The sequence below is a fragment of the Lissotriton vulgaris genome, chromosome 12 (genome assembly GCF_964263255.1).
Source record: "Lissotriton vulgaris chromosome 12, aLisVul1.2, whole genome shotgun sequence".
Taxonomy (NCBI): domain Eukaryota; kingdom Metazoa; phylum Chordata; class Amphibia; order Caudata; family Salamandridae; genus Lissotriton; species Lissotriton vulgaris.
The window spans coordinates 49,223,097-49,511,454 of record NC_141700.1 but is presented as its reverse complement, the minus strand read 5'-3'; the positions used below and the strand labels follow the sequence as shown (position 1 = coordinate 49,511,454).

Here is a 288,358-nt window from a genome sequence, read left to right as displayed (position 1 = left end):
TGAACTGGCGGGCACGCTTAGCGGGTTTAAAATGGTCATATTTATAATTACTGCATTTTGATGGCTTCTCTTTCATTTCACTGTACATATGTCTGATTAATATAATTGAATTATAAAATGGAAAGTGCCCATTATTTCGTTTTTTAAATATATTTTGTGTTTTTTATGTAGCGTCGTCTTTAACCTCGGCTAGGGTGTTGTGGCGCTTTATTAAAGTTGGGGAACATAATGCGGCCTTCAATGTGGGTGGCAGGAGCAGAGAAACCATACTCCAGAAGATCCATTCACCAAAGAGTGAAATTCAAGACTTGCTGTATTGTACAGGAAGGACTACATGATCTAGGCCCCTCTATTTAGCTAATAAATTTGTTCCATATGTTCCCACACGCACCCTTAGGTCAAGTGAGCAGCTGCTGCTAAGGGTACCTAAGGTTAGCAGGACCAGACTGGGTGGCAAGGCTCTGTCAGTGGTAGGTCCTATTTTGTGGAACAGCCTTCCTCTCCAACTAAGACAGTGTCACGACCATTCTGTTTTCAGAAAACAATTGAAAACCTTTTTGTTTCAGGTTTAACCAGTTAAGTCAAGTGGCACTTAAAGATCTACCACTTTGTGAGTTTTTGGTCCTGTACTGTTGTATTGTCCTGGTTCCTGCTTCTGCTGTCTCTCAGCGCGGAGATACTCCTTCAGGAGTTTATTCAATCGCTTTACAAACCCGCAAATAAATAAATAAATACACAGTGGGAGCACATTTTGATAACATATTTGTTAATAGAGGACTAGTCAATCAGACGTGTTAATATTGTTCTAAAATAGAAACCTGTGGGTGGGCGGTGGGTGGCAGCCGTGGGCTTGATTTGTACTTTGCCAGAAATAGGGACATTCGGCTGATATTGGTAATTCTTTGTAAAAGCAAAATTCATCCTTGCAGAAGGCCAGAAGACGTGCTCCTGCGTGTGTGATGTTTTTGTGCATGGTCAGGGTTGTGCTCATAATGCACCTCACCTGCTTCCACCCCACACCCCTCCCCCACAAGGCTTGAACCAGGGTCTCTGTTAAAGAACCAGAGAGCGCTGCTGCACAGGGAAAGCAGCCTCGAGCCCTCCACTGCCTGCATCACCGGCCTCTGCCATGCAGACTCCAAGAAACAATTTGTAATTTAATACCTTATATCACGAGGCGCGAGGATAGTGAGCAGCGAGGAGGGTTTATAGTAAGATGGGACTCAGTAAAACAAAATAAAAAATCCTATTAACCTGTGGGTGACGCGCTCTTGTGTGCTAGAGGCAGGACGCGAACAGGGTGGGGTCCAGTGGCAGCTCCCCCGCTAAGGCGGAGGAGTGTCGCCCCACTGCCAGGAAGCAGCAAAAGAAAGGAAAAAATAAATGGATAATACCGCCATGTTATTATCATTTTATTATGTCCTCCTGCTGCGGCAGCGTGCATGAGTGGGAGGGGCTGCAGAGCAGGGAGGAGCGGTAGAACACTCCTAAGTGCGCAATGACTGTTTGGTCGGCCCTCTCGGGCTGCCCAAAACAGTCATGCGCACTTTCCCTGTTCTCCATGTAGGCTACACAGAGAACATGCCCACCCCTGCAGCCCCTGGTTGATCGCCGTGTCACTGCGCTCAGACCAATCATAATGCTGCATTGTAGCGTTGTGATTGGCTGCTGGGAGCGGGGGAGCCCTGGTGCTTCCTGTTTCTCACAAGAAGCCAGAAAGAGGACGGGACAGAGGAGAGGCACCGGCAGCTAGGCCGGAAATGAATTTTTTTTTTTTCCGATTCCCCACCCCACCCATTCGCCCCCACCCGCCCTACTGCTGCTTCTAGGCAGCAGCCGCGACTGGCGGGGTCTCCTGTCTGGTTCAAATACCAGGAAAGTGAGGAGTGACCCTACCATTCAGCGCTATGTGTGTTTATTTAAAGAAAAATACAGAGCAGGTTGGAATTATAAAGCACGATTAATGTATAGGTATGTGTTAACAGCACGTGCAAGGCTGCACACCACCTGTAAAAGCGGAAACAGCCGTGGTGGCTTAAAGCACAAGGCGTTGATGGATACACTTAATAAATTGAGTTGAATTCACAAAAAAAGCTGTACTATCAGTGCTTGAAATGGGGATATAAAAGTTCAGGTACTCAGTATTTCAAAGTGCCTGTTTGCGGACTACTTCTCTGAGAAGTGCTGGTGCTCTTCCATAATAGGTTCTTCCCCTCCGCTGTGAAGTGCCTGTGCTCTTTCCTTGTATGTACTTCCCCTTTGCTGAGAAGTGCTGGTGCTCTTCCGTTGTATGTACTGACTCTCCGCTGTAAAGTGCCGGTCCTCTTCTAATATAAGTACATCCCCTCCACTGTGAAGTGCCTGTGTCTCCCGTTGTAGGAAGTGCCCCTCCGCTGTGAAGTGCCAGTGCTCTTCCATTATAGGTATTTCCCCTCCGCTGAGAAGTGCCAGTGCTCTTCCATTATAGGTACTGCCCCTCCGCTGTGAAGTGCCAGTGCTCTTCCATTATAGGTACTGCCCCTCCGCTGTGAAGTGCCAGTGCTCTTCCATTATAAGTACTGCCCCTCCGCTGTAAAGTGCCAGTGCTCTTCCATTATAGGTACTGCCCCTCCGCTGAGAAGTGCCAGTGCTCTTCCATTATAGGTACTGCCCCTCCGCTGTGAAGTGCCAGTGCTCTTCCATTATAGGTACTGCCCCTCCGCTGTAAAGTGCCAGTGCTCTTCCATTATAAGTACTGCCCCTCCGCTGTAAAGTGCCAGTGCTCTTCCATTATAGGTATTTCCCCTCCGCTGAGAAGTGCCAGTGCTCTTCCATTATAGGTACTGCCCCTCCGCTGAGAAGTGCCAGTGCTCTTCCATTAGAGGTACTGCCCCTCCGCTGTGAAGTGCCAGTGCTCTTCCATTATAGGTACTGCCCCTCCGCTGTGAAGTGCCAGTGCTCTTCCATTATAGGTACTGCCCCTCCGCTGTAAAGTGCCAGTGCTCTTCCATTATAAGTACTGCCCCTCCGCTGTAAAGTGCCAGTGCTCTTCCATTATAGGTACTGCCCCTCCGCTGAGAAGTGCCAGTGCTCTTCCATTATAGGTACTGCCCCTCCGCTGTGAAGTGCCAGTGCTCTTCCATTATAGGTACTGCCCCTCCGCTGTAAAGTGCCAGTGCTCTTCCATTATAAGTACTGCCCCTCCGCTGTAAAGTGCCAGTGCTCTTCCATTATAGGTATTTCCCCTCCGCTGAGAAGTGCCAGTGCTCTTCCATTATAGGTACTGCCCCTCCGCTGTGAAGTGCCAGTGCTCTTCCATTATAGGTACTGCCCCTCCGCTGTAAAGTGCCAGTGCTCTTCCATTATAGGTACTGCCCCTCCGCTGAGAAGTGCCAGTGCTCTTCCATTATAGGTACTGCCCCTCCGCTGTGAAGTGCCAGTGCTCTTCCATTATAGGTACTGCCCCTCCGCTGTAAAGTGCCAGTGCTCTTCCATTATAAGTACTGCCCCTCCGCTGTAAAGTGCCAGTGCTCTTCCATTATAGGTACTGCCCCTCCGCTGTGAAGTGCCAGTGCTCTTCCATTATAGGTACTGCCCCTCCGCTGTAAAGTGCCAGTGCTCTTCCATTATAGGTACTGCCCCTCCGCTGAGAAGTGCCAGTGCTCTTCCATTATAGGTACTGCCCCTCCGCTGTGAAGTGCCAGTGCTCTTCCATTATAAGTACTTCCCCTCCACTGTGAAGTGCTGGTCCTCTTCCAATAGAAGTGCATCCCCTTCACTGTGAAGTACCGGTGCTCTTCCATTATAGGTACTGCTTCTCTGCCGTGAAGTGCCTCTGAGCATGAGTCTTGGTTGCTTAGCTCCAGTGCTTAATTTGTTAAATATTTAGTGCCGGAGCCCTCGACAGGAGAACACTAGAGCATGCACCATCGAGGATGCCCCTGGCAGAACTGCCAATGACAGCATCAACACACTACTAATCAGCACACTCTTAAAAGTGTGACAATTCCCACTATTACTTTGCTCCAAAGCTATAAGAATGGCTTTGGAGACAAATACTAATAATTGGAAATGTAAATTGAAATAATAAACGGAAGTTGTTGTGCTCGTACCTAAATTGGCAGACACTACTACCATGTGGCAGACAGTTATAAGCCCCGGTGCTGGCAATTAAGTGCCGGTGCTGAGCACTGGAAAGCACCAGCACAAATTAAGCACTGCTTAGCTCACCATGACCAGTGGCTTTTCATCTTCTGATCATAACCACAGCAACTGAGATTTTATTTTTAGGAGATTGATATTTATCTGGATCCTTAGCTCATCTGTAAATCAGACTAGTCTTTCTAATACACAATCGATCAGGGTCAGTACAAGTGAACACTCACTCACCCTCGGAGTTTATGATTTGCTGTAAGAAAACTCAAAACACTTCCGATTTCAGATTGCAAAATAGTGGGCCGCTTGTAATCAGCCTCCGAGTATTTTACAGAAATAATTCAAATGTAGACTACCGCTAAATATCCAGCTTGCTGTTAATAGTGCCCACGGTGCACCCCAGATGGTTGCTTGGGTTCACATTGAGTTAGGCCTTCTTGTGATCAGGCCTAACACGAAAGGTCATTTTAGAAGAAAAGGAGCGTATAAAAGTCCATCCTTGATTTGCTCAGACAAATCAAGGATGGACTTTTACACGTTCCTTTTCTTCTAAAATTGGATTTTGCATGAACGTGGCCCTGGGGCAGTGTGACCACTTAAGTTGAGCGTGAAAGTGTGCTAACGGAATTGTCCTGATATTACACCAGTGCACCCTTGTTCTTAGCACACACTGCCAGTTGCAGAATTTTGGCCAACACGAAAGGTGGCCCAAACTGGTCTGAACCCTCCTAAGACCCATTTTAGGTTTAGAACTCGGTACAAATTGCACAAGAGATGAAGCCCTGAGATTGGAGCTTTGTTAAAAGTCTGACACTTTTCTGCAATATTCTCCACTGGGGACATGAGTTCCAATCACACTTCTGACACAAAAATAAAAAGCCACTAAGAGAACTAGGAAAAAAGGCAGAGGAGTGGTAAGCGATTATTGACCCAGCAAATGTATACCACACCTGGATAAAGTAGCCTCACCAGAATGGTTGGGAGTGCTCCAAGTGACCTAAAATCCTTTAATTAAAATAAAAAGTGATCTAAAAAAACAGAACCTTATTTGAAAAGAGTCAACGATTTGCTATTGTATTTAAGATTATGATCTTCTGATTTCAGCATTTTTCTGCTCTTTGCTAGCTTCCTTCATTTCCATGGTAACTAAAATAGGCGCCTGCCCCTCAGGAATGATGGTGTCGCTAACAATCATGAGCCGCGCAGTCAAACAAATGCGTCTTTGTTGTTTGATCGGTGTCAGCGACACTGCAAGTTCTCTTCCTGACATTATTTGTATAAGGGATGTTGGTGGAGTGGTCCTTGCTCTCAAATGTGTGACGTGTTCAGGAAAAAAAAAATCAAGTAATTGTTTGTGCGGAGTTCGAGGAAAACAACCTTCAGCCCTCTACGCATTGTTTCAAATTGCTTTACTCTTAAGATAAACAAGCAAAGGCAACAGGCCTGGTCTTGAAAAGCGTAGAGATTGGCCTTGGAGGTTGGAGGGATGATGATGTGGCAGGAGGACACCTCATGTAGTTGTGTATTTGTCTCCACTGAGTTTTTTTTTACGTAGTTTTATATAGCGAGAACTTGACCCGAAGGTATCGAGTATCAGAGCGCTTTACATAGCACCAGTTGCGTTACATGAGGACACATTCCTTTTTGTTCGGCACGGGGAGATTAAGTGATTTGCCCAGAATCACAGGATGTTCAGCGTCGTTTCCAAGACTCGAACCCAGATTTGAGGTCAACCGCCCTAGCCGTTAGGCCAACTCCTCTCCCCAACTGGTCATCGATTGGCAAGGATGTGTGAAAGAGTGGTCAATGAACTGCAGGGCACTCCCACACTCCGGAAGACAATATTCTCTTAATTGCAATACTGACAATGTCCAACTCTCTGCATGAGGCAAATGATGCATTACAGAGTGTGGGGTCAGAAGATTATGGCTATCACTGTATTAAATAAGTGCATCATTATGCAGCACGCTATCACCACCACTGTACTGTGACATCATTGTACTACCGAATATGTCTTAACTGTACAGTAGAGTTGGATAATAGCTTATTACGAATAAAAAAAAAGGTGATGGGTGGAATGTTTGAATTAATCACAGCATCTGGTAATTGCTCGGGCTACACTGTAGTCAATTGCTTCTTTGTCCAAATGCCCCTCCAGACAGACCAGTTGTAAGAAAATCGGCCTTGGTGCAGCTCCAACAAGGAAAGTGCAGCACGGAATGTCATGCAAGGTACATATCTATAAGAGATGCTTGATTAGCGCACAAACATTGTAAGTGCGTCCCTGCGTTTGGGCACACCTTTTGGTTCGTCACAGAGGACAGACTCCGTTAGATTTAGTTAGGTTATTTAATTGTTGTTTACAAGTTCAACAAGTTCATTTATATCATACTTTCATTTGGTGAATATTTCATTTCATATCCTCATTTAATAATTTCCAGTGCACATTTGTAGCAAAAAATCACAAACGCTCCGATGCATTTCGGGCTTGGCCCTTTCTCAAGGAGCTCGGGTGTTTCTTGATGGCAAAATTCGGGGCGGTCGCTGGTTTGCTTTCGTGACAAAGCTGGAAACGTCTCAATAGTTTGCAGTCTTGAAAAGTCGAGTCAAAAGTTCTCCTCGTTTCGGGACAAAAGGTGTGCCCAAACGCAGGGACGCACTTACAACGTTTGTGCGCTAATCAAGCATCACTTATTGAGCGTACTTGGACAGTTACGCTACCTGGTGGAGCACCCAACCTTATTAACTTTATCAAATTCACCAAAACTTGTCAATAAACTACTGCTGTGCACCGAGCCATTTCTCAGTTTGCTTGTACATATCTATAAGAGAACATATGTAACTCGAGATTGGTTTCAGCTTGTTGGGCCTCATCGGTGAAGTGCGGCCTGACCCCTATAGCACTGTGTGTTATCTGTCTGTAGAGGGCCGGACCAGGTAGTTTGGGATGGACAACTCCTGTTGGAGCAGCATCAATTTGGATTTGCATACAACACTTCCATTTCTGGAATTGCCAAGGACAGAAAATTGACCTGTGCATCGAAATAAAAGTGAGCCCCATTAGCGAATCAGATAGCTAAAAAAGTGGCCCACATTTGTAAATCCATGGTCTTGTAAAGCCATGCTTTATAGGTGTTTTGCAGGGTAAGGGATACTGCATGCATTTGTGTAGGCTGTAGGCAATGTTTGTGGCAATACCAAGAAAAGCAACCGTAACCAAATGGCCCACCAGACTATAAAATAGGCCCACAGCCAAAAAACTGTCCACACACTGACCTGTCAGACCACCCCTTCGGGAATTGACATATAGGCCAGTCCAACTATGGGAGTTGCCTATTGGGTACAAAAAATGAAGACGCACTATAACAAGGGTCTCCAACCTTTCCTGTACTGAGCTACGCTTGATCAGTGAAAATCATCATAAGCTACTAAAGGCTAAACAACCCGTGCCTTGACTCCCCAACGTCCAACTTCATTGACTTTAAGCCTAATGCCCATAGAGAGATACTATGGTTTTGAGAAAATACTTTGACTTGGTGCACGACATGGCCACCATATGTGTCAGTAGGAGCGCGGTCTTTGTGGATGTTTGAACTTGTGTGCGTATGAATGGGATATATTAGTATGGGTGACTGAGAGCCTCTATCGTATGTACTTGCAGCACAGGACATACCTTTCACCATATGTAGCACTGTTATATGTATGACAAACTTAAAATCATTCTTTTGAATTTACTCCCATTTAAAAGCATTCAGAAACATTTGTGTTCACAGCTCCAGTATTGGATTAACCAGGACAGTTATTTTGGAGTTAAATGCGTCAGTTGTCCACCTCTGTGCTCCAGCCTGGGTGATAAGTCTGACTGATCACTGTGCATGGTCTGACCCGGAGATCGGCAGCATGATGACAATGTAAAATAGACCTACCTTCCATTAACTTCAAAAAGAAACTATGACCTTGTAAATTCACGGTTAGTTGGATATCAGAGGCTAGTCGAGGCAGTGTTTAGAGGATTGCGTCCCAGGCTGGAAGGAGCGCCGGGGTAGGATGCAGACGATCCTTGTTTGGTGAAACCGACACTACACACCTAGGGGCTCCTTAGGATGTCTGGCGGATTGCCTCCGCCAGGCTGGCGGTGGCCACCCGCCAGACATCCTTCCCTGAATTCCCTCCTGCCATATTACAATGGTGGGGGGACCGCCGCGGGAGTAAACACCGCCCGCCTGTTTTCCGCCCCGGTCGCCTTGCGGCCAGGGCGGAAAATGATTAATATGGTGGCGGTGTCTATTAGACACCGCCAGCCATATTAGCATGGGCTGTGTTTCGTGCTTTTCCGCGGCTGCAATGCCGCCACGGAAAGGCAGGCAATGTTCACTCTGGCGGCCCCCTGTCACTGTGGCGGGCACATCTTAATACCCCCCACGGGACCCCCGCCCTTATGGCTGGCGGTCCCATTTACCATGAGGATGGCGGGCGGGCAAAGTCCGCCCGCCATCCTAATGAGGCCCTAAGTGTCTACCTCCTCCAACACTGGTTGCCACATGTTCTCAACTACAGTTGGGTTGAGTTAGATCTACGAGTGCCACTTTTTAGGGTGCTGTACAGGTGGTTATACATTCACCTTAATGGGGTCCTAACCACTACCAAAAAGTATAGGTAGATAATTTCTTTAATGGTCCTGAGGTATTGCCATCACTAGATTTAAGGCAAGAAACATGTCGACCTATTTCAACAGCACACGTCCCCACACACCTTAAAGTGAGAGGGTGCCTCTTTCAGTTTTTAACCAGGGCAGTGGCCACATCTCATTAAAATTGTTCTGAGTGGACCACTGTTCCCTGTTTTAGCCCATGCAACACCTTTTTAATCGCCTACACTCACATTCACACTAGGAACCCTCACGCACTGCACCCAACGGCTTAGAAAAAAGATCTCCGCCAAGTAGGCCCCTTCGAGGGCGCCTGATCGGGTATTGCATTGCCGACCCAAGTAGGAGCAGGCCCGATGATGAAGCAAGACACCCGCTTGTTGGGTGTGTGAGGGTCTTTTTCTGAATAGGAGGAATCCCTTTCTCCTGATCTTACATTTCTTCGCACATCAGGGTACATTATCCTCCCTGTTCGATCTGACCACCACCTGCTCCTTTCATTAGGAACTTCATACTGTGTTTGTTATACTCGTGTTTAGAGGATGGCTGGTGGGGGCTGGGATTGTTAGCAGGCAAGGTAGTAATGGGGTAAGATTATTTGTTGTCCATGTGAGTCTCCAGGTACTTTGTGACTGGCCATTCCTTGACATGTTCTGGCTCGCTTGGAGCTGGCTTCAGAGCCACAGAAGTCTACGTGGCTATAGGCAGGACCACTGGAATTTTGTGTTTTTATAAGCAATGGCATAAGTTTGATATCGTTATGCAGTAAGCTCATATAGTTTTGTGATGGTTTTGTCATCGTGAAGTTAAGCACCAGGGGCGAAAGGCTAGACTTTCCTCGGGTGCTTGTAGTTACAAAATTTATTTTGTGCTTTGACCCACTGCATTGTGAAAGATCCTAGCTGCTTTTTCTTGCTCTATTATTGTACTGACGTTGCATTATAAATACATACAACCATTCTGCCAATGTACAACTATTATTGCTTTTACATGTATCCACATTAATGCTTTATTAAAAATAAAGCATGTGTCCACTACTTGTGTGTTGCTCCTTACCGAGGGTCCTTATTGATTTGTACTTGAGTGAAACTTCTTGGATTGGTTGCCATCGGCCAGTCCCACACACACACACACACGTGTCCAGGCTACCAAATGCCGGACTAATCATTTGATTCCAGCATTCCCAGAAAACATTAGGAGTATATTCTTAAGGCAACGTAGACCAAGTACCTATTGTATCACCAGTGTATATAGGAAGGACGCGAGTCCGAGCCTGGTCTACAGATCAGGTGTAGACTACACCAACTGGAATTGTACCTTCGAAGGAACAAAAGACACGGGTAACAGTCTCTCCTACTAAGCGTCTGAAAGTATTTTGTGACGTGAACAAATTCTTGGTTTGTAAAGATGGTGCTCTCTAGACCCCTGCCAGTGGCACTGCTGGACAGGAGCTTGTGGGGTGTGGCAGCAGAGTCACCTGGAGAGTGGTAAGAAACCTACTCATGCCTCCTCCCTACAGAAATGTGCTGTTTTCTCTTCTTTGTAAATTTATTTTTCCACTACTTTCCCTCCTTCTCTCTGCATTTTCAATTAAAATTCTTTTAAACCTGAGCCACGTTCTGACCCTGTCAAAATATACACTTTGATTGTTTTATCAACTTCCTAGATATTATCCACCCTGCAGTTAAACCTAAATTAGAACATCTGTACCAACAAACATTCGCCTACCCTATAATGCCATTGTAATTAACAATGGATAAACAAGAATCAAACTGTAATTTTTTGGGCGGTTCATGGTGTCAACTAAAGTGAACATTAACAAATAAAAAACACGAGTTTTTCTTAGAACTGAATACAGGTTAGCATCTTCCATCGGAAGTGACGTTGTTGAGTGGTGATCCAATTCTGTCAAAGCACTTTGTGCTGACTCTGCTGAAGCCCCAGAGATGGGGGAGGGGTCTCCATTACAAACATGCTAATAAGCTGGATGTAAAGCACATTCAGAGATGTGTCCACGCCTCACCATAACCACTGCAGACTTCTGGAAAGAGAAATATAATGGCTCAAATGCCATCCAAGTAACCGGGGCCATGATGAGAATTGAGTTTTATTATGAGGCAATGGTGGCCTCTTGCTATATGGTTTTAGAAATTCGCCTTCTATTGAAAGTTCGAGATGAAAAATGTTAAATAATGGCTCGACAGATAAGGTGAGACGGTGAAATTCTTAATTCATCGCTCCCCCCCTTAGAAAAAACACAGCGGAATGAGGCGGTGGTGGCAACCATGACTGCCCATCACCACAGGAAGACAGCAAAAGGACAGCGGAGCATAATGAATCACAGCAAATCCAATCACTCAACACTGCCACTAGACACCAGGGGCCAGATGTAGGTGGCCCAATACCGGTCGTTAACGGCCGAAATTACCGAATTTGGGCCGTTACCGACCAATATTGGGCATTTGGGATGTAGGTGGCTATATTTCAGATTCGGTAATTTACCTATTCGGTAATTTACTGAATCGGTAATTTAAGGAATCGGTAAATTACCGATTCCTTAAAATTCCGAATCAGTAAATTACCGAATCTGAAATGTAGGGAGCACTCAAATGAGTGCATTGCACAGGTAAGGATTCGGTATTTACCACCAAATAAAGGTTGGTGGTACATTGAAAACCTTTAAAAAAAGCAAATTTGTGCTTTTTTTACTGTGCCATGTGGCAGACATACATTCCCTTAGGGCATGTATGTGTGCCACATGTGCACCCATGCACTATTCAGGGGTGCAACAGGGTGTCAATGTGACACCCTGCCACCCTTGCATGAGTTCCCCCTATTACCGATTCGGTATTTACCGAATCGGTAATATTAAATGGCTTCCCATTGATTCCTATGGGCCTCCAGGCCCAAAGAAATGAATAGGAATTACCGAATCGGTAAATACCGATTCTTAATTACCGAATCCTACTAATTCGGTAATTTTTACCGAAAATGTATCTACAGCCCATATACCTATTCTTAAATACTGAATCGGTAAAATTCGGTGTTTAAGAATAGGTAAATTGGGATTACCTACATCTGGCCCTAGATTCCTCCCTCTTCGTACAGTGGCCGACACACATACAAATACATTCAGCAAACAGAACCTCCATCCTTCCCAAGAGAGGTGGAACCACCTGCAGATCGGGGCAACTAAAAGCACTGAGCCTACACATAATCACAGAGATGACCAAGCGTAGGTCACAATATTTGAGCCCTTCTTAAAAGCACATTTACTGTCCTCCAATCTCCTCAATTCATCCAGACAATTTCCAGTGAAAAGAGTACAAGATAATTCGGAATCCAAAATCTCTCTCTTGACACCCTTAACAGCCCAATCAATGTCCTCTGCCACATTCAAGGGCTTTGGGTAAATTAAACAAGCACTGGCGTTGCCAAGAGGTCTCGCAGTAGGAAAGTTGAAGCTATTACAATTGCAAATAACAATGCCTTTTATTTTTGTTTTCATTTTAAAAACATAAAGGGCTTTGTCATTTACAAAACCAATAGCTCCAACTTTCCTACTGCGAGACCTATTGGCAACGCCAGTGCTTGTTTTTATCCCTATATATATGAATTATCATCTTTCCTGTATAGAGGTATCGTGATTGGTCACATGTATTAACATTGTGATTTTTTGCTGTTTTGTTACCACTGTTTTTTTCAAAATTGCACTTTATGCAGTAGCTATACTAACGAGGTCCTGAAGAAAGCCGGGGTTCTGTAACCCGCCACGGCTGAAACTAGTAGACCATTTTCGGTTGATTAATTCAAAACCGACACTCTAAATTTTTTTTAATAAGTCCACCAGTGGTCATCAATAAAGGTATCTGGGACCACTGATGTATCTTTTTGTGGTTGTGGGCGGTCGACAGGCTGGAAAATCAGGCAAGGAGGCCGGATATAGCGTGCAATAGTGGGTTTTTATTTCGAACAGGGAGAGTCTTGGATGCATAGTCCAAACAAGGTGAGGGGGCGGGGAAGTCTTGGCCTTGGCTGAAGGTCCGGGTCTTGGGTGAAAGTCCGGGTCTTGGGATGCAGATCCGCTCCGTGCTGGGGAGTTCTCCGGAGGGCAGTAAGAGGAGACAGACAAAGGAGCCGTTAGTCCCACCGTACTGGGAACAGTAGTACCTCCACCAATCACCGGTTCGTGAGGGAATTGAAACGTACCGTGAGGGAAGAAGGGAAGGGGTTTTTAGGACAACTGGGGTATGGGCGAAGATGAAGGTGCTGAGCAGCAGCGTGATAAGTGTTGGGGAAGGATGGTTAGTAATTCGGGCTATTTACATAAAGGTGCTTTACATCGATTTACAGTGGGCTAGCAAGGTTAACGTGTCTAAGCAGTGCTGGGTAAGAAGAAAACACTCTACTCTATATACAGGCACTAAAGGGGCAACAAAGAGGCTAGGTGTTACTCACGCGCTCCGCCGCAACTCTCCGGGTGAGTTGCGGCCGCTCTTCAGCTTCCTCCTGGGGACTCCACCAAGCCTCACACCACTCGTCTACTTATTCGGTCTCTCTGTTCTCTTCCTCCGCTCTAGTCGCAATCTCCTGCCACGATCTTCCGACGGCATCTGCTCTCCCGCTTCCGTCTTTTCTGTCAGTTGCCGGCGGTGGGGAGGCGGGACTTCCGGGGTCAGGCGGTTGTGTTTCCGGGTCTCGGCTTCTCTGGGTTGGTTCCTGCAAAACAGAGAAGGGAGGGGTTTTTGTTGTCACGGACGCTGTTGCCGACTGATCCGCCAGGAAAGGTGAGTGTCTGAGTGGCGGTAGCCCTGGTGGTTTACGTAACGGGGTCCCCGGGGTCAGCTCCCGAGGGGCCATTTCACACTTTTTTAATTCACATACACTTTCACTCTTGCACTGCATTTTTCTATCCTTGTCTTCAACACGCCTAGTCTACCAGCGTTTGGCTCGGTGCCAGAAGAGCTGAGGTGACAGGGTTTACTTTGGTTTTCCATATGATGACACTGGCCAACAAGGGCAGTTGATGGGAATCCTTACTTTTCTGCCCTCCTCAGGGTTTCTTCTGACATGAAGTCGCATTTGCGTCATCATTCTTTCACTATCATTGATAGTTAATGATCTAGTGTGAGTCCTGCTCCTATCATTTGTTCTGTGTAGATTTTCTTATTAGACCTCCAGTTTCCTTTTGGTGTTTATTTGTAGGATTGGGGATTGAAACTGGATGGGTCTCTAAATATTTTCCCTAGGACCCCCTCTCTCTCCCTCCCCGGGAGTTGAGTTATGTGTAATTAATTTATGCTTGGTAATATGACAACATATCTGACGTCGCCAATCCCCCACAATATGTAGACAAAAAACAGGTACGTAAGGCCACTCTCGACGCTCCCCCGGCCCATAAAAATTGGCCTAGAGCGGAGTTAACCTGTTTGAACCATTGCGATTGGATCGGGTACGGGTGATTCTGTAGCTGGAATAGCATGTGGGGGAGGGCAACCATCTTAAATATAGCTGACCTGCCGTAAATATTGAGGGGCATACAGGACCAGCATTTCATCTCCTGTTGTACTTTGTCCCACACCGGAACGATATTACGTTCCCAAGCAATAGCCGGCGAGGCCGTCAAAAACACCCCTAGGTATTTGAGACCCCCAGCCGCCATCTGCAGCACCGATGCCCACGTCCCTATCCCGGAGCAATCGCCCAGCATCCAAAGCGTGGACTTCCGTAGATTCAGGTATAGTCCCGATACTTCCCCAAAAATTCTCATAATCTCAAGGACCCGCGGCCCGGACCGATTCACATTCGTAAGGAAGAACAGAACATCATCCGCATATAATGCGATTCTATCCGAAGGTCCTGCCTCCCACTCAAAGCCCCGCAGCTGCGCATCTAATCGGACCCATGCAGGTAACGGCTCCATAGCCAGGGCGAACAGGTACGGCGAGAGGGGGCACCCCTGTCGGGTACCCCGCCCTATTGGGAAGGCCGCCGATGACTCTCCCCCCACTCTCACCGTGGCCGTCAGGTCGGTGTATAGCAGCCGAATATAAGACACAAAATGCGGCCCTAGATTTAGACGCGGAAGGTCCGCGAATAGATAGGTCCAGCTCAGGGAGTCAAAGGCCTTGTCAATATCTGCCACTAGCAGCGCCGCTTGATCCCCTGTCCTACTCATCGCCTCTACTGCCACGTGCGCGCGCCTAATGTTGTGCCTCGTCGCTCTTTGGGGCATAAAGCCGGCCTGGTCTGGGTGGATTAGGTCCGTGATATACGGAAGTAGTCGATTTGCAAGGGCCTTGGCCAGGATTTTGGCCTCTATATCTAAAAGGGAGATTGGACGGTAGGACTCGTGGCGGTCCGGGGGCCGTCCAGGTTTGCAGAACACTACAATCTCAGCATGCCTCCAGTCTGCTGGCAGGAGGCCATCTTCTCTCGCCGCTTCCAGGGCAGCCCTGTAGGGGGGCCCCAGCTGGAGATGATATCGTTTAAAAAACTCACTTGGGAACCCATTAGGCCCCGGGGCTTTACCGGTATTAAGCTCCCCCAAGGTTCCTCTTTTAAGTGGTTATTTTTTTCTGTTGCGTCCCCCTCACGGGTTCTCATCTTGTTGCGTTCTTCCTTGGGAGCAATGTCTGCCTAAGGCAGTCCTATTTCTATTTCTAGGCCGTCTGCAGGAGTGCATGGTCCTGGTGGTATTCATCATCAAAGATGCCGCTTGATACCCAAGCCCAGACTGTTAGACTTTGAAGTTGGTGGGCAGGTTTTCTGCTGGTGGGGCAGGTTTTGTTGCTTTCAGTGCACCAAGAGTAAAGTCAGTTGTTGTTTGCCAGCCTGTGCGTAGCCAAGGGAATTCCTACAGATAGGGTAACATCATAGTCTTATTTTTGTTCAGTGCACACAATAAACTGATATATTTCAAGGTGGTCTCATGTGATGAGGAGGGAAAAGGATTCACTGAGAGAAAAATGAATTGCCTAGCATCACAAAATGTGGTTAAGTTGAATACAGGTTTTCTTGGTTGCACATTGTGTAGTTCAGCAACTACATGGTTAACTCTTTGTCTAACATAGATTGGTGGTGGTAGTGTTTGGGGGAGGTGATCTTCAAGAAAGAAGTGAAAGGCTCAAGATGGACAAATTACTTCAATAAAAAAACCTGAGGAACTCAGCTGGACTTTTTTCATGTATACACCTCTTGGCCCTGATTCTACCCAAGCGCTTGTTACATTACATTTGTTTTGTTAATGGCTTATTCATGATTGCTTTTTTACTCTATATGTATGACTTTGTCTGTTTGTACAGCGCTCTGATACCCTGATAGGTCATGTTCGCGCTATATAAAACTTCTCAAATAAAATATTAATAAAAATATTATAATGCAGAATCTACAATAAAAACCAAAGCACCAGGCCCTGGTCAGTGCTTTATGACCTTTTAATCTATGTAGCTAAATGTTGTTAATCATGGTCATCATTCTTGAAGTAATTCATCTTCCCACTCCTCACCCATCCAACTATTCATTCATTGAGCAATGCAGCAATGTCTCCAATCTCAATCCCTCTGTTCAATAATTGGGCAAGGTTCTTTAATAGAAAATGCATTGTAAAAGCACGATATGCAATTTTTTCCCCCAAACGTTTCTTGGTGTGAGAACCTACCCAGTCTACCTGTGCAGTGGTCACACTCGCTCGCTACGCCTGTTCGCTATGTGCCGTATGAGGGAATATCTGACAAAATTTGCCAGGGCTGCGTTTGGTCAAAATGTGGCCCCAAGGAGACACTTAGCCTATTGTTTGTTCTCTACAGTGCCACATGTATCACCTATTGGCTACTTATAAGCCAATTTTTACATATAACGGTCAGATTACAGCAGGTAAAATTAGGTGGGTAGATAAACAAATTGGGGTCGAGTTCTCCTCACTGCTCAGGTAGGGGATCAATGTGGTTCCCCCAGTCTCAGGAGAATATACACCGGTCACAAGGCAGCTTAGGTCCAGTGGAATCAAGCAGCCTCCCTCGCCTGTCAACACTAAGACAGGATTAGGGTGAAATGCGGAGCTTAATAACAGAAATTGAGGATTTTTAAGAACCTAATGTTCATTTTAGGTTTTGAAAACTGCTGGAGTTCACCTTTAATATAGGGAAAACTGGAATTCTGCAGCTTTAACGTGCAAGAAGGAATGGCAGGAAGTGGTGAGAGGGCCTATAAGTAAGGGTGGCAGTGGCAGGAGTGAGACAAGGTAAAAGTAATCAACAAACTGCCACACAGTACTACTGCACCCATCTGGTCCTCCTTATAGGATAAAAAATCTGAACGTTTTGCAAAGCATGCTCAAAGTTATATTGGTGCTCAGGGCATGTGTGGCCTCGGTCACTCACCCAAGCCAACTTTCATGCACACGTGCTTCCAAATCGCAGTTTCTTTTATTCATACTTTACACGTAAACAACGAGTGTGGATGTCAGATGTCATCTGACCACGCGAGAGACCATAGGAGAAAATCAGAGGGGGACACAGTAAATGTTTTTGGGGAGGAAAGAGACAGCAAATTTCTTCGAGGTGACCAGAGTCAATGGTTTCTTAGGGCATGTACACTAAAGCAAAACTCTCACTTCCCAAATTGGATACAGTGTCTGAGCTTGAATAAACAAGTTTTGAATGATTAGTCATATTGTGAGGACCACTGCCCAGGGCCCAAGTTTTAGACACACTGAAGAAGCCAGACAAAATATCACCAGCCATCAAGATGATGAGGGAGAAACATTAGTTTGAGGAACATATAGAAGACGGATAGGATGTCAGCGACTTGACCTGGCCTCCTGACCAGCTGGTGAAAGGCAAAGATCACTTAATTGTTCAAGGAGCTTTATTGATTTGGGAATTCTTTTTTCCAGAATCCCACTGACATTGATAAACATCCGGTGGCCGCAGACGTAATAAATACAGTTCTATGGGCAGTGATGATCCGACTGGGGAAGGGCTCTAATGACCGCAGCGGGAGAAGGGCCAGTGATGGTCACTGTGAGGCTTGTCAAGCAAAGACTGCTGTTTTTTTTATAGTAATGATCACATGCTGTAGGGCTGGGGTTGTCAACCTTTTCTGAAATAAGAGCTACTTATGTTCAAAGAAACTCATCAAGAGCTACTAATATTACAAGAGTTGTAATAGTGACGTACTAGACAAGATTACATCAGTGGCTGCTATATGCGACATTACAAGAAGAGATCACTTCAGTGTATCAGATATCGTTGCCCGAACTAATGTTAAAAAGGTTTAGTCAATATGGAATGCCTCTAGATGGGCAATGTACAACAACCATAGCTGCAAAGCCTCTGGCACCAAGGTATTATTATCATTTTTAAAAATATCTCCAATGGCACATGATGTATACCTCAAATATCAGCTTTAAATATATTTTGGGAATTCAGCCATTTTTCTCCAAATGTTGGCTACTGAGCTCTGAAAATAAACATGTGTCTCGAATATACACCCTCAATTTTGGCATACGTATATTAATTCACTCAAGCAAAAGCTTCCGATTTAGTAGGCTGGACTGCACACAGGAGAGCTATTTACAGGGAGCTGGGGAGCTGCCAGTAGCTCACGAGCTACTCATTGGAGAAGCCTAGTCTAGGGCAACAAGGATCCCAGTGAGGCTTGCATTGACCACCAGGTGTGGTACTGATGCCCGCAGTGGGCTGGCCAATTAATACCTGCAGCAGTCGAGGCAATAGTGCTCACAGTGAGAGGACTGCTGATATTGGTGGAAGGCACTGGTTACTACAGTGTGGGGGACAAAGATGGCCAAAATGAAGGGTTGGAAAGAAAAGGAATTTGCAGTGACAATGGTGCAGAAGGAAAATGATGAACATCCAGTGGTGGTCGTTGGGGCGGGGGAGATAATGATCACCAGTAGTGGGGGCAGTGATAACTACCTGTGAAGGAAATAATGAATTCACTGGGGAAAGGGGCAGTGACAATAGAAGCCATATGCATTTCCTGTGCTAAGAAATCACAAAGCTGAGACAGGTAACACTCTACAAAGCACAGATGTAAATATCATGTGGTTGAATGGCTAGCATTTGAAGGCACTGTAGTCATTACCACATCACAGTAAACATTTTTTTCAAAACCATTTTTATTAGAGGTTCAATCAAGTGTAAGCACAGTCCTCCACAATCAGGAGGAGACTGTCAACAGTGAGCATGAAAGGCACATTAATGGCATAGCATCGAACCCCCACGTATGTAGCAAAATTCCAAAAAGAAGAAACAAAGGAAACAATCCCACCCAACTACCCCAAAAACTCCCCCCAATCCCATCTACCGCCCACCCCTTATCCCACCCTAACCCTGTGCACGTGATCGTAAGTCAACCATAAGAGAAGATGTACATAGGTGGAGCAGGCCAACGGCCTAAGGTGCAGGGTCCACATCTTGAGGCAATGCATCGTCCATGTCCATAGGAGGGTCGAGGGGCAAGCCCCTATAGTCCGCCCACCGTTTCCATATTTTGAAATGCTTGCGGGGACATCCCCGAGCCTCGAAAACCGGCTGTTCCAGTCCCATGGTGAAGTCCAGGCCCGCCTTCCAGGCACCGAGAGGAGGGGCTCGCTCGCTCTTCCAGGCCTGCGCCAGGTCCCTCTTTGCCACCACCAGCCCCAGCAGTAACAGGTGGCGCTTGTAGATGTTGCCCCCAATATTTTCTAAAACGTGCAGAAGGCCCAACCTAGGCGTACGGGGCAGAGCCCACCCCAGCACCTCGGACAGGCAATCCCAAACCCCGGCCCAAAACCGAGTCAACCGCTCACAAGACCACACAGTATGAAGGAGGGTGCCCCTTTCCGAACCACACCTCAGGCACTCCGGGGATGCAATCAGACCCGCCCGCCACAGACGCTCCCTCGTGAAATAGGCACGATGCAGATATTTGAATTGAATAAAGCGGAGGCGGACTGCAATGGCAGTCCCCCGGGGGGATTCAAGGGCCTCGCGCCAGTCGTCGTCGTCCAAGGGGCCGACATCGGCCTCCCACAAGGCCTTCAGTGTTGCGAGCGAGGGGGAGCAGTGTGTAACCAAGGAGCGGTAGATCTGGGAGACTTTTTTGTCACCCAAGTCACCCATAAACAGCTTTGTCTCTATGGGACTGAAGTCTGGGAGCTGCTCCAGCGCTACCAGGCTAGGAGTAAGAGCGTGGCGAAATTGGAGGTAGCGAAAGAACTGGGACCTGGGCATGCCAAACTCAGTGCTGAGTTCCTGAAAGGATTTAAGAGTGGTGCCGGAGAGGACATGCCCCAAGGACGAAACCCCTATTGCGTCCCAGCCATCGAAGCCCTGCAGCGACGCCAGCGCCGGCAGCAGCCCATTACGCCACAGCGGAGTCTCCACCGTAAGTTTACCCCACCATCCCATGCGGTGCAGGGCCCTCCGCCAGACAGCAAACACTGTCTGGGTAACACGCGGGAGCAACCGTCTCCTCTTGGCCGAATACAGCAGTGTGTGAAGGGAGGCGTCGCCCATCAGATAGTGCTCTAGGGCATAGGCCGGGTCACAGCAGTCCCCATACCACCACTCATTGAGCACCAGGAGATGGGAGGCCTGATAGTAGGACAGCATATCCGCGGTAGCCAAGCCGCCGCAGTAAGTAGAGAGGAAGCAGGTACGGAGCGCCACTCTGGAGGCACCTCCAGCCCACAAGAACCTGCCCAGCACCGAATCAACACTGCAAAACCACTGCGGATCAATCGGGTAGGGGTGATTCTGCAGCTGGTAAAGGAGACGGGGTAAGGCCACCATTTTGAAAATGGCCGACCGACCATAAATGTTAAGAGGCATACGCATCCACGTTTTGATGTCCAGCTGGATCCGGTCCCAGACCGGCTGTATGTTCCGGCCCCACGCCTCCGCGGGCGAGGCAGAGAGGAAAACTCCCAGGTATTTCACTCCCTCCACTGCTATCCGAAGGGACGCAGCCCATGGAAAGTCCACCACACCACCGCCCAGCACCCAAAGAGTCGACTTGCGCGGGTTAAGAAAGAGTCCCGACGCTTGGCCAAAGCCCTGCATCAACTCCAGAACTCGAGGGCCCGTATTTCGAAGGTCGGTCATAAAGAACAGGACATCGTCCGCATATAAGGCGATGCGGTCCGTGCGGTCCACGCCCCAGACGAAGCCCCGATACAGCGCATCAGCGCGGACCCTGGCAGCAAGCGGCTCCATGGCCAGCGCAAACAGATAGGGGCAAAGCAGGCACCCCTGACGTGTGCCCCGGGTCACCGGGAATCGTGCCGAGGCCGCCCCCGAGATCCGCACCGAGGCAGTAACCTCCGTGTAGAGCAAGCGTACGTATGAGACGAAGACCGGGCCGAGGTTCAGCAGCGGCAGAAGGGTGAAGAGGAAGGTCCAGCTGACTGAATCGAAGGCGCTGTCAATGTCGGCCAGCAACAACGCCGCCTGCTCCTCTGAAGCACCGATAGCATCAATCGCTGCCTGCGCCCGCCGTATGTTGTGCCGCGTCGCCCGGCGTGGCATAAAGCCAGCCTGATCAGGATGAACAAGAGCAGTGACGTGGGGAAGCAGGCGATTCGCGAGCGCTTTGGCCAAAAGCTTGGCCTCAAAGTTAATAAGGGAGATAGGCCGGTAGGAGTCATGAAGGTCTGGGGGCCTTCCCGGCTTTTGGAACACAACGATCTCGGCATGCCGCCAGTCCGGTGGGAGGCGGCCCTGCTCGCGTGCCAGCTCCAATGCGCGCAGGTAATGCGGCCCGAGCTGCAGATGGAATTTTCTATAGAATTCACTAGGGAAGCCGCTTGGTCCAGGTGCTTTGCCCACATTCAACTGACCCAGCGCGTCTCCAAGTTCCTCAGCTGTCAGGGGGAGATCGAGAGTATCACGCACCTCATCAGACACAGCAGCCAGGGGGACCGATGTAAGATAGTCTGCGATGGCAGCAGGGGCAAGAGTTTCCCGGGAGGCATATTGACACCTATAATAGTGCGCAAAGCTCGCAGCAAGGGTGGCCGGGTCCGTAATAGCCACGCCCGCAGCATCCACGAGGCCTGGGAGCGTAAGGGGCTGCAGGGTTTGTTGACAGAGCCGATGGAGCATCTTACATGATTTGTCGCCCCATTGATATACCCGGCTACGGGTGGCCAGCCACGCCCGACGAGCTTCATTTAACAAGATCGACGAGTGTGTTTGCTGCGCCTGCAGGAGCAGTCGTAGGGTGGTGTCATCCGCCGCATCTCTGTGGCGAGCCTCTAGGTCTTCCACCCGCTCCGCCGCCGCGGCTATGCCCTCCAGCCGAGCCCGGCGAGCCGACGCGCACCAAGCCAGATCAATACCCCGCAGTGTCGGTTTCATGGCTTCCCAGACAGTCACCGCGTCCACCCCCACATCGAGATTATCCTGCCAGTACTGGGCAATAGCGCCACGAAGATGCTGGGAATAGTCAGGTCGCTGCAGATGCCACGTGGACATCCGCCACCGGAAGGGCTGGCGCGGTCTATGCAGGTCTATCTGGACCGCCACCGGGGAATGGTCGGAGAGCCCGCGAGGCCATATTGCCGCCCCCTTCACTCTGGCAAGGTAGGCCCTCGGGACGAAGATTTAGTCGAGGCGCGAAAGGGAGCCATGAACCGCAGAGACGTATGTGTACTCGCGGCGCTCTGCATGTAGATGCCTCCATACATCTGCCCACCCCAGCACATCCAACATAGCGCCCAACCGCGTAGGAGGGGGGACAGGTGCCACCCCAGGCCTCCGCTGCCGGTCCACAGCCACATTCACAACATCGTTCCAATCGCCGCCAAGGAATCAGGGAGTTCAGCCCATAAAGCAAATAACCGCTCAGCCAAGGCCCATTGCAGGGGGGGGGGAGCATACACACACCCAAACACCACAGGCTCCGCACCAACCTTCCCTTGGAGAAACACAAAGCGCCCCTGAGGGTCGAGCCATTGACGTTCGTGAGTGTACGCCAGGCGCCTATGGATAAGAATGGCCACCCCCCTGGAACCCCTGGCAAACCCGGCATGGAACACCTGGTGGAAGCCAAAGCGCTGGAGACTGAGGGCCTTCGTACCTAGCATGTGTGTTTCCTGGAGCATGAGCACATCAGCAAGATCCCTTTTGGCCCAGCGAAGTACAGCCCCCCGTTCTATCTTATCCAAGAGACCCCGGACATTCCAGCTAAGAATATGCATAGAGGCGCCAGTAGGCGCCAAGCGAGGGACGTCAGCCATCATCACGACTCATCCAACCCCACACTCCCCGGCCCCCGGCCCAGGCCCCAAACCCCACAGTAGCACAGGTCAGAAAGATCACTTGCACCCCAACGAACAGTACCCCAATACCCCTATCTCCCACAATGCCAACCCCCCCAACACGCCACCAAACCATCCCAGACCCCCCACGCCCACCCCAATACCTCAAGAAACAATGAAGTACCTGTCGCGGCATACGGTAGTTCAGGCACAAAACAGAGCACCAGAAGCTAGGCATGCCAATGGATCCCACTTAACCCCTCAGTACCCACCGAGCACACACCCAAAAACCTCCCCAACCCCAACAGGAGGCAGCCCACAACACGTGCCCCACCCTCCCCCCCCATCAATAAGCATCAGTAATAACATCACAAAATACAGTGCATTTGTCCACAGGAGTCCCAGCTAAGCCTGTAAAGGCCAGGTAATACTGCACCAGACCCGGATCGGACCGTCGTGCAGCAATCCGCCGTCGCAGCAGGTGGCCCCAACAGAGATGTGCAGGTCAAGGGACAATGGATAGGAGTCACGACCCCCCGCCAGAATGATCCGTCTCTGGCTGTGTGTCCCCCAAAAGAGGGTCCCGAGACAGGGATCTCCGCCTCGATCGGGACTTGCGGTGCCGCTTCCCCTTGGCCCGTTGATCGCCCCGCTCCTGAGATGAACTGCGGGAAGAGCCGGAGTGGAGCCCCGGCTGAACATGTGGGCGAAGCCTAACCGCCTCGTCAGTCCAGGCAAAGACAGCCTCCGGGGTGTCGAAGAAGTGGGTCCTCGAATTATAAATGACACGGAGGCGGGCCGGATACAGCAACGAGTATTGGAGTTTGAGGCCCCGGAGCCTAGCCTTGGCCGCCAGAAAGGAGTGCCGCTGCTGTTGAACCAACTCTGTATAGTCCGGGAAGATCATAATTTTGCAATTATCGAACAGTAGGGTGTCCTTGAGCCTCGCCTCCCGAAGGATGACATCTCTATCGAGGTAGTTCAGGATCCGGGCTATGATCGGGCGAGGCCGCTCCCCAGCCGGAGGCTTCTGTGTCAGGGCCCGGTGGGCTCGTTCCACCACAAAACAGCTTGACAGGACGTCCGGGGGCAGCCAGCTCTCCAGCCATCGGGAAAGGAACACGTCCATAGGCCCCTTCTCGCATCCCTCCGGAAAGCCCACAAAGCGTAGGTTATTTGGCCGTGCCCGCCCTTCAGCGTCCTCCACCCGGTGCGCTAGGCCCGCTGCGTCTGTTCCAGGTCGGCGACCCTCTTCTTCAGGGCATCTACATCGCCCTCCACCGTCGTGACCCTGGATTCTGTCTCTGTGATGCGAGCAACCGCATTGCGGAGGTCTTGGCGCAGCAACATCACGTCGGCGCCCACCGCGCGGATCTTCGCGTCCAACATGTCACGGGATTGCGTGATGGCCGTGAGCAGCGCTGCATTGTCCGGGCCTGTCGTCTGACTTCCTGCGGACGCCCCAGCACCATTCCCTGGGCCGGTGAACTTGTCGATGGGTCCCGTTGTGGCCGCGGTGAGGCCGCCTCTGCCTCTCGTCATGGCCGCCGGTGGGGCAGTCCGGTGGAAAGTATCCGCTATGGGTCACCTCACAGAAGCAAGCAGCAGGCGGGATGAACGCGGGTGTAGCTCGCCCCACTTCGCCGGGAGATGGTGCAGACCCCGGAGTGGGGGGGCTCCTTTACCACCAAGGCGCCGGGACCACCAGGCGAGGGCTCAACGCTGGATCGCTGGACCGGCGCCACCCGGTCCTCCGTCTCCGGACACGCCGCAGCCCCACGAGAGAGTCAGGGCGGGTTGATCGGGGTACACTTCTGGCCCACACCATCGACGTGCCAGGTCCCCACTCCACAGTGCACGGTCACGAGCCCCAGTCCTCAGCTCCAGTGACTCCGCCCCGACGGCGCGGGCTAAGATGGATGATGCCTGGCCGGCCTCAGGGCGCCCCAGCGGGCAGGCAAGACATCGAGGCCCCGGCTCGCCACGCGGCAAGTAGGCCCAGGATGGACGGCCCTCGATGGTCACGCCAGCGGGCGTCCGGAGCTCAAAGAAGCATACCACTGGGATCCGCCGGACTCCAGCAAACTCCTGCACTAGATGAGATGGGGAAAGAGGAGGTAGGGCCAGGATAAGTTAGCGGATAAAGATCGGGCCGGCAGGAGCTCTACAGAGCCGCGTCCGCCATCTTCGCCCTCGAAGCCACGCCCCCCACAGTAAACATTTTTTAGCATTTAATTAAACCTCCTACTCCATAAAATACATATGTAAAATACTGTTATGAGAATAGATTAAAATTATGAAGTAGTTCATTGAGAAAGTGTGTGCAATATGCTTTACAAGGCCAGCAAGTTTTTTGTGGCTAGTAAGGACACCCAACAAAGAGACACGTGTATTAGGCTTCAAAGCAGGTAACAGTTAAAGGATATTAACCAAAATCATTTCGATAGTTTAAGTGGGTAGGTGAGGAGTGTCAAAGAAATCCGGCGAGGGATAGAAAAGACTATAAATGGCGATACTTAAATATTTTTTTAAAATATTCTTCTACCTCTTCTCCACTAAACACTGACATTTATTACACTCCTTTAGAGGCAAATGCGTGCAATACATACATTTACAGTCACTCACAGCTTGACATTCTCTCACATTCTGTATACGAACACAAAATGACTTGTAATATAAGTATTACTTTTTATTAGCTGATCAAAAATGGAAATTAATACATTTTTCTTCTCTATTAGAGTGCTCTGAACGACACAACCCTGAACTAAATACTTATGCCCCTGCTGTACCCTATAAAACTTTAAAAGGATCCCTGAAATGTAATACTTTACCTTATAACCCTCTTGATCATATACATTAGGAATGGTTCCTCGTCTTAATTTTGCAATTTAGACACTGGATAACAAATGTTAACAGGTATAATGGTCATAGGTAAGGCCTTCCTTTTATAGTCTTTAAAAATTAATCATCGTCATCATCAAAGTCCATTTCTCCAATGTCGAATTGTGGAAACTTGATTTGCAACTCACCCCATTTTTTATAAATTTGTCTTGAGTTTTTATTATCCTTAAAGTCTACCACACAGTTTCCAATTTTTAGACACGGCAGATCCAGGCCGTGGTGGACCATCATGGTTCCCCACTGCTGTGAACATTCTTTACAGATGATTTCGCCGTTTGTTTGATAGTCAGCCGACTTTTCTTGCTCTGTTTTAGTCTCTCGTTTTAAGTACTTATTTTTGAACTCTGGATTGGCAATAACATGATGCATGTTTTCAATCACCTGGATTTCTTGTCCCGTACACACCAATACATTACACCTCCTGCAATGAAAAGACACCATTGAAGGATTTTCATGGTATTTTTTGCAGTTCTTTTTCTTTGTCTTCATTTTTTTTTCCATGACTGATTGCACTTGAAACTCTTGGATCTTGCGTTTGTAGTCCTCTGAGGACATTTTTTGAACATTTTGAATGGCTGTGTACATCATTTGTTCACGACATTCATTGACGCTTTCCCGGTCTTGAACCCCAGATCTACTGGAGGCCACCAGAACATAGATGCTGTCATCAGCTCGGGCTCGACCACGGGCCTGCACCATGGCGATTTCGTTGGTCACAGTTTCATAGCGGATAAGAAGATTACACTCTTTAATATCCAGACCTTCCTCAGCCACGTTAGTAGCAACCAGGAGATTTACTTTGCCAACGCTGAATTTGTGGATTACTTCTTTTTGCTTATTTTGAGTCATGGGTTTGAATTCGCTAGTGCTTCCTGCTCCAATAATGTAGTCTGCCTTCACTCCTACTTCTTCAAACGTTTATTTTCAGTGATCCATTGCAACAAGGCGAAAGTAATCTGCCGAGTCTTTGTGAAGATAATCCCCCTGGCTTCTTTTTTCTTTGTAAATTCCTCCATAATTCTTCTCCTCAATGTTGTGGGGTTTTCATTTTCGTATTCTGGTTTTGCAGCTACAGTCAACAGCTCTTTCTCGCTCCCACAAAATAATTCAATTAGAAATTTTCCGTTTCATCTAGGTTTTCAACCGAGCCGCCATCTTCCTCACACAGCTCTATTTTCTTTTTCTTTTCTTCATCATAAAAGTTTTTGAGATGGTTGTAAGCATCAACCATTCGTATGTTATCGTTAATTAAGAGGGCATCATTGTACTTCTTCAAGTGTTCGGCACAGACCCGCTCTTTGCGGTTCTTCTCTTTGGCCGCAGTCTTCTCCTTTTGCACTGCCCACTGCTCATAGGATTGAGTTCCAAACTCTGATGTTGGAGCGAGGCCGGAATATTGCTGGATCTTCGTCATCATTGCAATGATTTTATCTCGAAACGGATTTTCTCGAGTTTCGTCTGGAATCTCAACCTTTTTATAAGGCTCCTTTACTTGAGCTTTCAGTTGGTCCGAATGCTCTTGCACAGTCATAATCCTGTTGGCATCGAGGTTTGCACAGATTTTCAGAATATGTTGTTGAGCTCTTTGCACTGAGTTTGCACCTCCAACTCCTGGTGAAGCTGTGAGCCCCAGGATTTGAGGAAGAGGCACTGGTGCACTGTTTTCTTTGTTTAGTTTCTTATTTTTCATCTTTTGTTTGATGTATCGAATCATGATGTTATTGTAGACCGCTTCCTTCTGGGTGTGGTGACATTCATCAATGATAATTAAGGAGAAGTCTGACAACTCGACACCATCTTCACCCGTGCCTGCCTTGCTTAACGAATTCTCAAGGATCTGTGCTGTGCATATAATTATGCAAAAACAACAGGTGATGGACCGAATGTGGATCAATGTCACACACCCCAGTCCAAAGATCTGGGCCCAAATCCATCGTTTTTTTGCACTCCACACCACCCTGGGTTAGACAATGGCGATATGCAAATCAGCTCTGACCCTGTGCCCCATGGGAACAGTCCAGTCCGAACTACAAAAGCCATGTCCTTCCCAGAACGGAATCAAGCATCCGAGGACCGGACCGGTTTCGAGGTAACACCTCTCATCAGCCCGGCTAGCTTGACTCCAGTGGTGTGGAGTGCCTGGGACCCACGTCTGGGCATCCTCAGCGCACTTAGGGCGGAATATGCAAAAACAACAGGTGATGGACCGAATGTGGATCAATGTCACACACTCACCCCAGTCCAAAGATCTGGGCCCAAATCCATCGTTTTTTTGTGTGCATATAATTATGTCATGTTTTTAAACAACTTCAGGAAATGAGATCATTAGTTGCGAGTCACCACTTAATTTAGTAACACTGTACCATTTCTTCAGGTATGGATAGAACTCTTTGCTGTAATGCTGTCCCACCAGAGGTACCTTATTTACAAGTGCAATCACTTTTCCAGGAATTTGAATCCTTTTTCTTTTGTCCAGATGGTCTTTGGTTATGTGCACGGCCACTCTGGTTTTTCCACTACCTGTAGGCAGACAAATGATAACATTCTCCCCTTGCAAGGCCGGCCGAGCAACCTCCATTTGATAACCGCGGAGGGTGATGGTGAGTTCAGGCGAGGCACAACTCTTGTTACTTGCTCCTTCCTCTTGATCTGAGTCGCTTTGAAGATCATCGTTTTGTTCAAGACTTCCATTCAGAGTGCTTTCACTTGCTGCTACCAAACTGGCGTTACATTCTGAAAGTACCCCAGAGCCATCGAAAGATCCCAGCAACGATGTGTTGCCATCAGTTTCCGTTTCAGTTTGTGCTAGCTTCAAATGATTGATGTCCTTCTTTCCATTCCTTTCCTCAGCATCATCCGTGTATCTAGATAGCTCCTCAGCAAGGTCGCCCAGGCCAGTATTACTTAAAACCTCCACAAATGGAGAAAAACAGTTACGCTTCACCACTATTCTACGTAGCAATTCCCTTGCGCATTCCCTCGCCCCTATTTGTGTATTTTTTGCCTGTATTTGTTCTTAGTCGTCTTGGTTGCAGAGGTTTGCCTGGAGGCAGCCATCAACTTGTTCCATTGTCACCTTGTCTATGATTTCGGGGCTCACGAGGTTCAGCAGCTCATTAAAGGCGTCGTTCTGTGCCTCCAAAGAAGGAGATGGGAGGCCACTATCACCCACGTACTGGAGGGCCGCGGTGCACTTTGTTAACTTCAAAGCTGTGACAAATGTTGGGAACCAGCTCTGTGGCTCTGGCACTTTCTCGATTGTCTTGAGCAGTAGGTCAGCCGCCACAATATTACCCTTATTCTGTTCTGTGGTCTTTATAAGGTCCTTTTCTTCCTTACTCAAGAAGTCCAAATAATCCAGGACAGGACCCACATTAATCAAATGTTTCAAACGATGACGGAAACAGTCAATCAAGCCCAAGTTTGCCTCGTAGCCCTCTCCTGCGGCGGCCATCCCTCTGCTCTGCCAGGGAGTTGTGTACCGCCGAGGCTGCTGCTACGGTGCCGGTGAAGGCCTTCTCTTCTGGCTGCGGAGCCGGAGATGCTTCAGAGTCAAGGTGTTCAGGCTGCAGAGCAGGATCGACCTTCAGGGTGAAGGTATGGCTTGCTGTAGGTGACCTCCGATGGAAGGGATTCTGCTGATGGCTGTAGGTGAAGGTTCTCTGGCTGTAGTGCTCGGTCAGCCTTCAGGGTGAAGGTTCTCAGCTGCCTGGATAAAGACAGGCTCCGAGTGAAGGTACCCTGGCTGCAGTGCTGACCTCCTCTGGGTGAGGATACCTTGGCTGCAGCGCAGACCTCCTCAGGGTGAAGGTACCGTGGCTGCAGCGCAGACCTCCTCAGGGTGAAGGTATCCTGGCTGCAGAGCTGACCTCCTCTGGGTGAGGGTACCTTGGCTGCAGAGCTGGCCTCCTCAGGGTGAAGGTACCCTGGTTGCAGTGCTGGAGGGTGAAGGTATCCTGGCTGCAGTGCAGACTCCTCAGGATGAGGGTACTCTGCTGCCTGGATGAAGCCGGCCTGCGAGTGAGAGGACTCTGCTTCTGAGCTGCAGGGGCCGCCGCCCCGAGCGTGGGATACCCCGAGGGCCGCGCTCGGACGCGGGTTCGTGGTTCGCTGCTCCCGGTGCGGTCGGAGTAGCTCCCTTTGCTCCGCGCTGTGCTCTGCGCTGCTCCCGGTCCCAAATGCTCCCGGCTCCGCCCGCCCCTCTTAAGTACTCGCTCTCTCTGCACTCCTAGTTTCGTTTCTCCGCTCCATTTCCATTTCCGCGGTCTGCGTGAGAGAAGTGAATCTGCAGAGTCACGTGCGCGCCCCGCCGCGCGCCGCGCCCTCCCTCTCTCTCTCTCTATCCCTGCACCGCGCGGACTTTCCCCGGCTCTGCACTGCACGTGAAGTCGAGGAGCCGTTCGGTTCAATTAAAATGCACCCAAATTAGTTACATTAAAATTTAGAGAAAACACGACTGCAACCTTTGCAACTTGATGCACGAGCCTGAAGACCACAAATATATGAATAAGTTCCACTGAGTAGCAGCACTTCACAGTAGCAAACGGCTGGAATTGGGATATGAAATAAACTGTATTTTAGAGTACCATTTTCAGAGAAGGTTTAAAAGGAGAGAAGTGTTATACGTAGACACAACGGCTTGTCCCTAGGGTGGCCACTTCGCCAATATTTTACTGGAATAGCCAGTACTTTTATGTATAAAGGCAAAAATGTGCAAAACCCTGAAACGTATTCCTTTTAAATAGAAGGTCAAAGCAACAAATGCATGAAATCATTTAAAAGCTATTTTAGAGCTAACAATTCCCTAAATTATAATAAGTGAACGGTAAACTCTGAATGTCCAGTCTGAAAGAACAATACAGGGATTTTACACAAAACTCTTTTCAGTTTCTAGTAACTGACCCATTTGGAAAACAGAAGCATGAACATAGGAATGGTATTTTCCTTGTGAAACATAGCAACATTGGCCTGAGCGTAAGCCGGGGTGAAATTGTGCGATAAAGTGAGACCCGCCAAGTTTCCCCTAGTCCCAGAATGCAAACAAGAAACTCGGACTGAGGCACCTAATCACCCATGGACCTGGGAATCTTGGCAGCTAGGGAAATATTACGTAAAAATTTGATAAGGACTAAATTAAAAAAGCGTTTCTCTTTAACACGTGGATGCGTTTCACTTTAGTATATTCGATTACATCACTACATTGAGTGCAGTGTAAAGTGTTTGTTTCAAAAGAGGAAGTTAGAAAGGCCAATGAACTTTCTCTTGAGTGGGGACTGGCAAGCAGTCAGGCGCACTTTGCATGTTCCTCACCGGCCTGTAATAGACAGCCTGCTGAGGAACATGCACAGTTCCCCATTCCCAGTCTGAGCACCGAACCACGGCGCTCAGACCAATCACAACATGCATTGCAGCATTGTGATTGGCTCAGGGGAGCCAGGAAGCCCGGGTGCTTCCTGCTGCCGCGGGAGACAGGAAGAAGGAAGAGGATAGAGGAGAGGCGGCTGCCGGCCATTCTTAGGTAAGTGTTTTTTTTCTTCTTCTTTTTCCATCACCACCCCCGTCTGGTAGCAGCCGTTACTGAGGCACAACACTGTACACTACTAGAACGCATGCAAGAGAATTGTTGTAAAGCGAGCATCTTGAATTGAAGTATTATCAAATGTGATTGTGAAGGAAAAGAAGGCACAATGAATGAACCTAATAGGTTACGGTCACTCAGTTTGGTCTGGAGAAGAAGACAGAATCGAACTCCCGTCCCTCGATAACACACTGTGCAATCCAACTACTAAGTACACAGCTCCTTCCTTCCACAATATATCTCCAAAGGACGGAGTGTTGTGTTTCTTTTCTTGAGCTAAATCAAATACAACTGCCACAACGTGAATCAAGCAGACACAGGAAGTCCTTCTCAAACTAAGGCAGGGCAGGCCGTTTTTATGCTGCAAACATTCATGGCTTCCTGAACTTAAATAATTACTTCAGGAGACGCCCAACTCCTCAGTGAAGGTAATTAGACAAATTAGCAAATCAGTGGGCCTCAGAGATCCCCTGGTCACATGTCTTCACTGAGTAAAAATTGAGGTGAAGAGCTCAGCTGGAGTCAACCAAAAAGAGCTCACATTTTACTTTATTTGATTGTGGTGGGGTGTCGGTCAGATGTTCGGCATGGACTGGCTGTTTGTAAAGACATGTAAGTGCCGCGAAAGTGCTCAGACGGACGTAATCCAGTTTGAAAAATCACCAGCATGGCGTCCCTTTCCGAACACCTTTACACCAGTCCAAAGTGTCTATTTCCATACGATCAGCCAATAAAAAAATCCCTTCCCACTCCTCCCAGTTGAAAGTGCACGGCAGATGCCACATTAAGAGCCTGATTTAGATTTCAGCGGTGTGAACCCTTGTGCTCGACTGGAGCGGAGCTTTGACGTGTCTTCTGACCAAACGGTGTGAACCTAGACCAATATTTATTTCACTGTGCCACTTTTTCGTCATTATTACATATGAACGCACCTTGAAATTTGTGAGTTCAGGATGTGCGGTGTAGAAAAACCTCTATTTTGTTTGATTTAACAGACTATCACGTTGATCCATGCATAATAAGAATTAAGGCCACATATAGGGTGCGCTCGACAACTGATTTGCTTCTTCGTTCACTAATGGCATAGTTGTCAGGACGGTGATGGCATAAACGTTTCTACATTCATGTTTAAAAATCATATATTTTTTTAAATGCCTCACAATTCAGTGATATAATCTGATGCAGCAATGTGAACCAAATCCACATGTTGAAGAAATACGCTCTTTCTAAGTTTGAAAATTCTCATATTTTTACATGTTTGTTGCACAATTTAGATGGCAAATATTTCCATGGCTTGGCTCCTACTTGGCCTCTGTGTTAACTTGGGTTCCCATCTCTAGTGACAGGGCATCAGCGCCCAAGAACAGTACAGAACAGAACAACCCGGACCCCCACTGCAGAGAGCAGAAGCAGTAGGACAGGAGCACACTGAACAAGCATTTACAATGCAATAGGTTTCGCATTGACGTGAGTTTGAGCTATTGACATTGCAAATAACAATGCCTTTTTTTTTAAACATAAATAAAAGTCATTGTTATTTACAATGTTAATAGCTCAGACTTGTGTCAATGCGAGACCTATTGCATTGCAAATGCTTGTTTTCATTGGAGTCTAAATGAGCATCTTAATCTGTAGCTGCACAATTATTCTGACCAAATTAGCTTGAGTGGGGGTGGGGCAGGTGGCGGTCTGCTCTCTGGGCGAACCACAACCAGGTGTGTTCTGTGCTAGAACAGAGGCACGTCAGCTGCTGCCCCGATAATTCACAGGGACATAGTTATCTGTGTAGCAGGTGCAGTGACGCCGGGGCAGACTGTAGAAAGAGCCACAGTCACCGTAAAAAGGAACCTGTTGCAGGAAGTGGAGTGAGGCGCTGCTTCCAACTTCCGGTCACACATTTCTCCGGCCCCTGTACGCCCGCCCCCCACCCTGGGGCACCCAAGGACCGTGCGGGGTGTTATGGTGCCTCTTGAAAGGTTGCTTTATATCCTACAAATATGCCTGTTTTTTTTTACATAACCGCGTTATTGTAAATATAAAAACACTAATCAGAGGAGCCCTCGCATCAAAATCTCCCAGAACCATTTGTAGAAAAATAGATGCCCGTGATGCCTTCACCTGTGGTATTCTCCTTTGAATCGCTAAACTCGCCCCATTTAACGTAAAAGAAATACGGGAGCACAAACCTCTATCAAAGCAGGGGGGGAGGTCAGATTGACATGGTGTTCATCTAACAATGTGTCCACTGTATGGTCAGGTGAAGTGTAATAAATGAGTAAAATGACAACTCAACGGGCGCCGAAAAAGTCTGCATTCTTTGAAACCCAACAAGGCAGCACCTGGCTCTGAGCCAAGAAAAAATGGAAAACAAACAGATTTAAAGAGAAAAAAATGTGAGGGGAGGCGCTGAAACTCAGCGCACAATACCCGTCTCATGGAGGGGCAGAGATTAGGCCGGTTGGTTTCGGACTGTAGTTTCGGCGTCCAATGGAGATGAGGTTGGCACAGGGGATAGTGGGCGAGGCCCGGCTGCTGCCAAGCCCCCTGGGGTAGAAAGGAGCACAGGCACCGGGAGAGACGAGGCCACGGGTGTACTTATTTTGCGGCCTTTGACTGTTGCAGTGTTCCAGATTTACTACCAGATTTCTGGAGTATGGCGGGAGTTCAGGAGTGCAACTAAAGCAAAGCACTATATGTGCATTGGGTTCGGGGGGGGGATTTCTTCATACATGACTTATATGTAACACCGAATCACTACATCTATCTATCGTTTCGATAAACTATATTTATCTGACAGGATCGCAGCTCTCCGCACACTGTGAACACCAGGTCACTTTTACCAATATAAAGCGTAAATTTTAGCCAACTCGATAGTACTTTATTAGCTGTGAAGGATGAAAGACTGAACCTACCCCGCCCGTATTTCAACCAGTGGTCGGTCATACGCAAAGACAGATGCCCCACATTAGACTCACGCCCCACCAAGCAATATGTCCCTAAGTGACCTGTGTGCTATACTGCTCGCTCGGGGAACTCTTCAAGAAGCAGGGACAAAGCTGCGTAATTGCTCTGCAGCTAATCAAGTGCTGGTTGGCGGCAGTACAGCCAATGGCAAGGTTAGGCCGCGAAACCGAAACCACGGTTGTAGCGCAGGAGACGCCGTTGCCGTGCGCGTGCACGTTGGCTGTCCCTGCGCAAGCTGTGATGAGAAGACACGCCGAGCCGAGGTAGGGGATGTGTGTGTGTAAGCGCCGAGGCGCGGGGGGGTTCTGTATGTATGTGTGTGTGTGTGTGCATGCGTGTGTGTATGCACGGCTGCAGGCGGGGGGGGGGTTCTTTATGTGTGTTTTGTGTGCGTGTGTGTATGCGCGGCGGGGGGGTTCTCTATGTGTGTGTGCGTGCGTGTGTATGTGCGGCGGGGTTGATGGGGGTTCTCTATGTGTGTGTGTAAGTGTGTGTATGCGCGGCGGTAGGGGGGGTCTGTATGTATGTGTGTGTGTGTGTGTGCGTGCATGTGAGTCTGCTTCCAAGGAGCCATGGGAGACAGGAAGCGCGTGTGACCTGATCCGTTTACGCGCACGTGCACATCACTTGTCTCCTGTCTCCCTTGACTCCTTGAAAGCAGAAACGATCACAATAGAGTTTCGCAGCGACGATAGCTTCGCGATCGGTTCGCAGTGCGAAACCTAATAAAGGAAGACCCCAGCATGTCATAGCTCACAATTTCTCACACACTAAACTGGCTCCATCAACCAGGCACACCACTTTAGACCTCAATGCTGGCGTACACCCTAAACACGCAGAGGACCCCCCCCCCCCGGCATAAGTTAGGGTTTACGGTTTAATTTTCATGTCATTTATTCTTGATTTATTTTTAAGTACAGGATATCAACTAAGTTTTAAGGTCTCATGAAATTCCAATGTGTGCTTCCTCAAATGTTTTCCAGCGCAATATAATACTAAGGGCCGGACTAGCCGCAGCGGGCATTAGGCTTTACCTCGGGAGGCTGGAGGGGTGGGGGCCGGTTTTGAAGCGGAAGGGGCTGATATTGTTACTGGGGGACGGTTTTGCAGCAGTGCTGTTTGGAATGGCTAAAAGTAAGTGGAGTGTTGTGGCATAGAGTGGAGCGGAGTAGAGTGTCATGGAGTGTCGTGGAGTGGCATGGAGGGACTAGAGTTGAGTAAAGGGACGTAGATTGAAGTAGAGTGGCATAGAGTTTCCTAGAGTGGAGTGGCATACAGTGGAGTTGAGTATCGTAATGTCGAGTGAAGTGGCCCAGAGTTGACTAAAGTAGTGTGGAGTGGCATAGAGGTAGTTGCCTACAGTGGAGTAGTGTTGTGGCATAGAGTGTAGTAGATTGTTGTAGGGTGGAGTGATATAAAATGGAGTAGAGTGTCACAGAATGGAGTGGCATAGAGTGATGTAGGATGTCAGAGTAGAGTGGAGTGTCGTGGATCGGCATAGAGTGTAATGGAAAGGAATGCCATGGAGTATCATGGAGGTAGTATAGTGGAGGGGCGTGGAATGGCGTACAGTGGAATGGCGTGGAGTACAGTAGGGTAACGTGGAGTAGAGTAGTTTGTAGAGTGGCATACAGGGAGTTGCATAGAGTGGAGTAGATTAACGAAGAGTGAAGTAACAGAGTGCATGTCATCGAGTGGAGTGTTTTCAAGGAGTGTAGAGTGGTGAAGAAGAGTGGAGCAGTGTGTCATTGAGTAGAGTGGAATAAAGTGGCATGTAGTGGCATAGAAGGAGTTGCGCAGAGTAGTGTAGAGTGGAGAGGTGGAGTAGAGTGTTGCAGAGTGGACTGGCGTAGAATGGAGCGGCATACAGTGGAGTAAAGTGTTGTGGAGTGGAGTAAAGTGTCAAAGTAGAGCATTGTAGAGTGGCGTAGATGGGATTGTCATGAAGGGGTGTAGAGTAGAGGGTTGTCTCAGAGTAGAGTAGTGTAGCATGGAGTGGTGTGTCATAGAGTGTTCCCGAGTGGATGGGCATAGTGTGGAATACATTGTTGTAGAGTGGAGTGGCACAGAGTGGAGTAAAGTGTCAAGAGTGGACTGTAGCAGAGTGGCGTATCGTAGAGTGGAGTGTCTTGGAGGGTTGTGTCGTAGAGTGGAGGGGTGCAGTGAAGAGCAAAGTGGAGTGACGTGTTGTAGAGTGTCGTGTTGTACAGTGTCTTAGAGTGGAGGGGTGTAGAGTGAAGGGGCATGTGGTAGAGTGGAGTGTCGTAGAGTGGATTGGCTTAGTGGAGTGGGGAGGAGTAGTATGTCGCAGAGTGGAGTAAAGTGGCATGGAGTGATGTAGAGGGGGTTGCGTGGAGTGTCGTACAGTGGAGTGGCATAGAGTGGAGTGTAGCAGACTGAAGTGTCGCAGAGCGTTGGGGCATAGAGTGAGTGGAGTGGTGTAGAGTGGTGGGGCATGTCGTAGAGTAGAGTGAAGTGGCGTGTCAGAGTGGAGTGACGTGTTGTAGAGTGGAGGGATGTAGATGTAGAGTGGAAGGACATACGTTAGAGAGTCAGAGTAGAGGGGTGTGTCGTGGAGCGTGATATAGTGGAGTGGCAGGTGGTATAGGAGTGGAGGAGCGTAGAGAGGAGTGACATGAGTAGAGTGGAAAGACATGTGATAGATTGGAATGACATGGCGTACAGTTGGGTTGCATGGTGTGGCAGCACACTGCCATTGCAGACAACACATTTTCAATTGAAAAGACATTTGCAGAGATTTACAGTCTTAAATGATAAACGTATACAATGCATAACCAATGTGTAGAAATGCCATCATCTAGTGAACTGATTTGTTTTGATCGTATTAAAATATTAGTTACAAAAAAAATTCTTCATGTGTGCTTTCCTAATTCAGATATATTCTGAAATAGCTGCACTATTCATTTAAAGACATTTAAATGTTGTGTGGTAGAACAAAGTTTTACTGTCACAGGAAGATTGTCACATAAATCCTCTCACTTTGAAGTCAGAAAATAAAAGTAAACACCAAGCTGCCTCAGAAGACTGAGCATGACATTTGACCCCTGTCTTTAAATGCACAGCAAACTCGGCAAGATAAGAAAAAGATTTAAAGACCTATTTTCAGAAGGGGAGCACTCGTGGACGAATACAGTAAATAAGCTATGCGCCACAGAAGGGGCAAACTCAGGATGAACAGTCTAAAACAGATACAGCCAGCAAATAGAAAGCAGAGAAATCAGAGTTACAAAACACAAAGCCAATAGTAAGCAATGGGCGGAATGTGCTCCTATGGAAGCTTTCTCAATGTCTCCAAGATGTAACTAGCAAACCCCGCAGCTGCACTGTCTGGAAGGTGTCATCCTAAAAATTAGTGCTGGTGAGCCCCATCAGCTCTAATTAGACACCAGATCTAATACACCCACTTCCCCTTCTAAGTGAAACCCATATCACAGTGGCCTGGATACTTGCAAACTCTGCATAAAAAATGTCTACTTGCAAACTCTGCATCAGAGATGTTTACATTTCATATCAAAGAGGTGGTACCAGGGACACTCCCTTCCTTCACCCTAACCTACCTTCTTACCACATTTATTCATAATTATCCCCAGGCACTTCCACAAACCATATGTTTCCCGGGGAAAAGTATATTATTACATCATTTGGACGTTAGATGACAACCTGTGCAAAGTTGAGCACCATTAATGTGAAAAATCTAGTGAAGCTAAAAAAAAAGCTGGTGAAGAAACCAGCAAAAGTAGCATTTGCAAGAGAAAAAGCATGTAAACACTAAATTTAGCTGGGAATTCTATTGCAAACAAGTGTTGCAGTTTCCACATAAAAAGTATTAGCAACAAAATCCTCCTTCAAAAGGGAGGTGAGAGCCAGGATTTTCTGACCATTCTTACACCCATTTGAATCATACTATTATGGTCTATATGACACAATCTTTTGGTTTGTACAAAACTGCAAACTACATTTGGATGAACACAATAAGCATACTGAAAGGAGCACATTGCTAGCTCGAAAGATGAAAAAAAAGATGTAATGGTTTAAACTGTGGCGCCAATATTTTCTTAACAGAGATACTGAGACCTCAATATGGACACACCTACGAAAAAGCAAAGCTGCCTAGCTCAAAGCCAGCAAACATGCAGTTGCACCACCCAACACACAAAGACACTGAGCACGTAATCTTCACAACTTGTATAACCTACAAAGCGGGTCACAACAATACTAAGCAAAAAAAAGGAGATGATGGGAGGAGCGCTGAAAGCCGATGGTTTCTTAGGGCATGTACACTAAAACATAACTCTCACGTCCCAAATTGGATACAGTGTCTGAGCTTGAATAAACAAATTTGAATGATTAGTCATATTGTGAGGACCACTGCCCAGGGCCCAAGTTTTAGAGACACTGAAGAAGCCAGACAAAATATCACCAGCCATCAAGATGATGAGGGAGAAACATTAGTTTGAGGAACATATAGAAGGCGGATAGGATGTCAGCGACTTGACCTGGCCCACTGACCAGCCTGGTGCAAGACAAAGATCACTTAATTGTTCAAGGAGCTTTATTGATTTGGGAATTCTTTTTTCCAGAAACCCATTGACATCGATGAACATCCGGTGGCCGCAGATGTAACAACTGCAGTACTATGGGTAGTGATGATCCGACTGGGGAAGGGCTTTAATGACCGCAGCGGGGAGAAGGGCCATTGGCGGTCTCTGTGAGCTATGGAAGTTAAGATTGTTCCATTATGGAAAGTGTTGACCAGAGCAGGGCAATAATAACCAAAATTGGGTGGGGAAGTGGGGCCAATGATGGTCACTGTGAGGCTTGTCAAGCAAAGACTGCTGTCTGTTTTTTGGATAGTAATGATCACATGCTGTAGGGCGGGGGTCGCCAACCTTTTCTATAATAAGAGCTACTTATGTTCAAAGAAACTCATCAAGAGCTTCTAATAATACTAGAGTTGTAATAGTGACCATACTAGACAAGATTACATCAGTGGCTGCTATATGCGACATTACAAGAAGAGATCACTTCAGTGTATCAGGTATCGTTGCCCGAACTAATGTTAAAAAGGTTTAGTCAATATGGAATGCCTCTAGATGGGCAATGCACAACAACCATAGCTGCAAAGCCTCTGGCACCAAGGTATTATTATCATTTTTAAAAATATCTCCAATGGCGCATGATGTATACCTCAAATATCAACTTTAAGTATATTTTGGGAATTCAGCCATTTTTCTCCAAATGTTGACTACTGAGCTCTGAAAACAAACATGTGTCTCGAATATACACCCTCAATTTTGGCATACGTATATTAATTCACTCAAGCAAAAGCTTCCGATTTAGTAGGCTGGACTGCACACAGGAGAGCTATTTACAGGGAGCTGGGGAGCTGCCAGTAGCTCACGAGCTACTCATTGGAGAGGCCTAGTCTAGGGCAACAAGGATCCCAGTGAGGCTTGCATTGACCACCAGGTGTGGTACTGATGCCCGCAGTGGGCTGGCCAATTAATACCTGCAGCAGTCGAGGCAATAGTGCTCACAGTGAGAGGACTGCTGATATTGGTGGAAGGCACTGGTTACTACAGTGTGGGGGACAAAGATGGCCAAAATTAAGGGTTGGAAAGAAAAGGAATTTGCAGTGACAACGGTGCAGAAGGAAAATGATGAACATCCAGTGGTGGTCGTTGGGGCGGGGGAGATAATGATCACCAGTAGTGGGGGCAGTGATAACTACCTGTGAAGGAAATAATGAATTCACTGGGGAAAGGGGCAGTGACAATAGAAGCCATATGCATTTCCTGTGCTAAGAAATCACAAAGCTGAGACAGGTAACACTCTACAAAGCACAGATGTAAATATCATGTGGTTGAATGGCTAGCATTTGAAGGCACTGTAGTCATTACCACATCACAGTAAACATTTGTAGCATTTAATTAAACCTCCTACTCCAGAAAATACATATGTAAAATACTGTTATGAGAATAGATTAAAATTATGAAGTAGTTCATTGAGAAAGTGTGTGAAATATGCTTTACAAGGCCAGCAAGTTTTTTGTGGCTAGTAAGGACACCCAACAAAGAGACACGTGTATTAGGCTTCAAAGCAGGTAACAGTTAAAGGATATTAACCAAAATCATTTCGATAGTTTAAGTGGGTAGGTGAGGAGTGTCAAAGTAATCCGGCGAGGGATAGAAAAGACTATAAATGGCGATACTTAAATATTTTTTTAAATATTCTTCTACCTCTTCTCCACTAAACACTTACATTTATTACACTCCTTTAGAGGCAAATGCGTGCAATACATACATTTACAGTCACTCACAGCTTGACATTCTCTCGCCTTCTGTATACGAACACAAAATGACTGATAATATAAGTATTACTTTTTATTAGCTGATCAAAAATGGAAATTAATACATTTTTCTTCTCTATTAGAGTGCTCTGAACGACACAACCCTGAAGCAAATACTTATGCCCCTGCTGTACCCTATAAAACTTTAAATGGATCCCTGAAATGTAATACTTTACCTTATAACCCTCTTGATCATATACATTAGGAATGGTTCCTCATCTTAATTTTGCAATTTAGACACTGGATAACAAATGTTAACAGGTATAATGGTCATAGGTAAGGCCTTCCTTTTATAGTCTTTAAAAATTAATCATCGTCATCATCAAAGTCCATTTCTCCAATGTCGAATTGTGGAAACTTGATTTGCAACTCACCCCACTTTTTATAAATTTGTCTTGAGTTTTTATTATCCTTAAAGTCTACCACACAGTTTCCAATTTTCAGACACGGCAGATCCAGGCCGTGGTGGACCATCATGGTTCCCCACTGCTGTGAACATTCTTTACAGATGATTTCGCCGTTTGTTTGATAGTCAGCCGACTTTTCTTGCTCTGTTTTAGTCTCTCGTTTTAAGTACTTATTTTTGAACTCTGGATTGGCAATAACATGATGCATGTTTTCAATCACCTGGATTTCTTGTCCCGTACACACCAATACATTACACTTCCTGCAATGAAAAGACACCATTGAAGGATTTTCATGGTATTTTTTGCAGTTCTTTTTCTTTGTCTTCATTTTTTTTTCCATGACCGATTGCACTTGAAACTTTTGGATCTTGCGTTTGTAGTCCTCTGAGGACATTTTTTGAACATTTTGAATGGCTGTGTACATCATTTGTTCACGACATTCATTGACGCTTTCCCGGTCTTGAACCCCAGATCTACTGGAGGCCACCAGAACATAGATGCTGTCATCAGCTCGGGCTCGACCACGGGCCTGCACCATGGCGATTTCGTTGGTCACAGTTTCATAACGGATAAGAAGATTACACTCTTTAATATCCAGACCTTCCTCAGCCACGTTAGTAGCAACCAGGAGATTTACTTTGCCAACGCTGAATTTGTGGATTACTACTTTTTGCTTATTTTGAGTCATGGGTTTGAATTCGCTAGTGCTTCCTGCTCCAATAATGTAGTCTGCCTTCACTCCTACTTCTTCAAACTTTTTATTTTCAGTGATCCATTGCAACAAGGCGAAAGTAATCTGCCGAGTCTTTGTGAAGATAATCCCCCTGGCTTCTTTTTTCTTTGTAAATTCCTCCATAATTCTTCTCCTCAATGTTGTGAGGTTTTCATTTTCGTATTCTGGTTTTGCAGCTACAGTCAACAGCTCTTTCTCACTCCCACAAAATAATTCAATTAGAAATGTATCCGTTTCATCTAGGTTTTCAACCGAGCCGCCATCTTCCTCACACAGCTCTATTTTCTTTTTCTTTTCTTCATCATAAAAGTTTTTGAGATGGTTGTAAGCATCAACCATTCGTATGTTATCGTTAATTAAGAGGGCATCATTGTACTTCTTCAAGTGTTCGGCACAGACCCGCTCTTTGCGGTTCTTCTCTTTGGCCGCAGTCTTCTCCTTTTGCACTGCCCACTGCTCATAGGATTGAGTTCCAAACTCTGATGTTGGAGCGAGGCCGGAATATTGCTGGATCTTCGTCATCATTGCAATGATTTTATCTCGAAACGGATTTTCTCGAGTTTCGTCTGGAATCTCAACCTTTTTATAAGTCTCCTTTACTTGAGCTTTCAGTTGGTCCGAATGCTCTTGCACAGTCATAATCCTGTTGGCATCGAGGTTTGCACAGATTTTCAGAATATGTTGTTGAGCTCTTTGCACTGAGTTTGCACCTCCAACTCCTGGTGAAGCTGTAAGCCCCAGGATTTGAGGAAGAGGCACTGGTGCACTGTTTTCTTTGTTTAGTTTCTTATTTTTCATCTTTTGTTTGATGTATCGTATCATGATGTTATTGTAGACCGCTTCCTTCTGGGTGTGGTGACATTCATCAATGATAATTAAGGAGAAGTCGGACAACTCGACACCATCTTCACCCGTGCCTGCCTTGCTTAACGAATTCTCAAGGATCTGTGCTCTGCATATAATTATGCAAAAACAACAGGTGATGGACCGAATGTGGATCAATGTCACACACTCACCCCAGTCCAAAGATCTGGGCCCAAATCCATCGTTTTTTTGTGTGCATATAATTATGTCTTGTTTTCAAACAACTTCAGGAAATGAGATCTTTAGTTGCGAGTCATCACTTAATTTAGTAACACTGTACCATTTCTTCAGGTATGGATAGAACTCTTTGCTGTAATGCTGTTCCACCAGAGGTACCTTATTTACAAGTGCAATCACTGTTCCAGGAATTTGAATCCTTTTTCTTTTGTCCAGATGCTCTTTGGTTATGTACACTGCCACTCTGGTTTTTCCACTACCTGTAGGCAGACAAATGATAACATTCTCCCCTTGCAAGGCCGGCCGAGCAACCTCCATTTGATAACCGCGGAGGGTGATGGTGAGTTCAGGCGAGGCACAACTCTTGTTACTTGCTCCTTCCTCTTGATCCGAGTCGCTTTGAAGATCATCGTTTTGTTCAAGACTTCCATTCAGGGTGCTTTCACTTGCTGCTACCAAACTGGCGTTACATTCTGAAAGTACCCCAGAGCCATCGAAAGATCCCAGCAACGATGTGTTGCCATCAGTTTCCGTTTCAGTTTGTGCTAGCTTCAAATGATTGATGTCCTTCTTTCCATTCCTTTCCTCAGCATCATCCGTGTATCTAGATAGCTCCTCAGCAAGGTCGCCCAGGCCAGTATTACTTAAAACCTCCACAAATGGAGAAAACCAGTTACGCTTCACCACTATTCTACGTAGCAATTCCCTTGCGCGTTCCCTCGCCCCTATTTGTGTATTTTTTGCCTGTATTTGTTCTTAGTCGTCTTGGTTGCAGAGGTTTGCCTGGAGGCAGCCATCAACTTGTTCCATTGTCACCTTGTCTATGATTTCGGGGCTCACGAGGTTCAGCAGCTCATCAAAGGCGTCGTTCTGTGCCCCCAAAGAAGGAGATGGGAGGCCACTATCACCCACGTACTGGAGGGCCGCGGTGCACTTTGTTAACTTCAAAGCTGTGACAAATGTTGGGAACCAGCTCTGTGGCTCTGGCACTTTCTCGATTGTCTTGAGCAGTAGGTCAGCCGCCACAATATTACCCTTATTCTGTTCTGTGGTCTTTATAAGGTCCTTTTCTTCCTTACTCAAGAAGTCCAAATAATCCAGGACAGGACCCACCATAATCAAATGTTTCAAACGATGACGGAAACAGTCAATCAAGCCCAAGTTTGCCTCGTAGCCCTCTCCTGCGGCGGCCATCCCTCTGCTCTGCCAGGGAGTTGTGTACCGCCGAGGCTGCTGCTACGGTGCCGGTGAAGGCCTTCTCTTCTGGCTGCGGAGCCGGAGATGCTTCAGAGTCAAGGTGTTCAGGCTGCAGAGCTGGATCGACCTTCAGGGTGAAGGTTGGGCTCGATGCAGGTGACCTCCGATGGAAGGGATTCTGCTGATGGCTGTAGGTGAAGGTACTTTGGCTGCACTGCTGGGACCGCCTTCAGGGTGAAGGTATAGTCTGCTGCTTGGATGAAGATGGGCTCTGAGTGAGGGCACTCTGCTGAGCTGGACCTCCTCAGGGTGAAGGTGCTCTGCTGCAGCGCTGGAGGGTGAAGGTGCCTTGGCTGCAGTGCTGACCTCCTCAGGGTGAAGGTACTCTGCTGCAGCATTGGAGGGTGAAGGTACTTTGGCTGCAGTGCTGGAGGGTGAAGGTACCCTGGCTGCAGTGCTGGAGGGTGAAGGTACATTTGCTGCAGCACTGGAGGGTGAAGGTGCCTTGGCTGCAGTGTTGACATCCTCTGGGTGAGGGTACCCTGGCTGGGACAGCCTTCAGGGTGAGGGTACTCTGCTACTTGGATGAAGGTGGGCTCCGAGTGAGGGTTCTCTGCTGGAGAGCTGCAGCCGCCGCCGCCCCGAGCGTGGGATACCCCGAGGGCCGACCTTGGACGCGGGTTCGCGGCTCCCGGTGCGGTCGGAGTGACTCCCGCAGGTTCGTGCTTTGCTCCGCGCTGTGCTCGCCGCTGCTCCCGGTCCCCAATGCTCCCGGCTCCGCCCGCCCCTCTTAAGTACTCGCTCTCTCTGCACTCCTAGTTTTGTGTAATGATGTTAGTGTGTCCTACACACATTACTCTGAGTCAGCTGGAGTACGATAATATGTTTATTCAGCATTAACATAAGTGAAAGGCTCATAGAGCGCCGAGCGTCTAACAAGCCTCCGCTCCGGTCGCCAACTCCGTTTCGCTTTCGCGCTCTTCAGTTTTCCTTCATCTGCGCCTGCGCGCGTCCTCTGCTCTCGTTTACCGCGTGACGCGTCATCGCGTACACGCTGGTAAACTAGAGCGCAACACCACATATCTCCCCCCTTTGACACCAAAACTTTAAGTAGTGCTCTACTCCTTATCTAATGTCCATTCATCTCAAAGTCTCTATATCTAGAGGGCAAGGTGACAGCTCTGCCCAAGCGGGTACGTCTTACCAGGTTGCTCTCCTCACCCTCGCTCCCTCCGGGAAAGTTCTCATTGTCTCTCGGATTTTCCTCCGTTCCGTCGGTAGCGGTTGTGGAGTGGCTACCCGCAATTTCTGCTGTCTGTGCCTCTCCTTCTTCTCCTTCTTCTCTGTTTTCTGATGATTCTCTCGGATCCTCTCCACCAGTGAACATCTCTTCTTCTCCTCCTATGCGTATCTCCTCTTCCTCGGACTTAGGCCCTCGTACAATCCTGTTGACTTTCGCCATGCGGTCTTGGGACCACACCTTGCCATCGCTGAGTAGGGCGGCTTTGCCCCGTACTTCCTTGACTTGTAGGGGTTGGCTATACTTGCTCTCTCCCTTCTTTTGCAGGGTGGGAAGTTTGACTCTGACCATTCTCCCTCGTCCAGCGCGGTTTCTTTTGTGTTACGCCGCTTGTCGTAATGGGCAGCATACACCCTCTGGGCCTTCTCTAGGTTGTGCTGCACCACTGCTGGGGACCATTTGCTGGTCACAGTTTTCTCTCTCCACACCACGTTATCCCGGGTGTACGGGAGACGGCCTCTCAAAATTTGGAAGGGGCTGTACCCCACCCCAGTGGGCGTGATCCCGTATGCCCACACCATACTCTGTACTTCTGTCTCCCAGTCCTTCCCCTGCATGATTGCCGCTTGTATTGAGCCCATGAGCACACAGTTAAACCGTTCTACTTGGCCGTTACATGCGGGGTGATAAATGGCAGTGTGTTTTGTTTTTATACCATTCCTGTTCATGAACCTGGTCCATTTATCGGAGACAAACTGAGGTCCATTATCACTGAGTATCGTCTTTGGTATTCCTTCCCTTACGAACAAGGCAGTCAGGAACTTCAGCACTGTTTCTGTGTCCATGGACTCTTGGACATCAACTTCCGGCCATTTTGAATATTTGTCAACGACCACACACAAGAATTTATTTATGCCTCGGTTGTCTAACACTGGTCCTAAGAGATCAATGGCCAAGTCTTCCCACGGGTTCTGGGGGTTCTCAAATTTCCCCAGCGCTGGCCTGAGGGGACGAAGTATCTTGTCAGCTCCTTGGCATTGTTCGCATTCTCTCACCTGCCTTTCTATCTGGGCGTCCATGCCAGGCCACCAATACATTTGTTTCACTCGGGCTTTTGTTTTTACGATGCCCAGGTGTCCCTCGTGCAGTTGGTTTAATAACGTCGGTACAAGGGTTTCCGGTGGGATGACTCTCTCACCTCTGTACAGGAAGACTCCTGAGTCGCTCAACGACAGTTCCTCCCGAATTTCATAGAACTTCTGCATCTCCACTGTGAGTCTCCGTTTGTCTGGCCATCCTGACGTGAGGTGTTGTTTGACTTCCGACTTCACCAAGTCCTGCTCGTACGCTGCTGCCCAGTCTTGTCTGCTTATTGACATCTCGTTGTCGGCCATGCTTGCTACCATCTCCTCCATGTCCGGTGCAACTTCTGGAGCATCCTCCATGGCGGAAGCTCTACTGAGGTAGTCGGCTACCCTGTTCTGGGTACCTGGTAGGTATTCAACATCGTAAGTGTAGTCCAGTAGCTTGAGCGTCATTTTTGCAATGCGCGGGGTAGCAGTGTCATGGCCTGAGGACGTCAGGACTTTGACCAAAGGCTTGTGGTCGGTTTGGAGTTTAAACCTGGTGCCCCAGATGAATTGTCGGAATTTGCACATTGCCCAGGTGACCGCTAGCATCTCTTTCTCTATGACACTGTACCTTTGTTCCGTGGGAGAGAGAGCACGTGAGGCGAAGCTGATAGTCTCTATAGAGCCATCCGCCCTCTCCTGTGCGAGCACCGCACCCAGGCCTTTGTCGCTGGTGTCCGTTGTTAGGATCGTGCTGCTCGAGGGGTCGTATCCTTGCAAGGGGATGGCTTCACTGATGTCTGTCTTGACGGCTTCAAAATCACTCTGCGCTTCTGAGTCCCAGTCAAACTTGGACTTGTCTCGGATGAGCTGGCGCATCCTGTGCGTTTTGGTAGCAAAGTGTCTCACGAATTTACTATCATACTCGGCCATGCCGAGGAACGACCGTACCTCCTCTTTGGTTTTCGGAGCTTGGGCTTCCTTGATGGCTTTCACGTTCCGTTCCTTGGGGGATATGCCGTGTGTACCGATCTCGTGTCCCAAGTAGGTGACTGATGACATCCCTATCTTACATTTGTCCCATTCCGCCGTGAGTCCCCTGTCTTGCAGTACAGTGAGGACCTTGGTTAGCTTTTTGTTGTGATCTTCTTGGGAGGACCCCATTACCATGATGTCGTCCTGGAAATACTGGACTCCTGGTATTTCCTTGAACAACCGGTGCATTAACTTTTGGAAGACCGCGGCCGCCGACGCCAGGCCAAATGGCATGCGGCGGAATTGGTAGCACCCAAACGGCGTGATGAAGGAGGTGTACTTCCTACTGTTGGGATGCAGGTCGATTTGGTGGTACACCGAAGTGAGATCAATTGTGGAGAAGTGGGTGACACCTTTTGTTCTCGCCAGCATTTCCTCAATTCTAGGAAGGGGGAACTTTTCCACCACAAGGCACTTATTGAGTTCACGTAAGTCCACACATAGACGGACCTTGCCGTTGGGTTTCTTGGCTACGACCAAGGAGGCCAACCATTCAGAACTGTCTATGGGTTCTATGATGCCCTGTCTTTCCAGCCTTTGGAGTTCTTGTTGTACCGCTTCAATGGTGGATAGGGGGATGTTCCTAACTTTGTGGGACACTGGAGTTGCCCCCTCCTTGAGTATCATCTTGTGGACGAATTTGTCCAGTTTCCCTACTGTTCCGTCAAACACCTTGGGGTAGGCCGATTTCCACTCCTCACCGTTGGTGGTGCGTTGTTCTTCATTTAGGAGGATTTGTTCTTTGCCGCCAGGATCTAATTTGATTCCTAGGTCTCCTGCGTCTCTCCAACCGAGTACGGAGGGTCCTCTTTCGGCCACGTATAGTTTGCAGGTTGCTGTTCTCCCTCTGAACTCGAACTTTAGTGGACGATAGCCTATCATGGGAATCGTGTTTTCTGTGTATGATATGGCTCGGATGTCCGGCGGGCGTAGTTCAGGCCCTACTACGGGTACGAAGTCGCCTTCCCAAATGGATCGTTGCACGATCGTCCAGGGAGACCCCGAGTCAACGGCCACGTGCACTTTCACTCCGCCTATGAACATGTCCGTGCGTGGCTTGTCTGTGCGTTTTCCGTTGACGTCCAGTACCTGACCTTCTATACACAGCACCATGTCACCGTCCTCCAGATCGTCCTCCCCTCCGTATTCTGACGGTGCCGACTCCACGCATTTTACAGTGGACCTCTTTCCCTTTTTGCGGCATACTTTTTCAAAATGGCCGACCAGGCCGCAGAACGCGCATCTGGCGCGAAAAGCCGGGCAACGTTTGTCTTGGGCTGAGTGAGCAGTGCTCCCGCACCTGTAACATGAGAACTTGCTGTCTGCAAACTGTCGTCCCGTCTGCTTCGCTGCCCCTTTTGGATCCTGCTTCTGGTCACCCTGTGGCCCTTTTTGTTTGTATGTGGTCGGGGCCTCATCGATCTTGTTGACCATCTGCTTCTGTGTGCTTTCACGTTTGGCGGCATCCGCACAGCGTTTGGACATCTCGGCTTTCTTCACCATGGCTATGACGTCCTTGAGTGATGTTTCGCTCTGTGCCCAAAGTTTGTCCTGGACCGATTTGTTGGTGGTATGCATGACAATCTGGTCCTTTATATACTCATCTTGCAGTGTTCCATACTTGCACGTGATGGCCAGACGTCGCAGTGCGGCCACATAGTCATCAATCGACTCACCAGCTTCTTGTTTCCTTTGCTGGAAATTGTAGCGGTCTATAGACACACATACTGCTGGTCGGAAGTGGTTGTCTAGATCTTCTAGTGCATTCTTGAAGACGTCGTCCTCTGTTGCTTCCCGCTCCTTGGGCACTATGTTGGCAAAAACTCTCACCCCTTCGGGACCTAGGTTGTGGAGCAACAACCTCTTCTTCCTTGCAGGGGCATACGGTTCCCCATTCTCGTCCTCTAACGCCTCAATGTAGTTCCTGAAGTACTCCCTCCAGTCTTCCCATTTCATTTGGGGTTCCCCTGGTCGGGTAGGAAAGGGATAGGGGCCATCAACGCTGAGGACTGGTTTGCCATCTTCGGTTCGCCTCTGGGTGCTTCTGCTTGGGCCCTGGGGCTGTTGGGCGCGCTGGGGGCTTCCGCTACACCTGCGGCGTCTCCTTGGCTTCTGGGGCTGCCCGGGGTGTTGTCCCCTGTCTCTCGTTGTGGATTGGTCAATTGTTCGCCCTTCTCTGGCTCTTGGTCGTCGCTTTTAGTTGCCAGTGTGCTGGCTGAGGAACCTCCCTCTTGCGGGGCTGCACTGACCTGGGGATTGTCTGTGACTGCGCCTCTGCCGAGTGGAGGGGGTCGCGCTGCTGCCATGCTCCACGATGGTGCTGCTGTGTTCACTGCTCTCTGGGCCTGGAATGGGCTCTCGAGTTCAGGCTCCGCTCTCAGCAGGCTGTGTGTGGACAGTGGGGTGATCCCCGTCCTCGTCGCCACTGTAATGATGTTAGTGTGTCCTACACACATTACTCTGAGTCAGCTGGAGTACGATAATATGTTTATTCAGCATTAACATAAGTGAAAGGCTCATAGAGCGCCGAGCGTCTAACAAGCCTCCGCTCCGGTCGCCAACTCCGTTTCGCTTTCGCGCTCTTCAGTTTCCCTTCATCTGCGCCTGCGCGCGTCCTCCGCTCTCGTTTACCGCGTGACGCGTCATCGCGTACACGCTGGTAAACTAGAGCGCAACACCACATTTTGTTTCTCCGCTCCGGTTCCGTTTCCATTTCCGCGGTCTGCGTGAGAGAAGTGAATCTGCAGAGTCACGTGCGCGACCCCGCCGCGCGCCGCGCCCTCTCTCTCGATTCCTGCACCGCGCGGACTTTCCCCTGCTCTGCACTGTGAGTGAAATCGAAGAGCCGTTCGGTTCAATTAAAATGCACCCGAATTAGCCACATTAAAAGTCAGAGAAAACAAAACTGCAACCTTTGCAACTTGATGCACGAGCCTGAAGACCACAAATATATGAAAAAGTTCCACTGAGTACCAGCACTTCACAAACTGCTGGAATGGGACATGAAATAAACTGTATTTTTTAGTACCATTTTTCAGAGAAGGTTTAAAAGGAGACAGGTGTTGTTATACGTAGACACAACGGCTTGTCCCCAGGGTGGCCACTACTCCAATATTTTACTGGAATAGCCACTATGTATCAAGGCAAAAATATGCAAAACGCTAAACAGTATTGCTTTTAAATATAAGTTCAAAGCAACAAATATATGAAATCATTTACAGGTAGATTCATCAAGCCGAAATCGGCTCGCAAAGGGCCAGATTCTGAAAATCTGGCCCTTTCGAGCGCTTTTTTTGCATTTGGGATTCATCATCCCAAATGCAAAAATCGCAATTCTAAAATTCGCTAAATTGCGAATAATTAAATTTAAGGAATCTCAATTTGAGATTCCTTAAATGCAATTCATGAACCATTTTAAAATTCGAATTCGCAATCTGGGGCCGCTATTTACCGCGAAGTCTAACTACGTGGTAAATAGCGAAAACGTAGAAAAATGCACTTTAGTGCATTTTTCTAAGTTGTATGTTACACACACACACATGTCCTTTGGACATGTGTGTGCGCAACACCAGTGTACATTACCATTTCAGGAGTGCTACAGGGTGTCCTTTGGACACCCTGGCACCCTTGAAATCGCTTCCTTATTTGCGAATCGCTATTTGCTAATCGCAAATAAGGAATGACTCCCCATTCATTCTAATAAAGAATGACTCCCCATTCATTCCTATGGGCCTTTAGGCCCATAGGAATGAATGGGGAGTCATTCCTTATTTGCGATTAGCAATTAGCGAATCGCAAATAAGGAAGCTGTAGAAATCGCAATAAATATTGCGATTTCTACATGAATCCTGTTTTGCAAGTCTTTAATAGCGATTCCTTAAAAATCGCTATTAAGGACTCGCAAAACATGACAATGATGAATCTGGGGGTTAGAAAGTTATTTTAGAGCTTTCTAACCGTTCCCTAAATTATAATAAGTGAAAGGCGAACTGTGAGTTTCCAGTCTAAAAGAAAAATACAGGGATTTTACACAAAACTCTTTTCATTTTCCAGCAATTGACCCATTTGAAAAAACAGAAGCATGAACATATGAAACAGTATTTTTCTTGTGAAACATAGCAACATTGGCCTGAGCTTAAGCCGGAGTGAAATTGCGCGATAAAGTGAGACCCGCCAAGTTTCCCATAGTCCCAGAATGCAAAGAAGAAACTCGGACTGAGGATTTTTTTATTTTTTTTTTATTGTTTTTTGTGGATTAATGCTGAACGACCTATTACTCTATCCGAAGCTCACAGTGAGTATGAGCATGAAGTCGTGCTGCTGTGTTTATCGCTGAGCTTCTCTGCATTTGCGGATTCTATTGCAGCGTGTTTGTAGAGTTCTACCTAGTAAGCAAAGGAGTGCTCAAGAACGGGCAAGGTCCATGGGTAAAATTCACAGTAACTTATAGAGAGGAGGTAGCTAGATAAGTACTTACTACATGGAAGGAGGCACAGCGTCTCTAGAAGAGGCGCATCCTCAGATTGCAGCAGGATTGGAGCAGTTCTGATATTTGTGGGGGTGCCATTTCATATTCTGGGAGGGTAGCCTGCCAGTAAACTCACTCTGCAGGGCACTTATTGGACCCTGTTCTTTCCAATCTTCCTTATGAGTGTTTATTGAGTGCTCGTCCCTTGGATTGGTCTGACCATTATGCTGTATGTTTCTCTCTGTCCCATACGAAGATTATGGCTAGTAGTAGTGGGGGAAAGGTGGAATATATACGCAGGTGGAGCAAACTTGATATTACCAATTTCAATTCGCATTTGTTGGACACTCAACCGGACCCCAACGTACCGGTGTCTGTCCTGAATACTGCAGTTTTTAAATGGCTGAGTATCACTGTTGAGGAACTTCTCCCCCTAACACCAAAGGGTTCTTCGTCCCATCGCCCACCTGCGCCCTGGTTTTCGGACACCTTAAAGCATATTAGGTCCAACTGCAAAGCCCTTGAAAGAAAGTGGAGACGTTCGTACTCCGTCTCTCAAAAAACAGCCTATAAGGAAGCTTTAAGAGACTATTACAAACAATGCAAAATGGCAAGAGCGACTTATGTCGCTAACACTGTTACGAAAGCTCAGGATTGCCCTCGTACTCTTTTTTCAGTACTGAGAAAACTAACAGGAGCAGATTCAATTCCGCCCCCCCCCCTTACCCTGGAGGAGGCTCAATGCAATTCTATTGCACAAATTTTTATAGCGAAGGTGGACCGTATTTACGACTCACTGAGTCCTTCCACTCTCAATATTGAGTCTTCGCCGGGGCCAACTTTAGTTCTAGTCAATCTGCCCTCCTTGACAACCAAATTCACTAACTGGACACCATTTGATGATGCCTCTTTTGCTTCCTGTTTGAACAGCATCAAATCTGGCTCTCCACGCGATCCGGTACCGGCCAAAATCTTAAAACAATTGGACCTGAGCTCTCGCCGTGTCCTAATGAAGCTTCTCAGCTCTTCTCTGTCTGAGTCCCACGTCCCACAGGATTGGAAACACGCGATGGTCATTCCCTTATTGAACAAGCATTTGCAATGCAATAGGTCTCGCATTAGCAAAGTTTGAGCTTTTAGTATTGTAAATGGCAATGTCTTTATTTATGCGGTAGTTAAGTTTTGTTTGTATAAAAAGGTACATATAAAATATGTCTTGTACAAAAGTAAAATTTTTTAATGATGTATAGAAAGAAATTTGATATGTACATTCGATTTGCAAATGAGGTAATTGTAAACATCACAAACATATTGTGCAAACATTGCTAGAGTGTTTTAGTTTTTTCAATGTTCTATTGTTATTAGCTAGGAGCATGGAGCAGGCATGCTAAGTATTTTGCTTCAGGTGTGAAACTTATGCATTTTACTGTAGTGTTTCACATCACTGCATTAAAGTGCATTGTTATGCATTTAATGCTACTTTGCCTCTGTATGCTACTTAAGGTGCTAGTGCTTAGGGCCCTTTCTCTTGGCACCCCCCCTCGCCCGGTCAGCTCTGTGAAAAGCCTAGGAGTGGTCATCTCTGAGGACTTATCTATGAAATCCCAGATCTCGGCTGTTACCTCATCCTGCTTTTTTCAACTGCGTAGGATCCGCAAGATCTGCCGATTTCTTACCAGAGAGGCACTCATACTAGTCATACTGGCTTTGGTCATCTCCAGGGTTGACTTTGCTAACATCTTGTATGCGGGGATTCCTGCCTATCAGCTTCAAAAACTCCAGTTAATTCAGAACCAGGCCGCCCGCTTGGTGTTCCACCAACCTAAACACCAGCATGTCTCCCCCCTTCTGAGGAGCCTTCATTGGCTCCCAGTGGCTAAACGGTGCTCCTTCAAACTCGGATGCACCATATTCAAATCTCTCCATAACCGCGCCCCTGAATTAATCTCCTCCAAGCTAAAGAGATACCTCCCTACCCGTAATCTAAGATCTTCTGCTGATAACCTTCTCTGCATCCCATCTAACCGCCGCAAAAAACACGGCGGAATGCGTTTTTCATTTTTAGGCCCTTCCTTCTGGAATTCCCTCCCTTCTTCTTTTCGCCACTGCCCCTCTTATGAGTCGTTCAGGAAAACTTTAAAAACTTTCCTCTTCAAAGCTGCCTCAGAATAATACCCTTTGCCCTGGTTCGTTATGTCTGTTATGAGCGCCAAGAAACCGTATTGGTGTACGTGCGCGGTATAAACTTTTTTAACATAACATAACATAACGTGCTGATACAGGCTTTGTTGCTAATTGAAGACGTGTTGCAGCAGTGGGGCTCAGTGCTTTCTCTTTCCTCGGGATTATGTTTCCGCATCTTGATCTGTGAACAGTGCAGAGGAGGCCTTACTCTCCGAGGGCTTGTAGCCGAGGTGAAAGGTTTTATTCAGCCCGTTTGCTTTCCCTCCCTCTGCGACTCCCTGGAGATGCCAACAACGTGTCATTGAGTTCAAGATTTAGTGGGTGGACCGTGGCAGCGCTTCATTACCGGAAACTCTAAGCCCCGCCCCAAGCTTGTACATATAGATGGCATTACCTCATTGGTTTAAGAGAGTCCGAGTCATGACAACAAGAAAACCAGCTTTGCACCAGTAGTGTGCCAGCAATGCGTTAGCAAAGCGCTGTCTTGTGCCAGCACTGTTTTAGTGAATAGCGCATACGTGCCAGCAGGTAACCAGTGTACAGCTCCCAGCTGCTCGTGATTCACCAGTGACCACAATTATTTTTCCATCACTGCAAGAGTGGACAACCCCCTGTGGCCACCGGTACAGCAGTAGAGTTCGTGATTTTGGTTGCACTGCGCAGATAGATGTCTGACACTGCTCTCTTCTGCCTGTGCTGGATGAGGGATCATATATGTGGCCAGAACTACACTTCTGAACAGCCCCCGTGTGCCAACACAGCACAAGAGGACGAATGTCTTCTGCCCACTGTCCAGCGGTGGAAAGCTCCCTTGTGTCTGCACTGCACTTACTTTGCTGCTGCTGCACCTCCAGCGAGTAGGAGCTCTTAGCATAGCGCCTTATCTCACTTCAAGCGCTTTATAAGTTGCGACCATGCCTGCCGAAGTGGACAGTTTCTTTGGAGCTCCCTTGTACCTGGATTATAGTTCAGGTGTACCTCCCCTGCGGAATAGAGCCCCTCTTTGTGCCAGCACATCCCTAGTGGACAGCACCTTTGTGCCAGCTCATTTCTTGTGCACGTATAACTCAAAAGCTCCTGTATTGGAGCATTGCAACTTTTCGAAAGTCCCAAGCATCTTTGTTCTAGCACTCCGTCAGTTCCTTGCGTCAGAAGTGCGCCATGTTCTATCTCCGTTGCACTAGCGTCTCGTTAGCGCCTAGGCACCTTGGGGCTTATTTACAAGCCCCTTGCGCCACCCATACGTCACTTTTCCCATGTTAAAAATAACGCATAAGTGGCGCAAAGGGCTTGTAAATAAACCCCCTTGTGTTTCAGAGCGCTGTTGAAAAGCTCCAGCAAGCCATAAATGAACACGTCCACTGTTCCAACCCGTCCCGAATGCGCAAAGTTTGTGCCGGCACGACAACAGTGAGCAGTTTTATCACACCCCAGGACAACAGTTGACAGCTTCTTTTACCGGCATTTATCATCGGACAGCTCTAGCCTGCCGCATCTGCAGTCGCTGTTAGTCAACAGCGCTCGCATCAACGGAGATCTCCTTGCACTAACATAGTGCCATTGCTCATCGTTCCAGCGTTGTACTGTGTGAGACTCTCGTTCTTAAATGCCCACTGTGCCAGCGCTGCACTAACACACAGCTCATTCGAGGCGCTCTTGCACTAGCGACTGTGGACCACACCGGAAAGATGTTCTGTGTCCGACACAGCCTAGTCGGCAGCTACCAGTAGCAATTTAAGAGGATGTGGCTTAAAGGCTAAAGCGGCGGACCTTGAAGCTGGAGACCCGGGTTCGAATCGGGGGAGTCTCAAGTATAACGTGATTCTGGGCAAATCACTTAATGTCCCGGCCCTAAACAAACAAGCGAAAAGGAAAAGCAAACGGCGGTCCGAGTGCAGAGAAGTACAGTAAATATTCACCGCTCCTCAAACCAATCAGTTTCTCTTTTATCGAGCAGCGCCAAAAAAAGAGTGATTTGACAATGTGGGCATTTGTTGACGGAAGGGAAAGCCTTATCTGCCGAGTTCAGTCCCTGCAAGTCCTACACCAGGGCATGCTTGGGATGTGCTTGCATAGACAGCTAGTGGAACAGTACAGTGGGTTGAGCACTTGCTGTTATGACATGCATGCAACTTGCAGACCACAGGCAGGAATGTCGCCATGGGTGTCTTAGCCGTTCATTCCGCTACAAATGTTAACATTTAACACTGGAGTTGATGCATTACTAATTAGAGCTATGCAGTTCAGTGATGACTGAGCAACTGCGGACACCGAAGGACTGCAAACGGAGGGTCTGGTTGTGCTTAGTAAGACACCATTGTCCCGGCTGCGCACGCCATTATGCCACGATTGTATATCAAACAAGAGTGAACCACAGAGGGCAGCAGAGGGGGGCATGTGAGGTTAGCATAGGAGGATGAGAGATGAAAAGGACACGCGCTTCAGTGTAGTCACAGCAAAGGATCCCACACGAGCGCGTCTTGCAGGCCACAATACAAAGTTAGAACGAAACATCAGGATGTCAGTGTATTTCACGCAATGCCTGCACGTTGTATCAGTCAGGGGGTGTGTTTCGTCTTACCTTCCTATCCACTCGGGGATCACGTCTGCACGCACCACGACACAGAGAACAGGAATAAAGGACAAAGAGAACAATGACGAGAAAGAGGCTAAGAAGGCGGCAAACAGAGAAAGACAATGGAAAGGAAAAGGTAGGAGACACAGAAAAGAGGGGAAGACACATGAAGCACGAGTAAGAGATAGAGACAAGGTGGGACATGACTGCGCTGCCCTGGTGCGTAGTCCAGCTGTGTGCAGAGTAGAGTGTGAGACACAGGCGAGAACGGTAGAGACGAGCGGGGTAGGTAAGAGGCGAGACAGAGAGAAGAGAAAGGCATCGGAGAGAGGCCCTTCCAGAAGGAGAGAAGAGGAGGAAGAGATTCCGACCGGGTAGAGATGGGAAAAGGGTAAAATAAACAAACAAGAACGTTGCTCACAAGCAGAAGATATGGAAATGTGTGTCAGGGGACTGCTTAAATAAGATGCTTTGTATGTGTAAATGTATGTGCTGTTTCGAAATGGAATCAAACGTGGACAGAAGGAAATGAGTGTGTACACAGCTCCAACAAGCCGGAGGGAAGAGAGGGGAGGGGGGAGGAGAAATGCGACACGGCGGGAAGGGGAGGGGGCGGAGCGGGTCAAATCAACAAACAAGCCGGAGGGAAGAGAGGGGAGGGGGGAGGAGAAATGCGACACGGCGGGAAGGGGAGGGGGCGGAACAGGGGAGGGGGCGGAACGGGGGAGGGGGCGGAGAGGGGACATGCACGCGCCCGTGACTTTTAAGGTCAATGCGCATGCGCATAAGCTTAATGCGCATGCGCATTGACCTTAAAAGTCACGGGCACTGCAAGGAATCGCCACGATTCCTTGCAGTGCAGATAAAGTGTGGATAACTCGCAATACTCTCGCCTTGCTCGATGCGCATGCGCATCGACAGGCGAGACCTAAAAACAAGATACTGCCTACCGTAAGGTTCTGCCTCTAAGTGACGTCAGGCGGCTACATGCACTTCCGCGCATGCGCAGAGTGTTCTTGGCCGCGCCCGCTTCCTGATGGTGTACAAGAGGCGATGGACAGCACTGGACAGACCCCCCAGGATATGGCGGCATGGATTAGCAAATTTAGCGGCACAAATATGGAAATTTAGCGGCACAAATATGGAAATTTAGCGGCATTTTTGCGGCACTTTATTTTCCTCATAATCATTCATTTTCAGCCTTAAATCGATGGAAACCGTTTTAGCAGAGCAATCCACTTTGAAATAGGCATGTTTAAAGTGTCTTCAGCTCATTGGAAGCACAGCTACAATCCTAACCTCAGGAGAGGGGATCCTATTTCTCCCTGGGATGTTCAAGCACCCATGTAAGCACCCCTGCCGGGCACCACTGCCTCCTGGACCCATGAGGCATGATACCGCTTTTTCAGGTGCCCTAGGGCACAGGATCATAGTGGGTAGTAATGCATTGCCATGGCTAATGTAAGCATGTTAAATATTGCTCTACGCAGCACTGGCGTAATGAAAGCAGAGGGGGGCCACCCTGCAAGGTACGTGGAAGGACCCCCTCTGGACTCAATCGGGAGCCCTCCAGCAAGAGTATTGTGCTGAGGGGACCCATGGAGTCGGGGACCCCATTGAACTGCGGAGCTGCTGGGCCCTGTGTTGCGCCACTGCTACACCGATCAGTAGTATGAGGTAGGTGTAAGCCCTTTCACAATACAGCCCACCTCAATGTGACTTACAGGTGCTGTGTGTGTAGTCTACATCCCAAACATGAGACTATTCCCACCAAAACTCTTCTGCGAGCAACTCCCCCTCCCCAGGCTTATGGCACGGATCTTTTTGCTACCTGTAGTTCTTACCTTGTAATCTTTCTAATACAGCCTAATGCCTTGTAGTATGGGTGATATGGGACTCTTACACCTTGTAACCCTTTTTTTATATGTAACGTCATATACATTTAATTCACAAGTGTATGATTTATTGTCTCTGTTTAATATGTGGGTGTGATGCAAAGCACTCTAACATTCTGCATTAGAAAGAACAGCGCAATAATAGAATTGCATAAAAAAATTATAAGTGCTTTTTAAATTGTTGTGTAATTAGTCATTCAGATCCCCCTCATTTTGTGTACAGGGGTAACTAGTCCAGTACTACATATGACTGACCTACCGGAACATAGTGGGCAGAAGCCACAAGAAAGTTTGGCTTGTTTTGGGCTTGATGGTCCAGGAGTACCGCAAACCGAGTCAAAGCCAGGCACAACCTTGGGTTTTCATTGGCTGTCACACTTCGAATACCCAGACAGAGTATTGTTTACTTCAGGGATGAAGAAAATAGGGCCCAGTATAATTATCAGAGAATGGGAAACGTGTTTTATATTACGATCACAGGCAGCCCAGAGACTCCTGGGTAAAGCTAAAGTATTTCAGTGTGTCTCCTTTAAAATTCCTAAATTGTCATCCAAGCCCCGGACCATAATGCAGGCAGATTCTGAATGGAGGGTGGGGCTGTGGCCGGGCACAAGTGTTGAACATCAGGAGTTGTGCCAGTTAGTCCCAGGGTGCCAGTGTGGGAGACGAGGCTGTGGTGTTTTTAGCTCTGCTTTCTGTAACAATAAACCCTCTGAGAGGAGTCAATGGCAGACGTACTCACTCCACCTAGCAGGGGACCAGTGCTTTTCCATTGCATACATTGCAGTTTTAGGTACGGCAAAATACAATTGTTTGCACATGATCAGACGATTTGTGGTTTAGCACTGAAGGTGAGATTCGAGTGAAGGTGCAATGCCCAGCTACAATCCCACTTTGTCGTACAGCTGTAAATAAATCTTCTTTATTTTTTTTTGTATTTCACGAATGCTGGGGCAAGATAAACATATTGGCAGCCTCGTTTGCATTTTTAAAATTTCTTCATGAGCCAGTTGAAAAATGTTATACCACAAGAACGCCAGCACGCAACCCGCTTTTCTCCTGTCCCCCTTGGACATGGGTTTCCTTTATTTACTGCAGCACGGACCATGTAGCGTCTTCTGGAGCAAGAAACAACCACAGCTCCTTCAAACTGAACCGGGACATGCAGCGCCCTGGAAACAATAAACAGATTGGCGGCACCACAACATAGGCTAAATAGGTGAGGCCCTCACTTTACTATCTTTGAGGGAGAGGCAGTGAAGCAGGGACAGAATATCTGAATGTTTGCAATGCTGGGGTGCAGTGAAGGTGGGGGCTCGGCAGAGGCAGCACCCACTCGGTGTGCGCAGTCATTTTCAAGACAAAAGACGATGCAAATGCAGTTTACGCAGTATTTCATGAAACAGAAGATGCGACGTGGCTTTTCGTGAGAGGAATTAAAGGCGGAGTGTTAGGTACACATGGAATGTTGTGGCAGTACTGGGATACTAGGTAAGAATGTTGGTGACTTGCTTCACGAAGAAGAAAGAACCCTCTCTGTTCTTGAGGGAATCTAGATGTGTGCGTAGTCAAAAGAAGAAATGGCTATTGCTCATCTTTCTCGGAGACATGCCTTTCCCTCTAAAGCGCACGCAGCCTCTCGCATAGATGCCAGAAGAGTGACCAGGCAGCTATTACGGCTGTACGGGCCCACGTGATGACGTAGGCGCTTACAGCCAATAAGATGTCACCATCTTATTTGCTGCCTGCCGAAGACCTTTTTCGCGGCCAAAAAGGTCAAAATCGCGGTCATCGCGCCCTTCAGCTGATTTCGCGATTATTTAGCAAATCGCGAAATCGCGAAAAACTGGAGGGTCTGACTGGAGCCCCTGGCCGCGTCGGCCCCGCCCGCCCGCCGGCCGTAGCAGCACTGGAGCCCCTGGCCGCATCGCCCCCGCCAGCCCGCCCATCCATCCATTGGGAGCCGGGCAGAAGGAGGGATTCGAACAACAAAAGAGCCCGTTGAGGAAAGGGAGAGGAGGGGGGGGAGCGTTTGTGTGTATGCAGTGTGTGCGCGTGCCTGCCTGCGTGTGTGTGTCTGTGGGCGTGCCTGCGTGTTTGCGGGGATTCGGAGCCAGGGGACGGGCAGCCACTTAACGTTTGCTGTTGACATTTGTTCTTGTGTAATGCTTTTAGCATGTATTAATTTTGTTAATCTCGTGAAGTGCTTTCACACCTTCAAGTAAAGTCTGCGCTATCTGAAAATGTCTTTTGCACGAATGACGCCTACAATTGCGCTCCGAAAACAAATGCCCACATAATAAAATAAGTACTTCATTAATATGCCCACATAATAAAATAAGTACTTCATTAAAGCCTAAATAACGAAAGCAATGAACGAAAGCGATCGCGCTCTAAGAAACGAAACCGAAAGCACGCTCACACAGCCAAAGTAACATGCTGAAGGAAAAGCGCGTGCACGCAGTCAAATCCAGCAAAGGAGAAGCGCGTGGCACTTTCTTGTCCTTCATTCCCCCGAGTCAGCTAGCTATAAGTCTCCACCTGGACGCATCCTTCGGATGCTAATTCCAGGCTTGACCTAAAAAGTTGTTTTTTGATCTCACATGATAATTTTACGGGCACTTAACTTCCAAATTTCTTATAAATCTATTCCCTCTCCTGCATTCATCATAACAGTTGTGTGCCTTTGTCTAAGCAACTTTGGCTTTCACGTCACCATCATCCATATTCATTCTCCATAACTACCTGGGACAACAAGATGCATTTGATTTGTTCCCCTTACCTTATAGTCTCCAAAGGGAAAATACCTGTTGACAAATCTTGAGTCAGCCTATAATTATTCGCCATGCACCTCAAAGCGCCCGTCCATTCATTTTCCACAAGGTTAGTCTGCCGATCACTCTCCATCATGGTCTGATTAAATCACTCCACCATATCATTTGACTGTGGGTGGTAGGGAGAGGTTGTCAGTATCAATATCACTAGTTTTAAGATAGTCTTCTATTTCCTACAAAATCAGCACATAAACCCCACCAATGACAATAAATAATTCACTGGGGTAATTGTTTCTTTGAAAAAACGCCTTAAACTTGATAACCAACCTCTAGATGTCATTTGGTACAAAAAATATAGCGTTTTGAATTATTTGCATTAGGATCATTGTGTACAGCTTTACAAATCCAGGGAAAATAAATTACGCTAGTGTTTTAATAGCCTCTGCAGATCAGGGAGTAATGATAATGATAGCGGGGCTACATCCTTTGTTACTATCCAAATACTGCAAACATTCCCTGACAACCCTCCTTTCTGACACCGAACGACAAGAACCATTTTTCAGTAACTGACTGAGTCAGGTTAGTCCCAAATGCTCCTTCTGGAGAATTTAACCAGCCATTTACAGGCCCTTAGGTGGTCCAGCTTACAACCACATCCTCAGTTCATCTTGACTGACCAAAATGTCACAATTCCTGCCTTCATAGAGTGCGTCTACTGCCACCTTTCATACATAAACTTCACAAGCTGTTAATAGACAACATCAGATTTGGTCTCAGTCTCCAGCTATAGGGTACTCTTTCAAGGCCATTTATTGTGACTTCAGGTTGTTCTTTGGAAGCTTTTAAAGTGCTGTTCATAAGGGGTTGATAAAGGTTTATGCATAATGCTAGCCTCCTGTCTTACCATAAAATCCAAAGCACATTTCCAGGTGGCTAAACTTTGTGATAACTGGGAGTGTGGAAATTCACAGCCTAGCTACCCACACACTTGCAGACCTGATCTGGTTCATTGCTGAAGAAAGAGGGAAAGGGGTGTGAGATCTGCGATTGTGTTGACTTCCTCGCTGCACAAAAGTGTGAAACTCATAAAAGGCCCAAACCTTTGCAGATTTTTATTCTCCAAGACTTGACGCAAAACCCATCATGGTCTTTTATTTCAATCTTTTTATATATAGCACACTGACCCCATTTTCAACTTACATAGAGGTTTAGAGGAGTAATGGGGTGCCCATACATAACAAGGTCTGCCCTCCATTTTTTTAAAACAAAATCTGGCCTACTGCAACTCACTTCCTCAAATAATGACATATACCCTTCCCCCTCCCATGTAAAAGCCTGTCTAAAACCAAATATTAAATACAAAAAATAGCTCCTTGCCCAGCCTTCAACCAGCCTTTGCACTATCCTGCCCCTTTGTGCCCAAAACCCGTCTCACATTGAGAGCGGACCGCCTGCGCCATGCTGGCATCGGTGCTATGAGAGCCGCTTGTCATCACAGGGTGCTTTGTCCTGTCGGCATGGGTCTATAGAGACTGGCGCTGACCTGGAAGAAGGAGGTTGGCACAGCGCTGCCCGCCTCCCTTGGGTCTGCGGTGTCTTGGAAAAGTGGAATGAAAGTAGGTTAGACTGACAACCACCATTCCACCACTGTGCTTGGGTCTCTGGGGACCCAGACAAGGCTGATAAAGAAAGGTGGACTTAGTGGTTCCCTGGGTGACGTCACAGCAGTGGATAAATGCTTTGGGTACCCACTGTTGTGATGCCCCTGCAGTGAGTAACTGGACTTTAACCTGTTCTTTTAAGAGATTTCCAGTATAAGCCATATATAACCATGATAATAATAATACTTATTAGGATAACTTGTTCTATTATGTTATTTACTGCTTTATTTCACCTTTTAAAAGCAGTGACAAGAATTACCGCTACCCAGTGGAAACATAAATAATGCATCAACCTCATAAGAATATAAGGCCAAGTCAGCCCTGCCATGATTTAAGCTTGTGATCTGTGGGTCACACCAGGGGTCAACAATAAGTGCTTAACTCACAAGAATCATAATACTGGTAAATGGTACTAAAGCCCTCATGAGAAATAAATATGTAGATTACCAACAGGCCACCTTTTTAGGTCGAGTTGACGTTAGCATTCATGCGAAGCATGAATGCTGTCAGCTCGACAACTAATGTTATCAGTATTTAGGAGAGTGGACACCAAAGTGTTACGAGCTTTTTAAGTGTCGGATTTCACCTCGGGAGTGCGCAGCATTGTCTGCAGTGGCAGTGTCAGTTTCGCTTTTTTATTACTTTCGTTTTTCCCGAGGCTGGCTGAGGCTGGCTTGGAATGAACAGGCTTGCTTTGAACATCATGATTAATTATTTTTAGCCGTCTTGTAATGAACATGCACGCTGGGATTCCTTTTAAAACACTTCTTTGTAAAGGCACATTTATAATTATCGGAAGCATCACAGTGAATAAATGGGTCAAGCTGCTGGTTTATTTATTTTTATTAACCTGGCTCCGTTAGCGTTGTAACTATTTTTGGAAGCCTGACGGCAGCGTTGGCTGGCAATGCAATGCTTACATTTAAATAATGTTGTCCATGTTTGCGCAAACTCGTTCCCGCACGTCGCCTTGCCCCTCTCGTGTCTCATTCCCTTGCGCAAACACACTCCACAGTCACGCATGCGCACATACCCAGCCACACACACTGCATACACACACGCAGACCCACGCGCACACACGCAGACCCACGGGCACACACACAGACACATTGGAACAGACACACACGCATACACCCCCCTCCCCTCCCACTCACCGGGCTCTTTCGGCGAGTCTCCTCTGCAGCGCTGGTCGGAGTCGGCCGGCTTCACTGCTTCCTCGGCGGCGGCGGGCGGAACTTCCTGCTGGATTGCAGGCCCCGCCCCCGTCTCGGCCAAAAGTGCCTGACTTCCGGTTTTCACGGAGCAGGGCTGCGGCGGTGATTTCTTTTGGGGGCAACAGCGGTAAGCACCCTCTATTCTGTTCTTCCAATACTCCTGCAATAGGATTTTTACTCGAAAGAAGTCTCAATTTCACAGCATGGCGTACTGGCGTAATCTCAGGCATTTGTAACGTTAGTGTTGGAAATTTTGCAAGAATATGCCTGTGTTTATAAAATACCACCCTGGCCTACTTCTAAGCTAGTGGGTGGAGGATTTCTTTTTATTAGCTTGATGGACCTCTATAATTTACAAACATACTTCTCAGGTTGAGTATATATACTGTCCACAGATAATGGAGCTTTTAATAAACCAAGTAGCTTTCTCCATCACTTCCTACTGAGGAAGTGTCATGTGGTTCATGCAAGATTAACCTGTCACATGCGTGGTTGTCCCTCAAAATTCAACCCCCATGTTAACTTATTTGTATCCATTAACGTTGCCATTTATTTTCTCTAAACAGACTTTCTACATCGGGCACGCTAACACCAGTCCGCAACCCTCAGAAGGTTCTGCAGAAAACATATCATTAATGAACACTAGAAAAATACATTATTGCTGCTAGCAGTGTGCGTCCCCGTTATGCCCTGGCTATTTCGAATATAATATAATATATGTCCTGTACAGCACCGCTGGCACGTGCTTAGTCTCAAATCCTTCGCATCCTCACCTTCTCCACACAGATGACAGACAGGTTTTGAGTAATGAGATTTCTTTACATCCTGTATATCTGTATTTATCATAGAACCCTTCTATCTGCTTGAATGTGAAGCAATGAATCTCACCATTTCGGATGTGTTGATGCTCCAGGCATCTTTCCGTTTGAGGTGCTTTACATTTGAGGGATGGGGTGCACATACACTCCAAACAATACCACTCAGTGCCACATAATTACACGCCACACAATTACACTCTACTGAATACATCATACACTCCACATAATTACACGCCACATAATTACACTGCACTCAACGCAACATACACTCCAAATACCACTGTCACATAATTACACGCCACATAATTATACTCTACTGAATGCAACACACTCCACACAATACCACTCAGTGCCACATAATTATGCTTCATAACTACATTGCACTCAACGCAACATACACTCCAAATACCACTCAGTGCCACATAATTACACTGCACTCAATGCAACATACACTCCAAATACCACTCAGTGCCACATAATTACATGCCACACAGTTACATTGCACTCAATGCAAAATACACTCCGAATACCACTCAGTGCCACATAATTACACGCCACATAATTACACTCTACTGATTAGACTGCGCTCAATGCAACATACACTCCAAATACCACTCAGTGCCACATAATTACACTCTACTGATTAGACTGCGCTCAATGCAACATACAATACACTCCAAATACCACTCAGTGCCACATAATTACACGCCACATAATTACACTCTACTGATTAGACTGCGCTCAATGCAACATACACTCCAAATACCACTCAGTGCCACATAATTACACGCCACATAATTACACTCCACTGATTAGACTGCGCTCAATGCAACATACACTCCAAATACAGTTCAGTGCCACATAATTACACACCACATAATTACACTGCACTCAATGCAACATACACTCCAAATACAACTCAGTGCCACATAATTACACACCACATAATTACACTGCACTCAATGCAACATACACTCCAAATACAACTCAGTGCCACATAATTACACGCCACATAATTACACTGCACTCAATGCAACATGCACTCCAAATACCACTCAGTGCCACATAATTACACGCCACATAATTACACTGCACTCAACATCTAAGTCACGTAAATACAACACATATTGCATTACAAATGCTATAGGTGTCACATTTGCGAAAGTTAAAACTATTGGCATTGTAAATGACAAAGCTATTAATTTTGGTATTTTCAAAACCAACAGATAAATATAAAATTTGTCATTTACAATACCAACAGCTCAAACTTTCCTAATGCGAGACCTATTGCATTGCAAATGCTTGTTTTTGTTTTCTTATCTCTGAATAGTCTGCCTTTTTGAGGTGTCCCTTTTGTTTTCACAGGCACCAATGCTGACTGCCATTTAACAACTGAATCAATCACACAAAAGCTGATGGGGGATGCTTGCAATAAGTCTAACTGCTGGTAATAGCTCGGGGTAGCATTCCAACCCATCGTTCTTTTGCTCAACATGGCACCTCAATTTGGACCCAGCCATATGCAAATCAGTCTTGATCTGCTCCAATTGGAACAGTTCAGCCCGAACTGCCAATCCAGGTCCTCCTTGAACCAGAACACAAGCAACGCAGGTCCGGTTTCACCCTTGTTATGAGTTCAGATGCCGGGCATAGCTTGGTTATATAGCACAGTGAGCACAAGACCCACATCTGGGCATATTTGTTTGTTTGTTATACCACCCTAAGTGGGCATGGGCCACAGAGCCACACCAGTCATTGGCTGTATTGTAAATGGAGCTTTAGCGTTTTAACTAAAAATGTGTGCACATCCACCTAAAATAGTCCATTTCAGTGTCATGGCTGGTGTGCCAAGCACTGTGATGTTTATTTTTTTTCCTTTTGTCTTTGAAAGCGTATGCCTAACACCCTTATTTTGTACTTTTTTTTCTTTACTTTCAATCTTAACTTGTATTGCATATACAGTAAGAAACAAAAATAGATCGCACGCCAAGGACAGCACTATTGGCGCTGCCAATGCTTGTTGATAATGGGCGGAAGAATAGATTTTTAGAACCTAGGGGGTACAAGGCACATTAAAAGCTACCAGTCACTGCCCCAGACAGGAGGCTTTACAGTCATGTTGGCAGGCAGCATGGCATGTCCTTGGCAGCCAGTGTAGCCATATTCAAATTTCGAGCGCCTTCATGCATTCCACTTGAAGTAGTGTGCCGCATAATGTTTATTAATAAAGGTGTCTGTTTTCCAACCTTGCCTCTACGTTAGGCTTAACCTACCCGAGCCCCCAATGTTGCTTTATTACAATATGATAATTTCATTCCGAATACTGAATTACAGGCTCCGAAAATCTAATTACCAACACACCCTTTTAACCAACCACTTTGAATTTATGTGCACTTGACAGAGGGATTTTGAGCATAATTGTTCCTAATTTATTCTACATATTTTACATGAGTCAAATCTGATTATGTTAATTATTCTTCCTTTCCTTTGTACGTGTCAAATGTGTCACTGCGGGGCGTCGAACAGAAAAAAAACAGAGTGAAACAGCAGGGGCTGTGTGGGGTTATTATTATTATTGCATTTATTGAGCGCACAGCTACCCGGAGGTTTCCCGGCGCTTGCCTTGGGAACCCGTCCTGGTTTTTCCCTGTGAGATAGCCCCTACAGGGCATCGACAAGGTGAAAGCCAGGCATCCCACCGCAGGGGGCCGTTGTGGAGATTAAGCAAGCTTAATGCCCAGAGTTGCAGAGTGAGAACCCATGATTAGAGCAGGCACCGAAGCGAGAATGATCGAGTCCGTGGACATTTGAGCTCAAGACCCTGCCGCGTCGGGAATTGAACCCTGGTCCCGGGTCTGACCTCAGCTTCCGGGTCTGCCTGCTCTACACCTTGAGCCACACTTCTCCACCGTTGTATGTCTGTGTGCTCACACCGCCACCCAGGTGATATTCGGGGGCTACGCGTACAGTGTGTCTAATCTAGGTCTTAATCCAGGCCATGTTTTATTGATAACCTCTGCTTATGCAAGTGAGTTCCATTAGATTCACTGCATGCACATTTATCTTGGGTATCCTGAAAATCAGGACTGGATCTAGCAAATCTGCGGTAAGGTTTGTCTAATCTAGATCTCAATCCAAGCCAATTTTTCTTGATTACCATTGCTTATGTAAATAAGTTCCATTTAGATTCATCGCATGCACAGTTATCTTGGGTATCCAGAAAATGTGGCACTGCTGGATCTGTGGTAAGGGGAGTCTAATCTAGATCTGAATCCAGGCCATGTTTTCTTGATAACCACTGCTTATATAAATCCGTTCCATTTAGATTCATTGTATGGACATTCATCTTGGTTATCCTGAAAATCAGACTGGATCCGACAGGCCTAGGCCTGCAGTAAAGTGTGTCTAATCAAGATCTGAATCCAGGCCATGTCTTCTTGATAACCACTGCTTATGCAAATGAGTTCCATTTAGATTCACTGCATGTACATTTATCTTGGGTATTTCGAAAATCAGGACTGGATCCAGAAGGCCTCGATCTGCAGTAAAGTGTGTCTAACCTAGATCTGAATCCATGCCATGTTTTCTTGATAACCATTGCTTCTGTAAATCAGTTCCATTTAGATTCATTGTATGCACATTTATCTTGGGTATCCTGAGAATCAGGACTGGATCCAGTAGGCCTCGATCTGCAGTAAGGTGCGTCTAATCTAGATCTGAATCCAGGCCATGTTTTCTTGATAACTATTGCTTATGTAAAGGAGTTCCATTTAGATTCCTTGCATGTTCATTTATCTTGGGTATCCTGAAAATGAGGACTGGATCCAGCACTCCTAGATCTGCTGTAAGATTTGTCTAATCTAGATCTGAATCCAGGCCATGTTTTCTTGATAACTACTTATGTAAATGAGTTCCATTTACATTCATTGCATGTTCATTTATCTTGGGTATCCTGAAAATGAGGACTGGATCCAGCACTCCTAGATCTGCGGTAAGGGTTGTCTAATCTAGATCGGAATCCAGACCATGTTTTCTTGATAACCACTGCCTATGTGACTAAGTTCTATTTAGATTTAGTGCATGCACAGTTATCTTGGGTATCCTGAAAATCAGGATTGGATCCGGCACTGCTGGATCTGTGGTAAAATGAGTCTAATCTAGATATGAATCCAGGCCATGTTTTCTTGATAACCACTGCTTATATAAATCAGCTCCATTTAGATTCAGTGCATGCACATTTATCTTGGGTATCCTGAAAATTAGGACTGGATCCGACAGGCCTAGACCTGCAGTAAGGTGTGTCTAATCTAGATCTGAATCCATGCCTTGTTTTCTTGATAACTACTGCTTATGTAAATGAGTTCCATTTAGATTCATTGCATGTTCATTTATTCTGGGTATCCTGAAAATGAGGACTGGATCCGGCACTCCTAGATCTGCGGTAAGGTGAGTCAAATCTAGATCTGAATCCAGGCCATGTTTTCTTGATAACCATTGATTTTGTAAATCAGTTCCATTTAGATTCATTGCATGTACATTTATCTTGGATATTATGAAAATCTGGACTGGATCTGGTACTGCTGGAACTGTGGTGGGTACCAGTTATGTATACTTAAATATGTCAGCGAATGGGATGGGTTAACTGGTTCAAATTTTTGTTGCGTAAGTGAGACTATACGCTCATTCAGCTCACGATGGGTCTATCACTCAAATTTGTAGGCCAGCTGTAGCCAGCCATTGCATTAAATTTTTTCTTTAAAATGTCACCTCTGTGAAAGGATCTTCTTCAGTGAAAAATAACTTGCAATTAAAGCAAGAACAACCCTTCATGGCCAACGGGAGTGAGGCTAATGTATAGAAAATAGTACAATTGTCCCGGGTGCTCATTGACTGAATTACCTTGTATATCACTTATAACACCCCATGCAATCTGTGAAATCGATCACAACGATTCAATAGTAGATTTCATGAACGAAGAAATTCATTCACCACCAGCCACTCTTCTCTGTCGCTGTAAGTGTTGGAATAAATCCAGTATATATCCGCGGCAATATATACATTTTAATTAGGGCAGATTTCTCAGTGTTTCTGTAAACTGAACATACATATATCTAAAACAATGGACAAAAACACTGTAAAACACCCAGGTTGCTCGGACACAGATCACATTTCAGTAAAATATTGCATTAACCTATACAGAAAATGTTAAGTATCAATGCATCAAATGGACAACTAGGGGAAGGGGTGTCAATGTTTTGACCTGAAATGACTCCTTGGGTCTCATCAGGACATAGTCATCTGTCTAATGCCCCACTGTTGTACACTTTCTGCTAGATGACTACCACCATATTGTCGAGTCACGTGTCGGAAGCGATCCTGATCACAGCCCGTCTCACCGTGTAACCATCAAGGCAGCGCGTACATTGACCTTGTGGGCAATCAAATCCTCTCACTGAGATCAAGCCAGCTCCTGAGTAATCAATAATCAACGCGTGTACATGCGGGAACCATCTCCAAAGGCTTGTTGTTGTGTCCCTTCTGGTACCCTTATGATATATGTGAAATGATCTGTTGGACATAGTATCATAAGCAAAGAACCATCTCAAAGGTTTCCAGAATATTGATAATTTCCTTTAATGACATAGCGAGAAAATTGAAATCCACTCAGCGTGGGGTTCTGCTGAATATTCGGGTTCCTCCAAGAAACAAGCTCAGGCCGAAGTACCTGGGTGTGCAAATGCCCAAATACAAATTCTCACTGGGCAACGTCCACTTATTTTGCTTCAGAGATTAGAGTCATAAACCCAAAGTAAAGGCATAATGTTTTTCACTGCAAAACACATATGACTTTTCTGGAGTGAATAGTATCCTTTGCATAGAAACAATCTTTTCACCCCTCACACTCCCTGTCTCTTTATGTCATGAATGCCGAGGCTGCCTGGTCTTAATTCCACCTCACGCTTCTTTCTTCCACCCTCCACTTCCTGTCTGTTTAACTCATGAATACCGAGGCGGCCTGGTCTTGATTCCACCTCATGCCTCTTTCTTCCACCCCCTACACTTCCTGTCTCTTTATCTCATGAATACCGAGGCTGCCTGGTCTTGATTCCACCTCACACCTCTTTCTTCTGCCCCCTACTGTTTGTGTCTCTTTCTCTCATGAATACAGAGGCTGCCTGGTCTTGATTCTACCTCATGCCTCTTTCTTCAACACCTGGTGGCCTTTAAACCTCGGCCCCGTCCCCAGCCCTAAGCAGGTAGTGAAGAACCTGCGTGTCCGGCTGGATCAAGGCCTGTCCCTAAAAGAACACGTAAATCAAACAGCCGGGTCCTGTTTCCACGTAATTGGACTACTCAAAAGAGTGTTTCCATTACTACCAGACTCCTCCAGGAAAACTCTTGTTCAGGCCCTGGTGCTCAGTCGCCTGGACTATTGTAATGGGTTACTTATATCTGCCAACAACAGTTTACACAGTAGGCTCCAGGTGGTTCAAAACACCGCCACAAGGCTGGTCTTAAATGCCCCCCCCAGATCTCCCTCTCGCCCCCTACTGGACCAGCTTCATTGATTACCGATTCGACAACGAGTCAATTTCAAAACCTGTTGCATCATCCACAAGGGCTTACACAACTTGGGGCCCACGTATTTGGCGGAAAAGTTTGTTCCCTATAATCCTACATGCACTCTCCGCTCCAGCAATCAGTCCCTACTTCAAATCCCCCCAATTAGAAGGGCGAGACTGGGCGGACAGGCTCTTTCCTACCTGGGCCCACGTCTTCGGAACACACTTAGGCTTTGCACCAACCATCTGACATTTAGGAAATTGCTGAAAACCTTCTTGTTTCAAATGTAGCTCTTCCTTTAAAATCCTGAGAGCCTTACTCTCTATCTACTAGGCGAATTAAGCGCAGAGATATTCCTCCGGGAGTCTATTCCAGCGCTATATAAACCTATAAATAAATAAATTCCTGCTTTTGCCCTTTGTTACTGTTTTACTATCTTTCTCATTCTACTTCTTTCTTCCTTTTGCTCTGATTCAAAATCCTCTGCTGAATAAGTCCCAGTCCCAAAAAATGAATGCCGATGCCCAGCACCTGCAAGCACCAGCAAAAATTAACCATTGTCTGTCTGAGTTATGGAACGCTTGATGTAAGAGTATTTTGAGTGAACGAGGGTTTCACCAGGACTCCCAGGGAAGACTCAAGTTGGATATAGACTGAGGTATGGATAACATCACTGCTCCTGGTGGGGACAGGAGCCTATAGGTATCTTACAGAAGCTACAGTCTGCACCTGCAAATACTTAATAACAGGGCATATGGATGAAGAAAAGGAGGTGCCTACGTGTTGCTACCAAAAATGCAAGCACATCGATGAATTAAACAATAACAACTCAATATAATTTGGTAAAATGAAAAAAGACACAAATAAGCCACACTGTGGCGGAATAGATTTCAGAAGAAACAGATTTACTATTTTTTTTATAGCTTGGTATCTAATGTGTTATTTCAACCGTCTCCCTCTTTCTCTCTCTTTCTCTCTCTCTTTACAGCAGGCAAATCTCTTTTGGATTTACAGCGGCTCTGCCTGAAGCCGCAGGAGAAGCTCGCTGCATTCTGCAGTCCTGTTGCAGCGCTGACTACGAGGCAACGCGGGAACGAGGACGCCAGGTGATGGGTGTAATCAATATGATGGCAAGATGTCAGTCCTGACCTTCGCAACCCACTTGGGAACATTTTGTTTTAATTCATCTGTGCTCAGCCAACAACCCACTTGGGAAAACAGTAAAGTACCACAAGATCCAGAATGCCCCGGTGTGACACGCCCATGAGGCGGGAACTTTCGATTGTTTGGTACTTTAAGAACAGTGACGCTGATGCGCAGACACACTGCACCCCTGAAGAAATGCTCACGCATGAAACGCGTCGGGTGAACTGAACCATGGCGAAGCTGCTGACACTTTGTGCATCTTGAATCCCTCACGAACTAAAGGCACATTTGAACCTCCTAGAGTGGCTCTCCTTTACAGCAGGCAAATCTCTTTTGGATGTATGTATATATGTATGTGTGTGTATATTTATATGTATGTATTTAAGAATGAATATATGTCAAGTCAAGTCAAGTCAAGAGATTTATATAGCACGCTACATACCCAGAGGATCTCAAGGCGCTGGAGGGAGGGTGGGGAATTACTTGTCGAATATCCAAGTTTTAAGTTGCTTTCTGAATGCTAGGTGGTTCTGAGTAAGGCGAAGGTGAGTGGGAAGTGAGTTCCAGGTTTTAGCTGCCAGGTAGGAGAAGGATATACCTCCCATGGTGGTTTTGTTTATGCGAGGTACAGTGGCAAGGGCTTGGTTGGAGGATCGCAGCTGACGGGAGGGGGTGTAGAAGGACAATTGTGTGTTGAGGCATTCGGGCCCAAGTTCGTAAAGTGCTTTGTGTGCGTGGGTTAGGAGGCGGAAAGTAATCCTCTTATTTACGGGGAGCCAGTGGAGGTTTTTCAGGTGACCAGAGATGTGTTCTTTACGCGGGATGTCTAGTATGAGCCTGGCTGAAGCGTTCTGGATGCGTTGGAGTTTTTCTGGAGTTTTGCGGTGGTACCGGCGTATAGTGTGTTTCCGTAGTCCAGGCGGCTCGTGACCCGTGCGTGGGTGACCGTTTTTCTAGTTTCGGTGGGGATCCAGCGAAATGTTTTTTTGAGCATGCGAAGAATGTTGAAGCAAGATGATGAAACAGCGTTGACTTGTCTGGTCATCGAGAGTGAGGAGTCCAGGATGACGCCCAGGTTCCGTGCATGGTCCGTCGGGATGAGGGCTTTTCCAAGGGCTTCTGGCCACCAAGAGTCATCCCAGGCGGAGGGGGAGGTGCCTAAGATGAGGACTTCTGTTTTGTCTGAGTTCAGTTTCAGACGGCTGTGCTTCATCCACTCGGCTACTTCTTTCATTCCTTCGTGTAAGTTGGTTTTGGCGGTGTTAGGGTCTTTGGTGAGTGATAGGATCAGTTGAGTGTCATCCGCGTAGGAGATGATGTTGAGATTGTGTTGGCGATCGATGGCCGCAAGGGGGCTCATGTATACGTTGAAGAGGGTGGGGCTGAGTGACGATCCTTGTGGCACGCCGCAGATGACTTCAGAGGCCTTTGACTTGAATGGTGGGAGGCGGACTCTCTGTGTTCTTCCGGTGAGGAACGAGGTGATCCATTTCAGTGCTTTTCCTTGGATTCCTACGTCTCTGAGGCGCTGTAGAAGGGTGCTGTGACAGACTGTGTCGAAGGCAGCGGAGAGGTCGAGGAGGATGAGGGCGACTGTGTCTCCATTGTCCAGTAGAGTTCGAATGTCGTCTGTTGCTGCGATGAGGGCGGTTTCAGTGCTGTGTTTGGCTCGGAAGCCGGACTGTGAGGAGTCGAGGGATTTGTTGGTTTCGAGGAAGGCGGTGAGCTGGTTGTTGACAGCTTTCTCAATGACTTTGGCCGGGAATGGAAGAAGCGAGATGGGGCGGTAGTTTTTGAGTTCGGTGGGGTCAGCTGTGGGTTTTTTCAGAAGGGCGCTGAGTTCTGCGTGTTTTCAGCTTTCCGGGAAGGTGGCGGAGTTGAGGGAGCAGTTGATGACATCTCGGAGGTGTGGTGCTATGATGGAGTCTGCTTTGTTGAAGATGTGGTGAGGGCATGGGTCAGTTGGGGATCCTGAGTGGATGGAGTTCATCAGGCGGATGGTGTCCTCAGTGGAGATTGGGTTCCAGTCGTTAAGGATGTTCAAGGGGGGTGAAGGTCCTGCAGAAGATTGGGTGGGTTGGTCTTCGGGTCGGTTGTCGAAGCTGTTGTGGATGTCTGCGATTTTGTTGTGGAAGAAGGAAGCTAGGGAGTCGCAGAGGGCTTGGGAGGGGGTGATGTCGTTGGAGTTGGCAATGGGGTTGGTGAATTCTTTGACGATGTTGAATAATTCCTTGCTGTTGTGGGCGTTGTTATCTAGACGGTCTTTGAATGCGGCTTTCTTGGCAGACCGGATTAGTTGGTGGTGTATGCGGGTGGCGTTTTTGAAGGCGTCCCTGATGCTGGTGTTAGGATCTTTTTTCCAGGCCTTTTCGAGGGAGCAACAGTGTTTCTTCGATTTCTTAAGATCATCGTTGAACCAGGAGGCGTTTTTGCTGCCTAGCTTGATTTGGCGTTATTTCAACGGTGCTAGGATGTCGGCGCTGTTGGATAGCCATTGGGTGAGGTTAATGGCTGCTTGGTCGGGGTTTGAGGAGTGGGCGGGGGGGGTTAGTAGAAGCGATGAGGAGATCTGGTCGCTGGTGATTTTGTTCCAGTTTCTTCGCAGGGTGGGTTGAGGATGGTTGTGGATTGTGGTCTTATTGTAGGTAAAGTGAACGCAGCTGTGGTCCGTCCAGTGAAGAGTTGTGGTGTGACTGAATGAGATATGTTTGCTGGAGGTGAAGATAGGGTCGAGCGTGTGACCTGCGATGTGGGTGGGCGTAGAGACAAGTTGTTTGAGTCCGAGGTCGGCGTGATTGTCCAGAAGGGTGGTGGTGCTGCTGTCGTTGCTCTTTTCCAGGTGAAAATTGAGGTCTCCCAATAGAATGTAGTCCCCGGAGGGGAGGGCGTGTGGGGTGATAAAGTCAGTGATGTCGTCACTGAATTGTGCACGGGGTCCTGGAGGCCAGTAGATATATATATATATACATATATATATATATATATATATATATATACATATATATATATATATATATATATATATATATATATATATATATATATATATATATATATATATATATATCCTGAACAGCTAATTCTTCCTTAAGGCCTGTAGGGCTGGGAACGTGTCAGTTGCATATCTGACACAGGATTGACTCAGCTCCAGCCCTACAGGCGTCTAACAAGCATTTATGGAAATCTTCTCATGTCCGTGTAAGCCAGTCCCCCCTGCCTCTTCATCTCTGGCCGAGGGGACGTTTATTTTGCTCCAGAGGTTGCTCGCTGCCAGTTCCCGCTGGTGAGTGAGCTCCTCATAATGGCTTTATCACATTGCTTATTTGTGTAACTTCCACACGCAGCCAGAGAGTGACGTGCGTCCTGCTCTGCGTCACAGAGTAAATCCTTCAGGGGAAGGAAAGAAACTTTAAAACTTGGAAGCAGGTCCGGAGCTGCAGACACATCCCCAGACCAAAGCTGCGAGCGGGCTGGGACATTCCTGTCAGGGAAGCAGGTCTCCTGGACTCAACATGTTTCTGTATTTTTGGTTTGTCACTTTCTTGGCTTTTTATGGCGCGTCAAGTCAATCGTCCTCTGGAAGAGGTAAGATTAAAATGCAATTTCTGCTGTGCATTGCTGAAAAAAATGCATTTATCTGTTTAGTATATTATTACAATTTTATAGCGCCGACATGGTGTTTTATTGCAATTTAGGCTCATTGCAAATACATAGAAGTGAATTACTTACGTTTTTTCCCTCATTTAAAACTTATTTTAGACTGTCTTAATTCAGGAAATATTGGTCCTATTAACAAAGATGTTTCCCTTGCTTAAGACTCTCATGACACAGAATATATAGTCATAAACCTGTCTAAGATGAGGACAGTACCCTTTTAGGATAGGACCCCTTTCCACCCTTAATATAATCCCAAGGGTGTTTTAAGGCAGGAAATGCAGCTTTAGGACTGTCTTTAACCTAAAGGCTGTTACAGACCGCTCCTAAGACTGTCTCAGGCCAGAATAAACAGCTTGTAAACCAGGGCCATCTCTCCTGGCTTAGGCCAGTCCTAAAGCTGTTTGAAAGGAGCTATCCAGAGGCGCTCTAGAAGGTTGCTATGCGTGATGACGTCACCTTGTGTTTTAAGACGTACTGTGATGTCATTCCCAGTAAAAAGCCAGAAAGTTGAGTCTTAAAAATATCTCAAGTCTAGAACTACAACAGGCTGAGTGACGTCTGTTCTGGGCATATTTTAGTTTTTTTGGGGTAAGGTCAAAGCCCCTTCACAACAGGGCCCCTTTACTGGTTTTATGGCTGTCCCAAGCCAGCTCAGGCTAAGTGTCTTGTGCAATGTTTGATTTCTAATCCATAGGTTGCCCGAAGGTCTTCGTGTGAGTGAGAAGCAGCCATTATGTGTTTGAACTCAGACAGGGCTCCTCACCAGGATCATACAGGGTAAAACGTCCCTACATCTGAAGACAACCCTACAGAAGACGTGCCTGCGATGTAAATAACAGGCAGCTCTCTCCTTTTCAATAGAATTCTCAGAATTCGAGGCGGGAAAACTGCAAACCGACTCCAGCACGAGCATTTATTGTCTTAACAATTATTGTGGCAGCCCCCGCGCTTCTCTCTCGTCTGACACACGCTTTGATTCCTCGGTTCTTTCTGTTTTTAATGCATTCTTCATGTTTTTTCGCTCGCTTCCCTTTATTTTTGATAAGAAGTGTGGCACAGCGAGCCACATCACGTTCTGTTTGGATGTGGTTAGAATGGGTGCCAAAGGGCCATCCCATATGCTGAGAGAATGCACCGAGGATTCATAAAGAAATTTGTAACATGTCCAATGGCTGTCCTGCCTGGATGTCAGTCCCAGAAATGTCCTTACATATTCCCTGCTGGGACAACTTTTAAAAACTCGTGCCATGCCCGCTGATAGTTAGTGATTGGAGGGGTTTGGTCGCCTGGTCAAGTGCTTTAGCGTGTTTATTGAGGGTCTATTTAGGACTTTTGGCAGAGCGGTGGCGTGGTGGTTCCCTATACATGGAGTTACCAATGTCCCTGGGATTGGTAATACCTGGACAAAGTTAGCGGTCAATAGTGCAGCAGGTGCAGTGGCACCAGGGCCCAGAGGTATGAAGACCTCAGTTCACCCCATCTTGTGATAGACTTTTCACTATTAAACCAGTAGATGCAGGGCCCAACTTCCTTTCTTGTATTACGGGGCCCAGGGAGCCCTGCTACACCAATACACCAGGGGTGGGGAAATGCAGTCCATTCACCGGGCCACTAATAATGAGGGCCTTTAAGAGGATGGCGGCAGCATGGCCACGGAGGGGGTCAGTCAGACGCAGACACGGCGGGGTCCCTAACCTCACCACTCAGACGAGGACCTCAGTCTGAGCTGCCAAGCAACGCGGCATCCAATCAGGAACTTGATCGGAATTGCCCTGACCTGCCTTCTACCCTCTTCATTTGAGATTTTGTTGCATTTGTTGATTGTTCTCTGATCATATTTCTTACCAATGTCTTTTTACAAGGCTAAATTGTATGCAACCTTGGCTTTCAATTTGCAGGGACTGTATGTATCAATTTTTAAACTTTCCTTTTTTAATTTTCATGGGCACTTTGCCATTCCAGCCATTTTGAAATGTTTCCACCATCAGTATTAGGGTATCCTTTATTGTATTTTAACCAATATATGCTGCTTTTGTTTCTGCATGTCTGAGAAAGTATGCCTCAAAGACATGTTTGGAAATTCTGAAAGCTACTGCAACATTTTTCCCAAAACTTTTCTGCTACCACTCCACTGTGCGTTAAGAGTTGAGATACTCTAGGCATTCACTCAAACAACTTACACAACAGCAGTGCAGAATATTGCACTTGTCACTGTTTGTTGTACAAAGTGATAGTGAGAAAGACATGAAAGTGCCTGAGGTTCTAAGAGCAATCTCTTCTTTTCTTCTTCAGCAAGGTTACAGGCTCGAGTAATAGTCTGGCAAACAAATATCCCGGCTTGTGGTTAAGGGACACCATTTTCCATTGTGCACTGTGCATACATACCATGTACAACATAATATGACAGTTAAAAAAAAATGATATTAAGGTAATTTAAAAATATTAAAAAAAAACTTTTTGGATGGGATTTCTAAAGGTGTCTGTAATATCTAGACCTGTAAGAAAGTTTTTTCCTTTTCCTTTATTTATTTTATTTTTGGTGTAGATCTTTGGTTGACCGTGGCGTTCCCTGCCTCGGTTGATTTATATGCGCTTGCCTTGCAGCGCCTGTGGCTGGCCATATGTGGTGTATGACTTACCCTAGCGCTTCGACGAAGTACAAATGAGTCTGTTTGGGCTGCAGTATTACTGTAGTAGATGGGGGGTGAACTTTTGTATCCTACAAATGAATATATATATATATATATATATATATATATACACACACTTGTCCTAGTTCTACATCAGGGGCGTCGTAAACCCCCAGCTTTAGCAGATACTGTGGGGGTGGCGTTCATGATGGGTCTCTTCTGTCTGCAACTCAGCAGACAAAAGCTCATAATTAATGGGAAGGTGAGTGAGTGAAAGGTTGGGTGGGAAGGTGAGTGAGTGAAAGGTTGGGTGGGTGGGTGAGTGAAGGGATAGGTGCATGGATGAATGAGAGAAAAGATGTATGTGAGGATGGATGAGTGAAAGGGAGGAAGGATGGATGGGTGTGTAAAAGGGTGGATGGATGATGAGAGAAAAGATAGGTGAATGAGTAAGTGAAAGGATGGATGATGAGTGAAAGGATAAATGAACGGTGGATGGATGGAGGGAAAGGCCGGGTGGTGGGTTGAAAGGATGGATGGAAGGATGGGTGAGTGAAATAATGGATAAATGAGTGAAGGGGATAAATATGGATAGCTGGATGAAAGGGTGGGTGGATAGATAAGTGAAAGGGTAAATGGATGATGAGTGAATGAAAGGATGGATGATGAGTCAAAAGGTAAATGGATGGATGGATGTGTAAGTGAGAAGATGAAAGGACAAATGAGTAAGAGGATGGATGTAACGATGGGCGAGTGAAAGGGAGGGAGAATGGATGGATGGATGGATTAATGAAAGGGTGAGTGGGTTAATGGATGGATGGATGTGTGAGTGAAAAGATGAAAGGACGAATGAGTAAGAGGATGGATGTAAGGATGGGCAAGTGAAAGGGAGGAAGAATGGATGGATGGATTAATGAAAGGGTGAGTGGGTAAATGGATGGATGTGTGAGTGAAATGGTAGATGAATGAAAGAGTGTAAGGATGGATGTAAGGATGGGTGAGTGAAAGGAAGGATGGGTGGATGGATGAGTGAGAGGGTAAATTGTGGATGAGTGAAAGGGTGGATGGATGATGAGAGAAAGGATGGATGGATAAGAGAGTGAAAGGATGTAGCGATAAGTGAAAGGGAAGGTGGAGGAAGGATCAACAGATGGATGGATAGACTGAGTGAAACAGTAGATGGATGAGTGAAAGGATTGATGAATGAATGACTTAAAATATGGATGTATGGATCGATGGATAAAGGAGGATAGGTAAGTGAAAGGATGGATGACTGAAGGATAGGATGGATAGGTTTGAAGATAGATGGATAGGTTTAAATATGGATGTGCAGGCGGATGGACAGAATGGGGACTGATTGAATGTTTGATGAAAGATTAAATAAACGACAGAATGTAAAGGTGAAATGGTGATTATCAGCAGGTGGGTGGGTGGGAGGATGAAAAGAATGGATCGATGCTTGGATGGAAGAGACAAGCACGCTCTCCTGGGGAGGGTCGTAATGACTTGCTTCTCTTGCTTGGTGCCATAAGAGCTTTGGTTTCAAGTGTGTGGGGGGAGGGGTATTTCCTTTTTTCTGGCTACGCTCCTGTACTTCACAGTATTACTAACTTTCAGGTACTATGATAATCTTACACCAGGTGATTCCAAATACACTCCAAAGTACTATTGACTGATCCATGATATAGGTCATACACAGATGCATATAATGACCTATGCAATAAATAAACAATAAATATAATTCAATAGGAAAAAGTCATCAATATAGACAAGTAATTCTGTAATAATGAGATACTGAAAAGTCTTCAAAGTAGTCATGGCAAACTGCAATCATTAGAAAAAGGAACACCAAAATACAGGTGTGTATTCATTTGGTTTGTGTTACATTTGCTAAGGATTTTGTCAAGAGTGTCATATAAATAAAGTTTCACACATTTTTTGCTTGTGCAATTTTTTTTATTTCTTTATTAGTGGCACAAACGGAAGCACAAATGCTTGCAGAGATGAGGCAGTCCAACACAGTGCTGAAGGAAGTCAGAGACCTGCTGAAACAACAGGTGAGGTGATAAGAAGTGAAGTATTTGTGAATCTGCAAATTCCTCGACGGCAATGTATTTGAAATATTCTCTGTTCCCCAAGTGACTGATACCTCTCTAAGGCCCTAATTATTAGTGGGACTGAAAGGGGGACAGGGTACTTACAAAACTTGGCAAATACCATTACCCCAGAGTGAGGGATTTAGGAAGTGCTGTCCCTCCCTCCCAAGCTGAGAATTCCCGTAAAAAATTGTAAATTACCTGCGGAATTGGTGCATTCCGGATGCATCAGAAAATACCAGATATTTGTACTCTTGTAAATTTCATGTGACCTGTCAAAATGTACCTAGAGAAAACGACGGCGCTTCAGTGTTTAGTGGACAATCAGTCCTATCTCAGTCTAAATATAGATTTGCAGGGGTTCATATTCAGCCCCACACATCGAAAGAGGGCCTCTCACATAACTTCACAGAATGCTTCCCTTTCCATAAACTATATAGAGATAGAGCATGGCTCATAGTCATAGACATGTTATGTGGCATACAAAGTGTATTTCATGTGTGCAAATAGTTAGTCCAGTTACTTCGTTTAGAAGAAAAAAATAAAAATAAAAATACTAAAAATATTGCATTCTGGAGAGTATCATAAAAAAATACAATTCCTAATCACTATGTGTGATTTCAAATTTGCGCACTATATGTATGATATCTACACTTTGAAAATATGTGTCATAGGAACGACGTCCTAAAATGTGTGATTTTACCATACAGTATTAATTTATGTTTAAATATTCAGGCAATGCTGACAGGGATGACACTATATTCACAACTCAATAACTTCAGAAAAGAAATGATTCAATACCCCCGCCCAGAATAGTTTCATACCCTAATACCAAGGCAATTATCTTTCAATAATACAGTTATTTGGAGTAAATTTACTTTTTTGGGAACTTATAAAGCTTTCCAGGAGTATTCTCCAGAAGCAGGTACAGACACAGGCTTCATACTACAAAAAGCTGTGTAAATTCCGACTTACACACATTCAACACATGAATATACTCAGTTTACATTTACGAGGGCTTAAATATCAAGCATGAGAGCGGTTGCAATGTGTAGCTTTCTTTTCCTCCTTGGAGAAAATATTGTTCTCTGCAGAGGAATCCTTACCCCAGACGCACTCATTTCAGGGGGTCCCTTCCAATTCCCACCATGGAAATGAATTCACTCCTGCTGCTGCTAGTAGTAAACCTCCACCGTTTTCCAGGGTGCGGATGGCCAAAACTAAAGTTTGAATGTACAGATTTAAGGCAACCAGTCACAAACACAATAATGTAGTGTTAATCAATGGACAATACACTGTCAGAAAGAACCAAAGACAACACTTTATTTTACAAAAGTACAATGTGAATACAAGCTGGTACTTTTACAGCTTTTTTCAAACTTTGTATGCATTCAGTAAAACTTTTTACAAAGGTAAATTCACCTCTCTGTGGACAACACACTTGGCTTCACCTTTATGCATTTAAGTTGTATTTACGTATGGTAAGATTTTTTGAATCGGATACAGTGAGTTTGGAAAGTATACTATTTTGCCAGAAAAATCTGAGGGGTTGTAGCTGTGGACCATGTAAGCCCCTGAATGGTATTTGTGTATGTATGTATGTATGTATGTATGTATTTATGTATGTATGTATGTATGTATGTATATGATAGTTGTGTAGTGCAAACCTACTCAAAAGGCAGCAGAGAGTTGTACCTGTACATGGTGTCCTTGCAAGGTGATTTAGACACAGGGCTAGTAAGATGTACGTGGGACAACTTTGTGTTCTATCAAGCCGGATAACTTTCGTCACTCTGGACTGAACATGATCAAAACACATGAATTCCATTATTCCACTGTGCCATAAATATCTGGAAGGGAATTCTGTCTCACCAAAATCAACCAGTAATGATATACAATGCATATATTGGCCCTGTTAATCAGATCTCATTCACCAAATATTAACAGTTTACACTTATGATTATCGCAAAATTTGATTTGTTTTTATGATCACGAGAACCCCCAAATGCTAAGTCACTACATTTAAAACAAAAGTGTAGATTTACAGAACAAAAATCGTCCCAGGCATAAATGTTCAAACCATGCCCACACTGCCAAAGGACATGACTAGAATGGGGTCAAGGGTCACCATTTGGTCACAGGAGTCCATCCTACTGTGAAATGCGCCCTCTCCTCCAATCTACTGGGGGAATGTCAGAGTGGAACATGGCCTGTCCTGCCACGTAGATTTCCATGCATATTCCTAGACATAATGTAGTGACTTTCCCACCATGCGAGGAGTAATCATTTTTACAAATAGGGTTACCGTACAAACGGACCTGAACATTAGTTTTCATTCTTAACTTTTGTAGGAGGCTGGCTTAGTATATAGTGCACACCTATGTAAGTGTAGCACCCTGCACTAATCCAGACAACCCAAGGGTCTCACCAAAATGCAGGAGAGTCAGAGCAGGCCCGAGCAAGCAGGGCAGCCCACTGAAATAAAAGAAGACCCTCAAGAGGACCCACAGGCCAAAGGCAAAGGAGTCGCGAGAGGTCCTCGAGCAGCTCACCAGAGATGCAGGCCAACGGCGCAGAGGATGCAGTGTGGAAGAAGATCTTGGTAGGATGAGATGCTGGAGGCTGGAGCTTCTTGTAGCCCGAAGATCTCTGGGGGACTTGCTGAGAAGACAGTGCAGGTCTCAAGGAGTTGCAGAACCACCACCTGTGTTGCTAAGCCTTTCGAAGTCCGCGGGACGTCAGGAGCAGCAGATCGATCAGCTTAGTTGCGGTGTCTGCAGATGCAGGGGAGTGACTCCTTCACTCCAAGGGAGATTCCTTCGGGTGTCTTTGATGCCCACAGGCCCGTAGAAGAACCTGTATGGAGCACAAGCACAGATGATGCAGAAAACGTGCACGACGAAGAGACCAGGAGCAGCAGGATTCTTCCTTGATGCAGTCTCGGGTCCCAAAGCGAAGTCCAAGGTGCCCAGACGGTGGACGTTGAAGTGGTTTCAGATCTGAATCTTCTCCCATGATGAATCTGAAGAGCCACCCACAGGTAAGCCCTTAAGCACCCTAGGGAAAGGGTTGGGATGATTCAGGGATCCCTCCCTGAGGAGCGGCTGGACAGAGGGGAGGATACTCCCATGTCCTTTGTCTAGTTTTGCGCCAGTGAGGGGGCCATGGGCTCCCTGAACTGGTTGCAACTGGAGTATGCAAGGATGGCACCAAATGTGCCCTTCAAAGCAGTCTGGTGGTGCTGGCAAGCGCACCCAACTCAGCCCAATACACTGAGTCCTGTCTGGGAGGTGGTCCCACCTCCCTGTGACAGGAAACCTATTGTACTACCTTCCCCTGCTCGAGCTCGGCTCAACAGCAGGAGGGCAGACTTGTGTCGGTCTGTAGTCGGCAGCAGCACTAGCTTGCTGTTAGACCCTGGAAGGCTGGCACCGGGAGTACAGGCAGGCTCTCTAGGGAGCCCCCAAGTAAATGGAACCCTACATCCAACTCTGGAATAGGTGTTGGGATGGGATTCCAACATGTTTGATACTAAACATGACTGGTTTCGGTGCAGCCAATATATAATTAGACATCTCGTAATTGACTTGATGCTCACTATATGTATTAAATGGCTGACTGCACTTACAATGCATGGAGAATGAACTCTGGGATTTGTAGGGGTGTCCTCCTCATGCAGGGGCACCCTCACACTTATAACCTAACACCCTGCCTTTAGGTTTGAAAGGCCTGCCTTAGGGGTAACCTATAGTTTTAAGTGCAGTGACCTCAGATATAAGGAAACGTATATCTGTTGTGAGTGGTGCTAGCACCAGCTTATACAGGCTGCAATGGCAGGCCTGTTATCACAGTTCGAGTGGACCCTCATGGGTGGCATAATACATGCCTCACCCCAAGGGGAACCCCTGGTGTACCAATGCCCTGGGTACCTTAGTACCATATACTTGTGACTTTTAAGGGTACACCAGTAGCCAATTGGTAAGGTACCAAAGTACTTACCATTGTAAAATCTAGGGAGAGAGCACAGTGACTGGGGTCCCAGGCAGACTAGTCAAAAACACACAGACACCAGGCAAAATGTGGGGATAACCATGACAGAAGGATCCTACCTTCCTATAAGTTTCTCCAAATAGAGCACGTACAGGACTGTCAAAGGTTGTTAGTGGAACGTATTGCATCCAATAGCCCTCTTACATCAGTAGTTTTGCTACTCATGTTGCAGATGGATATAAAAACACTTTAGGGGCGTTAGGGTACACCAACCAATTTGTGACTTTGCGGGTGTTCACCACCTTTCCAGTACCAGGTTCCCACAATCAACCCTAAGATTACAAATGCCAAAATTCCAGCTTATTTATGGTATTTTAGTTTCCACCTGCAAGTGTCTAGGTCTGCAGATCTTAATTCTATAAATCATCATTTGCCCTTTCCAGATGAATTGCCACGTGAAACGTACAAAATGTTTTAAGAGTCGGCCTTTAATTCTAATTTTCAGGCACTGAAATCCATTGGGAAGAATCAGAGTCTGGTTGTGACTCAACTTCCTCTGAGGCACTCCCATATTCTCTGTCACTCTGCCCAAAATGGTAGAAACTCAGAAAAACATGGCTATTCCCCATGCTCTGGTTATAGAGTCGGTTTCCGCTTACCCCACGCCTTCATTTTGTTTATGAGCATGTAAAAATGAGAAAGATCACCATTCCATAAACATTTACTCATCCTTAGAACTGTAAATATTGGATTGCCTCAAATGACCCCCTCGCAATCAAAAAATTCATTTTGCCGTCATTATTGATTTAAAGCAGACCTTTCAATTTTCTTACTTGTGTTTTGCACACTTCGATATCAACATTTTGTTAGATGATTTAAAGATTTTTAAATGAAGCTACAAAATATTATTTTCCAAAAAGGGATTAGAACCAAGAGGAAAAAAATTAGAATTAGATCATATTTGGACACTGTAGGAAAGTGCAATGAAAAACCCAATGCAGATGCCTGAGTTACTGCATAATGTGTTTTGGAGATGTGAATCCGGATATCGCTGCTGAGATATTTTCCCAGTGTCACCATTAACGCGGATTTAAGAGCGCTCGGAACACGTAAGCGGTGATGGCATAGATTTGTCTTTTGGATTTAGAAAGACTTCTTTATTCCCATGATCCACTGGCTCTGTGACAGCAGACAGAACATCACAATCCTGGACTGCTGGACATTTGGCACGGTGAGTCCTGTTGGTGCCAGAATAAATCTAGTTGTCTCTGATGTGCTGGAAGAACTTTATAAATATCCATCAATTGCTAAGAAACCTGTCTGGTTAAATTCCTCCCCTTCTGAGACCACATTGAAATTCATAAATGTTAATGGCCCTAGTAAACTGAATTTGTTTTCTTAGACCATTTCCTACTGTAATATCCTTATGATTTTTATGCAACATAATACTGGGGTTATTGAACTTTTGAGGACATCAGAGAGCTTTAAATTGTTTTATTGTGCCCTGTCAATGGCAAATCACAGATGTTTCAATAGCCAGAGGTCTTGAAAATGTCATTTTTCAAAAATCAAAGTGTCATAGTCAAGTCAAGGGCAGGACCAAACTCTGGATTCAAAACTCATCAGAAGATTCACATAAATGTTAACACTTCTGTAGCATTAAGCAGGCTTTTTGTTATTTATTCCCCCCTTTTCAGCTCACTTTCTCCTTTCATTCACCTCCTTATATTTATAAACGAGGGTTCTCATCCCTGAAGCTGTGCACTGGTCATGGCATGCAGGTTACAGCCATCTTGGTTGTGGAAACTTCCTTCCAGCTTCCTGATGGACCTCCCTAATGACTCCATGCTCCAGAACTACCTGCCACCTACTGTTGATGTTGCAGAGCAGCGTCTTCTTCCTGCACTCTGTGCTCTGGGAGAGACGCTGGATTTTGGCCCAGATCTCTGTACTGGGGTGAATGTATGACATTGTTCTGCATTCTGTCCATCAATTGTTCCATCAATTGTTCTTTTTGCACTTGTCACCCCGAGTGGGACGGGTATGCCCAGACGTGCTCTCCATGCCACTGGAGTCAAGCTATCCTGGCTGATGAGGGCTGAAAGCCCGAAACCGGTCCTAGGATGCTTGCTTCCAGGCCCGAGAGGACCTGGCCTGGCAGTACGGGTTGGACTGTTCCCATTGGACGCAGGGTCAAGACTGATTTGCATATGGCCGGGTCCAAATTGGAATGGCATGGTGAGCAAAAAAACAATGGATTTAAGCCCAGATCTCTGTATTGGGGTGAATGTATGACATTGTTCTGCATTCTGTCCATCAATTGTTCTTTTTGCAATGGTAGAGACGCTGATCACATCTTCTGATGTGGTGAGGTCAGACTCTGATGATCTCAGTGAAGGAATGAGCTTATTGACATAGTCCCTAGGACACCAGGTGGTCCACAGTTGTGCCATAAGTGAAACTTATCTTCTCCTGTCGGTACTAGTTGGATGCTCAATAAATCAGAAACCTTCTCTATACGGCCCATCAGAAAGAGAGCATTCTAGTTCGACGATTGCTCGGCAGAAAACAGAGTGGGTTGTTCAGTGATCCGACTCGAGGATCCCGCCATTATGTTATGTGTATTTGTAATGTGCACTATCACCGCGAGGGTGTCCTGGCGCTGAGCAGGTGTGCGTGCCTAGCCCTGCCTGGAGCAGATTGGTTAATTGTGAAGTCAGGTCTTCAACCTCTTGTGGAATTCAAGCAGAGAGGAGGAGGCTCTGATGTGGGATGGAAGCCCGTTCCACGCTCCCTCGCAGCGCAGTGGTACTCTGTACAAACCAACCAGTCCTGGCGCTCACATTCATCTGCAAGAAGCCCACGGCCGGTCCCCATTCAAGTCTCCTTGGTGGTCAAATTCATGGGTTCCACCTAGGTCTGGCTGGCACAGAGGGATGACATTGTGACTCCATACCGCTGAAGTACTGGAACAAGTACGTTACGCCCTCAGTGTCCTTGAACGGACCCACCAGTCCTTGCATCGTGTGGACCGGGAGGTAGGGGCAAGGATGTGCCAGATAGCAATGCTTTCCTTGAGCTCCTTCTATATGGCAACCCCTGCTGAGTTGGTGGGTCACTGAGTCTTCGGCCGAGGACCTGTATCTCAGTAGTGCTTCCAAAAAACAGGTAGTAGAGTTGTGGACCTTCGGCAGTCAGTGAGTGATGGGTGAGCGGCAGGCGACCTGAGTTCAAGGGGTCATCCGGTGAATGATGTTACAATGTATCGAAAATCCTGCTGACACCATCCAATGCTGGCGATTGCTGGTGATTGTTAGTGTTAGCGATGCAGAGCTCGGTGGAAGAACTGTCTTTTTTTTATCTACACCGGATGGCCGCTTTAAAAGGGCACTAAGGATTGGGGGTCTCAAAGGGTTGTCCCAGGGCAGTATTTTCTGAGTTTCAGTCCTATCGTTGGGCTTGTATGAGGTGTTATTTTGTTGCCTCTGGTTGAGGACACCTCTGGTGCAAGATGGTGGAATCACAGCCTGGTGCGGCACGTGCATACGGTGAAATCTGGAAAACCCGTGCAACACGCAATCTCATACCACCGCTCGCAAGCATCACATCAAAGCTGTGAATCAAGACACGTAAACCGTACCTGTGGAACGAAAGACGGCGGGGAGTAAAACACAAATAACTATGGGCTGGGTCATCGCAGGGCCTATACATTCACCCTTACCCTGCAGAGCCTCCCAGCTCTGTAGGCCAGGCCTGTTTGTGTGCATTAGGAACCCGTGGTGGTATCCAGCTGAGCACAGCTGTGGGACCTGCACCCATGCCCAGGTAGATGGAATAGGGGGAAAGTCTGCACAGGGGCTGCTAGTGACATCAGGAACCCTGCGAGGCAGCCTGCAGTGTGGACGACAGGGCAGGCAAGAAGCCCAGGGTGGGTGTGAATACACATAGTTGATGTCACTGCAGAAGGTGGAAATCGAGAAATAAGGAATAAATGCAGCACAACAGTCTATATATAGTGAACCTATAAACTGTGCTCTGGAAAAACACAGTCGCTGGGGACTTGGCATCAGCGTACTTTGTTTTGTGCAGCAGGTGTAGTGGCACCAGGGCCCAGAGGGATGATTATTCCTCTATTTTATAAATCAAACCGCAGCCGGTGGGGGCTATTCCCTTCCTTGAACTAGTCGGTTATGTGACTGGGTCTTGGGGCCTCTCCCAGGCTGTTTGGCCTTTGACCCCACATATGAGAAATGAAAGGATTGCACCGCAGGAGGAAGTGGGAAAGTTCTTCTAGTGTCCGAGGCTTGACTTGCATACACGCTTAAACTTAAAGTGCTTAGAAGCTGTTTTCAAGTTGTCTCTGAGCAATGATATTTGCCATGCCTGTCTCAGTACATGGATGCAACTGCTTTGATCTATCCACAGTAAGGTGTTTCGCAAAGTCACACACATGAGATTTGACCTGTCACGCGTAAACATACTGAAAACATGGAAATGTCACATACAAGCAAAATGAAAACTTGTCAGCTATGCTGGAAGGTGGCGGAAGATAAAGCTAGAGGTACAGATAGATAAACCAGCTTGAGGAGGCCCCTTGGAAGGTAAGTTAGCCATGTATGAACCCCAAAGACTGTGTCATACCAAACACCGGGGTACCAGTTCTTTGGGAAAAAAACACCTCCTTGTAATTTCCTTGAAGCTTCTGTGTGAAAGTCATTACTTTTGAAAACTGGAAGGCAAAGTCCCTTCCTTCCCGTGTTCCTGTCTGCCAGACCAGAGGAAGCATCATTTGTGAGGTGTCCAGAAAATGAACCATATTTTCCTGAAGTGAAAAGTACAGGACGTCTCAAGGTCAACAGTGGGATACACTTCTGTGGTCGACTTGACGCAAGACATTGGCCACTTTCGCTGTAAAGCTGGTGAAACAGGCACCTCTTTCAAGTCTCTGAGGTTCCTTGCGTGGAAACGGATTGTGGAAATTCAACAAGTCGTAAAGAAGGGAGTATCCAGTGCCTAAAGCTTTATTTGACTACTCCAGGCACATCAGCGTCATCCGAGGGTGACATCTTCACCGACTCCACAAAGCAGGCTCTGAGAAGGTAGATGCCATTTATATGAAGCTTTTGCAAAGCAGAACTTCGAGGCCTGGAGCCATGACCAGAAATCAGGCCCTTTCTTCAAATGTGCAAAAACATATCTAACAAAGAGATACTATTGTCAGATAAGATTCCAACACCGAATGAGACGCTGTCCAATGACGAGCTAACAGCGAAACTAACTTCAAAACAGAGCAAATAAGACATTAACCTTGAATGAAACTCCAACCTCAGCTGAGGTGCAAGCCTCCTGGGAGTCAATATCATCAGATAAGATGTTGACCTTCTATTAAAACACTAACTTCAGTTAAAACACAAACCACAAAAGAATCACCAACTTCAGATAAGACATTCGCCGTTCATAAGGCACTCATCTCAAAGGTAACACTAGCTTAGGATAGCACTCAAACCAAAAGGAGAGACCAATGACCACTAAGACGCTACCAAGAATGAGACGCTAACATCAGATAAGACATGAGCCTCCAGGGAGACACTAACTTTAAAGGAGTCGCTAACTAGGGTAAGAAAAGCCGCCAAAGAGACGCCACCTCAGACCAAACATAGCCAATAAATTGAACACTAACCTCAGATGCAACACAAACCATCAGAGAGAAAGAAATTTCAGACAGAACATTAGCCTTGAATGAGGCTCTAGCCTCAAAACACTCATAAAATATGGATAGATACACTGAAGGAAAAAATGACCAGAGAGGAGACATTAACCTCAGATAGGACAATAACTCCGAACGAAACCCTGACTTAGGTTAACCCCTTGCGTGCGGGGCGTATTCCCCGCCTGTGCTGACTCCGCCTTGCGCGGGCGGAGTCATGACGGAACGGTTCCGTCATCAGCACAGCTCAACCGACGCTGATGACGGAACCGTTCTGTCATCAGCATGCAAGGGGTTAAGATAAAAACCAGTTTCGAGGCTCTGACCTCAGATACAATAAAAATATTACATTAAACATGAATATTGATGAAAAAAATAATCACATAAAACTTTAATTTAAAATAAAAGACCTGGGACCCGATTTATAATGCGATTTGTGCATTAAAGTTCACCTTTACTACTGAAATAAATGTATTTATGAGTGCAAAACCTCACTGCTGAGTGACAGAATAAGGGTTGCTGAAATGTGATTCTTGCAAAGGGAATTGGTGAGCATGGATTAACTTCACGGTCACACATCTAGGGTTGTTGACGGTTGTATGTCCCGGCATGGTCCTAGCCCAAAACTCCAAATTCTGTCTGTGTCAACATTCCCCTGGCAGATAGGTCACACCTTGAAAATGGAGGCAAATCTACTCCAGTCAATAACGGTAGTATGATCATTTTTGGGATGGGAAAGTTTCCATTGCCCGTGTATAATTGATGTGTGGGGGAATCTGTTCTTCCATGGGAAAATATTTTCCCAATTGCCAGGCAGAAATAATAAAATTATCACAGTTCCTAGGAGCTCTCCTTGAATGCTTTGAAAATGTCCTAAAATTTGGAAGTTTGCTGTAAACAAGATGTAATCCTATGAGCGCAAATGTCTGCTTTGTTCCCCTACTTTTTTTAAGTGGGCCACCAGCTTGCATGATACAAAAACCTCAGATGGAACACCATCCTGAAAAGAGAGAGACCATCCCATTTTTAGATGAACAATTTTCCTGAGAAGCAACCGCGTATGTGGGAATGTCTCACCCCAAACAAGGAGCCTTGTGGCAGATGTTAAAGTTAAAACCAGAGAATGATGCTGGGGCCTTCTCTTCCTGAATTTTCCAATTTGGTACCGGTCTTCTAAATCCACATCCCACCATCCAAGTTGATCCACAGATTGGGGGTTAATATGACAAATGCTAAAAGGTCTCTTAAGGACAACCTGAGAGAGTGGGGCCATGAAGGAAGCCTCAAACCAGGCACCCTTGACTCCCTCCGGTCCTGTCTAAGTTCTTCTTAACTTATGGAGTCGGCAAGTAAGCACCTGAGTGACGATTTATATACGGTACATACAATCAGAATTATTGTTTGGCACCTAGTGTTAGCAGATCTGGCCCTGGCAGGATTCAGATCCCTGACCAGCTCTCTGTTTACAGATTACAAATAAACATTTACTGCAGAAGAGATGGCGTGTCCTAAAAAATGTACCAGTTACTTGCCTTATATATAGTTTAAAGCAGATGCGTCTTTAAATATGTACATATATGATTTTGATAGAATACATGTTTCCCATAATATTGTGTTTGTCTCTGGTGTTGCTGCTGTACCATGCACACAGCCAGCAAAGCCGCCCCTCACACTTTTGAAGAGAGCCTCTGAAGTGTTGTGTCAGCTGTGTTGCCTGGAGCTCTTTGGCGAGCCTCCTGATATGGCCATCTGTTTTTGTCATCAGTGATATTAAATGTCCAGAACTTTACAACCAACTCAGTCCTTGTTTTCAACAGTTCATAAAGGCATTATTTGACGGTGCAAAGGCAATCTCCTGGGCCAGCTCAGCTCATCAAACGCTATTGACTGGATGTGTTTTATGTTGAAATCTGTTTATTGTGTTTGAGCTTGATCTCAACTACTTCCAATGTCCAGTGAGCAGCAAACTGACCCACAGTCAGGTGTCTTGTGAGCAAATGATACATCCAAATGCCCCTCCTTCCCACTCCCTCTCTCATCATGCAGCCTGGGGAGAAGTAGGAAATATGAAGGCGTCCCTCCATCCTTCCACGCCCACTTCATGTCATTGAGTCGATCCAGGTTAGCGGGTTTCTGCTGCATTCCACCTGGGGTGATGTGCAGGAATCGTACGTATCCAGAGCAGAGTAACTATCTAAATTCAGTTGTAAGGAAGGACAAAAAGGGTTTCCGGGGCTTTACACCACTGTTCTACATACTCCGTCAATTTTTCCATCGCCATCAGCATCCATATTTCATGTAGCTACTCTGTAGCGCTGAGGTGGTCTCGATTTATTCTAGAGTACCGTGCTGCATTGTTTAGCTGCATAAAGGTCTAGAGCCATCGCTTTCTCCATCAGTGACTGCAATGGGAATGTTTGTTTGTTAGGTAGGCCGATCAGTGTGTACATAGAGGATCTAGGAAGCATGGTCCTGGTATGTAGTCAATCGCTTGGAGAACATCCACTCTGTACCTGTGCAATTTCGGGGAGTGGTGTATTAAGTGGGCCAGAGGGCCTCTTTCTCCAAACTTCCTCAAGTAATCCTCCCCACAGCTGTCCGTCTGATGGACCCTGACCTGGATGCTGTACCAGTAATATGTTATTTTGGACATCGACTCTTTAACATTTGAGCTCCTAACTGTCGAGTGTGTCCTAGTCAATATGTCTTCCCATTCTTTCCGTGTGAGTTTGTGGTCTAGTGCGGTTTGCCCCATTTTCGAGCAGTTGCTTTTCCTACTCCTGGTTTCTCTATCAGGACGTTATTCAACTCTGGGACAAGTTTCTTACCCCCATCCTTCATCAGCAGCGATCGCTCATAATTCGTGAAGCATCTCGATGCATGTGGTTTAATCAAGGGGTGTAGAACCCATTGTCGAGTCTGACAAAAGCAATACCTTTCAGACTCTGTAGGATTGATTTCTTCAAAGGGTTTGATGCCCATACCAGTGAAGAAATCACCAACTCTCACTTGTCCACCATCAACCCATTTCCAGAATATAGCTTTGTCTAAGGCTGGTGAACAATGTAAGTTCCAATATGGTCCAATTCCAAAGTCTTTTTTTTCATCCAGTCAGGGCTCGACCTATTCAAAGACCTTGGCCCTAAACTTTAGCTTTTGTTTGTGTCACCTGTGTGGGTCACATTGCAGTAATGTTGTAGTTTTTCATTGCGAGAGTTCTTGACTTACTCTGTAGGTTGTTGGTTGGATTTGTGTGTTTTAAACAGCATAGAAAGGTCAAAGTTGTTTTTTTTAGCCTGTGTATTGGCTCGCTACGGGATCGAATCCTCAACATTAAAGAGAATACCAGATTTATTACTGTGGCAGGCGCCAAGATTAGGACCACCCAATAAATTAGATCTTGGATTATCCCACCATTAGGATCTCACATTAGTTATGCTTTAGCGCCCCCAGTTTTTTGAAACCGCTAAGGACGGGGTTAAATAGTAGCGGGGACGGAATTCTGGCATCCATGGGTCTCATTGCTCCCAGACACCACAATATCCGCTCACGCTGTAGCCAGTGTGGCCACATTTATCGACCGACACCAGTGCAATGAGGACCTGCCTGGCCATACTGATAGAGATGGATGGGCTGCCCTTACCCAACCATGACGCTCTCCACGGCTCCATACTAGTTGCGGCCTCCGCAGCGTGGGGATGATGTGAAAGTTTTTGTCAGGGCTGATTTTGTTTTCCAGTCTGACCATGACCGAGACAGCTGCCGTCCAAGATATTATATCCTGAATATTGAGTTACAAGAATATTGTGACCAAAATGTGGAGGACCAAGATATTGAGGAGGTAAGTGTATTTAGGTAAGTATATATTTACTATTCTCAACTCCACGTACCTTGAAGATATCTATCTATCTATCTATCTATCTGTCTATCTATCTATCTATCTATCTATCTATCTATCTCTGTATATATATATATATCTCTATATATATATAGATAAATATATCATAATATTTGTGGAGTTATGTATAGAAAATGTATGTGCACCTATATATAATACCCTACCCACATTTCGGCTCTTGAAATTTTGGTCATGATCTTAAGTCGATATCCAGTTCATGATATTCGTAACCTACACCGACAGACACCGCCTCTTATCCTTGCCACAACCGACACCAACCAATCACCACAAGTCTGAGAGCCATCTTAGCGTGTGTGCAATCCATAACTAGCCCATATCTTTAAATTGGACAAATCTCACAGCTTAAGGAGCTTGCCGACCCCTTCTTACTTGCGTTTCCAGTGCTTGTTGTTGATTTTCAAACAGCTAACTCCGAAAATTGGGCCTTCTGTCCATGCTGCCCTTGTCCAGCTCTGCTTTAGAACTTTAGTCCATTAAAATATGTTAGATTTATATTCATTTTAATCACTTCACATAAGCAAGTTGATTTTGTTGTGATTTAAAAACAGGGACAAATGGAACGTATCCTAAATGTCTCATAGAAATATCCTCTGAAAGGATTTACATTGCTTCCTGAATCCTATTTCCTTGTTAGGGAATTAATATACTTTCTTGGTTGCTCCCCCATGATTTTAATATAGTACAGTTTTGCAGTTGAATAATGATTTTGCCTTCTATTTGGCGCACTACACATTTTTTTTCATTGATGGATTTTTCATGTGGGCCGTTTGTGTCGCAAGGAGCGAAAAAGCAAAATATTTTTCAAATTCTTGCAATGATTCAGTTTGGGGAGGAGCCAGAACAGAGCTGTACAAAACTGTAATGAAGCGTCAAGAGACTCCAGGCCGCCTTCCAGGTGCTCTAGACTAGGTCTGGTCTGATCCTTCAGAGTTTACCCGGATTGCGAAAGGCAGTCGAATTTCTGGAAGAAGTTGCAAAATCTAGTTTTTAATTTCTATTTCAGCTGGTCAGACACTCCGCGAATTGTCGCGTACATTGCAGTGTTCTTTCTGCAGCCTGTATTTTGGAATCCTTGCGGGCACTAAAATAAGGAGATTTAGGGATGAATGTAGAGTTGGTTGGGAATAAAAAATCCATCGGTTTATGAAGGGAAATGCTAATTCTGGGTCAAAATTCTCCTGCTGATTTCTCTCCTTCATAAGTTATAGTATGGCAGAGCCTGTGGTTTCACCAATGAATTTAAAATTAGAGGATTATTTTTTTACCACCAAACTCTAAACCAAGGTATTATTTATTACATAAATCTCTATCTTCATATCTGTCCTTCTCAATCCAGGGATCTTTCCCACCTTCATGTTGTCCCAGAAGGCTGGCACTTAAAGGCTCTTTGCAACTTCATCACTTCCTGTGCTTTCTCCTGGTGCAGGAAGTGGTGTTGGTTTAGCAAATTGTAGGACTGGGAGTAGCCAGTTCTTCCAGATGCTAGCACAGCGGTTGAGTCTGGGTCACTGGACAATCTCAGACTTCAAAGTTCTAAAATATTAGCACACTGGTCTGCAATAATATTTATTATTTCATCTATTCATAGCCCAAGATTTGAGCATTCTTACCTAAAAACATGTTACAAGCGAAACCAAACTGTTTGAAGATTAAGATTATAAATTGCTAATCAATTACACGGATAACATTAATTCTTTTTTCTTCTTACCTGACTATTTTTACTCCTTTATCAAGAGTTGATAAATTCTCCTTTTTCTAACAGCTTAAGGAGATCATCTTCCTGAAAAATGCAGTCATGGAATGCGATGCCTGCGGTATGTTCATACATTTGAAAAGCCATTGGATATTATGTGTTTAATGTTGTGTCTTATGTTCTACCTGATAACATGTCTGTGGTCTTTACAGTGTTTGGGAGGGTCTTTGTTGGGATGACAATCACTCGAAGTAGGCTCTGGCATTCCTTAACACAGGTCACTGTTTCCATTGAGACGGCCGACTCCACGGTCCTGCATTTGTACATAGTTGTCTTCTATCCGGGGAGGTAGGTCCTGTGAGTTCTAAGGTTGAGCCCTAGGCTCACTGTCTGAGACCTCTTGGATCGTCTGTTGATGAGGTCAATGGCTTGGGATCGAACCCTTCACGATTGGATGTCACTTCCTGTTCACTCTGCAATGGAGAACGGCTCAGTGCATTCTCATCCTGCCGCCTCTCCAGATCCCCAAACAAGGCCAAGATCCCTTTCTTTATATAGGATAAGGCCTCTCTGACCTTCCCTCCTGTCTCTCTCTTGTCTCTGATTGATTCTGTGTTAAGTGATCCCTCCCTTGGCCCCCCACCTTTTTCTCCTATTGCTTGAGAAGAACTGTTGCTAGGTGCCACCCCAATCTTTTAAAAGTATGCCCGCCACCCTTTGTCCCCGAGAGGGACAGTGGATCTCATGGTGATATTATGTGTAGTGGAGAAAACCAGTGTTTGGCCCTTGGCACCGGAGAGCTTCATTCATGTAGTTCTTGATCTTGATGATAAATGGACTCACTCCCAAGCCCTCACATATCCACCGTCTCCAAAACTTGGGGAGTCGTGTGATCTTCGCAAGAGAATCCCCCCTCCATCTGCGCTTGGACCTGCGCTTCTGTGATATCCGAGTATCACACAGCAACCCTCAGGATATGATGCTACTATAAAGCCAGTGATATCAAATTCATTTTATGAAGCACTGATCAATTTTTAATGCCTATGTTAGCTGAAACTGTGTCTATATTCCCCCTGGCTGCTCTGGTGACCAAAATGTTGGACGACATTCCGAAGAAAATGTATTAATCTCAAGCTTTGATTTTGAGTGTCCATTTAAATTCCGGCTCCATTGCAAACTTGGTCTCATTTTCGATTACAATAGGATTTCCGTGCAGGCGGTTCTGCAATGCCTTTTACAACAGCAGCTTGTGCTGCGGCCCAGAAAAATGGGCCCCCACACAAGCCGGTGTTATAAAAGTCACTTTGTGCACAGCCTTGCACCGTGAGCCAGGCACCATGTGGATGTGAGTGGGGGTATCCCAGGTACCCCTTGGACCACTGTACAGTGGCCCGCCGGGGGACAGGCACCCTGCTTCGGGCCCTCAAATTTCTTTCCCGACAGCCTGTACATGGTGGTAGGACCACCATATACAGCCTGTCGGAAAAGGAATCGTAATCGCTACGGCAGTGCCTGCACAGGCACCGCCCTCATTGTAGGGATAGGAGTCCGACCGCTGGCAAGACGGGATCCTTGATCCTGTCAGAGGCGGCGGTCTTTCCCCCCAACAGCCAAGCTCCAACGGCTTGCACCCTAATGCAACGGTCGGACATACGGGCTCGATGCCGGTGTGACTGCCAGTGACGGTCTGTCGGTGGCGGTCCCACTGACATCATAATCAGGCCCTGAGTGTACTGTGATGGGAGAAAGGCGCATGAGTGGAATCAAGACTAGATTGTCTCGGTGTTCCTCAGTAATCAACGGCAGCAGCAAAATTATGAGCCACTTTTTTTTTTTTTTTTACAAATTAAGCACTGAGCCTGGGAATCAGCGTTAGACCCTAGATATGGGCACATGTCTACAATAACAGTTCTAAGTGTAGGGCCCAATTCTCAAAGCTGTTTGCTTGAGCATGTATTTATTAGAGTGAATCCAAGTTTCTAATTGAGAAAAGTAGATTCCACTCTTGTAAAAAGATTTAATCACTCAAGGATTTCATGTGAGTAAATCTACTCAATGGGAGAGGAGTGGGAGGAGAGTGGGTTTGCGTTTTAGGGCAGGTATTTCATGTGAGTAGTGACACTCCTCACAAACGTACAAATGTTTGGTCAATAACACATTTGTCTTAGACCTTTTTCCCACCTCAAAAGGGTCAGACATTTTCTTCTCTCAAGGACTGGAGTAAAGTCCTTTCCATGGTTCAAAAAGGCAAAAGTGCCCCCCTAAGATAAGCGGGGTGTCTAGGAGTAGGGTTACGCCTTCGTAAAATGTCTTTTTGCCAGAGACAGCATTCGCACTTACCCTCAAATGAAAATATAGATGTACATATTTTCACACACAAAATGAACATTCTCCAAAGTTTTCTAGGGCTTAGCCTGGAAACCTACAACTGTCACGTGCTTCCACGCAAACCTGGAAAACATTTGTGAATTCCCAAAATGACTAAATGTATCCGTGCAAGAACCCAACCTCTGGGCGAAGACTTCTCGCGCCTTTGGTCTTTGTTTTGCAGACCGAGACGGTCAACAAACACTTTTTAGGGAGCAGTTTATGCAGCACCATCGTAAGAAAGCATTTATTCAGAGAGCAGGGTCCAGGGCTGGAGACAGGTAAGTCTGGAGGGAGCAGAAAGTGGAAGGCAGGAAACACAAACATACAGTGGTTGGGGCTAGTGCCAAGATATACTAGGGCTAAGGCTTCAATGTGCTGGAGGATGTCCACCATCAATACAGCATGGAGGTCTTCAGCCATACGTCAGGACAAAGTGGGGGCTTTGATGCCCCTTCTCAGGGCGCGAAGTCTAAACATCAGATTTTTAGCAGAAATGTCGAAGCGCTGAATTAAATTTGCTTCGATTTTTTTGAATGACTTATGAGCTCACGTGTACACAAATGAGTCCACAAAGTGAATGGCGATACATTTACAAGGCTGTCGCGTCATGCAGGGCTTAAGGGTGGGGGTGGCAGAGGAAACAAAGTTTCATCCTGGAAATGCAAATACTGAATCAACATTCATCATTAGAACGTTCATAACTCTACGCCAGCCAATCAGATATCTCTGCTGTCATCCTGATGCAACCTGTCAATCAATCCTCAGAACTAGTAAAGTTAGGTTGGACAGTGGCGTTAAGGTTCTTTTAACTCTATATATGTGAGCCAGTGTCAAATAGACAGTCAGACATTCAGAAAAGGGTGAGGCGTACCCTTTCAGCTTTGCCCCTATCACTTTGTGCTTCTCACCAACAGAGAGGCATCGGCGCAACACAACAGAGGTGGAACTGGCCTCTGTGTGACCAAGTCTAGCGTCCCCCTTTGCCGCACTGCAGTTCATGTGTGGATTTGGGCTACCAGCACTTCGCTTTTAGCCCCAGTGCCAACAATCTGGACCACTCACAAACACTCCATCGCTTCCACGGTTTCATTTTGCCAAAATAGAGTCACCATTGACTTCCGACTCGCGTCATCTTTTTTAACACCATAACTTCTGTTCTTTACAGAATCAATGAGTCATATGCAATGGTGACCAGTTCATACAAATGACCTTAATGGTTGCCCATGAAGCTCAGTTAATTGAGGTACCAAATTTGAGGGGGGGAAAAAAAGAAAATAAAAAAGTGGTGGTTATGCTGATGGCACACTTAGGAAGGCACCAGTTGCCATTTACTATAACTACGTCAACATGCCAGTATAAACTGATGACACAAATTGTTCAATCCCATAACTGAGGTGTTACTCTGTTATTTTATGTGTTTGGACTTAACAAACCTGCCATGTACGGTCTGAGGATGCCACTGGGTGGTAAAAGCATTAATGACCAGCAATACAATAAAATACAATGAAGGCATAGCGATGTTATCTTTTGGACATATGTATGGCACACATTTTGCCATTTGCATAGTCTTGTGACAATATGAGTGACAAACATCTTTCCAACTTTTGTTTTGCAGGAGTTAGAAAGCCATTCTGATAATGTTTAGGCTGTTGGCCATCTACTGGTCTTGTCCACGCTGTGGTGGATGCATGGCAAGTGTTCTGTTGTATTTTTATTTGTGTTGTGCCTTGTTGCCAGTTAATGTTTGGAAGGAGGTTACAGTCAGCTTAATTTTGTACTTGTGCCTTCTTAGGTTTTCGCATAGTTTTCTGTATAGAGAATTATGTGGTATGTCTTTATGTGGTAAGTACTGATGGTAGTGCATAAATAGCCAACCATTAGGCATAGTGATAGATGAGAAAGCAATGGAAGCGCGAATCGGGGGACACAGCGAGAAAGTATGTAGGAAAGAAGTTAAGAGGTGTTATAAGGACATGGCCAACTGTATAAACATTTTAAAGGAAGAAATGGTGGGGTATGAAAGAGAAAGAGAGAAAAATGAAGTAGGGACTGCAAAAAGTGAGAAAATGGATGAAGGAAATACAAAGGAGATAGCATAAAAGAAGAGCAGAGAAAGGAAGAGAAATACTGCACAGGAGATAGGAAAAGCATACTTGAAAGATATTGATGGGATTGAAGAGAAAAAGTAGGAGATAAAAGTGACCAATGCATAGAAAGAAAAAAGCTGAGAAACGAATGGCGAAAAGATAGGATGGTCAGAAATAATGGAAAGGAAGACATAGAAAGCAAGAGGGGGGAAGGAGGTGTGAGAGAGAAGGAGCAGAGGATGCACTTTTGGCAAAACTGAACGATGAGTGGGCCCGATGTTGTATATCCTGACAAGCGTCTGCATCAGGAAACCCACCTAAACTAGGACCAACCTCCCCGGCATACTGACGGCAGGGTCACTTTTAGAGGATAGACGACCACCTATAATAGACTGCCAGCAGACTAAGCCCAACTATTAACTCCACCGCCCAGGGTTACTTATAACAGCTGTATTGGTAACTGTGGCGTAACAATAGCCCCTGCGGGACAGCGGGTCCCTGACCTGAGAGCTCCTGACTGGCTCGGAGCGTAAGGGGGGGCCCCTGCGTGTACTTTGCAGGGGGGGCCCCCTCAAGTTTCGTTCCGCCAATGGCATATCTGTGTTGTTTTGGGTGCACATAAAGTGTTCTCTGTAATGTGCATAATGTATGTTTTGATGTGCATCTTCTTTGCAAGTACTGTTGGTGACAGCAAACTAGATGGCATATCTGAGCTGTGAGGCGTGCATGTGATCAACTTTACAAAAATCAGCTCTCGCAACTACATGTGTGTTCATCAAAACAAGGTACAATGACCAAAAGTTAAAAAGAAGCGCAGAAGCAGGTTCTTTGGTGTAAGTCTTCTTGTCACAGCAAGATGTCTAATTTTCTCCAGACTTGAGAATAATATAGTCGCCGACACGTGTTTCGTCGTGTGCGGTTGAGTCACACGACTCTTCAGGGCTTCCACTCCAATTCCAATGTGTGGTTGGAGTAAGTCTGGGTCTTTAAAAGCTCAGTTACAAGCAATGGGTATTCAGTATGTATACGAAACAGTCGATGCTGTTTGACAAAGTAATCAGTTGCAGTGTATGGATAGAATTATCGTATCCCACTGGTAATTTCCATTTGAAAGTATAGCGCTGTGTCTCGCTAATCTGTAAGGCAGTGGAGCCGGGAGGGGATTCTTTATAGCGCCAAATTGAGGAAACGAGTACGTGACCTCTGCGGTGGTGTGCCGCTGTAGGCAATCCCTCCTCTGTTAGTTCCCGGCGGTCGTCTCTCGTGTACGAGTACCAGTGGGATACGATAATTCTATCCATACACTGCAACTGATTACTTTGTCAAACAGCATCGACTGTTTCGTATACATACTGAATACCCATTGCTTGTAACTGAGCTTTTAAAGACCCAGACTTACTCCAACCACACATTGGAATTGGAGTGGAAGCCCTGAAGAGTCGTGTGACTCAACCGCACACGACGAAACACGTGTCGGCGACTATATAATTCTCAAGTCTGGAGAAAATTAAACATCTTGCTGTGACAAGAAGACTTACACCAAAGAACCTGCTTCTGCGCTTCTTTTTAACTTTTGGTCATTGTACCTTGTTTTGATGAACACACATGTAGTTGCGAGAGCTGATTTTTGTTAATTTGCCTTGTCTCTTGACTTGTTTGGACGGTTAAGGGTGTTTTGCCGTCTGCTCTTTACGCACTACACAACGACACTCTTGCTCCTCACACACTTTGTAACGTCTCAACCCAGGCAGCGCGCCCCTCTAGTCCTAATTTTCTAAAAACCCCTTTGCCCAGTATTCATGTGATCAACTTTGCCCATGTATAGTTTCAGATGATGTGTTGTCCTGTGAGAAGCTTCTTGTTCATGCTTTAAGGAGTACATTTGTTTATTGCTTCCCTCTGCCATGTGCAATGGGACATCGGTTTGAACGCGCAACACTCACATGTTGTATTCAAACACACACTGATTATATAAGATATTGTTTAGCATGAAGTACAGTTCAAATAAAAACATGTCTGTTGTAACCCAGTTGAGTTCATTACGCACTGCAGGTTGTGTTTATTTCAGTTTGACTAGCTCTATTATATTTTTTTATTTATTTGGTAAAGTGCAACATTACCCAAAAATTCGTTTCCAGGCGCTAAATAGAACTAAGACTGTGGTAAAAAGGGCGAGAGATATGGGAGAAGTAGAGGCAACGTGTAGAAAGAGGTTAACAAAAGAGAAGCGTCTTAAGAGTCTTGCAGAGGGATTGCTCTTTGTTTTGTAGGGTAACTAGGCAGCTGGTTCCAGAGCTTTGGGCTCAAGATGCCAATAGAGTTCCCTCTAATGCTCTCATTGTAGATGTGAGGGTGCCAGACCGATATTAAATTATATATATATATATATATATATATATATATATATATATATATATATATATATATATATATATATATATATATATATATATATATCTCGAGTGTGTTCAATCCCTCTGCATGCTGAGGGGAAGAGGTGGCAATGTTTGGGGATGCAGCCACGAGCGTCCCAAAGAACACCAACCACTTTGGAGTCCGGCGCAACTGGTGGCAAAAAAGTTCAAACTACATGTTCTGTGGTAGCGCCTGGACACGCCGCACCCCTGGGATCAGCTCGCCACCATTGGTGGACCACGAAGCCGTGAAGGACTATGTTGCCTACTAAGGCGACTAGCACGAGCCCTCATCAGGAAGAAAAGCGGCCGGGTGAGAGACTAAGGAGAAGTGTAATACCGCCACTGTGTGAGAACTTGGTGTGCATTTGGGAGAAGGGAGCAGACACCGCCCACTGGGGTTAGTACTGACGCTGTGTGTCTGCTCTGCGTGAATCCAGTCCTGGGTTTTGCGCCTCTCCCCATGCTCACGCACCTGGGATGCCTAACCAATCGGAGGGAGGCATCCTGTTGTTAAGAGGGCGGCACAAGCACTTGCATTTTTCCTGGGCGGCATCTGAGGAAGTTTTTCACAAAACGAAACGCGTCATGCAAAACGCCTGAATTAAAGGAACTGTACACTCACCTGGAGTCTCGAGTGTGTTCAATCCCTCTGCATGCTGAGGGGAAGAGGTGGCAATATCTATATATATATATATATATATATATATATATATATATATATATATAGATAGATAGATAGATAGATAGATAGATAGATAGATAGATAGATAGATAGATAGATAGATAGATAGATAGATATATATATATATATATATATATATATATATATATTCACTGAAAAAACCATAGGTTTGACACCAGTTATAGTTAGCTGGAAATGTTACTGACATAAAACCATTAAAATTCCCACGTTGTAGTTAGTTGGACTCACTATAACTTGCGCGCCTGCAATGCACTGCTGATGACGTCACATATTACATCACTCATGACATGGTCAGTGACATCACTCATGACATCACTGATGACACCATCCAGTGAATGTGTGTCTTTCTGAAAAATAAATATGTTTTATATATGTATATGTAAAGGTCGATGGAAGAATAAATGTTTAAATAAGTGTCTTAATGGATGTTTAAAAAAAAAATTGATTGGTTAACTGGCTTATTAAGTGTATCTTAGTGAATACATATATTAGCGAGTATTGTTTAAATATTTAAATGTTTGTTGCAGTGTTTCACTTTGTGTATACGTGGCTGCATTGGTTGGTGAGTAGCTACATGTGTGTGTATATGGGTTATTAGATTTTATTTAGTATCAGTATGAGTGTCTGTATGGTTTGGTGGGGGTGTTACTTAGCACATAGATGCATCAATGACTGACTCACTGTTTGTATGTGTTTTGAAGACAGCATATGTGCAGGACTGTATGGGTGGATGAGTGTGTATATGTGTGTGTTAGTGAGTGAATGACTGTCTCACTAGTGTCTTTATCAGTAACTACATATGTTTTAATCTAGTATATGTGAGTATTGATGTATATAAGTGAGTATATGTGAGAGTGAGAGATTGAAAGAGTTCTTGTTTAAATAAGTATGTGTTTCTATAAGTGATTGTTTAAGAGAGTAAGTATGTGTAAGTTTCCTTAGAAGTAAGGTGATAGTGTGTGTATAGCTGTATATGCAAATAAATGGATGTTCAATAGTTTATTTGCATGTGTGATTATGTGTGTGAGTAACTTTTGGATGACTGTCGGTGTGTAACAGGATGTATAGGTGTTTCACTACATATGATGAGTGAATATATGTATGAGTGACTATATAGAACTGTTGGTGAATGAGTGGATGTGTATATAGATGGTGGTATTACTGAATTGGTTTTTTAAATGCTAATTTTTAACTATAACTGGTGTGAAACCTATGGTTTTTTTAGTGAATTTCATAGGTTTTTTAAATGCTAATTCCTAACTATATAAGGCCTGAAACCTATGTTTTTTTCAGTGAATTTCAAAGGTTTTTTTAATGGTAATTCCTAACTATATAAGACCTGAAAGCCCACCAGGAATCTCCAGTATGCGCCAGGGGACTGCATTGCAGAGAGGTGTAATGAAGCCACGCCCCTTTTTACACCTCTCTGCAACGCAGCCCCGTGCATGTTTGAAGAGGGGGAACTAATTCCCCTTGCATACTGGGGGCCGCTGGGGGCCAACTAGCCCACTTGGAACCTCCAGTATGCGCCAGGGGGCTGCATTGCAGAGGTGTAATGAGGCTATGGCCCTTGTTACACCTCTCTGCAACGCAGCCCCCTGCCACGTTTGCAGAGGGGGAACTAATTTCCCTTGCATACTGGGGGTCACTGGGGGCCAACTAGCCCACCAGGAGCTTTCAGTATGCGCCAGGGGGCTGCATTGCAGAGAGGTGTAATGAGGCCACACCCTTTTTTACACCTCTCTGCAACGCAGCCCCCGTACATGTTCGAAGAGGGGGAACTAATTCCCCTTGCATACTAGGGGTCCCTGGGGGCCAACTAGCCCACCTGGAACCTCCAGTATGAGCCAGGGGGCTGCATTGCACAGAGGTGTAATGAGGCTATGCCCCTTTTTACACCTCTCTGCAACGCAGGCTACTGGCGCGTTTGCAGAGGGGGGACTAATTCCCCTTGCATACTGGGTCATATCTGCCCAAACACAGATATTCCGAACAATTGAAAATGACTTTTCTTGAGAAACATTTGGATTTGGATTATCATGTCCTATACTTTGGAATTTTTGAAAGACTGACTTTGAGGATGCTATAAATTACTCAAGTCTGCCCGAATTGTGTGGGTAAAATTGATACCTAGTCACTTTGAATAGGAATGTACTTACTTCTCATCTAACATTTGGAAGAAATATCTAGTTATATGACAACAGGACAACAGGATACCGACATAACTTGAAGGAAATAAGAACGCCCTGAAGAAGTTCTGTTGTACAGAACTAAACGTTTCGGCTGGCTGTGGTACATAAACTTAGGGAAAATAAAAGCATTTGAATATACTCCAAGATTCAGCGCTTCAATAAGGACTCTAAGTGATATGATTTGATTGGACTTATTGTGCAAGTGGTGCTGTGCCAAACTTTGGAATATTCTCCACTACTCTCTACTATTTACTCTCTCCTACTCCACTACTCTCAAATACTCACTCTCTACTACTCATTCTCTACTACTCTACTACTCTCTCTCTACTACTCACTCCCTACTTCTCACTATCTACTATTCTCTACTGCTCACTCTCTACTACTCTCTCTCTACTACTCACTCTTTACTACTCACTCTCTACTACTCTCTACTACTCACTCTCTACTTCTCACTCTCTACTACTTTCTGCTACTCACTCTCTACTACTCTCTCATTACTACTCACTCTCTACTACTCACTCTACTACTCACTCTCTACTACTCTCTCTACTACTCTCTCTCTACTAGTCTCTACTACTCACTCTCTACTACTCTCTACTATTCTCTCTCTCTGCTACTCACTCTCTACTACTCACTCTCTACTACTCTCTACTACTCACTCTCTACTGCTCTCTACTACTCACTCTACTACTTACTCTCTACTACTCTCTACTACTCACTCTCTACTACTCTCTACTACCCACTCTACTACTCTCTACTACTCACTCTCTGCTACTCTCTCTACTGCTCTCTACTACTCTCTACTACTTACTCTACTCTCTATTACTCACTCTCTAATCTCTACCTCTCTCTACTTCTCTCTCTACTAGTCTCTACCGCTACCTCTCTACCTCTACCTCTCTACCTCTACCTCTCTACCTCTACCTCTCTACCTCTCTCTACACGCACACATATACACATATATATATATGCATTTATATATATGTATGTGTATGTATGTATGTATATATATATATACATACATATATAAACATATATAATCTGTATATCTATATAAATACAAATATAAATGCATGCATACATATACATATATGCATACAGATGCATGTTATTTACATGAAAGTTTAAAAAACACTAATAAAAGCAAAGCTAAAAAGCCACCTTATTACAAACAGAATGGCTTTAACTTAAACGAGGGCGAGATCTATTGCATTTTCAATGCTTGTTTACTTTGGTTCCATCAAGAAGGCATTCAGATGTGTCACACATTTGCCATAGATTCTGAATGTTAGCACTCTAGTTGCTCATTAGATCACTGTAGTAAAGCTACTGCTCACCAGGGAAGTCTGCTGCTGGTATTCAAAGTGCATGTTTCAGTCTGCATGTCAGAATCTTTTAATGAAATAGAAGAGGATTTGAGAAGTCACTCAAAATGATCCTTAATTTTTCTTTCTGAAGCACTAATCATACTTTCTATGGCAAAATGAACCCCCTCATTTTGTTCCTTTTTAAATTAAATGTTTTCAGACTTACCACTTCATTCCCATCACGATGGCTTCAGGTGTGCCATACCTTTGTAATAAGTAGGACTGTTAGCGCTCTAGTTGTTCTTTAGAACACTCTAGGAGGCTGCAGTAGAACACAAAGGAATCAACTGACAGTCTCTGTCCTTGTTGGATGTACATGTTTTACTGAGAATGTCAGACTTCATTCTCACATGACTGAGAAAGATAATGTGAATTTACAGAAAATATGCTTTCAGTTTAGCTTATAGATCCCCTTCCAAACCACTGTGGGAAAATCATGAGATATTAGTTTTCTTTCAAACATGATTCATGATATCACAGCAAAAGGCTTTTTCACATGGTAAAATCACCTTAGAACACACCACAATTCCTAAAATGAGTATGGTACCATCAACAAATGATTTATAATGTAACTAAAGTCCTAAAACCCTCTATTAACTACAATGCTTTTTAATGAGGTGCTATCATGTATATTGGTCCCAATATGGCTGCCAACACTTCTTGGTTGAAGTGCTGACAGCCAATCAGATCAGATGTGTTGTTAGGCTCCGCCCAGATATAGATATTTTTTTTAACCTAAATTACTCAAAATCCACTGGAGCACATATCTTGAGACATAGCAAAGGCACATCGGGCTACCAGTCCCTACAATTTTGCCAAGTGTGGTGGAAATCCATTCAGCCGTTCGGGCTAAAAGTGAGTCCAACCGCCCTATGAAAATTAACATGGGGAAAACACGTTTTGGGACCCCCCTTTTTATCTCGGCCCCCGCTTGACGAATCCCCCCCAAACTTTCAGGGAAGGAGCGGAGCGCAGCGAGGCAAATTTAAGGAAAATTACAGGCAGATTCCTCAACCGGTGCCAAAGTTATTCCCAATAGAATGTTGCGGATTTCCTATAGAAAACAATCCTAACTATAACTACCTACTGGCGACCGCCAGTAGGTAATACATACCTACATATATATTTATTCATATATAAGAGTTTTTTCTGAATTTGCCCCTGCATGTCACCACTAATGACAGTTCACCCACCCTAAACACCTCCAAGTCTGCTTAGAAAACGCTGCTCACTTGAAACGATTTACAAGCCATAGTACTTTACTATATGCACCGGTGCCACTGCACCCGCTGCACGGTCAATAGGCATGCCCCTGTCACCACTGACCTAAGACGTTCCCACATCATCAGTGCCTCGTGTGCTGCTTCAGGGCATCCCATCGTCGGCATGGAGGGTTTCGCAGAGCGCGTGAAAGCCGCCCAACCTGGCTCATGAATAAACAATGAGCCGGCTGTTCTGAATCCGTGGGAGGAATGTCCTTGGGTGGAAAGAGGACAGATGATTCAGGCCAAGATGCACAGACATGAAAATAATTTATCCCCCCAAAAAAAGCTGAGCTGCAAAATTAGATCATGGAAACACATTTTAAATAGGGACAATATGATGAATTAATTTTGCAATTTTCTCCAGAAATAACCACAGAAGAGAAATGCACTTTTTAAACTCCTTGCCAACAGCATTAGATGTAATCTTTTTGGATTCCTCATGCATTTAAAAGACTAGCATCTCAAACCTTAAAATAGCGCAAATACTTTGCTAGACAGAAATACTTATTAAGAAGTGTTCCTACTGTGTCGGGCATATTAGGAGTGAATCATATATTTTATGTCCATGAGATAATTGTATTTCCTCCTGAAACCTTTTGTAGTTGGAAAGCCTTGATTTCCCAAGACAGGGTTCTTCTATTTCTTTTTTTTTTGTATCCCCCATTTTCTACACTTGAAGCACAAGCAAATGACACCCCCTCACAAGCTTCCCTCAGACTCACCTCCCAGAACACTTCTTCTACTGAGAGCCAGAGGCCCTCCTCCACAACCAACACCGCGTCCCGCACAACAAACAGTGGTGTCACAACCAACAGTGGTGTGCCGCGCAACTAACAGTGGCGTGCCGCGCAACCAACAGTGGCGTGCCGCGCAACAAACAGTGGCGTGCCGCGCAACAAACAGTGGCGTGCCGCGCAACAAACAGTGGCGTCCCGCGCAACCAACAGTGGCGTCCCTTTTTAGGTTTTGCCTCGCCAAAGAGATGCGCTCTGCGCATCTTTTTCGGCGCAGGCGAAAACCTGATGAGAACTGTAGTGTGGCTTGGCTCGGCCCTCCTCATTCGTTGGCTGGCTCCGTAAATGGAGCCTTGCCATTGGACGAGGGGCCTGTCCGTCAATGCCGGACCAGACACGGGGGCGTTCCCGAGATTCTTTGGCTTTTGCCGACGTCACGCGACGCCGGGAACGCCCCCGAATCTGTCCCGGCATTGAGCCGGCACCCTTTCCTGCTTGCGTGAGTGCTTTGCCGTCCGTGTCCCCTCCCGCCCCCCCCCGTGTCCCCTCCCGCCCCCCCGTGTCCTCTCCCGTTGCAGACTGCAGGCTGCAGGAACACGGAGCACGGAGCTTCCCCCGCCGCCGAATACACGCAGGCAGGCAGCAGGAGTCTGGAGGCTAAAGGCTGGATGCCTCGGCTCCTCTGCTCCTCTGCTCCTCTGCTGGCCTTTGCTCCCCTGCTCCTCGCCTCCGCCTCCTCGCTCCTTGCTCCTCGCTCGTTCGATGCTCTGACCCTGCACAGCAAGTATTGAAGAAAACAAGGGCTACCGACCGCCGTCCGTGTCCTCTCCCGCTGCAGACTGCAGGCTGCAGGAACACGGAGCACGGAGCTTCCCCCGCCGCCGAATACACGCAGGCAGGCAGCAGGAGTCTGGAGTCTGGAGGCTAAAGGCTGGATGCTGAGTCGCTTCTCACTAAAAGCGAAGGTGAGTGAGATGGTGTCCTCCTCTCCCCACCTCTCCTCAGCTCCTCAGCTCCTTGCCTCGGCTCCTCTGCTGGCCTTTGCTCCCCTGCTCCTCGCCTCTGGGATAAACTAAAATATGCTTAATGTAAGTATAAACAATTTACTTAGCCTGTGGTTATCGTAAGCAAGTAATGGCTCTGTCACGCCTGTCAAATATTTCACTCGCATAGTGTAATGACATAATTTGTGATTAGATTTGTACTTAATTTCCATTAATGTTACTAGTTGCTGCACGTCCTATTATCTCGCTGCCATGGAACAGTGCCTCAGAGACAAAGAAACAGCGAAACGTTTTTCATAAGTGCACATCTGATTGTTGAAACAATGCATCTCTTAGCCCAATGAGTGAGTTGGTGCCTCGCTCTCCTTTTCTACCTGCAAAAGAAAGCACAGCTTGGTGCAAAAAAAACGAATAGGACTTTTGTATAGCAAAACATATTTGTGCGTGGTGGAAGCAATGGATAAACTGTTGGGGGCGTGATTATGTGGTGAAGCATCAGACTTTAATTTACACACATGCATTCTATCATGAGTACATTCTATTATAGTACGAACAACCCAAACACCAACGGCGAACTAGTTAACTGCACCTCACACAAAGTTCCAACCAATTAGGACCTGGTGTGCTTCTTTTCCAGTGCCCACCTATATACCGCTGCCAAGCAGAAATCGATTTTCACAAAGAAGTGGAATGGTGCTACTTGCAAATACATAGTTCTGTTGCATGTTTGTTATAGTTTGATTTGCCAGTAAAGATATCCTAATTAATCTCATTTGTGCTTTTCTAAGTATTCTTAGGCAAATGCTTTTTCTCTTGAAGCGTCTCGGGTATTCATGGATTGAAGTGTAACGCTTTTTCCCGTAGACAAGTTAAATGAGACAGGGCAACAGAATGCATTTACAGCACATCATTTTGCTTACCTGAATAATTGCTTCATCTGCCTCCTTTATAATGGCACACTCTATTTTCTATTCCTCTTTTCCATACGTTGAGTCTTGTATTAAATGGATTCCGTTATTTGATGTGAATTTTTTTATGTGCTAGTGAGATTGTATTACAGTGATTTTAACCTGGTTTTTGAAGGCTATCTGCTAATGCTAGTCTGTTGTCCCTCAACATGTTTACATTTAGTTAGTTGGTCTCTTCTGCTTTCTGCTTTTATTGTGCTATTTGCTTATCTTCTTGTGCTGCCATCTTGATGGGTTTCAGCTTTCTTGTACTGTTCCAGCTCTCCAACCTGCAAGGATATAATAGTGATGTGTGGCCAACTAGTAGGTCTGCTAGTGGCAAGCACGTCTATGTTGGTAGGGGGCACATATGCTAGCTGTAAGCCCTTCAGACTGGAACTTCTTGCTCTGTCATCAGATTAACACCAGCTTGTTACCCAAACGTCAAAATATTAATCCATCAGTTAGGGAGGTGGAAAGATGTTGGTTTCTCGGGTACGCTATAGAGATTCTTTCAACTTAAAACAAGCCTCTGATATAACTAAAGATAATACGCGCTGCTCCAGGGAAATGGTGCTACTTGGCCAGTTGGTGGTTTGACAAATTAGACCATAAAATCCAGCGGTCATGTCTGAAATATCTATGTTTTCAGTGCTTTGCTTTTTCCTAGATTCATTTGTATTGACTAAAGGAACTAGTCAAGTTCCAACCTCTATTTCCATGGGTGATCAATCCTCTTGGGTGGAAATGAGCATGAGTGCGCTCAAGGAGTACTGCTTTAAAATCTGTACTTAACGCAGCCTTCCCACAGTTTACATGCTGGAATCAACTTTTGCAGTTAGACACCCCATTAGCCTCATGATTACCTACATTATATATCAGAAGTGCAAAGAACCAGAACAGTTATAAAAGCCTTCAAGGGGTGTGATCAGTTGTACAACCTGCACCTTCCCATTGGGGGTCAGACTCCATGTTCAGCTGTCTGGGGTTGTATGGGGCAAGGGAGATGGGTACGGGTGAGTGGAGGGAGGAGAATAGGGAACTGCAGGAATAGATGTTGATAAAATTGCTGGAAGAGTGTACATTTCTCCAGCAGCTCCCTGATTGCCTTTCTTAACCCCCCTCCCCCTCCAATTATCCACAAAGGACCCAGTATGGCCTTGGTCTACTGTGTCTTCTGAGGGGAAGCTGTCCAAAGAGTGCCTCAGAAACTTGGTATCCATTGAGGGGTTTCTTAGTCCTGCCTGTCTTGTCGCCCAGCCTGAGATAGGGGGGCGTAATCCGATTCAGAGGCGCCTGAGTATTGGGGTTCAACGAGGTTTCTGTGTTCAGCGAGGAAGTCTCTCCATATGTCCCTAAACTTGCCAAGTTGGTGGTTCAAGTCGGCTATTGTTTGTATGCAGCTATATTGTACATCTCCTGTAGCAAGGTGTTAGACGTAGGGCTAGTTTGTTTCGGCATAGTGGTAGTATACAGATATTGGCCAAGGCCATACCAAACCATCTGTATTTTTAGTTTGCAATAAATGGATATTGATCAGAGTTGTAAAAAAGTTATTCTGTGCTATTAGGGTGCCCTTGATGGTTACAGTCTGTATGAATGTGGTCGTAGTAGAAGCCTAGTATGTGGTCCAAGTTCGGCATCTCCCCCCCCCCAAAACTGATTGTTGTCCCCCTTCGGTGATCCACACCTCCAACACGCTTTAGGGTTTATTAGGGACCTGCGGGGTGGCCCGTGCCATTTGTGTAGCACTTTAAACATGCTTCCCTGAGGCATTGGTGGTCTTGGGTAGCTAGGTCTGCCAAATCTTTTTCTTTGAGTTTGTGATCTATAGCCTAGCTTATCTCCAAGCCTTCAACGCAGAGACCCTAATCAAGGCCTGCTGCCACAAGGTGTCTGGATAGGGAGAGCTGGCGGGACCAGGCGAACGTGGCACATCACAGGCCCTAACTTCCTCCCTGCCAGACCACGGAGGAGCCTACTGACCAGAGTCTAGGTGCGGAGAGTTGTGAGCACCGTGAAATATATCCCTGCCCACTGCTGTGCCTGAGGCCCGGGACACTCACCATACACACTACTCAAATCAAATGACGATCCAACCGGTGTCCCGGCGGGGACGCAGGAACTACGGCGCTGCTACACCACCGGGCCCCTTTTCTTCTAGCATCTGTTGCAGGGCACCTCGCCCTGGGAGAGGTGGTTCAGGGAGCAGGGGCGGGCGTCCCCAGGTGCAGGTGCAGCTCCTGTAGTCTATGGGGAGACCCCTACAGCTCTGCTGGGGCCTACCTGCTCTGCTGGCCGTGGGCTGCGTTGCTATCTTGCTCCTAGGCGGCCTTCTCAGACAAAGCGGGCACTGGCTATTTCCGACTGCCCTTCCTGGTGCCTGCTCTGCGCCTTGTTGCCTACCTACACAGTGGAGACTGTCCGGTCGCTGGATCCCTGGGAGCTGTGCTCAATGGCCCATGAACAGAAATGTACCGCCACTGGACTCTGGCCACGCAGAAAAGCCTCTCCCCACCATCCTTACTTGCCGCACCGCCTGGCCTTCTCCAGTCATTCCTGTGTGGGGGGGGCTCGCAGTGTGTGGGGGGGGCTCGTAGTGTGTGGGGGGGGCTCGCAGTGTGTGGGGGGGGCTCGCAGTGTGTGGGGGGGGCTCGCAGTGTGGGGGGGCTCGCAGTGTGTGGGGGGGGGGCTCGCAGTGTGTGGGGGAGGCTCGCAGTGTGTGGGGGAGGCTCGCAGTGTGTGGGGGAGGCTCGCAGTGTGTGGGGGAGGCTCACAGTGTGTGGGGGAGGCTCACAGTGTGTGTGGGGGGGCTCGCAGTGTGTGTGGGGGGGCTCGCAGTGTGTGGGGGGGCTCGCAGTGTGTGGGGGGCTGTGTGTGGGGGGGGCTCTGTGTGGGGGGGGCTCTGTGTGGCTGTGTGTGTGGGGGGCTCTGTGTGGGTGTGTGTGTGGAGGGCTCTGTGTGTGGGGGGGCTCTCTGCGGGTGTTTGTGTGTGGCATTTGCGAGAGATTAAGCTATTGGCATTGAAAATGACAATGCCATTTATTTATGTTAAAAAAAACATAAATAAAAATAATGCCAAGAGCAATGCCAATAGCTCTAACTTTAACAAAGGCAAAACCATTGCATTGTAAATGCTTGTTTCCTTTTTTGCCTGATATGGCTTCTTCTGCCGAGACCGATGGAGCCGAGCGCTTCCAAATGGCTGGTGTTCGTGGAGAGTTAACTCCCTTAAAAAGGAAATCGTGCATCAGAACACGAAAGAATAGCGTGCTTAGAAGACGCCATCGAGTCTCGCGCCTTTTATCTCCCGCAACGTTTGATATCTACTCTTGCAAGTTTATCTTTAATCCAGCACATATCAGGCAAAAAGGGAAATCGTGCATCAGAATACGAATGAATAACGTGCTGAGGAAACGCCTTCCAGTCTCGTGCTCTTGATCTCTCGTAACGTCCGATATCTACTTTTGCAAGTCAATTTGTAATCCAACACAGTTTTTATCAGGTCCAAATAGGATAAAACATTATTGAATATTTTTATCTGATGATAGACGGGAATCACGCTTTTCCGGCTGTTCATATTACCAGCAGAATAACTATCTCAACAATGTTTGTCACGATATACTATAAAAGAGGTATTTGCAGTTCGGTTCCTTTTGGTTAGGAATCTTTTTCTTCAAAGTGGCTTATCTTCACGATACAAAATAAGGTTCTTTGCTGCTTTTTAATCAGAATTGTGTGGCAATTCCTGAAGAAGGTGTTTGTTATACGCCGAAATGCGCGTCGGATACAGAACTTTGTTCCACTTGTCACTACATATCTTTTAATGTTTTTATTATATGGAAATGCATATTAAGTACTGTATTACAATAAAATGTATAAATTGCCTTTTTTAATTCTTTAATACATTTAGATACATTTGCACACTTGGGTATTTCATAATTATTGTTTGTATTGTGTTTTTTCACCTTATTGTGGTTTACATAGGTAGATTGCCTAGGATTGTTATTTCTCAAACGTTTGATGAATCTTCACCTTCCATAAAAAGGTTCAGTCACATCTGTTATTTCCTAGAAAGTTTCAGGATGATCCATCAAGCGGGGCCAGAAAAAAAGTTAAGGTTCAACTAAGATTCAAAATGTATAGATATGTAGAGACAGGGTCACAGTGGGATGGGCAGATCAAAGGATAAGGTCTGATTGGATGCCTTAGATCAGCAATGAAGTTTTACAGCCATTTTAGAGGGAGGAAGGAAGATCCATATCCAATACGCCTTTTAGGGGTGTCCTAGAGAGACCCCTACTGAGGCCAAAAGTGAATGTTGTTTGTGCTTTGTGCTGCTAATTTCTTTTTTTTTTATCCCCTCAGGGTGGATCATAACCCTGGTGGTGGGCGCATTGATTTAGTTTGAAAAAATACTATGAGGGGAGGGTTTATGAGCCCCCCTTCCAGGGCCAGTTACTGGCCCTGTGGTCTTATCCCTTGGGTCCTGATCAAATATATTTTTTTCCTATATATAAATATATTTGGGAGGGGGGCCTGTATCTGCCCGCAAGATTGCAGGCAGGGAACCGTGAATGTGTTCCTGCCGCAGACACAGTAAAGGCGGCTCCCGCGGCAGACGCAAATACAGTATTGTCAGCTTCACTGGCACCCATGATAGGTTCTGGCTTGGGAGTCGGCGAGCCCACGGAGGTCTTGGGCCTCTTACAAAAATTGTGGGCAAACGTGAGTGGGACCAGGCCCCCCCCCCAAAAAAAAATGTAAGGCTGGCTCCCATCGGCAGCCAGGATGGATGTGGGCTGTGGAGCTGGTGGGAACACTGGGGCCCTAGGTGACATAAGCTTACTGGGTGATCCAGGCAGACCTGGGCATCCATAAATGAACAGTAAAACACATTAAGATGGCAGGAATATGAAACTGGTTGATCATCTCATATTTACTGCTCCTAACCTATAATGCCCTGCAAGGGTTTTTAACCCCTTCAGTGCTAATGACAAAGCCAGCTCGTCATTAGCACTCGTCATGGGCGTTACCTGCGCTACGCGCATGACGAGCTGGCTTTGTCACGTAACGCAAGTTTTTAACATTTTCAGCGCGCAGCGGGAAAACCGCTAGCGCGCATGCGGTTAATGTTTATGCTTTTTTCCTTCTGGTGCCACAAGGAAGGGCAGGGGTGTCACCAACCTTTGTTTAAATATTGTTGTGGGCTGCAGAGAGAGCAGCAGCCACCCTAACAACATAAAAAAACTCACAGTAAGTCTCCACAATCCTTGAATCCCTGACCACAGGAAATCTAACCATCTTTTTTAAAGTACTCGGAGCTGTATGCTTTTCAGGTTGAATGTGGAGATCCCTTGTGATAGGTTCTATGGCTTCATTTCATGGCCTGAAGAATGTTAAAGAAAGTCTCAAAGACATGTCTATGGTGGTTTCATCTAAAAACATCTTTATTTAAAATGTTTTTGTGACAATTATTATTAAGCATTGAGATGTGTGTACTTGGGAAACCATTGACTTATAGCAATTGAAAATTTATTTTGGTGAGTTATTGACAAAGCCAATAGGCCTCCTTGTATATTTTGTTATTTTGACCATTTGAGAAAGCCAGTAGGGTTAGCTTACTTACAATGGCACCCCTTTATACTGCTAATTTACGTTGAAATAAACCCTAGAAATTAACTGGAAAACAAAGCCTAAAGTGACAGTATAGTTAGCTGAAAATGTCTGTTAAAACCTAAGGTATTGAACTAAAAAAACACTGAAATTCACCAGTTGTAGTTAACTGAAGTAACTATATGTTGCACCCTCCCCATGCACGGCTCGTGACCTCACATATACATCACCTATGACATGACATCATCAATAACCTCAATGCGACATCTGAACTGACATTATTGATGACAATACTGTACATGGAGGGGGCACATGGTGTGTTTCATCTGTAAATTGACATTCATATCTGTGGATCTGAATTGTATTCATGTCTCATCTCGATCAGGGATAAATCCTGGAGCCATCGGACCTGGAATCAGCGTGGCTGCGTTTCAAAACAGGTGTATCCCAAACCCTTGTTTCCCCGGGGTGTCGTGCATAGAAACAACAACGGGGTTCTTGTGCGGCGCATGCCCGCTTGGCTTCACCGGTAATGGAACTCACTGCATGGACATCAACGAGGTGAGGAGCGAAGAACATGGTAATCGAATTTACTTCTAACCCACTGGGGATGTATGTCTCGCCCACCAATGACAATGACCTCTTTTCATTAGCCTTCCTTGTATTTCATCCCATCGCACCTGCAGAACGTTAAGTAAATCAAGAATAAAAAAACACAAAAATCTAACTTTCTTTAATGTAATCTGGTGTTCAGGTAAAGCAGCTGCGGCCCATGCAGGTAAGAGCAGTTGGGCGGTGGGCCCGGGTGGGGTGGGGGCGTCGATGTCCTTGGACCAAGTTTGTGCTAGATAAAAACTGCCCAAAAAATAACTGCCCACATTCTAACATATTTGGGAAAGGAGGAAAACAGAAACACAAACAAACATTCCCTGGTGTCATTATTCTGTCACTCACTCGTGAGATGTCGTTTACACCAATGTGCACGCGACAAAGGGTCTAATCCCCCCAGTTTTTGTCCCCAGAGTTGAACATTCTCTTCTTCTGCTTCACAGAAATAGTGGACAACTCTGCCCAGAAATCATTGACCCTGTAAAGTCAATTTCACTGGCAGTGGGCAATTTTGAACTATTTCTGGACAATATTGCACCAATGTCTGACAATTTTTTTTGCAAAAAGAACACCTTTGTCGGTCACCAATTCAGAAATTGCCCAGCCTTCGGCAATGTACATGATCTGGTCTCAAATTCGATCATTGTTGAGGATTGTCCACTGGAGTAAAATTCCTAAAGTCAAGGCGTTCTTGGGGTGACACCATGCAACAAGGTGTGTAACACCCATAAAAGTGTCTATGTTTTGGGTACTGATGCAATCCTGGCTCAAAGTGCTGGAGTGGGATAAACTGTCCAACTCAAACCAGGAATTGCATTGCAAAGCTCTCCTATGTAACAGACAACTTTGGCGGAAGGGGTGTGGCATTTGATTTATTGCGCAGTCATTTTCCCATTTAATGAGGTTCTACCTGGCTACAGATAGGTCTTTACCTTGGTGCAAGTCGCTCTTTCCTTTGTTTGCGAGTAACATATAGCAAAACATAGGTCTTTACCTTGGGTGTTGGTGCCACTTTCCTCATTATTCATTTGGAATAAACATGTACATGTCACAGCACTCTGTGGTCTCGCATTTACCTCTAGCAACATTAATACTTGCTTCTATATACTAGTCAATACCATCCTGTTACTGTTGCCAAGCGCTGCAAGTGGCAGGTGTTACTATTATCAAATGTAACCATATTGCATTTATCAGTCTCAAAAGCATGAAAGGCTGAGTTGCCCCAGCCAAGATTCATACCTATAATCTGCGGATCGTACAAGCGCCAGTAGTGTTTACTTAACAGGCTGAGCCATCTTGTTGGCTAGTGGGCCTCCTACATCAGGTGTTAGCAAAGCCAACGTTTCCTGATGCATTTCTAGCCAATGGTGCATTTTTCGATTTACTGTACATGGGAAACAACCTTTACAACACAGTCACTACAACACAACATCCTTTACAACACAGTCACTACAACACAACATCCTTTACATCGCATGCCATTACAACGCAGCCATTACATCTCATTTCACTACAACGCATGTCATTACAACACGTCACTACAACGCATGCCATTACAATGCATTATAAGGTAACTTATGGGGAATAGTAATTTTTACCTCTACACTATCCAACACTTACCCTACTGTTGCACTCACTGGAGTGGGAATAGTAATTTTTACCCCTACACTATCCAACACTTACCCTACTGTTGCACTCACTGGAGTGGGAATAGTAATTTTTACCCCTACACTATCCAACACTTACCCTACTGTTGCACTCACTGGAGTGGGAATAGTAATTTGTACCCCCACACTATCCAACACTTACCCTACTGTTGCACTCACTGGAGTGGGAATAGTAATTTTTACCCCTACACTATCCAACACTTACCCTACTGTTGCACTCACAGGAGTGGGAATAGTAATTTTTACCCCTACACTATCCAACACTTACCCTACGGTTGCACTCACTGGAGTGGGAATAGTAATTTTTACCCCTACACTATCCAACACTTACCCTACTTTTGCACTCACTGGAGTGGGAATAGTAATTTTTACCCCTACACTATCCAACACTTACCCTACTGTTGCACTCACTGGAGTGGGAATAGTAATTTTTACCCCTACACTATCCAACACTTACCCTACTGTTGCACTCACTGGAGTGGGAATAGTAATTTTTACCCCCACACTATCCAACACTTACCCTACTGTTGCCCTAAAGGTAATATGCGTTGTAATGGTATGTGTTGTAATGGAATGCGTTGTAAATGTAGTGTCTAAAAATGCATTGTGATGGCATATGATGTAAAATCATGCGTTGTAATGGATGTTGCGATGTTAAAACTGCGTTGTGAAGGAATGCGTTGTCAATGTTTGCGTTGTAACGTCATACATTCACTGTACATGCATCTTGATGTGGTTTGTGGGTTTAGCTGATCTTTTTTCACTGCACAACGACTCACGCAAGTTTCTTATCTTCGTTGCAGTGCAGCGTCAATCCATGCCTCCGTCACGTCGCCTGTATCAACACTGCACCTGGTTTCTACTGCGAGCCTTGTCCTCTGGGAACCACAGGGCCAGTGGTCAAGGGTGTGGGCTTAGCATATGCGAAGGCGCATCGGCAGGTACGTTCTTGAACAATATGTATGCCAGCATTTACCTTTATCAATGGTCAACAACTTTAACCCTTTATATACTTGCTGCTTTTTTTGACCGAATTGACAGAAAAAAAATCCGCCACAAGATCTAGAGTTTAGGAAAGCAAAGGGGGTGTAAGTTCTTGATGTTATATATACATTGTGATGGTGTGAATTTCCCTCACTGATGTATTCTCACCAACAGAGGTCTCGCCGTTAGTTTCAGCCAGTCACCTGATAAGGCATATGGGCAGCAGGACTCCAGAACCATTCGAAATAAATTAAATGGAGAACAAAATCCTTCCATGTCACCACGTTCCATAGAATAGTCACTTGAATCACAACATTCTGACACCTTTTTTTCATTCTTCCCACCTAAAGGCCTAACTGTAGACGCTCATGTGGTTTGTGGTTATCGTCACATTGCTTTCCGGTTTGTTTTGCCTCTACAAATAGGTAATACCCCTGTTGTTCCGATTCCACAATTTAGGAATGTTTTTTGTATATTTGTCTTCTTTCTGAAGTTGATTTTTGACTGATTTTAAAGTGGTGGTTCACTTTCACAATCGGCTTGGCTTCAATTAATGCACAAGTGGTGCTCAATTCCTACTTTTGTGGGTAGGCAAAATAGATGTGTAAACACACCACTTCTGTACTTGCAACTCTTAATTGGTTGAATTACAAGTGGGATGTGACCTATGCAAAAGATTTAGAGTTGGATGGGTAATGGGAAGTCTTTAAACTGCTGGTAGAAATAGTAAAACAATAGAAGAATACATTGGTACCATTTTCTCCAGCACACTATTCCTATGGGGAAGGAAATTACACCAGTGGATTTTCTGTGGGATTTTGCATTTCTTTCTGAAATTGGCAGATTTCTGCAACCACTAAACTGTGCATTAGGATCCAAATAATGCAAATATTTCCAAAACAAATGTACAAAGCTGTATATGAAGGATTACTGATTATTCTAACTTGGATGATAGCCTCCTTCAAAATCCAGTCTCATTTTATTATTTATTTTCTAGACACTATATTATAAAATTAAATCCTTAACAAGAGTAACCCTGTACTGCTGATTTAATTTTGCCCAGTGCCCTGTAATCAATACAAATCTGAGCAGCACTTTCGTACCTGGGTACAAAGAATAGTGGAGCTTTTAGTGGAAAGGGTAAATGCCTGATATATTTTTGTTGCACTGTCTAATCAATACACTCTGCCAAGGTTGTAGACTTAATTTCTGTTACAGACAAACACAATATGTGCATATCCTTAATTATGACTTTACTGCAGTAGAAAACGTATAAGATTCAAGAGGCCTGGCGGTATCTGTTCCCTTAGGACAAATACAGCCATACTTCTTGCTAGTCCTAACAAACGTTCTTTGAACTGTTCAAGATTGCTAATGTTTTTGTAAGATTGTGATTTGTCTTCACATGTAACTGACTCATCACAAGATTATAGCTGATGGAAGAGTGTTGAGAAACCAACATTCCAAAAGCTAAATATACCAAAATTCGATTGAACAATAGGCTTTGTTTCTCAAGCATGGTATTACCGAGATCACTTTTAAAAAAAATGGGCACATCTAAGTGCCAAACAATTTGTTTCATAGTGATTTTAACTTACCATAAGAAAGGTAATGGTCTACATATCCCTATACGAAAGCCATCTCATCGGGCTAACTTATCCAGTCATTTTGTAATAAGCGTGGGAGCCTTTCTTATGAACACCGGAGTTATCAGTGTATTTTCTTTGTACTGCTAACTCTAAAAGTGCTCAGAAATCAAGCGTCTCTATTCTGCCAACAATTCACAGGTTACAACCAAATGACATGAGCTACTTACAAAAGGAAAAGATGATTTTTATGCTCAATAGGCCTCTAAATTATTGTTCAGCTTTGCTTTGAGAGTTTCACTGAAAAAAGTGCAACAATTCTCAAAAATGCTTTTCAAACTAACAATAGAGTTATATATTTAATTTATGTTGCTATCTTTAATTCTCATTGACAAATTCCACTTATGCAAATTTGTATCAGTTCAGAGTACGGGATTTTGACTTTCTAAAAAACAATGTAGAACTTTGACGGTATCTTATACTATTCTATGTCCAGTGCCAGATCATGCCTCATTTGTAAAACCATGGGCAAAAAAAAAATGGAAATTTGCTAGCATAGTTTTACTTAGAAGTTCAGAGCAAGTTTCTGAACGTGCTGTATACATAAATATTCTGTAATTGTAGAAATGTATACCAGTCGCAGATTTTAAGGAGAGCACATATGCAAAAAATATACATAAGCATTTTTGTCACCTTGTAGAAAATGCTGCTTGAGAAAGTTTGCCACAGATTTCCACAGATAATGAATTTCCTCTACAAGAACATATTTGATCCCATTGCCCTGTGATACCATTGAATAGGGAAATGTTTCACCTCCAACATATGGAATTATTTCGCCTCCAATCACACCTGAAAACATACGTATTGCTGACTTTGGAAAGAACAAAATGGATGTGTGTTTCCAGGGTAAACTGGTATGTCAATACACACAAACCTACAGGTATGTGATGTTCACTTGAAACTTAGTAGTGCTACTTCCAAAAAACCACCCAAATTCACCTTCTCTCCACTGCATTTTCTGGATGCACCATTCTGGCTGAGTTTCCATATTTGTAAACACATTCTGTTAATGTAAAATTCCATTACTCTTGAGTCTGTTTTTTAGAATTAATTCATTTTTGTAACCATGTTTTTGTGTAACATAGATGTCAATGAAACAAAGTTAGTCTGAAGATCTTTAGGAAACTCTTTCAAGCTCCGCCGCAGCCCTCCCCGTGCTATAGTTCAGCCACCACATGGAAATAATCAGATCTCTGGCCCTCTGTAGGTGTATCTAATGTGGATCATCAATACAAACCTTACCAAATAAACACTTGCGGAAGCTTCAGAGGATTCAGAATTAGGAAATGAGACTGCACCACCAAAACCAGAAACATATGACAGCGTTACCCTGCCCCTGAGACCACACCACCTGCCCCCAGCTGAACAAAGGATTGCTGTAAAAACATCATGTCCAGTGAACAGAACCTTCTGAAGCACATGACCTGGGTATTTACAGAAACTGCATCCCTGATATATTCCTTTAGAAGCCTTGGGTCCAAAAGACAAAGAGAATTCAAAAGCTAAAGTTCAAAGAGAACAAGCATGGGTGAAGAACCACTGAGACAGTGATCTTCTGCTCGAGAGTGCCCCGGCCCAGCTATTGGTAGTTCAACAGAACAACCTTCAACTCAGGATGGAGCCCCCTTCCACTAAAATCTAAGTCAGGCCCTTAGGGCCATCTGTATGGACACATTTTCCCATTGACACAGAATGGGTAAGAACCTTTATTACATCAGACCCTTACTCTTTAACAACCAGTTAGAACACACTCCCTGTGAGCATTCCGATTGGTCAGTCCATGGACTGTGTATACTCAGGGGCATCTCCTCCACTTGGGGGAAGAGCGTTGCCCCACTGTTTTCTCGCAGTACGCAGGGGTGGCTCTAGGCTCATGGCGGCCCTGGGCAGGGAGCGTAGGTAGGGGGCCCCCGGAGGATCACAGCCACGGAGGCCAGTGAAGAGGGGGGGTCAGGGTGTTTGGAAGTGGAACAGAGCCGGAGGCCGCCAAATCCCTGCCAGGGGCCGCCACGCACATATGTATCCATCCTCAGAGGATTATTATATTAAGGATATATATTGGCGTGGCGACCCCTGGGGTTTGGCGGCCCTGTGCAGGTGCACAGCTTGCACATGCCTAAGGCCGCCCCTGCAGTACGAGAAGCAGAAATATTAAATGGTAAAACTTCCATTTCATATTTATGCTTCTCGCACTGCGAGAAAGCAGAAGGGTTTGGTTGGGGCGGGCAGGTGGGCGGGTCTGCTCTAGGGCAGGGGGGAGGGGCTTGCCTACTGCTGAGGGCTCTGACTGTTTGGCCAGCCCTCTGGGGCCGACCAAGCCAGTCATGCGCATTCTGCTTTTTCCCCATGTAGGCTACATGGAGAAAATGGCCTCCCCATAGATGACTGACTAGTCGGCGTCCCGACCAATCACAGTGCATTCTGATTGGCTTAGGGGAGGGGAGGGAGGGTGCCTGCTTCCTGTTCCTGCTCCTGCCAGAGGCAGAAGAGACGACGCAAGACCAGGCCGGCAAAGGTAAGTTAACTTTTAAATTTTAACATTTTTTAAATTAAACCCCCCCCACCATTTGCGAGTCAGGCCAACCACGACTGTGTATACTAACATCTTTCTAATAAAATAGGACTATGGTCTTGTGTAGAGCACGTGCGTGCAGACAGGCTCCTCATCAACTGTGGGATTGTAGTTGTTGGGTCTGTGACAACAAGGTGAAACAACCCGCAAAGGTACACAGTTACAGTATTTTTTCTTTGTGGTAACCTATATGCACATTTGTTCTTCTACTTCTTGGAAAGCTTGTCTACACCTATGCCGTCCCAGCTCTACCGTACGTTGGGAAATCATATTCCTCCCCACATTTCTTGTCCAGTCCCTGTGGCTGGGGTCCTAGCTGTGGACCATGGAGGATTTTGTGGTGATGGACCCTCTTCCCTCACAACATCTCCCCCCTTCATGGAAAAAATGACACTCCTCTGAGTAAGAGACCAAGCAGCTGCCAAACCAGAGTCCCTGGAACCAACTCTTCGCCAGAGTATGCATTTCCTGATGGAGTGTGACACCCCTCTGAAGATGCACAACTGGCGATGACCTTCTGGGCCTTGTTCCCGCCGTTCACTTGGTTGTCCTTAAAAGAATGTCAGCCAAGGTGGATGAATGGCGAACCGTTGTTCAAGTGCCAGACTCCCATACCTAATGTGATTGATGGACTGGTAGAGGATGCTCACCTCAACCAACAGGGAGCTCTTGTAATGCCTCAAAGGGTCCTCTCCAACCGACACTGAGTCAACATACAGGCTTACTGTGCAATTCACAAAGCCCTGACTGTTCTTGGGATTACATCATTGGTAAGGGAAGTGGAGATGTCGGCTACTTGAAAGTTAAATATAAGTTGTCAGGTTGCAGGGAAATGATTTGCAGTACCGGTGCACTTCTGCTCTCGTCCAAGGAAGAATGGACTCTTTCCCGAAAGATGCCAATGCACAACAGCCAGAAGCAATATTTTAGGCATTTCTATATACTCTAGAGTCTAGGCAGTGATTTATGGTGCTAGTGTGATGCCTGTTTCAGCGCTCCGCCCATCATCGCCTTGTGTTTCCCACCACCCGCATGCGATAAGAGTTCCTTGATCGATTTAATAGGGCAGCATCAGTCTTGTCTGTGCAGTAGCATCCTGGGTAGAGATGGTCCTTCTACGTCAGTCGCACACACCCCTTCACATCTGATTTGGAAAAGAGAAGAGCCCTATCACCAGGAGAAGAGTGTTGGGGAGGAAAACGTTTATAATAAGCTTCTTGGGTCTCGTTTGTCACGTTTTCATTACTTCAGAAATGAGACGCAGTCACACAACAAGCCTAAGGTAAAATAAGCCTCAGTGTTCAGCGAGGAGCTCACAGAGCAGAGCCAATTGCCATTGAGAACACAGAAAAATAACAGCGCACAACAGAGGAGAGCACAAGAGATGGGCCAATCGGGAGAAGAGAGACGTAAGGGGAGGATCAGTTCAGACTCACTTATTGGGTGTGAGTCTCACAGCTTGAGTGTCACTCATAAGTTTAATTTCTTGGAGTATTGACTCACACATTTGGTGCATGTCTATGCACCTAGATGCACATTCTTTATTGTTGGAACACGTCTCTCACATGGAGCTCAACAGCCGTACATAATGAATGTAGGTCTTGTGTCTTATATAATGGGTCAATCAATCAATCAGAATTTATAAAGCGCAGCAAATCACCCATGAGGGTCTCAAGACGCTGGAGTTGCTAGCTGCTTCACGATGCTCTGTTCATTCGAACAGGCATGTAAGCAGTATTAGAGCATTGGAATGTTGGTAGCTCTACTGTAGACAATGGAGTGCTCCCTGCTTCTACGGTCTGGTAAAGGCCCGCAGAGCAACATTCTAATGTTTTACAAAGATCTCTTGGAGCTTGAGGGGATTTAAATCCCCTCGACCTTAGAGAGGCCTTTGTTTTATTTGTTAGAACATTCAGCTCTCTAGTGACAGAATGTTCTAATAGCCTTATAGCCCTTCGTAGCAGAGCTATACCGGCTATTAAAGTCCTGGTACCTTGTTAAAGTCCCTTGCCTTCGGCTCGGGCCTTTAACGCGGGAGTGGGCCTTTAACAGCCAGTATAGCCTGCTATGGCGGGCTATACAGCTATAAAAAAAACGAGGGAAAAGCAGGAACAAGCACTGGCGTTGCCAATAGGTTTCGCATTTGGAAAGTTGGAGCTATTGGTTTTGTAAATGACATTTTATATTTATATATTGTTATTGACATTACCAATAACGATATATAAATATAAAATGTCATTTACAAAACCAATAGCTCCAACTTTCCAAATGCGAAACCTATTGGCGACGCCAGTGCTTGTTGGAAATGGGGAATGTGATAAAACAAGGTGCACTGAAGATATCTGCCGAGGAGTTTGGAAGGGACTGGTGCTTTTAAAATAGGAAATCTTGATGTTTCTAAGAGTTGTTATGGCACATCACGCCGATAGCTAGACTATCTCATTACTGAATCATGTCAGAAGGCTCGATTATTCCACAAGAAATTGAGATTCTAAAATTCGTTCACTTCAGTTATGACATGAATGAATTCATCCTCTGTTACAATTAACGAATATTCGGTAGAGACCCTGTCAGAGGAGTCATTAAGCGTTTGATTAAGGATTGTAGTCAGCCAACCAAATATAACGTTTGGTGCTTAAACGTGATCTCGCGAAAACATTGACCATGTAATGGAGAGTATTTTGAATAAGTAAAGAATAATCCTAAGATACCCAATAGTTTTGGAACGATACATATGTGCAGAAAAGATGGGGCATTCTAACTGTTAGCGTGACATATGTTCCATGCATCTCTGGCGACTTTGAGATCGCTAAGCTAGAACAAGTGAATGAAGTTAATTTTGCCAACAATGTGAATATATAGTAAGAATTACAAGTTCCAAGGGGTTGGAGATATAAAAGGAGGCGTCGGGGATGGGTCAGTCTTGTGCAGGACAGAGCTTCCCACGGATTACACAGTTACAAGGGAAGCCGGATGGGGGCGGGAGAGCCTGGTGGGGGGGCGGGAATGCGAGCGAGGGGAGGAGAAGTGTGGCAGGCAGATGCGCGGGGGGAAGCCGGATGGGGGCGGGAGAGCCTGGTGGGGGGGCGGGAATGCGAGCGAGTGGAGGAGAATTGTGGCAGGCGGATTAGGGAGATGCGCGTGCTTGTGTGGTCACGTCACCCGCTTTTGTAGTCACGTGACTCACAGGCACTGTGGAAAAACCGCAGTGGTTTGACGAGTCGAATGGAACACTTGAATTTTCGCCTATTACATTCGCACGCGAATGATAATAGGCGAAACCTAAAAAATACTCAGAAGAATGGGGAAGGGTAAGGAGAAAGCAGTAAAAACAAGGCATAAGCAGGAGAAAGAACTCAGAGAGGCAAGGAGAGCTGGGCCTAGAACCTGCTGGGTGTGAGTCTTATGTTTTGTAGCACAGTCCCACTCACTGGATATGATTCAACCTTCTTAGGGGGCATTCTTACTATTTGTAAGTCTCACTTTCTGTAGCACTATGCCACTTTTTAGTTCCTCACCTTGCAGCACAGTCTTACTCTCTTGGTGTGTGTCCAATGCTTTGGTTCGAAGTTATGCATTGCAAGTTTCACTTCTTGTAGCAGTATGTCGGTCATCCTTTAAGTAGAATTCGTCACCTTGGAGTACAATTTTAATTCACAGGGCCTGATTCACAAGGGTAAGCATGCTCTTTTGTGTAAGTTTAAGTTTTTGGGGGTTTTCAAGAACTACGAGTTAACAATAAGTTTACAACTGCAGATACTCTGCAGTCGGGTGGAAATCTCCACACACAAAAAGATAGGTCTGTTGAGGACAGACCTGTATTTTTATGTGTGGAGTTCTCTGCCTGACTGGGATTCTCTGCAGTCGTAAACACACTAATAACTCATAGTTTGTGAATACTAAAAATGTTTTAACTTACGAAAAAGTGTATGTTTACCTTTGTGAATAAGGCCCACAGTATATGAGTGTCATGTGAAGATCACACTAGTTATTAGTCCCATCCATTTGGGGCACGGTGTCACTCTTTTGGTGTGAGTCCCACACCATAGAGTAGAGTCTCACTCAATAGACATGAGTAGCACATCCTTATTCTTGTACTTTCTCAATGGATCCATTGATTTTAATAGCACCTAAGGATTTTGGCCCGAAACCTCACGAATATCACCTTCTTGAACTCTTGGCCCGGAGAAGTGTGGCTCAATGGTTAGAGCGGCAGACCCTGATGCAGAGGTCTAGCCCGGGACCAGGGTTCAATTCCCGCCTCGGCGGCTCTTGGACTCAATCTCCCCGGACCTGATAATTCTCGCCTCGGTGCCTCGTCTTATCATGAGTCCCACTCTGCTACTCTGGGCAATAGCTTGCTTAATCTCTACAACGGCCCCCACAACGTTAAGGATGCCTGACTTCACCTTGGAGGTGCCCAGGAGTGGATGCCTCACAGGGAAAGCCAGGATGGGTTCCACAGTGGTATGAATACAGCGCTACGAGACCTCTGGATAGAAGGCGCTATATAAATACAAACACATTTACATCTCTACCGAAGCCTTGCCTCGGGCCCGAGTAGTTATGACTTTTCCTCAGTGGCAAGAAAGAAACAGGCAGCCATGTAGCAAAGGGCAAGAGTTCAATAGGTACTTTTGCTTGGAGCAATCAGCATAAAAACTGGTGTGTCAGCATGCCTTCAGCCTGTCACCTGCTTGAGGGGAGACAACTTTTTTTAAATAAGAGGCAGAGAGGGGGAGAATGATAGGATACAGTGGTGTGGGGGGCAGAGAAAGTGACAAGGATAATGGTAAACAACAGCCAATGACCACTAACACAAGAGGGTGACTTCCTTATAGAAGAAGTGACTGGGACAATCTATGTAGAATCTGAGGGCTAACATCGGTCAGATAAAAGAGGGCAAAGAAAAAACACAGGACCACGGTTACCACATGATAGGTTTTGTGTGCAGGAGGGAGCAAGAAGAACATGGGGAAGATACACAACGGCACGACTAATGATGAGAAACTGGAGTAGGGAACTAGAGATAAACAAATCATGGCCGCCATTGCAAAATGTCAACCAGGGTTTGCTGGAAGAGTCACAAACAGCCAATGGAGAGAGTATATTGTAAATGCTATTGTATGGTCCATCTCATGGGGAGCTGAACGTGGGAAGTCTTCAAACCTCCTAGAGAGACTAACAATTGCCCTAGAAGACTATGCAACACTATCACAGGAGCCCCAGAGAGACGAGCGTGAAAGCTTACTCACAGGTTATCAAAGATGGTTACTATTATGGGCAGGTTCCACTCACCTAAGAACTTCCACATTAGAACATTCAATATTTTGACCCCTAACTTTTTTTTTGTACAATTGATTGCAAGTTTTTCCTGGTGAAGGAAAAAAAAAGTCTGGTGAGCATTGGATGGAGGTGGGAACAAGGTATAGTAGAATGACGTTTCTGAGGCAACCAGGTGTGCACGTGTAATATCTGGAATATGACAACCAAAAATGGAAGTGAAGAGCAAAAGAGCAACTTAAAAACTAGTTAATTTTCCATGCTTATTTTTTTCTATATATATTTTGTGAAAAAATGAATACAATACTACTATATTTGAATATTTATTTCACAGATAAAGATGTACGTGCAATTGGATTCCTCACAGTTTTAGTTCTATAAGAAGACATCTATAATGCATCGCTGGAATGCAATACACACATTTTGGTGCATGTGCACATCAACTGTTTAAAGCTTCAGGAGGAAAATGTATCTCCCTTTTTTATGCACCCCTGCGTGTATACAGCTGTTGGAAAACCATTTGTGATTAACAGCACTAAAGAGCACTAAAAGGAAGACCTGTTTTCCTCATATTTCTCATTTAAAGATTTTAAAAAACTGAAAAATAGATGATTTTCTGTCTGTTTTTATCTGTAAAAATATGTAAAAACAGAGAACTAAGAGCATTAAGATAATAAGTGAGACAACATTGTGATAAACAAAATCATAGCTACTACTATTCCAAGTGAGATGTAGTGAACATTTCGAGGAGTCAGGATTGTCTATTTGTCACAAGAATCTATCTTAGCCTAGGACCTGGACCAGATCCCTGAAACTGCTTTAGGAAATCTACTCACCATGGAGTTGAGCTCCATTTAGAACAATTTATAGGTAAATGTATCTTATGTGGCTATCACCAAGATCTTCGGAAGGGCTGCTCGTGATGCTACGAGTAGTCCCGGCATTCACGTATTCACTCAGTGCCCGACATCCACGGGCTTAGTCAGCATTTCAAAACGACAATTAAAACATATTCAGATTTTTTTTTAAACATTCCATGAGAATTAGAACACTTATTTCAATATTGTTGTAGGACCTCAATTCAGCAGGCCAATGCCTTTTAAAAATATGATATTAAAAACAGGACGCAAGCTGTAAACCTTTTAGTGGAAATGGTTAATTTAGATATAGCTTGTGCCTTGGGGAAATACATAAAAAAAAGTTAAGGAGTTCCTTAAATGTAATGAGTATTGATGGTGACTAGATATTCTAAGTTACAAGGAGAATGAGCTATGAAAGGGCAAAAGTGACGCAGTGAGAAATATTCGAATGTCTACGAGTGTAAAAAATGAAAATTGTTTTTTTAGAACATTTTAAAATAATTTTTAAAGTCTTGAGGATTATAGGTTTAAGAATGTGTACTGATTATTCTATCATTCCGACCACTTATTTTATTGAATGATATGTTGCCTATTTGTATCCTTTTATGGTTGTAAAAGACCGAATAAAGTTTCATTGACTGACTGACATAAGGCCAATGCAAGCACTAAATGTTTTAATTCACGGTTGAACGCTTTTACATTTGCATTGAGCGTCTTATCTGAGATGCACACAGAACTGAACAGTTATTCTTCAGATCATGAAAATTTGACTTGGATCGGATCCTCCTGGACATACGCTGGTGTCCCCTACTCTAAATACACGTTTTGAAATATAACCTCTGTGTCCCAGTTTGTGAATTAATTTCCCATTAAGGTGTTGGCTTCTTTTCTTTCTGTCACTCAGTCTTTATATGCGTCCATGTGGACGACATGTCTTGTGTTTTATTTGGTTACGCCAATTGGCATTTATTTAGCTAACGTTTGGAAGTGATGTTGCCTCTTAGGGCTGGTGGCTGCCCAGATGTGTTTCGCTGCACATACTAAGGTCCGGCCAGTGCTTGTAAGTCTTGTAAGACAGCAGTCTTATGGCGCCATCTTGTGATGAGGTTGAATTACTGCAGAAGGCCTGAAAACACACCTCTCAAGGTATGGAGAGAATTCCAAGAGGAACAAAATTCAGTTTCCTGTCTGAAGTGCGCCCTCCATCACATCACATTTTAATAGTAAATCTGCAATCTAGTGTTTGTACAATATGCTATGTGATTTACAAAACGCATATCTCCTTCCATTCAAGGCTCGTCAAATGGTAAACCAAATGTTTTAATTTTGGATAAACTGGGTCATTGATGCTTTACAAATGACTAAAAATGCAGCATTGATAAATAAACTTAAAGTTTTCTTTATTTTTGTAGATATGCAGTGACATAGATGAATGTGAAAGCCTGAACAATGTATGCGTCCCAAACTCAATCTGCATCAACACGCAGGTAAATACAGGCGATGCATTCTGTTTGATACCATGTTTATTGCTATTGGCAGAGGAAAAGCATGACATGGCAGCCTAATATTTTATTTTTTTTAGAGTTGTTTTTTCTTTTTAATGTGACACTTAAAATAAAATACACACTGGCCCACACAGAACCACAATTGCAGACACCCACAAACTTTAAACTTGTTCTGAATAAGGTTTGATATCTTGTAGTGTGTTGGGGGTTATTCAGGTTGGAAGCAAGGTTTGTCTGAGGTACCATGACACTGACTCAGCTTGTGATGTATGTTTTTTCTGGCTAATGTTTTGGTCCACTAACTCTGTAGATATAATTTCGGGGTACATATCTACAATCAGTGAGAACATTGTAATTTACATTACTTGAAAAATATTCTCCACCCGAGAATTTCAGGCTATCCTGATAGCCCCATTAACATAAATTGACCAACAATTTATCTAGAAGAAAATAATTTACAAGTCCAGTGGTTAGCCTGAAAAATCTGTCCTGGATCCTTCTCTTGTGGACCTTTGTTGGACCTATATATCTTTACGTATGCAAATGTTCTCGCTTGCACACAATCGCATTGGATTTGATGTTGTATATCAAAAACAGCTGTATTTCACCATAGAAACCTCTCCCCTTCATTTAAGGGATCATACAAATGTGGGCCCTGTAAACCTGGCTACGTTGGAGACCAGACCTCTGGCTGCAGGTTGGAGCGAACGTGCGGAACTGTGCACTCCACCCCGTGCCACCAACGAGCGAGCTGCTTCATTGAACGCGATGGGACTGCATTGTGCATGGTAACTCCAAGGGTTTGACTCTTCTGATGAATGTTGTAATATTTCCAGGCCTGTGTTAATCTGCTGCTGACAATCTTTACAATCAACGTAGCTCTCATTCATGAATTTGACATATAACTCCTGTGATATTACCGCACACTGTATTACCACATTTAAAAAAAATGTAAAAAAAATGTCCAGGTCTTACCTGGGGGACTTCCCGAAAAATGGTCTGGAATTACAGGCGCTCACTGATTTCTGCATGTTATACCACATTCTATAGTGGTTTTTAGGGGAATAACTTGTAAAGTCACTGTAGCACCGCAACCTGGTACCCCTGGTATTGTAATGCGGGTATTACCAGTTAGGAGTTGGGACACTCGTAATGCTGTCCTAGGAGGCCATGTGCTCCACACTTTTCCACCTGCGTACGACAACTGGGAGGTCAGTGTTTCATTGAAGCCATTTTGAGACCCTTTTTGGAGTCTAGATACAGTCCAGGAAAAACCTCTAAAAGACTGCTGACTCAGCAAGCCACGGAGCAGGGTGGGTTTAGCGCCGATGGCACCAGGTGTGACGATCTTTTTTGGCAACTCCCCGTATTACCCCCTCCTTGGATTCCCTCACTTCCACCCAGCAAATGTTCCTCTCTTTTCTCTCCATAGTCACTCTCTCACATATATTTTATTAGGTTTAAAGCTCTGGTACAGGCTGGGATAACAAATTCACTCAGCTATCCACATGAAATACAGATCTGTTCTTTGCAGCAGGCACATTAACCCTCTGCCCTACTTTATGGATTGTCAAAAGTGTTCCTAGACAAAACTCCCATCGCTCTCTCTAGTGAGAACATTACTCACAAGAGTTATCATGACATTTTTATTGCTGCCTGAAAGCTGGACGCACAAGGAACTCTGCAATAGGTGCTTTTATATCGTACTTTATTTCTAAACACAGCGCCCCCTGGGGTCGGTGCACCCTCTCCAGGTCAGCGCCCAGTGCTGCTGCACCAGTCGCACCGCCCTAAAGCTGGCCCTGTCAAGGAGTTCCATTGATTGGACTGCATTTAAATTATTTCTTCCAGTTTTGGAGCCTTTGGGCTTTTTTCTTGCAATGGCTTCCACCAATCACTCCACACTTCCTGACCCAGATACCGAGTGTGTTTACAAATCCCTTCGAAGGCGCTGGCCTCTGATTTGCTCTCAAAATCGAAAATCCTAAATCGAAGGCATCCTGCCAGGAGCTATTCTCAACGAGTGACTTTTTTGGAGGCCATTTCTAGAATTTACACTTCTAAAAAAATGGACTGACTTCTAAAATAATAACCAGAGAGTGGCATTACTTCCCAAAAGAAAAAAAAGCTAAACTGAAGCTCTGCGTATCCTCCCTCAATCCCAAAGGAATAAGGCTCTTGGGGGGGATAGGTAGAGGTGCTGACTCATCATTTTAATTTTCTACCGCTGGCACCTTTAGGTCTGGCCTACTACGCGGAGCACACTATGGACATATGTGCCTGTGGGGACACTCCTCTGTATGACATTTTTAAGAATTCACAGAAATTTCAAAAACTTCTGGAAATTTCTGACTTTCCCAAACAAAAAGCAATGTTATTAATTTCTTAATGTGAGAATGCTCATGGAAATATTACACAAAACCCCATTGTGAATCTTTTCTTCATAGGGATATATTTCCCCCTTTGAGAAACTTTCGGTCCTGTAGCCCCCTCCCCTCCCCCCATCTATTTTATGGGTGTTTTCTTCCCATGCCTGTGCCAAAAATGCATTTCCAAGAGCACCTGGCCAGAGGAAGCACACACACACTGTTGCTCAAACACCACCAGGCTTGTGATTCTAGGTCTGCTCAATCCATTTCGCCGATGGAGCCATCCAGAGATGTGTTAGAATAAAATATTTGAAGGTTTTGACACATTTCACATTTTTATGCTACATTTAAATATACTGTGTTTATTATCATCTCTCCTGCTGTGCATTTGCTCCTCTGGTATTTTTTTTTAAATCTTTGTTCTTTTCAGTGTTACATGAATAATGCATGTGTTTCTTTGTTGATCTTTATCAGGCCGTTTTCGTTCTAAAATATTTCGTCCTGTGTAACCGGCTCTAATAATTTCTCACTATTTTCCCTTTAATCTGCACTCACAAATGCCAGTACTGCAATGTGTATTGGGTTTCCGCCTGTGACAGACAACATCTATGCAAAATACAAAGAAGTTAACCTCTTCCATGCGTCGGACGCCCCCGGCCGTCTAACGTCACGGTCTGCGTGTGCATCGGACGGCTGGGGGCATCCGATTTGCGCACGCGTAAAATTGGCCCGCACAGCAGGTAAATGTGTGCCGTATGGAAGCGGTTAATTCCAAGTCAGACGCAAATTTGGTTCTGTAATGCACGCATTTTGCAATCAGTCAATATGTGTAGAGCACTGCTGATCAACCATGAGGGTTCTCCAGGCGCTGGGTTGCTGGGCTCCGTCGAAAAGTCAAGTCTTGAGTATCCTCCTTAAATCCACTAGCGAGGGTCAATCATTCAATCAGGCTTTTTTTAAGTGTGCTACTCACCCATAAGGGTCTCAAGGCGCTGGGGGTGCGAGCAGCTTCGTAGGTCAAGGTTGATGTCCGGAGGTAGAGAGGAAGGCCATTCCAGGACTTGGCAGTGAGGTAGGAGAAGGAACGGTGGCGAGCAGGTTTGACGTACTCCTGGATTAACTCCATCGGTGCTGATGACGAACTCAGCTCGTCATGAGCCACGGTGGCCGTGTGCTCATGACGAGCTGAGCTCGTCATAACGGTCAGAACGCTCACACGCGGGGATAATTTCCCCGCTGTGCTGAGAGTTCTATGAAAACGGGTGTGGCCGTGACGAGCTCAGCTCGTCATGAGCACACGGCCACCATGGCTCATGACGAGTTGAGCTCGCCACGAGCACCGGGGCGCTGTGCCCCCCCCCCCCAGCACAGCGGGGTAATTACCACTGCGGCGAAGGGGTTAAAGGAACAAGCCAGAACTCTTCCTGGATTACGGTTGGAATTGAGGAGCAAGGCAGGAGGTTTACAAGAGTAAGTCACATCAAAAGCTTTGTGAATTGGACCCAGTTACTACAACACATGGCACACTTCTGGTAGTGTTTGAAGACAAGTCTATGAGAGTGAGAGAGTAGGGACGCTAACACTCTTCTGTGTCCATGCAGTGTGATGTCGGCTGGGCTGGAAATGGCTTCCTCTGCGGGCGCGACACGGACATCGATGGATTCCCCGATGAAAAACTGCGATGCTCTGAAAGAAACTGTAAAAAGGTGAGAGTAACATGTCAACCCTGAACAAACTGTGCATAACCCAGATTAACACAATGAATTAACAGTCTATTAATGTACCCCTTTCCTAGGATAACTGCGTGACCGTGCCAAACTCTGGCCAGGAGGACGCCGACAGGGACGGCATTGGAGATGCCTGCGACGATGACGCTGACGGTGATGGGATATTAAACTCGGAGGTTGGAAATTTATTTATCCCTAAAATGTACCCGTAATGTTAAATTTTTCGTAGATCCCTCCCTCTCTATGGCTGTGATTTTCTTTGTGCATGTTAGCTCAAAAAAGTTAACCTTTGCTGCTCAAATACTTCTCTCTCCCTCTTTTCCTCTTAACACAATTATCCGCTCCATTGTATCTGCTTTTCCCTAATCCTTGATTAGGAAGACGTATGTAGAGGAAAAGGAGAGGTATGGCGTCTGCCGATGCAAAACATCTGAAAGCTGCCACCAATTTGGAACTCTGTGGCATTCACAGTTAAACTGCAGGTGGTGTTTGGATCTGGGAACATGGGTCCATGTACTCCAATAAAAAGTTGGCGTGTGTGTGTGAAGGTTGGGATCGCCTCCAAACTCAACGGGGTGCAGTGGAAGAGATTTATCCATGTGGAAAAGTAATCTGCATGTAGACAAAAGTAGGTGCACAGCTCTCTTTAAATGGGTATGCATGTCCTGCAAGGGATAGGCGGGGTAGGGCAGCAAGAAGTGAGAGGGAAAGCTTCCTGAAGGCTCTTTGTGCTTGCCTTTAGTAGCTGTCTGAGCAAAACATGCTTCTCTTTAGAACCAGGTTGAGACACAGTTCGTAAAAATCAGGCACTGTCAAAAGACTTGCACTCAATTTAAAAGAAATGTATCAATGAGACAAAAAACTTTGACTGAAATATCTGGGTTATAAACTAGTAGCATCTTGACGGTTTTTGCAGTCTTTGGCCAGTAAAAATTGTAATGAAAGGAATCTGTAGTTTACTACATGCTGTAGTTTAGAATTAACCGAAAGATACATGGAAATGTTCCTGACATGTTGTTGCAGTCTTTCTATCAGCAGAATGTGTGGTAAAAGGCTTCTGTCTTCTGTGCACAGTGTCCAAAGACTATGCAGGTACTTTTCCTGCTGATACTCTGGTAAATCCTTCAGCACATCTGTAGGTCTATGCTAGGCAAGTGCTTAATTTGAGCAGGTGTGTTCCCATGGTTGGCACTGGCACTTAATTGCCAACACTGGCCCTCATGACAGTCAGCCACATGGTGGTGCTGTTTGTCTTATTTAGAGATGGCCACAACAACAAGTGGATTATCAATTCAATATACATTATAAATGACAATTACCTCCCACCAAAGCCATTCTAATGGATTTGGGGGCCTGGAAAAGTCAGAATTGTCACACTTGTAGCAGTGTGAAGGTTAGTAGTTGTGTTGGTACTGTCATAGGCATCCCTGGCAGGGGTAATGGGTGGAGCAAGCTGCGGAGGCCTCCTGCCGAGAGCCCTGGCACTTATTTGTTTACAAATTAAGCACTGTTTTGGCCCTCACGCTTAGGACAGCAACCAAGATGGAGTACCAGTTCGGATCTTAGAACAGCAAAAAGGTTCTTCTCCTCATCACTGTAACACAGATTAGCAACAAAATGGCTGCTCATCTACTCACTGACGGATAGTGACAACCGGACGGCAGCCAGCAAATACATATTTGTCCTTGCATATTGTACGTCAAGTTATGCCTTCAGCATTTGTGTAGTACTTCTACCATTAGTAAGGCACCAAAGCAGTTTTATAATCTAGGCACCCTTTATGAACTTTTATTGGGGTTCCTTTAATAAGGTGATTGCTAAGCTGTGTATGAGAGAATTGTGAAATGTCTAGTTTGTCCAGTTCAGAGATGGCTCGTGTTAGTTAATGTGAAAGTACGGTAAGTTGAATACCTCCATAGGTTTTCTTTTTTTACCGTTAAGATGGTTGGTTTGTGGTCTGTAGTTCTGCCTCCCTAGATTGATTTCTAGACAGCTTTGCCAACACCGGCTCTGGCAGCCCTATAGGAATCCTACACAAACGCAGCATGTCTCATTAAATGTTTGAAGAAGTTTGTCATCATGACCCCAGTCAACTATCCTTCAAGCCTGCATCATCTTTAAGACCTGTTGCTTCACTTACAAGGCCCTCAGCCATGACCCCCCCTACATAGCAGAAACCATACTAGAAACCAAGACATTGCTAGATTGGAGATGAAGGGTGCCACTCTGGATAGACTGGCGGGATGTCCTCCGCTGCCCTGGCGGATTACAGTCCCTCATATTTAGAGATCTCCGCCAGCAGCCAGAGATATTTGTGCCTACAGGGATGCTGCCGCCATGACGGCCCCTCTGAAGCTTTACTGAGCGGGTACAGAGTTTGGTGCGTCCACACCGCAAAGTTTTTTGTTTTTCAAAAATAAACTCCCAAAGCTGTAGTTTTATGTTGAAACACTAGATAAAACTAAATGCCCCTGACAAGCCAGGTTTTATCCTGCAGCAAGCGGGGGTCATTTATTTGTTTCTCTGTTTGGGGTTATCGGCCTTCCCTAGTGGCCCCAAAACAACACTCCAGACCACTCACCGTAAACATGGCAGGTGGTGTCAGATACTTTGACCAAAAATCTCAAACGGTTCTACAGGGTGGAGCCAGCGGAGGCTCAACCGGTGGAAATATGGCGATTTCCCGTAGAGCATGGGAACTGTGAGTTTGGCAGATAGGATAGTCAGCACCTTTTTCGGCAGAGTACTATGTCCACCAAACTTTAAAAAGGATTCTTTGCCTATAAACTGTGAGCTGTGAGTGCCCAATGAAAACTGACTTGGCGTTACTTCCTCCCGACAGGATAACTGTGTCTTTGTACGAAATATGGAGCAGAAGAACGCAGATAAGGACAACTTTGGAGACGTGTGCGACAACTGCCGGAATGCTAAAAACGATGACCAGCGAGACACTGACCAAGACGGGACGGGCGATGAATGCGATGACGATATTGATGGGGATGGTGAGTCATTTATTAGGCCTAGCCTAGAGACAACTTTAACTGTGTTGTCAACCCTTCGTTTTCTAAAAACTTCATAACAAAAATACATACATATATACAAACATAGAAAAAGTTTCAGTTAGCCCTCCTCACCCATTGGTCTGTTCAATTGTCACTCACATTACCATTTAACCACCACAGTATACAGCGTAGGGCAGTGGATCATCACATTGTAGCCACTAGCTCTCTCACACTCTGAGGAATGGCATGTTGCTTGATCACATGTGCACAGCTGCCTGAACATTAGTTCATTTCAGGACTGGGGATCGTGTGCGTCTCTTTCATTTTTATATTTTTTATGCATTTGCAATTATTTTGCGATTTGTTCACATATGTACAAAACGGAATAAAAAAGCACTGCAGGCTTTCCAAGGCCAAACGTATTGGATTTGCAAGTGCTTGTTAGGTCGCGCTGTTAGGTTGAAAAAGACCTATTGTGGGCTTACCAAGAAGGCACAGGGGGCTTGAAGGCTCGTCCGTTGCTTACCGTTGTTTGCCTTTATTGTCACTCATTTCCTTGCTTCTCATTTGATGGCGTGCTCTGTCCATCCTGTCCTATCTTATGTTTGTCCCTCCCCTGGAGCACAACCTCTTTACCATCCTCTTGATTTGGCTGACTTGTGCCCTTCCACTTCTCACGTTTAGGAAACGACCTTTTTTTTTTTTTTAGATTTTTTAGATTAAGCACTCCAGGAGAGTATATGTTAGCCAGCTATCTCCTTCTACCTTTTCCCTTGCTTCATGTTGCTGTTACCCATGAGTGTTGCTTGCTTGCTCCCACGAGTGCTTCTCTCCACCTTCCGCACTCCATGTTCTTCTCATCAGGTCCAACCATTGTACGCTTCTCACCTGCATTGCTATTTCACCCACCCCATTTGTTGCGGTCTGCCTTGTGCACTGTTTTTCCACCTTTCTCCCCTCCGCTCACTCCCACATCCACTCCTCCTTTACCCGCTCAATCCGCAGTCCTTTTTTAAAAAACGTTTGCGCTTTCGTGCAAAACAATCTCCTTGGGCGCTGTAAAAGCAAACGCCGGTCCTGACCACAGATAATAGACATCTTTGAAAATAGTTAGGGGCAGGTAGGTTTGAACTAACCAAATACTGGTCTGGTTAAAGAAGTTGAATGGCACACTTCCAAAATAATTGTTTACTTAGTGTGTTACAGTCCACACCCTAAGGAAATTTGCAGGAACATTTATTGACCAAATTCAAGAACTAAAATCGCAAGTAGGAGGGCGTGGCTTGGCCGGCAGCGATGGCGGCTATGTGTTAAGCTCACTCCGGCCAGCCCAATACATATCCTTCGTTATATCCTGCCCTGAGCACTTTTGGTTTGCATCCTGGGGTGCTAACGCCTACAGTCGCTGATTGCTGTCCCCGGGAACCGGTGGGGGCTCCCGGAACGTAGCTGAGCGCAGCCAGAGAGAACGTGCGGCCTGCGCTCTTCCGCAACTCCAGAGCCGGGACCTCGATTAATTGGCCTGGCCGGCGCTGTGGGCCCCTGTCCTGCGGGTGGACCTCGCGGCCGCTGCGGGCGGAGCGCTCTATCTTCATGATCCCAGCCCGGAGGGAAACGGGGTGACGGGAGCCTGAGACTGACGGCGGTGAGACTGTATGTGAGCCGGGAGGCGCAGAGAGCGGGCAGGCGCGGGCTCCAGGCCGGCCCGGCGGACCGGCAGCCATCTTGAGGCCTCGAGCTGCTGGCTCTGACCCAGGCAGTGTACCCACCGGACCTGGTCGAACTTGTGGAGTGATGTTGCTGTTCCTTGACGGGGAGGTGGTGTGCCCCTGCGCCGGTGGGGTTTAGACGACGTCGTGGTGAGGCTGGAGAGATCGGTGGCCATTTCCTTTGGCGCTGTTGCACGCGAAAGAGACGTCTGCTGAGGGGGGAGTGCCCTAGTCTGGGGCATACCCTGTTCGCTCGCCTGCCTACTGGTTGACAAGCGATCGTTAGTGTGTGGAGTCCGTGTGCCTACCATAGTTTCTGCGGCCACGATGACTCATGGAGGCCATACCAATCAAGGGACTCTGGACAAATATACGGAGGTGGGCCAGGCGGCGGGCAGCAGTGGGGGCCGCAGACCTCCGAGCCAGACAACGTGGCGCTGCTGGCGGCTATACCAGTGTTGAGAGACGCACTGGATGCCAAGATTGGGGCAGTCGGCTCCGATGTGTTGCTGCTCCGGCAAGACCTGAGGAACGCAGTGAAGCGGATCACGGGCACAGAGATGCGCATATCCGAGGTTGAAGACGACGTGTCCGTGCTTAAGAAGAAAGTGGCTGCCATGGAAAAGACACAGAAGGGCCTCGCCATGAGGGTCGAGGACGTAGAGGGGCGTGCTCGGAGGAACAACCTGCACTTTGTGGGATTTCCAGAGGGATGCGAGGGCAAGAACGGGGAGCACTTCTTGGCACAATGGTTGGAAAGCTGGCTTCCCTCGGACGCTCTATCCCGCTGCTTTGTGGTGGAGCGGGCCCACCGGACGCTTAGGCAGAAGCCCCCTACCGGAGCACGTCCACGGCCCATTATAGTTAGATTCCTGAACTATGCGGACAGGGACACTATCTTGCGTCAGGCGAGGGCGATGGAACCTCTCATGCATGAGAATGCCACCATCCTCATTTTCCCCGACTACACGCGCCTCGTGCAGCAGCATCAGTCTTTCCTCGCTGCCAAGGCCCGTTTCCGTGGCCTTAACATCCAGTATGCCTTGCTGTATCCGGCGCGGTTGCGAGTCATCTTCCAGTCCTGCACGCTGTTCTTCGATTCCCCCGAGGAGGTCTTCCAGTGGACCGATGAAACGGTGAAAGTCCGGGTCACCACGGCCCGGGGGGAGAATCAGATTCGTCAGCGAGTGGTGTGGGCCGGGAGGGCCTCAGAAGCCAGCGGCGCCGCCGCAGAACATCGCGCTCGGGCCGGGGCTCGGGCTCTGAGCGGCGCCAGGGGAGTCTGGCGCCGGATCGACAGCGGCAGGAAGGGACTTGAACGCTTGTACTTTCACCCCGGGACATTGTTGATGGACATTATGGACGCCCAGGTGCTCAGGTATCGAGGGCTGGTTGCCCGCTCTAGTTGATGGGGGCGTTGGGGGAGTGGGGGACCTGTCTTGATGGGCTGCCACTTGGGGATCCATTGGAAGGGGCGGATTAGGGTCCCCCATTGGCGTCCGAGCCGCTGCCTGGCCGCGATAGGTGCTTCCATGTTCGGGAGGTGCAGGGTGGGGGGCAATGGGGTTGGGGGTGGGTGGGAGGGGGTGGGTGCGCTAGCTATGTTGTTGCTTATTGGATGCATACCGTTTGTGCTGGGTCCTCAGGAAGCTTGTCATTTATGTAATGTTTTAGTCTTATGCCTGCGGGTGGTAGGGAGGGGAGCGTAGGCCTTGGTTCCTTGTGTATAGTGAGCTGGAATGTGCGTTGGTTGCTGGACAAGGTGAAGAGGGGGCTGTTCTCCGGCATGCTAAGAGGGGGGGGGGGCTGATGTCCTGCTCCTTCAGGAAACACACTTGCTAGGTACGAAGATACTGTGCCTTCAACGGTTTGGATACATGCAGGTATACCTTTCGGACTTCACTAGGGGCTCCAGGGGGGTGGCCATCCTGATTCATCGCAGGGTTTCCTACACACATGGGCGGGCTTGGACGGACACACAGGGTAGGTATGTCTTTGTGCAGGGTAGGATAGGGGTGACATAGTGACCCTGGGTAGTGTTTATGCCCTGCCTCCTTTACAGCGGCCCCTGGTTGAGAAGATTATGTCCCTTTGGGGCGATATGCCTGTCACCCTCTCCGTGGTGGGTGGGGATTGGAACAATGTTATAGACTTGAGTGTGGATAGGTGGCGTAGTGGGGTGGCTGCTGGGAGGGGGGACGAGGGAGATCCTGCCACTAAATTGCATGCCTTGGCGACAGGGCTGGACTGGACGGACACGTGGTGCTACATGCATAATGTGGGGAGGGAATACACATATTTTTCTGCTGTACATGATTCATTCTCTAGACTTGATTACATCTTTGTACCGAGGGGGCTGACCTCTCGAATAGTGTCAGTGTACATTCTACCGAGGACCTTGTCCGACCACTCGCCAGTAGCACTCACCTTTAATGCAGGTGTGGCCAGGCAGCCATTTAGGTGGTGCCTGTCGGGATGGCACCTGACACAAGAAGACTACAGGGCTCACATGTCCCGGGAACTGGACCAATATCTGGAGTCCAATGTGGGCTCCGTTGACTCTCAGACTAACATCTGGGAGGCCCTTAAGCTGACTATGCGAGTTGTTGATATTTCTTGGTGCGCGGCGGCCCGTAGAGAATGGCGGAAAGACCTTGTGCGACGTGAGGCGGAGCTGGAGGGCAATTGCCGAAAGCTTTGCTCTCTACTACGAGGAATTATATGTGCCACGGGAGAGCTTGCCGGCTGATATGGTCCAACGTTTCATCGATGACCTCCCCCCATGGGCGGTGTCTGACGAAGTACGGGATTTGCTGGATGGACCATTGACGGATGATGAGATAGGTGCGGCCTTGGGCGAATTGGACCCTGGCAAGGCACCAGGACCGAATGGTTTCCCTGCGAGGTTTTTTTTGAGATTTTTTATTCAGTTGGGACCACGACTCCGGCCGGTCATAGAGGAGGCCCGCGAGGGGGGTGCTCTCCCGGCAGGTTGGCGTCATGCAGTGGTGGTGGTCTTTTTGAAGCCGGGCCAGCCAGCCCCCGGAGAGCCATGCGTCCTATCGCCCAATATCCTTATTAATCACCGAAGCCAAGGTCCTCACCAAAGTCTTAGCCAATCGCCTCAAGCCCCACATCGCGGAGCTAGTGCACCCAGATCAGGGGGGCTTTATGCCCCAGAGGGCCACCCGCCATAATATTCGGCGCGCTCATGTTGCCGTTTCCGCATGGCGGACCCTTGGAGAGCCGGCGGTATTATTCCTTGCTGATATGGACCATGCCTTTGACTCACTGAGATGGGTCTATTTATTTGCCGTAATGGAGCGCCTCAACCTCGGCCCGCGCTTCCTGGCATATGTGCGGCTTCTATATACGGACCTCACTGCCTTGCTTGTCGGGGGGGCAATTTCGAGCCGCTTTCCGGTTCGTCGGGGGACGCGGCAGGGATGTCCCCCGTCTCCCTATCTATTTGCGCTCGCTATGGAGCCACTCGCGGCGTGGGTGCGCATAGATGCCCAGCTCAAGGGATTCCGATGGTCGGTGGGCCTTGGGGATAAAATAGCGTTTTACGCTGATGATGTGCTGTTCTTTCTAACTGACCTGGACGGCTCGGGCCGCGGCTGCTACGCATCCTCCAGATTTTTGGTGAAACCTCGGGCCTCTATATGAATCCTGCGAAGTCCACACTGTGGTTGCTGGGCAGGCAGGATCAAGCCGGGGAGTGGGCGACGGGCCTTCAAATTGCGAGGGGTGGAGTGAAATACCTGGGGGTGTTTTTGTCAGAAGAGGCAGCGGTCTCCTGAGAGCGCAACCTGACCCCAGTTTGGGACCGTGCACGCGAGGATATGAAGGTGTGGTCCCGCATGCCATTGACCATCTATGGCAGATCTGCCATCTTCAAAATGGTGACTCTTCCGCGCTTAGTGTACCAACTCCAAAACCACCCCTATCGGGTTCCGCCGCGCTGGTTCCAGTCGGTTAACTCGGCGCTGAGTGGATTCCTGTGGGAGGGTGGGATTGCGTGAGTGGCTCTACGGACCTGTTTTCGCTCCACTTACATGGGAGGCTTGGCCACGTCGGATGTCCTCTCTTACTACCAGGCTGTGCATCTACTGGTCCTAAACGACTGGTGGAATGGCGACAGGAGGGACCCCGCTTACGCGGTTGAAAGATTTCTTATAGGCTCGGTTTCGGTTCATACCCTGCTGTACTCGGCCGCGCTCCGGCACTGCCTTCCCTCAGCCACCCAGGTCATATTTTATGTCTGGAGGCAGGCCCTCCGCCGATAGGTTGGTGAAACGTGCTTACTCAGGAAACTCTTTTGTGGGCCAATGGTCGCCTGCCTCACCTATCTGCACTCCAGGGCTTCCGGAGCTGGGGCGCTATTGATATATCCTCCTTGGGGGATGTAATGTCAGGCTGCTCTCTGAAGTCTTTTCAAGACCTGCAAGAGGAATTTGCGATGCCTCGTAGCCAATTCTATAGATACCTTCAGTTCCGACACGCCCTGATGCCCTATCTGGCTGCTCTGGAGCAGCTCCCTGACTTTAGCCCGCTGGAAGCTAAACTGTTAATGGGTGAGTTGCCGGACAAGACGCTCTCATGCATCTATTAGATACTGGTCCATCACAGCTCGACTGACCTTTCTAGACTTAAAGCTCACTGGGAGGAGGATGTTGGAGACCTTGAGGAGGAAGACTGGAATGAGGCTCTGGCGAGCCCGCGGACAGCCGCAATTTCCACTCATCTGCGCCTGATCCAATTTAAGTACTTACACCGCACATATTTCACACGGCAGCGCTTATGGCAGGCGGGAATGGTGGGTTCCCCGGAATGCCTTAGGTGTGGGGCAGAGGTTGGCACTCTATTGCATACTGTCTGGAGCCGTTCGGCACTACAGAGGTTCTGGGAGGGAGTATTTTGGAGTTTGTCGGAGGTGCTGGCTTGGGTGCTTCCTCTGGATCCTAGATTGGCACTGCTCCGCGTCATGGAGGGGCATGGGGGTAATCGATACAAACGCCACTTGTTGCTGCTGGGCATTACCTTGGCCAAATGAGACATTGCTCGAGCTTGGAAAGTGGGCCAGCCCCCGCCTTTGGCTGCCTGGAAGAATGGTATGGACTTTTCTATGGGTCTGGAGCAACCTGTGTTCCTGGCCAGGGGTTGCCCTGGCAAGCATTTCAAGATCTGGAAAAGGTGGGCTGACTATCGGGGGCTGGACCTGGACCCGCCACCAGAGTGAGCTGCGCTCTTGCTGCCTTAACGTTCAGACATTTGATGCTCTTGTACTGTGTCCTGGCTTAATTCCGTATGCATTATGTGCCTTTATTCCGTCCTTACTTCAACAGGTGCGCACTTGGGGGGAGGGGTGGAAGGGGGGGTCGGGATTTTGTTTTCTGCTAAAAGTCTGTCACTTGTATTCATGATATGTTACTGTTTGCAGTGATCCCCGGTATTCGGGGCAATGCATCGTATGTGTGTCCAGACAAATAAAATCCGTTAAAAAAAAAAAATCGCAAGTAGGCCTAAGCAAACTCGGCATAAAGACAGAGTTGTCTCTATTAACAGAAAGTTATTGAGACACAAACGTTTTGCCACTTTTGATTATAATTTAATGAAATCTTTTAATTGCTAAATTGTACATTGAAGGAACTTGTACCATCTGAACTATGACATAAAAGTAACCTTACAGGCGCCATCTTGTTACAGGGATCAAGAACATACTGGACAACTGCAGACGAATCTCAAACCGCGACCAAAAAGACATCGACGGTGATGGTGTAGGGGACGTGTGCGACAGCTGCCCCGACATCAGGAACCCCGACCAGGTAAAAATAAAGTTCAGTCTGTTAAATGAGAGATTGATAGGAGGGATTTAAGCCTGTCTCTCAACTTTCAGTTGCCAAGGAGGGTGAGATTGAGTGGTTTTAGGGGTGAACCTGTTAAAATGAATGAAGATAAACTTTAGGATGGTGGGGAAGGTTTTCACAGTCGGTGATCCCACTGGAGGTTTTTTCTTGCTTTGAGGATGAAGTGTGTTCCAAGGAGGTCAGCACCCTCCTACGAAGGAGAGTGATGCTTCCTTTCTTCACTTGACATTGCTTCCTCTTATTATAAGGCCAAGTGGGTTTTGAGACCTGGGATTGTTTTGAGGAAGAACGTGATTTTAAGAGAAGAAGTGACTGTTACTGCATCATGACAAAGTAGGGTTCATTAAAGAGGTGCATGTTTAACTCTTCCATAAATTGGAGCAGGATTGGGGCTGTCCCGATGGATACGGGATGTCGTTCCACATCCTCAGCGCGTAGACTGAGAAGGCCTGTTGCCTTATTTTTGGTCACGGGACAGTGAGGCATTGCCGGACCAATTAGGGGGGCGCAAAATAACCCTTACCGAGGGCGGGACCACTCGGGAGTGTGAGGCCAGGAAGCCTGCGAAAATGCACGCAGGCAGTTGTCCATGTGATTTCAAGTGACCAGTTAGGTAGGGTGGGGCGTGGAGGTCAGGAGATCAAAAGCCAGGGCGCTGGACCTTGGCCACTGTCTGACCTCAGCAGTTTGGCCCACCCACCAGCACCAAAAAAGGCAGGCAACGCAGCTACAGAGTGGATCGGGCAGGGAAACTCAAACTGTATACTTGGGATGCCTCACGGCAGGAGCACAGGGGCTAAAATGGCGGACACAGCACATAAAAGACCCCTTGAAAGCACAATAGCTGAGGAAAAGAGCTGCCTAAACTGTGTCACTGGGTTGCCGCATGGCAGGGGCACAGGGAGCAGGCAATTGGTCAGCTGGGGTAGCTGCAGACGGACACAGCACTAGGGCCTATCGTCCACCCTCACAGATATCGGTAGCAAAGGAAGTCCAGAGACCTCAAACGCTAAACACCTGAAGAAGGAGGCCGTCGCGAAAAGGGCTGTGCCGGAAGTGCTATCCATAACTAATACGAACCCACAAACATGAACTGATCCATTAGCAAGAACAGTTGTGTAGAAGGTATTACTACCATTCCTAAAGTTTATCTGTTTGTATCTCTTTCTTGAGTGACTTTACAACTTGTACATTTGCAACTTTTTTTTCCTGTTTGTATCTCTTATGTAACTCATGTAATCCTAAGTCCTTATGTATCGCAAATGGTTCTTTTGTAAAGCGCTCCGACACCTACGGGTAATGTGCGCGCTATATAAAATAGCATTCAATAAAATAAAAAAAATTATAATAACATTTTGAATAACCCATGGAGAGTGCACATGACCATTAAATTGTGATTTTCACCAACTGTGGCTCCCTGTTGTGGTTACTAAAACAAGGACGGAGGGTGCCCGCTCACACATCTGGGAGGGATTTTATTTTACACAAACTCAGACTTGTTTGCACTGTCCACCATCTAGTTCTGACCCTGCGTATCCTTGCAGTCGATGAAGCCTGCTGAAGCCGCACGTTGTCCTTGTTCTGTATCTGAACATGATGTCTCTGCTTTATTGCACAATAAAGATGTGTTGTGCTGTTTTATTGGCGGCCTGTTCGTCGACTTGCTCCACGCCGCACCTCATTGGGCGCCATCTTGTGACCTCTGCTCACAGCCTTGATTCCCAGAGCGTGTTTTACCCCCAGTCCTTGGTGCTTTTTCCACAGGGCAGGGGAGGGCTTCCGGGCGCACGTGCACGTCTCTGTGCGCCTAACGCTGCCCGTTCCGACCTTGTCTGGGCGCTGCGGTCCGCGCGGCCTCGTTTATTCCCTTTTTATTACCCACATTTTACAGCGAAGAGCTGGGGGCGGCTGCAAGCACTGTGCCCTCAAAGAATATTGCTGGAAGCGCTCTGGTCGCGGGGGACATTGTGCTTGCATTTTTTAAGCATTCAGTAACGCTGCCGATGTTTCCATGGAGAAGTATGTTTGCATTTATATAGACGTCTTTTTTTTCGTCTCATGTTTTTGTTGGTAGCAAGGCCAGTACATGAATTCCAGGCAGAGATTGGATTGCATCTCTTACAACAGGCTATACGTTTATAGGGCATGGTTTTAAAGAAAGCACTGTTTTTGCCTTAATGGTGTTCATGGCACCCACTGACAATAGTTCAGGAAGAAAAATATGTTTTTAAATGTACGATTTAGGGCCAGGCTTTTGAAAACGTTCTGAAAAGACCAAGATTGCCTCACTTAACCGAAAACACACTTGCACACTTCCACTTAGTTTTGGTACAGCATGTAACACATTACCCTGCTCTGGAGAGATTTGAGCTACTCTGCTCTGCCGCTTTAAATCTCCACCCTTTTTCGTCACTCCCCCACAGCTTGTGACCGCCTGCCGCACCCATAGAAGAATCTGAATTTTTACTCACCGAGAGTCTCGCCTTTAATGTTTAAAAAAAATAATAATCATTAAAAGCTTCTGTTGCATTTTGTATAATACAGAAAACTGAAAAAAAGTAAACCAAATATTCAGATTCAGACAATAATATAATAAACTTATACCAGATAGAGGCTGATACAATATTATAATGCCTAGAAGTAAAAATATTCTTCAAATAACACCTCAAGCAATGTGTAAAGCTGTACCTAGAAAAGGGGTGTCCAAACTAAGTCCAGGTGAGTTGGAATCGATCCATATCTTCATGATAACCACAGCCAATGTCAAGGAGTCCCATCTAGAGACAGTGTATATACATTTTCTAATTTATATATCCTGAATACCTGGCATGGATCTGGCCCTCTTGGTCCCACGATGGACACCCCTGACTTAGAGGATAACATTCTTGATAAGGGCTTCTTTTAAAGTAATCGGTTCTATAGTGAGAAGGAGGGTGTATGTCTGGGGATACAGGTGTAGAGAAAGCAAGCTGTGAATGTTCGGTGTGTGGTACTTGCAAGAGTCTGCAGAGGAGGACAGCGTCCTCCTACGATTGAGGGACTGGAGTATATTTCAATAGTGGTTTGAGATAAATTTGAATCATAACTGATTAAACGCGAGGATCAATCCAATTGTTCCTTCTTGAGGAGGTTACGCTAATCAAGAGATCTGTGGCTTTATGTGCAGCAAAGACATTTAATCCTGGGATGAGGAGGCACCTGGACAATTTCCTTGCAGGAAGTTATGCATTGATGGGCACATTAAGATGCCCTTTTTGAGGCACTGTTTGCCTCCGACGATAGCCTTTCAAATCTAACGTCTTATTTAGAGTTTCGCATGCGGAGTACTGTCCTCCTGGGTGGAGGAGGGCGTTATCTCTGCCAACCAGATGGACTAGACTCTAGTTAAAGTTTGATGGACGGTCGTGAAAACCAACGGCAGCCATCCACCAAACCGCCATGACAGCACTTCCCTTCAATGTACAGAAATGACCACTGGGCTGAGGGTCATCTGCAAATATGGCAGGCTCTAGTCACTAGAGCCTGCCATATTTGCAGATGACCCTCAGCCCAGTGGTCATTTCTGTACATTGAAGGGAAGTGCTGTCATGGCGGTTTGGTGGATGGCTGCCGTTGGTTTTCACGACCGTCCATCAAACTTTTAACTTTTAAAATGTTTTACAAAGACAAACTCCCAAACTTGGAGTTTGTTTTAGACAACAAAAAAACTCTCCCAGGATGTGTGGATCATGATATTTTTTTTCCTGTCCTTCACCACCACATATTTCCGGCAGATAAGAAAAACAAACATTACACCTTCCACTATATAGGGTGGGCAATGTAATGTCCTTCCTCTGACAACCCCATCTCTATTGGGCAGTCAGGGTAAGAGTTCCATCAAATGAGCCAATAGGGCTTCATCGATAGAATTCTTCAAGTCTGACGGTCTCTAAATGAGGTGGGCGGACCCAAGGTTTGGCATGCACGGTACTCCGGCGCCCTTGAGGCAGAGTACTCTGTCCGCCAAATTCTAAATGAAGCCATAAGTTTTAGGCAGATGGAGAGTTGTACCATCATGGAGAACAGTGGGAATCATACGTTCTCAAATGTTATTGGAAGTCTAATTAAGAGATATACAGTAATGTGAAAACTACTGTGTAGCAGGTCGCAATGTGCTCATGGGAAATGTAGTTTTTCTAGGAAGATTTCAGTATTTTTTCTCTTTTTATTGCGCCTGTGCATTTTCATTAATGGAGACTTCTCAGGTTTATCGGATTGCAAGACAACGGAGCGACACTGTACACGAGGAGCACAAAATGACCCTGTGGACGGAAACATTTGCCTAGTTGCAGGACTTTAGGTGATCTTCACCAGCACTTTCATATACCAACATGTTTTTATTAATCATTGACAAAATGTCCCATTAATGCTATTGTGAGACCCCCATTGTTTTCCAAGGGTCTTATAAATACATTGGCCAGGATAAACACCTTCTTTCTGGTCTTCCAACTCAAACTTCAAGCCTCAATTAGGTTTGCAAGGCTGACTCGGTACATACCCCGGTCTGACTCACCAGAGCTCCCGCCGACGCGCCCCAGCAGCTGTTCACTTCTTCATATCTCTTGACCCTGCCATAATGCTGCAAAGCAAACACAACTGTCCCAACTTGTCTGCTCAATAAATGTGTGATCTGCCTACATCCTGCCATTTATATAAACTGTGGCTGGCACGCAGACTGTCACCGCGTTCTCTGAAAATCTATATTTGTTCATATGCTTACAAATCAATAACTTATTTAACTTCTTGGCAGGCTGTAAATTTACTTATTGGGTCTTTTATTTCGCTTCTGTTTTTTCTAATCGCGACGATTTTGAATAATGTTATTTTCTTGTTTTTAATTAGGTTTTTAAATCTTAATTGTATTGTAGATTTATATTTCGCTTACGACTACTGACAAGTTGTGAGGCCCTTTGCGGATGAGTAGCACGCTACTCCATGGATCCTAGGGTGATTCTGCAGTGTTAGTTGTAATGCTGCAGTTAGTCATGTAACATCCAACGTTATCAGAACTGGTATATCAATTAGTTGTGTACAACTTGTGACCCAGAGGAAAGCTGGTCGTTAATTGTGGTTATTGATACAGATGGTTCAGTTATGTATACATATGTATTCTAATTCTGTCTCTTTGGTTAAAGGGAATGGATAGAAAGTGTATTTTTCTGTTGTTCTAGTATACTGTGTTCGGATGCAGTTATGGTTGTTAGAGAGTACACTGCTGCTTACTGTTGGCCGCACGTTTACAGGCTGGGTCAGTGTATCTTGTATCCTAAACTTAAAGGTTTACATCATTTTCATTTCTCTTTTATTAGGCAGATTCGGATCATGATCTTGTGGGTGACCCCTGTGATACGAATAAGGACAGGTAAGCCTCACAAGTGGTTCTTTAGAAGATGCACTTATCCTGTACATGCACATATCATGTAGCTGCACTTATCCTGTCGACGCAATTATCCTGTAGATGTACATATTCTGTAGTCGCACTTATCCTGTAGATGCACATATCCTGCAGATGGGCTTATCCTGTGAATGCACGTATCCTGTAGAGGCACATACCCTGTAGACACACATACCCTGTAGACACACATACCCAATAGACGCACATACCCTGTAGATACACTTATCCTGTAGATGCACATACCCTTTAGATACACTTATCCTGTAGGTGGACACACCCTGTAGACACACTTATCCTGTAGATGCACATACACTGTAGATGCACATATCCTGTAGATACACATATCCTGTAGATACACATATCCTGTAGATACACATATCCTGTAGATACACATACCCTGTAGATACACTTATCCTGTAAATGCACATACCAGGTAGATGCACATACCCAGTAGATACACTTATCCTTTAAATGCACATACCCTGTAGATGCATATACCCTGCAGGTGCACATACCCTGTAAATACACGTATCCTGTCGATGCACATACTCTGTAGATACACTTATCCTGTAAATGCTCATACCCTGCAATACACTGATCCTTTAAATGCACATACCCTGTAGATGCATATATCCTGAATATGTACACACCCTCTAAATACACGTATCCTGTTGATGCACATACCCTGTAGATACACATCCTGTGAATGCACATAAGGAGTAGTTTCTGTCCTGTAACTCCAGTTCTGTAGTAGGGGTATCTCTGTTATAGTCATAATCTAGAGAATAGTCCCGCCCATGTGCGTGGACCCCGGCAATCAAAAATAATCTCTTAAATTGTCAAATCATGCAGAATTGCAAAGACACTTAAGAGGGAATTTAAAGACAAATAATGCAGCCTATATCCACAGGCTTCACTGTCCAGTACTTCAACTAGAAATTCCACCAAACAACACCACACACAACACAGCCTGCCCTGATTCTTCCATAGAGAAACTTGCCCCTACCAGTAAAAGACTGTGGAATGACAGAGAGGAAGGCAAGGACAGACAAGCCCCATAGGCTGCCATTATGTGGCTTAAATAGGATACTGTGCCTTTAAGAGAACTTTCCAGAACTTCTCCCAGTATCCCAGAATGCACAGCAGGTCCCTTTTACTTTCAGTTCTTTTTGAAGGCGTAGAACGCCAGACCTGTAGCATCCCTTACATGAATATCCTTCTCCACAGGGGAGGAGGGTGGGCACTTATGACTATAACAGATACCCCTACTACAGAACTGGAGTTACAGGACAGAAACTACTCCTTCTGTAGTAGGGGATCTCTGTGTATAGTCATAATCTAGTGAATAGAATGGCAAGCCCATCCCCACACCAAAGCGGCGGTGGAGAAACGAGAAATAACACCACTATTGTGCGAACAGATTTCGCAGCGAAGCCTGCCCAACCTGAGTGCCTGCCCTGGCATCAGTGTCCAGACAGTAATGCTTAGCAAAGGTATGAACCGACTTCCAAGTGGCCGCCTTGCAGATTTCAGCAATCGGCACATTACGGAGCAAGGCTGTCGTGGCAGCTTTTCCCCTGGTGGAATGAGCCTTAGGCTTACCCCCTAAGGTCTTATTAGCTTTTTGGTAACACAACTATATGCAGGACACAATCCACCTAGAGATGGACTACTTAGAGGTAGCAAGACCCGTCCTGACCGATCCATAATTTATAAACAATTGGTCTGACCTACGAATGTCTTTGGTTTTATCCAGGTAAAATTTCAGCACCCTCCTAACATCCAGGGAATGTAGAGACCTTTCTGCTGAAGATGAAGGATTCTGAAAAAACGTAGGCAAAGTTATGGTCTGGTTGACATGAAAATCAGAAATAACCTTGGGAAGAAATTTAGGGTGAGTACGCATAACAACCTTAGCAGCATTAAATACAGTATAAGGTTCTTGGCAACACAACGCCTGAATTTCACTCACCCTGCGGGCCGATGTGATGGCCACGAGGAACACCGCCTTCCAGTCTCCTTCATCAATCTGGACAGCACCACATTCAATTCCCATGAAGGTGAAGGAAGCCGGACAGGAGGGAACACTTTCTTCTAGCCTTTCAAAAAATCTTTGATCACAGGGATCTGGAAGAAGGAAGTCTGTGAAGGGCATTTCCTGTAGGCAGTCAATGCAGAGAGATGAACCTTAATGGAATGAACATTAAGACCAGACTGCGCCAAATGTAGAAGGTAAGGAAGGAGGACGTCTTCCTTGCACGTCGTCGGGTCATAATTCTTGGACTTGCTCCAGATACAGAACCTCTTCCACTTGTAAGCGTAGGAAGTCCGAGTGGAAGGTCTCTTAGACTCCTTCAGGATGTCCATACAATCTTCGGGCAGATTCGAATGGCCATATTGCACTATCTCAGGAGCCATGCCGCCAAACTCAAAGACGAGAGGTTGGGGTGCAACATCTGCCCCCGAACTTCGTGAGAAGGTCCGGACTGCACAACAGCCGTATGTGAGGAAGGAGAGACTGGTGAAGCAGGTCCGTGAATCACCACTGCCTGGGCCATTCCGGGGCAATGAGTATCATCCGAGCCATGGACCGGGCCAGCTTGATGAGTACCGCCGGAATCAGGGGAATGGGTGGAAAAGCATACAGAAAGCTGTTCGACCAGTTGATCCATAGCGCATTCCCCAGCGTCCCCGGCTGGTAGTACCTGGAGGCGAAGTCTCGGCATTTGCTGTTTTCGGCGGTGGCGAACAGATCTACGTCTGGAGTCCCCCACCTTGCGAAGACTTCTCCTAGTACTTCGTCGTTTTTGACCCATTCATGGTTTTTCTGAATCAGTCTGCTCAGTGCGTCCGCCTGAACATTCTGCACACCTGGCAGATGGGTAGCAGTTATCGTCAGTCCTCTGGCCAGAAGCCAGTGCCAGATCGCCATCGCCTCCTGCGACAGAGTGCGCGATCTCGAGCCCCCCTGCTTGCTGGGGTAATACATCGTGGTCGTATTGTCCATCTGTACAAGCAGAGAGTTGGTCTGAAAGGACGGATGAAAGGCCTTCAGTGCCAAGTGAACAGTCCTGAGTTCCAGGAAATTGATGTGATACGTGGCCTCCATCGGGGACCACATTCCTTGAATCTGTAAGTCTCCGGAGTGCGCCCCCCAACCGTGGAGAGAAGCATCCGTCACGACAGTCTGCGTGGGAATGTCCTTGTGGAAAGGAACACCTCTGAGGAGATTCTCCGCTGTACACCACCACTTCAGAGACTGAAGAGCATGCAGAGACAGTCGTATCTTGTCGTCCCAAGATCCTTTCCTCTGATCCCACTGGTCCTCCAAGCACTCTTGCAACGGTCTCATGTGAAGTCGCGCGTGTGGCGTTAGGAAGATACAGGAGGCCATCGATCCCAGTAGAGAAGACACCGTCCTCACTGTTGTAGATGGAGTGGTTATAAGAGCCTGAGCCTTCCGAAGGAGTGATAATCGTCGCTCCTCCGAAGGAAACACGTTTGCTGACAGCGTATTGATGGAGGCTCCCAAGTACTGTATGCATTGGACCGGAGTCGGAACAGACTTGGACATGTTGATGTGCAACCCCAGCTTGTTCAAGAGAATGCACGTCTTCTGGAAGTGTGCTCGAGCTTCCGAGAAGGAGGAGGCCTTGATCAACCCATCGTCCAGGTACGGGTAGACGAACACCTTGTTCTTCCTCAGGTGTGCTGCTACCACCGCCATGCACTTCGAGAATGTTCTCGGCGCAGACTTTAGTCCGAATGGGAGTACTGTGTATTGATAATGATTGGCGCCGACTTATCATCGCAGGAACTTCCTGTGTTTGTGTGCAATGGGCACATGGAAGTACGCATCCTGTAGGTCTATAGCACATAGCCAGTCTCCCTGCTGCAACTGAGGATAAATCTGATGCAACGACAGCATGCAAAACTTCTCTCTGCGAATACACTTGTTTGCCTGTCGCAAGTCCAGAATGGGCCTGAACTCGTTCTTGTCCTTCTTGCGAACCAGAAAGAACCGGGAGTACAGACCTCTTCCTCTCTTAGACAGAGGTACGTCTTCTATCGCCCTTTTAATTAACAGGATATCGGCCTCCACCTGGAGCTCGCGCAGATGAAACTGCGAGCTGACCGGTGGAATTGCTGGAGGCGGGCTGGTGAACCGAAGACTGTATCCATTGCAAACAATATTCAGCACCCACTTGTCCTGAGTAATTTTTCTCCACTCTGCCAGAAAAAATTGAACGCTTCCCCCCACCGGAGTGGGTAACAGATGCAGGGGAAGTAAGCACTCCGGGCCTTTGGTCGCTGGTGCCGACTGTTGGCCGCCTCTGCCTTTCGGGCGCTTCTGGAACGGCCTTCGGAACTGCTGCTGTTGTTGCCCCGAAGCTTGGCCACGCCCTCTGCCCTGTCCACCGAACCGTCTCTGGAACGGGCGGTACGATTTCTTTGTCTCTTTGGGCTTTTCCAGACCCACAGCTGTGAGTGTTTTGGCCTCCGCCTTCATGCGGGCCATTTCGTCATCCGCATGTTTCCCAAATAGGGTTTCGCCAGAGAATGGAAGATTGGCAACCCTTTGCTGTGCATCAGGTTTCAGTGACGTAAGGCGGAGCCAGGCGTGTCGGCGCTGGTTAATCCCATGGCAAAACCATGCGCCGCCAAGAGGGAAGAATCGGCTGCAGCGTTGATGACCTGATTCGCCACCAACAACCCCTCATTTAACACCTCCTGGAAATCTTCTCTCTTGTCACGAGGTAGGTGTTCCAAAAACTGCTGGAGGGAGTCCCAGAGGGCACGGTCATAGCGTCCCAACAAGGCCGTGGCACTCGCAGCCTTCATGGAGGTCGCCGACATCCCACACACCTTCCTCCCAGCCGAATCCATCCATCTGGACTCTTTATCTGGAGGGACTGTGAATGACGGAGTGGTGGCATGCTGTTTACGAGCCGCCGTCACTACCACGGAGTCTGGAGGAGGTTCCATTCGTAGAAAAGCCGGATCAGAATCGGGAGCCCGGTATTTTTTCTGTAGTCTCGAGGGGGCCGCCTTAGTCACCGCCGGGGTGAGAAAAGGTCCATGGCCGGTTCCTCCAGGCCCGGTACCAGTGGCAATAATGGACGAGACAGATGTTTTTGGAGCAGTGTCTCGAAGATTACCGATGTCTTGGGTGTGGGCACCGTCAACGAGATGCCCAATTTTGCTGCACCTCTTAACAGGACATCGTGAAAAGCCACCAGATCATCAACCGGCGACACCCTTGTCTCCGGTGACCCCGACAAAGTCGGAGAGTAGTCCCTGGTCCCTGAGGACCTCATATGGGAGCGAGACCTGTGCCTCCTGTGGCGGCGTCTCGACCGTGTGGACGACCTATTGTGCGATCGTTCCCTACTCCTGGAACAAGAGCGCGACCTCCCAGTTCGTGGGTGCTCCGCAGGTTTCCGTGGAGATGTCTTCCGTGGCCTATCCTGGGGTTTTGGTCTAGGCGTCACCTTAGGCGGTGTAGGAAGAGGTGGCAGTGACACCGACCTTGGCGGAGGAACAGGAGGTATCTCCGACAGAGGAGCGGGCCCATGCGGCGGAAGCGGTGGTGATGGTTGTCCTGAGGGAGGAAGTGGTGGAAGCGAAGGGTTGATGGGAGGATCCTCCTTAGGTACAGGAGGAGGGGGAGCCTGCGGCCGAGGTGGTGTATATACCACCGAGTACACCAAGCCCGGTGACTTCTTTGGGGGAGGGGACTGCGAACCAGCCCCTCCAGTAGGTGATCGCCGTCTCCGGCGCCCTCCACCAGACCCAGCCTGACTTCTGGTGCCAGAACTCCTTCTGCGCCGCTTAGGAGAGTTGGAACAACTCCGAGACGCTGATCTCTTCCTTCTCGATGCTGAACGTCGCTTTTCCGGCGTCGAATGTTGCCTCCGCGACTCCGGCGTCGAACGCCGCCTCCGCGACGTCGATCTCTTCTTCCTCGACGCCAAACGCCGCCTCCGCGACGTCGAACGTTCCGTCCTCGAAAACGAGCGTTGACTCCTCCTCGACGCGACCGCTTTCTCGAGGTCCTCGACGTCGAGGATCCCCTCGACGCCAACCGTCTTCTCGACGGCGACCGGCGGTGTCGCCTCAACGGCGAGCGCCGACGGCTGACGCTCCTTCGTCGACGCCGATAGCTCGACGCTGACGTCGACGACGCTGTCGACGGTGGTCTCGACGGCGGCCTACCCAGGCCCTTCGACGTAGATTCTTCACGCCGTCTCGACCCGGAGCCCCGGGGAGATGGGGAACACACCGTCGTCATCCCTCTTGACATCGTCGTCGATGCAATCGACGCCGACGGAGACTGGGACCGTTTGCTGGTCTTCCTGCCTCTGGGGAGCCCCCCAGAGGCCTCAGCAGAGGCAGAGGGAACCTTCCCAGCCTGCCCAGACCCACCTGCAGCCTGCAGTCGTCTCTTCTCCAGGCCTTGAAGCCTAATCTTCAACCTTTCCCTCAGGGTCCTTGCATAAAGGTGCTGGCAGATGTCATATTCTTCAAGGAAATGTGCTTCAGGGAGACAGATAATGCAGACGTCGTGTGGATCAGTCTTGGACTTCTTCCTTCCACATGCTGGGCACTTGTCAAAAAGAGTAGGCATTTTAGAGCCCTAAAAAGCCTGAACAAACACACAGGAGTGAAGGGAAACACCAAGATATAATAAACTGCAAACACTTTTATCCAAAAAGTGAACAAAAGTCCAATAAACCCTTGAAAAAGGGAGAGCTCAATGCCGGGGTCCTGTTAGCAGGAGCCGGAAAAAAGAACTGAAAGTAAAAGGGACCTGCTGTGCATTCTGGGATACTGGGAGAAGTTCTGGAAAGTTATTTTAAAGGCACAGTATCCTATTTAAGCCACATAATGGCAGCCTATGGGGCTTGTCTGTACTTGCCTTCCTCTCTATCATTCCAGAGTCTTTTACTGGTAGGGGCAAGTTTCTCTATGGAAGAAACTGGGCAGGCTGTGTTGTGTGTGGTGTGTGGTGTTGTTTGGTGGAATTTCTAGTTGAAGTACTGGACAGTGTAGCCTGTGGATATAGGCTGCATTATTTGTCTTTAAATTCTCTCAAGTGTCTTTGCAGTTCCGCATGTTTTGACAATTTAAGAGATTTTTTGATTGCCGGGGTCCACGCACATGGGCAGGACTATTCATTAGATTATGACTATACACAGAGATCCCCTACTACAGAACATGTAGATACACGTATCCTGTGAATGCACATACCCTGTAGATACATTTATCCTCTAGATACACTTATCATGTAGATGCAGGTGTCCTGTAGATGCATGTATCCTGTAGATCCACATAACCTATATTGTTGTTTTCTGAGAGGTTTTTGGTATGGGAGGCTGACTTACCAGCTCTGTGATAAGTGCTGTGCACTATCCCCCTGCGTAATAAAATAGGCGGAGCCAGTGACGCTTGGGGCAGCCTCAGCCCACTACTCATGGAGTGGTAACATACACCCGGGGTCATGCGGGAGCATGCTCATGTGAATTCAGGGAAATTATGCAGAAACAGGAGTTTAGTGGAACTACCAAGTGGCAAGAGCATTACTGAGGGCAGAGCCAGGAAGGAGGCCTCCAGTTGTCCCTTCAAACCAGTGAGTACAATGATGATTTTCTCAGTGCTAAGCGAAAACATGCTTTGGCAAAGCCAGTAGGACTTGCCTATGGGAGCTACTTGCTTTGGCAATGTTTTGTAGCCATGCTGTACAGCACCGCAGATGCTCTGCAGTGTGGCTAGAACACATTTTAAAAAGCACTATAATGCAGCCAGGGCTAAAGCGCTAAGTCCTTCAGCGCTGGATGCATCCTAGTCCTTTTTATTCAATTATTTTTTAGCCATGCTGCTATACAGCTTGGCTACACATTTTTGCCAAAAAAACATGAACAAGTGGCAGAGTCAACAGTCTCAAAGGTGAAACCTTTTGGCTTTGTGAATGCTTGTTCGGTCTCGGCACAACATCCTTGTGGTTCTGTGCATATCAGTTAATCTCCCCTCGTGTGAAAAAGAAAACAAATGTGACATTTGGCAAAAAAGTATTTCACAAAGAGAAAGCATTGCACCCATGTCCATGTCTTAGTAAAAATTCACTAGGAAGCAGATAACATCTGTGTCTCATGGTCATAATAAACATCTGTTTTAAATGAGTAAATGGCATCTTTGAAGTGTGTGTGTGGCATATTAAAATATAGCAACAAATGGCATGAGGTTGAACAAGGACAGCAGGGAAGAAGGAAAAATAAAAGTAGTGCCTCAACCACAGCACGACCAGTGGAAGAACGGCAACCAAGCTGAAGCAATCAGTACTTGGTCCATGCTCCAGCCGAAAGAAGAGGATGTGTAGCCAGCACATGCTGGCCCATTAGAAGGCAGCAAATAAGAGTGACAATGAAGCACACAAATGTTAAGCAATGGAAAATACTCTAGGACTCTCCAAGAATAACACATACGTCTATTAAGAGTGGGTCTGTAATGGCCACTTGCTTAATCCAACAAATTTCCTGTATGTCCCACTCTCCATTTCCCCCTTACGTAAGGCTAGGGGAAGCAACTGATTTCCGACCGCTGAACCTCAGCGGTCTCACCTGTCCGAAACACTGCTGGTAACCAGCAAGTCATGTGGTTCCAGGCATAGGTTTGGATTTTTGTTTGTGAAAGTTGGGTAGTTGACTTGACACAATGCTATTCTTTCCTGTTCCAATGTTATTTGTTCTTGTTTCTTTTTTTTAGCAAATGTTTGAAAGACATGCAGCCTGATTCATCATAGACCCGTTTTGCGAGTCTATAATAGCGATTCATAAGGAATCGCTATTACAGACTCGCAAAACGGGATTCATGTAGGAATCGCAAAAAGATTTGCGATTCCTACACAATCCTTATTTGCGATTAGCAAATTGCTAATCGCAAATAAGGAATAACTCCCCATTTATTCCTATGGGCCAAAAGGCCCATAGGAATGAATGGGGAGTATTCCTTATTTGCGATTAGCAATTAGCTAATCGCAAATAAGATAGCGATTTAAAAGGGTGCCAGGGGTGTCCAAAGGACACCCTGTAGCACCCCTTAAATGCAAATTGAAACAGGTGTTGAGCGCACACACATGTCCAAAGGACATGTGTGTGCGCAACATGCAACTTAGAAAAATGCTTTTAAAAGCATTTTTCTAAGTTTTCGCTATTTACCACGAGGTTAGACCTCGCGGTAAATAGCGGGCCGAAATTGCGAATTCGCAATTTTTAAATGAATGATGAATTGCATTTAAGGAATCTCAAATAGAGATTCCTTAAATGTAATTCCTCGCAAAATTGCGACATCGCTATTACCGATTTTTGCATTTGGGATGATGAATCCCAAATGCAAAAATAGCACTCGCAAAGGGCCAGAGTCTCAGAATCTGGCCCTTTGCGAGCCGATTTCGGCTTGATGAATCAGGCTGATGGTGATCATAAATAGGTATAAAACTATGTCTTTCGCATTCATTAAGAATTTATGAATTAAGAACTTAAGAATTAAGTCTATGCATTAGGGGCATTGCTCTTCAAGTCTGGCTTGACAGCACTGCTTTCTTTAAAACCTGTTGTTATCAATTCTCTAAAATATACTTAAAGTGGGCAGTGACTATGCCCAGGGAAGAAGTCCTCTCTTACAAAGTGGTAGTGGCGGTGCAGTGCATCTTTCCACCTCCTATTGGGTACTTATATCTCAAAAGAACACTGACTCATGATACTAAATTCTTTATCTCACAGTTGTCTAAAGAAAGCAATAGTTTTTGTTCTGTTGACTGTGGCAGGCTTTTGTTCAATGATTTATTCGGGTCTCAAAATGCAAGCTAGAACGATTCGTTTTTTCAATGATAGTTTGCTTTGCAGAAAGAAATTCACACTTTGGAGGTTTGCTTTTGCAAGATTAAACAAATGCTGCCATGGCATCCTGCTTGACATTGAAGTTTTTGCCAACAGGAGCTCTCTTCTCCGCTGGCTTTACCACCCCCCACTAAGGTCTAAATGAGCCCTGTAAAGATTTTAGTACAATTTGTGTGTATTGAAAAAAAAACCAGACAATCATATTAGATCAATAATCAAGGATCATAAAAGTCATGAATGGCACTCCAGAGAAATAGAAATATCAATATCTATCTATCTATCTATCTATATCTATCTCTCTATCTATCTATCTCTCTATCTATCTATCTATCTCTCTATCTATCTCTCTATCTATCTCTCTATCTATCTCTCTATCTATCTATCTATGTGTTGTGTATCTGTTGCATTTGGTAAGATAATTCTGTATGTATGATTGTCCTAAAATATGAAGAATTACTCTTTTTCCAGAATTATGGACCTATACTTACTGCAACTAGTGGGAATAATAACAGTACCGCACCGCTCCCAGGAACGGAAGTTCCACCCCACATCTACAACGCTCATCCACCACAAGCGAGCCCCATAAATATCCAAATTTGCAGTTCAGATTGGGTGTTTAAATTTTCATTTTTCATGAATATTTTGGAACTTCCTCTAGCCTTATTTCTCATGGGTCCCCTAGTACCTATATACCGCTTTCCCTTTGCTCCTCTTTTGCTCTCGATCGGTGGTGCTCAGGTGATTTATCCCACTAAGCCCAAGGCACCTACCTTAGGTCATGGGCCTTTGCAGGACTTTTGCTGCTGGGGACTGTGCCTCTCAGGGTGGCTACAGTGTTGTGTATAAAAGTGCACCCCTCGTTACTTTGAACCACGCCTCCTTTGAGATAGACAGGGGAAAGGGCGACTCCACCAGTCGCTACATTGCCACACTGCACAGAACATTATGCATAAAAAGGTGACCGGTGTATCCTTTCAAGGGTCACTCTTAGGAGGAAAAACCTACCAAGGAAAGATAAACACAATCAATGAAGTGGTTTGTGATAGAAGATTTAAACTCCATTGGTATAATCAGCAAGGCACCAAACTTTTCCTGACATCACGAAGGAGAAAAGAGGCAGGTCAGAACTACTTCAGAAAATCTAAAACAACAGCAAAAGATGCCAAGCAAGTCAACAGATTAAAAAGATTTACAAAGGAAGAAATCTGTCTGATGAAAAATAATTAAGGCAACATTTATTACAAGGGAATCAGAATCAAGTTTATTTACATAGTTAATTAAAACCATTGCATACAGTAAAACCAAATAAATACTACAGGGTAAAAAAGATATAGGAATGTAAAAATATAAACATCTCAGACCGGCTCTAAAAACCATTAGCATTTTTAGCGTTAAGCAGTGCGTTCTAAATTTATGCAAAAGATCCTGCGATTAAAGGGTCCTTATACAAAGAGGTTCTTTGCAGTCAAACTAGAGGTTGTTGTATATTCTTAGGGGTGGCACTCAGGGGCTTAGCATCATAGCAGATCGGACACAACCCAGATCTTAATCGTGGTTTAGTTCGAGATGTGTTTGCATACTGCAGGCATAGTTCCAATGCGGTTGAAAATGAGTCCGAAAGGATGGTCTTTGTTGGAACGTGTTCGCAGAGCTAGGTGGAATAAGAAGACAGATCCTTGTTTGTCTTACGCGTTCTTGAGCTGTTTTTGTTCGGCTATCATTAAGAATTTTACTAGTCTGCAATTTAGCTGGGTATTTTCTGGATTTAGACAGGCTAACACAGCTTGCCTCTTAGTGTGAATGCCTTTCAGATTAAACGTTTTTTTTAGGAGGTTCCACCGTGCTTGGAGCATTTCTTTGCATAGGCAGATTAGATGTAGTATGTCGCCTTGTTTAGCATTGCACAGTCTACAGGTGACTTGTGCTGATGGCCTTTGCCATGGTGGAAGGTGCTGAGCGCAAGGCAGAATTCCCAATCTAAGCCTCATAAAACTAATTTTTGTTGCCATGGGGTACCCCTGATTGAAGTATGATTGGGGACCAAATGCTTTGTATGTGTTGAGGGTCATCCATGCATGAGCTCTATTTGAAAAGGTTGCCTTGTCTTCCACCAATGAGATTTGTTTAATGGTCTTCCAAACCATTTATTACAAGGGGGGAAAATAGTGTGCCCCAAAGAATCAGAGAGACAATGCATTGTGACTCATACTGCATTTTCAAACACCATTTTGTTTACTTATAGAAGGGACCCGGCCTCACAGAAGGAGATTCCGCAACATCCAGATGGGGAAGTCCTAACCACATTCTTGGTGGACAATTTCTAGCACATCCTTTGATGCAAATCAATACTCAATTGCAAATGTCTGTGCTTTTGAATGAGATTGCAAAGGGCAGTTCAACTAAATGTATCTTACTCATATGTAAAGACAGATTGATGCAAACATTCTTAAACACGGACTGCTTTCCTCCACCAGAGACGGGGATGGCCACCAGGACTCGCGAGACAACTGTCCAACAGTGATAAACAGTGCACAGCTGGACACCGACCGCGACGGACTAGGTGACGAGTGTGACGATGATGACGACAACGATGGGATTCCAGACTACAGTCCTCCGGGGCCGGACAACTGCAGGCTTGTTCCTAATCCCTACCAGGAAGACTCCAATTGTAAGTATTCCAGATTTGAAGAATTCAAAGAAGAGCTCACAAAAGACATCAGGTTATGGGTCAGACTTGTCTATCTTTCAAACAGGAGGAATTTAGAGTGGTGTGTTCCCATCTGACTGGCATATGTTGTTTTAGGGGTATAACCGTGCATATCCTATGCATCCCACCGCCTTTGTATGTCTGCAAAGTGAAAATATCTAAAGGAGCTTTTAACAAACTATGTTTTGATAAGCACATCTCAGATAACTGAGAAAGTAGCTTACCTTAAAACAGATCAGTTTTCTAATCTGTCAGAGGCGGCAATCATGTGGACAGTCAACCAAAGAATGAAACACAAAGTGGGCAAATAGTCTGAGGTCATGTGAGGGTGCAGCTAATTCGGTCAGAAAGCAGGAAAATTGTCTCAAAGAACAGGCTGTTCAGACTTAAAAGAGGGAGGCCATCACCCACCCAAAGGTGGCATGCTCCATCATAAGGCCACTCCTCACACCACAAACATATAAAAACAATGGAGTAGACTATAAACCTTGGTGAATGGTTGATGAGCACTTGAGTAGTGGATCCTTTGAAGATAGAAGTGTGGGATCAGGGATGCAGAGGATAAGGAAAATGAATAAACCTTACTCTTGATGGACCTTAGAAAAGGTTTATTCTTTTCCCCAGAGTTACCCTTTGGGGGGCAAGAATAAACATTTAATTTGAAGACTAAAAATTGAAGGTTAAAAGGGTGGGGTTTAATGTAACTCACTGAAGTGGTCAACATGTGTCTGCCTATATCTATGAAAATGTGTGTAGATATTCTTCAGGACCATTAAATTAATCACTCTGCCAGTATTATCACACACAAGGAAAGGAAGCAGTGGTAATCTCAGTGGTATTCGTACACTGGTAACTGGACCATCTCCGAGTAGGGTGATCAACCTCATCTTGGGCAGCAAGTGTGCGCTATAGGTACTACTTTTGTAGTCTGTGCCCTCCGGTTTGGTTTTGAGCCATGCCGAGGAGGCCATTCAACCAGTGGCAGTGGTATTGGTAAAGAGTAAACTTTCCTATCTTCTATTTTAGGACACGGGTAACACTGAAGAAGTAAATCCTAGCACAGACTATGGGGAATTTTATAAAATATTTAATGCTACCTCTGTCCTTTATTAGCAGGGTTAATACTTTTTAATTCAAACTCTAGTAATACATTATCCAAAAGAGGAAGTAGCCGTCAGAAAGTGAATAAGTAATTGTACATACGAAAATAAGGCTCATTGGATGCAAATTAAACAGTTGCGGTAAAATGTCGTAGTCACGTTAGCTGCAGGTGAACGTCTCTCACGCAGCCGCACTCCACAGGCGGTGTTTGCTCAAGGGGTCAATTATCTTTAGTTGTGCCACTTATCTTAGTCTGTCCAACATCTACGTGCCATATCAGCCCCATCACTCTTCGAGACACGCCAACTTGATGGAGGAGACTTAACTTAGAATCACATATGTAGACACAACAATACATAAATGCAATGTTCTAAATAAATGTTTTCTTAAGTCAAACAAATATACTTGGAGTCATGTCTTGAAATGTGTAGAGGCAAGGCCTGCATCAGATTTAAGTTTATATGCAATTGCATTTTCTCACCTAGGGAACGCTGGGTCCACCATTCAGATAGTGTGGTTTATCACAAGGCATAATCTCAGAAACTTTTCTGTGGGCTTAAATTATTAGAAAACAACAGCAGATTTCAGCCAAAAAGTTAGATTTTTTGTCATTTAGTTCCTAATGCTGGCTTCCTATGTGTATTTCTCCTCGTTGGAAAGAGGGGTATACCGATGGTTGCGCTCTCTATCTGCTTGGAATTCCGGCCGACCTCTTTTGAACCCCTGCCACTAGTGTAACCACTAATCTTTAAAACAAACACCTTAAGCATTTCCACTTATTTGTAGTGGTTGACTATATCTATGTTGTGACTTACTACTATTACATACTCTTCTTTACTGATTTGCAGCACACTAAAGTATGGAATATTCTTTTAGCAAGATATAGTTTATTGAATATTAAAGTAAGATGACAAGAACTACTATAGAAAACAATTCCTATAACAACTGGATGTTTCGGAGGTACTGGAAGGTAAAACTGTGGCTGCTGCAATATTCATCTAGATAAATAAAAGAGAGTAGAGAATTAAGCAGAAGTGTAGTCAAGAAATTTGTATAATCTTACAAATGCAAATCAAGGTAGTTAGACCTACTGAATTTGATTGTCTTTCCATCATTCCTAAGTCTGTTGTTGAGTTTTTCCAAGTTTGCTTAGCAAGATTAGGCAAGTGAGCCAGTCATCCATGGAAAGCTTCAATGAACATCTCCCATGTCAGAGAACGATTCTTTTAGCCACAATCCAAAGAGAAACAAATTACTTGGCACTTCAGAAGAAAAGGGTTATTTCAGAATAGATAGAAACCTCACAAGATCTACATTTGTGTATATTTTTATCTGAAAAAAATGTCTTTCCACAAAATTCAAATCAAGTGTTAGTTAACAAATGTATACATCCATCTATCCATCTATCTATCCATGTATACCGATTTATTGGATAGTCATTTACAAATTATGTCTATTCCCTTGTTGCACTACAATCACACAATATGTTGGACTGCTATTCAGCAATGTTTTACCTTTAATTAACGCACTCATTCTTAAAATATAGGTTATTCTTTTAACAGCTGCTTGAGAATTATGACCTAAGGCACACTGAAAGCATTTTAACAACGAGTGGGGAATACAGGCTATCAGGGCGGGTCCACAGGTGCACTGTGCGTACTATAGGTGCAATTTTGCATCACACATTGGGCATTCGATCTACCAGGACTATGTCAATGTTATTTTTCGTGACCACCCTTTATGTCCATTACACATGTCCCACATTCCTAGTATTTACACTAGAGGGCTCCTGCTTTCCAAGAGGGTGTCTTCTAACTCTAAATTTAAATTAGTACAATGTAAGCAGTATGTCTTTTGTGTCTATGCATTCAGGTAGACTATAAATGATTTTACAAAATGGCGCTTAACAGACCGATGAACGCGTTCTCTCTGTGCTCGTGTCTGTACATTCCAGCTCCGGGTGTCCACCCTGCTCCCTTTAAATACCCTTGCACCCCATAATCATAACCCACCCTTACTCCTTAAAATACCCCAACACCCTTAAACACTAACCCATCTTAACCCTATAAATGTACCCTGTACCCCAAAACCCAAACCTATCCCTAAACCCTAAAAATACCCCTGTACCCCAAAACCCAAACCTAGCCCTGAACCCTATAAATACCCCTGTACCTCAAAACCCAAACCTACCCCTGAACCCTAAAAATACCCCTGTACCCCAAAACCCAAACCTAGCCGTGAACCCTAAAAATACCCCTATACCCCAAAACCCAAACCTACCCCTGAACCCTAAAATACCCCTGTACCCCAAAATCCAAACCTAGCCCAGAACCCTTAAAATACCCCTGAACCCTAAAAATACCCTTGTACCCCAAAACCCAAACCTAGCCCTGAACCATAAAAATAACCCTGTACCCCAAAACCCAAACCTACCCCTGAACCCTAAAATACCCCTGTACCCCAAAACCCAAACCTAGCCCTGAACCCTAAAAATACCCCTGAACCCCAAAACCCAAACCTAGCCCTGAACCCTTAAAATACCCCTGTACCCCAAAATCTACCCCTGAACCCTAAAAATACCCCTATACCCCTATACCCCAAACCTAGCCTGAAACCTTTAAAATACCCCTGAACCCTAAAAATCCCCTTTTACCCCAAAACCCAAACCTAGCCCTGAACCATAAAAATACCCCTGTACCCCAAACCTACCCCTGAACCCTAAAATACCCCTGTACCCCAAAACCCAAACCTAGCCCTGAACCCTTAAAATACCCCTGGACCCCAAAACCTATCCCTGAACCCTAAAAATACCCCTATACCCCAAAACGCAAACCTAGCCCTGAACTCTAAAAATACCCCTGTACCCCAAAACCCATACCTATCCCTAAACCCTAAAAATACCCCTGTACCCCATAACCCAAAACTATATCTGAACCCTTAAAATACCGAAACACCCCAAAACATATACTCCAGTACCCCAAAACATATACCCCTATACCCATACTTACCTTATCCAAACATTTTAAAAAATCATGCTTTTACTATTCATGCATTTACAACGAATTTCGTTGTAAATGTATGCGTGGTAAAAGCATATAAAATGTAATGCCATGCGTTATAATGGCATTACTAAGTCATGGTACTTTCGTAATGAAAGTATGAGGAGTGATGGTATGCGGAAAGAAAGTTGCGGAATAATGGGTGTTTACCCTCCCCCGGTAAGTACATTGGTGGCACGACGGCCCACATCTCCAGCAACATACTCATATTTTTTCACCACCGATTTGAAAAATGCACAGGTCTCTCTCATTGATGGCCAGCACCGACATACACTTTCAGACACACCTCCCGCCACAAGTTCTAGAATTGCTAACTTTAGAGCTGGGGAGCTATGTTCGAATCTCAACATCAGCTCAACATCCTGTGATTCCAGGCAAATCGCTTTGTCTCCCCGTGCCTAACACAAATGAATGTGTTCTTCTGTAATATAAATTGTGCTCATGCCAGGTTGTCGAGTTTGCGCTATATAATATTGCAAGGAAAAATAAAGTAGGGAAACTCGAGTTCACACACTACTGAATGCGCACTCTTAAGTGCATCAGCAGTGCACTGTGAATCAGAGCGTTTCACAGGCCTGTCACAGATAAGAAATGCTATCAAAACGAAATCCTACAAAACAATATACTACTGGCCGATAGCAATTCATACCCGGACAACGTCGGGACGGGATATATATATATATATATATATATATATATATATATATATATATATATATATATATATATATATATATATATATATAGATATATATATAGATATATATATATAGCTATATATATATATATATATATATCTATCCCGTCCCATATCTATCTATATCTATATCTATATCTATATATATTCCAGTTTCCACAAAGCAAAACTCCATGGAAGAAGGAACAGGCACAAAGTGGTTTCAGGATTCGGCATCAATTTATTAGATCATGTCGCCCTCAATCCCAGGTACAAGAAACGTTTCAGCCTACACAGAGGCCTTTCTCAATCTAGTTTGGCGCCATTAATTGTGTATGTTAAATAGCCCTTCCCAATGGACCTCCCACTGAACCTTGCAATGGACATAGAAAACACATTCTGATGTAACTATTCGTCCCATAGCCCAACAAATGCAAGTGTGTGTGTGACTGTATAATACAGCTGAATCTCTGCAACATATCAGGTCGAACATAGCGTAATGAAAAGCTCACAAAATATGTACACTTGACTGATATATATATAGATATATATATATATATATATATACACATACACACACACATACACACACATACAGCTTTGTCTTTTTTACATTCTCAACATAACCACAACTTTCACTCATGAAGAGGGTTTGGAGAATGACTTAAAAACAATCCTCAGTCGCTGAGAGTTTTCGCAAGACATCTCATAGCCTTTTGAAGAAAGAGTTGATACATGCTGGAGCTTTTATTGGAACTCTAGCGGGGAACAATACATTTACAAAGTCTCGAGATACAAATTCTGACTCATCAGTAAAATATATAGAAACAATGCCAGGTTCAAGATGGTCATTACATGTTTCCCTTTTAGGGATATCCAACTTCATCATCACTTCGAGAAGGGCATCACGGTATTCCTGTCCCACACTTGGCATACAATGAAGATTCTGATAGGATTCACAAATCTCGTTCGACAGAGTCTGAACACAGCAGCCACACTCCCCTCAACATAGCTCCGCTCATCCGTGACCAAGCACAAACAGCAGGAGTGTAGACTGGAGGGAGGGGGGGGGGGGGTGAGAGTCAGAAGAATCAGCTGGAACGGTGTGGTGTCGCCAACCACGTGTTAGTTGTACTTCAGGGGATTTACAATGGAGTTTTCTAAGGTGAATGCCAAACGTATACCGAAGGTAAATAAAACAAACAAAGGTTTATTATCTTTAATCAAACACTCCTTACAATGGCTGAGCTGAGTTTCAGCACAACAATCCCTGTCTATACAAATTAAATGTCCTGTGCCTCTGCTTCCGGCACTTGCCGCCGTTAAGCGCCGCTGGTATCCAGAATAAGCAAATTCTTTAGAAGTGGAAGGCGCACCAGAAATGAAGTCAGAATAGTATGCTTTAGTCCATTAGTTCACTTAATTAGTGATAGGAGTAAAAACGGCCATCAGCCAACGCCTTTCATTCCTTTGACCAAAGGAACTTCATCAGGGCTGTGTGTCAAGTAGAATATTCAACACTTTCTTTAGTGATTGCGACAAGGATGTAGTAGCTCCGGAAATCACCCCACAATAAGGGTCAATCAAGTCGAATCCTAGCTCGTAATCCGGGTCCTCTGTATCCCACAATGGCAAATATGCCAGCTCCGAAGGTTTATTATGTTGCACTAACATTGAAATACTGTGAGCAAGAGGTGTTTGTGAATCTGCTAATCGGCTTCATAATGGTGCGCATCAGGGAACCTAAGCCACAAACTAGGAAAGCTGATACCAGCAACAGTGGAATCCTGGGACAATAGCGAAGCTGGAATTCAGGGAGCAAGAGGGAGAGCACGCACAACAACCAATGCCAGTACCTAATCCAGAGGCAAGATAGAGACAGGGCAACCATTCAGCAAACACAACCAAATAGTAATTGAAGAGTCAGAGTTCTGGCAATCGGTCAGCAAACAGTACCAGACCATAATCTAGACAGCAGGTCAGAATTCAGGCAGAAATGTCAGGGAACCGAAGAAAGTGACAAGGGAACAAAACAACAAAAGACGAGGGACGCAACAATGGTGAATGAACTGAGCAAAAGTGAAGGAGCCAATACAACACAGAAAAGTTGCCAGGCACCTCCCCAAAGGGAGTGGATGGTTTAAGCAGCGCTGCTATCACGCATGACCTGGAAGTCCCTCCACTTGACCTCCACCTGTGTCGAATCTGACACCACAGCCATGTCCTCCACAGCAATCATGATTTTTCAACCATATTCTGTGGCAACGAGTTCTAAAAGCGAATCTACAAGTCTGCATAACTCCCGTATTATGTCAGATTCCAAGCTAACTTCATTGTGTCTAGTGAAAAGATGTGTTGTCAATTTTCAAGAATGAAATTCACCAGACCACAGCCTTTTCATATTTTGAATATTTGCTTTAATAAAATAACAATGAACCGTGAGTTGAAAATGAGGTCTTGTCATTCTTCTTCATGCAATGTCATCAAGTCATGTCACTTTTGTGGTACCTATAATTTGGGTGAAATTGAGCCACTGACTTTTACCATAAGGGATCTAAGATATTCAGAGTACGTGGAAGGTTTTACCACTCATTTTCTCTGCATTTTTATTTAACAGCGAATGGAATTGGAGATGCTTGTGAAGGAGACTTCGACAGAGATTTTGTGATCGATCGAATCGATGTCTGCCCTGAGAATGCGGAGATAACATTGACCGACTTCAGGGCCTTCCAGACTGTGGTTTTAGACCCGGAGGGCGACGCACAGATTGACCCACACTGGATTGTTCTCAACCAGGTAGGAAACAAGTGAATGCTGTACACACATGAATCACTGAACTTGTTGAGCAATCCCGTGCCAGGGGTAAACCTCCAACCATTTTGAGGGTGGGAAGGGGGTCAGAGAGCAGTTTCTAAATACCCACAGATTCACAGTTTGGTAGATGCTCATAGACCCTTAAGGGAAACAATGCTTTGAAAGACCCACTACCCACCTCTTGCATGGGGATTTACTCTGGAGTAATATTACGCCACTATAGAGTAATATTACCAGACAGTAAACAGGTTTCTCACTACAACACCATATGTTCTGGAATCACGCCATTTACACTAGCTCCTCCACATTATGCCTGTAAGTCAAACGTATACAATCAAATGTCGATGTGAATCAAGCCAAAAGGGTCCGAAGACCCCACTCAACATCCAAGCAATGCGAGTGTATAAAATGACTATGATGATCTCATTCGGCTCCTGGTGCATGTATTTATTATTGGCGAGTCTTACTTTACAAAAAGAGGTGTCAAGAAGCCTACTTTGATTAATTTGTTACCACTGGAGAATCTGTGGAGAAATGTGTCGTTTGAAGGAGGGATTCACTTAGTAATGGCCACGATGAACTTTGAAAAATGTGCACAGTGCTTAGAGGAGAAAATAATCAAAAGATTTAGTCGGGCAATCTTCAAACTAAGGTGGAGGAGATGGAGGCAAAGAGCCTCTTTTGAAGTACAATTAACTGAAACATTATTCTCTTACGTGGAGTGCCACATATCCAAGTTTGTATATTTAAGAGTCTCTGGGTTTCTTGGAATACGAAAAGTAGGTTTGCTGTCAACAGCAAACACTCCCACAACTCTGCCTCTGACCACCGGAAAGGAAAGCGTTGAACATACTGGTGCAGAGGAACGCAGATGAGATTTAGATCAGACATCAGGATGTTTCTGGGGGGTGTTAACTCCATTCTTCCTCTTACGTCCTGTCATATCACCGCTTTCAGAATTCCTTCGATAGTCCTAATAATCGGTGTACAGTGTTGGGCAGGAATTACGAGGACCATCTGAATGCTCCTGTGTATAGATGCCAATTCCATTGGTAACTGATGTTTTCTTTTCATTTCTGTACCTGTAAATTCTTCTGCTTTCATGTAAAGGGTCTGCTAGCCTGGCGAGTCTCGTTCGCGGTATACAAAATTGCAAAAAAATATATGTCAGTGCCTTAAACCTCTTACTGTATGTAGCTTTCTGGGTGTAGACAAAGAGATGTTGATAAGGTGAAAGGAGTTTTGTGGTGCAGGCTTGTCAAAAGTTAGTGTGAGTCTTGGGTCAAAACTTAAAGCGAGGCTCTCTGGACCCTTCTTTTTTCTGGCAGGTCCCACAAGCACCTTTTTCTTTAGGATTAAAAAAAAAAAGACTGCAGGGAACAAGACAACATTGATCCTGTGCAATCTAGTAGACTGGCTACATAAGCTGCCTTATTAATAAGGAAGATGGAAGGCGTGCTTACAATTAAAATTCTATAAATAAATGTTGCTGAAGGAGACAAGGGTACTGGAAAGCCTGGTCGTGGTCATGAAGCCCCTCTGCCACCCACGTTGTGGAGACCCAGCAGCAGGGACCCCAAAAAGGCAATAGCTTGCACGCTGAAGCACACTCATCTTCATATTGTATAAGCCTTTCTGCTTCAAATAGTATTTGTTTGGGGCACTTCTGGCTGAGCTTCCATGTCAATGCAGGCAGATTGCAGTTGAGATGCATTCTAGGACCAAAGTTGCAAACCTCTGACCTAGGAGACCGGTTCCAATCCCGTTTTTTTGCCCTTGACCCTTGAACGGGTGATGTGAACCTATGAGATTGCTTGATTATATATGCATTGAATTTCAAATGTATCTAATGAAAATGTACATACTGTGAAATTGATCTCCCTCATTTACAAGCTTCCCTCCTCTTCAAATCTTCATTCATCCTTAATTATCTCCGTGATAAAAACGTTCACGCTTAAGTACCCTGCTGCTACACCAAATCCCTAAAACAAATAATATATATAATTGCAGATGACTAACAGTGAATGACAGGGATGTTTTCCACCAAGACACTGGGAGTGACATCAAATAGTTGAGCAGAGCGAAGCTAGAGTTGTCTGTGATGTCACTCAGAACCCAGAGGTGAACAATAGCCCCATAATTACTCTCACCCATCACTTTCAACAGCTCTGAAAGGGCAGAGAAGTCATTGGTCAGCCACACAGAACATGGGCTCACCTACCTCTGTGCCCTGCTCAGTTGTACCCGGTGCTGCCACCCACCCCCTCACTCCCTGTGGATGCCACTCCCCTATCCCGCCTAAAATGACGGCAATTAATACCTAGCATCCTGCCATCCTCCCACACTACCCTACCATTACCTCTACACCTCTGGTCCTCCCAACCCACCTCTGCAGCTTCCCTCCCCTGCCCTCCAGACTGAGCTCTCTGCTCTCGATCAGAGCAAGCACCCCTCCGACCGACTCAAAAACACCCGTCAGCATTGACAGAAACTTCCTCCATGATATGGCTATTTCTGAGTGTAATATCACTACAACATATAATCTGAGGCTAGTAAACAACTGGTTTTTTTTCATTGCAATTTTCCTGTGCTTTCGTGCTACCATAGAATATTTGACCTTTGCCCTGTAGTAAATACTGCATGGAGGGGAGTTTATGAGTACAGTGGCTCTACAAATAGTGGGGATAGAAGCTCCTGACTTCGCTATCTTTCTAAGTTTGATTGCCAGGTCGGCTCAGTATGAAAACTGCACACACACAATACTATTCCAATGGTAAATTCACAAAAACTAAAGAACATATTTACACCAACCCAAGCAAAGGTACCTCCTTGAGTGAAGTTTTTCTTTCAGGCCAGATTATTGTAAATCTGGTCAGCTGATTCTCTGTAGCACAGTTCAAAAGTTGCGAAAGGAGTTCAAAAGTTGCAAAAGGAGTTAACATGGGAAAAGTAACTTTTTTGCTGCGCCCCCGTCTATTCTGCTTCCTGCTTGACAGATGTGCCTAAAGCTTGACATGCTGAACCAAAATCAGATGGACATGTTTTTGGAAAGTTTTTAGCAAATTTATTGAACGCACGAAACAATTACCAAAACAAAAAACGCTTTTCAATTGAAAAACAGACCGAACCACAACACAGATAATTATTTATATAGGTGTAGTTAGATGCATAGATATACATGTATTTAGGTATATTAGACATAACCACCAATTAATTTAAAAGAGGAAATAGAAACACTTCTAGACTTTTACTTTTTTCTGCCACGCCTCCCAGGAACTCAAAATAGCACATAAAAATTTTTTTACATTTGAAACGGCGTCTTTTTGTTTGTGAGGTATCTGCCATGGAATACTTCCCTGGCATGAATGAAAGTGTCTGGCTGTATTTCTTTTTATGAAAGGTGAATAGCAATTAATGAAAACCAGTCAGGAGTCTGTCGCCCGGGAGGGCGCGCGGCGGGTACGCCCCGCTCCTGCCGGAGAGATGGCAAATCACCCACTCCAGTCGAGAGAGCCTCTTCTGGCTTGATTTTCCAAATTGATTAATTACTGTTTGCACGAGGCATTTCTAATTTATGAGCAACTGCTTAATTTGGCAGCAGCTGGGGATCTGGAGCCGGCTCTGTCCAACAAACCTCCTCTGCTTGCATTGCAAATGAGCGTTCAGATGGTGAGTCAAGCTTGCGGCGGAATGTATACACATATTTATATCGCCATAGTGGAAACTGCTATCGACTCCATCTGCTATACTTTCCACCAGAATTTGATGCAAAAACGAAGGACCTGATTCACATAGCCTTTATTAGCTGTAACCCTACGTTAGATCATCAGGTACGCGCAACTGATACGTAGACGGCGAACTGATTTTCTCCAAAACTAGCTCTGGGACGCCCCGTTGCTGGGGCAGCCATGCGCTTTACAAATACTCTAAGATAACATAAGGTCCGAGTGGGCAGCTCAAGGCGTAGTTTGCCTGAAGAATTTGCAAACACCTACAACCTTGTGAGTTTGTTGGCATTCACAACCTCCTCTACGATCCTTCCCGTCATGGACACCATCAGAGTTTTACTCAAGGAAAGTCCTGGAGTTATGTCCTGTTCCAGGGTGGGCAGCAGAACAGCACACACCCACAGTTTGTTGGGGGTGGGGCAAGAATAGAATAGCCACACAAAAATGCCACCTGGTTTTCCCAGAGGTTCACTTGGAAACCTGTGACTACTGAAGCTTTCAAGCCCTACTATGGGGAATATATGTAAATTCCCAAACCAGGGGCGGCTCTAGGTTCATGGTGGCCCTGGGCAGGGAGCGTAGGTAGGGGGCCCCGGAAGAGGGGGTCCGGGTGGAACGCGGAGGCCAGTGAAGAGGGGGGGTCAGGGTGTTTGGAAGTGGAACAAAGCCGGAGGCCGCCAAATCCTTGCCAGGTGTCGCCACGCAAATATGTATCCATCCTCAGAAGATTATTATATTTAGGATATATATTGGCGTGGTGGCCCCTGGGGTTTGGGGGCCCTGTGCAGGTGCACAGCTTGCACATGCCTAAGGCCGCCCCTGCCCAAACTCTGACATGTCAGAGCACCGCAACCCTTACCTTGAGCCTGTTATGTACCTAATCCACTGTGCCATTCATCCTACTTGTAATATACATCAACTGGACAAAAAAGAAGGGTGGGGTACCAGGAGAGGGTCCTGTTGGTATCAGGTGAAGTGCCCCTTGAAGGCGTGAGTGGTTGTACTCTAAGGAAAAAAAGATCAAGGTTAGTAACTGAGAATACATATGGTATCCATGTGAAATCCCACCCACCCCCAGACTCGAATAACTATCTGAAAAATGTAGTGTAAGTGCAGGGATGAGAGTTTGTGTACAATTGTGAGGTAATTAGGAGTAAAAAGATTGTCGCCTCACTCAACATTAAGGGTTCTACAGTAAAGAAAAGGAAAGTGTTATAGTAAGTACCTATATCGTATGTACACATACTCAAAAACAACATTTAAATTATGAGAGGGTGAGGCAAGAGTATTACCCTGGGTGTGAATGGTGATCAGGTAAACCAGGAATTCCCAGGCAAGACTCAGTTAACCTCACTGAGGGCCTAATTAAGAGTCTGGCGCTCTGAGAACCGCCGGGCTAGTGGTGGCGCGGCAGTGGCCGCTCAGCCACCGCCGCACTGGTGGATGGACTGCCCCATTACAACTTGTGTCATCGGACGGCCCTGGGACCACCGCCATGGAGCTGTTTTTCCCTGGTGGTGGCGGTCACAGGCTGCATTATGTTTGGCAGGCACACCGTGGTCCTGCCAAGCATTATAGGTTTCGTCTCTGAAAGGGTTTCCATGAAAGCCCTTGCAGAGAGGAAATAAAGGGGGCCTCTACGCCCTGTGTATGCACACATGGGGGCATACCATGTGGCCCCCTGTGTGCATGCACACCAGTTCCTGCATGGCATGGACGTTACAGTCCATGCTGTGCAGGAAAATTGTGAGGCATTACCATTATGGTGTCTTTTTCAAAGGCACCGCCGCCTTTGAAAGGGCACCGCAGGGGGAACCACCACGCCGCCCTCCCGACTACAAAAAAACGTGTAAATTGGGCGGGCGGCAGATACTCCAGACAGTGCAGGGGGCATTGCGATGGTGGGCTGCCCGCCCCAGCACCGCCAGAGGTCATAATCGGGCCCGAGTGTTTCCCTCAGATGCTAAGCATTCCGTGGTGCTCTTGGGAATCCATTTAGAATAAGGAACAGTACCATCCGAGAAAGCGCTCCAAGTGCGGCTCCTAGGTGCATGTATGAGCGCTCCAAGCGGATTGAAAACAAAATGATGAGTGCTCCCTCATGAGAGAATAAACAACTGCCCAGAAAGCGCTCCTATCGCGTAGAAAAGAATTAAGTAAGATTTCAAATAAGCACTCCAAGCACCATGGCAAATAAACTCACAGTTTAGCGCTCACGCGCTAAGTCTTATGTGTTCACAGTATTCACTCCAAGCGAGTAGGCACGAAAATGTGGAAATATAGTTTAGTGTCCTTTGCTATTTATTTTTTATATAGTGCGAACATTACCCGAGGGTGTCGGAGTGCTTTACAAAAGAACCAGTTGAGTTACATTAGGACTTTGGATGACATGAGTTACATAGGAGATATCAACAGGAAAAATCGCAAATGTACAAGTTGTAAAGTCACTCAAGAAAAAGATACAGATACGCTCTATAATCACATATGAATGGTAGTAAGTATAAAAGTATACTACATATACTAGTGATTAGAGTTATATATACAAGTGGAGTGAAAGGAGGGAAAAATTGCAAATGCACAAGTTGTAAAGTCACTCAAGGAAGAGATACAAACAGATAAACTAAAACCACATAGGAATGGTAGTAAGTACAAAGTTCTACTACATATACTAGTGGTTAGAGCTAAAAAAAAATTAAAAAAAAATATATATATACAAATTGCAAATTCCCTCAGGATTACATATAATACATATTTTCAGAGCAGGGAATTCTTGCCGTCGTTCAGCCAGGTGTTCAGGGGGCAGGGGAAGGAAGAGGGGGGAGAACAGAAAAAAAGGGAAAGGAAGGCAGGACAGGACAGGACAGTAGACTCAAAATGCGCTTATAGCGCGTGGCAGAAAATGTAGAAATACAAAGAAGTGCAACGAGCGGATGTAATCACATATCATAAGGTTGCTGCGCTCTTATAGCGCGTAGAGGGAGCGGAGCTGCAGAGGAAATGTGCAGTTTGATGAATGCACGGAGGAAGTCCGCCTCAAGAAACAGAGTGGATGCTCTATATATGATTCCTTTGGAAGGGAGCTCCTTAATTGCTCCTGGAATTCTGACTACATTGAATCCTGAACAAGAGATGAAGAAGCGTTGGGTTCGCAGACCAGAGTCTAAATACCATATAACACGGATGTCAAACCCGACTTGCCATGTCCTCGCGTAGCACCAAAAGTCAGAAGGGCTAGACAGATGGCCGTGCAGAGATGCTGCATACTTCCTCATCACACATAGTCAACTGGTAAGGAATGATACGGTATGTCAAGCCCCGCTCTCAGCCATGCAACATTCGCTCTTCTGAGTGTGCTATAGCGCGTGTTATAGGGAACTTTAAATTGGGTACAAGAGGTGTCGAGGATCAGATCCATAATATTACATCTACACTGATGCAAAGGTGTGGGTGTATGTGTGTGGGTGTATGTGTATGGGTGTAAACTCACAAGTTTTATTTGTGAATCTTGTCATGAATACAACACTTGCATCTTCTCTTGGTTGGGCCTCCAGTTGATCAGTTGCAATGGTGTCCATTGATCCTCCTGAGTCATAGAGATTAGGGAAACTGGACTGTGGGTGTCCGAAACAAAACCAAACAGATTTTTCTGCTGATCACTTACTCGTCCAAAAAACACTCATGGCACAAGTTGGTTCCAATACAGACCCATTTGCAGCTAGCATACTGTAGGTTGCCTTATCAACACAGTAGTTGTGCCCAGAGCTGGTTCAAAATAGCTAGGTTAAGGCCAGATGTTTGGATGTCCACATTGGATAAAGTTAAAAACAATTAATCTAAATACCCATTTACAAAGTCAGTCATAAACCACAATATTTGGCATGCTTCCTCTGCCTCATTTACAGACATCAGGGTTCCAATAGCAGCAAGAACTCCTCCCCCACAAGGAACCTTTGATTGGCGTCTCATCTGGGTCCCCTAGCTTGTAAATGTCAGAATGCAGGCCCTACTGAGGGCGGGCCTTCGGACTAACATTCTTCATGCCAGTGTCAGCCACAGCGCGGAATAGAACAGTAATTTTCACAATTACACATTGACAAAATGTCCTGTGCTTGAGAGACAATTGTTTTTTTCTGCTTCTCGGAGAGTAGAATAGCAAAGACCATACTGAACAGGTCACTGTGACATGCCAGCCGGTGTCCTGGAAGTCACCGCTGTTCATGCCGCCCGCTATCCCCCTCCACAGTAACACCTTTCACATTGATAGAATATTTACAGTTATAAAACACTATATGCCAGCTTCTTGAACTCACTATTCTTGGTGGTATAAATGCGTCTATAGGAAGAGTGGCGTGACCTCCCTTAAAAAAAACATCTTTCTTCTAATTTTTAAGGTGAGAAGAGAGCTGAGCCCTGTGATAGGTGGGTGAGGGCCTCTTCTGTGCTGATTTCACTCTTGCTGTTATGGTCCTTGTAGACCCTCTATTTTCTCCTTATTGTAAGTAGAATTTAAAACATATATGTACTGCTTTTCTTAGAGGAATCCAGAGAAGGTCTCCAACCTAGATTTTGAGACCTATATCTGTTCCTAAATGTCCGGAAACCTAGGCTGCAAGCTTGACAAGGATCTGCCCTTTAATCTCAGGTAAGAGGAGTGCTTCCTTCATTTACACCTTTCTGCAGAAAAGTCTCATTTTACGCCCCTTATTTTCAAGCCTTGGGCCTTGATACTTGTGCTCCATCACATCCCACTTGTGGTAACGCCCTCTGCTTATGGCTCGCTAATCCACGTTATAGAAACTTCACCAGATGATCAAAATGCAAACAATTAGATATCTGATGACATCTCTGTGACATTGCAGTTGCTGCACTAGTTGCCTGTGCAACAATGCATTCACTATCAACCTTATGAATAGTACACAATGCCTTTACAAGATAGGACATAACGTATGTGCTTGTAAAGCGTCCCGTCTCACCTTGGAGCATCCTACCGCTCAGTAACAGATGTTTATTGTTAACTAGACCACAGTACTCATTTTAATGACCTCAGAAGAGTAAGCAAGTGAGTGAACCAACTAGGATTTGAAAGCTTTGGGATCTTGGACGAATTAGTCTACTGCGACCTTCCTAGAGCACCCACTAGGGCAGGGTTCTCCAAAGTCGGTCCTAGAGGGCCAGATCCATGCCAGATTTTTAGCATCCCCCATTTAGATAAATGTAGTTATCTTAAAAATCTGGCATGGACCCCGCCCTTCAGGACTGACTTTAGAGAACCCTGCTTTAGGCCAATGAGATCAGGCGCAAAGTAACTCCTCTGTTCAGAAAAGTCTGTTGTCCTAAACAGCTTTCAGATTACTAGGACCAAAAATATGGAAGGATACTGCATCTTATAAACGATCATTTGATGTTTTGTAAAGCAATGAAAAACAATCTTTTCTGTTATCTGCACTTACCTTTAGCATAGTTAAGTCATGCCCAACACATCCACTGCCTTAAACCTCGTATCCAAAACCTTATGCAAAAATCCCAACCTCCCTAACATTTCTGACCAGCTTTAACACGGCAAACTAAACAAAACCTACCATAAAATATATATTTTTTCATTGGACAATTCAGTTTTAAAAGTTTATCGTGAATGAAGTACATTTGGTAAATATGTTGAGACATTCTTATCTTCTATATAAAGATCATATTATTAAAAAAACAAAGCATTTCAGAAGACCGAAGTAAGTCTTTTATGTTCGCAAGTGAAAATATTTTGGAATAGTTTAAAAAAAAACGTATTAAGCTTATTTTTTTAAATTAGGTCTTGTAAGTCAAACCTGCCAGGCACTTTGTTAATTTGTAAGCAAATATGGAAGAATCTAATTATTGATGATGCAACTTTCAAACCTTTACAGGGAATGGAAATTGTTCAGACAATGAATAGTGACCCAGGACTTGCTGTTGGTAAGGAGCGCCTTGACTATTTTTCTCCTTATAGTTCTCTGAATTTAAAGATTAGGTTAAGTTATTAATACAGTGATTATTTTCTAAACATTAATTGAATGCAATTTTTTCTCAATAAAATCTTCTAACACATTGCTGTCAACCAATTCATTTTTCTACCAAAATACTTTCATTGGAGTAAAGTTGTATGTTGAGATTTAGGATGTCAAACGACTACTACATGTCGGCATTACTATGACTTTTTTGGGGGACTTTAGTTATTTTGTCTTTGATATAATTTACTGACTTCACTTGCTAACCTGGTATGTTATCATTTTCAGGACTCTTGCTAGATTTCCATGTGCATGGGTACTTTAGGGATCCTCCTCTAATACTTAGGAGTCAGGGAAGGGACAGGGGGTACAGTCACAGTGGTTGTTAATGAGATCATCCGAGGGAATTGACGAAATGGCAATCATGTATTTCATATTGTTTACTTTATAAGATAGCAGAAAAAAATCTTTGTGTCCTTCCATGGTTCAGGTTACACTGCATTCAATGGGGTGGATTTCGAGGGCACCTTTCACGTGAACACCGCCACAGACGACGACTATGCTGGGTTTATATTTGGCTACCAGGACAGCTCTAGCTTCTACGTAGTGATGTGGAAGCAGACCGAGCAAACATACTGGCAGGCAAACCCCTTCCGAGCAGTTGCAGAACCTGGCATTCAGCTCAAGGTAAAGATTTGCTGTGAAAAGGTCTATAAAGAACACAAAGACGGCTGTATTGTTATTCACGAATAATGACAAAGCATCACAATAAACCCTATTAGAACATTTAATGGAATGCATAGGTCCTGTCTCTTTGCTTACTGATCATAAGGGCACTAACTGGCATTAATGACCTTTTCACAATGCTAAAAATGTTAGTGTATTCATAATCCAATAGCCAATTAGAAGAATTTGACTATCTTAAATGTTAATGTTACTTACCTCTTCTCAGATTACTCTGTGTCCTGTCACACAACAGTTTCTGTAAGTTGACATTGCTTTACAAGTATATTTAAAAAAACACGCAGTCCAAAATGAACTCATTTTAATTGTTAAGCGCCAGGAGTTATCTTAACCTCCACAGTCCTAGAGAGCGTGTTCCGTTAGCATTATTGGGCATTCAACAGGGCATTATCAATGACACAGATGCCCGTCAACCTTATTAAGTGCCCGGTCCATTGTCTTGGGACAAATGCGGACGTGCAGGTAATTATCTCGGGATAGTTGCATTCATTAATGCTATATAGGATTTTTTTTAATTCTTTTTATTAAACAGTCGTCAGTATCAAAAAAACAGCATTACAATGGACCACATACTTTATACACCCTCAGCGCAGTACTACCCAGCTGCAATCAATAACTGTACGTGACATGTACCACAGTACGTTCAGTGTCTCAATCCAGCACCTTTCGCTGTATTGGAATGTTGGTGGTTGCACACAGAGAAAATAACAGCAGAGAGATGGTTCACCAGGGACACATTCCTTCTTATTACCATAATATATCCCCTCCAAAGAATTTCTTTCAACCCAGTACCTATTGGTAAGCACCCAATGGTATGGACTATGTCTGTTGTAATTTTCATGCCAAAACTCTGTCCATGCTCTCTTTCTCTCCACTCACTTTCCCTCTTTGTTTCCTACCCCAAACGACATGGAGGCCGTCCTCAGGTGTAATCATGCATTTCTTCTCCCTCTTCGGGCACTTTATGCTCCTCTACTCATCTCCTTGGAGTGATCATATAACCCGCCCAGCTCTTGTGTCCACATGAATGGTGGAGCGTTAAGGACGTCTCCCTTTGGCATCTTGCGTGTTTAGATCTGTGCAGGTCAAGTAAATCCAGAATGCCATTTCACCCCAACACAATCCTAAAGTCGCCCTCCCGTTCCCAAAACCCAAATACGATTCCTTCACGTATTTCCCAAATCTCACCTATATAGATAGGTGCACCGGCTGTGCTTCTAGCAGGACCCTATAGACCCTTTACTGAGATGTAAGTGAATCTCCTTGTCCCTACAGCACTCCTCAGTAGCACAGCTTAAAATCTCTGCTGAGGTATATGATTTCCATGGATTCCATACCCACAGCCTTTGGGGTACAACATAGACCTTCTACTGCGGTGTCGGAGTTCCTTGGTGTTCCCCTTCTGCCCCTCTGTATGATTCCCGCAGACCTTTTAATGATGTTCCTCCTATAATTCATATGCCCTCCCTTTTCCATCTTTGTGTGGCTCCAAAGAGCCACTATTGTGGTACATTCAGTACTTGCCACCACCACTCCACTGTGAGCCCCACAATGAGGAATGATGTTTTTATGAGTTGGGTATTATGCATCAGACTCTTTGATGAGTGACCTCCACATCGGTTTGTCTTGTTTTTCTATATTCTTATTTATTTATTTATTTATGGAATTTTTAGTGCGCAACTAATACCCTAAGGTGTCTAGGCGCAACAAATACTCAGGATTACAGCACCAATCAGAGCACGTTCTCATTGATTGAAAAGCCAAGTCTTCAGTGATTTGCGGAAATTAATAAGGGTGGGAGCAGTTTTAATGTGCAAAGGAAGTGAGTTCCAAAGCACGGGAGCTGTTACCAAGAATCGTCTATCACCCCAAGTAGCCGTTCTTGTCCGGGGGACGGTCAAAAGATAGCTAGCTGCTGATCTTAGATTCTTTTTGGGGATGTACACCTGGAAAGCCTCTTTTAAAAACTTGGGTCCAGTCTGGTGAATGGCCTTATAGGCTATGCAAAGAGCTTTAAATTTGATCCTTTGATTTGATTCTTGCGGCCCGTCCTGTGACCGTGGGCTTCTTGCTGCCTGCAACCAGTGCATGCCTATAGCGTGCCACTCTGACAATCATGGGCAGTTTCTAAAGCACATTCCTTTTGGAGGCAGACCTATATGTTACTCTTCAAGGCTCATGGACAGATGTTTTATGTCTTGTAGCGCATGTCCTTGGGGTGCTCTTCTGTCACTCTTGAGTGGTTTCTATAGATTTATTGTGGTTATCTGGAACTAGGGAACTCCTGTAATAACTCTTCGGCATACCCTATATGGGATTTAACGAGGCCACCTCGAACTTGCGCATGCCGTGGACCGCTCTGTAGCACCTGACGGATCCATGGAGCATCTATCTTGGTCACCTGTAACTAGGCATTCCTGTGGGTTAATCAATGCCACTTCTGGGTTACCCATGAAGACCAGTACTTCTGGCTTTGTTTCTCTTTTGCATGAGTGTTGGTTGCTCTCCCCATCTTCAGATAGACTCCAAAATTCTATTATGACCGGCTGTGTGCCGTGTATGCCTGCAGGTTTCTCTCCTAACGCTCCTGGAGGAATATGAAGAGTATCTGTCAAGACTGCCTGTATTCAGCACATGCTGGGGGCTTCCCTTCTCTCACTCCCAGAAGAACTCCATCCTCAATCCCGTACAACAGAGAAGGAATCTAAATTGCAGGCGTTTCATAAAAATATCGAAGGAACATTATTGTGTGACTGAAATATCATGGCTGAAATATTGAGGACAAAATTATTGTGAATCTTAGTTTCTATATATAGGTAAGCTAAGTTGTTACTACACTTCGTTCCACATATATGTACCCTAACAATATATATATATATCTTCAAGGTACGTAGATGTGGAGTTATGAATAGTAAATACATACTTAGCTATTTGCAGTTACCTTCTCGATATTTTCGCAATAATAATTTTGTCACACAATATTTTACTCCGGGTCAAACAACCAAATTGTATGCATTGCGTCCCTCACTCCTGCAATAGGGACACAGCAAACTAAGATAAGCACAGCACCCTGGTCAATCAAACACCAAAACACTTGCCACACAGGCTCACAGCAAGTACAACACCCTGCCAACCCAGCTCTCCCCCACAGTGGATCATGTACCCATCAGCTAACGTGCTTTGACCCCTTGTCAGGGGTGTGAAGCGCTACGTAAATGCAATTTCAATATAATAAAACCATCTGCTGTACATAAAGTATCTTCAAATGTTTTCCAAACACATCAAGAAATATCTAAAATCATAGTAAGATTTTAATGCCAGCGGCATGCAAGATTCCCGATTGCTATATGGAATATATATGAATGCTGACTCACACCATTAAAAAGATATATAAGTGGTACACTTTAGAATTCCTACCTACTATAAGAGAGCCCTCAAGTTTCCAGGTCCATGCATCAGTAGCTCATCTGGCCCAAGTCCTCATTCCCTAATGGGATCAACAGGACTACAAATCCCAGAATGCAAAACCCCTGACTGGATGAGCTCCATTCTCATGGAACAGGGAATCTCGAGAGCTCTTATGAAGAGGAATACACTAGGCTTAGACCTTAAATAGACTTACATACTGAAAATGTTTTTACCTTGATCTTGAAACAGGCTGTCAAGTCTACGACAGGCCCTGGTGAGTATCTCCGGAATTCTCTTTGGCACACCGGTGACACCTCCAACCAGGTGAAACTACTATGGAAAGACCCAAGGAACGTGGGCTGGAAGGACAAGACCTCCTATCGGTGGTTCCTGCAGCACAGACCTCAAGTTGGATATATAAGGTAGGAGATAAAGAAGTTGCTCTTTCACATCATTGGGGCCCTCATTCCTGACACCAAGTCAGACTTAGGCAATAACAAGCTTAGTTTATGATTGCAAAACTACTTTCTAGTTTCGAGAAGACAATTTCACACTCATAAATGAATTTCGCCACATAGACGTTTATTTGGGAGCCTGATGTTCGTACGGTTGCGAATAGTGGGTGACAAATGCATACCAACTTCTTGAAACCTACCGGTCATTTGGCTGCTGCAAATTATGTACTAATAGTTTGGATCACAGAATAACCATTGGGGAAGGTCTTAAAATTACCTGTATAAGGAATAGTAATCAGGGAGTTTGCTGTTTGCCATCCCATGCGACTGGCTGGGAACAGAGGAATGGTGGTCTGAAATAACCAGAAGACCTCCTAACCTGCATTCACAAACAGGAAACTTTTTATTAAAGCAGCCTGTGTCCATTAGAGGAAGATTTTCTTCTCCAAGCAAAATATTGGGACAAGCATTGTATGGGCAAGCAGTTGTGCTTTGGGTCAGTTTCCGCTCCCTCTGAAGCCACATGAGGTGCTTCTTAATGGAGAAACTCTCTCCTAGAGACCACCTCACGTAGGAGCTGGTATCTAGTGAATGGTTTGCGAACACAGTTGCATTCTCAACTCTTTGATTCATGTCTTTGCAAATCACATTCTGATTTGAAAAGGGGTTTAATAACTAATATAAGAAAGTTCTGCAATCGCAAACCCTGTGAGTTTGTGAATCATAATGTGCGCAGCTGAAAAATGGTTGTGTACTTAAGGCCTTAGCAGTGTGGGTGAGGAGTGCATCTTCCAGGGCAGAAATGGCCTGAGGTCTATGCACATCCACAGCTCAACACTTTTGTTTGTTATCAACTTATTTTTTCAACCTCTTGCTCACTTGAATTGATCAAATATTTTCTCCTGTCAATGGAAGCTGGAAATCCCTTTCTCTGGTAGAAGGGTAAGGGAACAATACACAAAAATGATGAGCTAGGGGAAATATTTTCTCTCTGGAGATGTGAGAATACACAAGGGAAACTCAAGCATGTAGAAATAAAAAGAATTCACAAAACATTCCCAGGATTATACCCATAGAGCTGTGACTAGCAGGCAAAGCTGTAAATATGTGGGTGCAAATGTACTCGTGTCTTTCAGAAGATGAGTTGCAACAAGATGTTCTGTACAGAGGTACGCGACTCCTGTTTCTATGGAGACTTGGTTTGTCGTGAGATGCTCTACACAATATGTGCATGAAATGAGGGTTGCTGCCATCCTATGCTGCAGTGCTTTTAATGGCTCTTTTTAGGTTACGGGACATCACATCACAAGTTTGTTTCGCACTTGTGCTGGGAGAGCATATTTAACTTTTTGAATTTGTGCATTTTAAATATTTGCAACATTTTTTTTGAGAAAAGGGGCTCTGTAACAGGTGAGTGAGTTGCTTTGATGATTTTGTTGTCCTGTTTGGTTGCAGTTTTCTCATTCATTTCAGGTAGTTTATCATTTGGTTGACTGCTCTACCAATCTCTGATTCGCCTGTTGGTCTGCCTGAATACAGACACGAAGGCTCGAGTCAGGTTTGGTAACAAAAGAGAAGTCACTGATGTATTTAGTATTGGTCGGGGAGTTTGCCTGGGGTGCGTTTTAGCCTTACTCTTTTTTAATTTGTATGTTAAGGATCTCAGTGGGGAGCTTAGTAAGTGCACCCCAGATTGTGCCGATGGTGAGCAGTTCCCCCATTAAAGCATTATTGTATACAGATGACGCAGTGTTAATGGCTCGTACCCCCAAATCTAGAGCATTCTTTTGCCCAGGCTGGATTTATTAACTAATTTTAAGTCTTTTATAATGACCTGTGGACCAAAGCAGACACAATCCTGAACTATTACGGTGGGTAACGAAGTGCTATTAAACACTAGTTCCTTTTCTTACCTGGGAGTTACTCTCAGATCGTCCGGGACATGGTCTGCGCAAATCACAGAAAGAGGGCCAAGTTCTCCAGGGCTGGGGGCTCCCTGCTAAGTCTTCCATCGACCAAAGGAGAGAGGGGTCTTACATCCCTTTTGAAAATATATTCGCACAATGTGTTCCTATAGCAATTTATGGGGCACGCATATGGGGCTTGGGTGACTTGACCACCCTCCAAAGGGAAAAAAATAGTTTCTGGAGGAGAATACGGTCAGCCCCTGTGTCAACCTCAAGCTTTATTTGCCACAATGGTTGTATGACGTTACAACGCATGCTTTTACCCTGCATGCCGTTACATCGCAAGTTTTTACAACAACTTGCTATGCGGGTGTGGTGGAGTTTGGAATAGTATAATTTACTATTCCAACTCCAGTCTGTGCAACAGTAGGGAAGGTGTTGGAGTTAAATCCAACACCTTATACCCCCTACAGCAAGCCATTTTGTTGTAATGGCATGCAGGGTAAAAGCATGCATTGTAATGCATGCGTTGTAACAGTTGTTTCACGCCAAAATGAACTAGGAGTAGATTTTGAGCAATTTTATCCGTAGCTGGCCAATTCACTTGTGGCTATCTATCTGGAGCTCAGAAGAAGAAAAATGAAGTAGAGGGATAGCTTTAGAGCGTTTAGCATGTGATAAGGGTCTTTTGATCCACTGGATAGCATACGTCAAGAAATGCCTGGAAGCCATTGGAATGGCTGATATGTTTTTAGACAGAACGCTGCGGGCAGTCCCTGTCAGAAAGCAAGTACAAGTCTTGCTGCTATAGCGATCTAAAGAAGATACGTTTTGGGCTGAAAGACAAAAATCAAGTGCTAAGCATTATTTATATCTTAATCCCAGGGCCATGTCTACCAACTATTTGCAGAATACTAATAAGAGTATAGTGAAATATTTTCTTTGTTCTACGTCAGAACACCAACCTCAGCTTGACTCTAGAGAATCCCCATGTAACTTGCAAAAACAAACTATGGTACATTTTCTCTTTTTGTGTGAATATTACAAAATGTATACCCAAAAAATTCCTCATACCATTTTTAAGGCTTAGGAATCTACGGCTTTGCATGTAAGCATATACATTTTTTACTTGCATTACCAGTTGACAAAACATGTGATTCTGTTTTTGAAAGCTGCAGTCCACTCAAGGATGTCGATGCTTTTAGTAGAGTGATGCATTTGTACCAGTCTGTTTTAATTTTAGGTTTTTTCATCCCAGCCTGCTTTATTTAGATTGTTGGTTATCAATTTCCCAACCTGATGATTTTATGTATTTTATTTTGGTGTTTTTAGTAATTTGCATGTATTTCATTGATATTTTGCACATATAATGCATGCTTTTATGGCTGTGTGCAGCCAACTAAAGAGAATTCTGATTCTGAGTGCCCTACATTTCCCTTGCGTTTGGAAAGCTAATTTTTCCATACTAAAGGCGCCTGCATATCAAGGTACGGTTGTTATTTTTGTTATCTCCAGAGTATGTAGTGCAAATTCAGTTTTATATTTGCTCTTCTTTGTGAAATGCTACTAAGTTCTATTCCTTCTGCTCCTCCTTGGGAGTTGGCAGTTTAGTTTACATTGTTTTGTCTTCTGTTACTCTTTCAAAGGTTTGAGGGCACTGATTGGCTATTTTGAGTTGTCCATTGCCTTGTGTTTAAATGTTGATATTTAAAGGGATTAGAATGTGACCAGACCAGTATAGAATTTGGCAATGGTTAGTTTGTTTTGTTATTAAACAGTCCAAGGTTGTTTTTAAGAAAAAAGTATAACCGTCCTGTAGGAAAAAAACAAAGGGAGCAACACAGTAGGTATTGGATGTGCTCATTACCACCCCCCACAAAAACTAAATTTGAATAGTGACCGCCACAAAGAAATCTCAAAGGGACAGAGACTAGACATCCTCCCATCACTAGAAAGGACGAAACAAAAGAACTTGCATTGGCAAACCGTGATGCAGTAGTTGATGGGTGACATTACAAATACTATGCCAGGGAAAATGTTAAATTAAGTCTGCGTACATTCTAAAATGTTCACATTACGCAATTTCACATCATTTTTTGCCTTCGGCAGGCTCATTTGTGCAGAAAATGGCTTGCCGAAACACCTTTTCTGCCCAAAACCAATCTTCTGCGAGAAACTAAGTAAAGTAAAAAAAATTGCATTGTACAAATGTTAAGTAAAGAAAAATGAGGCAATGTCAAAAAGACCACATTTATGGAAACCGGGAGATGCTCGGCCCTGGTGGGAAATGGATCATTATGTTGTAACTGTAGTATATTTACTTGCACATGATCTCTGCTTGAGAACTAATTGTAATTGTCACTTTTGCATGTTTCAGAGCAAGGTTCTTTGAAGGTACTGAAGTGGTGGCTGACACCGGTGTGATCCTTGATACCACAATGCGCGGAGGACGATTGGGAGTTTTCTGCTTCTCCCAAGAGAATATTATCTGGTCCAACTTAAGATACCGCTGTAATGGTGAGTTTTGAGGTTCTACTGCAAAGGCATTCCCTTGGGATCTTTGAGAGCAGAAAAATCCCTTGTGTGTGTCCTGTGGAAAAGGAAACCTTTGGCTATTTGTTTACAGGCATAATTTCCCGTTTTTGTATTGCTGGAGACAGAATTGTAACCAGTAGGGGCTTTCAGTCTCTCCCTTGCTCACTAGAGGATAGCTTTCTAGTCCTTTTCATTCTCCTTCTCCCAATTCAATGGATTGCGTCTTTCGCATTGTTTTCGAATTCCATCAGTTGAGCGATGCAAGTTAAGCCCTCCTCATTCTAGATAAGGTCCCTTCTTCCCGAACTCTGTCCATCTATCTCTCCATCCGTTTAAGCCCGTTATGCATGCATCCATCCTTTAGTCATTCCATCCTTCCAACCTTTCATCATTTGTCTTCCATCCTTCCTTCCACTCACACTTCCAATCATTCATCCATCCTTTTACACCCATCCATCATCCATTCTTTATTATCCATCTATCAATACACCCTCCTTTCATCAATCCATCCGTTAACCCCTTCCATCCAGTCGTACATTAATCTATCCACCTATTCATGTAGCCTTTCATCATTCCAGCCACTTTCTTTCACCCACCTATGCAAATGTCGTTTTACCCTTGCATCAATCCTTTTGACTCTTCCTTCTCACAATTTCTTCCTTATTTTCATATGTCCTTTCATTCTTCCTTCCAGCTTTCTTTCCCTCTTTTTCTCTTCATTTATTTATTGTGACAAACTTTAAACCCTTGACCTGTTATCGTTTTCCCAAACTTTTGCTTTTTAAGAGCTTTCACCTGAACAGCTACAGACAGGACAGGTTCATAAATAATTACAGTAGCTATTTTCCAGCGTTTTCACACTGACAAATCAGTGTTTATATATTTTGGATCCACATAATGTTGCCAGGGACAGAGTTTTCTTCTGTTTGAAAAGTTAATTCACCACTGGATCATCTCTAACATTAGGTGCTAAACAAAGCAGTTTTTACATGCTTATTTTTTATGTAGTATTTGTATGTAAGATAACTTGGTGAGTTAATCGTTTTAACCTCTTGCTGCCTGGCCTGCATCGCGCAGGGAATATATGGCTGAGATACCCGCCACCCCCTCTCAACACAATCCCCAAAGGAGGGAAACCGGAAACAGTTCTTGAAGTTTTTGGAAGTGGGAGGGAGTGACCCTCCCGGCCGTATTTATTAAAACAAAAAATTATAAACATTTTAAACATTAATGTACAATTTCATACCACATTGCGATGTTTGGCTAACCTTAACAGATTCTCTAATACAGAGGTTCTCCTAGCCGAACTAACATCCTACAAAACATTTACTTGAAATATTGAAATTGTACATCCTAACGTTTAAGGGCCAACGGCAAGGTCGTAACCGGTGTCAAGATCCCTAACCAGACATACCCCCCCCACTTGGAGGGGCGACAGCACTGAGGCGTACTCAAGTGCAACTACTACCAATTTCCCTTGACTTGACGGGGGCACTTATCAACTCGACGCCAGTTAAAGGTCGTTCGAAGACTCGTGTGAGGTATCTAGAAGGTATCGTAGACCTCCCCCCAACCCCACACAACTTACCGCATCTGCCGTCGCAGATGTCACTGGCCCCGGGAAATTCCCCAGGAGGGGGCTGTAACCCCTCCTACACAGGAAGGGGCCTTGACCGCCTTTCCTCTTCTTTCGGCGACCCATCCTTAGAAGGGACCGCCTCCCCGTTGAGGGGCCAAAGGCCACCTCCCCCGAGCGCTCCCATCCGTGTTGGGTGACGCCCACTCATAGGGATCTTCCAATTAGTGCTCACCGATCATGACCTTACTGCCCGACCAAAATAAATACGACAAATGCTAACTAAACGAAACTACATTGGCCACTATGACCGAAAAAGCCTGTTTATAAATGGACCTTACATCCGAAGTTCTTTAATCGCAACTTGTAAAATTAGACCAATCTTTATTACGCATTTCAACATCAACACAACACTACAATAACCTGTAACGAAATAGAATAATTGATCAAATTTATTAAAACCACTGGCTGTCCTCAGGGGCTGGTGGGTGGGTCAAAATTGGCTCTTCGTTCCGTCTCGAGCTCACGTGCAGCGAGGAGGTGCAGCTTCAGAGCACAGGAACAAGAGGATGTCTTCTGGTCTTGCGTCCCTTTTTATTCATCTTCAGGGCGGGCGTAAACCCGCCCCTGCCTGCCCCGAGGGCGTGGCCAGCCGCGTCAGTGTCTAGGCCAGCCCACTCTAGGGCGGGAAAAAGCGCGCCCCGGCTACGCCGCTTCGGGCATACCAGCCGAGACGCGCCTCCCGCCCAAAATGGCTTCCCGGGGGGATCGAGGCACTCCGCCATACGTTCGGGGGGACCGAGTGGTCGCCCCTTTCCATATGGCTGAGATACCCGCCACCCCCTCTCAACACAATCCCCAAAGGAGGGAAACCGGAAACAGTTCTTGAAGTTTTTGGAAGTGGGAGGGAGTGACCCTCCCGGCCGTATTTATTAAAACAAAAAATTATAAACATTTTAAACATTAATGTACAATTTCATACCACATTGCGATGTTTGGCTAACCTTAACAGATTCTCTAATACAGAGGTTCTCCTAGCCGAACTAACATCCTACAAAACATTTACTTGAAATATTGAAATTGTACATCCTAACGTTTAAGGGCCAACGGCAAGGTCGTAACCGGTGTCAAGATCCCTAACCAGACATACCCCCCCCACTTGGAGGGGCGACAGCACTGAGGCGTACTCAAGTGCAACTACTACCAATTTCCCTTGACTTGACGGGGGCACTTATCAACTCGACGCCAGTTAAAGGTCGTTCGAAGACTCGTGTGAGGTATCTAGAAGGTATCGTAGACCTCCCCCCAACCCCACACAACTTACCGCATCTGCCGTCGCAGATGTCACTGGCCCCGGGAAATTCCCCAGGAGGGGGCTGTAACCCCTCCTACACAGGAAGGGGCCTTGACCGCCTTTCCTCTTCTTTCGGCGACCCATCCTTAGAAGGGACCGCCTCCCCGTTGAGGGGCCAAAGGCCACCTCCCCCGAGCACTCCCATCCGTGTTGGGTGACGCCCACTCATAGGGATCTTCCAATTAGTGCTCACCGATCATGACCTTACCGCCACAGGCCGGATAGTTGACCGGCTATCCGGACCCCCCACACAACTCCTACCTAAAGGTCATGTTTCAACGATTTTAACCATGCTAAGAAGTCTCCTAAGAGTAACTCATTCCCCACCCAAGACAAATGCACACCATCCCCCGAATACATACTGTCATCATTAATACAGCTATGAGAAATAGAATGCAATGCCCTGGAACGGAACAACCTACTCACTTTATTGTTAAGCTTTCTAACAGAATGGTTCAAAGCAGGAATAGAGATAGCCCCCCGCCACACCTTTCGTGGAATCAAATGGGACCATGCAATCGTGCACCCCGGAACTCTCCTCGCCAACCAACTTACGGTGGAAAGCATTGCCTCCAGGAGTAGTCGTCTACCGATGGTGACCAAATCATTACCCCCAACATGCACTATAACTATAGACGGCGGTGACCTTGTCCGCCCTAACAAACCCTCGAAAAATGTTTGAAACTGGTCAATACAGAGACCGCCCCTTCCGTAGAAGGACATCCTGTACCCGTATTCCTCAGCTACGTGAATCATGTCACCTGCTTTGAATACGTCTGCGGCACGCCTCACGTATGAGTGGCCCACGACCCACACCTCCTTTTTCACAGCCGGTGATGTCTGACCGCTGGCCCGGTGTAGGGTCGACTGCATAGTCCGCCCCGCCTCGTAGGCTTGCGTAACTGAAAACCAAACAAAAACAAGAAGCGTGAGTACATTATTACAGCTTCACAACATGTGCAACCGCACGTATCTTTAGTAACAATTGGAGGACCAACGCCCCACTCGTTTCACTTGCTCAACATTAAGACCCCTGGCTGTAGCTTCCGTAGCAGCCCCTATCCGAAAGGAATGGGTCCCAAATTCGCCCGGGTTCAAGCCCGCAGCGGCAATTGACATCGCAAGCACCCGCTGAAACTGAAATTTCGTCAGTGGGGTGGCGTCAGCGTGTCTTAACAAAGTCCCCCCCCATGATGCCACCCTTCGTGCTAGGTAATCCTCTAAACACTTTACCGGACACATGGAGGACCCAGGAATCCTGCGTATGATGACGCAGTCACCCATCCCATCTTGATCAGTCTTGGATTTTACAAAGGAGACAGTCATTGTTTCTCCCCTGATCTGAACGTGTTCCTGGCACAAACCCCCTGCCACATCCAGTTTGTTCCTTGCAACTAGTTCGCTTACCCGCATTGCTCCGTGAAATGCTAGCGTAAAAGCGGCTCGGAACAGCACCGCCTCAAACTGAGATGAACATGTGGCCGGGAGTGTGGCCAACAACTGGGACAATCTATCCAAACCTATCGGGCGCCTTTCATCTACTCTGCGACCCTCAAGGCGTTGCCACCCACGCAGCGCTTTCTGTACAACGAAAGACGCTGTTGGGTCCTGGATAGCGTGTGCTCTGGCAACAAAGGAAATGGCAGCACGATGCCTCTGGGCCGTAGCCACCGATTTCCCAGCCCTACGTAAGGACATCAGGAAATTCACTACCCCTTCCTCGTGACCCCAAAGTCGCTCTCTATCACTCCCCAAAAAGGCTAAATAGGCCCGAAACGCCCCTTCGTATGCCTTCCTCGTCCTTGGTGCTAGACTCTCTCCCACGAGGTGACGAAGTTCGGGGCACCGAGAGACCAGAGAGCTTCGGGAAAGGGTGCCGGCTCTGGGTCCGCTGAGGGAGGAAACCCGAAAAAGCCTGCATTTGAAAACGAGACAGTGCGTCAGCCGCCTGATTCATCACCCCTGGAACATGTTTTGCTCTGAATAGCACGTTCAATTGCATACATAGTAAAACAATTTCCTTAAGCAGTCTTAAAATCAGTTTACAACGTGCTGCCTGACTATTGATGCACTCGACCACGGTCATATTGTCAGACCAAAATATGACAGAGTGATCTTTGAACCCATCGGGCCATGTTCTCAAGGCCACCAAGATGGGAAACAGTTCCAGGAAAGCAATATTACTCGTCAGACCATTCTCATGCCACCATGTCGGCCATCTTTGTGCCGACCATTTCGTGCCGAAGATGGCGCCAAACCCTATGCTTCCTGCTGAATCTGTCCACAGCCCCAGCTCTTCAGAAGACACGGCTGGTTCATTCCAGACGATTCTACCATTGAAGTCCGCCAGGAATGCTAACCAAATACGCATGTCCTGGCGGATCTCGGCCGATAGTCTCGTGCGATGATGGCTCTCTTTAAGGCCGACCATCGCCTGGGCAATTGAACGGGAAAAGGGGCGGGCCATTGGTATTACCCTCAGGGCAAAATTCAACTGTCCCACCAACTGCTGTAATTGTTGCAGCGTAACTTTTGATGCATTTATACACACTTGCAGCGCAGCCCTGAACTTCAACACTTTCTCAGCTGGCAAACGGAAACACCCTTCAATGGAGTCCAACTCGATCCCCAGAAACTCGAGGCAAGTCGTAGGACCCACTGTTTTACCCGGCGCCAATGGCACACCAAACTGTTTCATTAACACACAAAATTCGGCCAAGGCCCGGCCACATTCAAGATCCCCGGCTGCCCCAAGAAACAGAAAATCATCAAGGTAGTGCATTACATCTTGGAAACCTGTTTTCTTTGTGAAGACCCATTGTAGAAAACTACTGAATTTCTCGAAATAAGCACAGGATATAGAGCACCCCATTGGCATACACCTATCCATGTAATAACAACCCTGAAACATGAATCCTAGGAGACGCTGGTCGTCTGGGTGTACCGGGAGCAATCGGAACGCTGACTCGATATCTGACTTCGCCATCAGCGCCCCGGGCCCCAGGCGATTTAAAATGGCTACGGCCTCATCGAAGGATGCGTACCGCACCGAACACACTTCTGGATCGATTGCATCATTTACGGAAAGACCTCGTGGAGCTGATAAATTATGAATCAGTCGGAACTCACCGGGGTCTTTCTTGGGGACTACCCCTAAGGGAGAACAAACAAAATTCTGGACCGGGGGTACACTAAACGGGCCGGCGACCCGACCTCGAGTCACCTCTTTCCGGATCTTATCCTGTACTACGGTCGTATGCTGCAGGACGGAAAGTTGATTTTTACACTTTTCCACACCCTGAAAGTCCCCTACCGGGATGCGGAAACCATACGAAAAACCGTTCCGCAGCACCCCAGCAGAAGTACGATCCGGGTATTCACTGAGCCAGGGAATCATCGCCAGGGTATCAATTGGGGTAGGTAAAGGCGCCCCTCGGACTATATTAGACCTGTTTGGCACCTCCTCTCCCCCCATTATCACCCGTTCTGGCTCTGCACGAGGACTCAGGATGGGACGACCCACAACCACTACATTCATGTTTGAATTTACACGATCCCTGGGGTCTAGTACATTTACCTCTGTTGTAATTAAAGCAGAAACCCCTTTTCCCGGTATTGCCGGCGGGTTTCGAGTAATCGTCGGCACCCGTACCTGATCGAAAGGGCGTCCCCGCATATTGCCGGGAGGATTCGCCAACATTACTTCCCACCAACGGCATTTTCAACATTCCTGACTCCTTCATTTTATCCCAAGTCAAGGAATCATAACAATCCCAGGTCAAACTTTTATTATGCTCTTTTTCCTTTCTGAACAGATTATCGTAACAAAACCAATGATTACCCTGGTGCGATGTCGAGTACCCCATGATTCGTGATTGATAGATTGGGAACTCGGAAAGCAACTCAGGTCTACGTTCCCCCAGGATTGATGTAAAGATTCCCCAAGCATTGCCCCAATTGCCGATATTCTCATTCACTTTAAAGGCGGCCATTTTTGCGCGCCAAACACTCGGATGCATGAGATCCTTCTGACCCTTTACATGCTCTACCTCATAATGATCAACAAGCAGTGAGAAAATGTTCACATACTCCCCCGCCCAAATCTTTTCCTTAATTGCCAAAGGAACATGTTGCCCCAACTTTTCTCTCCGAGAGGGTGTTGACTCATCCCTCGCAATCGGCAATGGCCGCTTACCTGCACCTGACGCTGCCTCTGTGGTCGCAATCGTCCCTGGTGTCTTGTCCCCTACTGCAGCCGGCACGGGCACCTTGGCTGCTTCCCGTTTCTCACGCAATTGCTTTATCAGCGCCTGCGCATCGACAGCCGTGGCGCCCTCGTTACCTTTTCCCAACCACGCTGCCAATTGTGCTGCCAGCTCGGGCGGCATATCATCCTCGGACACGGGGGTGACCACAACGGGAATTGGATTCCCCTCCTCCGGCACGGGAGTTGGAGCCTCGAGCGGGGCACTGGGACCCGGGATGTCTTCACCCGCTGCCCCCCTCCTGGGCCTCTTGTTTTTCCCTCCCGGGGCTGCTCCCGCCAAAGGACGTTTTGGACCCCCTTCCTCATTCTTGTCCACCCGCTTCTTTAGCTCGGACATCTCCTTCATGAGAACACGCAGCATCTGGTCAGTAGTCATGCGCTTTCCCATTTTCTTCGGCATTCTCCAACAAAGTAACTGTAAAACAAACAAGAACGATTAAAACGCTCAAAATTGGCTCTTCATTCCGTCTCGAGCTCACGTGCAGCGAGGAGGTGCAGCTTCAGAGCACAGGAACAAGAGGATGTCTTCTGGTCTTGCGTCCCTTTTTATTCATCTTCAGGGCGGGCGTAAACCCGCCCCTGCCTGCCCCGAGGGCGTGGCCAGCCGCGTCAGTGTCTAGGCCAGCCCACTCTAGGGCGGGAAAAAGCGCGCCCCGGCTACGCCGCTTCGGGCATACCAGCCGAGACGCGCCTCCCGCCCAAAATGGCTTCCCGGGGGGATCGAGGCACTCCGCCATACGTTCGGGGGGACCGAGTGGTCGCCCCTTTCCAAAATGCCTGCCAAGGAGCCAAGCCCAGCATGCATGACCCCATAGGTGTGCGGAGTAAAGCTTCAGCTTGGCTGCATACCAACCATTATGGAAGGCCTGCTAGAACGCAATGCCCAGCGGCCATGGCCACCACACTCCAATGCAAAACGAACACATCCCCACACACAAATTAAAGGCCTGCCAGAGCACCAAGCCCAGCAACCATGGCCACTGCACCCCTGCAAAAAATAGATTATCTCCCAGGGCACCAGGTTCAGCAGACCTCTCCCCAGTAGGGGTGGGGAGCAAAGTGCCAGCTCTCCCCCAACCTCACCTTACAAATACAGGTGTCAAACCTGGGAGGCACTGCCATTCCAGTCCGTCAAAATACAGGTGGTCTCCTGGGACACCCATTTTTCTTCTTTTTTTTATTATTAAGGCTCAATAAACCTATCAGCTAACTTAAGCATGACACATGTACAGCAATTGTATATCAGACAGCTTCTGGCATACAGCAGGACATTATATATAGATATTTTAATCATTGATGACCAATGCCGCTTCCCCCAGTGTGCATCTAGGTCTCTTCACGCTCAGTTTGCTTCTAAAGGATCTATCAATTCAACCCGGTCCCCCTCACTACAAAGCCTGTGATCGTTTCCTCTTTTTGCCGTATTCAGTGTGCCTCTTGAAATGTTCGACACATGGGCCAGATCTTGTCAAATTTCCTGCTGCAGACACTCGCCTTATAAGATATAAAGATATCCTTCACATCATGTCTAAAGATGCTGGTCATTATGGAACAGGACAACAGTTTTAGATTATACAGAACAGCATTCTAAATAGCCACCTGCAGCTATGGGTTTTGCCAATGCTTAACCTTCAATTGTACTAGCCCTGGCAAAGGCATGGGGGCAGCAATGCAATTGTACAAGTATTTCCAAAGGCAATATGGCAAGTGAGTTTGCCAAAGTTTGTTCAAACAGATGTTGCTTCCAATCGTCATTAAGTTATATTAAGATGAATGTTAAATAAGTAACAGACAGTAGTTCACGGAAGAAAAAAAATAATTATGTCTCTGTATATTTTATTCCATTGGGCATCCAAACCAGCCTGCTGACTGGAAACGTGATTTAGTAAAAACACTTTTGGTGAAGAACACCTAATCACCCAATTAGAGTAATTTGGTTAAAAGAGGTCAAAATGAAAGAATGCCAATTGAAAAAATAAATATAGATAACTAAGGCAGGCGTCAATTAGGTGCAGAATGGAATGTAAAAAGTGTGATTTTAAGAGGCAATTCTTCCATGTAGCATTTGATATCATGAAAAAATACATTTTGCCATTTCCTACAGATGAAATAGGGAAAAACTGAGAAAAGAGCTATGAATGCTTTACAGAAACATTTAAGCATTGGTGTAACTGTTCGATGAGGCAGAATATTCCTGGGTCACATTACCGTAGGCAACGTATTAAAAGGAAGACATAGCATGCACATCACTAGCTTATGGACAGAGTTAGAACAATAATACAGCTCTATATTGTATCAACCAAGGATGTTAGAGGTGTCTTTCAATGTTAAGATCTCCAGCGGATCTATTAAAAATTGAATCTCCTTCACATAAAACACTCAGAACCTCACTTACTACCAGAGAGCAGTACAGGTTCAGGGAAAACCCTAATTTAGGAAACGTACAGTTCTTAACTGGCCAGAGGATCGATCACTTCGTTGGCGCTACCTGCCCTCCTTCTCGTTGAGATTCCTTATTGCTTAAGATAGATCTGGATAGCTAATGCCCTGGTGTAAATGTACTATTGCCAATTCTTTGTCTAATGTTTGCAAGTGTAGTCTTAGGTTGGAAAAATAGCTACATCCTGCTCAAGCATGTAAAGCCGTGCCCTGTCCCCATGACTATACTGGTGCAATGCAGATATTTATAATTAAATAAACTATGTTTTTTTTCTTTTTTCCCCTAGATACAATTCCAGATGACTATGACAGTTATGTAATCAAGCAAAGCCAGCTCAATGTATGAGCACATTCCCCCCAGGAAGCTGAGCAAGAAGCCTACTACATGCAGCCTTTCTTAGGACACTACCGCTGACCCTTCAAAAGGGTTCATTATTACAATACCCAATGTTTCTTTTCTCAGCTCAGTGACGTGCATTTCTGTGGACAATTATATCTGCAAAACCTGAAAATCTGTGTATTATCTAAAACTCCTGCAAGAGGTGAACCTTTACCTTTGGGAATGAGTACATCAGATCAGGGCTGCCAATATTAGGAAATTCTTAGGAAGCAGAGAATGATCCTTCAGTATGGCCAGGGGCACAAAAACGGACGAGAAATCCAGGACCATAAAGAGCGGCAAGATTGACTTGGTGTGTCAAGAAGAGGCAATTCATGCAGCAAGAAAAGGCAAATTACGCAGAACATTGTGAGAATAAAGGAACAATATGTGTCATCTAGCTAGCTTGACATTTTAACAAATGGATACAAAAGGTTCCCAGTGCTAAATAAATTCTTACATGTCTCAAGAAATTCAACAAACGTTCTACACATGTTGGTCACTAGGAATTTAATTGTTTGTCTTTCATTGGAGCACAGCAAGACCATTCTCTAAACACTGTCCTTTCTGCTTCCCTTTGAGAGATAGAGTGGGTAAAACGTATAGATTATTGCACTATTGCACTCAGGGGAAAACAAATGTGTGACACAGTCAATGCTTATAATAAAGATCTGCTTGATTAATGAGGAACATCTTAGTCAAGTTCTAAAACTACTCTTGAATTTCACGTTTACCATATTTTTGTTACAGAGCGTCTGAAGGCCATTCTTCATTAAGGAACAGCCCCCTTCCGAATTATTGGCTGAGGGTTTTTACTAGAAATTAAGGCATCAGACGATAAAACAAGTGAAAAGTGGGATTCTTCTAATGTTTGAGAAGTCTCTTGGTTTAACTGCTGGTTTGAGACCAGTGTCTATAATGTAAACATGAATTTTCATGAAAAGAAATGATTTGTTGAACCCAATTTGAAGTACATTTGGGGACTTCGTTTTTTTGTTTCCGGATGCTGATGAAAGCCCTTCTTCAGGTCCTTCGATTGGGAAGGTTTAACCAATATGAGCAACACCATCATATCGTAACCGTCTTACAACAACAATGACTTGGTGCGACGTGACAAGCTAACTTTTGCAAACTGCTAGACATAGCATTGCACTCTGTGTCCAGCAGTTTAAATAACTTCCCATCTAGTTGAGTTAGAAACATACATTTGCTGAAATGTACAGTTGTGCAGTACATAATGCATAAGGAAGCCAGTGTGGTAGGTTGACATTTATACATAGAAGCGTGTTTTTCCTTTCAGCTCTGAATATAACGCATATTGTCTTTCGCCCTTAGTTCAAGATAAAACCATGTCACAGGTTTCATTTTCCAGTGTGACATGAATATTTATATAAAATGTCTTGATATATATTACTCCAGATAGATGTCACTGCAATGTTGGGAAAGACACAAAGGCATGTATAAATACAAGCCAAAATGTGGATGCGGGTGTACTTGTAGCAAATTGCATTTTCAAGGTCAGAGGAAACACAGCTTAAAAAGGGATGAAAGATAGTTTCATTGCCTGCAGTATATCACAGACATCCATCACTGGGATTGCTAAAGAATAGTTGGTGCTTTCAGAGGCAACATTCCAAGACACCATGAGTGATGAGAGACCCAGTGTTTAGACAATGAGGACTATATTAGTTTTTTTAAGTAGAATAACTACACACAATAATGATACTATTAGACAATCAGTAAGATCACATTTCTGTTAAATTAACATTTAGGAATTGGAGTCTATAAAAAGTGGTTAAAGTGAAACAAACTACATTTTCTTGTGTATTGTACAGTCATGGTTAATACATACAAATCTTCAGAAATCAATTTAAAAATACAAATGGCATAGAAACTTTAATAAAGCAATTAATTCAAAAACACAAAGTTTTCTTTTTTGAGCATACATCAGAAATTGGTTATTTTCCAATTCCTAAAAACATCATCAGCTTTTTCTGCGCAGTGCAATCAAACGCCTTCTGGTAAATACTTTCATCACCTGCTTTACATTTTGCGTACTGCCTCTTGTCTTAAGGACATTCGCTCAGTCTATAGTGACCTCATATAACACTATAAAAGAAGATCATAACAATGGAGAGTAAAGAGGAGGAATAGACGACTATCAGAAAATGTCAGAACTGCTGGTAATCGGAGGGGAGCACGTATCGGCCAGCAGACAGGTAGCCCCGCTTCTGGATACTGTGCCCTGAAAGCCTTGGCATATAATCCAAGTGGGAGCTTTACATATAGGCCATTTCTGTGGCATAAATATATTGGCACATAGGAATGGCCCAGTGACCTACGCTGACCAGCACAATTTAGTTACTAATAGCTATTTATTATCAATCGCAGAGGCTGTACAGCATGGCTAAAAATCTGTGATGATGCTTGTTTGTCTAAACTATCCCCCCCTTCATGATGGGAGCTGCTAAAGAAAGACTCAAAGCGATGTATGTCTTTGGAGAAAATATTGCTAACGTTTCGCGTAAACTGGAGGTTTTCTCCCAGGGCGCGGAATACATCTGCAGCTGTCTTATTACCATTCACCTCCAAATAATGCCCTTTGTCTATACAAGATAATATGTGTGTTTACCTTAAGATTATCTTTTCAGGCACCATTTTTTAAATGTTTTTGCTCTGGTTTGAAGTGATTGATGTTGCATTCAAAGGGGGGGCGGGAGCACCATGGACGATAAAGTTGAGTTACCAATCCAACATATCTGAAGAAGGTAATGTTCTTCGGTATGCGGCTTAGTAATGTATCTGAAAAGACAAGGAGAAGATTACTGCATGACATCCCGCCCCTGCACCTTCACATGATGCATCATGACAGCCTGGCACACGCAAACGCGAGTGGGCGGTGCTAGGAGACCGAAGCTGACAAGATAAATTGCTGCATTCAGAGCTTGCAGTATGAATGATCTTGTGCAGAGATCAGTCGATGTGATAAAAAAAAGGATCTGCATATTCATGGTAGAATCCTGGCAAGCGTGGGATGCAGAAGAAATGATGCCCTGGCCTTCTACAGCAGCCCGCGCCACCATCTGCTACCCACTGGCTTCACCCACTGTACCTGCTAAGAACACTCATTTCAAGAGAGTCAGAACTGAACACATTTAATTGCCTTTTCTTTACTCAATCTGTAGCATTTTTGTTGCTTTAATCTAAAGAATTATGCATTTCTACTGCATGTAGTTTAATTAGACACCAAGGTGCATATTTACTAATCCTTCACTCAGGGCAGCAAGTAAAGTTTCTGCACTGCTTTGTGTGAAAAGAAGAGTGTGCAAATGCTCCATAGTTAAGAAGATATGAAACATTTCTGTGGTCTCCTTGTGCTGGGCATCGTTTGCTGCCTAGCACCAACGCAAGCACCCTTAGACCATAGGGCCAAGGTGCCTGCATTCCTGCCAGGTGTAAAAATAATCCTTAAAGGCATTTTCCATGATGCAGAATGCTGCATAGAAAGAAGCAATAACGCAGAAAAAAGATATTTCTCCTCGTTACGCCTCACTGGAAAGAGTAGCATTTTGACACATCCGTAGATTTACTAGTTTTAGTAAATCTGGAAATGCACCCAAACCTATGGGTATGCCCAATCTCCGTACCCATGGAAAGCATCTCAGCTTGAAAGGTAACGTGTAAATGTAAATTGATACTTGTATAGCGCACTACTCACCCGCAAGGGTCTCAAGGCGCTTGTACGAATACTGCTGTGGAACCCATCCTGGCTTTCCCTGTGAGGCGTCCACTCCTGGGCACCCCCAAGGTGGAGACCAGGCATCCTTAGCGTTGTGGGGGCCGTTGTGGAGATTAAGCAAGCTATTGCCCAGAGTTGCAGAGTGGGACTCCATGATTGGAATAGGCACCGAGGCGAGAATTATCAGGTCCGTGGAATTTTCTTTTGAGCCCAAGACCCGCTGAGGCGGGGAATTGAACCCTGGTCCCGGGCTAGACCTCTGCATCAGGGTCTGCCGCTCTAATCATTGAGCCACACTTCTCCACACTCCAACGTGATGCAGCGCAAGCTGCTACATTGCGATACATTTCTTTATAAAGTCATGCAAAGTGCAACAAATACCCCCTTGCGCATCTTTGTAAATATTACTGAAGCCAGCGCAAAGGCTTGATCAATCACGGGCCATCCCTCGGGACCTCAGGGCTTCATTCCAGTTCAGACGCAGCAGTGCCGCATCTCAAATAGTTCCTTCCAGCTCTGATGTAAACATCATCGCAAATCCAATAGTTCATTCCACAGCTGGCGCAGCGCATCATTCTGCCACCATTGGTATATTCGACTTCTGGTGCAACATTCCAACTGTATAGTTCATTCCAGTTGTGGCTCAAGAATGTTTCATGCCAACTCCAATGGTACACTCCACTTTAGACATATTGGTGCATCATCCCAAGGCCAACATTTCATTCCAATTCTGAGACTGCAACAGCATCAAACCATCTTTGCTGGTTCCACTTCTGATGCAGAAGTTCAAAATGCCAAATCCAATAGTCTATTCCAGCCAAAATGCTTCAATAGGTTTGGGGTTAGCCGAGACATTGAATTTTGCTAAAATTTTAGATATAATATACTTGCTCATAGGGTATTTCAGCCTGCCCTCTTAACCCACTGGTCTGTTATTGTGTCCTTCACATTTTTCTTCCGCTCACTTCATCAAACTAACTGGGACATGGGAACGGGTCAGCCCACTACAGCCAATGGCTAACTTCACTGCGAGTGACAGTATTCTGCTCTTTCAAAAAGAGCACGATCACACAATCCCCTTCACTACCAGGCACTACTATGCAAATCTTGCTTTGTGAGACAACAACTATATTTTTGTTTTGCCAAAAGGCTAGCAGCCAACACAGCCTGAATCACCTTACCGATGCTTTGTTCTTGGTGTAGCACCACATCAAACAACGTTTCAGTCCACGTCTGATATAGAAGCGCAGGAAACTGTATTTTTCATACTGTATGGTTCCCTACAAAACAGTGTTTTTTTATATACCTCTGCATTTTTTGCAATAAAAACACCCAACTAGCCCTGAGAGTGCTGACGGCCTTTGAGCGGGTCTCCGGTCTCCGCCTTAACCCGGCGAAGTCCACCCTAGTCCCCCTCCACCCCTCCAAGGCCTGCTTCGATTGGCAAGCTGTGATCCCCCTTCGCATACTGTCATTCAAATATCTAGGGGTCTGGATAACCCTCCTGCCTCTGCTTGAGTGGTCCCTCAATATCGCCCCCTTAGTCACCCGGATGAAACGCGACCTCCGCAACTGGCAATCCCTCCCCCTTAACCAGTTGGGACGCAGAGCCCTTTTCAAAATGATGGTCCTTCCGCGCTTCCTATACATCCTACAAAACACCTCTATCCCTCTCATGAGTGGCTGGTTTCGGGAATTGGATAGCATGCCGATTCGATTTTTATGTGGGAGGGGGCGCTCTCGCTTGTCACTCTCTCACTCCCGAATTCCCTCCTATGACGGCGATATGGGCGTCACGAACCTGTACGCCTACTACCTGGCCACCAAATTGATTGTGATTCATGACTGGTTTGCGGGGGGTGGCCGGATCCCGCCTATTGGCTGGAACTCACGGTCCTTGACTTCTCGCGCCTACAAGGCTTCCTCTACGGTTCCCCGGGCCCCCGGGACATACCCTCCGTCACCAGATCGGTCCTTATGGCCTGGCGCGCCGCACTTCGCTTGGTGTGATGGGAACGATAATTGACCAGACAGACGCCCCTCTGGTGCGGCACCTGGTTAAGTGAGACCGCGGCCCTGCAGGGCTTTCGCCAATGGGATCTTGTGGGAATAACCCTACTTGGCGATGTGTGGGTGGGCAACCACATACTCTCCTTTGTTGACCTGCGGCCTCCAAGTTCTACAAATATCTGCAACTCCGCCATGCTCTTCACACTCAGCTTCCCGCGCCCACTTCTCTTCCAGAGTTTAGCCCCCTGGAGGCCCAGGTCATGATGGGGAATTTTGGGAGGGGGGGGTAGTCTCCCGGATTTACCGTACCCTGATCAATAATTCCCCTGCATCCCTTGACCGCCTCAGATCGAAATGGGAGGAATGGGTGGGCCCTTTGGACGAGGTGGACTGGCGCAATGCCCTTATGGCACCCAGAACCCTCACCACATCCTCGAAACTGCACCTTGTCCAACTTTACTTCCTCCACACAGCGTACTTGTCGCCTACCCGTCTCTACCGCGCAGGTGCTTGGCCCTCCCCGGCGTGTCCCCGTTGTGCTGATGTCCCCGCTGACTTTATTCACATGGTGTGGCATTGTCCGGCCCTGGAGTCCTTTTGGAGGGGGGTCGAACGGGAACTGACGGATGTGCTGGGTTGGGTTGTCCCCCATGACCCGAGACATTTGCTCCTCGGAGTCTTTGACTGATTGGATGGCTCACGCACCGATAAGCGACTTTTGGGAACGGCGCTTGCAGTGGCTAAGCATGACATTGCAGCCCTATGGTCCCAGAGAGTGCCACAGACTCTGGCGAGATGGAGGAGGGGGGTGGATTGGTGTGGGACTCAAGAAGAATCAGTCTTCGAGGCACGGGGCTGCCCGGAGCTGTTTAATAAGATCTGGGGGAAATGGTTTGGCGTGATACCGCCGTGATGCATTTGACATTACGCCATGCCCACTGGGAATCACTGTCTCTTAATGCATGCTACTCCGCTCAGGGATGTCATAGGAGGTAAACAGTTATGTCTTGAAGATATACGTGACCTGATAAGAATGTTTTTGTCTGTGTTTAAAATTTCAATAAAACTTGATTATCAAAAAAAAAAAACAACTATACAAAAATACACATACACTATTACATTTCAGTAGGTGAAAGCTATAAATGCTTTTCTGAGGATGCTGTAGTTCTTTTTAAATTTATAAATAATTAAATTGTGGATACAGCAGACAAAGCCCGATACCTTTAAATATAGGAAGGGCCTCAAAGAACTAGGTGCTGCCATGCTAATATGAAGCAAGTGATCATCACTCTTTATTAAATTAAAAAAAGCTTTTTCCAACCAAAGGCATTTGATGCCTTTCCTTAGCAGTGTTCCCGAAATGAATGGGCAGAACTAGCTATAAAAAGCATCCAAAAAGATTTCCGTCTTAAAACGAGGATGACATTTTAAGTACACTGTCCTCCAAAGTGCGGGAAGGCACTGTATTATGAGTTGCACAAATCTTGATGTTAGTCTTTGTCAGCACCAGCAAGTTATAAAACAGATGCAACAGAAGAGTAACCAAGCACCGCTTTCTGGAACGACTACCAAATGCTGATCTGAATGTGATTGGTGTATATCTACATTAGCAACATTAGAGGGCAAAATTGGTTAGTAAACCAGAGAAATTATAAGTGTGTATGATTAATGAAAGCATTGCAACCATCACTTTTTGTTGTAGTCAATGTGCAACACTAACTGTGGCACATGTATCCAGGTGTGTTTTATAGCTAGCTGTGCTATAGGTCTAAAGCTGCACCTCACTGCTGGTGATACCCAATATGACCTTTTTGAGATTCAGGAGATGTGTGTACCCATGCAGCTTTACCGTTTACCCTGGAATGTTCCCTTTGGAGTGATTGGTCTCTGCGGACAGTGGACCATCAAACAAAAAAAATCAACACACAGGAATGCAACCCAAAGAAATTACATGTGGCTTAGATAAATTCAAGCGTTTCACTGTGCTTAGTTTTCATTGAGTAGCCCTTGGTGAGCAAGCCTAGACATGGGTCCCATTCCTCACTGTGCCGCAGGATGCAAGTTATACCTAAATGATAAGATCTAACAAGGCAGCAACAAGTTTGGGGTTACTTCTGCTCCTATGTAAAAGGGTAGTACTTTAGCACAAACGGACTGATTCGTGTCGGTGTGGTCAAGACTGATTTGTATTTGGTTGATCCCAACCTTTAAAAGAACAATAAGCAAAAGCAAGTGATGAATTTGACTGTGACCCAGCATAATTTATGATGGGCAAGATTTATTCATGGATTTCACCCATCAACCTGCACGAGTGTAGGGATGTTTGATGCCCAGATAAAAGATATTTTGAACGAGATGCTTAATCTTTCGGTTTGAAGAGAATTCTTCGGAGTACAGATAGTACATGGCCTCAAAACCTGCTAGCTTGAAACTCAAGTGTCTCTTTTAAAAGACAACACCTCCTCCCTAAGTCCTGTGCTCATTTTACTTTACAATATTGGGCAGCTAGCGTTTAATCCTGCATAATTCCAGTCTAATTATTTGTGTACTTTTCCCCCATATATTAGAAATTCCAACAGTCTGAAACAACAGCAAAAATGCAAAAAAAAGGGGATACAATGGAAAGCTATGTATTTTTGAAATAGCCGAGAAAAAAAATTGTACTTCAGGAAAAGGGCTTTTCCATACCTTTAATGTTTTGGGAGTACCCACATTAGTAGCACTTGGAACCAGAATCCTGTTAGCTGGTCAGCCAATCAGAATGTCCCTTTCGCTGGCTGTGGCTGCTAGGTGCCAACATCCACTTTGGAGTGAAATAGGGAGTAATGCAGGAGAATGACCGGCCTTTCACTGGAATGGAGGAGGAGGGGGGAATGCTTCCACCCTCCTATGGCACTGACTCCGCCACAAATCAAGCTGCTTGTCCATAAATGGTCTCTGTGCTCCTCCCCTTGCTTTTGGTGAAGACAAGCCCAATCAGCCATTGAAACACGTAAACAAACTGTCTGATTAGGCTTTCTTTCACCAAAAGTAAGAGAATGAGCACAGTCATCTATTTACTGCTAGCTCAATTAGAAGAGGCAGTAGGGAGATAGGATGGAGCCCAGTCAGCTGGTCATACTCCTGCAGCGCTCCCTTCGTTGAGCACATGTGTGGGGTGGGGAGGAGTGCTAATACACCTACTTCCCTCCCTTACATGTAGAGTTGCCATTCAAGGGCAAATCATCCCATTGGAGACAATGAGTAAATCCTGTAATTTCTGTACACAAAGGCCAGACATTGTTTTGTATATTGGGCCTGTCGTCGTTCCTTCGGATTGTGGTCTTTGATTACAAACTCAAATGAAAAGTTTATATTATATAGGAACTCACTAAATATCAAACCTGGAACAGTCAAGCATTCCTTATGCCAGTTTAGGGAGGACTGTGACTGGAGTTTTGCTCTTACATTGCTACGTTTTTCTCTATCTATACAAATTCATTTTCTCAGGAATCTGTTACATTTTGTTCACAGAGAGCAAATGTATCAAGTTGCTTAATAACTATATGAATTTATATTTGCCATAATTTAAGGCATCAGGCTTCATTAAAATATCAGTTGCCACAGGAATAAATAGGCAAGGATTTGCAGAGCTCAGCATGTGCATGTCAGGACTTCGAATAATATGACAGTGTAGGACTGCTGATCAGTCATAGCATGGACTTCCTCTCATGTGAGCTAACTTTACTAAGTCAGAAAGTTGAAACTCAAGGTTTCTTAACTGAGAAGAAATCAACACCATTGTGTATGACAAAATCTGTACAAATAAAAGTTAAGAAAAATTAAAATGTCACGTTTGGTTACATAAATCAGTGACTATAATTACTTCGAATACTGTCACCTTTGACCCTAGTGCACTTCAGTTAACCTTTTTCACACGTTGCACTGGCATGGAAAATCTTAAATGCTTTTTTTCTGTAAACTCTTCAATAATCTTTTTCTTCACTGACAGTATCAGTATTAGGTAAATATCTTCAAACTGAAATAAACAAGTCCACATATATCACTCCCCTTTATTTTTTTTATTAGGGTTAAATCTTTTAAACCCACATATAAGGCAGGACACACCACAGTTCGAACCAACAACCCTCCCAAACTCTTTCCCTGAAATGAAAAACTTAAATAAATAAAACACACAAATGCATAAAGTACTCAATATAGTGTTTGTTTAGCAATATATAAATTTCACATGATTTTTAAAAAGGTAAAAATGATTTATAATACACAGAAATAGTAATGTCATCGTGCCCGCATAGAAAACTGACATGCGATCCATGCCTACACTACATTATATAAATATGAAACTAAAATACAAAGAACACTACAAATATTTTTTCTTTTAGTTTTTAAAAAAAAACAAATAAAACGTACATGTAATAAATCCTTTATCGTTCTTTCACATCAATGTCACAGTGACAGGAGCTCAGTGGCTAAACTGAAAATGCTCATTCTTGCATCACATTTTACATGTATAGCAGATCATTCATAGGATAAGTATGTTTTCTTGATGGGAAATTGGGGTTACTAAGCATGGATCATGCTAATAGTCCTAGGTCAAATATATCAATATAGTTTCTACAGAAATATAATTTGTTTAAAAAAACAATTCACTTAAGACACCTTTTATTTATTTAGTGGCATTTCAAATTTAGGTTCTTCTAGCACTTAGCAATATTATGCCGCCTAATCGGGGAATCCTTTCACTACTGGGGATATTTTACAAGCACGGTTTTCAATTCATTTCAAGGCAAGAACTACATCTTACACAAATGGTGCAAATTTATTTTGACAAACAAAAGCAAGGCCACCTCTCACATAGTAAAAGTTTTTTTCAATACAGAAAGTGTTTTTTTACAACCAAGTACTGTTAGCAATTTATCACATGCATAACTGGTAGTAAAGCAAATCATTCAATGCTACCACCAGTGTCCTTGCATGCTGCATGTCATGCACAGCTTAAGGTCACACCTGTGGCAAACCTTTTTCAGTGGAAATGCAGTAATTGCTATTTATGTACAATGTAAATACCTTTTTTCTTCTTCCCACATATACAATGCTGCACATACTAAATCCTAAATTTCTTGATCTAAACCACAGTACTGAACACAGGTGCATTACAGTACTTGCTTTCCAATTCTTTTGCCAAGTATTAACAAATTAAACAGTCATTTTTTTTATTATTTATGGTCAAGCAAAAATGTGACAACCTTTTCAGTTGGGAACACAAAAAAAAGGCAAATCTGAAACTCCAATGATAAATTAAACACTTACATGGTATAGGCAAAAGGCTATAGTCATTATCCACTTTATTTGTGTTTAATTTTAGGCATAACGTGCCTCTATCTCTGTTTAAAATTAATTTGATGTCATTTTAAGGAGGCCTTGTATCAGAAAAAAAGTGTGCTAAGGGCTACACAATGTGTTGTAAAATATTAAAAAGTATGAAATGTCACCAAATTGTGTGGTGGGGAAGTCTATTTCTTTGACATAGAATATAAATTTACAAATCACTAAAACGCATTTGTGTGTGAAATTATTCAAACTACATTTAATACAAAAATATTTACATATGACTGAACACATACATTGCATGTAACTACAGTATCAAAACAACAATTTCTCTGGGCTTGATACTTGAAACAGAATGTCAGATATGTACCTATTTCACTACTGAAACTAAAATGATAAAAAAAATAGTAAGGCAAGCAAGAGATGGGAGCAGTACAATATCTGCATTTTCACAATGGCACCAACAACAAAAATCACAAAACAATGTGCTTCACAATTAAGCTGCATATTTTAGCAGCCATTACTTGAACATTATTTTAAATTATGGCCAAGTTTTCACAAAGGAAACTCTGAATACACATACAAGTTAAACATGTAACTGGTACAGCAACTTAAAGCTATATCTGCACACAGATGTTTGAAGCAATAACAGTGTACTTTTGACTCATTTAATTGAGTGACCTTTCTGTTCAAATAAAAAATAAATCTGTTTTAGGAACCAGTCAAACGCCGAACATGAGTTCAGCACTTAAAGCAATGTTATGTTTAGCATATCCATAAATCAATTAAATACTTAACAAAAAGTGCAAATCAGAGTGGGGGGAAAATCTATGGGGCAGAGTATGGGAATTATCTGGGGCACAGTATGGAAATTATCAGCTTGCCCCACAGGTGTTTGTTAACAAGCAAACCACATGATTCATGTTGACAGTTTACAGCTCTCTGAGGGTCCTTTGTTGTAGGTTTTGTCCATTTCACTAGCAAAAATAGTAGTAATCACCATACTAATCTATTATAGATGCATTGAAACAGGGAATTTTTCGATCTTGCAAAAGCAAATGACAATGTTTAACCTAACACAAATATTTTATTCCATATATGTATGTTGAAAACCTTTTATAGCCATTAAATTATTGAATTTTTTGTTAAAAATGTATTAATAATTTCCTCCAGTGACCAGAGTACGCACATCTTTAAAAAAGCATTCACATAACTGAAATAATTAAAACTGTAGGGTCAGATAATGGCAACATTGAAAACCAAAAACTGTTCATTATGTAATACTGTGCAAGACTTGCACCCAGCCCCCTTAAGAAAGTATTTTTATACCAGGTAATCACAGTTCAGAACAATGGTTTGCTTTAAAACACCGTCTCATATGACAAACCTCAATTGTTAATCTAATTTTTCTGTGGTTCAGTTACGTTCTTATAGATTAACCATTTTATAACCAGCAATTTTGTAACAGGACTTGCTTATCACAATACAAAAACAAAGCACCTAGGCAGACCTTTTTTTAATATAAAATCACATATACCATATTTTAAACACTGTTGACACAGACGTTCTCAAACACTTTACTCCTCTGTCTTATGTTTATGCAGCCATTGAGTTATCTGTGATAGCCATCTACTGTGAAAAATAAATGACAATAACTTTATAGGCGATTTTGGAGACACAGCAACGTTCTTCATGAAAACATCATAATTACACCCCGCTAAGTGGCATTTCAGGGCCATGGAGTGGGATATATAATAAGCGATGCAAATGATAGTTCAGAGATAATTCCTATCCGATACCTATTCATTATCTCTTAAAATTACTTCTGTCACAACAGTATTCTAGGTGCAGTGCTAGATGCTCAAAGATTTATTTATTATTCATAAGTTGGAAACATTGTACATTATTTCAACGCCCTAATCCATTATTCTTATATTTTAATTAAATCAGATGTTGGTTCACATTTGTTCTTTTAGTTAGAACAGTAAACTTAGTATGTAATCTGAATAAAGTTTATGATTACTCATAAATGACCATTGGGAGCCTCATTAGCTTGCGATACTTGAGAGAGACTATGACAATTCCATTTTCCAATCTTCTGCTTAGGAAATGCCAATAAGTATGATTTACATTGGTTACGTTGTCCCCAAAATACCATGATATACAGATTTAGAAATGGAGGACTGACAAAGTATCCTATTTTGACATTTAAATCCCCAGGTCAAAAGACAGAGGTGGCATCTGTACGTGCTTGTACACAAGTTAACATGTTTATTCGTCAAGGCAAATGGGCCAAGTGTTGAAGTGAACAGGGTATAAGGGCAAGAATATTTCCTTGAAAATTGATAATTCAAATACTCTCAACATGTTTATGAAAAGGAGTTACTAAAATATTGGTAAAACTTAAAGAAAATTGTGAAGCATTTTCCTTGTTGTAGGATTAAATGCATAATTTGTACACAGTATTCTGAAAAGAATTAGTTACACCTCTACACCAGCTGGCAAATATAACAAAACCAGTATATTTAAAACACCTCTTCTTTTCTTACTTTTTGCTTTATTTCAAAATTCACCAAATGGCTATCATTAGTTTGTGGTGTTCAAACAACAACACAATCAAGTGTTCTCAAATATGTTTTTGAAATGAATAAGACTAAAGTGATGCGAGAAAGAGCATGCCACAGGAACAACTATGTAGCTTGGTTTAAAACAGTCTACTATTCTCTCATGGAATGCCATTAATAAAGATTTTAATATTGGCATAATAAATATGGTGCAATGTGTTAAAAGATGTGAAATAAAAGGTTGTAATAAAAATATTTGAAATATGTATTAAAGTTTCCAAATTTAACTAAACTTTGTAAAATACTTCTGCTCCACAAATACACTAATCTCAAAGTAACAGAAATGTTTGCACTTTTACAAACGAATGAAATGGCAAAGAACAAGGGAAGAAAAAGCACAAAAGGGAAAAAAGAACATACCCAGGCTAAAATAATAGTCTCTATCTTGCATCAATACTGGTTCTTTGTACTCGCAGAGTCTGTTACACAAAGTAGCATACAAAATCTAGCTATACGGAACACTAGTAAAAGTCTCCTCATAGTGGAGATAAAATCCCGATTTAGGCACAAAGGAACATGGAACAGCACACAGAACAAAGCTCATTGCAAGTAGCGCCACTGGTTAGAAATCATCATTTATGATCAATGAAGCAACTGCCGCCCATTTAAAACCATCAAAACATCAGAAAACGTACTTGTCATGACTAATCTACATTTTTTGCTGCATTCTGCACTGTTGCATAGCACTTAGTGTAGGAAAGCATTATTTCTAACATAGTTCAGTAGTTTAAGTGCAGAGGGAAGGATCAAATTAATTAGGATCACAGTGTATTTGAAGGAAACTGGTCCTTTGCCTTTCTGCCCAACTCAAAACAAATAACCAGTAAAAGGCCTACCTCGTAGGATCGAGCAAGTTATATTTTTATACCTGCAAGACAATTTATAAAAATGGCACAATTCCAACTTACTGCATTAAAGTTGATTTTTAGATGTGATTTATGATCCAGGTAATGCTTCTGTAGTGTTAAGGAAGGTCTTATTTATCCTTGTTTATTATTATTTATGTATACTCTGACTGCCGTTTTAAGTATGCAGTCTACGAATAAAAAAAATACACTTGTTTAAAATAATTAAAAACACAGTTGATTTCAGAAAAAGAACTTGAATCTTGATCAGTAACAAAAGTAGGCTATACATGGAAAGGGGCGACCACTCGGTCCCCCCGAACGTATGGCGGAGTGCCTCGATCCCCCCGGGAAGCCATTTTGGGGCGGGAAGCGCGTCTCGGCTGGTATGCCCGAAGCGGCGTAGCCGGGGCGCGCTTTTTCCCGCCCTAGAGTGGGCTGGCCTAGACACCGACGTAGCCAGCCCCGCCCTAGGGGCAGGCAGGGGCGGGTTTTCGCCCGCCCTGAAGACGGATAAAAAGAGACGCAAGACCAGAAGACGTCCTCTTGTTCTTGTGCTCCGAAGCTGCACCTCCTCGCTACACGTGAGCTCGGGACGGAACGAAGAGCCAATTTTGACCCACCCACCAGCCCCTGAGGACAGCAAGTTGTTGTGCAATAAAGTGGATTTATAAGTTTGTTCTTTCTATTTCGTTTACAGGCTGTGAGAGTATCAGTTTGTTGTTGATCATAATAAAGTATGGTGAATATCGTGTAGGTTGTTATGATTAAAATGATTTGATGTAGTGTTGCATTTTATGCATGTTCTTTCGGTCGTAGCGACCAATGTTTTCATAGGTTTGAGTAAGAATTGTCGTATTTATTTTTTGGTAGGCGGTAAGGTCATGATCGGTGAGCACTAATTGGTAGATCCCTATGAGTGGGCGTCACCCAACACGGATGGGAGCGCTCGGGAGAGGTGGCCATTGGCCCCTCAGTGGGGAGGCGGTCCCGTCTAAGGGCGGGTCGCCGGAAGTAAAGGAAAGGCGGTCAAGGCCCCTTCCTTTGTAGGAGGGGTTACAGCCCCCTCCTGGGGAATTTCCCGGGGCCAGTGTCATCTGCGACGGCAGATGCGGTAAGTTGTGTGGGGTGGGGGGAGGTCCACGATACCTTCTAGATACCACACACAAGTCTTCGAACGACCTTTAAATGGCGTCGAGTCTTAAGTGCCCCCGTCAAGTCAAGGGAAATTGTTAGTAGTTGCACTTGAGGTAAGCCTCTGTGCTGTCGCCCCTCCCAAGTGGGAGGGGTAAGTCTGGTTAGGGATCTTGACACCGGTTATGACCTTGCCGTTGGCCCTTAAACGTTAGGATGTACAATTTCAGTGTTTCTAGAGAAATGTTTTTGTAGGATGCTAGTTCGGCTAGGAGAACCTCTGTATTAGAGAATATGTTAAGGTTAGCCAAACATCGCAATGTGATAATGAAATTGTACATAACATGAAACGTTTAATGTTTTAATTTTTTGTTTTAATAAATACGGCCGGGATGGTTACTCCATCCCACATCCAAAAACTTTAAGAACTGTTTCCGGTTTTCCTCCTTTCGGGGATTGTGTTGAGAGGGGGTGGCGGGTATCTCAGCCATATAGTAAATCCTTTTGGTACTATGATATAAGTGAACAGAAGGACTTGTACCTAATCAGTATTCCAACCATGATAATGTTTCCATAAATGTTCTAACAAAAAGTGACGGTTTGTCAAGTCACAATGAGATTAGCCAATAGAATAAAAGTGTTGGGGCATTACTTTTCAGGAGAGTGGAAATAAGGACAATATAAAAAAAAATAACAGGGCAGAGGAACACCCTAAAATAAGTTACAGATAATCAGAAAGACAAAGAAGGCCTCTACATTTCCAACAAATCTAAAACATGAATTAGACACAGAGCAAATAGAGAGTCTAATAAAGAAAAGCATAACAGCCTAGAAAATCTTCTTTCCTGCATACTAGTAAATAACATCATTAATGTGGCACATTACACAAAGAAATAGGATAAGTATTCTGCCAAAATAATTTATTGTCAGCACATTATGAACTACAGAAGACAAAGCTATTTGACGCCATCTACCAGCAAATATCTTGCTGCAACTATTCATGGTGAATATAAATAAATAGGCACAACTACTTAAAACATATAAATAGGTTTTAACAGTGAGGCAGTTTAAAATGACCGCCGTACAAACTATGATTGTGAACTTAATAGGAATTTGAAGTATATTATAGGAAATGTATCTTTGTTGTTCGTTAACTCTACAAGTTATATCACAAAATACTTTGGCATTCAGTATCAAAAAAAGTAATCAACAGGAAGCAGGAATTAGGAGAGAAGAAACATAAATAGAGGGTTTGTTTTTTATCAAAGAGTTGCATGAACTCTGCACAGCATTGTATCGTCGACGCTGGACTAAGCATAAGTTAAAGTACATTTACTTCAGTAGGTCAGAAAGTGAATTTCTGAAAGCTGTGAATGCCCATGAACGGCGATCTGAAGGAACAGGATCTGCATTCCCCATTAACAAAATAATCTAGATTAAAATGCAATCCAGGTACCCACTTTAATTTCAGCAACTTTTATTTTTTTTTTAAATTTGTAAGGTGCTAAAAATCGCAAATCTACAAGGGCTTATGATAGGGGAATTGGGATGGTGTATTTAAAGTATGCAAAGTACTTTGAAATAAAAATATCAAAACGAAGCTTTAATGCAAGATTAAGCCGAACCAAATAAGAGCATAAATGGAAAGGAGCAGTAGATTATGAGAAGAAGGCAGTCCAGAAGAAATGTTCTCACATGATGCTTAGAGAAAAATAAGCATTGTGGCAGAAAACTATGTTGAGGCTTTGAGACTTATCTGATTAGATGGGACATAAAGGGTTAACGAGAGAAACAAATCCGTTCATGGAGCAAAACCACAAAATTAATTTCCAGTGCATTAGGTTGACGTGAAAATGAGAAACCAACAGGGTTTTTCACATGAGCGTAGGTTTCAAAGATAGAAGAGTAATAGCTATAAACTAGGGTGAGCATCTCTCACCAAGTCATTACTGGGTGTTGTAATTCTATTTTGCTTTCATTTAATAAATTAGACTAACGCACCTGTAGTTATTAATACGTAGGTGAAAAGCTGAGGACTAGAATGTTTGTAATGAACACATTTTAGATTTAATACATCGAGGATCTGTAAGTAAATAACCCTAGTGAAAGAATTTATAACTTGGCAAATCACAAATTCCATGTAATAAAAGTTACACTATTAAAAGGGAACACAGATAAACATATGCACGAAAATGGATCACAAAACATCAACTTCGAATTGTGAAAACAAATTATCAATTTTTTTTAATAGATGGCTCCTTGGTGGCTGGCAAATGGAAAAAGGTGGAAGACAAGATCACACTCTCACAGTCGAATGGCAGACCTACAGCCAATCTGAATGTGAAACGGTTTGAAATTGTATAGATAATGGAGATATGCTAAATGGAAAGTCTGGAGTTTCAAAAGACAAGATCGACTTTGAGAAAGCGGCAGCAAACCTCCGGCTTGTACTAGTTTTTCAGGTCTAATCCAAAAAGCCAAATAAAGATATAGCTAGAAAGATATATTGCAAAATGATAAAGATTACAAACATATTAGCAACCATACAGGCAACAACACAAAGCAACTACTGAAAACATATGGCAGACACTTTCATTAATATTAGATTAAATATGTGTATGATGTATTAATGAAAAGTGTACTATTTATGTAAAATGCAGTAACATTCAAGCTCTGCAATGTAATTAAGTAATAGGGAATTTTATGTGAAGGATTCTTGGACAAACACAAGATATTTCAAGAGGCACTTACTTATATGTAATGTTTAGATCTGAAGAATTCCGGACGTCTGCCCACCTAGATTTGAGACACTTTTAAAAGCATGTGCCTATTTACTCAGGATTTAATTTAGAACATTGTCTGGCTTTTAGGTACACTTTGCTTGAGTCTGCTTCTGTTTAAAAACTGCAGTCCTAGCAGTTATTGATGTTAGGACGTCTGCTTTCTATGCACAATACATTTTATCTTATCCAATACATTACACAATGGACTAGCCCAAAAAATGTACTTGAATAGTAGGGTAAGCAATTTAGTATGACGAAAAAGTTTTACCAATGGCAAACATAATTAATTAAGTTCTACTGAAGCAATAAAAGGTTTCTTAATGTGATATATTGTAAATAACCCAAACTGGAGTTTGCCTGTTATGTCTGAGTCATGCTCAATCAATTTATATTTATTTAATACAGAGGGCATCCCCAAATAGGTACTACAGGCATGACAATCATATAAGCCTCTGTGAAAATAAACATGGCTCATGTTAAAACATGCTGTTGGAGAGTATGCAGTGATAAAAGAAGACTAATTTATTGGAGGAGCTCTGCCCCTACCGGAAGCCACTTTTGGAACTCAGGAAAATGCCCTCTATTATACCAATCCCTTGGTTTAGAGCCCTAAAAGTGCTTCTAGGGAGGCCAGGAATGTTGGGGTTTTGGTCTGACCCTGGAAGCATGAACTCCATATCAAGACCCCAGTTAAAGGAAAGGGTTTGGGAAATAACACTTCTGCAAACTGCACTTGACTCAGAGAGAAGTTTGACCACTAATTTCCTCAATTTTAAATGCGTTCCTAGTTTTGAGGACACATTGGATGAAATTGTCCCTTCCTTGGCCCGGAAGCTGTGTTTCCAGTTCCATTACAAAACGCTACCCCTTAAAACTTTTTGTAAAAATTGGAGTAAGGATATATAGAACGATGATCAATGTCCCGCCTGTAATGCAAGTGCTGAGTCCATCATCCACTCTTATTCTTTTGTCCGATGTTTAAATCTCTGAGGGATAAGTAGATCTTTTCACTCTGAAAAATTGTTGGGACTGGACATTACTTGGAGGTGCTTAGATCTCTGAGCACTGACACGAGCAGAGTTGTGGTTTTGGTTTTTGGTTTGTCTAGATATTGGTATGCGCTGTGGTTGAAAAGGTCCAAATGTTTGCCCTGATGGATGCTATAAAGTGATGGACAAAATCGATATGGACTTTAGATTAAGTCCTATTGAAGCAACATATGATCATTTTATTTGGACTATATGACAGCTCGCTCATTTTTCTTATTTTTATTTTATCTTTGTATTTTATCTGTATTTTGTTTTTACCTCTACTTCATATCGATCACTTTTAACTGTATTTCCTACTATGCTGTGTGTACTTTTATGATCCTATGGTCGAAATAAAGTAAATGATGATGACTAATTGATTACTACAACACATAGGAAACAACCCATGTGTTTGTCATCACATCCTCTATGAAGTCACTGCTTCACATGATGGGACTATGCAGCAACATTATACCCTGTCCTATGTGCTTACCTAAGGCTCAAGAATGAAAACTTGGCATAAACCATACATGCAGATGAGCAGAGATTAATATGCAACTTATTGTCATTGTACAAAGAAAGGGGGACCTCACACCAACCTGAGAGACAGCCTCTAACAAGTCATGGTTGACTGCACAATCAACAGTAGTAATAAACAGCATATTCTACTTAGGACACCCGTTTGTAAATAAATTGCTATGCAGCACATTTTAGCTTTTAGACAACGGTAAAGGGCAAAGAGTAAAAAAAAAAAAGTATTTCCGCAATCTATTCACTGCAGTGCAAAGGATGGATTCCAAAATCTCCTGTGTTTCACATTCAAGAATGATTGCAATCTAGTGGCACAGTCTTCCTCATGCTAAATTAATATTAAAAATATGTACTCAAAACAACAAGGACAAAAATGTATGTTGAGTGTCTGCAAAGATCAGACTTTCCGGATTTCAATATAATGCAGATTTAGTCTGGATGTAAACAAGGGTGTGAACATCAAGGTCCATTTAACGCTGCAACTTAATAGAGACATTACCTTGGAGTTTATTTTCACAGCAGGGCTGTGGATAATTTTCAAACTACTGATAGGTATCCTCGCAATCCACTAAAACAGGGTGTACAATAGGCACAAAAGAAATAAACCGACCTCAAGCTCAGTGTTTCCACCTGAAGCAAAATAAAACTGAGTAATGTTTTAAGGGTTTTCAATATATATGTTAAAAGGCAATCAAATGAAGTGCACTAAAACAAAATCACCTTTGTCTCTATTGTTTAAAGTAATTTTACAGCATAAAACATTTTAAAACTACTGTATTATTTTGCTAAAAGGAAACAACAACTACTATGTGCAATCGCTGTAACGGGTATGGCAGCAGCTGTAACTGGAATGGCAATCATTATACAAACATTTCAAATTCTTTTTAGGCTATGTGATAAATGAGTCAGATTATGCTATAGCTGCCACTTGTTTATAAGCCTTCTCTATTGTAGCATAATGTTTTAAAATGCAAAGTTCATCATAAGATAAACGTGTTTTGCTTTCCTGACCTACCATTTAGGTGTCTTTTAGTACCTGGCAATCCACAGCCTTTTCTAGATATGGGCCATAATGTTAACTGGTACAAAAAAATTTATGGAAGAATACGCATTAAAAACAGTGCAGTAAAAAGGGATAGAGACCGTCACGATTTCAAACATATGGAAGACTTGGAGGAAACAAATTTTGTGTAACTGATGCATTTCTTAGTAAATCCTCTTAATTTCCCGATTTTCTATGGACAGTTCTTAGTTAGGAGACTTGCTTTGGTTGACAATGTTTGTAATCCAGTAAAGAAAAAGCCAGAGGCAGGGAAGGCCGATGCAAATATCAAAACTACATCTTTAAAATGAGGATGCTCAAGCATACTTTGCAGACTACGGTACACAGTCATCTTAAAGAGGGTAGCACTATCCCTTGTAAATCACATCACCATGGTTTGCCTAAGCCCTAGCAGAGAGAGCTGAATTAGGATGGAGCTGAATTATTGTATGTTAGGAAGCTTGGCAACTATCCTAGTTTGCTTACATGTGGATTTGCTGCAAATCATCTCCAGAGGGCGCCACTGAGCTCCAAAAGCGACAATACATTCTTCATCTCAGAATATCTATAAGTAAACTTTTAATTGATCCCAGATTCCCAGGTTACCATTTTAAGATTTGTCAAATGTGGGAATGATTAATTATATACATCAAAAACCGTTTCAGATATAGTCATTAGTTTCAGAGATGAGCACTTGATGATTAGATGTTAACAATCCAACAGAAATGACATACAAAGAAGTACTTTCTTTCTGATTGCATTCTTTTGGCGAGATCACTTGGACACTGGTGTCTGGCTGGACATCCAAGAAAATTGTGAAAAGCATTCTTGAGGTGAACCATCTTCAAAAGGTATGAACTCTAGCGGTCTAATTCTTTGGGATTCAGTCAACAAACCGCATTACTTAAACACCGACAGAAAAGAACAATACTGTAGGAATAATGTAAAATAAAGCCCATGCCATAAATAGTCTAAACTTTAGACCGGATCACACAAACAGGAAACACCTTACGTCCATTTGTTTCTGTATTTCACATTGCTGACATCTTTTGTACATCAATAGATGCAAAATCTGACAGATTAACAATTTAAATGCAATGTTAACAAGACATAAATTTGGCAAAACTTTAAGGATTGCAAATAACATATTTATACTTTTGAATCCAGACAAAATTAAAATGGATCAAACTAAATATGAAGGATGATAGTTTCACCCTGCCAATGTAGGTTTCCTTCCTTTTAGCTACATATTAAACACAATTAAAATTGTTATTCAGAGAATGCGGATGGAGGCAAACTACAATACTGATTGCAACACATATTTCCAAGTTTAAGAATCAATCAAATATTTGGGATCCAGTAAAGAAATTAGAACATCCATTGCATAGTGTTTTTCATGGCCCGTAAGGAGCTGGATTTGCAGCTGAAAGTGCATTTGTTTAAATATATTTAGCACATTTCCATATTGTATGAATAACTAGAACCAAGGAATTTTAACATCAATTTAACTATATATTTATAGTGTATTCTAAAGAACCTCAATTAGGCCTTTTCAAGAGCAAAATGTTGTCAGTCAATGTAATTATGATATGTTCATCCACGCACATGAAGGCAATAACATTATTTCTTTAGCTTAAATGGAAATGCGGACATCTCCAAGTTCAGCACATTTTAGGTGCAAGAAAGGAGCCACATTATAAGTAGTATGCGGTTTGATTACTCGGACTACTCATATTAAGCTACTGCTAGGGGTCTCCTGCAACTTAAATGGGTTTGGTAACAAACTTGACAATCAATAGTATTCATAAAGGTTGACTGAGAAAAATGTGTTGTCCTGGTACAACATAAAAAAATGATAGGTACAATGCGAACTACAAAAAGAAGAAAAATATGCAGATCTGGTATGGTTTGTCCATTTAAACTACGTCTGTGTACTTCAAAATGAAAGATGAGGAGAGATATTTGTGGCCATATTGAATCTAGGTTACTTTTACATGTTTTATGGCTACAATAACATTAATATATACTGCCAAACGTATTTAGAATCTGAAAGCCCATATCTCCCCAATTGCAAATAGTGAAACAAAAAGCAGACTATGATACAGCGTGGCTTTATAAGAGCACATGATCAGTAAAAAAATAAAGATTAAAATGTAGTTATTCTCCTGCGCAAATGTCCTAGAGTGAAACAACTTCTTATTTTCAAGATGAATGAGAACTTTTTTTCTGTATCTTTCTTGAAAGATTTTTGTATACATTTCCAGTTATGACACAAGGGGAAAAAAATCTGAAATAAGAGCATCTCAATTGGTTTCATGTAGCATACATCACAAATAGTGAAATATTTAAATTAAAAAAACTTAAATAAGAGTACATGAGAAAATGAGAGCTATTTATAGTCAATCAGAAATTATACAAATGGGCATAACATTGTCCAAGGTATGCCCCTAATTAGGTGGCCCTTCTCTATTAGAGATGACGTACACATTCTTGTTCTTGTCCACAGATGAAATGCAGATGGTTAAATTTCTCAATTTTCAACAGGATCCTTCATTTTCACCATGTAATAAATTAGAGAAGTGTTTTTCTCAGAAATATAAAATTTGCTCTTAAAATATTATTCATTTTGCCTTTGAAAACTAGAGCACCAGAAATCTCACCAAATGCTGCGGTTAATGTATGCTAGATGGTTTTATGAATTTCATGCACATAATTACTGGAAACAGTCAATGTAAGACGACAACCTGGAAAACCATTCTGAAAACAAATCTAGGTCACCAGCATTTTGAACACAAAGTAAATGCTACATGATAAATTGGCTTTTCAACTAAATTATTTTTTGTACTTTGACTGAGGGACCTCAGTAAGTGTCTTTACCTTTTGAGATGTAGTCCAAAATGTTTGTTGGTACAGTCGACTAAAATTCATAGCTTTGTTGCATTTCAACTGTTTACATTCAACTGCCATTGGATGGCCTTTCACAAGAGTTGACAGAACTTCCCTCAGCTGTTAATCATTGCTGTCTTGATAACATTAAAGTGCCCTATTGTTGAACAAACTGGTAACTGTAAGTTGGGCCTCTGAGGGGCAAGGGAAGTTTGATGATGAACCATTTCTTGTTAAACAGCCATGAGACATGAGCTAAAATATGTAGCAAATGTGGATTTGCAGCATTGCAAGCTTTTAACAAGCAGCTGTTACTCATTGTACTTAACAGAGCGTTTGCTTGCAGCAGGTGTCTGGATCTGCCATGACTGACCAACTTGGAGAATCAGTTCAACTGGGCAAAGGTTTGAATTTCATTTGTAGGCTCATGGTGTTACATTTAGAGTCGGTCCATTCGGAAAGTATCTTCTGTGGCTGGGTCTGTCAGGACCATGTCTGGATCATTAAGCATGTGCAGTCCATCCAAGGTTAAAGGATCAATTTTAAGTTCATCCAGAGGAAACTGAGAATCAGAATCAAAACTGACGTCGCCGACTCCTGCCAAACTATTTGAAAGTTCCTTTGATAAGCTCGGAGGAGACTCTCCAGTCACTACATATCACAAAAAAGAGGAAAAGTTAAGAATGTTTTATTAAAAGTAAATTCTCAAAGCAAAATCTTCACTTTGCATATTCAATTTATTCTGCCACACATTTATAACTATAACTCTAAAATATTTAAAAGGACCAGCAATTAAATTCTCTGATTTGACAGCATTGACACAATTAATGCCACACTTGGAAAAATTAGCTTAAAGATCCCTATGGCGTTAGCAGAGTATGTAGACCAGTACTGATTCAGGACTATGGAATATGTAGAATATGTAACAGCAGGCATCTGCCCCACTTTAACATTCTAGGGGCACAGAGTTGAACGCATGTAACTAGTCAATGAGTGATTTGAGGAGGACAGTGTATACTGAAAAAGCCTTACATGGACACACATACGGTTCTTGCTAATTCCACCCAATGATGGGTTTGGTCTAATGGAAGCATTTTGTGGAGTTAAAATGTGTAGTTACTCCTAAAGGTAACCAAATTAAGGAAGACAAACTTTAACCATCTCATGAGACTACAAAGGATTCTGAATGATCTGAAAGCTTAAACATGTTTTAAAACCAGCCTGTCTCCCAAATGGAAAGAGCCACAAGACTGACACAGAAGGACAATCAATTGCCCAAATGTAACAAATGCATCTTTAATTCCTTGCTCTGATTAGAAACCATTAAAAGTTTTAAATCTGTTAGAAATTGTGAGGTGAATTTGTACACCAAAACATTCCTGTTCAGGTTAATCACTCATGAAAACTGAACAGGTATTTAAATACTTTGTTGTATTCCACACCTCGTACAGGTGACAGATCTGCTGGCTGTATAGAAAGATGATTGTGTTGCAATGCTATTAGACATACCAACTTATCTGATTGTTCAAACATTGTTAATGGTCACATAGCACACAGACAAAATTGAATGCTCTCATACGAGCTCATGCTGTTAATGCACAATAAATGATACCAAATATCAAACATTTATAATATGCCATAAGAGAGAAATTGCAAAGTTACATTAAATAAAGAACTAAAAAATCATGATTTAAAAAAAAAAACAATACAAAGTCAAAGAATGAAAATAGGACATCACAAAAATAGTAGGAAAGGAACAAGAGATATGTGCAATTTGCAATCCTACAAATCCAAAGATTCCTAATCTGACAATCATAATTTAGAATCTATCATAATTGCAGATTTCTGTGAAACTAAGTACCAATTAAACCACAATAATGTATCTGAATCAGACTCCTGAGTAACTTGTGTGCAGAAAATTCACAAATTCATAATACAAAAATATAGCTGATCAAAGAATGAAGTGCATTTGGCATGATTACAATTTATGAATACTGACACACTTACAGCAAGCTGAAAAAGTAAGTTGTGGATTAATCTGGTAACACATATTTTGTTGCCAATTAAAGACAGGGGGAAATACCCGTAGATACCAAGGACTACTGTTGTTTAGCACTCACTAATGGCCTATACTTGACTTTGATGTTTATGAAAAATGAACATTAATGATGAAAAACTGAAAGATGATAGTGAGGCATTTAAGTGTGCTACTCAGGTTCAAATAGCTATTCGATTCAGCTGAATCATAAAAGTTTGCATACATACATTAAAAAAAAGCAAGACAAAATATACATAGGGAAATTTTGTGCAAAAATTAAACAGACAGTACATCTATTTCCTATTCGTAGGTCCTATTATCCCAGCACTGAATATAGAAGTTTCAAGTAAAACCTACTAATGTTCTACCACATATTTATGCAAGATATTTTAAACCCCTAAAATCACTGACATTTATATTCATACATTAAAAACATTTTCTAAAACATGACTTAATATACATTGGAAAAAAAATGTGTGCAAAGATTAAATATCCGGTACATCTATTTTCTTCTCCTAGATCATCTTATCCCAGCACAGATTCTAAGAGTTTGAAGGAAGCCTCCTACCGTTCTACAACATATTTATATAAGATACTAAAAACCCCTAAAATCACTAAAAATGTAAGTTCATTTTACCATTCATAACATTTCCTGATTAAAATTGCAGTTTTAAGGAAGTTGAGCACAGCACTGCAGATGACTGCAATAGATAATGACCACAAATAATTAAAAACCCTCCTGATAGGAGCAGGGACAGATTTAGCAAACACTAGCAGGCATTCTAAAACACATTCTTTCAACATACAGTTATTTCAACTAAAAATAACAAAAAAATACTTTGACTTTCACCAGTACAAGAATAAACTGAAACATTATAGGCACCTCAAATTCTTATTAAAACAAATAAAAAAAGGAAAATGGTAATCTACAGCTGCCCATCAGCATTGTGCACACTGTGGCACCAGAGGATGTTCCTGTACCATAGCTCCAGGGGCAACACACATGCACTGATGAAGTTTGCAGGGAGGGAAATGGACTATGCCCCGGAAGGGAAAATGTATTTGCAAACTCACAGTTAAAGCTAAAAGTGCATCAAAATGGCCTGACTGTGGGTAAATGCGACATCACAGGCGTCCGCTCAAAACTAAAAGAAAAACAGATTGGGTAAACTTTGTTGCTTCCTTTGATATCATATGTATATAGGAGACATGGATGATTGAGCCTTTCTACATAGATGGTATATACACCTTATTTAATCAAGCTGTTTCTTCATCCGCAGAAAGGGCATTGGGTGGTCTTACCCCATTTGTTCTGTCAAACTTACAAAGGTTAATGTCACACTTAAATGGCCTGGCTTGGTTGCTCGGATATCATTAAAAGGGAAATATTATATTTAGCTAATACCTTTTTATAAATATATTTTTCATCAACAGGTGTGTAAAGCGAGTGTGGACCGGGACAAGTTTCTGGACAGTTTTCATTCACATTTAATCAAGGAAGTTGATTTGTTATGGATTGGGTATTTTAACATTATCCAATATCCTTTGGGAGACAGTATTTTGTGCCGTCTTTCCCTAGAAGATGGTCCCGATAGGGCACATTACAAACACTCAATATTAGGGGATGCTCTCAACACACTCATATTAAAGTAAGATTGAACATTCTCAAATAAGGTTATGAAAAACAATTGTCAAACCAACCCTACGTTTACGGGTAGTGCCGCTGGGAGTATTATAGACTTTATACTAGTATATACAGCTGTCTCGCCACTTGTTTTGGATTTTAAAATCATTCCCACCTACCGTAGTGGTCATAACCTAGGAAGCATTGTCCTAAAACTTCACGACAGGATAAACCCCAGGGGGAAAAGGCTGTAAACCAGTATTCACAAGAGTAAAGGTTTGAGAATTAAATGGGGAAATATTTAATCTGTGAGGTTTAGCCCAAAAATTATTAAAGAAAACATTGAGTCCATCATGGCTTGTTTGTCAGAAGTCCCTACCCACACATCTATTCTGATAAGAGTATGAGCATTTATCTAAGTCAATAGCAGCGTTTGCAACTTCTTGCAGGCCGATTCAGGAGTCCCCCTCCCTTTCCATTGTTGATTTCATTCTGCCTATTCTGCAGCCCATAAACAACTAAAGTCTACTCTTAAATCCCCCCCCCCATTATGTGGTGGATATTACAAATGCAAGGCAAGAATATACTGGAAGCAATGAAAAAGGAAATTAAAAGCAACGCCTGGGAGGATTTATTAGCTGTTGCCTCACGAAGGGATATTATTAAATTCTAGGTGGCACTAAACCTCCGGTTCTTTACCCACCATTATACTCCCAAAGTGGAAGAACTAATACCGGAAACTGAGCGGGTGTCCCACTTTTCCAGAGTATTTCAGGTGTCTGATCGAAATTTTCAGCCAAACAAAGTTCTATCTGGCCATGTTTCTTTAGACTTCACGCCAGTTCACCTTAGCATGCCCATTGAGTTAAACGAGGTGGTCATGGCTATCAACCAGTCAGCTCCTGGGAAAGCCCTAGGACCAGTACATTTTTTTAAGTTAAATATTGATTTACGGGGCCCAATGTTAACAAATGTGCTACAGAGCACAGTAGAGAGAAACATACCCAAGTCTTGGAGATCAGAAGTCTTGGTTCCTATATTTAAAAAGGGTGATAAATAATCAACAGCATGTTGTAGACCAACCTCCCTTATCGATTACACTGCTAAAATCCAAGGGTGAGTGATTCTGGTCCGTCTAGAGACTTGGGCAGAAGAGAATAAGAATTTAACGCCAGTATAGTGAAGCTTTAGACCTGGTATAGGCACAATAGAACACGTTATTAAATCTACTTCTTATAACTAGTTAATATGTAAAAGCAAAAGGGGCAGGTGGCATTCATTGAGCTATTGCACACTTTTGACTTAGTAAACCGGGACAAACTGTGGGTCATAATGCAAAAGCAGGGGGTTGAACCAGAGCTCCTTACTTATTAAAGCATTTGCAATACGTTCTGAAAATACAATATGGTCCACAGGGGGAACCAACATCACAAATAAAATCCTTAAGAGGAATTAGACAGGGATGAATTTTAGCCCCTTTTCTCTTCTTGATTTAATATAAATGGTATAACTGAATACCTATTACGCTCAGGGAGGGACCTGCCAAACATGAGAGAGCTTTCAGTGACCATAGTATTATATGTAGATGACACAGTACTGATGACCCGCACATCAAATGGTCTCTATGGTTTGTTGGATAACTTTGCGGCTTTTATGGAGGGATTGAGCTTAAAGATAAATCAGTCACATTGCTACACTATGATCTGTGGGCCATTTAGCAGTAAGACTAAGCACATTAGAATTGGGGTGAGGGGGAGAAATCTATTAAAAAGTGGAATAATTTCAGTTATCTTGGGGTAATTTTTTGTTTCTCCCAAATGTGGAAATCACATATTTTAATGAAATCACAACAAATAGGAAGGAACTTGGCAGTCATTACCCCCTTCGAACGGATTCTGAAACATAAACCGTTAATGGAGATGATAGCATTGCACAAGATAAAATGCTCCTCGGCCACCTTAAGTGAGGTGGGGGTTATCAAAAAGCAGAGGCACTTTAACGCATAGAAAATGGTTTCACACGCAGGCTGCTCACCATTCCTAAAAACACTTCCAACTTTTTATGTCTTAAGAAGCTCGGCTTACAGTTCAGTGGGGATCAGCTATAAGTAGCACCTTTCCTCATATAGATTAAATGTTGGCAGAATCCAGAGGCTGGTTTGGTGAGTGAGTGAATGTCAAATTGTTTATCATTAGAAAATATTAAATGAATACCCTGGCTGACTTATTTAAATTCATACTTTCAAAAACTGGGTTTAAACCAAATTCTCTCCCACCCGGAAAGTTTAGGCACAGATGCCAAGGAGGTTCTGAAGTGTCGATTTATAGAAGCATGCCTGGAAAAGAGGCTACAGAGGGCATTTAAAGACTGTAGAGTTTTATGTGCAAATATTATCATCCATATATGTTGAATTGCATTTGTTGCGGACAGAAAACCCACTAACTATTTTTATTTTCCGTATTTCAAAATGTACCGAATTCCCTGTAAAGTTGTCCTCCAATCTCAATGTAAATGGCACCATGAATTAACCCCATGCCGCTGCAATAATATCACAAAACAGAGAACCTGTCACTTTGCCCTATTCTGTCCTTTATAAAATGGTTCAATAATCTATTTCCTGGCTCCGTTACTTCACCTGGCAGGGATTATGCAACATCTGATTGCAATGGAGATTTTACAAAAACTATCTGCGATAGAGATTTATCAAGCAGTTTTCAATTTTATTAGAAATGCGCAACAAATTAGAAAATGCTACTAGCTGGTAACTATTTAGAGGATTGTTTCTAAAACAGTAAGCTATAGTTACATGTTGTTAAACCTTTTTATTATGTCCAAAATATCTTGTAGAATGATTCCAATTATATTGGTTATGGTTGAGGCTAAACTGAAAGATTTTAAACTATTTATTCATGTTTTTTAACACTGCATATGTTTTAGTAGAAAAACTGTTCAAATTCTTTGTATTGTTTGCTCATGTAAGTTTTATATGCTTTTATGGCAAAACGCCGAATAAAGATGAACTGACCGACTGACTCGGTTATATATGGAAATAAATTAAACTGTTATTTTATAGGACAGAAGCAAGCATTTTCCATTTGAACTTAACCCAAATCCTTGGTGGAAAAAGATGTGATTCATCATATTAACAATTATGACAAATAAGTGAAATAACTAAATATATATGCATTGAGCGCCTCTTGAAAATTGAAAGCTCAAATCAATATTGCAGAATACAAATTCCAGGAAGCCCTAATAATATACTTATTTGAATTGAACATACATACAAAATGAGTGCATCCATAAATCAATGTTGCATAATTTGATGCACTCCTTACCTGTGAGAATAATATTAGGTATGTTTCCATGACTGGAGTAATTAAGCTGGTGAGAGTCCTGTAAACTGCCATGACTGCCAGTAAGTCCCATCATGGCTGCTTGGGAGTAGTTCAGTGTTGAACATGGACTGTACAGGCTGTTAGAGCTGATGGCGTTTTCTATCATATTAAACTGTTCAAGCTGCAGATCAACAGAGAATACATCTGTTAACAAAGGTCAAAACTACCTGTAAAACCAAGTTGCGTACCGAAACATTTATGTTTAAGGGCTTCACCTCGGATGTGTGAATTGTCTCTCATACAAAGCCCAATACTTCTTAATGTTTTTTTCAGAAAACACATACTATCTTCATAGAAAATCTATTCTTAGTTTTAAATACACTATAAAATATGATTTACTCTAGCAGCAAAAGCAATCACAGGAAATATATGGATATATACTAAACCTACTAGTGGTTGGGGGAATAAAGTGTAAATAGGATACAAGGGGTCAGGATAGAGGTATCCTGACACCATGGGACTGATGAAGGGGTCTCTGATCGACACAGCGCTCAGCATGGCCACCCATGTGAATCGATGGCAGATCCGGCGATCTAAATCCCTATAAATATAATACACCCACTCACACATACACTTACACACCCACACAACCATTTACAGACCCATGTATACACCTATGCAACCACTAATGCACCTTTACAGCCACTCATACCTCCTTAGACTCACAAACCACTCAGACTCACACAACCAGTCACAAATGCGCTCACACACATCTAGCCACTCTTAAACCCACTCAGACACCCACTCACAGAGGCCCTCACACACACCCAAGTACACACCCATACAACCACTCGCACACCCACTCACAGACCCATGCAGCCACTCACAGACGCACTGACACACCCACCACAGACTCATACACTAACCAACACACACACACAACTGACAAACCCACTCACATGCCCAGGTTACAAGTATGTTATCGTTCGAAAATAGCATTAAAAAGGAGAAACTATATCGGACTCGTTCGAATTGTATCTTTTTTTGCTTATGCAAGCAGATTACTATAGTTAGTCGCCACGGAGGAGAGAACTAGAGTGGTTACTTCTCCCTGGTTGCCATGTCCTTAATGTACTTTTTGGGTGGGGAGGGTGGGTTTGGGATGTGGGTGGGTTTGATGGGATTATTGGTTACGTTGGTATTTATAATTTTTCCCTTGTCTTCAGCAGTATTTTTACCTTCATTTCCCCCTTTGTCTCTGTACACTGGCAGCAAAGCTCTACAACTAGACAGTGATTCATTTCCCCCTTTGTCTCGGTATCCCGCCGGCAAATTTCAACAACTAGACAATGAAGAGGGTGCGCACAGCAGGCGCGTGTATAAGTACATATACAACCATACACTCATGATACGGGAACCTGACCCTAACTCTATTAGGATTATATCCCTCAGCTTCTGTCACATTATGCATAACATGGAGCTAGGCATATCATTCCCACTCCTCTCTCATGGCGACAAATAAGCAGGCTATTAAGATAGTATCCCTTAATATTAAGGGAATCAACCATCCAATCAAAAAGAGAAAAATCCTAGACTACCTCCACAAGCAAAAGGGAGACATAATACTACTACAAGACACTAAAATTGATTCACCACAATTTAATTCAATGAAGAATAAATGGTATAGTGAGACTATTGCGTCTGACGCCTTGGGAAAAAAGAACTAAGTCCTTACGCTCATTGCTAAAAGAGCTAACATTGATGTCCTGTTGAGCGTTGCCGACACAAAGGGTAGATGGGTCTCAACAAAAATATCAAAGGATGGGAGGGAGTTTTATGTTACCAATGTTTATGCACCTAATAAGGATGAGCAAGGCTTTTGGAAGGAACTTTGCACACACATCGACACAATACCAGATACTGTGACGCATATTTTAGGCGGGGACCTGAACCTCCCTATAGGCCCCATCCTCGACAGGGACTCGCGCTGCCCCTTTCGTTCAACCAATTCACATAAAGCACTCCTAAACCTCTGCAAACGCTTCAATCTAGTAGATTCATGGAGATTGATAAATCCAACAGGTAGAGATTATGCATTCTACTCATCGCCACATGGTTCATACACACGCATAGATTATTTACTCACATCAGCTCACTCTATTGCAGACATTGAGGTCACCTCCATTGAACCACGCGTAATCTCTGACCACTCATGCATTACGATGTCTCTGGCGATACAAACCGGGGGTTAAGAGGTCAACTCTATGGAGATGAAATGTGTTACTTACCTGTAACAGCAGTTGTCCAGTATTGGTGTCTTTCATAGATTCACATGCCTGAATCATTCCCCGTCGTCAAGACGGGAGCCTCCGGTACATAAAAAAGTAATGTCCTATAGACATACATAGAGAAAATAGGCCTAAGGGCCTCACCTTAGTAGCCTTTCCTTGTCCTTATGTAAAAAGGACCAAACTCTTAGAGTCAGCCAATCAGCTATGACCTCCCTCTAGAACCTTCCTGGGAGGAGCCTCAGTCCCTCAGATTTTCGTACGCACCCAGCTAGGTAGGTGTAATACCGTTAGAGAGGGATGCGAGTCCTTCCAGGGGAGGCGGGAGGGTTGCATGTGAATCTATGAAAGACACCAATACTGGACAACTGCTGTTACAGGTAAGTAACGCATTTCTTATCCAGTATTAGGGGTGTCTTTCATAGATTCACATGCCTGAATCAGAGTAGTTAGCAATAAGATATGCACATTTCTGATGCAATGTTGCTCTGTAGTCATGTTAGACAATACACATATTATCATATAACATGGGAATGACAGCACAAGCAGAATATCACAAAAACAAAGAATGTGCATACCCGGATGGCGGGATGTAGGAAGGCTCACCTCACTGAAAGAGATGGCGAAGCACCGCCTGGCCCACTGCTGCATCCTTCTGAAGCTCGATATCCAGGCAGTAGTGTCTGGAGAAAGTGTGCGGTGACTTCCAGGTCGCCGCTCTGCATATGTCCAAGATCGGCACTCCAGCGAACAGTGCTGCTGATGTGGACATCGCCCTGGTGGAATGTGCAGTAACATGATCACTCAAAGGCCTTCCGGCCTTGACATGGCAGAATGCAATCACTGAGGAGATCCACCTCGAGATGCTTTGTTTCGTGAGAGGCAGACCCATTCTCGGTCTGCTGTAGGCCACAAACAGTTGTGAAGATTTTCTGAAAGCTTTAGTTTTGTCTAGATAGAACTTGAGACACCTCTTGAGATCCAAGGAATGTAGTGTTCTTTCTGCTGCGGTGGAAGGGTTCGCAAAGAAAGACCGAAGGACTATCGGTTCATTGAGATGAAAGTCCGAAGGCACTTTCGGTATGAATTTAGGGTTCGGTCTCAGCACCACCCTGTCCTGTTTGAACTGCATAAATGGTTCCTGAATGGACAGCGCCTGTAGCTCGCTTATTCTCCTGGCAAATGTTAAAGCGAGTAAGAATGCCGTTTTCCATGAGATGTACTTGATGGATGCTCGATGAATGGGCTCAAAAGGATGCCTCATGAGTTGGTTGAGGACTAGATTGAGCTGCCGCGTAGGAGGGACCTTCCGAGGTCTTGGGAAGGATCTATAAAGTCCCTTTAGGAACTGTTTTACCAGTCTACTGGACCACAGAGAAGGCCCAGAGAAAGTTCTGGTGAACCGTGAGATAGCCGACAGGTGAACTTTTATGGAGGCATGCGCCAGACCTGACTGTGCCAGATGGAGGAGATATGGCAGTACCTGCTCAGGTGTGACGTGCAGCGGTCGCAGGTCTTGCTCTGAACACCAAATGCAGAATCTTTTCCATTTGAGAGAGTAGGTTTTGTTGGTACTGTCTGCTCTCGCTTTTGCCAACACATCTCTGCATTCCTGCGGAATATTCAGGCTACAGAACTCTCTGTGCTCAGGAGCCAGGCCGATAACTTGAGCGATTGCAGGTTCGGGTGTTGTACCTGCCCGTTGGACATCGTTAGGAGGTTCGGGTGCTGCCGCAGACGAATCGGTGTCCTGATGGAGAGTCAAAGCAGATCCGAGAACCAGTGTTGTCTCGACCAGAACGGGGCAATCAGGATCAGGGTACAGGGCTCCGCCTTCATCTTCCTGAGGAGTCTTGGGATCATCGGAAACGGAGGAAAAGCGTACGCAAACACGCTGAACCAACCGATGGAAAAAGCATTTCCCAGTGACCCTCGTTGGGGATGCCAGCTTGCATAGTTTGGGCATTTGGTGTTCCCCTTGGTGGCAAACAGGTCGATTCTTGGGACTCCCCATTGAGAGAATACGTGAGTCAGTGCCCTGTTGCTTAGTTCCCACTCGTGGGAGAGGGATCTTTGCCTGCTCAGGGCGTCCGCGATGGTATTGTCCTTGCCTGGTACATAGTCTGCTTTGAGCGTGATTCCATGTAGTACCAGCCAGTTCCAGATCTTCTGCGATTCGCGTGATAGAGTGAGCGAACGCGTTCCTCCCTGTTTGTTGAGATAGTGCATCGTCGTGGTGTTGTCCGTTTTGACGAGCACCTGGGAGTTCTGGACGCGTGGTAGAAAGGCCTGCAGTGCCAGATACACAGCTCTCAGCTCCAAAAAGTTTATATGGAGCTGTTTTTCCTGAGTGCCCACTTGCCGCTGATCTGAAGGTCCTGGAGGACAGCGCCCCATCCTTCGAGGGAGGCGTCCGTGGTGATCACCAGAGGTGTCGCCGGAAGGAGAAATGGCAGCCCTACGGTTAGATTTTTGCGGCGCCTCCACCAGTCCAGACTCTTGGATATTTTTGGCGTTATCCGTACAATGTCCTAGAAAGAACCAGTACTCTGAGTCCATTGGCTCGTGAGAGCCTCCTGCAATGGGCGCATCCTGAGTCTGCAGTGAGGGATGAGGAGTATACAGGAAGACATCATGCCCAGGAGAGACTTGTAGGTCCGGACTTTTAGGTTCGCCTTTGATGCCACAGCCGTGGCCAGAGATAGTATTTTGTCTGTCCTTTCCTTCGAGGGGAAGGCTTTCGCGCACTCCGTGTCCAAGGTCGCCCCGAGGAAGGTAATTTTTGTCGTAGGGATAAGGCAGGATTTCTTGAGATTGAGAGTTAATCCTAGCCTCTGAAAAAGATTGGTGCAGGCGTTGGAGGATTTGGTTGTGTCTATTGCTGAGGGTGCCTTCCCCAGCCAGTCGTCTAGGTAGGGGAAGACCTGGTGGCCCATTTGACGCAGGAAAGCTGCCACCGGTGCAAGGCACTTGTGAAAATCCGCGGCGCGGACTCGAGGCCGAACGGCAGGACCTTGAATTGATAATGTTGTCCTGCCACTTTGAACCTCAGGAATTTTCTGTGACACTTGAGGATGGGGATGTGGTAGTAGGCATCTTGGAGATCCAAAGATGTCATGAAGTCTCCTTTTTCCAGAATGCCTAGTATTTCTTGAATCGTCACCATCCTGAACGATTGGCTCCGTAGGAAAGCGTTGATCGTTCGGAGGTCCAGAATGGGCCTCCATTTTTTCTCTTTCTGGCGTACAAGAAAGAAGTGGGAATAGAAGCCTTTTCCTTTCTGAGGTGTTGGAACTCGCTCGATTGCTCCCTTCTTCAGCATCATAGAAATTTCTTGGAGAAGCAGGCGTAGGTGTTTGTGTGTCCGTCTGCGGGGAGGTGTGGTAGGAGGGATGGAGGTGAATTCCAGGGAATGTCCGAATCTTATAATTTGGAGAACCCACTGGTCCGTGGTGATGCGTTGCCAATTGGTGAGGAAATGGGTCAACTTTCCTCCAATTTGTAATGAGGGATAGGGTGGCTGGACTGGCTGGAGTAATAGGTCACTGGCGGCCGCCAGTGCCCCTCTTCTGATTTTTGCCCCTGTAGTTTGATCTTCCGTAAGAAGACTGACGATTTTGTTGTTGTTTGTGTTGGTATTGATTTTTGGTATTGTAGGAATACGAGGACCTATTCTGATAGGAACCTCGATAAGAGGATTGACCTCTGGATCTGTTGCCTCGAAAGGACTGGTTCCGCGTCTGCAAGGTACCCAGTGCTCTGGCAGTATCGGTGTCCTTCTTTATGGTTTGTAGTGCCTCATCGATCTTGTCCCCAAAAAGGTGCTGGCCGTCGAAGGGCATGTCTAGCACTTTTGATTGCACCTCCTGTCGGAACGACGTCGCTTTAAGCCATCCTTGACGGTGTAGGACTGCAGCTCCAGCAAGTTGACGAAAGCCGGTCATGGCTGCATCAATAGCACAGTCAATTATTTCCGCTGCTGAGGTTTGACCCTCCGTAAGCAGTGCCTTGACTTCACCTTGGACTGTGTCAGGCAGTTCCGCCAAATAGGGAGCTATGTCCTCCCAGAGTTGGCGATTGTAACGCCCCAACAGAGCTATGGAGTTGGCCACCTTGATGGTCATGGCCGAAGTTGGTGTGAATCGTTTTCCGATCGTGTCCAACTTCCTGCCTTCTTTGTCCGGAGGAGCTGATAGAGGGGAGGAAGGGTTGCGGGAGTTCTTCTGGGCCGCCTGTGTAACCACCGAATCTGGTTTCGGGTGTCCATTGAGGCAAGCTGCCGCTGCAAGAGGGGCTTTATATTTTTTGTCCAGGCGTGGAACAACCGCAGGTACAGAAGCGGGTGTCAGCATTAGTTTCTTGCCTTGCTCCCAAAGGAATTCTATTATCGGAATAGATTTCGTTGACTTTTGTGTCTGCTCCTTAAAATCGTGCAAGAAGCATTCAGTTTCCGTCGATTCCATAACCATATGGAAGCGTTTTGCTGCCCTTTCCACAATTTTATGAAAGCCGCCAATGTCCACAGGTGGCGAATCTGCTTGGCGTGGTTGTGGTGAAGCTGGGGAAGATGCCACATACTCCTCCTCCTCATCATGGGCAGAGTGTATTTCCTGTACCTCTCCTTCTTCCAATTCATCATCGTCATCATCTTCGTCTGATGATACTACCACCTGAGGTTGGATTCTCTCACGGTGGATTTGAGGGAGAGGTTGAAACTGTTTTGGGACTGACGCTGACACCGGGTTATTTACTGCAGGCGTCTGATTCCCACTTTCCGTCGATGGTGTTTCCGGGAAGCGTTGCTTGTAATCTTGTATAAGGTATCTCAGGTCATTGACAATAGAGGCCGGCAGGCATACCATTGGGGAGACTTCTGTGCGAACACTAGTGTGGACGGAGTGTTCTTGGTAAGTGAACTCTTCCTGTTCCTCGTCCGTGCTCTGGCATTTGACATGAAGGTCCGAAATGGAAGTAGCAGGTTCCAGGGGGTCCTCCTCCTCAGATTCTTCACTCTGGAAGATTTCTGAAGGTAGCTGCGTTTGCACTTTGCTCGGAGACGTGGTTTCCGGCGTAATTTGCTGTTTGTTAATCTTGCCAGACGCAGAACTTGATGTGGAAGTTGCTGTCGTTGTTGCTGGTGTTGTCGACGGCGGCAGCGTCAGAGACGACACTTCTACGAGCTTGGATTTCTTCCATGGCTCAGAAAGGGCCATTATCGACGACGAGTCATCCGTCGACGGTGTCTTCGTCGACGGTAAGGTCTTCGTCGACGGTATCTCCGTAGACGGTATTTTGGTCGTCGACGATGATGATGATTTCGACGTCGATGTTGTCGTCGACGGTGCACTCGTTGACGGCGAGCCCGTCGTCGACGTCTTTGTAGTCGACGTCTTCGCCGTCGATGCCCTCGTCGACGCCTTCGTCGTCGGGATCGTCGACGGTGGGCTCATCATCGACGTCGTCGTCGACAGTGGGCTTTTCAACGACGATGTCGTCGTCGACGGTGTAATCTTCGTCGTCGACAAGGTTTTCGACGTAGACGACGATTTCAGCAGTATAACAGATGAAATAGGTCTACCTGCTGACGACGATGATGGAGTTGTCGTCGTCGACTGTGAAGGTGACGACACTGTCGTCGTCGACACAGTGGTGGTCACTGAGGTAGTCCTCTGAGTATGTCTGCTAGATGATTGAGCAGGCTTCTTAAAGGTCTGGGAATCTTTGGCAGACACTGAAGATGTTGTAGATCTTGCCTCTGAAGACTTCTTTTGTGCCTTCCTAGGAGGAGTGTCTGAGGGGCCAGGGGAAGTCACCCTTGGCCGCTTCTGAGAGACTTCTGAGGTCTTAGAAACACTACCCTCCGAAGATTCCAGGTGGTCTCTGTCTTTAAGCCTGTCAAGCCAGATGAGAAGACGACCTTCCCTGTCCCTTACCGTCTTTTTAGGGAAAGACCTACATATTCTGCAGTCTGCAGGGACGTGGTCTGGATAAAGGCAATATAAGCACAAGGCATGCTTATCTTCCACATGGAGCCTTTTCTTCCCACATGAAGAGCAGGCCCTGAAAAGGGCTTTCTTCTGGGATTCAGACATTGTAGAAAGCAGTGGATAGAAAACACTTACTGCAGGAAAAAGTTGACAGAAGTAATCCCTGACGAGATGTAGAGTGAAGAAATCACTTCCAAAAGTTAAGTAGATGATTTTGAAGGAATCCTGAGGAGAGCTCAGGCTGGAGACTCCCTAGCACAACGTGCGGTAGAAAATCTGAGGGACTGAGGCTCCTCCCAGGAAGGTTCTAGAGGGAGGTCATAGCTGATTGGCTGACTCTAAGAGTTTGGTCCTTTTTACATAAGGACAAGGAAAGGCTACTAAGGTGAGGCCCTTAGGCCTATTTTCTCTATGTATGTCTATAGGACATTACTTTTTTATGTACCGGAGGCTCCCGTCTCGACGACGGGGAATGATTCAGGCATGTGAATCTATGAAAGACACCCCTAATACTGGATAATCAATAATGCAGTATTAAAAAAGGCTGAAAACAGGGCGGCAATTGAAAAGGCCATCTTTGACTACCTTACCCATAACAAAAGGGGGGACACCACAGACCTTACAAGATGGGAGGCTCTGAAAACCACAGTCAGAGGTGTAATAATCAAGATAAGTGAAAAGCAACTACGGGATGGCTCTAATCAGCAAGGCTGAGCCAGAGTAACAATGAACAAAAGGAGGTGCCAGTGCTGATATTAATAGTATTCGTACAACAAATGACCAGACAGAACTTGAAAAAATCAAAGACGGGAATAACTACTTAATAGTTTTTTATTTTAGCATTATTTGGAAAAAAGAAGGCTTATATATTTTCTCATTTTTTTACAAGGGGACATATTTACAAAAGGACAAATGAAAATCAAGGAAGTGATTATTATTCATCAGTCATACAGTATTCCAGACATATCACAGACATTCAAAACACATTCACACCACTCAGGGACGGGGACTATGTGAGACATAAACTACAATCTAAAAATATGTACAATATATACTACAAAATAAGCAAGATATATACTACAAGATAAGCGAAGCAACAGGCCACAGTCTGCGGACACAGTTTCACAAAAAATGAAAGAACAGTTTATTTTTTACTGTACAATCCTAAATAGATCTACAAACAAAAACTTTTTTTGCTAGGAAAACTTGGTATTGTACTAGCGACTAAGAGAGAACAACTGGATACTCTTGTCGCTCTCGCAGACACCATGTGGCAAGGGTCTACGCGTTTCGAATCCCGCTGGTTTTCCTGGGATTCTCTTCAGGGCCTTATGTAGTATCGTGGAAGAAAATCCGACTTAGAGAGGAAGGGAGGGAGGGAGAACTTCAATTGTCTTTTATCTGGTGTGCATACTGTGTAGGCCTTCGTCTTAACAAAGAAAACTGGAGCACGATGGGAACACAGGGTAAAACGAAGCGAAGCACATGGTTTCTACCAGTGGGACATAGTTAACGTGGCTCCAGGCGGCGAAAATGGTTTTAATAGTTTGTAGTGTTAGTCTAAGCTGGTCTGGAAGTATCCAGCAGGCCGATTTGGGGATGCCCTGGCGATGCAGTTAGTCTACAATCGCTATCCTTAAAAAACGTGCGGAAAGGCAAATGGTCCGAAATTCAATTAGCAGGTGCCTCCTAATTCGTACACAAACGCTTTTCCAAATTCGAGCCAACACGCTGGGGGGACTTGATTTAAATTCAGGTTGTTTCGCCTTCCGGCAGCCGCCGGTCCGCTGGCGTTGCAATCGGCACTAATCTCACACGTATGCGCTATTTAGAAGCCACCCTACACAAATTTGACTTGGGAACAGGCTTCATCCGTATGGTGATGGCCTTCTATGCCAAACCATCGGCAAGAGTAAGAGCAGGAGGTTGTCTCTTGGACTCCTTTGAGCTGAAACAAGGCACAAGACAGGGCTGTCCCCTCTCCCCCTCGCTATTTCTTCTGCCGAACGAGCCCTTCCTGTACTCTTTAAGAAACAACAATCTAATTAAAAGTATAGATTTTGGAGATGTCATAGTCAAAATCTCGGCTTACGCTTATGACGTTTTGGTGGTCTCCGAAAATGCAGATCTAGCAATCCCGGCCCTAATGTCCTGTATTGCAGAGTTCGCAGAAGTCTCAGGATATAAGCTTAATAAAGACAAGACGGAGGCTAAACTGCTTAACAACTTGGGTGGAAAAAACATTCTGGGCGACTCTGGACTGTGCTGGCAATCAAAGACCTTTAAATATCTTGGCATTGACTTCGAGAAAGATTTAATCAGTACTCTTAAAATTAACGAACTTGCCTTATAAAAGAAGATCTCCTCACTATTAGACGGGTGGTCCCCGAAATTCTTATCCTGGTGGGGCAGAGTAGAAACTTTAAAGATGATGATCACGCCACTCATAAATTATTTAATAAGTATGCTACCCATGCTATTGTCAGACGACTTCCTCTCTAAAATACACAAGATTTTTAATGTATTTCTTTGGCAAAATAAAAAACCAAGAATATCCTTACGTAAACTCCAGCTGCCGAAGGATAGAGGAGGTGTAGGCTCACCAAACTTTAGATGCTATCAGACGGCCTATTTACGCAAGCAGGGAGCAAATAGGTTCCACAGCTTTCAGGAATACACTCCTGTATGGATCCAAATTGAAAAATCAATCATTAATAACCTACCGCTGCCCGCTATAATGACTATGGACGCCACGGCCTTTCCCCATTCTAAGTATGTGTTTCTTAATACTGAAAGGGCTCTCCTCAACCTAGAGAGACACTGTAGGCAAAAATAAAGTTCTCCAAATCCAATCTTACATCGTTTTTGCTTAACCCGGCGATAAAAGAAGATGGCCAACTTCTCTTCTGGGAAGACTGGTCCAGGAAAGGAGTGAACTCTTTGCAAGATGTTTATGACCCCTAACCTTTGCTACCTTACAAAATCGATTCAATCTCCAACCACTTGACTTTTACAAATTCCTACGCCTCAAAGCACTCATATCTGCCAGAGCCATTCAGCCAAGGAATCCTACACTCTGCCATAAGCTAATAAAACTCATGTCATTGGGCCATATGGTCTCAAAAGTTTATAAGATTCTGTCTCCTATGCCTCAAAAAGCACAAAGAAAATGTGAACGGGACTGGGAAAACGAACCTAACTCCTCCAAGGTGACTTTTGACTGGGATAAAATCCACCTCACACCTTTCTGCAATAAAATATCCCCGATATTGTCGCAAACTAATTTTATGTTGATAAATAGGTCGTATTGGACTCCAGAAAAACTCTTCAAACTCAAACTCATAGAGAACCCCCTCTGTTGGAACTGCAAGTCAGAAGTGGGCAACCTTGTGCACATGCTCTTTTATTGCCCATTGTTGCAAAAGTTCTGGGATAAGGTCTATAATCATATCCACCATACACCACCCAGGGAATTCGTGTATGTCCTGCTAGGGGCGATTGATCCGAACATAGCAAGAGACCATGACAGACACCTACTGGACCTCATGATGACACTGGCATGCAAGGTAGTACTCAGCAAATGGAAGAGTGCTTCAGATGTCTTTTTCAAAATTTGGCAGGAATGGTTGGCGTCCCTGAGGGGAGCTGATAATGACGCCCTCTACTCATCCCCTTGGCAAAAACCCCATACCAAACTGTGGAATTTACTTGATTCGTTGGAACTATGTTACGATCCGCCTTAGACAATTTGCCTCGCTTTACGCCCGTGACAACATACTGAACATTTGTACCTGTTCTGTGAACTTGCAGTCCTCTTATGCTTTACACAATGCTTAATGCATGTTGCTGCTGCCTGACCCCCCCCCCCCCACCCCCCTCACACCTTCCCTTCCCCCTTCCCTTATTGCACAGTTCCAATACATTATGTATGGATGGTGAGACGAATACTTCCATTTATCAAGGGTATATATAGAACCCACTGCACGCACCTTTTAAGTACTCAAGCATTAGTGTTTGCTAAACATAACATTATCTGCCTTCAATTTGACATGTGTCCAACCACATAATATTTCCTGTCTCCCACTTTACGCTATGCCATCCATACGCCTTAATTTTGTATTTTTATATTTCTGTATTATTTGTATTATTTGTATATTTGTATGTTTGTATTATTTGTATCCTCAATTAAAAAAAATTGAAATAAAAAAAAAGGAGAAACTTACTGAAAAAACCCAAAGGTTACAGGGACATTATAGTAAGGAAATAGAAGTTTAAAAACTTAAAAATTCACTAAAAAAAACCCCCAAAAAAACCTTACTGGGACATTATAGTTGGGTTCAGATATTACATACACAAACCCATAGAAATTCAGCAGTTAGTTATCTCACGTAACAATTCACGCCCTCTGCATCCACTGCTAATTACCCCATGTATGACATTACTGATGACATCTCCTCATTCATGCATTCACTTAAACCTTTGCAGTGAAATTATTAATGAGAAAACTGTGCGATATGGGTCAGACGATGAAAGATGGGAAGAAATTAGATTCCTACCAGTTAGCACTTTAGATCTAAACCAAACACTTTTTCTTGTCTTTTTAACTGGAGTAGTCTAATCAAGTGTCAACTGGATTCACACCATTTACCAAGCCCTCTTCTGCCAAAGCAAACATTGTTAGAGCAACACAGGTTTCCATTTAAACTTGTCTCTGGATTATTTACTGCAACCCCAAAATCTCATAACCAAATGGGTAGGCATAGGAATAAAGTTCAAGGGCATTCCATACAAAATATTTATACATTTTAACCAAAGAGGCCTGCTTTTGTAGTGGCAGAGTCAGTTTCTCACTGTCTGAAAGAACCAATGTATGTATAGGCATTTATATAGCGCACTACTTACCCGGAGGGTCCCAAGGCGCTTCGACCGCTGCGAAACCCTTCCTGGCTTCCCTGAGAGATGGTCCCTTAATGGGTATCTCCAGGGTGAGACCAGGCATCCCCGGCGGTCTGGTGGGGCCGTTAGTGAAGATGAGGCAAGCTAATGCCCAGAGTTGCCGAGTGTGATCGCTGATCAGAGTGGGCACCGAGGCGAGAGAATTATCGAGTCCGCTGACCCTGGTCCAGAAACCTGCCTCGCCGGGAATCGAACCCTGGTCCCGGGCCGGCCGTCCTCTACTCTCGGGTCTGCCGCCTCTAACCAGTGAGCCACACTACCAATAGGTTTCTTAGGTAAATGTTGTTGCTTTATACACTGCAATATTTACTACAGCTAACTAAAAAAGAGAGGCAAATTGCTTTCAAGTGCTTACAATACTTTTAAGTGGATTTTATATTAATTACATTAATAAGCAAAAAATTTGACTAGAAGAGAGACCAAAACCAGCAAAAAGGGATGTATTTTCACATCACTCTGCCTCGTAACTGAATTGACAACTTCTTCGTACCACATTCGAAAAAAGTATGGAGGTCCTAATGGGAGGAATAGAGTAAACAAGTGACCAAAGTTCCCTTAACACAAGTCTGAATTGACGTACACAACCTTTCACAATCGTCACCTACAGAGGCCTTCTTTTTATTTTTAGAAAATTAGAAATGTATATTATACCTGTACAGGATACTTTTTTTAATGTTTTATTAAAGAATTGAGGTTTTAAGTAAATTAAGAATGTGACAAACCAATTTAATAGAGACAATGTAATGGTAAAATGCCTTTGCAAAACCTAGGATTACAAATCTAGCTACACAAATGGCACATTCTTGCTACATCACTTGCTATCCCAATGCTTAAATTCAGCAGAAGCACTGAAATTGTGCACTAGCAACCACAATAACTGTGCACTCACGTTTGCATTACCAAATAATGTTCCACAGACCAAGAGAATACTAAAGAAAGTTTAGTTACAACATTTTCAACAATGATTCCGGATATCTCTGCAGATCTGCTTTTCAATCTCTGAAGCGGCTCTACCATCACACAGATTAACTTGAAGCTATTAGGGAAAAAATTAAGCAATAAAAGCAGAATGCCACTACATTCTGGTAGATAGTCAATTGCACAAGTTACTACTTGTGTAACGATATATCTGTAAGAGACATTAGTTAGTGATAGATTCCTTACCTTAGAATATCCCCAGGCGTCAGACTGGATCCGGAAAGTTTTGCGTAGCAGTACCCTTGCGCGTCGGTAGGCGTCGTCTGCGGCTCCGCGTCCGTCGTCGGCGCCGTGATGACGTCGTAGGAGTACTTAGACGCCGCCTCCGCGTGCTGACGTCAGTTCTTAGCCACAGCTTTTCCGCGCCAGAAGCGCAGAGCCATGACAAAAACCGACACTGGTGCCAAGAAACTAGGGCCCTGAAAGGGGATGACCTTAACCCTAGATATCGGTTTGCAGAACGGGGAGGATGGGTGGGTCGGTAAGGAATCTATCACTAACTAATGTCTCTTACAGATATATCGTTACACAAGTAGTAACTTGTGCATCTGAAAGAGACACGTTAGTGATAGATTCCTTACCTTAGAATAGTTACCCCAGCAATACCATCCCCGTGGTGGTGGGTCTGAGAACCAATATTTACACCAGAAAGTCCTGGAGAACGGAACGGCCGAAGTAGCCGTCCCTCCGGACTTGACTGTCCAGGCAGTAGTGCCGCGCAAACGTGTGCAACGAGGCCCACGTAGCTGCCTGGCAAATGTCCTGCAAGGGCACACCTCGGCCCAAGGCAGTTGTAGTGGCCGTGGCTCGAGTGGAATGAGCCCTCAGCCCAACAGGGGGTTCCTTCTTAGCCAAGGAGTAACACGCCTGGATGCACATGATAATCCATCTAGAGATGGTCCGTTTGTGCACCGCTTTTCCTTTCTTAGCGCCCACGTACCCAACAAAGAGTTGATCATCCACCCGGAACTGGCGTGTGCGATCCAGATAGAGAACCTGTCTGGCCACGTTCCTATCTACAGGCGAACCTGTAGCGGGCCTGGACCAAGTGCCCAAAAGAACGTCCGTCAAGGCCTCATTAAACGGCAGCAGAGGCTCCATGGAGCATGACTGCGGCTTAAGGACCTCAGTGAGGAGGTTAGTCCTCACGGCCGCGACGGGGAGCTCAAGGCCCAAGGCCTTTGCAGCCCTCATCAACACCACACCATAAGTAGCACCCTCCTCCGAAGGAACGGTAGGAGGAGAGACAAATCCAGTGTCTGGAGAGGTGTCCAGGCCACTGGCCTCCCCAAGGTCTCCTGTCCAGTCCATGTTAGACTGACACTCCCTGGTCAGAGGGTCCTCAGACCCCTCCCAATTCTCCTCGTCCCCCATCTCCTGAGAATCAGGGTCGTAAGTGAATGGGGTCGGTTCATAGAAACTGAAATCTCCAAACTGCGTCGAGATCGGCGCCGATAGGCGTCGTCCCGACGTCGGCATCGGGGACGGCGCCGCCCGAGGACGCCGCCGGAGAGGACACCACACGGACCGACGCCGGGGGGGTCGTAAGGTCCACCGGTGACGATCCATCGCCCGAGGAGGGTCCAGCAGCGCCCTGCGGTGCCGGGCCCGAAGGCGCCGACGCCGGGGCCGCTGTACCCTGCGGCGCCGGGCCCGAGGGCACCGGCGGTGTCGGGATCGTGGAGCCCTGCGGCGCCGGGCCCGAAGGCGCCGGCGGCGTCGACGCCGAAGCACCCGACGGCATCGGGGTCGTAGCCCCCGACCCACTAGGGCCTCCAGACGGGTTCACTGGGCCAGGTAGACGTTGAACAATGTCAGGCTGAGGGATGATCCTTGGGGTACGCCGCAGAGGATCTTGGAGGCTTTGGAACGGAAAGGGGGGGAGGAGGACGCTCTGGGTTCTGCCGGAGAGGAAGGAGGTGGTCCATTCCAGAGCCTTGTCTTGGATCCCTGCGTTGTGGAGGCGTGAGCGTAGGGTGCAGTGGCAGAACGTGTCGAAGGCGGCTGATAGGTCCAGGAGGATGAGGGCAGCGGTTTCGCCGTTGTCCAGCAGGGCCCGGATGTCATTGGTGGCAGGGTTGAGGGCAGTTTCGGTGCTGTTGTTGCTGCGGAACCCGGACTCGGACTGATGTTCTCCTCAAGGTAGCGGGTCAGCTGCTTGCTGACGGTTTTCTCAATGACCTTAGCCGGGAACGTGAGCAGGGGGATGGGCGGGAAGTTCTTGAGGTCCCTCGGATATGCCTTGGGTTCTTGAGCAAGGCGTTGATTTCGGCGTGCTTCCAGCTCTCCGGGAAGGTTGCGGTCTCGAAGAAGATGTTGATGGCCTTGTGGAGATGGGGTGCGATGGTGGCGTTGGCGTGGTTGAAGATATGGTGTGGGCACGGGTCTGATGGGGAGCCGGAGTGGATGGTGTTCATGATTTTGATGGTGTCGTCGATGTTAGTCCAGGTGAGCATGGGGTCGTTGTGGGTGGTGGTCGTGGGGTCTAAGGTGTTGTTGGCTTTCGCGGTGGTCTGGTTGTCGAAGCGGTCGTGGATGTCTGATCTTGCGATGGAAGAAGGTGGCCAGGGAGTTGCACAGGTCTAGCGATGGTGAGATGTTGGTGTTGGAGCTGGGGTTGGAGAGTTCCTTCACAATGTTGAAGAGCTCTTTGCTGTTGTGTGCGTTGTTGTCGAGACGGTCTTTGAAGGAGGCCCTTTTGGCGGATCTGATGAGGTGATGATGTTGGCGCATGGCGTTCGTGTGGGCTGCCTGGTTCTCCGGTGTCTGTTCGCGGTGCCATTTGTTCTCTAGTCTTAGGCCAGGATTATTTGGAGGTCTGGAGGTCCGCGGAGAACCACCTGGCATTCTTGTGGGTGTGTGTTGGAGGGTTTCTTGATCGGGGCGAGGGTGTTGGCGCAGTCGTTGATCCAACGCTCGAGGTTGCTGGGGGCAGCGTCTGGGTCGGTGGGTCGGCTTTGGGTAAGGTTCACTGACATATTTCCAACTTCAGCAAACATCACACACCTTGTGATGAAATATGTTATTGTAAAACAATCAACACATGGTGGAGGAAGATGAAGGATGAAAGCTCTGCTGCTCGAAATGTTTGGCATCATCTAATTATTTTTATTAGATGAGAACCTGCAAACACCCCAACACAAGAGACATAAGTAGATGAGTCATAGACTATCAAGTCATTTGAAATTGGCGACAGCTGGGTACCTAAAATGCAGCAATTGTTGCTCCACAAAGCCATTTTCCAGTCAAAGTAGGAGGGGGATTTATGAACATATAGTTTTCTTGAATCGATTTTATTACATGTCATGAAGCAAGTATGTATTATCAAGCAGTGTAGTATGCCATTCACTGGTACTGGTATGTGAGGGGAACAGGGTCCTTACTCACTCGGGTTAAGCTTGTCATGTCCAACTTCAGTTGTTTCACTTAACATTAAAAACGCTGGTTGCAACTTTCTGAAATACCAGACAATCAAGTTGAAAATAAAATATCCATTTTAAACTATCATTTGCTTACCTCTACCTGATGTGCTTGAAACTAAAAACCATGACTACTTTCTACAAGCTAAGGCACCAATAGGTTTCCTTACAAGGCACTCAATTGCATCAAAAATGAAATACCCTCAATGTAATCAGTAAATCAGACAGCAGCGGTGCCCACGTCTGGGCTTACCCGTCCCACTCGGGGCGACAAATGTAAAAGCAACAGGTGATGGACAGAATGCAGAACAATGTCATACATTCACCCCAGTACAATGAGGCAAAGGGTCAAACTGATTTGCATATGGCCATGTCTAAACTGGGGTGGCAGAGTGAGCTAAAGAATGATGATGGGTTAAACCCAGATCAGTTGACTGGGGGTGAGTGCTTGCAATGTTCAACACTCCGTCCATCATCCCCTTTGGTTTCGTTTTGTTCGCTCTAAGTAGGCAGGGTATGCCCAGACGTGGGTCCCTTGCTCACTTTGCTACTGGGCTCAAGCTAGCCTGTCTGATGACGGTTGATTAGCCAGAAACCGGACCCTGGATGCTTATTTCCAGTCCAGGGAAGACATGGCTTGGCAGTTTGGGCTGAACTGTTCCCATGAGGCACAGGGTCAGACTCATTTGCATATGGCCATGTCTGAACTGGGGTGGCGTAGTGAGCTAAAGAATGATGTTGGATTAAACCCAGATCAGTTGACTGGGGTTGAGTGCTTGCAATGTTCAACACTCCGTCCATCATCCCCTTTGGTTTTGCTTTGTTCAACCCTGTATGCTGGCTCCTCCTGTCTCATAAGCACCCACAAATTAATTGTTACCAGTTTTACTGCTCAGCAATACTTGTTGATGTCAGGAGTTGCCAGGCCGCCATTGAACACTCCCCTCTGCAGTTTATGTAAGGCTATTCTAGAGTTTCCCCCATCAGGGTAAAGAAATATGACCGTTTTTCTGTTGTTTGCTGAATAACTAGTAACTACAGATAAAATATTTATGACATGAAATCCCTTCCATCCATAACAATATTAAACCATTGAAAAAGCCGAAATAGTACCCTATCCTAGATTTGTCTCTCAGCTCACCCATCCGGTCTCTCTCGTGTCATTGCCTCCATATATTGTACATGTTCTGGTATCCAGTCATCAAATGTCTCCCTAAATACATCTGTGACCTGGTTTCCTACATCAGGCAAATGCATTTTGATCATTCAAGCAACTATGGACACCAACAAGCTTAGTTTTATTACAGCTGAGTAGCACATTGCCAAGAAACAAAAAACAAACTGATCACCTTCCTCAAAAACAGATGGGCATCATCCCATTAAGTTACTGAAAGGCATTATGGAGGTAATGACTAAAGAGGTCATAAAAAATTCGCTCCTCTGATAAATTGTTTAAGGAAAGAACACCTGTATCATCACATGAGTAAAATGTATTTTGATATAAGTTGCTGAAATTACGATTAAAGTGACTCAGTTATTACCCTCAAGTCTAATGGGCTATTTCTGAGACCAAAATAAAGTGGAATTTATAACCTGTTTGCAAAGGATAGTAACACCCAAAGGTACCAGTATAATGTGCAACCCTGCTATAAAGCAAGACACAGTTAGTTTAGAAGAGCTTTACACCAAAGCAGTCCACAAGGCATTCGAGGGTGCCAGGATGAGAACAGTATGATATACAACATATCTCATGCTAAAGGGACTGAATGTGGGAGCTGTATTTGCTACATTTCCCGTGTCAGTCTAATCTGCAAAAGACAACAGAACTACTTGCCTACGCAGTTATTTTGAACCTCCAAAATCAGATTTTCAGTACATATGTTTTGTGGGTGCAACACAGCAGACACGTAGATTAGTAAGAGAGAAAACTGTCATTCATTTTGCCCCTAGAAGAAGTAGTTTGTTTTTGAAACACTTGGCAGCATTATCTGAATTTCTGGACTATAAAGAGAAATGAGCAAGAGGAAAGACTAAACACAAATAAAACACAAACCTGTTTCCCCTTATATGGTAGGCCATACTACATGCCACATTCCAGTTACCACATAGCCTGTAGGGCTCCATCAAGTCTCCACTACTCACCTGATGGGAGAGAGCATTTGTCTGCCTGGCTGACATCTGCTGATCATAGAAGGAATCCCCAAAAACACTTCCAAGGATCGAAGAATGCTAAAAAAAAAAAAACAAGACACTTTGCTGAGTTTACACATGAACAAATTTAGGGTCTGCTGCTATGCAAACACAAACCATACAGTAAAAGGGATGCTCTAATTCGATGAGAAAATGGAAGAAATCCAAAATGGATATATATATATATTTAATAGGTAAAAATATTTCTGAACCTGAGGAAAATACAAACACATTAACACTATTTTTGTGAATTTAATACGTCAGTAAATGGATAATAGTCTGCAACAATGCAGTTTTCTTAAGTCTAAAGGGAATCGAGCTATTAAGTATTACAAGTAAAATTTGAGTGGCCTACGCAGGGTGCTTCTACCAAGGTTATGATTTGCTTGGCTGCCACCCGACACCTTCTACCTTAGCGTCCCAAATGATCAACCATCGCAAGCTCAAGTTTTAGGTTTTCAAGCTCTATGTACTAAACTTCATTAGCTGGTGTTGTGAATTTGTCAGTGGTAAAGCCTTCCTATCAGGAGCATCTGCAACAAAGCTCACATTGTGCATTCCACAGAAACATTTTTGTTTAAAATATTAGTCTGATTCAATGCAACACTTTAACAACATTTTTAATGAGACAAGGACGTTGGAAATGTTGGACATGAAGAAAACTGTAGCACACTGTGACAGTACAGGTGAAGCACCAACAAAGACATGAAACCAAAGAGATAAAATCAGCCAGCATCGATTGTTGCTCTAATTTAAGACTAATTCTGCTCCATATCTCTTTCTCTGATCCAGCGAGGAAAAACGAGGGCGTAACATGGTGAGCACATCTTGCATGTTTAAGTCACAATAGCAATGAATATGCATCTTTGTAAAATTTTAAGATGTGCAAGTTTCTTTGAATTCATTTTCTATAACAAAACAAACAAAATACCTAAACAATACTTGGGGGGCATGGCCTGCGCATGAGGAAAATAGATGTATTGTACATGCTTTACACTCCACTCCGCCATGGGGGAGCTAGACGTTCTTGATCGTGAGCTGCAACACACATCAGACTAAGGATAATCAAACAGGATGGTTTCTTCACCATACACCCGAACACTGGGTCAGAGGCGGTGGGACCAATAGGGTGTTCTGTAAGTTGCTCGCGAGTTAGTATGTCACAGGGGATGTAACGGTTTATCAGATGTCAGGAGAGCACTGACCCTCTTTTTTCTTTCCCATCCTCTTCAAGTGTTTTCTCTTTGGGTACAACCTTGTGTAAGTCCCTTTCATGTTTGCCTTAATCGAATAATGTATGAATGTATTTCTTCAATTTGCCCACAACTCATTTCAAATATCACCTTTTCTATTTGAAAAATCCTACTCCTGCAACCTAACTTCACCTAAATTCCAATAGCTCATCTAATACCTCCACCCAACATCCGGACTACTCTCCCAATGTTAACACCCAACTCCCATTAATGTAATCTTCTACAGAGAAACTGTAGTGAATACATGGAATGGTTTACTTGAGCACACAAGACTAATTCCAGAAACTAAGAGTTACAATTTAACACCGTACTAACCACCTATCTTGGTATCTGGAGCATCATGCTGCCCGGTGTAAGACACTTTAATGCATCATCAGTGGTAGTAAACTATATATAAATCCAATTACAATCTCTCTCCATATGGATCTTTCTTCCCTCCAGGAGCAGACTTCTGACCTAGTTAACATAGGGAATGTAATATGGGAAAAAAGTGGCACCCAGGTAATAGCTTTTTGTCTTTCTAGAAAATGCAGATAACTCCCATGGCTGCCTCTGCTTCAAGAAACAGAAATAGTGAGCTATAGTCATGTAGCATATTATTCAAAGGGGAACATACAGGGTTTTACTACAGTGACTCCTTATGTTCTCCACTGTTTTCGTCTGGGCAAAGTAAAGGCTGGGTGGGAATGAGTTTGATGGGAAGGCCTTGGTGAATCCAGTGCTGCCATTTCTTTATTTGCTGTTCACGAATATCTCCCTCCCGTACTACTGCTATCTCTCACTCTTACACTTATCACTAATTGCAGACCTATTTACCATATCCAAAAAAGAGAATCCGTAAAGGGTTGCATTTATACAAAATAAAAAAAGATAAGAACCATGGTTAAGTATCGCCAAACCTACACGCTTATGAGAGTGATTAAAGAAATTTCTTGGTAGAAACACAAGAGAAGAACAGAAAATACTGAGTTAACCACATGGCTAGCATACAGACCCTATCCCTTAACACCAAAGGCATCTATCACCCAGTAAGACATAAAAAAAATCCAGCTAGACTACTGGCAAAGGTTGAAGGAAGACCTGATAATCCCACAAGAGATGAAGACTGAGGTAGGAGAGGCAATTCCAATGCGAACTAGCTGCGTAGAGGACTTTACATGCTCACCAGCTATCAAAGAAAAAGGCTCTGGTTAAACCAATTTAAAAACATCATGATTAAATGCCCTTGCAGTAGAAAACAACTGCAAAGCGAGCTGGCTTCCTCTTAGACTACAGAGGACGGAAAAAGATAGGCCCTTTCAAAATATACACACCTGATGCGGACATGCTAGACTTCTGCATATAAGTAAGTAGGGAACTCTCTCACATACCACAAGAGGAGGGAATCACTAAGTGTGGAGATTATTTACCTGCAAACGGAACCCTAGACACTGCATCAACATGCAAATTCAGACCAAACAGATTGAGACACACAGATAAAAAAGTAACAATACAGAAGTGCATTTCTACATTTTAAAAGTAAATCGTAAGTGATGGTATTTAAAAACGAAACTGCTGAGGAATAAAATGGTGAATTAACCAATTTATTCAATTAATAATGCCCATTTCCCTGTACATTTTTCCAAAGCAAGAGGTTCTTGAAAAAAAGGACTACACCTCTTATCGCCTACATCCACTGATCTGCAGTTGGGGAGTTAGAATCCAGCCAACCTCCAACCCTGAAACAGGCGTACAACTAATTGGGAATGAAAAAATTGTATTGAATCCCTATCTCAGGCACAGAATAAACAAGCTGATCTAAGGATAAAGATGTGTAGATTCGATAAATTTCTGTTAAAATGATCACTAAACTGGATAATGACCCCTCCGTGTTTAATATATAAGGTAATGCAGTTTTAATATGCCAATTGAAGAGTTTAAATACAGTAAATAAAGATGGGGAAGTATCCAATTAAGACAAATATTTAGATTTTCTACTTTAAGAGCATTCAATATTTGAGCTACAAATTTAACAAGATTCTAAATGAAGATACAACTCAACATGGTCAATAGGATTATTTGATGAACTGCTCAACATTCTTTAATAACTTATATAATACCCTTGAAGTGCTGGGAAAGAAAGTATCTGCAGACGATTAAAACGTCTGTAAAACTAGAAGGTAATAATGAAGGAAGAGGGCTTCAAATTTGACAAGTCGATTAAAATCCAATAAAAGTCCAGTCTGGCCAAGTATGAAGGCTCAGTGTATAAGATGGGGGCAAAAGGTCTCCTCTCAAGAAACCCAAATGTGTAATACTGACTGATGGATTTTTTGTTTTTCTAGAACTGAAAACATTTGTACCTAGAAAAATAATGTTTTCACTTTCAATAATAGGTTACATTTAAATAATACATAAAAAGCATTTTATTAAATACGTTTTGTATAGAAAGAGGAGGAAATGTATACAATGGAATGCCATTAAGCGTTCTAACTGCAAGAAAGAATTTGTGGACATTTGCAGAAATTCGAGACTACAATATAGTAATAAAGAATTTGTTTACAATTAAAGCACCAATTTTAAACTAAATCGGACAATACTATTAATAGTGGTAAGTGAATCTGTACCCAACAGAAATAGAATATCATAATTATATGTACAGAATACATTTTATAATGCAGTACATGAGCATTTCATTGATTTATTGTACCTTTTATTAAGGATGCAACACCAAAGGCCACAAATAACTACAGATCCAGGGTCTACAAATCAGGATTTAGTCAAAACGATATTAATTTATTATTGACTAAAGAAAAGTCACTGAACCAGGGCATCTAATTACAAAAAACTACAAAATAAGAAATAGATAAAATGAAGTAATTCGGAATATATAGGAGTGAGGTAAGACAAGAAAGATGATGTCTACTGTTGATGTGATTTAGAAGCAAAAAGGGGATTGCTAGTGTGTACTAGAAGAGGTATAACACAAAAAGTGGTAACAAAAATTTACTTTATAATGCAAGTAAAACAATATTCAGAAAACTAAGATATATTTTATTACCACAGTTGTTACTGACATTTTAGGGTTCCTAGTTGCAAGATTGTATCCCAGCAATGAAATGAGACTCCTACTGTCGGAAAATTAAGAATAAAAACGAATACCATTTTGCACTAAGGATTTTTGATATATAGGAGACCATAGATTAAAATATTTGAGGTACTGGAGCCCATTCTATGGGTAATTTGAGTGATCGAGAACATAGGTGGTAACCAGTATGTGCTTTAGAATCTTTTTGCACAGATGCACAATGAAATACATTATTTTACAGCCTTATCTTTTCCATTAAGACATATTGATGATGTGCACACTGATTATATCCAGGCAAGGCAGCTAAAGGTACACATTTTAAGTTAAACGTCATGTACTTTTCCATCATCTTCAATATTAATTCCAACAGGATTTAGAAGTGGTGTTCGGAGGTCGTGGTTTTATCACTGCTTTCTTTGTATTGTGATTACAATGGAGCAATCTGTTTTAAGGTTACGAAGAAAAAGAACAGGACTTACTAGTTGACAAATATAAGTATGCCTTTTCCACTGCATGCAAATACAAAAATAAAAATTTAAAAAGTCTTGTTTGAGGGGCGGAAAAGGGGAGGTCAGGTTAGCGACAAAGAACGGCCATGCAAAATGCTTTAAACACCCATAAAATCTGACCTCTGAAGGCATTATTCAACATTTTACTTGCCAACTGCCATCAAGGAAACAACAATCTAGCTTGCAACACAAATCCGTCTTATTCTAAAGCCTTATTTATAGAGTTGAAATGGGTATGAAGACCCATAAATCACAGAGGGGAAGATAGGGGTTTCACCAACTGGAAATATTTTCAAGGTTGAAGAAAGAAGAGGAAATAAAAACATTGACTAATGTCCGTCTGTCAACCAAAGTTACTTATGCAGATTGAATGACGTGGAAAATAACGAAAAACAAAAATGAAGTATAATGCATGAAATTCTACGCTGTGCTGCTTTTCAGATTTACAGTGGCAGATTTCTACAAATCTTATGGAAGACAGAAATCTTCACAAATTGTAGGTAAAAGGTTTGGTGGCAGGGCAAATGCAAATGTCCCTGACAATTCTATTGACAGAACATTCCCTTGGAGTAGGTGACGCAAGACTTGGATGTGAATCAGTCAATTTCCATGTGCATGTGTTGCGAACAGATCTATTTGTGTATAACCAAAGGTGTGGAAGATTGGGTCTACCACACTTCGATGTGGCTCCCAGCACATTACAGAAACCACCAACACCGCTGCTGGACACCTGTTATACCAATTTTCAATTAGCAATATCACAGTCAACAAGCCAGCAACCATGACAGAGACAGACCACGCCCTCACCAGTTTCCGTGTACCTGTCCGGCACCATCACAGGCCTGTCAACCACCGGCCCTGCCTGCTGCAGCTGGAATAGCATCACAGAAGAAGAGTGGGCTTCCGACCTCTCCGGGCATTGGCCTGAGCACACCAGCAACTTGCCGAAAGCCACCAACAACCGGATCACCACACAAGCACTAACAACCTGCCTTCCCTGAAACGCAGCCCAATCACAAGCGCCTGACCACAGGCCAGTTGGGACACAGTGAAACTGGGACTTCACAAGCAATGTGCTTATTTCAAACTCCTCCCACACAGATACAAGGCACTATACAACTTAAGCCCCTCCAACCTGAACACTCACATCCCGTTCCACCAATCACCCAGACAAATCCATCCCGCAGAACTTGTACTCGCACACATCCCACGTGTACAGAGAACCACATTAGGAAGACGGTTCTCTTACATCCCTATGAAGGTGTGGAGCAACCACCCACTCCACATCAGACCCGCCTCCCCTCTTCTTGAATTCCACAAGAAGCTGAAGACCTGGCTTCCCAATTAACTAACCTACTATAGGCAGGGCCAGGGACTGGGCACACACATTAGCTCAACGCCAGGATATCGTTGCGGTGATAGCGTCCTTAATAAATACACAAAAAGTAACATAATTGTGATTGAATTAGCCTTTGTATGGCTGCTGATGTACATATCATGGCTAGAGTGCTTTTATTTCTTTTCATCCTTGGTGTGAGTGGATTAGATGATGCTTTTTGTTTGGTAACCTCGTTCCACTGGTCTAAGATATTAGAGAGGATGGATAAGAATTGGTTGTTCTTCTGCTACAGCAGAAGTGTTTCTAGCAGAAAACGTGCCTCAGTTTGATCACTGCACAGTTTTAAGTCGTCTAGGATAAGAGTCAAGTCCCTTACTGACGGGGCAGATTCCAGGTCTTGCCATATATTTCACTCTCCCCTCGAAGCCTCTTTCATGGGTTGATAATACTGCTCATCCTCCCCATAAAGATCTTCCTGCTCATCCTCCTGCAGTTCTGGAGTTGCTGGGCAGTCTAACTCTTTGTGGGTTCCTTCAGCTTCTTTGCTCTCTAAAGCCTTTGTGAGGAGCATAAAGGACTTCACTTATCAACACAATGTTACTTTTTCATAAGTAAAGCAGCCATGTCAGCCTTGAGCTGAAGTTTTTTTCCTTTTGCTTGCTTGACATCAACCAGCCTTCTTTTTCAAAGACGAAGACACATTCTTCAGATCTTTTTCCTTCCTTCATCCAAATTTTGTAATCAATTTAGATGGTCAGACATGTTCCCTCTGTTTTCTACTGACTTGAACCCGCGAGGCTGTTTTATTTTGGGTGCTCCTCGACTTATGAGTGCTTTGTGTCTCTTTCAGGGGTTTCAAGTTCAAAATCTTTGGCTCAGACCTACTGCAAGCCAGTAGCTCAGTGGGTGCATGCTTTTTGACATCAATGTTCTTTCTTCTACTATCTTTTAGGGTTTTGGTATTTTGGTTTAACGTCTGCTCTGGTAATCGATAATCACATCCCTTTTTTTAACCCCATTTCATAGAGGCTATCACTTCTTCAGCAATCAGTGATTCAGCACTGTGGACCATGCTTCCAAACCAAATGGCAGCAAAAAGAATCCAAAGATGGGTGACAACACGCACATGGGCATTGTGGGCTTAGGTTGTACGTCATATGGGTCTATCACTTCTGTGGAAAAAAGCTCCTTTTGCAAAATGTTCGCGCTTCTGTAAAAGGGACAGCAGCATTTTACTAAAGCCTTGGAGCTAATTCAATGATTTCAGCAAAAACAAACTGACTTGTCTAACCATTATTACATAAGCAGAAATGTGGTACCTAAATTACTTCATCAACAAATGTTGCTAAGCAAGGTAGATGGAAGCGCTTGTTAGGTTTCATGGCTTCTCACATATTGAATCTGTTAGGGATTGACTTTGGTGTGGCATACACAACTTGAATTTTTTCAAGATCTCGAACATAAACATCGCATGGATACCCTCACGAGTAACAAGATCTGGAGCATGAGCAGCGCCCTACAAATCCACTTTTTATTACATTACTGCTTTCTCTCCTTGAGAAAAATAATGGATGAAACCATGAACACAGATGATAGCAGTGTAAACTAGATTTATTAAAATCACTCACATCAAATGACCTAGAAATCTTGGTAGCTGATTTAACACTGAACCCAATTTTAAAATTACAATTTATACAAAATATGGAATAGGCAAACCTTAAAGCTCAAGTAAACAAAATGAAAATGTAATCGTGCAGAAAGCATTTAGAAACACTCCTCTAGAAGTGTATCATAGAGGAAAATTCATCTAAGACACCAACCTTCTTGTCCTCATCCCATGGAACCATCTCATGAAATGAAAGAGCCTTTTCCAAGCAGTGGTATGGCTGTTTAGAAGGCCACTGGAAACTTGAAATGCACATCAGCTTTCAAAGACCTCCATTACCATCTGCAACCTGCACTTATCACTTTCAAGGCTTGCAGTATTGGCTACAAAACAGAGAAAACAAGTAACCAGGCATCTTTATGCTAGGCGCTGAGAATTTTGGAATTCCATCAGATTAGAACAGGCATATTTCCTCCTCCGATTCAGAATCGACTGAAAGCCGTACTCTTCAAACACCTTAAGTGCAGGTAACAATGAAGTTGACAAGGCATAAAAGGATTCCCTACAGATGCATGAAGTGCCCTTTTGACATCCACTCTTAGCTCTCACCCTCTGCCACATTTTGTCACTCTATATCATCTACCATCAAACTAGGTTGGTGCTATACATCTCCCTATATATCAAAAATGATTATAGCATCCACTAGCACCCTCTTCAAACTGCAGAACAACTGGTCAAACTGGACATAGGCAGATACATCTCTAAATTAAGCTCAAAAGACTGGAAACTGATCAGCCCAATGGAAAGAAATAGTCTTGGTTCTGCTTACAACCTAAATACCAAGGAGGGAACCAGCTCGAACATCTCTCTCTGACACATGCAAGCCTAACAGTTCTGAAAATCTCTTGACAAAATAATGAAATTAGTAGCCACAGACACTTTTTACCACAACGTTTTGGGCCTGGTTCAATAATTTGTTAAACACGTTCTCTTGACATTATTCTAAGAGAAACAGAGCTTTCCCTTTAACTGAATCTTTTAATTTTTATTTGAAAGCCACAGTCAAAACTTTGACAATTAAAGGGATATTTAAAGTGGAAAAAGTGGCTGCACCTGAGTTATCACACTTGTTGCAATGCTTCCATCAAAGAAAAACCAACTTACCTAAAATGCGCAGTAGGGCATTTGGAAACAGCATCCATAAAATATTTGTATATATATAGTGTTAACTACCCCTGACAAGGCATGAAGAATTTTTCGGCGAGTGCATATTAAGGACTACATATAAAGGAATAACAGAAATGAATACCAGTCATGATGTAAATCCTGCCCTAGGGGAAATGATGGTTGGTAGCAATTCGGAAAAAATGAGTTTTGCTAGAAATTAACTAACAATCGGGAAGCAACTGGTACGGACAACAATATTTGGGGAATAAAAGATCGTAAAGGAGAAAACAATATCAAGCTTCACCTGAGAAACATTGGAGACATAACTCTTTTGGGTATGTGTTAAGAGATTTGCAAATAAACAGTAAAAACAAGTTTGTTTTTCTTTAAGCATCAGGAGTGATAAAGTTGACCACCATGTGGATTTATTGTCTAATGTTTAATGACACCCTTGTCTACTGAAAATAACTGTTTTGCACCCTCATATGCTTTGTCATCAGGGCAATAGTAAAAAGAAGGTGGGATAAAGAAAGGAAGAGGTCTAATGAGTAATAATGATGATTTACATCTTTGCTGAGAGGTTCAGAATTTCAGAACGTAACTGTCTGGCCCTTTAGCTTAATTTGAAATTTGTTAACAGCAAATTAATTCTCCACTTGTTTACTGCAGGTCACACTGAGCCTTCAACAAGGCGTAATGAGGAGAGATTTAAAGACTGGGCAAATGATAAAACTTCTCCACAAGTTTGAAATAGAAATAATAAGCTGGTTCTTTGCTAACTTTTCAAATAGAATTAAAAAAAAATATATATATATATATATATATATATATATATATATATATATATATATATATATATATATATTTATATATATATACTTATTATGTAGGAATTTACAAAGCTAGGTTTTAGTCCAGAAGCATGCTTCACATACAGGAAGTCTCTTTATAGGCTCTTTATACTTGGACAGTAGGGATGGATGGTGTGGACCTTGCCATAAGGATAAATTAAAAGAATGTCACTAAAATATATACAACAAGAATATATATATATATATATATATATATATATATATATATATATATATATATATATATATCACACAAGCAAATGTCCCAAGATGAGAGGAGCGTCCGTAGCTGGTGCCGGCGGCAAGGTTTAGGACACCCTCGCAATATTACATTCAGCAATAACTTCTCAAAAAGAGAAAAACGCCGCACACTACTTCATTAGTTGAATTTCTTTGTTTATTTTCTGTAGGTTCCCCACCTACGCGTTTCGGACATGAATCTGTCCCTGATCACGGTCACAAACAACAGTCCATCATTGCTTTTTACATTATATACCTGTAGACACCACATGGCTGATTAGGATGCATTGTGGGCTCAGTAGTTTATGGATCAATATCATTCCTCTCAATGCACAGTGATTTCCTGGATCGCCGCATTTCCGCGACACATTTTGAACTCTTTGGTGATTTGGAAGTGATTACCAATGCGCAATGTATTTGTCCTAAGGACATGTGATCATGAGGCTCGTGATCAAGAGGTTGTACCTCGAAACGCGTTGAGTAGGAGCTAAGAATAAAAGCTCTTGGATAACTGCAAAGCTGGCCTGGACATTCCTGTTTGTATCGTGTGGAATTGATTTTGGATATTTGGGGAGTGGCTGCCCCGTCCAGGCCCTCCGCTGCAAGGGGCAGGGGTTCAGAGCCCGAAAATACATTTGGATATATATATATATATATATATATATATATATATATATATATATATATATATATATATATATATATATATATATATATATATATATATATATATATATATATATATATATATATATATATATGTATGTATATATATATATATATATACACATACACTGAAAAAACCATAGGTTTCACCCCAGTTATAGTTAGCTGGAAATTTTACTGACATAAAACCATTGAAATTCCCACGTTATAGTTAGTTGGACTCACTATAACTTGCGCGCCTGCAATGCACTGCTGATGACGTCACATATTACATCACTCATGACATGGTCAGTGACATCACTGATGACACCATCCAGTGAATGTGTGTCTTTCTGAAAAATCAATATGTTTTATATATGTATTTGTAAAGGTTGTTGGATGAATAAAGGTTTAAATAAGTGTGTAAATGGATGTTTATTTTTAATAAAATAATGATTGGTTAACTGGCTTTTAAAGTGCATCTTAGTGAATACATATATTAGCAAGTAATTTTTAAATATTTAAATATATGTATCAGTGTTTCACTTTGTGTATAAGTGGCTGCATGGGTTGGTGACTGACTCACTGTTTGTATGTGTTTTGAAGACAGCATATGTGCAGGACTGTATGGGTGGATGAGTGTGTGTATATGTGTGTGTTAGTGAGTGAATGACTGTCTCACTAGTGTCTTTATCAGTAACTACATATGTTTTAATCTAGTATATGTGAGTATTGATGTATATAAGTGAGTATATCTGAGAGTGAGAGATTGAGAGTTCTTGTTTAAATAAGTATGTGTTTCTATAAGTGATTGTTTAAGAGAGTAAGTATGTGTAAGTTTCCTTAGAAGTAAGGTGGTAGTGTGTGTATAGCTGTATATGCAAATAAATGGATGATCAATAGTTTATTTGCATGTGTGATTATGTGTGTGAATAATTTTTGAATGACTGTCGGTGTGTAACAGGATGTATAGGTGTTTCACTACATATGATGAGTGAATATATGTATGAGTGACCATATAGAACTGTTGGTGAATGAGTGGATGTGTATATAGATGGTGGTATTACTGAATTGGTTGTTGTAACTGGTATGGGTATCTCTATTTTTTTGAAAATTTTAGTTTCTATTTTTGAATATGTGTTTCAAGGGTTACATTACACTGAAAGGAGGTCTGTCACTCTGTCACAAGGATGGTGTCATCAGTGATGTCATGAGTGACGTCATTGACCATGTCATGAGTGATGTAATATGTGACGTCATCAGCAGTGCATTGCAGGCGCGCAAGTTATAGTGAGTCCAACTAACTAGAACGTGGGAATTTCAATGGTTTTATGTCAGTAAAATTTCCAGCTAACTATAACTGGTGTGAAACCTATGGTGTTTTCAGTGTATTTAATAGGTTTTTTAAATGCTAATTCCTAACTATAACTGGTGTGAAACCTATGGTTTTTTCTGTGAATTTCATAGGTTTTTTAAATGCTAATTCCCAACTATAACTGGTGTGAAACCTATGTTTTTTTCAGTGCATTTCAAAGGTTTTTTAATAGCAATTTTTTATAGGTATGAAATGTAATATTTTTTATAATGAATCCTATATTGTATATTTATGTAATACTATTTTTTTATGTATATTGTTCATGTTTTTATTTTTATTTTATTTTTTTGCCCTGGAGCGCTCCCGGTGCGCGTCCCGGTGAGCGCACCGGTAAGCGCAGTGTTGCGGCCCGCCCCAGGGCGCGTACCGGTGAGTGTCCCGTTAGCGCTATTGCTGCGAACGAAAACATAATCGTGACGTATCGCGTAGCCGCGTCCGCGTGATACGCACGGCGTAAACGCACCCGGAAGCACTCTAGCGCATACGATCGCGCAACGTAAGCATCCGACGCGCTTACGCGACGCGCCCCTGGGCACGCCCTGGGGCGCGTAGCGTAAGCGCGTCGGATCATGTGACCTAAAAATAACACTTTTTATTGATTCAGGACAGTTTTGGTTTCCAAATGATGAAAGCCCTGGTCATGTGACCTGAAAATAACACTTTTCATTGGTTCAGGACAGTTTTTTTTTCCTAATGATGAAAGCCCCCACCTTTTTTCCTCATTCTCACTTTGTACTTTGAGTGAAGAAGACCTGTTGATAGACCTCTCTGTACCTTTTTGGACTGAAAAATGGCTTCAGTAGCAGCAGCAGCAGGAGCATCTCAGCCACCACCACCAAGAGGACCACCACAACACCACAGTGGTGGAGATGAAGAAGAGGAGGAGGAGGAGGAGGAGGAGGAGGAGGGGGGGAGGAGGACGTTCCTGCCAGAAGATAATACCCCATATAGGCCAAAGCAGCACATTATCTGGGATTTTTTTACCATCCCAAAGGACCAGAAGAAAGTGAATGCGCCAAGGGTTACTTGCCAAATCTGTGGCACTGAACTTTCAAGGGGGAACCCTAACAAGAAATACTCTTTTGGCAATAACACCATGATTCGCCACATGCAACGCCGGCATCCTAACAACTATGCTGCGGCAGAGGTCCGAGAACTGGCCAGTAACCCTCCCCAATCTTCACCCAGCACCTCCAAAAGAAAGCAACCCACTCCATCGGGACCAGAGACGAGGGAGATGGTCCCAAACATACAACCCCAGTTTGGGCAATACAAGATCACTTGTATATTTTGTGGTAAAACAATCACCTATGGTGAGCAAAGCATAAAGCTCATCAATCGTGCTGGTGACAACCACAATTGCCCCCAAAAACCTTAATTTTTTCCTGATTTTTTTTTGCTCCAGTTGAGCAGTTTACAATTCCCTGTTTTTTGTTCTCCCCATAAAAATAACAAAAAAAATATAAAATTGTTCATAAAAGCCAAAAAAAGTACAAAATGTTCAAAAAAACATAAAAAAAATATAAAACAAAAAGAAGAAAAAAAACAGTTCTTTTTAGGACTACCTCCAATTTATAAAACAAGGCTACATTTTTTAAAAACTCTGTCATTCTTTTTCCCCCATGGTACGCTCCCCGGTACACTCCCCGGTGCGCGTACCGGGCGCTCCCCCCGCGCAAATCGGGGCTTTTTTATGGCCCCCACATCAAACCTAGGGGGTCGGGGGGGGGTCCACTCTGCCCCCTTTTGGTCATTTCCCCCTTTGTTTTTGCCACCTCTTGTGTCTCGATCCTACCGAGACACAAGATGGCGGCCTCTCCGGACTGTTTGGAATGTTGACAGACACCCGAGAGCCAATCGGCTTTCCGCGCGCGAACTCGCGTAGCGCGCTGGTTTGCGCCCCGGTGTGCGTACCGGGGCGCGCTTATAGATATATATATTTTTTTAACCTAGAGTACTCAAAATCCACTGGAGAACATATCTTGAGACATAGCAAAGGCACATCGGGCTACCAGTCCCTACAATTTTGCCAAGTTTGGTGGAAATCCATTCAGCCGTTCGGGCTAAAAGGGAGTTCGACCGCCCTATGGAAATTAACATGGGGAAAACACGTTTTGGGACCCCCCTTTTATCTCGGCCCCCGCTTGACGAATCCCCCCCAAACTTTCAGGGAAGGAGGGGTGCGCCGCGAGGCAAATTTGAGGAAATTTTCATGCAGATTCCTCAACCAACACCAAAGTTATTCCCAACAGAATGTTGCGAATTCCCTAAACAAAATAATCCTAACTATAACTACCTACTGGCAACCGCCAGTAGGTAATATATATATATATATATATATATATATATATATATATATATATATATATATATATATATATATATATATATATATATATATATATATATATATATATAATTTTTTTTTCTTGATGTATGTACAGCATCATACGTAAACACCTTTGAATCAGCAGGCTCTCAAATTGCTTATACTTGATTTAAGCAGGTGAGTATTATGAGTGAATTTAAAATGCAACGCCCAGGCAAAATAAATGCAATTAATAACAAGCACTGGCATAGCCAATAGGTCTCGCCTTTGGGAACTTATTAGTGTTTAGTTATCCAGCACAATATCCTTGGTGCAACAACATCAAGTGTTGCATGGCTAAACACTTATAAGGTCCCAAAGGCGAGACCTATTGGCTATGCCAATGCTTGTTTTTGGCCTGTGACTCTTTACATGCTGTGCCTTAGGCGGCACATACCACAATGAGAGAAGTAAAACTACAGGTCCCAGAATGCACAGTTCTGCTCAGTAAAAAAGCCACGACTGGCTGCAGGAATCTCGCAGGGCACGGAGCCGCTAGACAGAGGAGCAGACTTAAGCTCAGCCCCAGTCTGTGTTGCACAGACTGTCCAGGTCACTGAAGAGTCCCCGGGATCCTGTGCCCTGAAGCGAAGGGAGCTTTTAATATTTCCATTCTCCTCTGAACTGAGCCGTCCCCCTGACAGCCAATTGTTCCCCGCTCGTAATATGTAGGCCAGGCCAAGCCCAGGGCCCCAGGAGGGAGGGCAGGAATCATTCCGAATGTGGCAGGGGAGATGCTGCATGTACACCGCAGGAAGCGCACACAAATGCTGCGAGGTCATGTTGAGTGCCTGCGGGGCTCTGGGAGCCGACCCTGGCCGCAAGTAAGCAGCCGTGGCGCGGGGGGGCACCTTGTGGTGGGAGCTACATCTAAAGGGGGGCGGCGGGGGGAGCCCTGGGTTTATGGATGTGCCCTGCTCGGGTTCGGGCAGCTCTGAGCCCAGCCTGCGCTGCTCCCTCTGGAGCAGCCACTGAGAGAGACTGCTCGGCGATTAGTGCTGAGATCTACGTACAGCCTGCTGCAGGTCACAGCTTTACAACACGAGGGTGCTAGCTACGCACTTCATCCTTCAGGGGTGGATGAAGTGAGTGAAGTTGGTAACAGGAACGCCTGTTAATTACAGCGCTGTGTAAGAGCACAAGTGATCCCAAGGGCTTACTACTAGATAACTGCCAGCTGTTCACGTGAGTTTGTGATACTTATCTAAGCACCTAAAAGCAATCTTGCTGACACTGTGAGCTATAGTCTTCCGTATTGATGGTCACAACTCCACATATATTTCTCAGTCTTTTATTAGTAATAATATATTTTTTTATTGTATAACGCACGAGGAGCCTTTGTTCCTCCCTTTCACTTCAGTGTTCGTTTCAGTATTTCCAACAGCAAACAAGAATGCGAGAGGTGCACGCGCGCCACAGCGAGACATCTGTTTTGCATAATCGCGCACGCATCTGGCCCTTGCGGGTAACCGCAAGCAATAGGCCGTGGGCGGAGCAAAGGCGGGACATGCACCCCGCCTTTGCCCAACTGTGTGTTGTCTTTCTCAGAAAGACGCACCAAAAGGCGAATAGACTCTGAACGAAAACAAACGTCACGCACGAGCGTGTTGTGAGCTTTCCAAAGCACTTTTACTGTTTACATAAAGTCTCGCCAGAGCAGCGCATGTGCGCTGCTACAGGCTCGGCCTATAAACCAAACTCCACACAACCAAAGTCAGTTGAGGGTGATTTATTTTGCTTGAGGTCCTGGAGAAGAAACATTTTGTGTTTTACGACATGGTTCAAAATGACTCCCCAGAGGCAATATCTGTTGGGCAGAAGCAACATCACCCCTAAGACATCACCATGTAGAAAGCACACGTCTCCAACATCATCCTTGAATTCTGCATATTGGCGTGACATGGGAGCAAGTGGGGTTGAGCCCTTCTCTGTTGCTTTCCATTATCAACATGATAGCCCGAGGCATGATCCCCACGTTTACACTATTGCTAGGGCGCAGCTGGGCAGTAGGGTATACAGTCATCTGATGGACAGATGCTCTGTGTTTTTAAAGGCTTCTCTCTCTATCTCAGACATCAGGCAATATAAGAAAAATTATGAATGGAAACTGGCTGGTTTCCTGAACTAGGATTTAAAACGCTTTTAATAAACTGCATGTGCATTAGCCGGTAAACAGCCTTTACAACAAAACTTTTACAACGCACTACCATTACGACGCAACTTTTACAACGCATACCATTACAGCGCATTGCGCTGGGGGGCGCTCTAGGATAGGGAATAGGTTTAATGTACTATCCAACACCTTCCCTACTATCCACGGGGACTGGAGTTGGAATAGTAAATTAAACTATTCACTATCCAGCGCCCCAAAGCACTATGCGTTGTAAAAGCATGTGTTGTAAAAACCGCGTTGTAAAGGCATGCGTGGTAAAAGCATACGCTGTAACGTCATACATCCGCATTAGCCACTAATGACAATTATTATAAAAACATATTACCGATGAGGATTCAAAGAACAAACAGGAAGTATTTGATCTTTTTATTAAACTGAGATACTATTCAACTTCCTTGTAAACTGCTGTAGACTGATATTTGGTGGAAGAATGCAGACTGTATGGATCTTCGCTGATAAAACTTTGCAAACTGGGTGAACGTCCATGTAGATCAGATCACTACCAAAAAATGGCCTGAATCAATCACTTACAGCTGTATGAAACCACAAACAAGATGAGACGTTCAGTGATTCATGATGCACATACAGATACAGTGGGAAACCATGGGTCGGCAATGGAAAGACTCAGCTACATGAGTGAAAACAAAAGCAAGGCCTGTGAAATCACAGAGACCCTTACTTGAGGGGAGCTGCCAGGAGAGAAGCCTTGATTGGAGACAGGAGAAGTGGGAGACTGGTTGGCTGGGGATCCAGCATTACTGCGGTACTGCTGGAGTGAAGCCTACAGAATAACACAGAATTAAACATAGTGGGATCGCAGGACACCTTACCAACTAAGCACTTAATGGTCTATAGCTCGGTAAAATCTTTCAGAGCCCTAGAATGCCAAAATAATGCATATGTCAACCACAAACACCAGCAAGTTTAAATTCTAGAATGTAATCTAGGCATGAATGATAGTGCACTGCCACTAAGATTTTAATGAAAATAAATCTGTTATGAAATTTAAATTCAAGAAGCAAATAATTTCCTTGTCTTAGAACACTATGCCATTTAAGCCAGGACAAAACATTCTTACACAAATGTACCTAACTAATGGATTTTTGGCTAAGTCTTCTTGAATCTATTCCAAATGTAATATTGTTCCCCTAATACAAGAAGCTTTCTAAATTGTTAATTTATTCCTTGGTTACTCTATTTATGCAAAAGTTTCAAACAATGTAGAGTAACAGGAGTCAAAAAATTCATCGGTATACCTATGTAATAGTCTTTCAAATATTTTCCATGTAAAAGTATTTGTACACTGGAAAACCTTCTTCAAAAAAGCTGCAGCCTCACACTTTGGGCCTACAAAGATTAATTCATAGATCCATACAAACATATATTTTTCTGTTATACTATATTGAAAACGGTTGAGTTTGCAACTTACATCACATTGTTTTGGCAATTGCAGAAAAACTGCACAACTCGACAAAACCATGCAATAGATATGCAATCAACCAAATTCCCTCAAACGATAACAGCCTAACCTATGTAAGATGACCAAATTCAGAAAATGACTGGTCGGAAGCAAACGCAAGCAATGCAGCCACAAGTAACAATCTTTCTGTGATCCTACTGCATCTGTAAACACTTTCTGAAAAGACATTTATAGAAACACTCAGTGTCACTGGTTCCCTTCTCCATAACACTTTGTGCTCACGTAGGCACTTTACAAAAGAAAGTGAACTGCTCACAATACGAGCAGTCAAATGTATGAATACACATTTTTAATTCTACTGGCAGACTGAACATGATGCAACAGAGCAGAAAAAGGCAAATCTATCTCAGTTTTGTTTTTAAGGCTGGTGAAAGGTTAATGAATTTCAATTAAATTGTAAAGCCAAGAGGCATGATTTTTTTCTCAACAAATGGGAAATATGGTGTTATAGTCAAGACAACTAGTTTAAACGCACGCAGGCTTGATTTTTTCTTTTAATTTTTTACAGCTTTAGGCATAAAGTCCAAGTAAAATTCTAAAGGATAAGACCTTTAAAAGACTAACATAACTTTTTAGCCACTTTTCGAAAATATCCACTAACCAACAAAGGCTATTCTTGCAAAAGGACTACATTAAAATATAAATATATATAAATATACACAAACACCATAAAGCATCCTTTACAAAATCATGAAAATTTACTGCGGATGAAGCGCTTTTCTCTATTTACTGTGTACCAGAAAAAGAAAATTGTATTGTGCGCTAGCTGCTTAACATATATAATAAATATTGATGTGAGAATACTACATTTGACGTAAAAGGAGACAATTTGTTTAGCGATTTGTGTCATGTGATATTAATATCTCTTCGGAGTACACATTTGATCACTCACTCGATTACTTAAGAATAAAAGATTGATATGACCTTACAGGACAACAGTCTAAAATTAACAATGTTCACTTGTGTACTAAAAGTGCAGTAGCAATGTCCATATGCATAGTCAAAACATTTTCCAAAACCCCAAACCATTAACTGCAATGGGTTTAACCCGAAAATAACCATAAATGATAGATAGGTGTATGTTTCAAAATAAAATGTATACGTGGTTTAAAGTTTTCACATGAATATGAATGTAAGAGTTTTAACAAAAAATATCATGACAAATTGTTTTCATTTACATACTTATGCAGAAAAGATCTACAATGATTATGTGGTTTAACCCATGTGAGAACAGTGAGCTAAAATCTCTTTCCAAATATATTGTTTTCCTGAAACAACATAAGTTAAACACAGAATTAAAAATTACCTTCTAGATTTTTATATGGATGTTTTCGAATTATCTTATGTTACCATACAAACTTGCAACTTTAATTTTGATAACGTAGGAAACGTTATAGAAGTCTTTCACAGTGGAGGCTCTAAAAGGTCAGATGTCTACGATACACACAGTTCAGAAGTTAAGTCTCATGCAGGTGAAAAGTGGTGAGACAGAATTAAAATGCCTTATCCTCTGAAATTTGAGTGCAAAGTGTGAAATCTGCTTATAGGTATTGAAGGCTCCTGAATGATATTAAAAGGTGTCACAAATAATGACTGCCACAACAACAGAAAAGAATAGCTTGGGCCTCCGACTCGTAATTGAATGTGTGCTTTAATAAAACCAGTGACATTCTTTTTCATTACTCACTACACTATTGCAACTCAACTTTAGGCTAACTAAAGCCAAATGGATCAAATTAACTGTATGTTACCTGCATGGCAAATAGTTTATCGTCTAAATGGATTTCTGCATTAATATAGATTTACAACGTGAACATAAAAATATGTTTGAATTTAAATGCGTCACATTGCCTTCTGCATTTTTAATGTCAACAGCTTGTATGAAAAATGAAATAGAATGGCACAATTAATGACATAAAATTGGTTTTAACATAGCTCAACTACCTGGTCTTCAAAGCCCTTGGAACGGAAGCATTAAGGATGGAATGAGAAATATGATAAGGGGCTTAGTCGAGCTTACTACGACATAGATCAAAACACTGTTCCAAATAAAGTTAAACATTAACTTCTGCTAGACAGAATGAGACTAGATAAAGTGAAAATTACTTACCCCTCGTCCCGATATAGTATGTAGACCACGAAATCCATTTTATGACCAGGTGGTGGAATCTATTGCTGGTGCTGGTGCAACCAAAAAAATCCTAGGTACAAATTACTTACCTTCTGTTAACGCTCTTTTTGGTGGGTGCTTTCATCTACCTACAGATGCCTCGGATTTAGAATACCCCCAGGTGCCAGACTGGATATGGGGAATTCTTCAGCAATGCTCCTGCACCCTGATAAGTGATGCTGAGTGGCACCGTAAGGATCCATATCACCCAGAAATGATGAAGCGCAGCCGCATATCAGTGGAAGCCATTAACACTTACATTAGTTTTTGTTTTTCACCTTTTGTGACCTCAGATATGGAGCATGGAACAAATTGCTAAAGACAGTGTGTTGGTCTTCTAACTCGTTTTTTTCTTTAGATATTAAAGAGGTCACTCCATAGATGGGGAGGTGGGACGGGTGTTAGGAAACTTGAGTTGGATAGAGATTCCTACAGAAAGAGAGATACCAACAGAATGTAAATTGTTCTTATGATGGGTAACTCTAGCAGCAGATCCCTCTGCTTTAAAACAGGTACTCTAGAAGCACCTCCTAAAGGTGGTTTGAATGGCGAGGGGACTCAAACCAGACAGTCTTACAGAACCAAGCAAGTAAAGAGGCGGGGGTCGGCACAGCTAAGTGTGGTGGGGCGGGGCGGGGCAGCGTGGGTGGTTTGACAGAATTAAATAAATAACACCTATTCGGTCGGCTTTCCCCCGTCGCGTCCTGCCCGTCTCACCGTGCTTACATGTGCCAGCCGCGCTGCTTCCAGCTGGACCAGACTGTCAACTAAAGTATACAAAAACGTGAAGGGTGAGATGATTGAATTAATCTTGGTCAGTGAAAATCTCTCTGGGCTGCATCCCAGTTCATCGGATGTCAACACAGTAGTGCTTTTGAATGTATGCATCAACGCACATGTTGCAGCCAGGCAGAAGTCTAGAACTACTCTCGCCACTGCCGCTTAGCAGTCTTGGTGGATTGAGCCCACAGACCTTCATAAGGCTGCTTCTTAGCCAGTGCAATAAATATTCGAGGAATATCTTATTCTGCACTGCCTTCCCTTTCTTTGCACCAGGGAATCCCATAAAGCTGACCATCCATGCAATGGTCCTTTTTGCAATCAATGTAAAAGCTTAGTGCTCTCTTGGGTTCAAGACGATGGAGCTGGTAGTGCGACTGACTGAACAACGTGGTAAAGATTCGTAACCTTTAGAAACAATACTGCAAGAGTACTCAGCACCAATATGTCCAGGAAAAAGGTGGTTTAAGGAGGTTGCATTGAAAGCTCCTGCAGTTCAATTGCATGGCATTCTGACGTACCTTTCCGCGATAAGAGCCTTAGTTATCAGATGTGCATAGACTCGAAGGGCAGTTAATGAGAAACGTCAAGACTAACTTGAGGTCCTATTGAGACATAACAAATAGTTTTAAAGAAAATGTGAGGCAAGCCTTGTATACACCATATCACAACTAGTGGCTTAAATAAATACGGCCAAATGCTTACCCTGAGGAGTGCTTTAGAGGAAAATCCAGCAGAGAGAATTGCTGGCACTGTACGTTTGACGGTAGTGAACATATCTAGCCTGGGTGTACCCCATTGTTCAAAGATGCCCTGTCCCACCTTGGGATGAAGCGCCACTCAGTCAACTAGGCGATGCCTGCTTAGTCAAACTCTGGCAACCATAGACCCTGTCAGGTGGATCAGTCCAGCCACCTCCAAAGACATTGTCACTCCCGATAAGATACAGGAGCCCACTCCACCCTGCTTGTTGCAGTACATGGCTTTAGTGGTGTCTGGGCAGAGCGGCATCAGCCTTTTTTTTTTATTGATGCCAGGAAGGCCTTCAGGGCCGGCAAATTGCTCATAGGGCCAGAAAACAGAAATAGTGCTGGCTTCTCTGCTGGACACCTGGGAGCCTCTAAATTCCACTTCCAGGTGCAGCCCCCCACCCCTACCAATCCAGCAGTAACGCACTTGTCACCATCGTGGGCTCCAGGTGGAGGAGGAAGAGTACCCTGCTTCTCATCAGGTTGGAGGCCGGCAGCCACCACTCCAGACTTCCTCAACATCTTGATGGAGTCGAAGAGGCATCCTTGATGCTGGGGCCACAGGGATCTGAAGCTCCATTGTAGGGGCCACATGTGCCACGGGGCATTCCAGATGAGTAGACTGCACGAGGCCAAGAGACCAGGAAGCCTCAGGGCTATCTTCACTAAAATCTACGATTGGTCCCGAAACATCAGGCTCGAATTCAGAATCTTCTGTATCTTCAATGAGTGGGGAAAAGCCTTTGAACACCGAGTCCCAAAATGCCCCAATGAATTTAAGCCTCTGCAAGGGGTTCAGGTGGGGCTTTGGCTTGCTGATTGTAAAACCCAATGATGTCAGAAGTTCGGCGATCTTACGTAGGATGTCTAGGACTAACTGAGGCAAGCCCACCATTAGCAGCCACTCATCAAGGTATGGGAATTCCTGCACTCCCGACCTCCAAAGATGGGTAGCGACCACAGACATCACTTTCGTGAACACCGAAGGGACAGACGTAAAGCCAGAGGGTAGCACAGTGTATTGAAAGTGTTTCTGGCCCAAATGGTGGATGGAAGCACTGCTGGAGAACTCTGAGGATCTTGTCTGGTTCTAAAGGGGACAAATATGAAGTTCTAATTATCCATCAGAAAACATGTCTTATAAATGTAATCATCCTTTGATCGATCACACATAGGGCACAACTCCCATCTCATGCTTCTACACCGGTTACTTGAATACTGTAGTTGAAAGGCATGCTACTAGGTAAGGGACTGAGAATTGTTATGACTACATAGGCAACAGATATGCTTAACATGTTGATTCCATTCTCATTCCCACTATGTCAAAATAGACTATAAGGGGAATGGGTAGATACAATCTAACATGCTACTATACCACTCCATAGGGATTAATACACTACATTTCTTCCCTAATCTTCCTGAGAGTCATACCTGGGTTTATTATCAGACAAAGTTTGGATAAGTGATCTTATGCACTGCATGAGGCTGTAGCTGCAGCTCAACTCAGATTGAAATTGCACTAAGTGGAAACCGGAAAAAGATACAGGTTGCATTTTAAGAGATGCCTCCAAAATGTACTCGAGAGGTGGAGGCCTATTACAAACTGCGCAAAGCCAAAAGCTTTGGACGTTTTGGAAAGGAGTCCATCAAGCTTGTTATATGCACCGGGCTAGCCAGTTGAATTCACCCCCTAAGAGGGCACTGAGTACCATTCTCTCAGACACAGATGCCAACAGATACACACAAGCACTCCTTCACATTGGTATAATTGTAGCCAAAAGTGCTATTGCTCAGACATGGTGCGACATTAACTCCCGGAGCTGTACCTCTAGGTCTAGGGGAGGTGAATGGATAATTGTGTGGCTCTTGAGGTACCAGTATATTGTGTCGGGGTACTCACACAAACTCTGCAAGATACTGCATGGTTGGAGGCTATTGGTAGAACTGAAAATGTAATTCTTAGATTAACCACCCTGCCATTTGAGTGCCCCACCTGAAATTTATTGGGAGTTTTATGGCCACATGTATGGATTTGTACTGAGGATAATGAATGCACTGAATTATTGGAGACATGTTACCCTTCAGACTAAACTTGAGGTTGTTGTGCCTTGTCAGCAACATGTAAATTGTTTACTATTGTTCTAAACAGCAAGGCACCAACATCAAATAGGCACTTAGAGAAGATATTACAAAGATCTACCATCACACAGTGAGTATTTTGGTGTGAGATTGCACAGAATGAAGAAACTAGCAATACACTCCAAGGAAAACTGGAACCCGACAACTGCTAAAACTGTGCAAGTGTTCCAGTTACTGACAAAAGTTAAGATTCATGAAGCATCTGAAACACTTTAGGTTATGCTGCAACCCTAAAGCATGAAGCCTAAGAAACATACGTAGAGATCAGCTGGTTAGCAGAACAACTGAAAAGGCTTTTCGAATATGAAAGGAAGAGGGCAGACTTTACTAGTGTGGTAGCAGCCACAACTAGGACTAAGAGAAAAACTAAAGTTCCTTGTAAGCAACATTTGCTTCCACCAAGAAGGGCATTTGGGACCTTTCCTACAGTTCTGAATAGCAGCAAAATAGCTCTTATTCCATGTCAACTTTCTCCCACAAATAATTGTACATCAAAAACATTAACACTTACACACATTTCTGTACTGTGATTGTTATTTTCAGTAAGCTAGAGAAGTCTATGTTTCACTAGCTGTCAGGAGGTGTACAGAGTTATTCCACATGCATAGTTTATGGTATCAAAATGATGGAGAAGTGCAGACTGTGAACACTTCTAAATGCCATTTTATGAGTGGTAATAGAGGGAGGAGTTGGAGGTAATGACTCAATCAGTAAAGGCAGGAAACATCGACATGGCCATCCAATATGCATTCAGTTGTTCAGTATAACAGGTATATTCGTGGCATAGTGTTTAAAATCCAATGGTCTGGTGCTCAAAGTCACCTTTAATGATATAATGTTCAGTTCACATTTTGAAGGGGTATGATAGAGGAGCAAACTGTCTGGGATGAAGTATCGGAGTAATTATTTTCTGATTGTGATGAACGTCCGCTTTGGAGTAAAGAGAGGCACCAGACAAAGAACAACTATGTTTTCACGAAGTGAAAATTTGGCTCTGTAGATGAAAAGCTAGAGATTTGTTAATTCAAGTAAGCTGCAGTACTTGAACAACAGCTCTTTTGGGAATATATCAAGGTACCTGCAATTACTTAAAGAGATATGAGGGACAAAACCTCATTTAAGAACCTTTAAGGATTTGTATCTTTGTCTCGCACACCTTCGACATTAAACTATGTAAGTATGTAGGCTTACAGTTGTCCTTTTGGTGAGACAGCTCTGGTCTTGAAAACATATTTCCCATTGCAACCCAACTGGAAGGAAAAAATGATGCAGAAGGAAAATGCTACTTACCAGTATGCATCTGTTCTTGGCATGTAGAGCCGAAGAGTTGTACACTATGCATAGATCGCCACCTAGTGTTGGGCCCAGATGTTTGCAGTTTGTTGTTGTCCTGAAAAGTTCTTTGGAAGCCACGAGATAGGTGACTCCTCCTTAAGACCACATTGCGCATGGGCATCGGCTGCATCCTCAGATTGTTTTTCGCTGTTACGGAAATCATGGAGCTTTGCAAGTATAGGAAGGATGCCCGTGTAATTTGTATCTAATTAAGATAATACTGGAACAGATAAGGGTAGCCGGGGAGGTGGGTGGGCGTGTACAACTCTGCAGCTCTACATGCCAAGAACAGATGCATACTGGTAAGTAGCAATTTCCGTTTGAGGCATATGAGCTGCAGATTGTACACTATGCATAGATTATATAGCAGTACCCACTCTTAGCGGCGACCAACCCTATCTGTTGCAGTAGTTTGGAATAATGTTTTGAGAACAGCGTGGCCCACATTAGCTTGTTGTTTTGTTTGCACATCTGCACAATAGTGTTTTGTGAATGTGTGCTGTGTAGCCCATGTAGCTGCTCTGCAGATGTCATCTAGGGGAATGTTCCCTAAAAATGCCATTGAAGCCCCTATCTTTCTGGTAGAGTGGGCTTTAGGAGGAACAGATAGCGTACGTTTAGCTTTGTGGTAGCAAATCTGTATGCATTTGACAATGCATCTAGCTATTCCAGATTTTGAAATGGGATTGCCCTTGTGTGGTGGTGATAAAGACACAAAAAGTTGTTTTGTCTTACGAAAGGTTTGTATTCTTTCTATGTAGTATAGCAATGCTCTTTTGACTTCTAAAGTGTGAAGAGCTCTTTCTGCTACTGACTGTGGTTACGAGAAGAAAACAGGCAGTTTCACAGATTGATTGAGATGGAATGGAGAAATGACTTTAGGCAGGAATTTTGGATTGGTACACAGAACAACCTTATTTTGAGGCATTTGCAAAAAGGGTTCTTGAATGGTTAGTGCTTGTAGTTCACTAACTCTGCGCAGGGAAGTAATAGCTACTAAGAATGCAACCTTCCAGGTTAAAAATTGTAATTCACATTTGTGTAGGGGTTCGAAGGGAGGCCCCATTAGCCGTGTGAGAACGACGTTTAAATTCAATACAGGTGAAGGTGGTACTCTGGGAGGAATTATTCTCTTAAGGCCTTCCATAAAGGCTTTAATGGCAGGCACTCTGAACAGAGATAGATGTTGTCTGTTTTGCAGATATGCTGCTATTGCAGCAAGATGTAGTCTAATAGATGTATAAGCTAAGTTACATCTTTAGAGATGCAGTAAGTAACCTATAATGTGTTGAATGGCCACATCCAAGGGATTAATATTGTTGTTTAGACAATATATTACAAATTGTTTCCACTTGGCTGCATAACATGCCCTAGTGGTAGGACGTCTAGCTTCTTTAATGACATTCAAGCAGTCTGGAGGAAGGTTCAGATATCCAAATTCTAGAACTTCAGGAGCCAGATCGCTAGATTGAGCTGAGCTGGGTCTGGGTGTCTGATCTCTTCACGGTTCTGTGTTAAGAGGTGTGGAGACAGGTGTAATTTTTGGTACGGTACTACAGACAGTTGTAGCTGTGTGGTGTACCACGGTCGTCTGGCCCACATTGGAGCAACTAGGATGAGGGTCAGAGAATGCTGCTGTAGTTTGCGTACTACTAGTGGCATGAGTGGTAGAGGTGGAAAAGCGTACGCAAATCTGTTTGACCAATTCATCCATATCGCATTGCCTTTGGACAGTGGGTGTGGATATCTGGAGGCGAAGCTTGGGCATTCTGCGTTTTCGTGGGTGGAAAATAGGTCTATCTGACGTAGTCCCCACATCTGAAAGAATGGCTGAAGAACTTGCATATGAAGTTTCCACTCGTGGGTTTGTTGTGTTTGACGACTTAACAGATCCACTATAGTATTTTGTACTCCTGGGACATGTTGAGCTAGAAGGAATATGTTCTGAGGTATGGCCCACCTCCATATTTCCTGTGCTAGTTGAGATAGTTGCAGGGAGTGCGTGCCTCCTTGCTTCTGTATGTAATACATTGCTGTCATGTTGTCTGTGTGGACTAACACAGTTTTGTTTGCTAATTGCTTCTGGAATGCTTTCAGTGCTAGGAACACTGCTAGTAACTCGAGATGATTGATGTGGAGGAATTTTTGTTGCGGTGTCCACCTGCCTGGCATGGTGTGTTGCAGTAGGTGGGCTCCCCAGCCGGAGAGCGATGCGTCCGCAGTCGAGATTATCTGAGGAACTGGCTCTAGGAACGGGTGTCCTATGGAAAGGTTTTTGGTGTTCCACCACTGCAGAGAGCGATGAGTTCTACCGTCTACCAACACTAGATCTGTTAAGTGACCTTGAGCCTGGTTCCATTGACGTGATAAGCACTCTTGCAGTGGACGCATTTGAAGTCTTGCATGGGGTACTATGAAGATGCAAGAGGCCATCAACCCTATGAGTTGCATGAACACTCGTGCTAGGAGGGAGTGTTGTGGCTGAAACTTTGTTAGGAGAGTTTGCATGCTGGCTATCCTTCTGGGGTGGGATAAGCTAGCGCTGTTGAGGTGTTTATTGTGGCACCTAGGTACTGTTGTACTTTGGATGGTAGTAGATGAGACTTGGTGTGGTTTACTGTGAACCCCAAGTCGTGGAGCAGCTGGATGATGGCATGAGTGTGTTTTTCGCATTGATTGTGTGAATTGGCTTTTATGAGCCAGTCGTCGAGGTACGGGAAGACATAGATGTGCTGTCTTCATAGATGCGCTGCCACCACTGCCAAGCACTTGGTGAAAACCCTTGGTGCTGTTGTGACTCCGAATGGGAGTACTTTGAACTGGTAGTGCTGCCCGTCTACTATAAACCTGAGATACTTCCTGTGAGCTTTGGGAATGGGAATGTGGAAGTATGCGTCCTTGAGGTCTAGAGTAGCCAGGAAGTCGTTTTGTGACAAGAGAGGAAGGACTTGCTGGAGTGTGACCATGTGAAAATGGTCTGACTGTATGTATATGTTTAGCGGTCGGAGGTCTAAAATAGGCTTTAGAGAGCCGTCCTTCTTTAGGATTAGAAAATACAGAGAGTAAACCCCCTTGTTTTGCTGGTGCTGAGGAACTAGTTCTATTGCACCTTTTTCTAGCAGAGATACTACTTCTTGCTTTAACAGTGACAGATGTTCTTGTGACATTGGACGCTGTTTGGGTGGTATGTTTTGGGGTAGATGTTAATTCTAGACAGTAACCTGATTGAATAATTTGCTGCACCCACCTGTCTAATGTGATGTTGATCCATGCAGGCAGGAACTGTTGGAGTCTTCCCCCCACAGGAGTGGAATGTTGGGGGGGAAGGGGAGGAAAGTCATTGGGTAGGGGTGGAGGCAGAGCTGGAGGTGTTGTTCTTGCCTCTGTCTTTGTTGTTGTTACCCCTGTAACCCCCTCTCTGGTAGCCCTTGGTGAATGTGGACTGGCCAAGGGTTTTGTAAGAAGAGGATGGACTTTCTGAGGAGTTGTCTCTGTACGATGAGCGACGAAAAGAAGGTCTGGGAGCTTGCTGCTGCAAGGCTCCCATAGATTTTGCAGTGTCGGTGTCTTTCTTCAATTTTTCCAAAGACACATCAACATTTGGGCCAAATAGGTGTGTTTCATCAAATGCTTGATTAAGTATGGAGTTTTGCACCTCAGGCTTAAAACCTGAAATACGTAGCCAGGCATGTCTACGTAATAAGGTGCTGGTGTTGATTGCCCTTGAGGCAGTATCTGCAGCATCTAGGGCACAACGGATGGAAGTATTCGTGATATTTTTACCTTCCTGTATTAGTTCATTAGCCTGTTCTTGTATTTGTCTGGTAAGTGCTGCATTAGGGACTCTAGTTCGTCATAATGTGCCCTGTCGTATCTGGCCAGCAAGGCTTGGGTGTTGACAATGCGCCAGATGTTAGCTGCTTGAGCCGCAGTTCTTCTGCCAGAGGTGTCAAGGAGCTTAGATTCTTTGTCTGGTGGTGAGGCTTCCCCTGTTGTTTTGGAATTAGCACGTTTACGTGCATCGGATACCACTAAAGAATGAAATTGTGCTGGACCTTTAATATAAGCTGGGTCTGAAGGGGCAGCTTTATATTTATTCTCAATGAGGGGATTGCGAACCCTAGCTCTAACGGGGTCTTTAAAAATTTCTGTTGCGTGCTTGAGGACGCCCTTAAGCATTGGTAAGATGGTTGTAGACCTTTGTGTGTTGTCAAAGGTATCTAGGAGGAAGTCTTCCTCCACTGCGTCAGTGTGTAAGTCCACCCCATGATATTGTGCAGCCCTCTGGACTAGCAGGTTAGAACCTATGGTGTCCTCTGGTGGGGAAGGTCTGGAAGGATAGGCATCATCCTGTGGGACATAAGTCACATCAGGGGTGTTGTAATCATCCCATGGATTAGGTGACTGTGGGGGGACTATTAGCCTGTGGTGGATAATGTGCACCTCCACCTTCATAATCAGAATCTGTGTGTACGTCATCAACTGGATTAGGAGATGGTGTAGGTGAATGCTGTGGTGGAGGAGGTGTATGAATAGGAGTAGTATGGGGAGGTGGAGCAGAAGGGACCCTTAACGGAGAGGTTGCAATGTCTCTCTTCTTTGCAGGGGGAGAAGGTACTGGCACCTCAAGTGGAGCTGAGAGTCAATTGTCCAGTTTTGGAATCCTTTACCAGAGTCTTTTGTTGTGGATCCGGAGTAAAAAGTTCTTGTGAGCCAGGTACATCCATTGGCGTCAAAATTTTCAGCTCCGTAGGTTTTTTAGGCACCGAGTCGGCAGTTGGCTTAGGAGTGTGCCCTTTCGAAGTGTCTTTTGAGGGAACCTGTTTTTTCGGTTCCGAGGGTTTTTTCGGCTCTGATGCATGTGAATCTGGAGTTTTGGCTGATTTTTTGCTCGGCTCAGAGTGCGGTTTCGGTGTCGATGAACCGTTGCCAGTCTTCGGCGCCGCGTGCTTGGGTGTCGAAGCAACGGTCGACGTGGAAGAGGAAGATGGCTTTTTCTCCAGTGTCAGTACTGGGTCGGCACCGGAAGTAGGCTGGCTCGAGCCCGAGCCGCCTGAAGGCTTTGTTGTCTTCTTTGCCGGGCCCAAGGTGGGGCGATAGAAGCGGTGTCTCGGAGAGCACCCGAGCACGAAAGGTGAGGGTGTGACCGGAGCCTTTTTAGATGGTGTCGGGGAAGGGGTGGGGTAGACTGTCTTACTTACGACCCATTGAGCTGGAGTGCCTCCTCGACGTCGAAGTCTTCGGCATCTGATGATCCGATGCTCTCCTCGGCGTGCTGGTGTTCTGGCACGTCGACGCCTTCATCGAAGATGTCGTCGGGAATCGGAGCTGACGAGCGAGCCATAGTTCTTCGAGCTCGTCGGTCCCAGATCGTCTTATTGGAGTGGAATGAGGGACACGCCGAACAGTCTTTGGCCTCGTGCTCCGGTGAAAGGCACAGGTTGCACACCTCATGTAGGTCGGTGTGAGGAAACTTCGACCCACATTGAGGACACTTCTTGAATGGTGTCCTTTCCATGAGCCAGAAAGTGAGGCCTAGGTAGGCCCGAAGGCCTTCGTCGACGACTGGAATCGAAGACTTCGAAGTTGGTAGAGATTCGCGTCTTAGATCACGATCGAGACAATACCGTCGAACTGGGTGAGGATTGATCGCCGAAGAAAATTTGGTTCCAAACAGGAGCGCAGGAAACACATTTGAGCCAGATGGCGTAAAAAACACAATCTGGGGATGGAGCCGATGCCCAAGCGCAATGTGGTCCTAAGGAGGAGTCACCTATCTCGTGACTTCCAAAGAACTTTTCAGGACAACAGCAAACGGCAAACATCCGGGCCCAACACTAGGTGGCAATCTATGCATAGTGTACAATCTGCAGCTCATATGCCTCGAACATTACTTTTCTCAGCACTCTGTGGGGCTTGACTGACAGATGTTGCTAGTTTGTCTCCCTCAGGCCTGAGTTTATAGCTTGTTTCTATGACTTAATATTAGTTGGCATGGCCAAGAGAGACCCGGTACCTATCACTGTCCACACTGGCCCTGGGTTGTCTCCTAGGAGGCAGAAAGAAAATATGGTCTTCCCCAGTACCTTACAGTGAAAAAATTGGGATTCAGGCTATGGCTGTGCATGGTTACAGTTTAGCACACTGACTTACCACACCACAAATGATGATGCACTGGAGTTGGAGCACTAGAAATTCTTGTTAAAAATATGTAATACACTGCAATACATTTTAAATCCTTAGGTTATGCACAGCCTTATGTTTATCTTCATGTAACGAAACCTTTTACACACACCAGCTACTGTACAACAATGCAAAAGGTGCAAAGGCATTTACATGCTCAGCAGACAACTAAATGACATTCTGCTTGGGGACCTTGACAGTCAGTACCATCCCATTGCAACTAATCTCCCTAGCATGCCAAGACTAAGTACACAGACTACTGGGAAGCTTCATGTGGAGACCTCTGAGGGAGCTGTTCCCAGTTTATAAGCACACAGGTCCAGGCCCAGTGAAAATCAACTGTGGCAGATGTCTCACACGCCTTCTCACTCCTGAAGCAAAACTATGCAGAACTGAACTGCTAATGAGGTCCTTGGGAAAGAAAACAGCACAACGAGGAACAAAGCAAACTAAAAAGGTGACTGCAGAGACCAAGCACAAAAACAAGCTAACAATACAAAATCTGTGTCACAAGGCCCATGCTTAACTGGTCAGCTGAAAAGAAGAAACAAGTGCTATGTGAAGGACCGTGAAGGGACTCATTCAGAAATCGAAGTACTCATGGTTGGAGTTGAAATAAGATCAGGGAGCTGGTAAATGACATGATAAATTGGCTTTAAGCCCAAAGGTCAATAATTGTCCAGTCGTTCTATCATCCACAGGGAGCATATTGAAGCTAGGAATCAAGCACCAAACCACAACATTTTACTTTTATAAAAGCCATGTCAAAGTCACCTTCAGGAAAACACTGAAAGGCTGGAGCTGTAAACAGTGGATGCTTGGAAAGAAGGCTAAAGCACAGAAAAGTCGAAAACTATGTAATAAGCCTACTCTCATTGTGTGAGGAATGACAGAAATGTAAACCCATTACGAAGAACATGCCAAGCAACATGTGTAGAGGCTATCTGGTCACTGCACGACAGAAAAGCTCCACTAATGTTAAGAGGATGTCTTGCGAGCTTCAGATTTTCACTAGAGTAGTTTAGAAGTTGTCACACCTACTTATCGCAACACTCAAAGATCCATTGTTGGAGAGGAGTCCACCGGTTGTTCAGATACTTTAGTGTTCACTTAAACGGTGAATGCACTTTATGAAAGCTCAAAAAACTGTAGGGGAAGTGGTTCCAACATATCTTGAAGTAACACATTTTGAAATGTTTTGAAAGCAGTCAATAATGCAAAACCTTTGCATCCTCTGACAACTACATTTCTGAAAGAAAAATATGTAGAAGTAAATTCAGAAAATCAATGCATTTTATACCACAGCATGAAAAAAGCTTAAGACAGGATGCATTTTACCATGGCTGCAAACACATCCGTGGAGTGAGACTATATCTAACTTTCAGATTTAACAGTTTTTGACCAAAGGCCATTCAAAAAAACTGTATAGGGCAGCAGTATGCAGTGGCCATTATTTCTTACATTAGACCCTGGTTTTAACGATACACCATACATAACTTCTCAGAGTGTTGAAGGGTAAAGAGCAGAATTGAGTTTAAGTCAACACATTTTATACTAAATACAGTTTAAATCTTCTTCAGTTTCCTTTGAATAGGCGATAGAATGGCATCCTTATTGATAAAGGTACTTACAGGGCAATAAAGCATTTTGCTTCCTCAAAACCAGAAAGGACATCTTAAAATGCTATTAACACTACACTCAATTTGATCAAGCAACGTTTTCACATCAAGTATTGCAGGCTTCAATAATCTACAAGTGTAATTCTATCACTCTTCCGACTGAATCTAAACATTACACCTTGCACCATAAATAGACACACACTTCAAAGTGTACCATATTATTCAATGCAAGGTCATTGAACAGGTTGCAAAATCCAGTGTCTCCAAAAAACTAGCAGCTGTCTCAACTGGTTAGAATGACATCTGGAAACCCAAATAAGGCAGGAAAATTAAAGTTTTGATACCTATTTATGGAAACTGGCAAAACTTATATCTAAGTCGTTCTTTAACAAGTCTTGACAGACTTACCGAGTTAATATCTATCGCCATTGAAGACTGTGCCTGGCTTCCAGGAGGGGACTGCGGAATTGAGGACGATATTGTGACAGAGAGTGGAGGAAGTTGCGTCCCACGCTGCAAACCAGAATTCTGCATTAATGCGGCATTCTGTGACAGTACACTTGACACTTGAGTCTGGGTCGGTGATGTCGTCTGAGTAAAAAAAGTGTATGGGGGAAGCTGTTGCTCCATCGACAGTGCATCCATAGCCACAGCCTTAGAAGCAAGAAAAAAAATATCATGCCAACATCTGTACACAAGAAATTAAGAACGTCAATTAATTGAGAGCACAGATTTTCCTGTCTACGCAACCCCAGCTGCGTCTGCCTAGTTGAGCCTTCTCAGAACGATGCAGATAGAGAAAGATTGTCCTTACAGCACAGCAGGTGTGGGCTTCTCTGTCTGGGTTTACTCGTCCAACTTAAGGAGGAAGCCTCAGGCAGCAAAACTTCACCAGTGATGCGGGAACGGCTGCACATATTTGCTACTCTTGAACATTAACCAAATTATAAGATACCTGACCATTTTAAGCACTGTTTAACTGGATTGCATACAAGCATTCTCATGAGATTCCTACCTGGGTGATTGGTGACAAAGGAGACATCTGTTGAGATTGCGGTCTTCTTGAGTCTGAATTCAGAGACAGTGGACTGACTGATGTTTGCCGGTGCTGTGACGATCCTGTGCCTTGTGTCGTCGTCATTCCTACAAGAAAGCGAGGCATAATCAACAATAACATTGATATTTGAATAAAGAATGAAAGACAATCCATACATAAAAAGCATGGAGCAGTTTTCTAAAATTCCAAGTGTATAACCTTGCTGATCAGCCACTCAGATGCTTTACACAGAGTCAGATAGCGCGTGATGTCAAAGTGAAAGACCCTGTTGAATTTGTACAGTGTTTAAACGTCCTGAGAGATTGTAAAAACATGTAGTACAGAAGGAGAGCTGGTGTTACAGAGACTGAAATACAACTGTTTAAATAACACTTCTGAGCAGTCCCATCCTATTGTTTGAAGAGTTTCCACCCTGTATGCTCTGGCTAGAGGGTATGGAGTAGACTAAGTAGGCTGAACCTTTGAAAAACGCTTTCCTTTTGGAGCACATCTGGAGCTATGCCTGACATGCCAAGCAGTGCAGTATGTGACATAACGCAGTAAGTATTCAGTGCTATAGGATGCTCCAAAGCTCCAAACTAGGGTTTGCAGGAAGTGGATGTACTCTCTCTGGAAAGATTCATGCAGGTTCGTCAAATAGCATCAAAGTTATTAAAAATACAAAAAAAAGCCTTGCCGTTGAAAAGTCTGAATTAAGATTAGTACATTGGCCTAATCGTTGTGTGTGTGTATAAGATATATATATATATATATATATATATATATATATATACACACACACACACACACACACGACATGCTTATGAATTTTAGATTACACTCAGTGCATCCAGTTTCTTTTGGAGACTTCTCTATCAGCATACTGCGCATTAAGCCATATCAGAAATTATTTAGAAAAGACAAAGGTCAAATTTTTCTAAAAAGTGCCAAATTTAAATTGGTACATTAATAATACGAAAACAGAATGAGTTACGACCTATAAGTGACCTATAAGTATTTGGGGCAGTACTTTAAAGCAAAGTTGAATTGGAATGAATATCGGCAGGATATTAAATGAGCATCTGCAGGATATAAAATCTAGGACCTTATTAGAAAGTGGGCTCTCTGGTGAAGTTTAATGGAATGCGTTAGAAATGGGGGTCCCTAGTTGGCCATGGCTTGCACCCTGACCAAGGAGGGACCCGCATGCTAGTCAAGGTAACAGAGTTACACAACCAGGATAGCACCTGTTCACCCCTAGGTAGCTTGGCCCGGGTATTCAGACTTATTTCAGAGGTAATGTGTAAAGCATTTGTACATACACACACAGCAACACAGTGAAAACATGTCAAAAGGACACCACCCCAGTTTAGAAAAATAACCAATATTCATCTGAATAAAACAAGACCAAAGCAACAAAAATCCAACATCAGAAGTAAAGCTATCACTTTTAAAAGGTTCATAATAGTTTAGTCTATAGTAAACTACTGATGTGCCACTTATCACAAAGTACTGGGATGCGTCAGAATCAAAGATGACAACAGGCGCAGTGGAGGTGAGATGCCAAAAAAGAAAATAGATGCAGCGGTTCTGCAGGGCAGTTGATGCATCTGTTCCTTTCTGTCAGGGGAGTTGATCCATCGTGTTCCGGACACGAGACCTGGCCTCAGTTCATTACTGCTGGGCAACGTTGATAAAGAACTTAGTGCACAGGTGCAATGCGCAGAAAACGTTCTGGGTTAATGTGGCGGCCAAACAAGCGCCGCATTGATTTCTTCAGCCGCACAGCAGGACCTGCGATGGAATCGAATTGGGCTCCATAGACGTCAGTGACAGTGCTCGAGACTCTGGCAGTGCCGATCTTTCAGCTGCACAACAGGTGCTGCTTCGATCCTTCGGCGGCACAGCGGCGATGCATTCGTTTTTTAGCCTCAAAGTCGTGCTGCATCAAGAAAAACAGGCACTGGAAGTC

The 288,358-nt window shown here is 44.4% G+C and overlaps 3 protein-coding genes and 1 pseudogene across 7 annotated transcripts in view; 1 reads left to right on the top strand and 3 right to left on the bottom strand.

The window, feature by feature from the left end:
* Window positions 1-25,270: 25,270 nt before the first annotated feature.
* LOC147673234 (interferon-induced helicase C domain-containing protein 1 pseudogene) lies at window positions 25,271-29,553 on the bottom strand (annotated as a pseudogene). The gene is made up of 2 exons (XR_015302580.1): window positions 28,258-29,553; window positions 25,271-27,801 (listed from the first exon to the last, which is right to left on the bottom strand). The product of XR_015302580.1 is annotated as an interferon-induced helicase C domain-containing protein 1 pseudogene (transcript).
* Window positions 29,554-41,052: 11,499 nt separating this feature from the next.
* Window positions 41,053-45,050, bottom strand: LOC147673233 (interferon-induced helicase C domain-containing protein 1-like). Its single transcript, XM_086947034.1, is given in 2 exon segments — window positions 41,053-42,953; window positions 43,059-45,050. Coding segments are annotated over 2 exon segments (2,964 nt in total). The 5' UTR covers window positions 44,237-45,050; the 3' UTR covers window positions 41,053-41,167.
* Window positions 45,051-76,310: 31,260 nt separating this feature from the next.
* COMP (cartilage oligomeric matrix protein) lies at window positions 76,311-202,234 on the top strand. Its single transcript, XM_086947033.1, has 19 exons — window positions 76,311-76,468; window positions 81,142-81,227; window positions 96,645-96,696; window positions 117,663-117,838; window positions 120,357-120,494; window positions 132,311-132,385; window positions 133,039-133,191; window positions 136,374-136,478; window positions 136,568-136,675; window positions 139,342-139,501; window positions 146,920-147,038; window positions 152,429-152,481; window positions 164,885-165,078; window positions 172,571-172,749; window positions 182,393-182,441; window positions 182,964-183,160; window positions 186,875-187,047; window positions 191,365-191,504; window positions 201,446-202,234. The coding sequence occupies exons 1-19, from the start codon at window positions 76,396-76,398 to the stop codon at window positions 201,502-201,504; spliced, it is 2,289 nt and encodes a 762-aa protein (XP_086803159.1). The 5' UTR covers window positions 76,311-76,395; the 3' UTR covers window positions 201,505-202,234.
* A 19,235-nt stretch (window positions 202,235-221,469) lies between these two features.
* CRTC1 (CREB regulated transcription coactivator 1) overlaps window positions 221,470-288,358 on the bottom strand; it is a 364,358-nt gene continuing 297,469 nt past the window's right edge. For 2 of the 4 annotated variants that reach the window (XM_086947032.1, XM_086947031.1), the window contains 5 exons: window positions 286,366-286,493; window positions 285,759-286,004; window positions 252,255-252,341; window positions 232,485-232,665; window positions 221,470-226,138 (listed from right to left, as the gene is read on the bottom strand). In XM_086947032.1, the coding sequence (XP_086803158.1) occupies window positions 225,927-226,138; window positions 232,485-232,665; window positions 252,255-252,341; window positions 285,759-286,004; window positions 286,366-286,493 (854 nt within the window). In that variant the 3' untranslated portion in view covers window positions 221,470-225,926. Of the gene's footprint in view, window positions 226,139-232,484; window positions 232,666-252,254; window positions 252,342-269,574; window positions 269,677-285,758; window positions 286,005-286,365; window positions 286,494-288,358 lie in introns of all 4 variants that reach the window. The other 2 variants (XM_086947029.1, XM_086947030.1) reach the window with 2 other exon arrangements.

Bases quoted from the DNA above. Each gene is read 5' to 3' on its own strand.
- COMP (XM_086947033.1), top strand. From the start codon at position 76,396: ATGTTTCTGTATTTTTGGTTTGTCACTTTCTTGGCTTTTTATGGCGCG. The intron at 147,039-152,428 runs GTAAAAATAAAG...CTCTTTTATTAG, and splicing joins ACATCAGGAACCCCGACCAG to GCAGATTCGGATCATGATCT. The intron at 183,161-186,874 runs GTAAAGATTTGC...ATCTTGAAACAG, and splicing joins AACCTGGCATTCAGCTCAAG to GCTGTCAAGTCTACGACAGG.